This window comes from Pongo pygmaeus, chromosome 19 (assembly GCF_028885625.2).
Source record: "Pongo pygmaeus isolate AG05252 chromosome 19, NHGRI_mPonPyg2-v2.0_pri, whole genome shotgun sequence".
In the NCBI taxonomy this organism is placed as follows: domain Eukaryota; kingdom Metazoa; phylum Chordata; class Mammalia; order Primates; family Hominidae; genus Pongo; species Pongo pygmaeus.
In genome coordinates, this window is record NC_072392.2 from 77,874,851 (window position 1) to 78,120,092 (window position 245,242).

Genomic DNA, 245,242 nt, shown 5'->3' on the forward strand with positions numbered 1-245,242 from the left:
CCACAGCCTGGGGTCAAGCGGGGCGCTCCAAGCTGGGGCTGGGGCAGCCTCTCTGGGGTACGATGACCGAGGGGCGAACGCGGGCGCCGCAGCCACGCCCCTGCCCCCGGGCCCCAGACGGGCAGTCGCCAGGTCGACCCCGGGGGTACCCCGTCCCTTGCTTCCCTCCCCTACAAATCTACGAGTCCTCGGAGATGCTCAGGCAGAGGTGGCCGAGGAGAGGCCGCGGGATGAGGACGCGGAGCGCCACCGCCCCGCACCTGCCGAGGAGCCCCCGAGGTGCGGGGAGGGACCCCGGGGCGGCGCCTCTTTTGTCCTGCCGCCGCGGCGGCCCGGGCCCTGCGGGGCTGGGGGGGCCGGGGGGCGGCGGGAGAGCGGAGGGCGGGCCCTGGGCTCACGTGCTCGCCGCTCCGCTCTTAACCCGGCCCCGCCGCCCCGCCGGGATGGCCGCGGCCGGAGCGCACTGAACCCCGGCGCCGTCCCCGCCGCCCCCACAGCTCCGCGACCCCCGCCCGGCCCCGCGCCCCCCCTCCGGCTCCGCAGCCGGCGCCTCCCCACCCCCGTCCCTGCTCCCGCCCTCCCCGCGCCGCTCGCAGCCGCAGCCCCCGGACCGGGAGGAATGAGCGAGCCATGAGGCTGCTGCGGCGCTGGGCGTTCGCGGCTCTGCTGCTGCCGCTGCTCCCCCCGCCCGGTGAGTGACCCCCGCCCGGCCCCGGCGCCCCCTCCCTGCCCCCGCCCCGGGATGTGCGGCGCTTGCTGCTGCAGCCACCTTTTCCTGCAGTGCTCGGGGTGACAGCCGGTCCGGAGCGCGGGAGGGTAGGGGAGCGGGAGAGGAGGGAAGGTGCGTCCACCCACCTGTCCCCAGCTGGCCGGGCCCACCGCGTCCCTGCCCCTGCCGCCGACCGGCCAGCTCTGCAGGTCTCTGCGGGTTTGGGCGGATGGGGGGGGCAGTCGTGACGGTTGGGCGGGAGTGAAGCTCCTGGCCCCCTCCCCGCTGGCTCTTACCTCTGCAGGGCAGCCAGATCCTTCCACCCGGATCGCCCTAGGGCTCCAGGGGCCACACCACAGTGGGGGATGCGGCATGTCCACCCCATTCCCAAGTCTTCTGCCCCAGGGTGGGCAGCTGCCTGCAGCCATGGCCTTGTTTCCCCAGGTCTTGGGACCCAAGGTCCTGCTGGAGCTCTGCGATGGGGGGGCTTACCCCAGCTGGGGGGCCCAGGAGCCCCTGAGGTCACGGAACCCAGCCGTCTGGTCAGGGAGAGCTCCGGGGGAGAGGTCCGAAAGCAGCAGCTGGACACCAGGGTCCGCCAGGAGCCACCAGGGGGCCCGGTGAGTGGGGCTGGGTGGTGAGGCCAGGGGCTGAAGCAGGCCTCAGAGCCCCAAGGAGCCCACGGGGTAGCCAGGGCTGGAGCCCCCCTCAGCAGCTGCCCCGCAGGGTCCCCTTCCGTATAGTGGGCTATCAGGTGGGTGCTGGAGCCCACTGGTGGGGAGCACCAGGCCTGCCCAGCCCCAGGGCCCCCTCCCATTATTGCAGGGTCCCCTGTCCTCAGTGTTCAGGGACCCCTAATGCCTAGGTCTCAGGTCTGCTTTGGGTCAGCCTTCCAATGGCCCCCTGCTCTGCTCTGGCCAAAGCTAGTTGTTCTGTTCAAAACAGGGCTTGGATGGGGCAAGTTGGGGGCAGGGAGAGGCAGCCCAGATTCCAGTCAGGGATTAGGGCTCTCAGGTTCTCACCACAGCCACCTCAGTGGGCTTTCTTGGAACAGCTTAGTCCTTGCTTCTGCCTCAGTTTCCACACAGTGCCCAGATAGGCTTGTTGTTCTCCTTCCTGTCCTGGCTGAAGGTGGGGCCTTGGAAAATAACTCGAGGCCCCAAGCCATCTCTACCTGCCTGCCCACTGTCCCTTTCAGCTGCCAGGCCCCTCCTGCCTCCCAGAGGAAGGTTAGGCATGAAGGAGATTAATTGCAATTAATAATTAATTAATATCATGTGAATAATAATCACCCAGATGGAATATTCATTCAGCATGCCCCAGCGCTCCAAGAGCTGGAGCTGAAAGTGAGCCAGGCCAACAGGGCAGCAGAGGGCAGGTTGGCCGGCAAAGGCCTGGCACAAACAGGAGGTGTAGGGGAGAGACCCAGAGGAGGGGTACAACTGAGGCCTGGGAAGTTTTGGCAGCGGGGAGTGGTGGGAGGTAAATTGGGCTGGGCAGAGGGAGGAAGGAGGGAAACGGAGGCTAACATTACGGACATCTGTCAGACTGGCATCTGGCCCTGCCTAATGTACTTGGTTAAAAGCCCTTAAGGGAGGGGAGCAGAGGGGGATGCGGGGTGGTGCAGGGGTGGAGAATACTGATGAAATGGATGGAGCAGGAAGGGAGCATGCATAATAGATGTACCATCACTCAGGGCCGTGCAGAGGGGCAGGGGGAGGGGGCTAATGGTCCAAGGCCCGCGGGCACTGGGGGTGGGGTGGGGGGTGGAACCTGCCTTCAGCAACTGCCCAGGCTCCCTAGGAGGTATGCGGTCCCAGAGACGGGGATGGGGTGTCCTGGCTGCTGAGTCTGGCTGTCTTGCCTGGTGTCACTCCCTACTTGTGAACCGTGCACCCGGTGGTTACACTGTGGGGGAACTGATGGTCCGCCTGACTGCTGGGACTCTGGCTTATGCTTTAAGGGATGTGCAGATTGAGTCATGGGGATGTCACCGCAGGGAAAGGGAACAGAGTTGAGGAAAAGCCTGGAGTCAGGTAGGGATGAAAAGTCAGGTATTCCAACTGGACAGGTCACTCCTTCAGCCTGACCCTTTCTGAGCAGAGACAGAGGCGGCAAAGGGTAGGAGGTTCTGGGCTGTGGTGGTGTCTGCAGCTGCGTGGGAAGGTCAGGATGGGTGCAGTTGAACTGCTTGGGTTGGGGATCTCTCTGTTGTTCTGCAGGTGAGTGAGTGCATGTGAGGTGTGTATGTGATCCACCGATTCCAGATTCTTCTGAGGGGTGTCTGAGAGCCTGGGGGAGGAAATGGAGTTCCATGGATCTGCCGGGCAGTGATTATCTCCAATTTTGGGGTCTCTCTGGGACTGAGACTTCCTAGGGCCCTCATGGCAACCTCCTCAAGGGACTTGTTTGGGGACCTCTCTTATCTGTGCCTCAATTTCCCCTGAGGTACCAAAGCTGTGGACTTCTATGGGCCACTCTGCCAAGCTTTGTATGCACTCTACGTCACTTATTTCTCACAACTCTGTAAGGCTTGTAACTTTTGTGTGTGTGTGTGTGTGTGACGGAGTTTCGCTCTTGTTGCCCAGGCTGGAGTGCAATGGCGTGATCTCTGCTCACCCCAACCTCCACCTCCCGGGTTCAAGCAATTCTACTGCCTCAGCCTCCCGAGTAGCTGGGATTACAGACGTGCGCCACCATGCCTGGCTAATTTTTTGTATTTTTAGTAGAGATGGTGTTTCTCCATGTTGGTCAGGCTGGTCTCGAACTTCCTACCTCAGGTGATCTGCCCACCTCGGCCTCCCAAAGTGCTGGGATTACAAGCGTGAGCCACTGTGCCTGGCAGCTTGTAACTTTTGTCAGCCCCATTTTGCAGATGAGCAAACTGAGGCTCAGAGGGATGAAGTAAATTGCCCAAAGTCAATCAGATCTTAAGCAGTGGAGCTGGGAGTTTTCTCCACACCAGGGCACTTCCCAGTTCTGCCTCCAGGGCTCTCTGGATTTGGGTCCAGGAGGCAGTCTCCCAACTCCACCCAGAGCAAGGAGACAAAAAGACACATCCAGAATATTTTCCCCAATGGTAAGGAGATATGGCAAACCCTCAATCTCCCGCCTGGCATTTCTCCCTGGGGTTAGAGCGCTTTTGGCCTCAGAGCCACGGGGTCTGATGGTGGATCCAGTGTGGACTTGAGCCCGTGTGTGTCCTAGCCAGAAGTACCCAAGCCGGGCACTGCTTGGTTTTTGCCTTAACTTACTGCCCTGATTTGGAACTTCAAGCTTAGCTGGTGTGGAGCCGGCAGCAAGATCTCTGGTCATGTGTCGAGTCCAGGGGCACATGCTGGCTGACAGGGCCTGGGGCACTGAGCTGCTGTGGATTTGGGCAGGTCGTTTGACTTTTCTGAGCCCGTTTCCTGTTCCCTAAAATCAGGATGGTAACATATCTCAGTCCCACCTACTACCAGGAGGTGGTGATGGGAAAGAGCTTTACGTGCTGAGGATCCCTGGCTTGACAGGGGCGAGGGTGGGGGTGCGACTGGGACAGGGGAAGAGATACAGCGGCCAAGAAGGAATTAGAAGCTGGAGAAATTAGACCGGGTGCATTGGCTCACAGAGGCCAAGGTCAGGGGATTGCTTGAGACCAGGAGTTTGAGACTAGCCTGGGCAGCACAGTGAGACTCCCGTCTCTACCAAAAAAAAAAAAAAAAAATTACCCAAGCATGGTGATGCGCACCTGTAGTCCCAGCTACTTGGGAGGTTGAGGCTGCAGGATCGCTTGAGTCCAAGAGCTCAAGGCTGCAGTGAGCTATGGTTGCACCACTGCACTCCAACCTGGGCTACAGAGTGAGATCCTGTCTCACACAATACAACAACAACAACAAAAGAACAAGGTAGAGAAATTACAATTATTTACTAGGACTTTTTGGGGCAGGCACTCCTTTACGTGGAATTATTTAATCTTCATCAAAGCTCCCAGAGGTGGGGCTGTTATTCCCACCTCGCAGATGGAGAAACAGGCACAGAGAGGCAACGTAACTGCCCCAAGTGACACAGCACTTGAGCACAGAGTCAAGACTGATCCCCAAAGCAGGGCTCTCATCCAGCACGCTGCCACCTCTTGCTCAGGGCTGAAGGGAAAAGAGACACAGACGCACCCTTGCCCTCTCTCTGCCACTGCACTCAACCCCCTCACTTCTGTCCAGCCTGGAAGCAGGCTAGGCCTGAGGCCCAGAGAAGTCAGGGAGCTTCTGGGAGTACAGAAACCTGTGGTTCCAGGGGGCCTGCAGCTGAGGGGTGTGCAGGTCAGGCAAGACTACCGTGTACAGTTGGGCTGGTTGTTCACTGCACTAGGGTGACTGGGCAAGGGATAAGTGAGCTGAATGCAATCCGTGGGCTTATGGGGCCACATGCGTTCTGACTTGCAGGGGGACCCTGTTTTCTTTCTTTTTTTTTTTTTTTTAAAGACAGAGTCTCACTCTGTCACCCGGGCTGGAGTGCAGCAGCACGATCTCGGCTCACTGCAGCCTCTGCCTCCCAGGTTCAAGCAATTCTTGTGCCTCAGCCTCCCGAGTAGCTGGGATTATAGGCACGCGCCACCACTTCCAGCTAATTTTTGTATTTTTAGTAGAGACGGGGTTTCACCATACTGGCCAAACTGGTCTCGAACTCCTGATCTCAAGTGATCCACCCGCCTTGGCCTCCCAAAGTGCTGGAATTACAGGTGTGAGCCACCTTACCCGGTCTTGGGACCCCTTTTTCTGATTTGCACCAAGCTGCTGTGTGGGTTATTCCTGCTCCTGGGGAGACCCAGACTCCTTGGGAACAAGGAGAGGGCAGGACATGGGGAGGTGACTAGGGTCAGGGGTGAGGAGGTCGCAGACCTGGTACACAGAAGCTCATCTGAGCCAGCTAGGGAGGGGTGCCTCAGTCTCTGGGCTAAGCTCTTGTGAGAGCTGCCCAGGCCAGCATTTACTGGAAGCGCCACCCCAGAAGCCCTCCACGGTGGGCGTGTGCTGCAACAGTATTTGTGTTTTCTTCCTGCAGAAAGGTGGAGGGCAGTTGAGTAAGGCTCACCCCTAGCTCTTGAAGATGGGAGTCATGGACATGGTGCCACGGGGGGACCAGGGTCTGTGCCTGGGGCCCTGGTACCCCACTAGAGCCAAGGCCACGCTATAGTCTGTGCGGCCGAAGTTGCGGCTCTCTCCTGGGTTGGGGCAGATGGCTAGAAGCCAGGGCTAGGATTTTGCTGGGCCCAGCTTGTTCCCAGGGGCGAGGTGGGGGCATGAACTGAGCTCTGCCATGCTAGAGAGTTCCGCAGGCTCAGTTTTGGTGTGAGAGGCTGCACACTGTGGCTTTGAGGTGGCACAGCCTTAGTGCAGGTCCTGCTCCCCTGTTTCTGACTGTGTGACCTGAGCCAGCCACGCAGCCCCCTGAACCCCACCTTCCTCATTCATAAAATGGGGATGCTCATAGTCTCCACCTCTCAGGCTGCTGCGAGGACTCGAGATGATGAATGTCAGATGTCCAGCCCGAGATCTGGCAAAAGAGCCGATGGTCAACATCTCTGAGTGTCCGGACAGCGTGCTGGGCCCTGGTGCTGGCATGAGGGCTGGGTGCCAGAAACAGGAGCCAGGATATAGGGGTTACTTGTCAGGCTCAGGTTGGGGTCCAGGGGAGAAACCACATGAGCAGGACTCTGGCCTGTGGGCTTGGCCTTACCCAAGCAACCTCCTGGCTGCCTAGAGGAACCCAGCTGCCCAGAGTCTGTCCCCAGAGGGACTGATGACCCTGTAAGGAGGTAGCTCTGTTCTCAAAAATGTAGGTCAAATCCCATCATTGGAAATTTGTCTGGCTGTTCTCATTGTCTGGGAATCCCGCTGCCCTCTTGATAAATGGAGCACCCAACACATTGCTGGGGGTGGGTGGGGGGAGCTGGCAGGTGGGTGGGTGGGTGGGTGGGGGGTTTATCCCAGCTGGGACATACTCCCAGGTGGAGCTGCTGCCTCTCTGGCTCCTCCCCAGTCTGCAGCCACCCGGCCCACAAGGTGGTGGTGTCTCCTTGCGGGAGGGGATTCCAGAAAGATGTCCTCAGGTGAGACACCTGACAGGTAAATCACACCATCCACCCAGATCTGGAGCATAAGGCCACCATTCTGGCATGTCCCTGTCACAGTAGGTGATCCAAAGGAGTCGTTTATGCAGTTCCTCAAAGCCCTGTTCAGCTGGAACATTTACACTTCCTTCTTCTTATTATTATTATTGACCCTTATGATAACACATTTAAAAGAGCTTTTATTTAATCCTCACAGCAATCCTGGTTTTTCTTTTCTTTCTTTTTTTTTTTTTTTTGTAGGACAGTTTTTTGCTGTGTCGCCCAGGCTGGAGTGCAGTGGCACGATCTTGGCTCACTGCAACCTCCGCCTCCCGGGTTCAAGCAATTCCCCTGCCTCAGCCTCTCGAGTAACTGGGATTACAGGCACACGCCACCACACCCGGCTAATTTCTTTTTTGTTTGAGTAGAGACAGGGTTTCACCATGTTACCCAGGCTGGTCTCAAACTCCTGAGCTCAGGCAATCCGCCCACCTTGGCCTCCCAAAGTGCTAGGATTACAGGCGTAAGCCACTGCTCCTGGCCCAACAATTCTGTTTTACTGAGGGGAAAACTGAGGCCGGGGGCATGAAGCAGCTTATCTCAGGCCTTGCGATGCTTTTCCATTCAACGTGAGTGTTGAGCCCGTGGGTGGGGAAAAAAGCAGGCATGGCGCTTGCTCCAGGGAACTAAAGGTCACCCACCAGAAAAGCCAAATCAGTGATCAAAGAAGTGTATGTCTACTGTGTGCTTAAAGGCCCAGAGGTGGAGGGCACCAAAGCCCTGCATGGGTTGGCAGGTGCAGGCTGCGCAGATGAGGGTGGGGAGGAGAGGGAGGTCGGGACAGGAGTTCAAGGTCAGCGTGTGAAGGGCCGTGCCTGGAAGTGGTGGGGAGCAATGGTCTCCCTTCTTGAATTTCCTGGAGAATCCTAAGAATTTCCTGGAGCATTTGAGAATCCTAAGGCTCCCTAGTCTCCCCCTTCCTAAGACTGTGTGTCTGTAGGTCTGGGGCAGAGCCCAGGCACCTGTATTTGTGCTTCTGGGTCTTTGGCAGAATCTTTGCCTTTTTCTCTCTGCACCCCGCATCTGGTAGAGAGGACGAGGCACAGTCGCTCTGAAGCAGATGTCTAGGAGAGTGGGTGGGCCAGCCAGAGAGGAGCCTCGGGTGGAAGAGGTGGTCACCCCTGCCAGGCGGTCACAGCTGCTGTGGCAACACGAACTCCAGCCCCAGGGTAAGATCCAGCCCCACACCTCCCCAGCCACCCAGTCATGACCCTGGGCCAGTCACCTCCAGGTGTCTCCCTGAGCCTCATCCTGGCGTTTGTAAAATGAGGACCAGACAGCCTGGGCAGGTTGAGATCAAATGAGCTGGAGCATGTGAGAGCCTGGGCAGCCAGGGGAGCAAGAGATAAGTGCAGGGCACAGGGTCAGCTGAGGGCTGGCATGACCTCAAGACCAAAGGCCCCTCCCCCCAGGGATGGAGGGACAATGGGATGAGGTCAGAGGCAGGGCAGGGGCAGAAAGCAGGGCCAGGCAGGAAGCACAGTTTGGCTTTGATAGAGCATTGGCTTAGGCCAGACATGGAGGCTCAAGTCTGTAATCCCAGCACTTCGGGAGGCTGAGGCGGGAGGATGGCTTGAGCCCAGGAGTTCAAGATCAGCCTGGGCAACATAGTGAGATCCCATCTCTTAAAAAATTAATTAATTAATTTTTTAAAAAAGAACATTCGCTGGGCACGGTGGCTCACATTTGCAATCCCAGCACTTTGGGAGGCCAAGGGTGGATCACAAGGTCAGGAGTTCAAGACAAGCCTGGCCAAGATGGTGAAACCCTGTCTCTACTAAAAATACAAAAAATTAGCCGGGCGTGGTGGTGGGCACCTATAATCCCAGCTCCTCGGGAGGCTGAGGCAGAGAATTGCTTGAACTCAGGGGGCAGAGGTTGCAGTGAACTGAGATCGCACCACTGCACTACAGCCTGGGTGATAGAGCGAGACTCCATCTCAAAAAAAAAAAAAAAAAAAGAACATTGTGGCCTAAAGCTGGGTGGGCTTGGGGCGGTCTTGGGACTCTGTGCCAGCAGGAGTCCCCTCCCCACTCCCCAGGTGCCAGGGCCACAGAGATTCTGGGGACTGAGATAGGTTTGTGTGACTCGTCTCTTCCCTCAGACCAGGGACAGGGTTGTGTCCCCACATGGGGCCAGGCCAGGCAAACACGCCTTGGTATGTGGTCTCTCACTTTCTCCTACTGCCTTTGGGGGCTCTCCCAGCCCCCTCGTGGGCCACCTCCAGCCAGGCCCAGCCCCCAGCCCCAGCTGCCCCGGCACTGCCCCACGGGCTTATCTGGTCTGAGCCCTGTGTCCTGCTGGGCTCAGCTGCACCAGATGGCGAAGGGGTGAGAGCTCAGCAGGTGGCAGGAGGTGGTGGACAAGGAGGGTCCTAAGGTACCTGGCCTTGGTCCCCCATCAGCTGGGGCTTTCCCCAGAGTGGGGGCTGGCTTGGCCTCTGCAGAGAGGAAGCAGGCTCGATGGGGTGACTCGCAGACCTCCTGAGTGAGGGAGATTCTGTTGGTGCCAGGGCAGACTCTGCTGGAATCTCCAGGTCCAGGATGGTCCCACTACGTAGCCAACCTCCTGGCCTCACATCTGGGCTCATCTGACCATTTTCATTGGGAAAATCTGAGGCTCAGAGAGGTTTCTGGGTCATCCCTGGGGCTGCACAGTGAGAGAGCAGCATTGGGGCAAGGGGTCCGGCAGGCTGCTCCTCTAGGCAGCTGTGGAGGGGACTGGCATAGGGGCTTGTTGGTGGGGGGCAGATAGAACAAGCAGGAACAGTCCCAGGGGCAGGGGAAGGCCAGGATGGTTCAGGCCATGGGCCGGGAAGAGGATGTGGCGACTCCTTGTCTTTGACTTTCTATTTCGGGCTGATCAATGCTCTAGGGGCTCAGGATGGAATTGGGAGCCTTGGTCAGCCTGGAATAGGGTGAGTCGGTGTCCTTGGGGCACAGAGGTCTGCCCACCCAGGCCCTGGCTCTTGCCCCCCCACCCCACCCCCGCTATTCTCCCAGGACCTCTCGTGGACACTGGGCCCTCTTCCATTTTACTCCACCTTTGGGGTGAGACAGCCCTAGAAGCAGACTCCCTAGCTCCACCACTTTTTAGCTGTGTGACCTTGGGCAAGTTAGTCAGCCCCACTGTGCCTGTCCCCTATCTTTCAGATGGGAATGGCAGTAATCTATCCCATAGGGTTGCTGTGAAGATCAAACAGGGCAATACTCTTAGTGTTTAGACCAGGGCCCGGCACACAAGAAGTGCTTGGTAAAGATTAGCAGTGATGAGGTGGTTGAGGAGGAAGCCAACAAGGCACAGGCTATGGATTTCATGACCGCAACCTTGGGGCTTTCTTCCTTCCTGCAACCTGCCGTCCCCAGCACAAAGGCCAGGCAGCGAACAAAAGCCTCCCATTTGCAGGGCAGAGTGGGTGGCCCTCATGTTGGGGTCTGGAGTCAGTCTTCTGGAATGAACAAGGGGTGTGGAGAAGGCCCCAGCCCTGAGTCCTCTCAGCCCTTCCTGAGCCCTGGGGTTGCTGTGATCCAGGCGTCCTCAAGCGCCCAGGCCTGGGGGGCTGCCATCTTGCTTGGGCCTGGTGCGTTGCCGTGGCAACCTGGAGCCTCCAGCCCCACTGCACTCTGAAAAATTTATCAGGAAAACTTCCATGTTTAAAAATTAACCATGGGATTGAAATATTAAAGATGAGCTGCTTTGGGCGAGGCAGAGGGCAATGGATGTGGGGGTAGAGGAGCCAAGTCCTTCCTCCCAACAGGATGGCACCTGCCTGTCGCCCAGTTTCCGGGGGCCCAGCCATCCATTCCCACCCACTTGCCCCTGTCCGAGGCCTCCTATGTAGATGGAGGCTGGGGCCAGGGTAGGGGGACAGGCAGCGAGGGTCCTGCCTCCCATTTCCTGTTTGTCCCTTTCCCATGATACTCCTGGGGCCCTCCCGTTACTCTGCCTGATGGTGGGGTGCCCCTCACCGGCCAGGAGGGCATAATGAGGCAGAGGGCTGGCCGGGCTGCCCCTCTCCATCCCGGCTGCACCTGCAGCCCAGCCCCAGAGAGGATGCGCAGGTGCCCGGGCTCAGAGGGCAGAAAGGGGGCTGTGCCCAGGGCTGAGCACTCCTGCCTCTGCCCACTAGTAAAGGAGCGGGGTCGTGGAGGAAGAGGAGCTTGGGCAAAGCATCTTGCCCCCAAATCAATGGTCCCCTCAGCTGCTAGGGCTGGCCGCCCCCTCCCCAGGGCTACTGTTTGTCTCGGGGTCCCCCCGACTCCCACCTTCAGGCCTCCCTGGGTTGACTCCCCCTCTGCCCTCCCCCCAATGCCAGCCTGTCCACCTGGCCCAGGTGAGTTTCGTCATCCCAGCCTTCAACTCAAACTTCACCCTGGACCTGGAGCTGAACCAGTGAGTGTGGCCTGGAGCCCAGGAAGAAGGGCAGTGGTGGGGCGGGGGAGGCATGGCTGGGGCCTGGCTGCTGGGGGTCTGGGGGTCGGGCCCGGGCAGAGGGGACCTGGATCCTGACCTGAGGCGAGCCTCAAGCCCAACCTCACCTCGCCCGTGACCCCCTTCCTGCTGCCCCCTCTGTCTCAGCCACCTCCTCTCCTCACAATACGTGGAGCGCCACTTCAGCCAGGAGGGGACAACCCAGCACAGCACGGTGAGTGCCTCTGCAGGGGACCGGGGCCGGGGGTGGAAGGGAGGTGCTGTTTCTGTGGTTCTGTGGTCACAGGTGTAGGGACAGGTGGCTGCTGGAGATGGGATCCTGGGCCTGGCCTCTCGGCACCTTCCCTCTTTCCCCACCCGGGAGGCTTTGAGGGTGGACAGTGGGCAGCTTGAGTGCATAGGGCCCTGAGCTCCCCTCACTTGGCCCCAGAGCTCTGACTCCCAGCCAGCCCACCTGCCTTGCATGGGGCCTACAGGGACACTTGTTCCTAGCAGGCTGCCAGGAATCCCCCTCTCCAGACTCTTCTGAGAGGGGCAGCTGAGGAAAGGCCCTTCTTACTCAGTATCAAGGCCCCAAAAATCCCAGCTGCCTGGGACACCAGGGTCCCAGCCCTGAAGGCTCTAGAGCCTGAAAATGAATGAGTGTCTATAAATAGCCTGTCTCACCCCCCCACCCCCCCACCGCCTGTTCAGTAACTGGAGCACAAGTAATTCTGCAGGAGGCAGAGCTGGAGGGGGAGGGTGCCACTGGTCCCCCCAGACCCAACCCCCGAGTCTGGCCAGGAGGACACATGCTGCCCATCACTCCTCAGCCAACCACAGGCCCAGGGGCGCCCTGGGAGGCAGTGCATGAGGTTATGTGTGATGTTAGGGGCGAGTACATGATTAAATGAGGTAATATATGGTTAGTGCCAGAGCAGTGCTGGGTACATGGTAGGTGCTAAATAAAAGTTGCCTGTTATTCTCAAAGGAGTCTGATGTCTTCCCCAGCCCCAGCAAATGGCTAAGAACCCATGCTGTAGGCCAGGCTCCTATAATCCCATCACTGGGAGGCCGAGGTGGGCGGATCACCTGAGGTCAGGAGTTCGAGATCAGCCTGGCCAACATGGTGAAACACCATCTCTACTAAAAATACAAAATTAACCGGGTGTGGTGGTGCATGCCTGTAATCCCAGCTACTCGGGAGGCTGAGGCAGGAGAATTGTTTGAACCCGGGAGGCGGAGGTTGCAGTGAGCTGAGATCAAGCCATTGCTCTCCAGCCTGGGCAACAAGAGCGAAGCTCTGTCTCAAAAAATAAATAAATAAATAAATACAAAAATTAGCTGTGTGTGGTGGCACATGCCTGTAATCCCAGCTACTCAGGAGGCTGAGGCTGAGGCATGAGAATGGCTTGAACCCAGGAGGCAGAGGGTGCAGTGAGCCAAGATCACACCACTGCACTCCAGCTTGAGCGACAGCGAGACTCTGTCTCAAAAAACAAACAAACAAACAAACAAACAAAAAAAACAACCATTGCTACAGTCCAGCTTCCTCATTTTATAGATGAGGTGAAGGAGGCCCAGAGGTTCCTAACCCCAGAGGGCTAGGAACTTGCCCAGGGTGGCACAGCAAATTAGAAGCACCAACCACCTAGAAACAGGCTCCAGAGCTCCAGGCATACCCGGGAATTGTGGCCACCTGCACGCAGGGCAGCTTCAGTGGCCCCCAAAAAGGCTGGAGGCCCGTTGGCTGCCCCTGGCCTCATGCCAGCGTTATGCTCACTGTTCTGCTCCTTCAGGGGGCTGGAGACCACTGCTACTACCAGGGGAAGCTCCGGGGGAACCCGCACTCCTTCGTCGCCCTCTCTACCTGCCAGGGGCTGCGGTGAGTATGGGGAGGGGCCGGGCAGCTGGGAGAAGCCTCTGGCCCAGGCCTGGGGACGGAGGGGAACTGCGCCTCTCTCTCCACAGTGGGGTCTTCTCTGATGGGAACTTGACTTACATCGTGGAGCCCCAAGAGGTGGCTGGACCTTGGGGAGCCCCTCAGGTAAGCCCCACACAACCCCTTGCCGTCCTCTCTGGTGGCCCTGCCAAGCTTGTCCCAACAGCTGTTGCTGCCACCTCTTCCTCCTCCTCCCTCAGTAACCCCAGCCTCACTGCCCTCTTCAGTGGCCCCAGCTCTGGTTCCCTCCCTCCTGTGCCCCAGCTCCCCCTGTGCCCCAGCTCCCCCTGTGCCCCCAGCTCCAATGTCCCCTCTGTCCCGTAAGTGACCTCCCATTGGGCTCCAATGTCCTTTGCCCCTGTCTCTCAGGGTGCCCCCAGGTCTTGACCCCGGAATCTGAGCATCTGGGAGATCAGATCCGACATGGGAGCCGTGGCCAGTTCTGGGTCACCCCAGGGTGGGGTGGAGGCGAGGGCTGGATCTGGCCCCCCCAAGTGGGCCTGGAGCAGACCCAGTTGGCACCCCAAGAACTAATTTCCCCTCATTGCAGGGACCCCTTCCCCACCTCGTTTACCGGACCCCTCTCCTCCCAGATCCCCTCGGATGCAGGGAACCAGGTAAGGGAGGAAAGGGGGGGTGGGGAGGGGCCGGCTGTGCCCCCCTCACCTGCCCCTCCCCACAGGCTGCCTGTTTGCTGTGCCTGCCCAGTCGGCTCCTCCAAACCGGCCGAGGCTGAGAAGGAAAAGGCAGGTACGGGGGCCCGCACAGACCTCGGGCTGCAGAGACCTCGGGCTGCAGAGACCTCGGGCTGCAGAGAGACCTCAGGCCGTGGCCCAGAGCAGGAGGGCACCCTCGTCTATGGCTGGGGCGAAGGAGGGCTCAGATGGATGTGGCTGGGGGCCAGGGACGGTGTCTGGGAGAAGCCCCCACCCCTTCCCTAATGCTGGCATCTACAGAGGCCCCATCCTGGGCAAACCGAGGCTGCCTGCACTCATTCCAAAGCTGAGGAGGGACAGGACCCTCTGCCAGTGGGGAGCTGGCACTGTCCCTGGCTGGAGTCCAGACCCCCCCATCCCTACCGAGTCTGTTCCTGGCTTGGCCATGAGATCAGTCAGACATGGAAGGGACTGATTCCAAGTGCCCACCCACCCCCCAGGTCCGCCGGGGCCACCCTACAGTGCACAGTGAAACCAAGTATGTGGAGCTAATTGTGATCAACGACCACCAGCTGGTGAGTGCCAGGGCAGGGATGGGGGGTGACACTGGGAGGCCCCCGAGGAGCCTCGCCCTCCTCCCATTCTTGTCTCTCCCAGTTCGAGCAGATGCGACAGTCGGTGGTCCTCACCAGCAACTTTGCCAAGTCTGTGGTGAACCTGGCCGATGTGGTAAGCAGCTCTCCCTCCCTCCCTTCCCTCCTCCTCATGCCACCCACCCCACCACACACATTAGAGGGCACTGTCAGCCCCTGGCTCCCACTTCCTGGAGACAACCGACAGGCCCTCCTCCAGCCCTGGCCCCAACACCCACTCCCACCCTCCAGCCCCCTCATCTTCTCCCCAGATATACAAGGAGCAACTCAACACTCGCATCGTCCTGGTTGCCATGGAAACATGGGCAGATGGGGACAAGATCCAGGTGCAGGATGACCTCCTGGAGACCCTGGCCCGGCTCATGGTCTACCGACGGGAGGGTCTGCCTGAGCCCAGTGATGCCACCCACCTCTTCTCGTGAGTCCCCCACCCCGCACCTCCTGCCAGCCTCTGCTAGTTGCTACAGTGCTTAGAGTTACTTAATACCTGCCCTGTGCCGGGTGCTCCTCTCAGAGTCTGGGGACTGGGCTCACCTTGCACCTGCCACCTACCCCCAGCCACATGCAACAGCTGGGCATCATCCCCTGAATCTGAAGTTGATGCCCTTGTCTTAGCCCTGGTGGTCCTCTTCTGCCTCTCACTTCCCCTTAGTTCCATCTTTCCCCTTTCAAACTGTCCCAGCATCCCTTCCTCAGGGACCCAGTGCCCTGGTAGGGAAAAAAATCTAATAAAAGGGCCTTGCAACTAGAGATGATCTGCTGGGAGCCTCTCCTTTGCCTTATGGGCAAAAGAACCCAAGGAGGGGCCAGGTGCGGTGGCTCATGCCTGTAATCTCAGCACTTTGGGAGGCCAAGGCGGGTTGATCATTTCAGGTTACGAGTTTAAGACCAGCCTGGCCAACATGGTGAAACCCCATCACAAAATACAAAAATTAGCCACGTGTGGTGGCATGCACCTGTAGTCCCAGCTACTCGGGAGGCTGAGGCAGGAGAATCGTTTGAACCCAGGAGGTGGAGATTGCAGTGAGCTGAGATGGTGCCATTGTGCTCCAACCTGGACCACAAGAGTGAAACTCTGTCTCAAAAGGAAAAAGAAAAAGAAAAAGAAAAAAAAGAACCCAAGGAGGTGGGGAAGGTTCTTGCCTGGGGTCCCAAGGCTGATGTAAAGGGCCAGGCTCACCTCCCGAGGAAGGACTCTAGTGTGAGGGGCTCCCCAAGGCCCCACCACCACCCGGGGAGCCACTGGGGAGGACAGGAGGCCATCCTGACAGCGCACTCCCTTCCAGGGGCAGGACCTTCCAGAGCACCAGCAGCGGGGCAGCCTACGTGGGGGGCATCTGCTCCCTGTCCCGGGGCGGGGGTGTGAACGAGGTGAGCAGTGAGGAGACATGGCTGGGGTGGCGGCTGAGGGAAAGGGGCTTCAGGGGCACCACGTGCCTGTTGGAAGATGTAGACATCTGTGCCCCATCTTCCCCACCCCCAGTACGGCAACATGGGGGCGATGGCCGTGACCCTTGCCCAGACGCTGGGACAGAACCTGGGCATGATGTGGAACAAACACCGGAGCTCGGCAGGTATCCGCCCCCGGAGGCCCCCGTGTGGCCTACGCCCAGCAGCTCTGGAACGGGAGGGTGTCAGTGGGAGGGGTGGTCCTTGGCCTCCCTCATATCCGCCTGGCTCACCCCTCAGGGGACTGCAAGTGTCCAGACATCTGGCTGGGCTGCATCATGGAGGACACTGGGTGAGTTCTTGGGGACAAACCGGGGGAATGTCTTGGGCGAGGGGAGTCTTAGAGCGAGCATTGTTTGGCAGTCTGGACCAGGGGGCTCAAGAGGCCCAGCTCACAGAACCACTCAGGATGCCAAGAAGCCCAGTTTTCCGCAAACACTGCCCCGGGAGACCCAGATTTCCCTGCTGGGACACCAAAACCGGCCAGGCTGCAGTGCGCATCGTGGCCACTGGGCGCCGCCCAAGCCTCGCATGGAGACACCTTCCCTCCAGCGCGGCTGCGAGTCCCCAGGTTCAGCAGAGGGGACGGGAGCGACAGGGACAGGCGGGAGGATTCTGGTGCAATCCCGGGGCAGATCCTCCGCCTCCTCGCGATGGTGACCAAGTCCCCCCGTGTACCCCCTCCCCAGCCTTGAGAGGGGTGAGGGTGGGTTGGAGGGGAGCAGCCAGCAGCACCTCCCCTCGCCCTATCCAGGTTCTACCTGCCCCGCAAGTTCTCGCGCTGCAGCATCGACGAGTACAACCAGTTTCTGCAGGAGGGTGGTGGGAGCTGCCTCTTCAACAAGCCCCTCAAGGTACCAGCCCCGCGGCGGGGATCATGGGAGCGGGCCCTGGGCGGGGTCCGGGCCAGACTCCCGACGTGTCCTCCCGGTCCAGCTCCTGGACCCCCCAGAGTGCGGGAACGGCTTCGTGGAGGCAGGGGAGGAGTGCGACTGCGGCTCGGTGCAGGTGAGCGGTGGTGCGGGCGCCAGGTGGGGGAACCGGGATGCGGGGGTGGGCACGAGGGAGCGTCCGAGTGGGAGGATTAGGGCTTGCCCGCCTCCTTCCCCTTATCCCGCGTCCCTCAGGAGTGCAGCCGCGCAGGTGGCAACTGCTGCAAGAAATGCACCCTGACTCACGACGCCATGTGCAGCGACGGGCTCTGCTGTCGCCGCTGCAAGGTAAGCAGGACCGGCCGGGAGGCGGGGCCCGGACGCAGGAGGAGCGATTGGAGGCCTTCAGATAAGGGGCGGGAGCTAGGGAGGGAAGCGGAGCCTTCGGGGACGAAGGCCTCTGGGGCAGGGCTTGATGCGAAGACAGCGCCAATGGGGAGCAAGGGGCGGGGATGAAGGATGTTGAAGGCGGGGCTACGAGGAGCGGGAAGGGAAGGCTGCCCAGAATCAAGGAGGGGCGGGAACGTGGGCGAGCTTGGGGGCGGTGCTGAGTGCGTTGGGAGCGAGGTGGGGAGCGTCTAAGAGGTGGTGGGAGCAGGGAAATAAGAACGGGCCTGAAACGGGGCCCTGGGGAGCTGGAGGGCCCGGGGATGTGGGGGCCCAGGGAGCGGGGGGCCTGGGGAGGGCAGGGCCGAGGCATCCATCCTGCCTGACCCGGGAAGCGCGTCTCTTCCCTAGTACGAGCCACGGGGTGTGTCCTGCCGAGAGGCCGTGAACGAGTGCGACATCGCGGAGACCTGCACCGGGGACTCTAGCCAGGTCCGCCCGGCCCCGCCGTCCTGTGGACCCCTGGGCGAGGCAACCCCTACCCTTGTCGATTTGGTTTTCCCGGACGAGTGCTCAGCACTCCCCTCCTCTCCACAGCTGGCATCGACCCCCACTGATCAGACTCAGTTTTCTTATCTGAGAAAGCGGTTCTTCATGTTCCTGGCCTTGTTCCTTCAATCATTAAACCAGAATGTATTGTCTGGCTGGTATTCCCAGCGCCTGGCCCGGTGCCTGGTGTAGGTTAGGGATCAGAGTAGATGATAATATTAGTTAACATCTATGACAACCTAATTACATGCCGGGCATTTATCTCCCAGCCCTACGACGGAGGGAGGCTGGAGCGGCTCTGGGGCTTGCAAATCCGTGTGGTCTGGGTCCAGAACCAGACAGATCGCTTGTCCTAGGCGTGGAAGAGCCCTGTGGCATGAGCCCCCAATGGGGGGCACTTGGTACCCCAGCATTCCTCCCTGGGGCAGCCCTCAGCTCCAGTCCTGGGGCTGCTCCGCTCAACCCCACCCCTCTCTCCACAGTGCCCGCCTAACCTGCACAAGCTGGATGGTTACTACTGTGACCATGAGCAGGTATGATGGTTGCCCCCCGAGCCTGGGATTCAGGGCAGTCTCTTGTCTCCACTCTGACCACTCAGCATCTCCATCCCTTGTCTCTTAATTCTTGGACTCTCAGGGCCGCTGCTACGGAGGTCGCTGCAAAACCCGGGACCGGCAGTGCCAGGCTCTTTGGGGCCATGGTGAGTCTGGCTAGGGCTGGGAGTGGGGACTCCAGAGGACCCAGAGCTGAGAGGCTGGGGAGAGTGGGTTCCAGCTGAACAGGCCCCCAAGTGTGTAGCTCCCCAGGATCTCAGGGACCCAGGCAGAGTGTGGGAGATGCAGGCCTGAGGTCTTGGGGTGGGTCCTGGGGCACGTGGGGTCACTTGGCATCCTCTCCCCACAGCGGCTGCTGATCGCTTCTGCTACGAGAAGCTGAATGTGGAGGGGACGGAGCGTGGGAGCTGTGGGCGCAAGGGATCCGGCTGGGTTCAGTGCAGTAAGCAGTGAGTACTGAGGCTCCCAGAGGGCCTTTCAGCTCCAGGGCAGGTGTGAGACTTTTCAGAGATGGGGCAGCAGGTTCTCCCAGGAGGAGCCTGTTAGTCCCAATGGGCGGGCATGTGGCAAATCAGGTGGCAGGGTGCAGGGTGAGGGCAGATTAGAGTTCAGTAGTTGAGTCTGAGGTCAAACTTGGGCTCACTGTCTCTATGTGCCCCAACAGGGACGTGCTGTGTGGCTTCCTCCTCTGTGTCAACATCTCTGGAGCTCCTCAGCTAGGGGACCTGGTGGGAGACATCAGTAGTGTCACCTTCTACCATCAGGGCAAGGAGCTGGACTGCAGGTGCTGGCCAGGACCAAGACTAGGGAGGGGAGGTTGCAGCTGTGCTGGGGGTGAGGAGACAGGGGGCTGAGGCTGGCTGTGTCACTTCCCCAGGGGAGGCCACGTGCAGCTGGCGGACGGCTCTGACCTGAGCTACGTGGAGGATGGCACAGCCTGCGGGCCTAACATGCTGTGCCTGGACCATCGCTGCCTGCCAGCCTCTGCCTTCAACTTCAGCACCTGCCCCGGCAGTGGGGAGCGCCGGATTTGCTCCCACCACGGGGTGACTGCCTGGAGCCCGGGATGGCGGGAGAAGCTTACAAGAGGGGACAGGCCCCTGCTCACCTCTCCTGGCCCTGCCCTGCCTCTAGGTCTGCAGCAATGAAGGGAAGTGCATCTGTCAGCCAGACTGGACAGGCAAAGACTGCAGTATCCATAACCCCCTGCCGACGTCCCCACCCACGGGGGAGACGGAGAGATATAAAGGTGAGGCTGGAGCTGGCCGAGGGGGGTCTGTCTGTCCCGCTCTCTATGCCTGTCCTTGCCAACTAAGCCCTGCCATCCTCCCCAGGTCCCAGCGGCACCAACATCATCATTGGCTCCATCGCCGGGGCTGTCCTGGTTGCAGCCATCGTCCTGGGCGGCACGGGCTGGGGATTTAAGTAAGAGACACACACACCCTGTGCCCCCTGGCATCCTTGAGGGGGGATCAGAACCCCTGCTGGTGAAGCTGAGGGGCCCTCCCTGAAAACTCAACTAAACCAGAGCTCACACGTCATAGGTGCAAGTAGCCTGCAGGGCTTAACATTTAGAAACTAGGAGATTTTAGGCTGGATGAGGTGGCTCACGCCTGTAATCCCACCACTTTGGGAGGCCAAGGCAGGCGGATCACCTGAGGTCAGGAATTCGAGACCAGTCTGGCCAACATGGTGAAACCCCATCTCTATTAAAAATACAAAAATTAGCCAGCCATGGTGGTGCGCACCTGTAATCCCAGCTACTTGCGAGCCTGAGGCAGAGAATTGCTTGAACCCGGGAGGCGGAGGTTGCAGTGAGCTGAGATCGCGCCATTGCACTCCAGCCTGGGTGACAGAGCAAGACCGTGTCAAAAAAAAAAAAAAAAAAGAAAAGAAAAAGAAAAAGAAAGAGAGAAAGAAAAGAAAAGAGAAAAGAAATCAAGAGATTTTACACTAGCAATTCGGATTTCCAGCTCTGGAAACATGAAAAGGTTGAGGCCCAGCGTGCCTCTAAGCATCCTCGAATAGCCACAGAGTGGAGCTGGGCAGGGGCCGCCCAAGCCAGGCATGTGTCCTCCGGTCCCCAGTCCCCACCCAGCCTATAATGCTTTGTGCGTGTCTAAGTTTGGGGTTCTTGTGCTGGTCTAACCCCCTTAATGTGCAGAGGAGGAACCCACGGCCCAAAGTCACATGATTGAGTTAGTGGCAGAGTCAGAACTGGAACCGGGATGCATTTTTGTGGGTGCCCTGGGTAATTCTCCCTGGCCCTTACATTAGTGTCCAGACCCCGAGGACCCTGGCCCCGCTCTGGGGCAAGGGGTCGCATGGCAGCCAAAGGCCCCTCCCTGAGAGAAGCAAAAGGTCAGATGTCTCCTTTTCCTCTCCCCTTCCACCATCCTCCCCCTGCAGAAACATTCGCCGAGGAAGGTACGACCCGACCCAGCAGGGGGCAGTGTGATGCCGGCCACGTCATCCCTCCCGCTGTCCTTGTCTCCATCTCATTCGTCACCCCGCGTTCTGTTGATGGGGAGCGGGGGCTGATTCCCCCACCCCTGCTGCCAGGCTGTCCCGGCAGGGGTGGGAGAGCCTCGCTCGGGGAAGAAGGTCCCAGCTGCCCTCACCCTCGCCCGCTCAGGCCACGTCCTTCTCGACTGCCCTGCTGCGGCCAGGCCCTCCCCCGCCACCAGGTGGAACTGGAGCTGCGCCCCTGGCAGTCCCCATCCCCAGGAGGGCCCTCCCTGTGCGTCCCATCTGTTTTGTCTTCCATGTCACCACTGTCTGACCTCCCGCAGATCCCTTCCCTGGCCAGCCTGTGACTTACCGCCTGCCTCCAGGGCCCAGCACTGAGCTCCGGGGCCCTGCTGGGGGGCTCTCCCCATGGCCCCTGCTCACGTCCTCCCCTGATGCCCCCTCTCCGTTCCAGGTCCGGAGGGGCCTAAGTGCCACCCTCCTCCCTCCAAGCCTGGCACCCACCGTCTCGGCCCTGAACCACGAGGCTGCCCCCATCCAGCCACGGAGGGAGGCACCATGCAAATGTCTTCCAGGTCCAAACCCTTCAACTCCTGGCTCCACAGGGGTTTGGGTGGGGGCTGTGGCCCTGCCCTTGGCACCACCAGGGTGGACCAGGCCTGGAGGGCGCTTCCTCCACAGTTCCCCGCACACCTCCTGCGGCTCAGCCTTGCACACCCACTCCCCCGTGTGAATGTAGCTTCCACCTCATGGATTGCCACAGCTCAACTCGGGGGGGCCTGGAGGGATGCCCCCAGGCAGCCACCAGTGGACCTAGCCTGGATGGCCCCTCCTTGCAACCAGGCAGCTGAGACCAGGGTCTTACCTCTCTGGGACCTAAGGGGACGGGGCTGACATCTACATTTTTTAAAACTGAATCTTAATCGATGAATGTAAACTCGGGGGTGCTGGGGCCAGGGCAGATGTGGGGATGTTTTGACATTTACAGGAGGGCCCAGAGAAACTGAGGCGTGGCCATCCCCCAGACCCTCCCCCGGGATGACCACACCCGGAGTCCTGTCACTGAGCACAGGCAGGGGCTGGGCATCCCAGCTTGCCCTCGCTTAGCCCCGCTGAGCTTGGAGGAAGTATGAGTGCTGATTCAAACCAAAGCTGCCTGTGCCGTGCCCAAGGCCTAGGTTATGGGCACGGCAACCACATGTCCCAGATCGTCTCCAATTCTAAAATGACCGTCCTGCTGTCCCTGTCAGGACACATGGATTTTGGGGGGGGTGGTTCTAGAAAATATAGTTCCTGTAATAAAATGGCACCTTCCCCCTTTCAAGAAGGGTGATTCTGGGGCCAACTCAGGGTTTAGGTGCCCCCTGGTGTGGCCTAGATGTCCCCACCTGGGCCATCTTTCTGGGGAGGACTCTCCCAGGTAGGGAAGGCCAGAGGTGGCCCAGTGCCTGAAGGGTTAGGGTCTCTGCCTGGGATGTGCAAGAGGAAGTAAGAAAGGGAGGTCTCATGGATGATCCTAGGCTGCTAGAAGTCCTTAAGGCCCCATCAAGTCCATTCCACTCCCTACCCCCATTCCAGGGCCGAGTAGTAAGTTTACAGATGTTTCCCCCATTACGTGCCCCCACCCATCCCTGCTTCAGGGAGCCTGAGAGCCAGGCAGAGCCAGGCACAGCTCCTCAGTCTTCTCACACAGTCCTGCCAGTGGCCTTCCCTCATGAGCCTTGCTTGGGAGGGTGGAGCACTGGCTCCTTGACCCTAAAAGGTAGCTGGCAGGGGCAAGATGGGGGCCAGCTACCTAATGGATGAAAGCCACAAGTGAATACAGTTCTTGTCACCAGGGTTGCCCTGCCCTCACTCGGCAGGGAGTTCTGACACCCCAGGGCCTGTGAGCTGCCTGCTTGAGCCCCTGTTTCTGGGGCACCTTGGAGGAGACGCTGTGGAGGGCATCGCTCCCTGTTTATTCACACCACCCTCAGGGGCAAACAGGCCTGGGACCCGCTGACACCATTTTGGGTAGCTGGATGCACCCGACAGCAGTGGGGTCCGCACACTGAGCTCCAGCTGGCACTGCCCACTCAAGGGCTGAGTGGAGGGGCCCCTCCGGCCAGCTCTGCTCCACCAGCCCTGCAAGCTGATGCGGGGCGGGGGAAGGGCTGGGTGTTGCACTATTGCTGCGCTGCCTTAAGGCATCTGTCCTCTGGTGGTGCACCCGTGCACGCAGGTACAGTGCATCTGGGCACAGCTTTTGGATCCACACCTCTGCACAAGTGTGAATACCTCTGCACACATGGGCATATCTGTGTGTGCTCTTGTATATGGGGTGGGGAACATGAGGCTTCCTGTGACCAGTCCACCCTGGCTCCCAGCTGTCTGTATCCTTCTGCCCCGCCCTGGCGAGTGTCTACCCTGGCGGAACCCAGGGAGGAGTGGAGGCTGCCTCTGCCTGGGCCTCCACACAGCATCCTGTACATACGCCACCTGGGCTGGGGGTGGGGAGGCAGGGCCAGGAGCATCGATTAAAGATCACATCCTGGGGCTTCCAGGGAGCTCACACCAACCTTGCGTCTCTCTCCTGTCTGTGAATGGCCATGCTGTGACTTGTCCCCTCCCTGACGCCTCTGGCTCGGGAGGGAACATGACAACTGGGGTGCTGGAGGCGGGAAGGGAGCGCGCCCAGGACCAGCTCCATTCATGGTGAGGAAACAGGGTGGAGGCCTGGCCCTCCCGCTTCCGCTTCCTCGCTTCCTCCTGGGCTCTTCCATCAAAGACAGCTGTGCGCCTCCTCTGGCTCCAGCAAAGCAGGAGGCCAGGCGAGTAGGAAAGCATTTTCCCAAAAGTCGGGAGACCCAACTTCTCTTTTATGGCTGAAGCCAAAGAAGCCTCTCCTCACTTCCCAAAAGATTCCAGAACGCTGGACAAAACCATGAGCCTGTCTGGTCCCAGGGCACTGTGTTCCTGGGCTCTTTTCCCACCCCGTGCCCTCTGGCCGAGCCTGGGGCAGGAGGGGACTGAGCAAGGCCAGTGCTGGGAGTCCCTCCCCTGGCTGGGGCTGGGTCTGAGCCAGGAGCCTGTAATGATTATTCCTGTCTTCCCCTACAGAGTGCTTGGGCCTGGAGGTATTCACAGATTGGGGGGGCCGGGAGGAAGAACTGGGGGAGGATCCATCAGGCTCTGGAAGTCCTGCTTGTTAAGGGAAAAGATAAAAGAAGCAGTTGGGGGCAGGGAAACAAATGAAAGTCTAGAAAAAATGGAGGAAGAAATAGCAGCATCAAGCAGAGGCCCGGGAAGAACTGGCAGCTAGAAGCTTTGGGATCATAGCCCCCCATTCCTGAACAGGTAGGGTTCCCAAGGCCACCTCGGATCACGTGCGGAGAGAGTAGGACCCAGGGCCACGTTCAGCTTAGATTCCTACTCTGGCATCTGGTCGCCGCAGGACACTGGGTAACATCTAACTCCAGTCTCTCCTGCGGCAGAAGGTCAGCTTCTTCCTATTCAGAGTGCAGGGGGAAAAAGCAAGAATCATTCTCAAACCAATCAGTCATGATCTGAAGTCCAGCTGTGCCCTTGTCTTCCTTGCTCTAGGCTGAATAACACTATTTTTAACTTTCTTTTTGCTTCTGCCTCTCAACTCCTCCATGCCCATGCTTAACCCTTTCTCAGTTCCCAGTTCCCAGTCTATCCGGGTCTGAGGTGTGGTTCAGCTGACCCTCCAGATAGGGAAAGGGTGGCTTCTGGCAGATGAATGGCAGGAAGGCAGAGAGGGCACAGGTGAGGCTCAGCCATTGTGACTCTCAAAGGTCAGTGCAGGCCGAGTGTGGTGGCTCACGCCTGTAATCCCAACACTTGGGAGGCCAAGGCGGGTGGATCACTTGAAGTCAGGAGTTCGAGACCAGCCTGGCCAACATGGTGAAACCCTGTCCCTACTAAAGATACAAAAATTAGCCAGGTGTGGCGGCGCTTGCCTGTAGTCCCAACTATTTGGGAGGCTGAGACAGAGAATTGCTTGAACCCGGGAGGCGGAGGTTGCAGTGAGCTGAGGTCACACCACTGCACTCCAGCCTTGGAGACAGAGCAAGGCTCTGTCTCAAGAAAAAAAAAAAGGTCAGTGCAGAGTCACCAGACGCCTCTCAGCCTCGGACCAAATGCTGGAGCCCTAAGTGTCCGCTGCGTGGGTAGGCAAGCGGATGCCGGAGAGGCACCGAACTCTTTGCCCTTGTCTTGCCTGCCTGGGGATGCCAGCTCACCTTTTCCCAACTGGCCAGGAGGAAATAAAGCTCCACAGGTTGGAGTGGAGAATCAGATCTGGCCCAAACGGAACATCTGAAAAGACTGACTTTGGTTTCAGAACTGGTTATCGGCAGCTCTGATGGAGTGATTCCTAAACAACATTGGGGGAGCCAGGAATTTGAAATTTGCAGTGAAGGCCACCTATTGCAAGGAATTCCCAGGAACCCTTATTTTTCAAAAGTAGAAATTCCTTTGGCCAGGAGCAGTGGCTCACGCCTATAATTTTATTACTTTGGGAGGCTGAGGTGGGAGGATAACTTGAGTGAGCCCAGGAGTTCAAGACCTGCTTGAGCAATATAGTGAGACCTTGTCTCTACAAAAAACTTTTTAAAGATTAACCGGCCGGGCACAGTGGCTCACACCTGTAATTCCAATACTTTGGGAGGCCGAGGCGGGTGGGATCACGAGGTCAGGAGTTTGAGACCAGCCTGGCCAATATGGTGAAATCCAATCTCTACTAAAAATACAAAAATTAGCTGGGCGTGGTGGCGCATGCCTGTAGTCCCAGGTACTCAGGAGGCTGAGGCAGGAGAATTGCTTGAACCGGGAGGTGGAGGTTGCAGTGAGCCAAGATGGTGCCACTGCACTCCAGCCTGGGTGACAGAGCGAGACTATGTCTCAAAAAAAAAAAAAAAAAAAAAAAAATTAGCCAAGCATGGTGGTGTGGGCTGGTAGTCCCAGCTACTTGGGAGGCTAACACAGAGCAAGACTCTGTCTCAAAAAAAAAAAGAAAAGAAAAGAAAATCTTTTGATAAAAATCACCATTCCAGGTTGCCTCCGAATCATCCCCCTCACCCCTCACTTTTTTTTTTTCTTTTTTGAGTCTGTCGTCCAGTCTGGAGTGTAGTAATGCATCATAGCTCACTGCAGCATTGAGCACTGGGGCTCAAACAATCTTCCCACATCAGCCTCCTAAGTAGTTGGGATCACAGGTGCTGGCCATCATGCCTGGCTAATTTTCTTCTTCTTTTTTTTTTTCTTTTGAGACTGAGCTTGCTCTGTCACCCTAGTGGAGTGGCGCCATCTTGGCTCACTGCAACCTCCACCTCCAGGGTTCCAGGGATCCTTTCACCTCGGCCTCCCAAGTAGCTGGGATTAAAGGTGCATGCCACCACGCCCGGCTAATGCCTGGCCAATTTTTTTTTTGGGTTGGGGGGCTGGGTGCAGTGGCTCAGCCTATAATCCCAGCACTTTGGGAGGCTGAGGCAGGCGGATCATGAGGTCAGGAGTTCAAGACCAGCCTGGCCAACATGGTGAAACCCCATCTCTACTAAAAATACAAAAATTAGCTGATGTGGTAGCGGGCGCCTGTAATCTGTAATCCCAGATGTAATCCCAGGCAGGAGGATTGCTTGAACCTAGGAGGCGGAGGTTGCAGTGAGCCGAGATCGTGCCAGTGCACTCCAGCCTGGGCTACAGAGCGAGACTCCATCTCAAAAAACTAAAAAGTAAACTAAAACTAAAAGACTCCATCTCAAACTAAAAAACTAAAAATAAATAAATAAATCTAATACATCCAAAATATTCTCATACCAACATATAATCAATGTAAAATAATTATTGAGATGGTACATCCTTTTTTTTTTTTTGTACAAAGTCTTTGAAATCAGGGATGCATTGTGCCCAATTTCAAACTCAGCAGCTACATGTGGCTATTACAGATACTGTTAAGAAGCAACATTTACACCCAGGAAGCGTTGAAAGAAGGAAAGGACAGAAGAGAAAACAGACAACTACGCGTGAAAGACTTAGGTCAGGAGCAGCAGACACTGCCTCCTTAAAGGTCAGAGGGAACCTTTGTGTATAGTCCTTTCTAGAAGGCAAGAGATGGCCGGGCGCAGTGGCTCACGCCTGTAATCCCGGCACTTTGGGAGGCTGAGGTGAGTGGATCACGAGGTCAGGAGATGGAAACCAGCATGGCCAACATGGTGAAACCCCATCTCTACTAAAAATACAAAAAAATTAGCCAGGCATGGTGGTGCGTGCCTGTAATCCCAGCTACTCTGGAGGCTGAGGCAGAAGAATCGCTTGAACCCAGGAGGTGGAGGTTGCAGTGAGCTGAGATGGTGCCATTGTACTCCAGCCTGGGTGACAGAGCAAGACTCCGTCTCAAAAAAAAAAAAGAAGAAGAAGAAGAAGGCAAGAGACAAGTCAGGCTGATGTTGGCAGGATCAAGGAATTTTAACTTAATCTAGAGTGAGAGACCTAGATTTATCCTGCCCTGAAAGGGGCTCTGGCCCCCAGGAACTTGCTTTAGGCAAAAGAAGATTTCTGTCAATCTTTCCAGAAGATCAGCAGGAGAGAGGCAGCCCCAGCCCAAGGCTTCATGCTGAGGAAGATTCTTGAAGACTTTCAGCTGAGCCCAGAAACCCAGTGCCTGTGGCCTGGGCTCTTCAGGCCTTTGGTGTTGAAAGCAAAGGTGGGAAATAAACACCAGTCAGTGGTGGTAACAGCTAAGAGGCCAAAGCTGTTACAACCTGGAGACCATCCCTGGCGACAGCTCCTGAAATGTGCCCTGACAGCCCTTGCCATGCGCAGGAGTCCTTAGGAGGCCTGTTCACCACCGAGATTTCGCCGAGTCCCCATGAGGTTGATGAGGCCATGAAGCCATGCCCTCCACCTCAGTCACAGGCGGCATTCCAAGTCAGCTCTCAGGACTAAGTGCCACTTGGCTCCTCAGAATGCTGACAGTGTGGCCAGGCGCAGTGCCTCACACCTGTAATTCCAGCACTTTGGGAGGCTGAGGCAGGTGGATCACTTGGGCTCAGGAGCTAGAGAACAGCCTGGCCAACATGGTAAAACCCCGTCTCTACTAAAAATACAAAACTTAGCCGTGCATGGTGGCTGGTGCCTGTAATCCCAGCTACTCTGGAGGCTGAGACAGGGGGATTGCTTAAACCTGGGAAGGGGAGGTTGCAGTGAGCCAAGATCACGCCGCTGCACTCCAGCCTGGGTGACAGAGGGAGGCTCTGTCTCAAAAAAAAGAACACCCCAATGCAAGAGGCCCAGGGGACTTCAGAGCATGGAGAGCAGCAAGGGGTCCCCGACAGACTCCTTTGCTTTGCACAAGGCTATTCACATGGCCCATCTGACTACAGGTGGAGACCAAGCCTGGGCCACCACTGGGTGCAGGGACTAGGACAGTTATCACTTACACTGGCTCCATGAGGCCCCAGGGGCAGCCCAGCCTGAGGTCCCCACTCACTACACTCAGTCCTCCAGGCCTGGCTACCTCCTTAGGCCATGCTGGTGTTGGGCCCCGAAGGGTTAATTGCTGCTGCCCTCACCCCCACAGACCCCTCTGTTCAGCCCTGGCCCTCCGCCACCTGAACCCCTGCCTGCTTGGCAGCCTCAGGCTTCCTGACAAGTGTCTGACCGGCTGCCAATCTCCACTCTCCCCAAGAGCCGTCTGCTTCTCTCTGGCAGCCGCGGTGCCCACTTGGGTTTAAAAATAAACTCGCTATCTGCCTTTCCTCCAGCAGAATCCCAGGCACTTCTTCCATGTGGAGCTGGATCCCAGCCGCCCCCGAAAGCACCATGTCGCCGTCATCTCAGCGGCCCCTGCGAGGAACACGTTCTACGACTCCATTGTAGGGACTTTGCTGCAGAAAACTCCATTTTATTGTGGGGCACCTGTCACTTCTCCCATCTGAGGGTCATTTCTGGGTGGAGGATGTAAGTGCAGGAGTGGGGTAGAGGCGTAGGGCTGCTCTAAGGGGTATGGGGGGGTCCCAGGATGGCTCAGACAGGTGTCTCTGCAAAACCAGCATCTCCAGCCTCAGTGGGGCACTGTGTGGCCTTCACACCCACAGTGCCCGGGGTTCCCTCCCCTCTTCCTGCCATTTAATTTCTCCTCCTCTGCTCTCTTCAGAACTCACCCTGTCCCACTCCTTCTCTCCCTGATGGCCTCTCCCCTCATGCTCCTAGGAGAAAGGCCAGCTCCCCAGCTCCCAGCTTGCTTCTTCCCAGCACCTTCAGGCTCTTCCCCAAGGGCTAACCCCTCCCACTTTGCTTCGAGCCCCTGCCCCTCGTACCACTTCAGGCCATGGTTCTGCCATTTACCAATCCTCTCCCCCATGTCTCCTGCTCCTTCCCATAACCCAGGCCTTTTCATCCTTAAACACAAACCACCACCCCAACCACCCCCAGCCCCACTCCCAGCCCCAGCGCCTCCGCAGCCCCAGTGCACTGTAGCATTGCTGCCCCCACTGCCACAGTTCCCACTGCTGTCCAGTCCTTGGGGCAAACAATGGGGGCTGCCAAGTCCAAACCGGCCTCCTGCTCATGCCACCACCTGCTCCAGTCTTACAGGCTGAGCACCACAGACCCTCCTCCCAGCGTGGCTGTGGCCAGAGCTCTGGCTCACCTGCCCCTTCCCTGCTCGCCTCTCCAGCCCATTTCAGCCCATCTTCCCCGCTAGGCTCCTGCCTTGGGAATTTCTTTCTGTTCCTGTTCCTTGAAAGCTGTCACCGTTGGACCTTCCCCCGCATTTATGATTTCCTCCCATTTTATTTATTTTTATTTATTTTTTGAGATGGAGTCTCACTCTGTCACCTAGGCTGTAGTGCTTTGGCACAATCTCGTCTCACTGCAGCCTTCACCCCCGCCAGGCTCAAGTGATTCTCCTGCCTCATGTCCCCCGAGTAATTGAGACTACAGGCGTGTGCCACCACACCTGGTTAATTTTTGTATTTTTTGTAGAGAGGGGGTTTTGCCATGTTTCCCAGGCTGGTCTTGAACTCCTACATTCAAGCAATTCAGCCTCCCAAAGTGCTGGATTACAGGGGTGAACCACCACTTCTGGCCTCCAGCCCACTTTATATGACTAACTCCTACTCATCTGTTAGGTGGCAATTTATCCATCACTGCTCCAGAAAGCCAGCCTGGGTGAGATGCCTGTGCCCCGTGCTCCTGCAGCACTTTCTCATCAGCTCTCTGGGTCCAAGCATGCAGCACCCTGAGCCCTGACAGCCTGTCTATCCCCCTCAGCAGCGTCGGCCCCTTGAAGAGTGGGATGGGGTCTGCCTGTTACAGTGTCATAGTTCCAGCATGGAATCTGGTGCCTGCAACATGAGTGGTGCTTAATAAATGCTTGTGGAGTGAACTGCTCAGTGCTACACAAGACTAGAACAAATGGGCAAATGTAAAATGGGACCAGAAAATCCAGACTGGCTCACAACTGTTTTTACTTTTATTGGTTCTTTTATTTATCTATTTATTTATTTATTTTTGAGATAGGGTCTTGCTCTGTTGGCCGTGCAGTGGCTCCATCATGGCTCACTGCAGCCTCGACCTCCCAGGCTCAAGTGATCCTTCCACCTCAGCTTCCTGAGTAGCTACGACTATAAGCATGCCACCATACCCAGTTAATTTTAGTTATTTGTTTATCTATTTTATTTTATTTAAAGACGGAGTCTCTCTCTATCACCAGGCTGGAGTGCAGTGGTGCGATCTCAGCTCACTGCAACCTCCACCTCCTGGGTTCAAGCAATTCTCCTGCCTCAGCCTCCCAAGTAGCTGGGACTACAGGTGTGAGTCACCACGCCCAGCTAATTTTTGTATTTTTAGTAGAGACAGGGTTTCACCATGTTGGTCTGGATGGTCTTGAACTCCTGACTCAGGTGATCCACCCGCTTTGGCCTCCCAACGTGCTGGGATTACAGGCACAAGCCACCGCTCCTAGCCCCTATTTTATTTTATTTTGTTATTTTTTTGAGACGGAATTTCGCTCTTATTGCCTAGGCTGGAGTGCAATGGCGCAATCTTGGCTCACCACAACCTCTGACTCCCGGGTTCAAGTGATTCTCCTGCCTCAGCCTCCTGAGTAGCCAGGATTACAGGCATGCACCACAATGCCCGGCTAATTTTGTATTTTTAGTAGAGATGGGGTTTCTCCATGTTGGTCAGGCTGGTCTCGAACTCCCAACCTCAGGTGATCTGCCCACCTTGGCCTCCCAAAGTGCTGGGATTACAGGCGTGAGCCACTACGCCCATCTTATGTTATTTTATTTTATTCATTTATTTTTGAGACGGAGTCTCACTCTGTCGCCCAGGCTGGAGTGCAGGTGCGATCTTGGCTCACTGCAATATCCCCCTCCCGGATTCAAGCAATTCTCCTGCCTCGGCCTCCCGAGTAGCTGGGATTACAGGGTCTCACCACCAGGCCCAGCTAATTTTTTGTATTTTTAGTAGAGACAGGGTTTCACCATGTTGGCCAGGCTGGTCTCGAACTTCTGACCTCGTGATTCGCCTGTCTCGGCCTCCCAAAGTGCTGGGATTACAAGCGTAAGCCACTGCACAAGGCCTATTTTAATTTTTTTTGAGACAGTCTCACTCTGTCGCCCAGGCTGGAGTGCAGTGGGGCAATCTTGGCTCACTGCAACCTCCATCTCCCGGGTTTAAGCAATTCTCCTGCCTCAGCCTCTTGAGTAGCTGGGATTACAGGCGTGCGCCACCACACCCACCTAATTTTTATATTTTTAGTAGAGATGGGGTTTCTCGAACTCCCGACCTCAGGCAATCTGCCTGCCTTGGCCTCCCAAAGTGCTGGGATTACAGGCGTGAGCCACCACGCCCAGCCCCAGTTAATTTTAATTTTAATTTTTGTGGAGACAGGGTCTCAATATTTGCCCAGGCTGGTCTCGAACTCCTGGGCTTAAGCAATCCTCCCTCCTTGGCCTACCAAAATGCTGGGATTACAAGTATGAGCCACCGTGCTTGGCTGACAACTATACTGCTTAACTGTTAAACTGAAATTTCAGTTATCTTTGGGATGTGGAGGCAAGACAGTTTCATTTGAGACACACCCCATGGCACATGCACGTTGTAGAAATGTCTTTTCTGGCCGGGCGCAGTGGCTCATGCCTGTAATCCCAGTATTCTGGGAGGCTGAGACGGGTGGATCACGAGGTCAGGAGTTCGAAACCAGCCTGGCCAAGATGGTAAAACCCCGTCTCTACTAAAAATACAAAAATTAGCCAGGCGCGGTGGCATACGCTTGTAATCCCAGCTACTTGGGAGGCTGAGGCAGGAGAATTGATTGAACCCCAGAGGCTCAGGTTGCAGTGAGCTGAGATTGCACCACTATACTCTAGCCTGGGCAACAGAGCAAGACTCGTCTCAAAAAAAAAAGAAAAAGAAAACCAAGCCTAATGACCAGTGTTGTTGAAAAGAGGATGGAGCCGGGTGCGGTGGCTCACGCCTGTAATCCCAGCACTTTGGGAGGCCAAGGTGGGAAGACTGCTTGAGCACAGAGTTCGAGATGAGTATGGGTAACATGGCAAGACCTCATCTCCACATAAAATATAAAAAATTAGCTGGCTGTGGTGGTGCGCACCTGTGGTCCCAGTTACTTGGGAAGCTGAAGTGGCAGGATCACTTGAGCCCAGGAGGTTGAGCCTGCAGTGAGCTGAGGTCACACACTGCACTCCAGCCTGGGTAACAGAGCAAGACCCTGACTCAAAAAAAAAAAAAAAAAAAAAGGCCTTCATTTTAACTTGATTTGGGCTAAATCTGATAAAGTTACTTGGGCTAAATTTAATATGGCTTTCAGTTTTTCTGAAATTAAAAACCACATACCAATCCTTGTTCAGAGAATTACTATATGAGGACACTTGAAATTATTATCCGTGTTTACAGATGAGTAAGTGCATGTGTGCATTTATTTTTTATGTTTTAGACACAGGATCCCACTCTGCTGCTGAGGCTGAAGTGTGTTGGCGCGATCATAGCTCACTGCAGCCTGACCTCCTGGGCTCAAGCAGTCCTCCTGCTTCAGCCTCCCGAGTAGCTGGGATTACAGGAATGTGCCACCACGCCCGGCTAATTTTTTGTATTTTCAGTAGAGACAGGGATTTCTCCACGTTGGTCAGGCTAGTCTTGAACTCCCAACCTCAGGTGATCCACCCACCTCAGCCTCCCAAAGTGCTGGGATTACAGGCACGAGCCACTACATCCAGCCAAATTTTTTTTTTTTTTTTGAGACGGAGTCTTGCTCTGTCGCCCAGGCTGGAGTGCAGTGGTGTGATCTCGGTTCACTGCCAGCTCGCCTCCTGGGTTCACACCATTCTCCTGCCTCAGCCTCCAGAGTAGCTGGGACTACAGGTGCCCGCCACCACACCCAGCTAATTTTTTTTGTATTTTTAGTAGAGACAGGGTTTCACCATGTTAGCCAGGATGGTCTTGATCTCCTGACCTCGTGATCTGCCCACCTCAGCCCCTCGAAGTGCTGGGATTACAGGCATGAGCCACCGCGCCTGGCCAATTTTTTTTTTTGAGACAAGATCTTGCTTTATTGCCGAGACTGGAGTGCAGTGGTGCAGTCTTGGCTCACTGCAATCTCTGTTTCCCGGGTTCAAGCAATTCTGCTGTCTCAGCCTCCCGGATAGCCGGGATCACAGGTGTGTGCCACCACGCCCAGCTACTTTTTGTATTTTTAGTAGAGATGAGGTTTCGCCATGTTGGCCAGGCTGGTCTCGAATTCCTGAACTTAGGTGATCCACCCGCCTCGGCCTCCCAAAGTGCTGAGATTACAGGCATGAGCCACCATGCCCGGCCTGGTGAAGTCTTGGAGGTGAAGTCTTGCTCTGTCACTCAGGCTGGAGTGCAGTGGTGCGATCTTAGCTCACTGCAAGCTCTGCCTCCCGGGTGCACGCCATTCTCCTGCCTCAGCCTCCTAAGCAGCTGGGACTACAGGCACCCACCACCACACCAGGCTAATTTTTTTTTTTTTTGTATTTTTAGTAGAGACGGGGTCTCACCGTGTTAGCCAGGATGGTCTCGATCTCCTGACCTTGTGATCCGCCCGTCTTGGCCTCCCAAAGTGCTGGGATTACAGGTGTGAGCCACCACGCCCGGCCCAGCCCAAATTTTGTGTGTGTCTGTGTGTGTGTGTGTGTGTGTGTGTGTGTGTGTGTAAATGGGAGAATTGCTATGTTGCCCAGGCTGGTCTTGAATTCCCGGCCTTAAACTATCCTCCTGCCTTCGCCTCCCAAAATGTTAGGATTACAAGTATAAGCCGCTGTGCCTGGCCACATATATGCTTTTAAAAAGACAATGCTAATAATGCCAAATTTTTTTTTTTGAGGGATGGAGCAATTATTGATGTCTTTTGGTTTCTCTTTATTTTCTGAATTGTCTCTATTTTAAAATAAGGAACTCGTAGTATCTTCATAACCAGAAAACCATAAGTAATTAAAACTGAGAATAACCCTCCCAAAAGAAGGCAATGGTATTTACAGTAAAAAAAAAAAAAAAAAAAAAAAAAAAAGTCAGCTGGGTGCAGTGACTCACACTTGTAATCTCAACACTTTGGGATGCTGAGACAAGAGAATCACTTGAACCCAGGAATTCAAGACCAGCCTGGGCAACACAGTGAGACCCCCATATCCACAGAAAAACTTAAAAATTAGCCGGATGTAGTGGCATGTGCCTGTAGTCCTAGCTGCTTGGGAGGCTGAGGTGGGGGGATCACTTGAGCCCAGGAGATCGAGGCTGCAGTGAGCTATGCAACTGCACTTCTGCCTGAGTAACAGAGCAAGACCCTTTCTCAAAAAAAAAAAAAAAAAAAAAAAAACCTAATTGAACTCTATGCACTGTAAACAGGTATATTTATTGTCTGTAAATTATGCCCCTATAAAGTTAATGTTTAGAAGCTAAAAATGCCTTTAGATGACCTACATTCATTTCAAAATGTATATTCTGGCACCTAAGTTATAATCTTTATGGAAGTCTAATTCATGTACACTGGCAGTAGGGGTTCCTGGTCAATTCGCAAGCATTCTCTTCAAGACAAAGTAAGTTCTCTAATTTTGGGGCCACCAATTTAGGATTTGGAGGTCTGTAGCCTGCTATTATCAAAGACAACAATTGTAATTTGGCTGAATAAATGGTTTGCTAAGCAAAGAGTAGACATATGTATATGCTTGTATGTGCACAGATATTTCTGGGAAGAAATGGTAGACTGAACAGTGGTCACCCATGAGGAGTGAGAAGACTCAGGAGCATGGGGGGGACTTAATTTTCTTTTCTTTTTTTTTTTTTTTTGAGATGGAGTCTCCCTCTCTTGCCCAGGTGATCTGTCTCGTGATTTGCCTGCCTCAGCCTCCCAAAGTGCTGGGATTACAGGCGTAAGCCACCAAGCCCAGCCTTTTTTTTTTTTTTTTTTTTTAAGACAAAATGTTGCTGGGTACAGTGGCTCAAGCCTGTAATTCCAGGATTTTGGGAGGCCCAGGCAGGCGGATCAACTGTGGTCGGGAGTTCGAGACCAGCCTGACCAACATGGAGAAATCCCGTCTCTACTAAAAATACAAAATTAGCTGGGCGTGGTGGCGCGTGCCTGTAATCCCAGCTACTCAGGAAGCTGAGGTAGGAGAATTGCTTGAACCCGGGAGGCGGAGGTTGAGGTGAGCTGAGATCGAGTCATTGCACTCCAGCCTGGGCAACAAGAGTGAAACTCCGTCTCAAAAAAAAAAAAAAAAGACAGAATGTCTCACTCTGTCACTCAGGCTGGAGTGCAGTGGCATGATCTTGGCTCACTGCAACCTCCGCCTCCTGGGTTCAAGCGATTCTCCTGCCTCAGCCTCCCAAGTAGCTGGGACTACAGGCACCCGCCACCACACCCACCTAATTTTTGTAGTTTTAGTAGAGTCAGGGTTTCACCATGTTGGCCAGGCTGGTCTCAAACTCTTGATCTCAGGTGATCCGCCTGCCTTGGCCTCCCAAAGTGCTGGGATTACAGGCATGAGCCTCAAAATTCTTTTATTTGTTTGAATACATTTTTTAAAATTTTAAATTGTGGTAAAAAACACATAATACAAAACTTACCCTCTCAATGTTTAAGAGTACAGTTTAGGCCAGGCGCAGTGGCTCACGCCTGTCATCCCAGCACTTTGGGAGGCCGAGGTGGGCAGATCACCTGAGGTCAGGAGTTCAAGACCAGCCTGGTTAACATGGCAAAAACCCGTCTCTACTAAAAAATACAAAAATTAGCTGGACGTTGTGGCAGGCGCCTCTAATCCCAGCTACTCGGGAGGCTGAGGTTGCAGTGAGCCAAGATCGTGCCACTGCGATCCAGCCTGGGCAAAAGAGCGAGACTCTGTCTCAAAAAGAAAAAAAAAAAAAGAGTACAGTTCAGTGGTGTTAACTATATGCACGTCTGTGTAGCAGATCCCTAGAAGTTTTTCATCTTGCAAAACTAAAACTCTATAGCCATTGACAACTGCCTATTCCCCACTCCCTCCAGCCCCTGGCCACCACCACTCTATGTTGTTTTCATGATTTTGACTATTCTGAGTCTCATATAAGTGGAGTCACACAGTATTTGTCTTTTTGTGGCTGGGCTTAATCCACTCAGCATAATGTCTTCAACTCTCATTCATATAGCAGATGTCAGGATTTCCTTCTTTCAAAGCTGAATAACTTTCTATTGTATGGAGGGACCACATTTTCTTTTCTTTTTTGTTTGAGACGGGGTCTCAGTCTGTCGTGCAGGCTGGAGTGCAGTGGTGCCATCCTGGCTCACTCCAACCTCCGCCTCCCGGGTGGTTCAAGTGATTCTCACGCCTCAGTCTGCTGAATAGCTGGGATTACAGGCGCCCACCACCACGCCCGGCTAATTTTTGTATTTTTGGTCAAGATGGGTTTTCGCCATGTTGCCCAGGCTCGTCTCGAATTCCTGGGATGAAGTGATCCTCCCGCCTCAGGACTCCCAAAGTGCTGGGATTACAGGAGTGTGCCACCATGCCCAGCCTTTTTAAAAAATCTTTTATACTGTATATATTTTATCTTTCACTGTACCTTTTGTTTAGATATGTCTAGATATACAAATACCATTGTGTTGCCATTGTTTACAGCATTCAGTATAGACACACACTGATGGGTTTGTAGCCTAGGAGCAATAGGCTATACCACAGAGCCTACGTGTGTAGTAGACTATGCTGTATAGGTTTGTGTGAGTTCACTCTATATTTGTACAATGACAGAATCACCTGATGTTAAGTGTTACATGACTGTAACAGTTCCCACCCTATACCATGTCTCTTCTAGGCCAAAGCCCCCTCCCCAGAGTGGACCCCTAGCACTCCACAGCAGGATCACAAGCTGGTCTCTGGTCCCAGACCTTGCAGATCCTTGTCGACGCTTCCAGTCTCGATCACTTCCCGATGGTTTGAATGTGAAGTCAACAATCCACGGAACAATTTGCATTTACTGTTTCCAGGGCTTTTGCAGTTAAAAGTGTTTTCAGGTTCCCCGATCTTCCTGCAGATGTCCCTGCAGTCAGAGGCTGAGTCTGTCCCTTCTCCCAGCAGCAGCTGGGTACAGGATCTAACATCAGTCTCTGCCTGCTGGGCAGAAGCTGCAGCTGCAATGTGCTTTCAGAAAAATGGGCCAGGCCAAAGGAGCTCCCCATCGGTGCTTTTCAGTGTTCCCAGCACAAAGATAAAATTACACTTCCATAGGAGTACACAAACTAAAAATAAAATTTAAAGAAAGCGATCTAGTTCTGTATCATTTTCCCCATGGTCGGGTCCCATTCGGGTCACTGGACATGCACTGAAATCGCTTATGAACAGCTGCTTGGTTCTGCCCCGCCTGGAGTTTATGGCTGTCAGCATCCCCAGCCCTCTGTGATGGCCCCAGGAGAGCCAGGCAGACAAAGATACTTGTGGCGGTTTGGCTGAGGGCAAAGACGAAGTCGTCAGTTCTTTCCTCCAGGCACGAGCAGGGGGCTTCCTTAGGTTTTTCTTTCACAAGCCCCTATCTAGCTTAGAGTAGGCATAGCACGTCAAGGACAGGGCAAGGAAATGCTGTGCCATTTCCTTAGGATCCAGGGGGCGGGAGAAAAAGTCAATTGACAAAGAATGCTTGTCACCATGTCATGTCAGCAGCTTTTTCTGGTGCTTCCCAATCCTGAGTCACTTCCTGTTTCTAAGTTCCTCCAAGATGTCATTAACTGTAAGAAGGAGACATTTCTAAGTAATGACACCAACTCTTGCTTACATACAAGGTGAGATGGTTCTTTTCACATGGGCCTAGTCATAGTCATGATCCAGAAGTTTAAATTCATATTTTATTTATTTTGAGATGGTCTCACTCTGTTACCCAGGCTGGAGTGCAGTGGTGCAATCTCGACTCACTGCAACCTCTGCCCACCCGCCCCAGATTCAAACAATTCTCTTGCCTCAGCCTCCCGAGTAGCTGGGATTACAGGTGCCTTCCACCGCGCCCAGCTAATTTTTGTATTTTTAGTAGAGACGGGGTTTCGCCATCTTAGCCAGGCTGGTCTTGGAACTCCTGACCTCATGATCCACCCGCCTCAGCCTCCTAAAGTGCTGGGATTACGGGCGTGAGCCACCCCTCCCGGCCACTAAATCCATTATTTCATGATGAAACAGGAAAAGTTCCCTTGTCCCCTTGCAGGGTGTGCGATGGGGGAGTGGCTCACTTCTTCAGTGCCCCGCTGCTCAAACCTCAAACTTCTAGGGGAGCATACAGATGAGCAGGCTATGGGGCTCTGACCCCAAGACAGCGTCTAGGGGTGAATGTTTACAGCTGAAGCCCCAGTAGGCGTTATGTTACAGTGTGCTTTTAGTTTTGCTCTTTTAGTTTAGCTGTCTATAGGCGGCTTGTGTTAGCTCAATTAGACCTCTGCCTCATTGCAAGGACAGAGGGCTTTCTGTATCCCGAGGTTCTTGCCTTAGTGTACTGGAAGAATCGGATCGCACGTGGGTTTGGAGAATGAGTGCAAGGTTTTATTGAGTGGAAGTAGCTCTCAGCAGATGGGGGAGCCAGAAGGGAGATGGTTTTCCCCTGGAGTCCGGCCACTTGGCGGCCCGGGCTCTCCTCTGACTGCCCAGGCCAAACTCCATGTCATTCTGCTTCTGCAGGTCGGTGGCCTGCCAGCGCGCCAGTGCGTCGGTGTGTTCCTCCGGACATCCAGCCGCCTGCATCTGCCTACTAGGGTCTAGGGAATGGGGGCAAAGCATTTGGGCAGGAAATGCCAGTCCTCACCTAGGTCCGTGGGGGCGGAGCCCTAGCCAGGAACCATGCCATCCTCTATGCAGCACTTCCCTTCCTCCCTTCCATATCATTTAAAGGGACCACCTCTTCCCTTCCCAGCACTCCCATATCAATGATATTTTGAAACATGCTTAACATCTAGTCAGGGATGGCACACTCTTCCATCAACCCTGCCCCAACCTCAAAATCACTGATAGATTATTTGGCTGAACCCAGAGGAGTCCCTGGATCCTCTATGTATGTCTCCCCTCCGGGGAGCCAGCAGTCATTCTGAGCTGACTGATGAGATGAAACTCATGTACTACGCCAGGTCTAAACCTTCTTGAACAGAGGAGGTAATTCAAAACAATTCTTTCCCCTTTTATTTTGGCTACTTCAAACAATTTTTTAAAAATGAGTGATTTTCAAACTATAATGTACATAAGAATCACCAGATAATTTGGGGGTAATGCAACTATTCTGCACTTTCTGGTGTGGTTACTTAACTGTATGCATTTCTAACTATACAACAGTTTTACTCCATGTAAATTATATCTTAAAAGATTTAAAAAAATGAATCCCCCAGAGAACTTGTTAGTTCTGATTATGTAGGTCTGCAATGGATCTAAAATACACACACACACACACACATATATATATATATAGAGAGAGAGACAGACAGACAGACAGACAGGGTCTCGCTCTCGCTCTGTCATCCAGGGTGGCGCGCAGTGGCACAACCACGGCTCACTGTAGCCTCCACCTCGGCGGTCAACCGATCTTCCTGCCTCAGCCTCCCAAGGAGCTCAGACTACAGGTTGAGTACTACCATGCCTAGCTAATTTTTTGCTTATTTTTTGTAGAGACAGGGTCTCACTATGTTGCCCAGACTAGGAATCTATATATCGCTGTCTGTGTTATATATATATATATATATTTTTTTTTCTTTTAGACAGAGTCTAGCTCTGTTGCCCAGGCTGGAGTGCAGTGGCGCGATCTCGGCTCACTGCAAGCTTCGCCTCCTGGGTTCACACCATTCTCCTGCCTCAGCCTCCTGAGTAGCTGGGACTACAGGCGCCCGCCACAACGGCCGGCTAATTTTTTTGTATTTTTAGTAGAGATGGGGTTTCACCATTTTAGCCAGGATGGACTCAATCTCCTGACTTCGTGATCCGCCCGCCTTGGCCTAGGAATCTATGTTAATAGCAATACTGTTACTTCTAACAAGTAGTCCAATGGTCCAATGGTTACATTTTGAAAAAGTATTGTAATAGACAGATGCAAGGTCCACCCAGCAAAGATGCCCCTAAACCCTTGTGAGCACCGCTAACAGCTGCTTCTGGACCCTCCTCTTGCAAGAACAAAGGATACTGGATTGTACAGACCTGGATTCTGTTCCCAAATTTGCCTCTGCTTCCATATTCTTCATGCTGTTGTGTAACCTGCTTCCAATGGGAGATATCTAAAGGAAACAAACCCTAAAAGTATCATATAAGCCCTTAAAACCTTAAAAACAGTTTTCAAACTCTGTGTAGCAAAGAAAACAGATTTGATGCCACAGGTATTAGTCTCCGTTCTGATGACAAATCTGCCAAAGAATCTACTTTCAAAACTAACAGATCCAGAGTGATTTAACTGCTCCAATAGCGTTCAAATAGCTCACAAGTTCATTACCAAATATGGTTGGCTGACCAGTTTACAATCTGTGCTGCTGAGGGTGAGCTGTTCGTGACCTACCAGTCAGCTATCCCATGTCTGAGGGAACAAGAGGGCACTGCTGCTCCCTCCTCAGGAGGTGGATTAGGCTTTTCAACGACACTGCTGACTCTGCTGCCGCAAAGGGTCCCTTGCAGACGGCACTCCAGGAAAGGCCTCCAGAACCGAGGGAAGTCAAGGGTGCATTCCCAGCTTTTGAGCTTAGACCCCAGCCTCCCACACCAGGCTACCTATATTCCCCAGATTGCGACGCCACGAATATGCTGACCTATTTAGCCACAGTAGTCCCAGAAGAGCTTCAAATCAGCTATGAAAAAAGGCATCTTTTAAGCCCAAACCTTTAGTTGGAAATTTCTCTGCTCAAGTATTTCCACCAAGATCAACTTACAAGCGAAATGTATGAGGAAGAGATTTTTGTATTAGGTTTTCTGTGTATATCACTAAGCTCTTAGCTATTATTTTATATAAATACGGTAAAATCCTCAATATGACATTTCCTGGCAGCTGATTTTCAGTTGGTTTCGAATTCTGAGAAAGGAAGCACAAACGACAAATGAATCTTCAAAACTGTATTTGGAATTGACAAAATCTTCCTAGAGACAAGGCCCTAAGCACACAGAGTCCGTCTCCACCATGAAAATATTACATAAGCTGTACAGAACAAAATTAGCAATGAGTGATCTTTGGCACTAGAACAGGTGATTCCTTAGCTGTTCATGCAATATCCAAACTGCACACCACATGACATTAGATTGCTGGTTAACCGTTTAATTTTACATTTAAATTATCTTAAAAGGCTGGAAGTCCTAGCTAAGTTTTCGATATCAATATGCTACCCACGTCATAACACTTAGTGCCTGAGGTAGAGATTTCTTTAAGAGATTTTTAAAAACACAATTGAGAGTATAATACAGAAAAACATTTTAAATCTTGGAAGCACATAGCCTGGTTCAACAAGCCAATTCTGAAATGCAGAACTAGTACCTTTTGAGTCTCACTCCATCACCCAAGCTGGAGTGCAGTGGTGTAATCTCAGCTCACTGCAACCTCTGCCTCCTGGGTTCAAGAGATTCTCATCTCATGCCTCAGCCTCCCAAGTAGCTGTAAATACAGGCGCGTGCCACCATACCTAATTTTTATATTTTTAGTAGAGACAGTTTTGCCATGTTGGCCAGGCTGGTCTCAAACTCCTGACCTCATGTGATCCACCTGCCTTGGCCTCCCAAAGTGTTGGGATTACAGGCATAAGCCACCACACCCAGCCAGAACTATTACTTCTTTTATCTCTGTAGAAACTGCACTGGAGAACTTTTTCCCTCTTTTTTGGTGACAGTCTTACTCCGTCGCCCAGGCTGGAGTGTGGTGGCGCGATCTCGGCTCACAGCAACCTCTGCCTTCCAGGTTCAAGGAAATCTCATGCCTCAACATCCCGAGTAGCTGGGATTACAGGTGTGCACCACCATGCCCGGCTAATTTTTGTATTTTTAGTAGAGAGGGGGTTTTACCATGTTGGCCAGGCTTGTTTCAAACTTCTGACCTCTAGTGATCCACCCACCTCAGCCTCCCAAAGTGCTGGGATTATAGGTGTTAGTCACCACGCACAGCCGAGAACTTTCTTTTATTTGGACTCCTGATTTTAGAATACCATGGTTTCTTTTTAAAAAAAAAAAAAGTACGATTATTAATGTTGATTAATAACACAGGAACCAAACCCACTTAATACCACTATTAAAAACAGGCTGGGCACAGTGGCTTATGCCTATAATCCCAGCACCTTGGGAGGCTGTGACAGGAAGATTACTTGGGCCCAGGAGTTTGAGACCAGTCTGGGCAACATAGTGAGATCCCTGTCTCTACAAAAAATACAAAAATTAGCCAGGTGTGGTGGTAAGCACTTGCAGCCCAGCTACTTGGGAGGCTGAAGTGGGAGGATTGCTTGAGCCCAGGAGGTCCAGGCTGTAGTGAGCTGAGATTGTGCCACTGCACTCCAGCCTGGGCTCAAAACAAACCCCAAAAAACAAAACCAAACATCAATAGAACTACATAGGGACAACAGCAAATACACATCTTTAAACTCTTCATGATGTGGCCGGAATGAGTACAAGTATGCAATTCAATGATTCCAACATTTGATGGTGACTGTGAATTATTACATATTTATTACATATAGATGAGTTTAAATTTTATTTCCAAACTGCATGCAGGGACTTTATTATTACTATTATTTTTTTTTTGTTTTTGAGAGAGAGAGTTTCACTCATTGCCCAGGCTGAAGCGCAATGGCGCAATCTTGGCTCACTGCAACCTCTACCTCCTGGGGTCAAGTGATTCTCATCTCAGCCTCCTGAGTAGCTGGGATTACAGGTGCCCGCCACCACGCCCGGCTATTTTTGGTATTTTTAGTAGAGATGGGGTTTCACTATGTTGGCCAGGCTGGTCTCAAATTCCTGACCTTGTGATTCGCCCACCTTGGCCTCCCAAAGTGCTGGGATTACAGGCGTGAGCCACCATGCCTGGCCAAAACCTTTGATTTTTAAAAAGGCGTTTCTTGAAGTACCTTATTAAACATTTGATTTGAAGGAAACTGCATGTCTAACATACTTGCCTTTTACAGAAAGCTGACTAGCCAAAAATGTATCATCAACTATCGATGTTATTTTCAGAAGTGGACTGTCTCTTAAATGAGACAGAAAGCATAAAGTATGAACTTGTAGAAGCTGAACGAGTAAATCATGAGTGTAACTGATAACATGTAAGTCCATTCTTGGTATAAACTGCTAGAGAGTGTTTCAGACCATCACTGATGTCTGTGATAAAGAGCACCAAAGCATCACAGTCCAACTTTTTTTTTAAGCGCCAAGTTCAAACAAGTGACCGATAATAATGGTTGGTCCTTGAACGCCTTTTACCAGAGGCCTTTTCTAATCACTTCGTAACACTTCTGAGATGTACATGGCTCCTGAAACTTGAAAACAAAGCCACAAAATGAACATTAACATTTCTTTAGGGGAAAATGCTATCTAATTTTCCCCTCAAGTTTGAATTTGCCAAAAAAAAAAAAAAAAGCCTATTTCTTTTACAAATCTTCTGAATAACGGGTTTTAAGAAGAGCAGGCCAGGCGCGGTGGCTCACGCCTGTAATCCCAGCACTTTGGGAAGCTGAGGTGGGTGGATCACGAGGTCAGGAGTTCGAGACCAGCCTGCCAGCCTGGCCAACATGATGAAGCCCTGTCTCTATTAAAAATACAAAAAAAATTAGCCGGGTATGGTGGTGGTGCCTGTAATCCCAGCTACTTGGGAGGCTGAGGCAGGAGAATCGCTTGAACCCAGGAGGCGGAGGTTGCAGTGAGCCGAAATCATGCCACTGCACTCCAGCCTGAGCGACAAGAGCAAGACTCTGTCTTAAGAAAAAAAAGAAGAGCAAAGGACACACCACATCTGCATAAATCCAACTGTGTTAAAGAACATAATCATGTTGATTGTATCTAGCAGGTGAAGGACTAAGCACTCAACTTGTATTTGGAGGAGAAGCAAGCGTCATGATGGAGCATGTCTTATATGGCAATTCAAAACAGTATGATTCTGATGGGGTGGGAACTAAATGTTGGACAGGCTTTTTATACAAACCCCACCTGCATGTTCCAGAACAATATTCTTACAGATTCAATGCAGACCCCACCAATGGGTTAGCTAGACATCAATAGGCTCATTTTCTTTTTTTTTTGAGACAAGAGTTTCACTCTGTCTTGCAGGCTGGAGTGCAATGGTGTGATCTCAGCTCACTGCAACCTCTGCCTCCTGGGTTCAAGCAATTCTCCTGCCTCAACTTCCCAAGTAGCTGGGATTACAGGCATCCACCCAGCACGCCTGGCTAATTTTTGTATTTTTAGTAGAGACGGAGTTTCACCATGTTGACCAGTCTGGTCTTGAACTCCTGACCTCAGGTAATCCACTCGCCTGGGTGCTGGATTACCTCAGGTAATCCACCCCGCTAAAGTGCTGGGATTACAGGTTTGAGCCACCGCGCCTGGCCCATTTTCTTAATGTAAGTCCACAATATGTCATTGGGGGAAAATGACTTTGGCAAACTCATATGCTTCAAAGGCAGAAAGACATGTACTAAGAAGGCAGTTAGAGCTGGAAAATTCTTGACATAATTACAACTTTAGCAAGAGAATAAAAATAGATTTTAAAAGTGTGTGCATGTGGGGAGGTGACAGAATATCTTTATATGTACTTTAAGAAGCTGACGAGTTATCCAGACACAAAAGATAACATTCTCATCAAAACAGGCCAAGATGAAACACCAGGGGCACTCTTCATAGAAATTAAGTGGATGCTTCTGGCGCCAAATGTCTTTGCCTGGTTCTTCCTGGCATTTCTGCTTGACTCCTTCCCCCTGTATCATTCTCAAATCCCCAACCTTTCCACTGGGCAAAGCCACTCTCTTCTCCCTCAGGCTCTGAAGAGATAACACGAAATGTATGGACACTTTTTGTCCTTCAATTAAAAAACCTGCTGGAAGCTCCAGTGACGTTAAGAATTAACTGGTAGTTCTTTATCTTAGCTAGGCTTATGTATTCAAAATTTTGCCTGTTTTCTTGGAATTATATGAATTTCCTTATTAAACACTTGATTTGAAGGAAACTGTGCATGTCTATTAATTACCCATGATGTACACGTGTATTACTTTCTGAAATTTCTCCTTCAGTCTCACCTGAGTTTAATTTTTGCTTAAGATGTTTAGAGTTCCTGAGGTGCTTCTCTAGGCTAAAATTTAAAGATTTTTTTTTTAAAAAAGCAAATAAAATAAATGAATGACTAAAAGATAAGGTTAAATTTTCTAGGCTGGGCGTGGTGGCTCACGCCTATAATACTAACACTTTGAGAGGCTGAGGCGGGAGGATCACTTGAACCCAAAAGTTCGAGACCAGCCTGCGCAACATAGTGAGACCTCATCTCTACAAAAAAAATTTTTTAAAAAGAATTAGCCAAGTATGGTGGCACATGCCTGTAGTCCCAGCTAATCAGGGGGCTGAGGTGGAATGATCGCTTGAGCCTGGGAGGCAGAGGCTGCAGTGAGCTGAGATCATGCTGCTGTACTCCAGCCTGGGTGAAAGAGGGAGACCCTGTCTCAAAAAAAATTTCCTTAAGTTTCTTTTTTTGGTGGGGGTAGGAATGCAATAGAAAAATAAAGAAAAACATTGCACAAAGGGTGCAGTGTTCTACTATTCATCTAAATAATGGAGAAATGGCATTTTATAATTGAGATATAAAAAATATTCATACTTTCAGAATTTCCAAGTCAGAGGTGGCTTACAACAGCTTTCGTTAGAAAAGGGTGAGACGCCCAAATAAAATGCTCCCTGGTAGAACAAAGTCCCCTTTAAACCTTTACCAAGCTCTTTCTCAGAAGCTCACAAAACTTAAGACAATGTGAACATGATGAGAAAGCAAAGCTCTCCAACATAAGGTTGAAAATGACAATAAAAGACTGCAATAAAAGACTAGTGGGATGAACATGAATGCTTGTCAGTGACAAACACATTATGCCTACAAGGAATAAATACTGCACTTCTCTTTAGGTCTGTTTACAGACAGGACCCCATGACCTTTCAGGCATAAACCTCCACTGGCAGAAGTAAGAATTTAATCACAAAAGTTCTATGGTAAATTATAAAAAATAAGAAATTTGGATTTAGGCCTTCTGCCATTTCCAATACAAGTAGCTTTGAGTATTCTCGGGTGACAAGGGAATGTTTGCATTTCTAATGTTAACAAAGAAAATATCCACCACTGGCTTCTTAACCAGAGGGAGGGAAGCGGGCAGGTTTCTGGATAGAGGCTTAAGGCAAATCAAACAGGTTCACAACTAAGCATCCTATTAGGGATTCCAGGCATGGCTTTGCTTTCTGAGGGACAGCTCCACATCATCTCTAGCCAGGTTTTCCACATTGCTACCAAACTGGGGACACGTTTCTGTATCAGGCTTTTGAAAGAACTTTAAGTTATATACATATACCATCAAAGCATATACTGGTGATGCTTGATATTTAAAGGAATCCTACAGTGAATCATTTATTTCCTTTGAAAATAAGGTTTTCAAAAATTGGCTACAACTCTGATCGCATGAATGAGATTCAAAGATTTCTCACGTAAAAGAAAGATCTCAACCTCCTTCTACTGTGAACTTGCTTTCCAAGACTAAAAACTGGTATCTCCTCTTCAGTCTCCTTACACATCTGAAATCGTTCCTGCAATATGAGAGGCACTTTTATTAGGTGTAGCATCTATTAAAAACTCTAAAGCCAGGGTAGAATTTGCTGAACAAAGTAATAGCACTAGCCTAACAGGCATTACTTATAAGGACTTTTTCCCCTTTAATATAAAAGTATAACTACAGCAGTTCAATGTACAAATACAAAAAAGTTCTCATACTAAAAAAAAAAAAGTACCATAATACTGTACATACAAAAACTGTTCCACAAGAATGATTTAAATATGTCTGTTCTTCTCCAGATCTGGAAGACACAAATGTAAAGTTCTGCAACTGTATTATTGCTAAGAACATGTGCCCGGGAACACTGCATTTCCCTTTCTCTCCCTCAGCCCAGCCCCGCCTCCAGAGTCCCCTGAGCTTGGATCAGGAGCCAACAGCATCCCTGAAGATAACCAGAGCCAAATGTTTACTCAATGGAAGTCATTATTCAGTGAGCTGCTGCTTACCATAAACTATGAAAAGCACAGGTTTTAAGCCCGCCAGGATTAAATCCAGACGGAGGTCTTCCCATCCCCTGATTTGCTACTGGCAGTGCTTTTGTTGGACCCAGCTTTGGACCCCACTTTGGCCTTTTTCTCCCGGGGACCATGAGGGTTGTTTTGGTGACTATAGGCCTGAACTGCCAGATCCAAGCGTTCCTGAGCCATCCTGATCTCCCGCTGCAGAGCCTCCAAGTCAGCTGGGAGGTTCTCCTCATGGCTGCCATACTGCTGTTCCTGGGCTGTGTTGGCCTTGTTTTGCTTGTAGGCGATCTTAGCATTGGACAGTTCGGTGTACTGGATTTGATCTGGTTTGACAGCAATGTTATAGCCAGGGGGAGCAGATGGTGTATTCCAAGTGAAAGGATAATTATAAGCACCCGGATCCTCAAGTTCCCTCCTTTTACTGTTTAGTGAGTCTCGAATGGTCCCAAACCCTAAATGAAGCATCTCCCAAATGTTAAGCAAGAGGCAAAGGCCTGTAACACCATACATTATCAGAAGGAAGATGGTCTTTTCAGTGGGTCTAGAAATAAAGCAGTCTATCTTATGAGGACAAGGAAGTCTGCTGCACACATAAAACGGGTGGACTTGGAAGCCATATAGAAAATACTGCCCTATCAGAAAACCCACCTCAAACACGGTCCTTGCCAGCAACTGCAGCACATAGATTTTCATGAGCCCATCTTCCCGAATCCGTCGTCGGCCATCATGCTTAGGTTTGGGTTGGCTCTGCTCTTTATTTTCCTTATCACTTTCTAACTCCATCTCTGGATACATCATAGGATCCTCTTCATTGTCCTCCTCTGTTTCTTCCAGAGCCCGGTGTTGTTTCCAGCGCATTGCATAGGGCTTGCTCCGAGCTGCCTTCTTGTCTGCTTCACCGTGCTCCATTTTGGCAATCTTGTGGATAGCATAGCCCAGGTACATCACGGAAGGAGTTGCCACCAGGATGATCTGGAACACCCAGAAGCGTACATGGGAGAGGGGTGCAAAAGCATCATAACAGACATTCTCACAGCCCGGCTGTTCTGTGTTGCACACAAATTTGCTTTGCTCATCGTAATAGATGGATTCTCCTCCTACAGCTGTAAGGACGATCCGGAACACAATCAGAACAGTGAGCCAGATCTTCCCCACAAATGTGGAATGGTTGTGAATCTCCTCTAGCAGGCGAGTCAGGAAGCTCCAACTCATGGTGATTGAATTGGTATGCCCTGATAAAAGTGGAAAAATACCAAAAGAAAATCAACAAATATTAAATCTTAATTTAATTATTAATTATGATATCTCTAGGAACTACTACTTTGAATACTTGAAATCTAACCTCAAGGTTCACAGTGGAACAAATGTTAGAATAAACAGCATCTCAGTTGGGTGCGGTGGCTCACGCCTGTAATCCCAGCACTTTGGGAGGCCAAGGTGGGCAGATTACTTGAGGTCAGGAGTTAAACACCAGCCTGGTCAACATGGTGAAACTCCGTCTCTACAAAAATACAAAATTACCCGGGCACGGTGGTGTGCGCCTGTAATCCCAGCAGCTCAGGAGGCTGAGGCAGGAGAATTGCTTGAACAGAGCAAGACTCCATCTCAAAAAAAAAAAAGAATAAACAGCATCTCACTCTCTACTATCTTCAGGCAGGTCAGTTCACCTCAGTCAACACCTGTTGGCCCTACAAGGTCCTAGAAAGTATGGATTGCTTTCATGTCTCCTCTGGTTTAAAAGGTAAACTTGTAGCTACTATTTATTGAGATGTTTCTCAGACCTTGGTTCTTCTTCTTCTTCTTTTTTTTTTTTTTTGAGACAGTTTCCCTCTTTCGCCCAGGCTGCAGTGCAGTGGCATGATCTTGGCTCACTGCAACCTCCACCTCCCAGGTTCAAGTGATTCTTGTGCCTCAGCCTCCCAAGTATCTGGGATTACAGGCATGCGCCACCATTTTTGTATTTTTAGTAGAGATGAGGGTTCATCATGTTAGCCAGGCTGGTCTCGAACTCCTGACCTCAGGTGATCCGCCTGCCTTGGCCTCTCAAAGTGCTGGGATTACAGGTGTGAGCCACCATGCCTGGCCAGACCTAGGTTCTTTACACATACTATTATTTCATGAGACCTTCAGAATTTTGTGAGATAGAAATTTAAAAAACACACAGGTATACTTATTCGGTCCAATCACAGAAAAACCACCACTGAGAACATAAAGGGGACATCTCGTTTGGACTCCACTGTGAAGGGGTGATTTATCAGGAAACTTAAATTTTAGACAAGTGCTAAAAGGGTTTAAGAAGATGGTACAGCTACAAACTGCTGGCAATCATTAAGAACTAAAACAAAAGACAGAAGGGAACTAGGAAGATCTTCCCTAGCTAGGCTGCATAGCATACCAGATTTTGGTTTTACTTAGAAGCCCACAATGAATGGTCTTGCAATAAATATTATACCCCTTTACTATATAACAGAATCTACAAATTATACTTCTGTACCTTATTTATGGTAGACATTAAAAAATGATTGTAAACTAAACTGTGATGACATTAAATCCAATCAATAGCAAATCCATTTAAAACAGCATTTTAAAGGACAGTTTCTTTCTGAGATTCCCAGATCTACACCCAGGATCCAGGTAAAAACCACCTAAACGAGGTAATATATGGGAAATCCTCAATGAAGCCCCGACACAAAGTAGACTTAACTTTTAACTTGTCCTCCTCCCTCTCCCAGTTTACTTCTGCAGATTACAGATGATTTGTCAGCACCACCAAAGTTTAAATACACTTTACCTGTTGTCCAGAACTTCGGTTACCCAAAATTTTCTTAAAGAAATGATGTTTTGATTGCAATTTTTCCAGATTCCCTCTGGAAGGGAAAAAGAAAAGAGCAGGTCATAAGCTTCCTCCCACAGAAAACAATGAATCACTAAAATGCCATTTTCAGAAAGAAACAAAGTTTTCTATGTATCATAAAAATCAATGAGAATAAGATAGAAACAGGCTTGAGTTTGAATACCAGTCTTCTCCTCCCCATACAGGTGGCAGGAGAAACCATGTAACAGGTGACCCAAAGATTCTTAAGCCACCACAGTCTAAGAATATACGACAGGAAGATGAATCAGTAGTAAAAATATGAAGCAGATGAACTCTGGCACCTATAGGAAAAAGCCAAACCAGAAGAATTGCAGCAAATTGAAAGCAGGTCACTAAAGGCCTTGCAAAAACCTTCACCCCGTCTGCTCTATTCCCTGAAGCAGCCAATACACCTCTCAGGGGGATTTGAGCAGCTAACTAGGAGCAAGCTGTTTAGCTAAAACACCCAACAGCTGGCTCTCAGTCACAGGAACACCCGTCTCCATAGGAGGTGATTTACAGATACAACTGCTCACAAAAAGTCACAGAAAGAAAACACCTGCATCTGTACCGGATTAAACAGCAAAACAGAAAAGTTTCCAAGATGAATTATTGCTCATTATTAAGCTCTGGCAACTCTGCATAGCTCTGGCCAAATGTCATCCATAAGGCGCCCACATTTAGCAAATAAATTTAAAACAATTCCTGAATGTTGTGTTTATAGTAACTTAATTAAAAAGGTGTTTTGTTTTGTTGTTTAAAGATACAGGAAAAAAAAAAACTGGAACAATTTCCAAAGGAACAATGGAAAAAAAAAAAGTGCAGGCATGAAGCCACATAAAGATTTGCACATAAGCCTGGGCAATATAGTGAGACCCTATCTTTCCAAATTTTAAAAAAGTTAGCCAGGTGTGGTGGCAGTGGTGGCCACTGCAGTCCAACCTGGTAGGTAGAACAACACCCTGTCTCTTACACACACACACACACGGCCCAGCACAGTGGCTCTGGCTCATGCCTGTAATCCCAGCACTTTGGGAGGCCAACGTGAGGGGGATCACTTGAGTTCAGGAGTTTGAGACCAGCCTGGGCAACATGTGAAACTCAGTCTTCACCAAACAACAACAACAACAACAACACACTCCCCCAGAATTAGCATGGTGACGCACACCTGTGGTCCCAGCTACTTGAGAGGCTCAGGTGAAAGAATCACTTGAGCCCGGGAGGTAGAGGTTGCAGTGAGTTGTGATCATGCCACTGCACTCCAGCATGCCACTGCACTCCAGCCTAGGTGACAGCGAAACCTCAAAAAATAAAGAAGCAAAAAGATTTACATATGAAGAATCCAGGCCAAGCATGGTGGCTCATGCCTATAATCCCAGCACCTTGGGAAGCCGAGGTGGGTGGATCACCTGCAGTCGGGAGTTTGAGATCAGCCAGACCAACATGGACTGAACAACTAACTAAAAATACAAAATTAGCCAGGCGTGGTGGTGCATGCCTGTAATCCCAGCTATTTGGGAGGCTGAGGCAGGAGAATCGCTTGAACCTGGGAGGTGGAGGTTGTGGTGAGCTGAGATTGTGCCATTGCATTCCAGCCTGGGCAACAAGAGCAAAACTCCATCTCAAAACAAAACAAAACAAAAGAATCCAGCTGGGCATGGGGGCTCACACCTGTAATCTCAGCACTTTGGAAGGCTGAAGAAGGAGGATCACTTGAACTTGGGAGCTTGAGATTGCAATGAGCTATGATCATACTACCGCACTCCTGCCTGGGTGAGAGAGGGAGACTCTAATACAATAGAATTTCCAGTACAGCTCCCATTTCTAGCCCTGTTTTCCACATGAGCTCACCACCTCTTTTCTCATTGAATACACAAGTTATAAAACCTCAAAACGGCCGGGCGCAGTGGCTCACGCCTGTAATCCCAGCACTTTGGGAGGCTGAGGTGGGTGGATCACGAGGTCAGGAGATCGAGACCGTCCTGGCTAACATGGTGAAACCCCGTCTCTACTAAAAATACAAAAAAAAATTAGCCGGGCGTGGTGGCGGGCGCCTGTAGTCCCAGCTACTCCGGAGGCTGAGGCAGGAGAATGGCGTGAACCCGGGAGACGGAGCTTGCAGTGAGCCGAGATCGCGCCACTGCACTCCAGCCTGGACGACAGAGCGAGACTCCGTCTCAAAAAAAAAAAAAAAAAAAAAAAAAAACCTCAAAACAAGAAGTAAATATATAAAATCTTTAAATGGTGATGTAAGCCAGGTTTCCAACACAGAACTCCATGATTCTCATCCACAAATTCTCTGCAGGTTCAGATTTTCCCCAAAGCCTGAAATTTCTATTTGTTCCAATAAGCCAAAATTATGAAAATACAATTAGTTAGAACTCATCTGTTATATCTCCATCCACAAAGATAAACGTGTATCTTTTTTTTTTTTTTTGAGACGGAGTTTCGCTCTTGTTGCCCAGGCTGGAGTGCAATGGTGCGATCTCGGCTCACCGCAACCTCCACCTCCCAGGTTCAAGCAATTCTCCTGCCTCAGCCTCCCAAGTAGCTGGGATTACAGGTATGCACCACCATGCCAGGCTTATTTTGTATTTTTAGTAGAGACGGGGTTTCTCCATGTTGAGGCTGGTCTCGAACTCCTGACCTCAGGTGAGCCGCCCCCCTCGGCCTCCCAAAGTGCTGGGATTACAGGTGTGAGCCACAGCGCCCAGCCTTTTTTTTGTTTTTCCAGACAGAGTCTCGCTTTTTTGGCCAGGCTGGAGTGCAGTGGCACGATCTCAGCTCACTGCAAGCTCCGCCTCCCAGGTTCACACCATTCTCCTGCCTCAGCCTCCCGAGTAGCTGGGACGACAGGCGCCTGCCACCACGCTCAGCTAATTTTTTTGTATTTTTTAGTAGAGACTGGGTTTCACCATGTTAGCCAGGATGGTCTCGATCTCCTGACTTCGTGATCCATCCGCCTCAGCCTCCCAAAATCCTGGGATTACAAGTGTGAGCCACCACGCCCAGCTAATTTTTGTATTTTTAGTAGAGATGAGGTTTTCACCATGTTGGCCAGGCTGGTCTTGAACTCCTGACCTCAGGTAATCTGCCTGCCTCAGCCTCCCAAAGTGCTGGGATTACAGGCATGAGCCATCGCACCCGGCCAAATGTGTATCTTTTAAATAATTATTGTTATGAAAGAATTTCTCAACAGTTGAGCTTTTCAATAAAATTTTCTTGGTGGGAAGAACTGGTGATAAATCCTTCAGAGCTTATGTAAGTTCTAAAGCAGCCATTTTAACACATCCATTAGTAAGTATTGTGTACTGATTAAGCGGCAGACGTGGAAAATGCTGAACCCTTACAGTCTAGTTTTCCATAAACAATCTTAAGAGCCACGGAGTATGGGTACTCTATACCCACACTCTGAAGTCTTCGGAATGAGTATCGCTACGGTCTACGCTCTTGACCACAAAATGTTGGGGAGATCCACAACAGCCAGGGGTTTTCTCCACAAAACTCTCTGGGGATCTGCAGACGGACTCCCCCCCATACCCCAGGTCTTCAGCTCTGATCAGTGCATGTGTGGGGAGGAGCGGGGATCTGAATACCTGATCCTCTCTATACTGGATAGACATCAATTAATTCTTTTTTTTTTTTTTTGAGACAGGGTCTCCCTCTGTTGCCCACACTGGAGTGCAGTGGTGCAGACCTAAGTCACTGCAGCCTCGACCTCTTGTGTCAAGTGATCTTCCCACCTTAGCCCCCTGCAGTAGCTGGGACTATAGGTGAAGGAACACTACCATGCCTGGCTAATTTCTGTAGAGATGAGGTTTCGCCATATTGCCCAGGCTAGTCTCGAACACCAGAGCTCAAGTGATCTGCCCACCTCAGCCTCCCAAAGTGTTGGGATTACAGGTGTGAGCCACCACACGCAGCCAATATAATTTTTTTTTTTTTTTTTTTTTTTTTGAGATGGAGTTTAGCTCTTGTTGCCCAAGCTGGAGTGCAATGGCATGATCTCAGCTCACTGCAACCTCCACCTCCTGGGTTCAAGCGATTCTCCTGCCTCAGCCTCCCAAGTAGCTGGGATTACAGACATGTGCCACCACACCCAGCTAATTTTGTATTTTTAGTAGAGACAGGGTTTCACCATGTTGGTCAGGCTGGTCTCCAACTCCTGACCCTCAGGTGATCCACCCACCTCGGCCTCCCAAAGTGCTGGGATTACAGGCGTGAGCCATCGCACCTGGCCTTTCTTTCTTTTTTTTTTTTTTTTTTGAGACAAGGTCTCTCTTTGTTATCCAGGCTGGAGTGCAGCGGCATGATCTCGGCTCACTGTAGCCTCAACCTCCCCAGGTTCAGGTGATCCTCTCACCTCAGCCTCCCAAATACCTGAGACTACAGTTGCACGCCACCATGCCTGGCTAATTTTTGTATTTTTTGTAGAGAAGAGGTTTTGCCATGTTGCCCAGGCTGGTCCTGAACTCCTGGGCTCAAGTGATCTGCCTGCCTCAGCCTTCCAAAGTACTAGGATTACAAGCATGAGCCACTATGCCTGGCCTCTTTCTCTTAATATAATTCTGTGGAAAAAAAAATAGGCCGGGCGTGGTGGCTCACGCCTGTAATCCCAGCACTTTGGGAGGCCAAGACAAGTGGATCACCTGAGGTCGGGAGTTCGAGACCGGCCTGGCTAACATGGTGAAACCCCGTCTCTACTAAAAATACAAAATTAGCCGGGCATGGTGGCATGTGCCTGTAATCTCAGCTACTCAGGAGGCTGAGGCAGAAGAATGGCTTGAACCTGGGAGGCGGAGGTTGCAGTGAGCCGAGATTGCAGTGAGCCGAGATCGTCCCATTGCATTCCAGCCTGGGCAAGAACAAAATTCTAAAAAAACCCAAAAACAACCCAGCTGGGTGCCGTGGCTCATGCCTGTAATCCCAGCACTTTGGGAGCCCAAGGAGGATGGATCACGAGGTCAGGAGATCGAGACCATCCTGGCCAACATGGTGAAACCCGCCCCTACTAAAAACACAAAAAAATTAGCTGGGTGTGGTGGCACACGCCTGTAGTCCCAGCTACTCAGGAGGCTGAGGCAGGAGAACGGCTTGAATCGGGGAGGCAGAGGTTGCAGTGAGTCGAGATTGCGCCACTGCACTCCAGCCTGGCAACAGAGCGAGACTCTGTCTCAAAAATCAAAACAAAACAAAATAAAAAACCCATAACATTAAAACCCATTTATGCCTATTGTTCCATTATTGGAACGCTACGCATGTGGGAGTTATTTATATCCCACTGTTCAAGATCATTGCCAAGGTCTGATTTTTTCAAATTCAAAAAATTGCAATCTCAGGCATAAATGGGTTAAAACAAACAAACACACACAAAAAAACCCATAATCACAGCTACTTACAAATGTTTTGGTTTTCCTTATGTCCTTCTAGTCTTTATCTAAATGAATACTCTTTCCAAATAACACTAATTTACTAAGGGATCTAGTAGTAAAAATAAACTTTTTTTTTTTTTTAATTGAGACAGTCTCTCGCTGTCGCGCAGGCTGGAATGCAGTGGCATAATCTCGGCTCTCTACAACCTCCACCTCCCGGGTTCAAGCGATTCTCCTGCCTCAGCCTCCCGAATAGCTGGGACTACAGGCCCGTGCCACCATGCCCGGCTAATTTTTTGTATTTTTAGTAGAGACAGAGTTTCACCACGTTAACCGGGATGGTCTCCATCTCCTGACCTCATGTTCTGCCCACCTTGGCCTCCCAAAGTGCTGGGATTACAGGTGTGAGCCACCATGCCCGGCCAAACTTCTCTTATACGTGTTTACTATTTGTATCTCTTTTTGTGCAAATGTGTTTACCAACTTAACTCCAACATCTCACAAAATGGGTGACGAGCAACTAACCTTCCTTCCTTCTCCTTTCCTCCCTTTTTTTTTTTTTTTTTTTGAGACAAGTCTCTGTCACCCAGGCTGGAGCGCAGTACCGCGATCTCAGCTGACTGTAGCCTCCGTCTCCTGGGTTCAAGCAATTCTCCTGCCTTAGCCTCCCGAGTAGCTGGGACTACAGGCGCATACCACCACGTCCAGCTAATTTTTAGTAGAGATGGGGTTTCGCCCCGTTGGCCAGTCTGGTCTCGAACTCCTGACCTCAGGAGATTCACCCGCCTCGGCCTCCCAAAGTGCTGGGACTACAGGTGTGAGCCACTGCACCCAGCTGCAATTTTCTTTCTAAAAGAAAGAACCATGAACTTCCTAAAATGAATGGCAGTATCACTAATGTTTTTATCTATCGAGTCAGTAAGTTTTTCTTTGATACTCTTCCCTTTCCTCTCCTTCCAAGTTACTTTTTTTTTTTTTTTGAGACAATAGTCTCTCTCTGTCGCCCAGGCTGGAGTGTAGTACCACGATCTCAGCTGACTGCAGCCTCCATCTCCCGAGTTCAAGCAATTCTCCTGCCTTAGCCTCCTGAGTAGCTGGGACTACAGGCACACACCACCACGCCCAACTAATTTTTGTATTTTTAGGAGAGACAGCGTTTCACCATGTTGGCCAGGCTGGTCTCCAACACCTGACCTCAGGTGATCTGCTCACCTCGGCCTCCCAAAGTGCTAAGATTACAGGCGTGAGCCACCATGCCCGGCCACAAGTTACCCATTCTTACTCTCAGTGAAATGTCAAATAATTCCTGGGAGATGAGTATAGTCTGGGAAACATTTTGAAAACATTAGTCCTCATTTCTGTAATGGATCACTCATTCTCTAGGCAAGCCCCCTCCCTGGCAGCTATGTATTAACAAAGCATTAAGGATTGGCTTACAGTGTTACAGAGTACAATACTCCTCCAGAGAAATTAAGATCATTTCAAGAAGTAGAATGAGTAGAAGGCAGGTTCTGGAATTAACATTTCTAAGCAGAATATGTCACTGCCAATTGTGGTCTCACTGTGGAGAAAAGTGGGTTCTTGCCCCACTCAAGTTTCCTTTCCCCTGAACCATTATTATTATTTTTTGAGACAGTCTTGCTCTGTCTCCCAGGCTGGAGTGCAGTGGCCCGATCTCGGCTCACTACAAGCTCCGCCTCCCAGGTTCACGCCATTCTCCCGCCTCAGCCTTCCGAGAAGCTGGGACTACAGGCGCCCGCCACCACGCCCGGCTAATTTTTTGCATTTTTAGTAGAGACGGGGTTTCACCGTGTTAGCCAGGATGGTCTTGATCTCCTGACCTCGTGATCCACCCACCTCAGCCTCCCAAAGTGCTGGGATTACAGGCGTGAGCCACCACGCCCAGCCCTGAACCATTATTTTATCTATTTTTTCTTGAATGGCTTCTTAAATTTTTTTTTTAAAGAATGCTGCAATTCATGGAAGCACATAATTCAAAAGGATTCACTCGCACACAAAAAACCCTGGAGATCTGCAGAGGGGCCCCTCAGTCTTCAGAACTGATCAGTGCACATGTGAGGAAATGATCTACATAAGGGACCTGAAAAGGTGCCTAAAATTCAGGACATAGGGCCGGAGCGATGGCTCACGCCTGTAATCCTAGCACTTTGGGAAGCCAGGGCAGGTGGATCACCTAAGGTCAGGAGTTCGAGACCAGCCTGGCCAACATGGCGAAACCCCATCTCTACTAAAAATACAAAAATTAGCTGGGCGTGGTGGCATGCGCCTGTAATCCCAGCTACTTGGAGGCTGAGGCAGGAGAACCACTTGAATCCGGGGGGCGGAGGTTGCAGTGAGCCGAGAAGGTACCACTTCAACTCAAGCATGGGTGAAAGGGCAAGACTCAGTCTCAGGAAAAAAAAAAAAAAAAAAAAAAAAAAATTTCAGGACGTAAGTCTTCTCTGGCTTCTCGGTTATAGTGTAGGGGCTAAAAGTCTGAGATTCAGCTGTGAATGGCTCTCATGAATAAAAAATCATTTCTATACTCCATCTACAAATAGAAAATGACATGGAAGCACATGTCAAGTGGTGGAGATGGGTGGAGGCCAAATACCTCACTGTCTTTTGCTAATTAGTAAAGCACCAATTTTTTATTATTTTTTTGAGGCTGGGTCTCGCTGTCACCCAGGCTGGAGTGCAGTGGCATGATCTCGGCTCACTGCAACCTCCCCCTCTTGGGTTCAAGTGATTCTCCCACCTCAGCCTCCTGAGTAGCCGGGGTCCAACTGATTTATATGTACTTTTATACTTAATATCTTCATGAATATATCCTAAATGCCTTGAGTTGAGTTTATATCTATAAATTCTAGGAGGTGGTATTATTAGATCACAGGCAATGTAAATTTGCATGGTTTTTGCTTTGTACTGTCATTTGATTTTCAAAAAAGGCACTAGTAATTTACAGTGCCTGGCAATGAATGTATACTTAAAACAACTTCACCTCCACCTCTTCAGCACTGTCATTATGCTCCTTTACTAAATAGATGCAAAATGGCATTTCAAAATCATGTCAATTTTCATGTTTCTAAGACAGTAGGATACGTTCCCCCTCATATATCCAACCCCTTTGTGGGTTATTTCCATCCTTTTACCTATTTGTCTATAGAAGGTAATCTTGATATAGTATAGACATTGATTGACATTTAATATAAACATCTCAGTTTATTTTACTGACTTCCTTCAAATTTTATTATTTTTATAGAATTGTATCAATTCTTTAAAAAACTAAAAGGCTGAAAAAGTTGCCGGGCGCGGTGGCTCACGCCTGTAATCCCCGCATTTTGGGAGGCCAAGGTGGGCGGATCATGAGGTCAGGAGATCGAGACCATCCTGGCTAACAAGGTGAAACCCCATCTCTACTAAAAATACAAAAAGTTCGCCGGGCGTGGTGGCGGGTGCCTGTAATCCCAGCTACTCGGGAGGCTGAGGCAGGAGAATGGCATGAACCCGGGAGGCAGAGCTTGCAGTGAGCCGAGATCGTGCCACTGCACTCCAGCCTGGGTGACAGAGCGACACTCCATCTCAACAAAAAAAAAAAAAAAAAGAAAAAAAGAAAAAGTTGTTTTTTTCTAGAATGGCTTCTATTTTTTAAAAAGAATACTGCAATTCATGGTAGCCCATAATTCAAAAGGATTCACTCACACAAAGAAAACCCAAATACTGAAGAAAACCATGTTTGCTTATATAACATTAGACAAAAACCAAATGTGCTATTTTTAGTCTATTTTCCAAATAACTTAGACACAAATCTACCTTGTCTTACACTGGAAAACAGAATTTAAAAAAATTAGCATCAACATGGTAATAAATTATGTAATTCTCTCTCAAATTCTTATCTCAAGAGTTTTCTATAGGTTACATCCAAACAGAATCAAATTAACACTATGTTTTTCTGTAAAACATAATTCATGGTTTTTTTTTGTTTTTTGTTTTCTGAGACAGAGTGTCGCTCTGTCGCCCAGGCTGGAGTGCAAAGGCGAAGTCTCAGCTCACTGCAACCTCTGCCTCCGGGGTTCAAGCAATTTTCCTGCCTCAGTCAGCTTCCCGAGTAGCTGGGATTACAGGCACTCACCACCAGGCCTGGCTAATTTTTCTATTTTTAGTAGACATGAGGTTTCACCATGTTATCTAGGCTGGTCTCGAACTCCTGACTCAACTGATCCCTCTGCCTCGGCCTCCCAATGTGCTGGGATTACAGGCGTGAGCCACAGCACCCAGCCGAATTAATAGGATTTTTGAAGATCAAATGTAATGAACATTATTTGAATTATTTCAGCAGGTAGATTCTAATATTAAACTCATTTTAAAGATAAGGAAATCACATTTAAAACGTTACAATTTGCCGGTCAGGCGCAGTGGCTCACGTCTGTAATCCCAGCACTTTGGGAGGCCAAGGCAGGCGGATCACCTGAAGTCAGGAGTTCGAGACCAGCCTGACCAAGATGGAGAAACCTGCCTCTACTAAAAATACAAAATTAGCCAGGCATGGTGGTACATGCCTGTAATCCCAGCTACTCAGGAGGCTGAGGCAGGAGAATTGCTTGAACCCGGGAAGCGGTGGTTGCAGTGAGCCGAGATCGTGCCATTGCACTCCAGCCTGGGCAACAAGAGCAAAAGTCCGTCTCAAAAAAAAAAAAAAAAAAAAAAAAACTTTATTATTTGCCTAAAATCATCTACTTATTAAGTAGTGAAGCCAGAATTTGAAGTCAGGAAGTCTTGCACTAGAGTTTGGACTCTTTCTTGACCACTCGCTAGTAAAGAATTACATTACAGATAGAATTATGTACAGGTTCTATGTGACCCTAATCCCAGTCTTTAGGATCAGAACTGCAAAAGAAAAGCACAAGGCCAGGCACGGTGGCTCATGCCTGTAATCCCAGCACTTTGGGAGGCTGAGGCGGGCGGATCACCTGAAGTCAGGAGTTTGAGACCAGCCTGACCAAGATGGAGAAACCCTGTCTCTACTAAAAATACAAAATTAGCCAGGCGTGATGGTGCATGCCTGTAATCCTAGTTACTCAGAAGCTGAGGCAGGAGAATCGCTTGAACTCAGGAGGCGGAGGTTGCGGTGAGCTGAGATTATGCCATTGCACTCCAGCCTGGGCAACAAGAGTGAAACTCCATCTCAAAAAAAACCAAAAACCAAAAAACTTTATTATTTGCCTAAAATCATCTACTTATTAAGTAGCAAAGCCAGAATTTGAAGTCAAGAAGTCTTGCACTAGAGTTTGGGCTCTTTCTTGACCACTCGCTAGTAAAGAATTACATTACCGATGGAATTATGTACAGGTTCTATGTGACCCTAATCCCAATCTTCAGGATCAGAACTACAAAAGAAAAGCACAAGGCCGGGCGCGGTAGCTCATGCCTGTAATCCCAGCACTTTGGGAGGTCGAGGTGGGCGGATCACCTGAAATCAGGAGTTTGAGACCAGCCTGGCCACCATGGTGAAACCCCGTCTCTACTAAAAATAGAAAAATTAGCCGGGCGTGGTGGTGGGCACCTGTAATCCCAGCTACTCGGGAGGCTGAGACTGGAGAATTGCTTGAACCCAGGAGGCAGAGGTTGCAGTGAGCTGAGATTGCACCATTGCACTCCAGCCTGGGAGACAAGAGCGAAACTCTGTCTCAAAAAAAAAAAAAAAAAAAAAAGAAACGCACAAACACCAGAAAGAAAATACATTTCAGAGTTTAAGATCTTAAAATGTAAAATGGAATGAAAGTTTAAAAGTAAAATAAAACAAAACAAGCTTTCTTGGTAGCTGGGGAGGAAGGAATAAATGGTATCTTTGACAAAAATGATTTATTTAAGAAGGATAATTTATTTGGGCACTGAGAACAGGGAGACCACAAAACAACTATTAATCCAAAAAATCACTTCTACGTATACCTTTGGAAAAGTCTCTAATAGTCTCATGTTAAAAAAAAAAAAAAAAAAAAGCCAGTCATGGTGGCTCACATCTGTAATTCCAGCACTTTGGGAGGCTGAGGCGGGCGGATCACAAGGTCAGTTCAAGACCAGGCTGGCCAACATGGTGAAACCCAGTCTCCAGTAAAAATACAAAAATTAGCCAGCCCTGGGCTGCTGTAATCCCAGCTACTCAGGAGGCTGAGGCAGGAGAATTGCTTCAACCCGGAAGGCAGAGGTTGCAGTGAGCCGAGATCGTACCACTGCACTCCAGCCTGGGCAAGAGAGCAAAAAGGCAAAACACCATCTGGGGGTGTGAGGCAGGAAGAAGCTAGCTGGGCGTGGTGGCTTACTCCTGTAATACCAGCACTTTGGGAGGCTGAGAATGGGCAGAACACTTCAGCTCAGGAGTTCAAGACCAGCCTAGATAACATGGTGAGACCCCGTCTCTATTTAAAAAAAGAAAACAAAAAACAAAACCTCTCAAGTTTTTCAAATCAAGCACTTAAAAACCTCCCCATTAACTTGTGTCCTGTTAAGTTATTTTTATTATTTTACTGTGGTAGAATATACATAAAATGTACTATCTTAAGTGTACAGTTCAAGTATTAAACACATTCATTGCATTATCAACCATCACCACTACCTCCAGAATTTTTTTCATCTTGTAAAACTGAAACTCTAGACCCAGAAACAGTAACTCCCCATTTCCCCTTCTCCCAGCCCCTGGCAATCACCATTCTACTTTCTCTATGGTTTTGACTACCTAATTATCTCATATAAATGGAATTATATATTTGTCTTTTTGTGTCTGGCTTATTTCACTCAGCATAATGTGTTCAAGGTTTATCCACGTTATAGCATGTGTCAGAATTTCCTTCCTTTGGCCGGGCGCAGTGGCTCACGCTTGTAATTCCAGCACTTTGGGAGGCCAAGGCGGGCAGATCATGAGGTCAGGAGATCGAGACCATCCTGGCTAACACTGTGAAACCCCCTCTCTACTAAAAATACAAAAAATTAGCCGGGCGTGGTGGCGGGCACCTGTAATCCCAGCTACTCAGGAGGCTGAGGCAGGAGAATAGCGTGAACCCAGGAGGCGGAGCTTGCAGTGAGCCGAGATCGCACCACGCACTCCAGCCTGGGCGACAGAGCGAGACTCCGTCTCAAAAATAAATAAATAAATAAAAAGAATTCCTTCCTTTTTAAGGCTGAATAATATATTCCATAGTATGTACATACCACATTTTGTTTATCCATTCATCTGCTGACAGACACCTGGGTTGTCTACAACTTTGGCCACTGTGAATAATGCTGTCATGAACATGGGTGTACAAATCATTCAATTCTTTTTTTTTTTTTTTTGAGGCAGAATCTTGCCTCGTCACCCAGGCTGTAGTGCAGTGGCATGATCTCGGCTCAATGCAACCTCTGCCTCCCAGGTTCAAGTGATTCTCCTGCCTCAGCCTCCCAAGTAGCCAGGATTATAGGTGTGTGCCACCACACCTGGCTAATCATTCAGTTCTTTTGTTTTAATATCCAGAAGTGGAATTGCTCCATCATATGGTAATTTTTAATTGGTTGAGGAACATTATCTTGTTTTCCACAGTGGCTAATTTTTTTGCATTTTTAGTAGAAGCAGGGTTTCACCTTGTTGGCCAGGCTGGTCTCAAACTCCTGACCTCAGGTGATCCGTCTGCCTCAGCCTCCCAAAGTGCTGGGATTACAGGCGTGAGCCACGGCGCCTGGGCGAAAAGTGATTCTTAACCTTGAATTTTGTGAAACTAAGCAAGCAATGGACCAGAAGGCAAGAGATTCTAATCCCAGAATGTAATCCATGCACTTCAGGAATAAGTTCTTTCCATATCCTAATCTCTGAAATAAATGAAGAATATCAAGTTAGATGATTTCTAAAATCTCTTCCATTTAACATTTGATGAAAACTATCTCAGAGTAAAATTCACCAAACTGACAAATTATGTGGAACTCAAAAGTCTAGGGATAGGAAAAAAGTAAAGTAACAGCAGTAAAATTAAACAATATAACAAGATGTCAAAATTTTAAAAAGGCACTTCCCAAACGATCATTTCAGAAAATTTGCGGTTGGACTAAATTAAAAAATTTCAATATTGACTCACTGTAATTCCAAAGTAGGTATTAACAATCTAGGCATCCCAGCTCATGAGATGAGCAATCCACTAAGAATCGTGCTAGTGACTCATACCCCTGAATGCGACTGCTTTATGTGCAGAGACCAGGAATCAATTAAAGGGTTTACAATGAAGTGTTGTTTAACTGGAACGTTTTAAGTGAAAGTTAATTCCACATGAGTGATAATAGATGTTTAATAACTAGCTAGTGACAATTTCTAAGCAAAAGCATTACAGCAGCTAAGTAGCAAATAGTAATCTATGTGCTACAAACATGAAAACAACTTGTTTTCAAAAGAGCTCTTGGCTATGAATATTTGAAAAACCTAAAATATAACTTGTGGTGAATCAAATTATAAAACCTCATGGAGAGAGAGTAGTTTGAGATCTTGGCTGTATCAACCAATGAGGAAACAAAAGGCACCATTGTGGGTTGAAGTGCCAATTTTCGCTGGCAAAAAGCCATTCTATTTGAATGTAAGAACCTTCAGGAACCAGCTGGAGAAGTATGAGGAACCTGGGATAGGGATAATATATTCATTCACAACATATCCTAAGTGGAACTGTCTTCATGCAAAGAGGACAATATTGGAACATTTGTCTAAAACAGCCTAAGATTAGGTCAAACCAACTGTTCTGAACAATGCTCAGTCTAGAAAAACGAACACGTCTAAGACAAAAATAAATGTATGATTTTCCAATATGACTATGTTTACGATAGAAAATTTCTTTAAAAAACCCCAACCCATACTATCGGCTGGGTGTGGTGGCTCATGCCTGTAATCCCAGCACTTTGGGAGGCTGAGGCAGGTGGATAACCTGAGGTCAGGAGTTTGAGACCAGCCTGACCAACATTGGTGAAATCCTGTCTCTACTAAAAATACAAAATTAGCGGGCGTGGTGGCGCATGCCTGTAATCTCAGCTACTTGGGAGGCTGACGCAGGAGTATCACTTGAACCTGGGAGGTGGAGGTTGCAGTGAGCCAAGATCGCGCCATTGCACTCCAGCCTGGGCAACAAGAGGGAAACTCCGTCTCAAAAAACAACAACAACAACACCACCACCACCACCCATACATACCATCATACACCAATGGTGTCATCTGGTACAACTTTTCTGGAAGGCATCTTGGCAATAGTTATCAAGAACTTTAAAGTGCTTATAACCTTTGATCAATAATTCCACATTTAGTAATTTACCCTAAACAAATACAGGGCATTTATTATAAGAAACATATATAATTAGGCCAGGTGCAGTGGCTAACACCTGTAATCCTAGCACTTTGGGAGGCCGAGGCAGGTGGATCACGAGGTCAGGAGATCAAGACCATCCTGGCTAACACTGTGAAACCCCATCTCTGCTAAAAATACATAAAATTAGCCGGACGTGGTGGCGGGCGCCTGTAGTCCCAGCTACTTGGGAGGCTGAGGAAGGAGAATGGTGTGAACCCGGGAGGCAGAGCTTGCAGTGAGCTGAGATCGTGCCACTGCCCTCCAGCCTGGGTGACAGAGCGAGACTCCGTCTCAAAAAAAAAAAAAAAAGAAACATATATAATTTATGGTATAACCTCCATAATGGAATATTGTACAACCATTATGGGGGGAATAGGGAGGGAGTAACTGCTAATGGGTATCAGGTTTCTTTTTCACGGAATAAAAATATTCTAAAATATTCTAAAATTAGGGTGTGTTGGCTCACGCCAATAATCTCAGCACTTCGGGAGGCCGAGGCGGGTGGATCACCGGAGGTCAGGAGTTCGAGACCAACCTGGCCAACATGGTGAAACCCCATCTCTACTAAAAATATAAAAAATTAGCTGGGCGTGGTGGCAGGCGCCTGTAATCTCAGCTACTCGGGAGGCTGAGGCAGGAGAATCGCCTGAAACCGGGAGGCAGAGGTTGCAGTGAACCAAGATCATGCCATTGCACTCCAGCCTGGGCAACAAGAGCGAAACTCCATCTCAAAAAAAAAGAGTCCGGCCTCAGTAAATTGTGTGATAGAGCCACTTAATAAAATAGAGTACACTGAAGAAAGTCTAGGTGTGGGGCCAAGATGAAGAGCTCACTTTGGACAACGCAATTCAAATTACCTCCTCTGAGCATCTCTGTAGAGATGTTGAACAGGCAGCCAGGATAAAAAAAGAGGTCTGGCTACAGATAAAAATGTGGCAGTATTCAAAATATATACGGTAACCGAAGCCACAGAATGGATAATTTCAGGAAGGAAAATTTTGAATCCAAATAAACACCTACTCTGGATAGGCAATTAGGAATTCCAAGTCCAAGAATGACTCAAGGGGAATTCCTAAAGTAGAGTCCAGCTCTAATTTACCATGAACGTTCCCAAAAGGAATGTTACAACTCATTAGTTAAGTAATAATAAATTAAGCCAAAACTGATAAATACTACAAATATGTGAATGAAAATAATCTCTATAACTATTTGGGAGTTGAATATAGTTTAGAGATTAGAGGATAAGAATAGGGGTGTGTGAAGTTTATCCGATTTATATAGAGGAAAAACATCCAAACTTACTCTGAAACCCTATGCATTTCTTTCCTCCTTTTTTTTTTTTTTTTAAGACGGAGTCTTGCTCTGTCACCAGGCTTCAGCAGTGGTGTGATCTAGGCTCACTGCAAACTCCACCTCCCGGGTTCAAGTGATTCTCCTGTCTCAGTCTCCTGAGTAGCTGGGACTACAGGTGTGTGCCAGCAGGCCCAGCTAATCTTTGTATTTTTAGTAGAGAGGGGGTTTCACCATGTTGGCCAGGATGGTCTTGATCTCTTGACCTCATGATCCCCCCCGCCTCAGCCTCCCAAAGTGCTGAGATTACAGGCGTGAGCCACCGTACCTGGCCTCTTTCCTCCCTTTTTTCTTTTTTTAACTTCTTATTTTTGTAGAGACAGGGTCTCATCATATTGCCCACGTTGATCTTGAACTCCTGGGCTCAAGCAATCCTCCTGCCTTGACCTCCAGAAGAGCTGTGATTACTGGTGTGAGGCACCATGCCTGGCCTTTCTTTTCTTTTCTTTTCTTTTTGAGATGGAGTCTTGTTCTGTCGCCTAGCCTGGAGTGCAGTGGCACGATCTTGGCTCACTGCAACCTCTGCCTCCCAGGTTCAAGCTGCCTCAGCCTCCTAAGTAGCTGGGACTACTGGCGTGTGCCACCACACCCGGCTAATTTTTTGTATTTTTAGTAGAGACGGGGTTTCGGTGTTAGCCAGGATGGTCTCCATCTCCTGATCTCATGACCTGCCCACCTCGGCCTCCCAAAGTGATGGGATTACAAGGCGTGAGTCACTGTGCCTGGCCCTCTTTTCGAGTCTTGCTCTGTTGCCAAGCTGGAGTGCAGTGGCACAATCTCAGCTCACTGCAACCTCCGCCTCCCGGGTTCAAGCGATTCCCCTGCCTCGGCCTCCAGAGTAGTTGGGATTACAGGCGCGCACCACCATGCCTGGCTAATTTTTTGTATTTTAGTAGAGACAGGATTTCACCATGTTGGCCAGGATGGTCTCGAACTCCTGACCTTGTGATCTGCCTGCCTCGGCCTACCAAAGTGCTGGGATTACAGGTGTGAGCCACCGCACCCAGCCTCTTTTCTTTTTTCAAATAGAGACTGTCCCACTCTGTTGACCAGGGTGGAGTGCATGGTGTGATCACAACTCACTGAAGCCTTCAACTTCTGGGCTCAAAAAATCCTCCTGCCTCATCCTCCTGAGTAGCTGAAACCACAGGTGTACGCCACCACATCCAGCTAATTTTCAAATTACTTTTTGCAGAGATAGGGCCCTCACTATGTTGCCCAGGATGGTCTCAAACTCCTGGGCTCGAGGTATCCTCTAGCCTCAGCCTCCCAAAGTGCTGGGATTACATGTGTGCCACTGCACTCCAGACTGGGTGACACAGTGAGGCTCTGTCTCAAAAAAAATAAATAAATAAATAAAAATAAATAAAATAAAATCAGTCAAATTAGCCAGACGTGGCAGCATGCGCCTGTAGTCCCAATTACTTGGGAGGCTGAGGCAGGAGAATTGCTTGAACCTGGGAGGCAGAGGTTGCAGCAAGCCGAGATTGCACCACTGCAACTCCAGCCTGGATGACAGAACGAGACTCTGTCTTAAAAAAAAAAAAAAAAAAAAAATTAGTCAAGTGCAATAGTGAGAGAGGGGGAAGAAAGAGTCCAACTTTTTTTTTTTTTTCTTTTAATCAAGTGCATATATGTTTTGGGGAAGAAAAAAAAAAAAAACAAATGTTGGGAGCCAGGTGCCTTGGCCTGTAATCCCCGTATTTGAGAGGCCAAGAGGACTGCTCGAGCCCAGGAGTTCAAGACCAGCCTGGGCAACAAAACAAGACCCTGTCTCTACAAAAAAAATTTTTTTAATTAACTGGGCGTGGTGGCGGTGTGGGCCTGTGGTCCCAGCTACTAGGGATGCTGCAGTGGAAGGATCACTTGAGAGCACCACTACACTTTAGCCTGGGCTACAGAACAATACTCTGTCTCAATTACAAAAAAAAAAAAAAAAAAAAGGCTGGGCGCAGTGGCTCACGCCTATAATCCCAGCACTTTGGGAGACCGAGGCAGGTGGATCACCTGAGGTCAGGAGACCAGCCTGACCAACATGGAGAAACCCCGTCTCTACTAATACAAAATTAGCCGGGCATGGTGATGCATGCCTGTAATCCTAGCTACTTGGGAGTCTGAGGCAAGAGAATCTTGAACCCGGGGGGCAGAGGTTGCGGTGAGCCGAGATTGCGCCACTGCACTCCAGCCTGGGCAACAAGAGCAAAACTCCGTCTCAAAAAAATAAAAAGGGCCAGACACAGTGGTTCACGCCTGTAATCCCAGCACTTTGAGAGGCTGAGACGACCTGAGGTCAGGAGTTCGAGACCAGCCTAGCCAACATGGTGAAACCCTTTCTCTACTAAAAATACAAAAATTAGCTGGGCGTGGTGGTGGACGCCTATAATCCCAGCTTCTCTCGAGGCTGAGGCAAGAGAATTGCTTGAAGCTGGGAGGCGGAGGTTCCAGTGAGCCCAGATTGTGCCACTGCACTCCACCCTGGGTGAAAGAGTGAGACTCAGTCTCAAAAGAAAAAAAAAAAAAGTTGAATGACTTAATGGGCACCAGAATGCTTTTGTCCAAATTGTGCTAGTATTACAAGCAATGTAGCCTCAAAGAACAAAGCTTCAACTGAGAGCTGGAGAAGAATTCATTTACTAGAATACTTCATTTCTTTCTTTTTATTTTGAGACAGTCTCGCTCTGTCGCCCAGGCTGGAGAGCAGTGATGCGATCGCGGCTAACTGCAACCTCCACCTCCCAGGTTCAAGCCATTCTCCTGCCTCAGCCTCCCGAGTAGCTGGCATTACAGATGCCTGCCACCACGCCCAGGTAATTTTTTGTATTTTTAGTAGGGATGGGGTTTCACCATGTTGGCTAGACTGGTCTTGAACTCCTGACCTCAGGTGATCCACCTGCCTCGGCCTCCCAAAGTGCTGGGATTATAAGCATGAGCCACCACTCCTGGCCCCATTTCATTTCTTTAGAAGTAAAATGCTGGCCAGGCGCGGCGGCTCACACCTGTAATCCCAGCACTCTGGGAGGCCGAGGCAGGCAGATCACAAGGTCAGGAGATCGAGACCATCCTGGCTAACACGATGGAACATTGTCTCTACTAAAAATACAAAAAATTAGCCGGGCGTGGTGGTGGACGCCTGTAGTCCCAGCTACTCAGGAGGCTGAGGCAGGAGAATGGCATGAACCCGGGAGGTGGAGCTTGTGGTGAGCAGAGATCACGCCACTGCACTCCAGCCAGGGCAACAGAGCGAGACTCCATCTAAAAAAAAAAAAAAAAAAAAAAGAAGTAAAATGCTATCTGCAAAGAGATCATCATATCCTTGTTTTAGGAAAACTCTTTGGGCAACATATTCCACAGGTCTGAAAGATAAACCTTTACTGCCAAGGAGTGCTCTCAGCCAACTACAGTACTTGTAAAATTCAAGAATGTACAACTGTATGCCAGCCAGTACTGACTAACAGGTCATTCATTCACTCTTTAGAGTTGCAGAAAATAGCAATGCTCAAATGCCCAGCTAGTTTTTTGTATTTAAAATTTTTTTGTATTAAATCTTAAAAAATATTTTTAAAAATACATTTTACTAGGTTCTTATTTCAACACCAGCCGAACTCATCAGCTGTAGTAGTATGCTGAAATACAACTGTTGCCACTCAGCTGATATTAACAGCTCAGAACTGTTTTCTATGTCTAAATTTCAGGTTAATTATATCAGCCAAAATCTATCTTCTCATACCTATTCTCTTTTTTTTTAAATTTTTATTTTTTTATTATTATACTTCAGAAGTTTTAGGGTTCATGTGCACAATGTGCAGGTTTGTTACATATGTATACTTGTGCCATGTTGGTGTGCTGCACCCATTAACTCGTCATTTAGCATTAGGTATATCTCCTAATGCTATCCCTCCCCCCTCCCCCATCATACCTATTCTCAAAGGAATGGTCTTACAAAAATAATAATCTGCTCGAGTGCGGTGGCTCACACCTGTAATCCTAGCACTTTGGGAGGCAGAGGCAGGAGGATCACCTAAGGTCAAGAGTTGGCGACCAGCCTGACCAACATGGTGAAACCTTGTCTCTACTAAAAAATACAAAATTAGCTGGGCATGGTGGGACATTCCTGTAATCCCAGCTACTTGGGAGGCTGAGGCACGAGAATCGCTTGAACCCGGGAGGCGGAGGTTGCAGTGAGACAAGATAGCACCATTGCACTCCAGCCTGGGCAACAAGAGCTAAACTCCGTCTCAAAAAAAAAAAAAAAAAAACCTAAATTTTTATCAAATATTTTGAATAGGAGCCACATGTATTTCTACACTACAAGAACAGCATAAGTTCAGAAATAAGTAATCATACCCCCTAGTGAAACTTAACTATAGGAAGGAAGGACAGGACAGGACAGGAAAGGAGGGGAAAAAAGAAATTAGCTGGGTATTCTCAGGAGGCTGAGGCAGGAGGATGGCTTGAGCCCAGGAATTTGAGGCTGCAGTATACTATGACAGCCTGGGCAACATAGCAACGTCTTTGAAAAAAAAAAGGATGGCCGGGCACGGTGGCTCACGCCTGTAATCCCAGCACTTTGGGAGGCCAAGGCGGGCGGATCACGAGGTCAGGAGATCGAGACCATCCTGGCTAACATGGTGAAACCCCATCTCTGCTAAAAATACAAAAAAAAATTAGCTGGGCGTGGTGACGGGTGCCTGTAGTCCCAGCCACTGCACTCTAGCCTGGGCGACAGAGCAAGACTCCGTCTCAAAAAAAAAAAAAAAAGGAAAAAGAAAAAAGAACACACCTCACCAATTTTGAAATGTGAACAAACGGCAAATAAAGCAATAGTTTTTTGGAACTCATCACTTTGCATTGAATTAGGCGTGGAACAAACACTAAACATTTGTTAAGAGAACGATGCTCTGGATTTAAATTACACATCCTGTATTCTAAGATCCTCATTACTGAATTGATAGGCAAGCCTGGACCTGGGGGGAAGTGGACTAATCAGAAACAGAACCCTGCATTCCTTCCCTTTGGCTGACTTATACAAATATAAGAATAAAATTTAACTGACAAAGGATAACAGCATTTATAAGTAAGATTGTTATGTTGGAGATATGTTAAGTCCTTTGGATTAAAGGCTAAAACTCAATTTTACTTTCATGAATTGATTAGAGAGAAAATTACCAGGTCTTTTGCTCCTTTTTAAGAGAACTGTGGTGGCTACCTGGTAGAAAAAAATTCTTAAGTCACACAACCTCAAAAGTTAAAAGTGCTGGCCTTTGAAGAGGTTGTTTGAAATGCTTTGGAAAAATGCACAGCAGTTTAAGTAGTAAATAATATTAAGCCATTACAAATCAGGACAAATATTAACAGACCTTCCATATAACTTCTATGTATCTCTTCAATACGCCCTTTGCCTACAGCACTCTGGGCACAAAAATCTGGGGAAAACTAAGATCTGTTTATTGGAGCTTTTTACCTTCTACCCAGAAAAGTTAGTTCGTGTTTCTTTAATTCTGCCATTACACAGTACTTAAGACATTCAAAGCAACTGCAGTGATACAACTCTATGCTAAGTTTTTTTTTAAATCAGTAAACTTAACCCACAACTCACAATATTTTAATCAGGAGCTCTGGAAGTAAGGGTATTTTTCTGTTTTTTTCCATACCCTCTGATGTTGAAATTTTTTTGCTCTTTTACTCTGAATAATACCTAAACCCTCTCTAGGGAGAGAAATATTTTATTCCTAAATGACATTATTAACGCATTTTTCTACAGATATTAACGTACTGGAGATATGCTGTTTCCTGCTTATCAGGAAATTAAAATCCCTTTCATTTATATAGTTTGATTTTTTATAGCGCTTTCACATATATTCACTTGAACGTGTACACGACACAAACATATAACAAATTTAGACTTATCAGGCATACAAGATGACCCTCAGCCTGAACTTATTCAAACTTAACTTACTCGATTTCACATCGTCTCGATGCTAACAAAATTAAGCATGAGCATAATGAAATCGGTATCACTGCCAGTTCTCAATGAACAAAAAGAAAACCAAATTCGCCCATTTCGCAAAGGAAAAGTACTCCCAATCAGACAGTCGCAAAAAAAAGAACAAAATCTAAACCATACATTCACGGACATCTTTTCAACTCAGAGCTCCAAACGCAGCCGCCAACCACACAACTGCCCACAATCACAGCGGTAGCGCCTACTCTTAATTTTGAAGCTAGAGACTTAAGGGAAAAACACACACACACACACACACACACACACACACACACACACACACAAAACAGTTCTCTAAAGTTTGACAAAGTGGGGGAAAAGTCATTTTAAGTAAAGACAACGAGTTAATCAGGGGGCGATGAGCCCAGTCCTTCCGCCCCGCTTTCCCGCTTCCAGCCCTGGAACGAACCCTCCTCTAACCCCCGGAAGGCAGGAGTTCCAGCCGGGAGATGCGGAAAGCCTCAGACGAGCCCGCACGCCACCGGAGACGCAGGGACCGAGGTCGGGGAGACAAAGAGCAGCCCGCGAAGAGCCCGGGCGGCGACGGGCGGCCCGGCTCCGCCCTGCGCCCCTAACCGCCCGGATAGTTGTCGGCACCGCCGGGGCGCCGCCGAGTGCGCGCCGCTTCTGCCCGGGCTCCCCGACAGTCCCCTGACACCTCTGCGGCCCAGGACACCCCCGAACCGTTTCCCTCCCGATTTGGGAGCCGTGAGCCTGGGGACAAAGAGGGAGGGTGCGCCGGAGGCAGTGGCAGGACGCGGGCCGGCGACGCCCCTCCGGACTCGGCGGGAACACCTCGGCGGCGCCCCCTTCCTCCCCCCGCTCCGGCCGCGCTCCTCCCCGGACCTCCGGAGGTTCTTCTCGGCCCCTCTCCGGGCTCCCCACGAGTTCTCCCGCCTCCCCCTGGGACCCCGCCCCTGGCCCGCTTCTCCTCAGCCGGCCCTGCGGCCGCCCCTCACCCGGCGGCGGGTTCCCCCGGAGCCGCCTCCTCCGCCGGGCCTCGGCCCGTCCCGCCAGTCGCGGCCTCATGTGCCCAGCGTCGCCATCGCCTTCACCCTCGCCTCTCCTCCACCTCCTCCGCCGCTGCCACCTTCGCCTCAGTCTCCAGCCGAGGCAGAAGCCGCTGCCGCCGCCGCCGCCGCCTCCCGCTCCCGCCGCCGCGACCCGCGGGAAGGCGCCTGCGCACTGCGCGCTGCGGTGGGGGCGGGGGCGTCCCGCCGCGGCCCGGGAGCGGGGGGCGCGCGGCACGTGGAGCGCGAGTGGGAGGGGGCGCCCCAGAACGCGCGGGAAGCGACGCGAGCGCCAACTTTCCGCGGTCGAGTCCTCGCAGCGCTCTCGGATAGGCCGGGACGCGGCGAAGGCGCGGCGCGCGTGGGAGTCACCCGCGTGGAGTCTGGACCCCGGGTGGGCGCAGACTTCGCTCCGGACAGTTCATTCCTCCAAGCTGATTTTCGGGCGAGAGTCCCTTGCCAGCCGCACCTCAGTTTGAGCGGGCCGCTAACGGCGCCGTGGGTTCCCGCCTTACCTGGGTATCCTGGGTTGGTTTAGCGGGCCCAGAGTTGTCTTCTGCGCGCTCCGCCGAGGCCTTGGTCCATTGTAGCATGGGATGCTAATGTCTCCTCCTAGGTTCTGCTCTACAATTCCTCGAGAATCTGGCGGGCCCTGCGTGGATCTAGCTACCCTAGCGTCTTTGAGTTGGGGCTCTTAGCAGTGCTCTAGATACTTTTCAGGTCCTAAACTTCTCGGATTAGCAAGACCCTAATAGGCTATTTCCTCTTAACTCTTTGCATCCCAGCAGGATCCCATTCAGAGGACTTGGGAAAAATTTTCATGCATAGGAATCCCGAGTTTTAAAATGCCCAGTAGGAAACCGAAAATTCTCCAAATGCTTTAAGTAGAGTGCGACTTTGGGTAATAAAGGAAGGCTTAGTAAAGAGATGGGCGACCTCTGGAATTATCTCATCTGAGCATCAGAATGCCCATGGATAGGCTTTTATTATTTTGCCCTTTTGACCAGAGGGGAAATTAAGCGCTAACAAGTGAGGTTACTTGCTGCAAGTCAAACTCCCCCACCCAAAGCCAAGCCCTAAGGGGTAGCCCCAGACTGGAAAACTTGAAGGCTAGGCATCTAATGCACTGACCAGTTTTGTGTGGCCAGTATGTTTTCCAAAAATATGAATTAGTTACCAAAATATTAAAATCCAGATTTCTGGCCTCCCTAAAAAGTCAAAACGTGCTTACTTTGAGCTTCTCTTTTCACATGGCAGCTCCTCTTGAGTCACCTTGTCCGGGTAGGCAATGTCCCCACTCAGCTGCTTAAATCATTTCATGACCTGCTTGGCCTCGGAGCATTTAAGTACTTCTCCCTGTGATTGCTGTAGTCTGTCCCCACGCCTTATCACATTGCCTTTCTACAGATGTATTTAAAATGACAAGTGTGGGATGGGTGCGGTGGCTCACGCCTGTAATTCCAGCACTTTGGGAGGCCCAGGCAGGCGGATTGCTTGAGCCCAGGGGTTCCAGACCAGCCTGGGCAATATGCCAAAACCCCCATCTCTACAAAAAATACAAAAATTAGCCGGGTGTGGTGACGCGCACCTGTGATCCTAGCTACTCCAAGCATGAGGTGGGAGGATCGCTTGAGCCCGGGAGGTCAAGGCTGCAGTAAGCTGAGATCGCACCACTGCACTCCAGCCTGAGCGACAGAGTGAGACCCTGTCTCAAAAAAATAAGTGAAAAAAATAAAATGACCAGGGTGAAAACTCTGAAAATACCTGGAAATAATAAATAGCATGTAACTAAAATAACACAGGAAACATCATTGTACCTGTTGAATAAAATATTAAAATTCTCACAGCCTGCAACTGTAAACTAGTACAAATAACTTTTTTTTTTTTTTTTGAGGGAAAGTCTCGCTCTGTCACCAGGCTGGAGTGCAGTGGCTCCAACTAGGCTCACTGCAAGCTCCACCTCCCCGGTTCAAGCGATTCTCCTGCCTCAGCCTCCCGAGTAGCTGGGACTACAGGCGCGCGCAACCACGCCCAGCTAATTTTTGTATTTTTAGTAGAGACAGGGTTTCACCATGTTGGCCAGGATGATCTCGATCTGCTTACCTTGTGATCCACCTGCCTCGGCCTCCCAAAGTGCTGGGATTACAGGCATGAGCCACCGTGCCCGGCCTAAATCACTTTGTTGTTGTTTTTGCAACAGAGTCCCACTCTGTCGCCCAGGCTGGAGTGCAGTGGGGTGATCTCGGCTCACTGCAATGTCCGCCTCCCAGGTTCAAAAGATTCTACTACCTCAGCCTCCGGAGTAGCTGGGAATACAGGCGCCCGCCACCATGCCTGGCTAATTTTTGTATTTTTAGTAGAAACGGGGTTTCACCATGTTGGCCAGGCTGGTCTCAAATCCTGACCTCAAGTGATCTGCCCGCCTTGGCCTCCCAAAGAGCTGGAATTACAGACATGAGCAACCGCACCCAGCGGACTTTGCAAAACTGACAATATCTACCGTTGAGGCTCCCAAAATGATATCCCAGGGCGTGGTGGCTGTAGTCCCAGCTACTCAGGTAACTGCAGTGGGCTATGATTATGCCACTACACTCCAGCCTGGAAGACAGAGTGAGACCCCATCTCTTTAAAAAAGAAAGAAAACAATATCCCAAAATATGGAGCTTTGGCATGCTGAGTGCTTTGAACTAAAGGAGATTGGAAGGCCTCAGAAGCAAAGTCTCTCTCTGACCTTCTCCTGCCCTCCCGTCTCCCGCCCCTTTCTCCCCTGAAGCGAGTCATAGAAATAAAAATTACTCTTCCCCAAGGCAGGTCATAGAAACTAGAACCCCTCTCCCCCAAAGCAAGCCATAAAACCAGAAAGGTCACTCTCCCCCTTCTCTCTTCCCCCTTGAAGACCCTCATTCCAGAGGAACCAGGAAGGAATACCCTGGAGGAAGGAATGTTAACACTGGGAAGCCAAGAAGAATTTGAACCGACAAGCCTTGTTGGGTTCCCCGCTCAGTCTGTTAAATTAGATCATACCCCTTTTGTCTGATCACATTCTGCTTGTCCATTCTGCATTGAACCTAAGCATAAAAACCGACAATTGTCCTTGGGTATGGAGGGTTTGTGTGTGTGTGTGTGTGTGTGTGTGAGAGAGAGAGAGAGAGAGACAGAGTCTCTCTCCATCGCCCAGGCTGGAGTGCAGTGGCGTGATCTCAGCTCACTGCAACCTCCGCCTCCCAGGTTCAACTGATTCTCATGCCTCAGCCTCCCAAGCAGCTGGGACTACAGGCGCACACCACCACGCCCACCTAATTTTTTTTGTATTTTTAGTAGAGACTGGTTTTCACTATGTTGGTGAGGCTGGTCTTGAACTCCTGACCTCGTGATCCACCCGCCTCGGCCTTCCAAAGTGCTGGGATTACAGGTGTGAGCCACCGCACTCGGCCCTTTGAGGTTTTCATTTCCGAAGTCTTTTGTGTTACATAAAACTTTGGTTAAATAACTTGGTTATGCCCTTCTCTTGTTAATCTGGCTTTTGTTATAGGAGTGTCAGCTGTGATCCTTATGATGGATGAGGAAAGGTATCACACCTTTCCGCCACTACACTACTAAAGCTGAACCTATGAATGCCCTATGACTTTGGAATTCCATGGCAATTCCACAAAAATGTGTACAAATGTTCACCAAAATACTTGTACTAGAGTATTCATAGCAGCACCATTTATAATAAGTCAAAAAACTAGAAACTACCCAAAATGCCTGTCAACCATAGAATGGCTAGATAAATTGTGTTACGTACATTATGCTGCAATGAAAATAAACAATCTACATTTACACACAAGATGGATCTCACAAAAGTTTCCATTTACAAAAACTTCAAAAACAGACAAAACTGGCCAGATGCTGTGGCTCACGCCTGTTATCCCAGCGCTTAGGGAGGCCAAGGTGGGCGGATCACTTGAGCTCAGTAGTTCAAGACCAGCCTTGGCAACATGGCAAAACCTTACCTCTACAAAAAATACAAAAATTAGCCAGGCATGGTGGCATGTGCCTGGTGTCTCAGCTATTCCGGAGGCTGAGGTGGTGAGGTGGGAAGATCACTTGAGCTTGGGGAAGTTGAGGCTGCAGTGAGCTGTGATTGCACCACTGAACCACTGCACCACTGCACTCCAGCCTGGGTGACAGAGCAAAACCGCATTTTAAAAACAAACAAACAACAACAAAAAAAAACAAGTAAAACTAATCCATGCCATTAGAAGTAGGGACAGTTGGCCAGGCGCAGTGGCTCATGCCTGTAATCCCAGCACTCTGGGAGGCTGAGGCGAGCAGATCACCTAAGGTCAGGAGTTCGAGACCAGCCTGGCTAACATGGTGAAAACCCATTTCTACTAAATATACAAAAAATTAGATGGGTGTGGTGGCGCACACCTGTAATCCCAGCTACTCAGGAGGCTGAGGCAGGAGAATTGCTTGAACCCCGGAGGCAGAGGTTGCAGTGAGCTGAGATCGTGCCATTGTACTCTAGCTTGGGGCAACAAGAGCGAAACTCAAAAAAAAAAGAAGTAAGGCGCAGTGGCTTACGCCTGTAATCCCAGCACTAAACCCCGTCTCTACTAAAAATACAAAAATTAGCTGGGCGTGGTGGCGCATGCCTGTAATCCCAGCTACTCGGGAGGCTGAGACGAGAATTGCTTGAACCAGGGAGTCAGAGGTTGCAGTGAGTGGAGATTCTGTCACTGCACTCCAGCTTGGGTATAGAGCAAGGCTCTATCTTAAAAAAAGAAGAAGAAGTAAGGCCAGTGGGCTGGGCGCAGTGGCTCACGCCTATGATCCCAGCACTTTGGGAGGGTGAGGCAGGTGGATCACCCGAGGTCAGAAGTTTGAGACCAGCCTGGCTAACATGGTGAAACCCCATTTCTACTAAAAATACAAAAAATTAGCCGGGCGTGGTGGTGTGAGACTGTAATTCCTGCTACTTGGGAGGCTGAGTTGCAGGTTGCAGTGAGACAAGATTGCGCCACTGCACTCCAGCCTGGGGACACAGCAGGACTTGGTCTCAAAAAAAAAATTAGAAGTAAGGATAGTGGGCTAGGTGCAGTGCCTCACACCTGTAATCCCAGCATTTTGGGAGGTTGAGGCAGGTGGATCACCTGAGGTCATGAGTTCGAGACCAGCCTGACCAATATGGTGAAACTCTGTCTCTACTAAAAATACAAAAATTAGCTGGGCGTGGTGGCATGCACCTGTGAGAACTGCTTGAACCCAGGAGGCAGAGGTTGCAGTGAGCCAAGCTCCCGCCACTGCACTTCAGCCTGGGTGACAGAGCAAGACTCTGTCTCAAAAAAAAAAAAAAGAAAGAAAGAAAGAAGTAAGGAAGGATAGTGGTTACTTGGCAGGCAGGATAGTTACTGGAAAGGAGCATGAGGGGTTTTGGGGGGGGCGGGGCTGGCCCTGTTCTGTTGAAACTGCCTTTGCAAAAATCATGACAGTGAGAAAAATCTGACACAGGCTGGGGACGGTGGCTCATGCCTGTAATCCCAAGCATTTTGGGAGGCTGAGGTGGCGGATCACCTAAGGTCAGGAGTTCGAGACCAGCTTGGACAACATGGTGAACCCCCGTCTCTACTCAAAATACAAAAAAAGACCGGGTGCGGTGGCTCACACCTGTAATCCCAGCACTTTGGGAGGCTGAGGCAGGTGGATCACCTGACGTCAGGAGTTCAAGACCAACCTGGCCAACATGGTGAAACCCCATCTCTACTAAAAATACAAAAAATTAGCCAGGCGTGGTGGTGGGCGCCTGTAATCTCAGCTACTCGGGAGGCTGAGGCAGGAGAATTGCCTGAACCCAGGAGGTGGAGGTTGCAGTGAGCCAAGATTGCGCCATTGCACTGCAGCCTGGGTGACAGAGCAAGACTCTGTCTTAAATAAATAAATACATAAATTAAATAAAATAAAATACAAAAGAAGTAGCCGGCAGTGGTTGCACATGCCTGTAATCCCAGCTACTTGGCACGAGAATCACTTGAACCCAGGAGGCGGAGGTTGCAGTGAGCAAAGATCTCGCCACTGCACTCTAGCCTGGGCAACAGAGAGAGACTGTCTCAATAAACAACAACAAAAAGAAAAATCTGACACAGGAAAATTACAACAGTGAAAGAGATCTGACCTAACCGACTCCATCTTACTTTTAACCTCCAAGATGCCCTTGTTCATTCCTGGGAATAGGCTGAGTTCTCCATGGGAGGAATTGACTTTATAATTTAATTTGGAAACAAAGATGATAACAGTCCTTTCCCAAAATAAATCCCCTCTGCCTGGGGACCAGACTGCCTTTGTAAAACTAGCAAATCAGCTGTAAGATTAGAAATTAGGGGCCAGGCCAGTGGCTCACACCTGTAATCGGAGCACTTTGGGAGGCCAAGGCAGGCAGATCACCTGAGGTCAGGAGTTCAAGACCAGCCTGACCAACATGGAGAAACCCTGCCTCTACTGAAAATACAAAAAAAATTAGCTGGGCTTGGTGGTGCATGCCTATAATCCCAGCTACCCGGGAGGCTGAGGCAGGAGAATTGATTGAACCCGGGAGGCAGAGGTTGCGGTGAGCCGAGACCACACCACTGCACTCCAGCCTGGGCAACAAGAGTGAAACTCCATCTCAAAAAAAACAAAAAGATTAGAAATTAGGGCTCAGGAGTCATGCAGCCAGAGGCCATAAGATTCCTAACCTCAGCCGGGCACGGTGGCTCACGCCTGTAATCCCAGCACTTTGGGAGGCTGAGGCGGGTGGACCACGAGGTCAGGAGATCGAGACCATCCTGGCTGACAAGGTGAAACCCCGTCTCTACTAAAACTACAAAAAGTTAGCTGGGCGTGGTGGCGGGTGCCTGTGGTCCCAGCTACTCGGGAGGCTGAGGCAGGAGAATGGCGTGAACCCGGGAGGTGGAGCTTGCAGTGAGCCAAGATGGCACCACTGCACTCCAGCCTCGGTGACAGAGCGAGACTCTGTCTCAAAAAAAAAAAAAAAAAAAGATTCCTAACCTCTCCAATTGCTCCTTTGTTCCTATGGATGACATTACTATTATAAAACCCAATATTGGCCAGCATGGTGGCTCACGCCTGTAATCCCAACGCTTTGAGAGGGTAGGGTGAGTGGAGCACATGGGCCCAGGAGTTCGAGACCAGCTTGGGCAATATGGTGAAACCCTGTTTTAAAAAAAAAAAAAAAAAAAAGGAGCTGGGCATGGTGGCACACATCTGTAGTCCCAGATACTTGGGAGGCAGAGCAGGGAGGATCTCCTAAGCCCAGGGAGGCTGAGGCTGCAGTGAGCCATGATCACACCACTGTACTCCAGCCTGGGTGACAGAGTGACAGCCTGTCTCAAACAAAAAAAAATCTTGAGATTGGTATGAGATATTTTTTCAGATCCTGCATTCTGAGGCACCAGCTGGTGCCACCCAGATCAGTAAACTGGCTCAACTAGTTCTGGATGCCACCCAGGAATGGAAGACAGCTTCAACCCCCTATGATTTCATCCCCAACCCAACCATCAGCATTCCCCACTCCCTAGCCCCCTGCCCGCCAAATTATCCTTAAAAAACCCTAGTCTCTGAATTTTGGGGGAGACTGATTTGAGTAATAAACTCCAGTCTCTCGTGTAGCCACCTCTACATTCATTAAACTCTTTCTGTATTGGGAAAACCTGCTGTTTGCAGTGCATCAGCTTTTCTGAGTAGCGGGCAAGATGAACTCTTCAGGCAGTTCACTGTTCTTGAGATGGGCGCTGAATACACAGGTGTGTTCAGTTAGTACATTGACCTGCATACTTGGTTGATTTTTTTTTTTTCTTTTTCTTCTTTTTTTTTTTTTTTTTTGAGATGGAGTCTCATTCTATCACCCAGGTTGGAGTGCAATGGCGCAATCTCAGCTCACTGCAACCTCCGCCTCCCAGGTTCAAGCTATTATCCTGCCTCGGGCTCCTGAGTAGCTGGGGGCTACAGGTGCGCACCACCACACCTGACTAATTTTTGTATTTTTAGTACATGGGGTTTCGCCATGTTGGCCAGGATGGTCTCAAACTCCTGACCTCAGGTGATCCACCTGCCTCAGCGTCCCAGAGTGATGGGATTACAGGCATGAGCCACTGAGCCTGGCCTGTTTGTTTTCTTGAGACAGAGTCTCACTCTGTCACCCAGGCTGGAGTGCAGTGGCACCATCTCGGATCACTGCAACCTCCACCTCCCGGGTTCAACTGATTCTCCTGTCCTAGCCTCCTGAGTAGCTTGATTACAGGTGTGTGCCACCACACCCGGCTAATTTTTGTATTTTTAGTACATACAGGGTTTCACCATGTTGGCCAGAAGTGATATTCCCCCTGCCCCACCGCTGCCCCGCCTCCCAAAGTGCTGGGATTACATGCATGAGCCACCACGCCCGGCTGAGCTGCATACTTTTGATAGTGTGCTTTTCTATGGCACATTAAGACAAATGAAAACCTTTAGGCTGGGTGTGGTGGCTCATGACTAATCCCAGCACTTTGGGAGGCCGAGGCAGGTAGATCACAAGGTCAGGAGATTGAGACCATCCTAACACGGTGAAACCCTGTCTCTACTAAAAATACAAAAAAATTAGCGGAGCATGGTGGCGGGCGCCTGTAGTCCCAGCTACTCAGGAGGCTGAGGCAGGAGAATGGCGTGAACCCGGGAGGCGGTGCTTGCAGTGAGCCAGCCTGGGTGGCAGAGCGAGACTCCGTCTCAGAAAAAAAAAAAAAGAAAACCTTTAAGGTCAGGCACAGTGGCTCATGCCTATAATCCCAGCACTTTGGTTTGGGAGGCCAAGGCGGGTGTATCACATGAGCTCAGGAGTTCAAGACCAGCCTGGCCAACACAGCAAAACCCCGTCTACTAAAAATACAAAAAAGTTAGCCAGGCATGGTGGTGCATGCCTGTAGTTTCAGCTACTTGGGAGGCTGAGGCAGGAAAATGGCTTGAACCCAGGAGGCAGAGGTTGGTTGCAGTGAGCCGAGATCACACCACTGCACTCCAGCCTGGCAACAGAGGGAGACTCTGTCTCAAAAAAAAAACCTTTAAAATGGTATTAAAACATTTGATTATATATATATATGTGTATATATATATAACTATAAATATATAAATGTATTTTTATATATACAAATGTTCATTAGGTATTATTTTCCTATAGATTCATGAATGAATCTGGAAGGGAAAATTCCCCATCTTTTATTGTTGCCTTTTTTTTTTTTTTCTTTTTCTTTTTGTTTTCTTTGAGACAGGGTCTCACTCTGTTGCCCAGGCTGGAGTGCAGCAGCATGATCACAGCTCACCACAGCCTCAACCACCTAGGCTCAAGTGATCCTCCCACCTCAGCCTTCCAAGTAGCTGGAACTACAGGCATGCGCCACCATGCCCAGCTATTTTTTTTTATTTTTAGTAGAGACAGGGTTTCACCGTGTTAGCCAGGATGGTCTCGATCTCCTGACCTCATGATCCGCCCGCCTCGGCCTCCCAAAGTGCTGGGATTACAGGCGTGAGCCACCGCACCGGGCAATACATTTACTTTCTAATTTGTTACCTTATTACCAAGCCACCAAGCCTGCAGCTCTGTCTCTCTTCTGATAGAGCAACGTTTTTTTTTTTTTTTGAGACGGAGTTTTGCTCTTGTTGCCCAAGCTGGAGTGCAATAGCGTGATCGCGGCTCACTGCAACCTCCACCTTCTGGGTTTAAGCGATTCTCCTGCCTCAGCCTCCTGAACAGCTGGGATTACAGGCACGGGCCACCACACCCACTAATTTTGTATTTTTAGTAGAGACAGGATTTCGCCATGTTGGTCAGGCTGGTTTTGAACTCCTGACCTCAGGTGATCCACCCGCCTCAGCCTCCCAAAGTGTTGGGATTACAGGCGTGAGCCACCATGTCCGGCCACTTGTAGATACTTTAAAAAACAAGTAGGCTGGCCACAGTGGCTCACGCTTATAATCTCAGCACTTTGGGAGGCCAAAGTGGGAGGATTGCTTAAACCCAGGAGTTTGAGACCAGCCTGGGCAATGTAGTGAAACCTTGTCTCTACAAAAAATGTAAAAATGAACAGGCATGGTGGCCTGCACCTGTAGTCTCAACTACTTGGGAGGATCGCTTGAGCACAGGAAGTTGAGGCTGCACTCTAGCCTAGGCAACAGAGCAGAGCAAGGCCCTGTCTCAAAAACAAACAAACAAAAAACCCTAAAAAACCCCCAAAACCTAAAATATAACCTAAGGCTCTTGTCTTCTAGTCAAGACTTCTTTCTCTCCTCTACCACCTTGGCAGCTAGTGATTTCCTTTAATCCCATTACTGGTGGGGAAACTGAGGTCAGAATTCCAGGCTAGAGGCTCTTGGGCCCAGGCATTCGCCAGGATATGGAGCAAACCAGGGTGTCTGCTACAATGTGAGCTCCCCGAAGGCAGGGGCACTGCGTCCCAGCTCCTGGAACAGAGGCCAGCAAATTGTAGGTACTTAGGAAGGATATGCTGAGTGAATAAGTGAATGAAGGCTCACCATTCCTAGAACAAGAAAGACCACTGCTGGAGGGAAGGGGAAAAAAGCTGTAAGTTTCAAACAGGGAAATGGATCTCATTTCCAGCCTTTGGCAGAGAGTGGTAAAGCTGGGTGCTGTGAGAACCACATCACTTTTAATCCACATGGGGCTCAGGCAGGAAAGGATCAAAACCCAATTTGAGAACTTGAGAGTCGCCCTGGGGCTCTGTGGTTTGGGAACAGTAGGGTCAATCTGAAGGCTGCAATGTGTCACTATTTCCATTACACACTTTCCAGGGTCCCCACTTGGCTGGTAAACTCAGAGCAGATTCTTCTGTCTTGGAAGATGGAAAGAGGCCCAGAGAGGTAAATTTTTTTTTTTTTTTTGAGATGGAGTCTCGCTCTGTCACCCAGTCTAGAGTGCAATGGCGGATCTCGGCTCACTGCAACCTCCGCCTCCCGGGTTCAAGCGATTCTCCTGCCTCAGACTCCTGAGTAGCTGAGATTACAGGCGCACACTGCCATGCTTGGCTAATTTTTTGTATTTTTAGTAGAGACGGGGTTTCACAGTGTTCTCCAGGCTGGTCTTGAACTCCTGAGCTCAGGCAATCCACCCGCCTCAGCTTCCCAAAGTGCTAGGATAATAGGCGTGAGCCACTGAGCCCGGCCCAGAAAAAGTTTTGAGAATGCTGCTTGTTGGGAACAGGGGAGTCCTGCCTGCCCCAGACTGGCTGGTTAGTAAGAACTGTTAAAGTTATTGATTATTCTTGCCGGGCGCGGTGCCTCACGCCTGTAATCCCAGCACTCTGGGAGGCCGAGGTGGGTGGATCACGAGGTCAGGAGTTCGAGACCAGTCTGTCCAATATAGTGAAACCCCATCTCTGCTAAAAATTGAAAAGAATTAGCCGGGTGTGGTGGTATGCACCTGTAATCCCAGCTACTTGGAAGGCTGAGGCAGGAGAATCACGTGAACCCAGGAGGCGGAGGTTGCAGTGAGCTGAGATCACGCCACTGCACTCCCGCCTGGGTGACAGTGTGAGACTCTATCTCAAAAAAAAAAAAAAAAAAAAAGAGAAGTTATTGATTACTCCTGCTAATGGGAGAGAGGTATTAGTGGGAAACACCACCCTCCCTTTCCACTAATCCCAGCAGTTTCAGTTAACCTGTGGGACACATTATACTGCTTCTCCCTGCCCCTGCCCATAGGGATGTTGACTGAACCAGATTTTTTTGTTGTCAAAAAAGTTCTTTTGGCCAGGCGTGGTGGCTCATGCCTGTAATCCCAGCACTTTGGGAGGCCAAGCTGGGGGGATCACCTGCGATCAGGAGTTCAAGACCACCCTGGCCAACATGGTGACCGTCTCTACCCAAAAAGACAAAAACTAGCTGGGTAGTCCCAGCTACTCAGGAGGCTGAGGCAGGAGAATTGCTTGAAGCCGGGAGGCAGAGGTTGCAGTGAGCACCACTGCACTCCAGCCTGGGCGACAGAGTGAGACTCTGCCTCGGAAAAAAAAAAAATTAAATTAAAAAATATGTGAAGTCTTCTCAGAAAGATTAGTGGATACCAAAGGTACTTTCTGGCTTCAGGCCTGTGGCCCTTGGGGCTGTCCTTGGACAAATGCTAGGAGGTCCTTGGAACTCAATGCCTGTTTATAAAAGGGTGGGTGGTGGGGGGTGGGGGTGTTACAGACAGCCTCCACCAGGAAGCGGCCTCAGCCTAGCCATATTATCTGGAAACTTTCACTGCCTGTTCCTGTTACTCCACTCCTTACCCTTCAAGTGCCCCAGACACAACTATATCCCCTAATGTTTTCTCCCCTCTGATTCTCCCAGCCTTTCAACCCCATTTCTTCCCATTCCAACCCCAACTGGGAGCATCCTCTGTCCCTAGTCTAGTTTATTCTCCATCATGCCCTCACTTACAGCTCCCGTTAGCTCAAGGCAAAAGCTGCGTGTCCCTCCCCTCCCAGTCACTTGCTCCCTTGGGCTATAAATAGCATAGCTGTGCCTTAGATCGTGTTGAGAGCTTCAAGACTTAGTCCCCCTTCCCCCCATCCCTTCCCCTTTAACACAACAGGGAGAACAAGCCTAAAGCTTCCAGTTAGGGTGGACAAGCCCAAGAAGGAGGGGGTCCGGGGGAAGGGAATGAGAAAAGCTGTGCTGAATTCGGAACCACACAGAATATGGTAACTTTGCCATCTGTTGTCAGGGACTCTCTGCTTTTCCCCCAGCCTGCTACCAATTCCCTGCCACTTGCTCCTGGAGGAAGAGGAGCAGCAGGAGTTAGCAGAATTCTAACAATTCTCTTTTAACCCTTGCGATCATCCTATGCGCAGGTGCTACCTTGATTTTACCAACGAAGCCAAAGACTCTAAGAGATTAAATGGCATAACCCATTATTTAGAGTGGTTGGTCTGTGGGCTAACTGATCCCACGTCTGACTTTGGCCTACACTAAGTCTGTCCGCATCATTGATTTAGGCCCCTCTAAATCAGAATTTCTATTGATGTGACCTGATTTGGAAGAAAAAGAGGTCTACTAAACAAATTACTAATGTAGCAATGCATAAATGGAAAACATTAAAGACTCGGCATGTTCACAAAAATGATGCTATCATAATTTTATCTTATCTGTTTACTAAAGCAGGACTCTACAAAAATCTGTTCCTTGAAGTTTTTTTTAGTTACTGTATGTTCTCAGAAGTTTTTGAAATACAAAGCAATTTTACTTCTTCTATTTCAAGACTTCCCCTCCACTTTACATTCTCTCAAGTTAGTCCTGAGTAGTGAGTTAGAAGTCTGGTCTTTTTTCTGTCACTTACTGTTGGGCAAAACGCTTAATGGAGCCCCAGTTTTTTGCCTGTGAAGTGGGGATAATAATAGCACCTACCTCATTGCTATCGTGAGAATTAATCTACACAAAGGAGGCCGGGCATGGTGGCTCACGCCTATAATCCCAGCACTTTGGGAGGCCGAGGTGGATGGATCACTTTGAGGCCAGGAGTTTGACACCAGTCTAGCCAACAGGGTGAAACCCCATCTTTACTAAAAATACAAAAATTAGCCAGGCGTGGTGGCATGTGCCTGTAATCCCAGCTACTCAGGAAGCTGAGGCTGGAGGATCCCTTGAGCCCAGGAGTTCGAAGCTGCAGTGTACTTTGATTACAGCCTCACTCCAGCCTGGGTGACAGAGTGAGACTCTGTCTCAAAACAAAACAAAACAAAAACAAAGCAATTAGCACACTGCTTGGCCCATAGAAGGTACTCAGTAAATCATAGCAATTATTATTATTTCTCAGCTCTGGGCTGAGATGCTGTGGGAACATCACCATCATTTCAGCAGGGAGAAGCTGAACTTCACTATCCATGGTTTGGCTCCTGTTCTTCAAAGGACTTGGAGTTGATCCTGTTTCCTGCCCTGTCTTATCCAGACATTTTCATCCCCCTTTTTCTGGCCCAGACCAGTAAGGGAATATACTGTCCATCTCCTGAGAATTCAGGCCACTGCTGGAACCTGGAGAGGCAGCAAAGGAGGGTGTGTGTGAAAGGCTGGGAGGAGAGTTCCCATGGACACTGGGGACATGTGAAGGCCCTGGGGAGTTGCTGTGACCCTGGGTCTCTGCCTAGAGCAGTGAATGCTGGGGAGAGAAAAGGACATCAGCTGCCGAACAAATTTCCAGTGCTGCAAAGCCCCTTTAGGATAAACACACAGGGCTGAGTAATCTAGGGAAGGAACAAAGGCCTGGGATGCAGTGGGATCTCCCTAGCACACCCTATCTTTTACCATTTGCTTAGCACGTATTTTTTCTTCTCCTAAACAAGGGTGCCAGGATATACTAGCATTCCTAAGCTTCAGTATTCATCTGGAAAGGGCTTCTGTTTAACCAGCCCCCTGGAGGTTAGCATTGCAGTTAGGAGTGCAAACTCTGGAGCCAGCCTGACCTGGGTTCAGATGACAAAACTGCCATGTACTAGCTGTGTATCCTCAGGTAAGTCATTAAGCCTCTCTGAAGCTCCATTCCTTTGTGAACAAACTGCTACTTACCATATAGAATAGCTGAGAGTTTTGAAATATGCTGAGTACAGGGTTGGGCATGGTGGCTTATGCCTGTAATCCCAGCACTTTGGGAGGCCAAGGTGGGCGGATCACCTGAGGTCAGGAGTTGGAGACCAGCCTGGCCAACATGACGAAACCCCATCTCTACTAAAAACACAAAAATTAGCCGGGCGTGGTGGCAGGCACCTGTAATCCCAGCTACTCGGGAGGCTGAAGCAGGACAATCACTTGAACCCGGGAGGCAGAGATTGCAGTGAGCTGAGATCGTGCCATTGCACTCCAGCCTGGGCAACAAGAGTGAAACTCCGTCTCAAAAAAAAAAAGAAATATACTGAGTACAGAAGAGCCCTAATCCTGGTCACTGTCATCCCTGCAACCTGAGTGAGCATCACCCCATAGGTAGTATAAAATATAAAGAGTTCTGGAAGCTGGGCCCTGTAGCTTCCACCTGTAATCCCAGCACTTTGGGAGGCCAGTTCTGAGACCAGCCAGGGTAACATGGTGAAACTGTCTCTACCAAAAATACAAAAATGAGCCAAGTGTGGTGGTATGTGCCCGTGGTCCCAGCTATTTAGGAGGCTGAGATGGGAGGGTTGCTTGAGCCTGGGAGTTTGAGGCTGCAGTGAGCCAATATCACACAGCCTGGGTGACAGAGGAAGACCCCATCTCAAAAACAAAACAAAACAAAAAACCCCAAAAACTGGCTGGGTGTGGTGGCTCATGCTTGTAATCCCAGCACTTTGGGAGGCTGAGCCGGCTGGATCACAAGATCAGGATTTCGAGACCAGCCCGGCCAACATGGTGAAACCCCGCCTCTACTAAAAATAAGAAAATTAGCTGGGTATGGTGGCACATGCCTGTAATCCCAGCTACTCGGGAGGCTGAGGCAGGAGAATCACTTGAACCTGGGGGCGGAGGTTACAGTGAGCCGAGATCGTGCCACTGCACTCCAGCCTGGGTGACAGAGCAAGACTCCATCTCGGAAAAAAAAAAAAAAAAAAAATTCCCAAACCAAAAGACAGCCCAGAGAGTCTGTCTCTCACAACTAGGGTATTTTATTTACATCCCACATTGTTCATAAGAGCATCCGAGGGAGTGTAACTTGGGGGACCCAGGCTTTCTGCTCATCCTTGTTCCTGTATCTCCATCTCCGTTCTCCTCATCAAGCCTGTCTCTGATCCAGCCACTTAATTCCATGGGAATTAGAAGACTGAATCTAGTTAGGGGCTCCCCTCCATTTGGTCTTTCCTTACTTTCCAGTGCCTGGAGCTCTGGCTTGGGACTCAGCGGATTGGGGGTTAAGACTGATCCCCTGCCCTTTCCCCTCCCCTCTCCATCCCTGACTTCAAAGTTTTCATAAAGCCCAAGTCACTGCTTCCCTGACCCCATAGTGGCAGCTCCATCTCAGCTTTTGGTCGGTTCAAAACAGCAGACGCTGAGCCCTGGCCTGGCCGCCCGTTCTCCTCGTTCTAGCCATCTCCTAGGGTAAGCACCAGCATGCCAATGACCTGGGGGGCCACCAGTCCTTGCTCCTCCAGGAGAGGAGGGCTAACTAGGATAGAAGCTGACTCAAGGGCAGGCACAGTGGTTCATGCCTGTAATCCCAGAACTTTGGGAGGCCGAGGTGGGCAGATCGCCTGAGCCCAGGAGTTCAAAATTGGCTGGGTGACATGGCAAAACTGTCTCTACAAAAAATACAAAAATTAGCTGGGCGTGGTAGCATGCACCTGTAGTCCCAGCTACTTGAGAGGCTGAGGTGGAAGGACTGCTTGAGTCTGGAGGGTCAAGGTTCTAGTGATTGACACTGCACTCCAGCCTGAGTGACAAAGTGAGACCCTGCCTAAAAAAAATAAGAAATAAGAAAAAGAGAGTTTGCCCTGTGGTTAGGCTTAGAAGGCATCCCATTGGACAGGGCACGGTGGCTCACACCTGTAATCCCTGCACTTTGGGAGGCTGAGGTGGGCGGATCAAGAGGTCAGGAGTTCAAGACCAGCCTGGCTATCAGGGTGAGACCCCGTCTCTACTAAAAAAATACAAAAAATTAGCTGAGCACGGTGCACACCTGTAATCCCAGCTACTTGGGAGGCTGAGGCAGAATTGCTTGAACCGGGACCCAGGAGGCGGAGGTTGCAGTGAGCTGAGATGGCATCACTGCACTCCAGCCTGGGCTACACAGCGAAACTCCGTCTCAAAAAAAAAAAAAAAAAAAAAAAAAGGCATCCATTGGCAGAACCCCTGTTTCCAGCCCAGGGATGAAGGTAGCCAGTTGGTAATTGTGAAGAACCTGCCTGGAAAGAGATGGACCTGGAAAAATGGGAGCAGCTCAGGAACCAGAATGTGTTCCTTTAGTACTCATGTGCAAAATATATGCTAAATTACATGCAAATCAATGTCCAATCATTATAATCTCTGGCAATTTGGTAACTAATGCTGTGACACTATCTGGTCTAGGACGGTTCTGGCTCCCTGGGGCCAGATCCTGCTCTGTAGCTCCCACAGGAGAAACCATCACAGACCAAAGGCCAGCGGGGGCCCCAACACTCAAGGACTGTTTCTCCCACCACCATCTGTGGATTTTTCCAGCTGTTTTTCTTGGCCCAAGGATCACACCCATAGGGATGCAGATGGGGGAAGGGGAAGCTGAGAAAGCAGTAAAGACAGAATGAGCTGGGGAAGAGGCAGATGGTAGGAAATGGAGACGGAGAAATGGCACTAGTGGCCCGGCCACCTGAGATGGGATACCTGGGAGGGACATCTTTTCAAGTAGAGGCTGTGTTGGGGCATGGTGAGAGAGGGTCTTAGCAGGTAACCTTCCTTTCCTCTCCAGACTGAGGAATCAGAGTTCTGATTGTGGAGTGCCTCTCTCTAGGACGGGGCTGCAGCATAGGAGTCTCAGCTGCTTACATCCAGGTCCAGGATTATGTCTGCTAACAGACGCTGGTGGGTACCACCTGACGACGAAGACAGTGTGTCTGAGAAGCTCCTGAGGAAGACTCGGGAATCTCCGCTGGTGCCTATAGGTAAGTGAAGAAAGGAATGGGGTGCCAAGTAGGAGGCCTTCTCTGAGCAGTCATGTCTCCTGGTACCCTCCAAAGAGAATGAAGCAGAGGTCAGAAAACTCGAGTGGTCCTACTCACGGAACAGGGGAAACAACAGCAAAGGTGCCAAGGGGCAAACCCTTACAATGAAATCAGGACGTCTGGATGGGTGGAGGTGGCGGCCAACCGAGTACATGGGATATGAGGAATCTGGAGCACCAACACCAAAGTGGGAAGGGTCAGAGGAACACCTTGGGGTCCCCCAGGGCTTCCTTCCTGATGGCCCTGGTAGAGTAGGAAAACAGCTGTACCAGGAGGTGGGAGCCAGCAGTGTGGCTGGAGAAGGGCCCAGGGCGGAGCAAATTGGTGGGGAGGGGCTGTGTCCTGGTGATCAGCTATTTGTATTTGGGGGAGGGGCATCACTGGTGGTGATCAGCTATTTGTATATGGAGGAGGGGTGTCACTGGAGGGAGGCAGCCACTTTGAAAATGCCATTGAAGGGCAACAACTCTCTCTCTCCCTATATATATTTTTTGAGATGGAGTTTCACTCGCCCAGGCTGGAGTGCAATGGCACAATCTTGGCTCACCACAACCCCTGCCTCCTGGGTTCAAGTGATTCTCCTGCATCAGCCTCCTGAGTAGTTGGGATTACAGGCATGCACCACCACGCCCGGCTAATTTTGTATTTTTAGTAGAGATGGGGTTTCTCCATGTTGGTCAGGCTGGTCTCAAACTCCCAACTTCAGGTGATCCACCTGCCTCGGTCTCCCAAAAGTGCTGGGATTACAGGCATGAGCCACTGTGCCCCGGCAACAACTCAATATTCTAATGATCCCCCTAGGTCCCCCGCAATGCCCACCCCCCCCCGCCAACAGATGCTGCATAAAACCAGCTGTTTATCCAGGTGCCCAGCCTGCCTGGTAAGGTATCTCTCATCAGGGGAGTGCTGTGCATTGTGGCTGTGGCCCAGGGGCTGTGTTCTCTGCCCACAGGCTTAGGAGGCTGCTTGGTGGTAGCAGCATACAGGATTTACCGGCTGAGGTCTCGTGGTTCCACCAAGATGTCCATACACCTGATTCACACCCGAGTGGCAGCACAGGCCTGTGCAGTGGGTGCAATCATGCTAGGTGAGTAGCTTTGTGGGGTCGCAGGAGAATGAGGGCTAAACCGATTTTGCAGAGTTTGTAGGTCTTTAAGTCCCAACAATTAAAAGGACTGTGCTTGGCTGGGCGCGGTGGTTCATGCCTGTAATCTCAACATTTTGGGAGGCTGAGGCGGGCAGATCATGAGGTCTGGAGAAAGAGACCATCCTGGCCAACATGGTGAAACCCCGTATCTACTAAAAATACAAAAATTAGCTGGGCATGGTGGCAGGTGCCTACAGTCCCAGCTACTCTGGAGGCTGCGGCAGGAGAATTGCTTGAACCTGGGAGGCAGAGGCTGCAGTGGGCTGAGATCCGCCACTGCACTCCAGCCCAGGTGACAGAGTGAGACTCCGTCTCAAAAAAAAAAAAAAGACTGTGACTTTAAGCTCCTGTTCTGGGCTCCACATCACATGCTTGGTGAAGCCCCTATACTGAGCCATCTTCCCTGTTTAGGCTCCTGCCCCAGGCCTGTGGGGACAATGTCTCATGACAGTTTGCCCTAGGGGTGAGAAAAATCATGCAACAGAAGATATGTTGAATTTCTCTTCCTCTTGAGATTAAAAAGCAGACAGCCACTTGCTAACTGTGTGACAGTGGACAAATCTTTCTCACTGAGCCTCAGTTTCCTGATGTGTAACATGACAATAACCACCCCTGGCTTGCCTGCCTTGCAGGCTGCTGTGAGGTTTCTCAGATACACAATACATGTGAAAGTGTTTTGTGAACTGTCAGATAGGTGGTTTCCCCAGGTTGTGTGGTCAGATGCTTGAAGCAGCTGTTGGGACCTGGGGCAGAAAGATAAGTAGGAAGCTGGACTCTCAAGGGAACAGCCGGAGGTGAACCCCTGGCATGCCTGAGAGAGCCAAAGGATGGGTGAAGGGTTTGATGCCAAGGGGCATTATTTCTTTTCTCTCACACAGGTGCTGTGTACACAATGTACAGCGATTATGTCAAGAGGATGGCACAGGATGCTGGAGAGAAGTAGGACTCCTATAGGAGCCGGGGCTGTCCAACTCCCCTAAATCAATCCCTGGTATATTTCTAATAAAGCAGTTTTGAGGAAAATCAACAGACTCTTTTTCACTGGGGGAGAACAGAGTAAGGGACTGGTGGTAGCTGGGGAGAGGACTTGGAGTAAATGGCTGGCAATCAAAGTGCTCTGGCCCCCTACTCCAGGGCAAGGGAGATTCTTCGGGGAGGCAGCAGTTTCCTGAAGAGGTGGTGGGGTAGACCTCTGATCCCAGGAACCCAACAGCTCCCAAGCCATCTTAGGTCCCACCCAGAAGCAGCATGGAGTGGGAGCAAGGGGGCAATCATGGGGCCTTGGCGCTCATGGGAACACTGAATTAAAAGGCAGGCGGCTTCCCTGGGGACCCAGGCAGGAAGGAGGCTGCAGCTGGAAGCAGAGGCAGTGAAGCCTCTTGGGAGATGACATATATTCAGAATGTAAGCACCAGACGGGGCAGGGGAGACGAGGATGAAAGGAGCAGAGCAAGACAGAGGTCAGAATGTTCTGTTCACTTGCAAACCATGGCTAAGGTCAAACTTGTAGAAAATAAAATTCCATGTAAATCCCAAAGATAGGGCCCCTTGGGGTTTCATCCCCTTCTCTTTCTGTGAGCCCAAGCTCCTCTCTTCTCCTTGGGAATGGAGCCCGGCAGAGGCCACAGAAGGAAGTAGGAGGCCAAATGCTCCTCTCTCACTGGGGCTCTGGGTTGGAGGTTGGTGAGTTGTTCAAGACGGCAACAGCAGCTTCCAGACACCCTCTGACAACACGAAGGCCACGTCATACGAGGTCTCAGCTTCAAGTACAGGAGTTGCAGCCCACTGTAGGGAGCAGGAGCTCCCAGGAGTCCATGCACTCACATGGGGTAATTGAGCACAACATCCTGTTTGGCAAGTTCCAGCAACATAGGATCATCGAAGAATTTGCTGATGCTCACATCTTCACTGAGGCCCTGCAGGGAATGGGGCAAATACAAGAAAGCCCGAGGTGGTTGCAGACTGAGCAAGGAGACTATCCAAGACCTGTGCTCAGTGGGGAGGCTAGTGGTGGCTGGAATGTAGGTGGTGGTGTTTCAGGAGCCCTGCCTTTAGGGTACTATCACATGGGAGGATAAGGCTCTCCTTTCCCAACGAGACTGGGGCCCAGGTTTGGTTGCCTAAGGAGTATACAGATCATATCTCTACATTGGAAAAGTGTCCCTTAGGAAAAGGGGCCAAAAGAAAGAGAGAGATCCTGCTTCTGAGAGTCCTGGGGCGTTGAGGGATGGCAACAGGCCCAAGGGAGACATACCTTCCTACGACGGGTTTTGATCATGAATTCCCGGGCCAGGTGAGGAGCTGGCTGTGGCTCCAAGGGGCGGATGACAATGCTCTTGTCCAGAGGATCACCAGGCACAATCTAAAAGGCAAAGGAATTTCAGATGGCCCAGGCAGAATTCTCAGAAGATTCAGGCCCAGAAGCAGGACTCTTCTTATTTATTTTATTCTTAAATTTATTACTTATTATTATTTTTTTGAGATGGAGTTTCAGTCTTGTCTCCCAGGCTGGAGTACAATGGCATGATCTCGGCTCAACGCAACCTCTGCCTCCCGGGTTCAAGTGATTCTCCTGCCTCAGCCTCCCAAGTAGCTGGGATTACAGGCATGCACCACCATGCCTAGCTAATTTTGTATTTTTAGTACAGATGGGGTTTCTGCGTGTTGGTCAAGCTGGTCTCGAACTCCTGACCTCAGGTGACCTGCCTGCCTCAGCCTCCCAAAGTGCTGGGATTACAGGTGTGAACCACCATAGCCGGCCCTATTATTTCTATTTTTTTTTTTTTTAAACTGAGAGACACAGATTCAAGTTGCCCTGAATATATGCTCCCCAGAGGAGGACTCTTCTCCAGGATGCTGTATACCTCACTTAGGGCTTGGAGAGGGATCAGGACAGAAGGGGATGAGGCTTGCAGAGGTGGGAAGCCAAGTCCACCAGCCTGCATTGCTTTCTCACCTGCCAGTGGTGGAAGACAGACAGAGAAAAGGCTTGTCCCTGGGTGTGAGTCCGGAGATCAGTCTCAAAGCCAAAAGAGTCGATGGCTGGGATAAAAGCTTTGATGGTGTACAGAGGGGAGCCTGGGATGGGTGCATCCTGAGTCACGTGCCCCCTGAGACAGAAAAACAAAGGCTGAGCCTCTAGTCGCACATAGGCCAAAAGCCAAGAAGCAATCCAGCATTTGCTGTCCCCAAATGCATTCCAGCCCAGAGTTACCATCAAAGAAAGAGTAACCAAGAATGTTCTACAAAAAGCAGAAAAGGCTCAGGGCTCTCAGTATAATTCCCTGTGGAAGTCAAAGTGGCAGCAACCTCTGGGCAGAGGACAGGAGTGGGATGGTGAAGGGACAAAGGCCCAAAGACATTCCCATCACTGACTTGCCTCAGCACCGCCTCCAACAGCTCTGTGAGGAGAGGATCCCAAAAGAACTGTCAATTTTTTTTTTTGGAGATGGAGCCTAGCTCTGTTGCCCAGGCTGGAGTGCAGTGGCGCCATCTCAGCTCACTGCAAGCTCCGCCTCCCGGGTTCACACCATTCTCCTGACTCAGCCTCCCAAGTAGCTGGGACTATAGGCACCCGCCACCACGCCCAGCTAATTTTTTGTATTTTTATTAGAGACGGGGTTTCACTGTGTTAGCCAGGATGGAGAAATGTCAAATTTTAATATGCAGAAAAGCTGGGGCTTGCCTCCCTCCGTTCCTACTTCTTTCTGGAAAATCAGCTCACGGAGTTTCCAGAGTGAGGAGGGTAGAGGAGGCCAACCTCTCCTCCCTGCAGGAGCCGAGGTGACTCTTGTTATGCTCTTGCTCTCAGCACTCTCCCTAATATGCCTGGGGCTGCTCACCTGCGCCTGGCCAGGACGGTATAAACTGCAGAGACGCAATCTGCAGGGGCCTGGACCTCTACAAAGTAGTAAGGCTCCATCAGACGAGGAGTAGCCTGCAGCAGAGCAAGAAGAAAGGCCCCTCAGCTTGGGGAAGGCTGGGGGTCTATATAGTCCCACTTGCTCCTTCACTTAGTCCCCTGTCCAGTGAAGCAGATGGTCCCCTACCGCCCCATTCTCTTACCATGAGGAAGGCAGAGTAAACGACTCTCCTGGCTGTGGGGATGATCTGGCCCCCGCCCCGGTGCAGGGGCTCCTGGGCAACCACTGCATCCAGGATCTTAAACTTGACATTCCGAATCACTGTAAAGGAGGTGGAGGGAGTGACTGGGGAGAGGTTCTGGGCCTGTCATGGGGCCACGGCGGAGTAGCAGTCTCCTGCAACACTGCAGCTATCTTGCAGTCATGAAAGACATGGTACAGAAATCACATGGGAGGTGGGCGTTCTAACTGAATAAGCAAGGCCCATAGCAGAGGTCAGAAGTTAAGCACATGTTCTTAGTGTTTGCTTCAGGCCATGCTCAGACTTAGAGCTTTCCTAGAAGTTTATTTCCTTCTTCTGCACATATTTACATTTTTGTGGATGTAGAATTCCAGAATTGTACATTTGGTCCATGAAGCCCAATCAGGGTCTATAAACCACTCCAATCTCATCATCCTCTTGATATCTCTTCTCAAATACGTCCAATGCCAAACCCTTCTCAGAAATGAGGAGCAAATGACAGTTTAGAAATGACTTAAATTTCCAGGCTACACCACCAGGATAAGGAAGGAAAATGGAAGAAGCTGGCCCAGGACTTGGGATGGTCCTGTGTACCCCAAGCTGCTTCTCCTGCTGAGTCCTAAAGATGGTGAGCCCATCCCACTCATATGCCTGGCTGCAAGGACCCTCGAGGACTGGGGTGGGAGAGTGCTGGTGGACTTACATTCATCACAGAGGGGGCCCTCCCTGGTTCCCCACTGGAAACCTTGAACGATGCTGTCCTTCACTGAACCAAGAAGAGCCTTGTCCACCTACAGAGAAACATGAGGCCTCCTTAGCAGTTGCCCTGGCAACAGCTGAAGCGTTTAGAGGGAGAAGACAGATGTGCCTGTAAGGAGATACTGTCCTTCACCAGAGGACACAGGATACTTTTGGGAAAAGAACACTTTGTAGTTTCTTCCACTCCAGAGGTAAGAGACCGCCACCCAGTTCCCATCAGTTCTGCTGTACCTCGGAGGGCAGAGTATCATCCACCAGAATGTTGGGGCCGGTCGCATCAGGGCCAAAAGCCCAGATGGAACGGGCAGCCAGCAGATCCCAATCGTACTTGGTCTGGAAGAACTCTCCCAGCTTCTTCCTGGGGAAAGGAGGAGACAATGGAGCTGTCAGCCAGCTCTGTGATTGCTGGTCCTAGAGCCACAGACCCTCCCTTCCTGGAAGACAGTCACTTCATCCTACCCACTGTGCCCAGAACAAGAGCAAAGGCAAAGACATAAATGCTTCCCAGAAAGATGTGTGCTCGTAGAGACCCGGCAGTTAAACTGTGGCATCCCTGCCTCCTTTCAACCCTGGCGTCAGAGCCCTGTTCTCACCTGTTCCACGTAATCTGGACCACTTCATTCTCTATGTCCTCTGCCAGGCCCTTCTCAAGAGGCTCAGCAATCATGGTGATCTTGTTCCTGGTCAGAATGGAAATGGGTGGTAAGGATGGCTAACAGAACAGCAGAAGAGGCATTCCTAAGAAAAGGGTAACAAGATGGACAGCTGAGGAAGTGACATCAGTGAAAGCCACAGGGGCCAAGCGTGGTGGTTCAGACCTGTAATGCCAGCACTTTGAGAGGCCAAGGCAGGAGGATCACTTAAACCCAGGAATTTGAGGCTGCAGTGAGCTATGGCTCACACCACTGCACTCCAATCTGGGGGATACAGCAACATACTGCCTCTTAAAAACAAACAGCTGGGCGTGGTGGCTCACCCCTGTAATCTCGGCATTTTGGGAGGCCGAGGTGGGCGGATCACGAGGTCAGAAGATCGAGCCTATCCTGGCCAACATGGTGAAACCCTGTCTCTACTAAAATACAAAAAATTAGCCGGGCATGGTGGCGTGTGCTGGCGCATGCCTGTAATCACAACTACTCAGGTTGAGGCAGGGGAATCACTTGAACCTGGAAGGCGGAGGTTGCACTGAGCCGAGATTGTGCCACTGCACTCCAGCCTGGCAACCGTGCAAGACTCTGTCTCAAAAACAAAACAGAACAAAAAAAAAAACCCAGACAAACAAACAAACAGAGCCTGGGCAACAAAGCAAGAGACCCCATCTCTATAAAAAATTAGCCAGCCAGGCGCAATGGCTCACACCTGTAATCCCAACACTTTAGGAGGCTGAGGCAGGCAGATCATGAGATCAGGAGTTCGAGACCAGCCTGGCCAACACAGTGAAACCCCATCTCTACTAAAAATACAAAAATTAGCTGGGTGTGGTGGCACTCACTCCCTGTAGTCCTAGCTACTCGGGACGCTGAGGCAGGGGAATTGATTGGACCCGGGAGGCAGAGGTTCCAGTGAGCCAAGATCGAGCCACTGCACTCCAGCCTGGGCTACAGAGTGAGACTCTGTCTCAAAAGAAAAAGAAAAAAAAAAAAAAAACCAGGTGTGGTTAGCACACCTGTAGTCCCAGCTACTTGGGAGGCTAACTAAAGTAGGAGGATCGCTTGAGTTCGGGAGGTTGAGGCTGCAGTGACCCATGGTGGCACCACTGTACTCCAGCCTGGGTGACGAAGTGAGACCCTGTCTTGAGGGAAAAAAAAAAAAAAAAAAAAGCCACAGTGTCGGGGCAAGGTAGAGCAAAAAGGGCAAAGGGCTCATCTTTCTTCCATTTCAATCTACTGGTCTTTATAAAAGTAAGGTTTAAGCTGGGCGTGGTGGCTCATGCCTGTAATCCTAGCACTTTGGGAGGCCGAGGTGGGTGGACTGCCTAAGGTCAGGGGTTCGAAACCAGCCTGGGCAACATGGCAAAACCCCATCTCTACTAAAAATACAAAAAATTAGCCCGGTGTGGTGGTGCGTGCCTGTAATCCCTGCTACTGGGGAAGCTGAGGCACAAGAATTGCTTCAACCTGGGAGGCAGGGGCTACAGTGAGGCGAGATCGTGCCACATACTCCAGCCTGGGCGACAGAGCGAGACTGTCTTAAGCTGGGCATGGTGGCTCACATCTGTAATCCCAACACTTTGGGAGGCCAAGGTGGGAGGAACACTTGAGCCCAAGAGTCCAAGACCAGTCTGGACAACAAAAAATAAAAAAATTAACAGATGGCCTGGTGTGTGCCCATAGTCCTAGCTGCTTGGGAGGATTGCTTAAGCCCAGCCAGTTGAGGCTACACTCCAGCCTGTGTCAAAAAAAACAAAAAAACAAAAAGTGAGTAAGGTTTGGAGTAAACTTTTAAGATAGTCATTTTATAGAGACAAAGTGGCAGTTATGCAACTCCTCTTGGGAATACCCAAGGCGAATAATCCCATGTCATTGTGTTCAAAGGCAGAAGGGCTGAGAGGGCTGGAGTGAAACTCAAGTATTGTAAGCACCCCCCATTCCGAGCTGTAGAGGTCTCTATGTGCATAGTGCTCGAGGTAGGGGTGGAGGTGGAAGATAAAGGAGAGAGAGTGTCCAGGAGGCTGCAGTCCTGGGGACACTGTGCTCCAAGCTTACTTCTTATTAGGCGTTTCAGCAAAGCACTTGAGGGAGGATGTTTCCACCACCGTCTCACAAAACGTGACAACTGGGTCAGCTACCTGGGAAACAGAAAATAAATTACTGAAGTGAGGTCTACTTTTGTTGGAAGGACAACCATTTACCTAAGGAATTCAGAAGCTCCCTTGACACTACCTCTGTGAAAACCCCAACTGCCTTAATCAGCACAAGTGACAAGTACAACAGCAGGTTAAAAGAGCGTTCAAACCATCACCAAAAAGCCCGAGAAAACTTACTATAGTAAAGAAATTAGATTCCTGAGCCAAGAGTAAATGGGGTATCAAACTAGGGCCTTAATTCTAGTCTTCAAAGGTAGCTCTCAGCATCCGTTCGGCCGTCCACCGCCATTCACTGAACAACCCCCATGGGTCTGACAGAGCTGGTGCTAGAGACCCACTGGCGTGCACCCGTGCCATTCTCAACCCACAGCATCTGAGTGAAGCTCTGCCCTGAAGCCCCAACATGGTCTGCTGCCCAGGAAACCTAGTGTTTTCTATGACACCAATCCTTCCTCCTTCCTAGATACATCAGTAAGAGGAGTCTAAGAGGGGTACTGAGGGTCTCCACAGGGTCTTGGAGAAAATACGTCTCAACTAGCACAAGGAGGCCAAGAACACATGGTTTGAGGGGCTACATCAAGGCTTGACGAAGAATCTGGGAGAGACAGTCCCCACTCTCTCCTTGAAACCACCCACTCTGAGACCTAATCACCACCCATGGGTTAATTGTTTAATTGTGCAATTATTTCCCTAACAAAGGACCAAGAATAACTTTGGCTTGGGAGCCTTTATTTTCTTTCTCCCTTTTTTTTTTTTTTTGAGACAGAGTCTCGCCCTATCATCCAGGCTGGAGTGCAATGGTGCGATCTTGGCTCACTGCAACCTCTGCTACCCGGTTTCAAACAATTATCCCGTCTCAGCCTCCTGAGTAGCTGGGATTACAGGTGCCTGCCACCATGTCTGGCTAATTTTTATATTTTTAGTAGAGACAGAGTTTCACCATGTTGGTCAGGCTGGTCTTGAACTCCTGACCTCAAGCAATCCGACTGCCTTGGCCTTTCAAAGTGTTGGGGTTACAGGCGTGAGCCACCATGCTCGGCCTGTTTTATTATTTTTCAATGCATTTATTTTTTGAGACAGGGTCTTGCTCTGTCACCCATGCTAGAGTGCGGTGGCATGATCATAGGTCACACTGCAGCCTCGAACTGCTGGGCTCAAGCAATCCTCCTGCTTCAGCCTCCGGAGTAGCTGGGACTAGAGGTGCAAGCCACCACATCTGACTAATTTTTATTTTTTAGTTTTTTGAGACAGGGTATGACTCCATCTCAAAAAGGAGAGCAATGGCACAATCATTGCTCTTTGCAGCCATGACCTCCTAGGATCAGGTTGGAGAGCAATGGCACAATCACAGTTCATTGCAGCCTTGACCTTCTAGGCTCAGGTGATCCTCCCACCTAAGCCCCCCAGTAGCTGGACTACAGGTACAAGCCACTGCACTGGGTCAGTATGTAGAGACGAGGTTTCACTATGTTGCCCAGATTGGTCTCAAACTGGGCTCAAGCAATCCTCTCACCTCAGTCTCCCAAAGTGCTGCGATTACAGGCATGGACCACCATGCCCGGCCTGGCTAATTTTTTTATTTTATTTTTTGTAGAGACAGTGTCTCACTTTGTTGCTCAGGTTGGTCTTGAATTCCTGGCTACAAGCAATCCTCCCACCTCGGCCTCCCAAAATGCTGGGAGTGAGCCACCAAGCACGGCTGAGCCTTGATTTTAAATGTATGACACAGCAGAAGGGGGCAAACCAGTTCTCAAAAACCTTCCCATATAAGGAGCAACAGATCACGGTTTTCACAAACACATGTACTCCTCTTCCCTTGGAGCTTCCCAGGAATTCAAGGATTTAGTCACTTGTGAAACTCTGGACCATGAACCCAGCTCCCGGCCAGATACTGCTCTACCTTGATGTCTATCTCTGAGTACATCTTCCGCAAATCATGCATCACACAGTCCAGGTAGAGCTCCCCGGTGCCCAGGATCACATGCTCGCCAGACTCCTCCACCTGAAACACAACAGGCAGTCACAGCCTGGATTCTCTTATGCCAGCAAAAGCACATACAAACAAAATCAAGGCCAGAGCAGACAAGAAGGTGCCTATCAGAAACAGCTACTACTTAGCATCTGTTCCAGCCTCTTCAAGAAGGTTCAGTGAGGAGCATCTGCCTATGAGCAGGTCCTCAAGACACCAGGACCACTCAGCATGGTGCTACTAGGTGTGAAGTCAATGATTTAATTCCCATCTTAATGATTTAGGTCAAACTCTACCCTATATCCATGGACATAAGCTAGCCCTTTAGCCCTCCTGGCCTGCTACCTGGAAAGGTACACTGGCAGGCTCGTAGTGTACAAGGATCAGAGTAACAACTCACTTTTCCTTCTCTTCTCGAGAAAATCAATTCAAAGTATACTCATTAAGAAATGTATTTTTTCTACATAAAGACATCTGGGGAACACACACACACACACACACACACACACACACCCTTGTCCTGTACCCCCCACCACTGCCCCCTCCTACACAGGTCTTGTTTTAACACACACACACACACACACACAACCTTGTCCTGTACCCCCCACCACTGCCCCCTCCTGCACAGGTCGTTTTAACACACACACACACACACACACAGGTCTTGTTTATACACACACACACACGTCTTGTTTACACACACACACACACCTTGTTTATACACACACACACACGTCTTGTTTACACACACACACACACACACACACACGTCTTGTCCTGCCTTCACATGACAGCCATAGGCTGGGCTTGCTCCTGACACAGGTTCCTGGAAGCAGCAGATCACGAACACCTGACGGATGTGAGGCGGTGTGCAGCTCTGCCCATTCAGCTGGGGATAGTGGGGTTTGGCGGCTGCTGCAGGCCATGGGCATACCTTGGTGGTGAGGGATGGATAGCTCTTGTTGACCTTACGCAGGCCATCAAGCATCTTGGGCAGCTCTGAGGGGTTGACTGGCTCCACAGCAATCTTGATAACAGATGTGGTATTGAACTTCAAGGGCCGGAAAATCTGAGCCTGAGATCCAAAGCACAAAGGATTGAGGGCAACTGGCATGAGCAGGCACAGAAAGTGCAGAGGTATGAGAAGAGAAGAGGACTTGCTTAGGATCAGACTATGTATTCCCCAACCAGGAGCCTGGTGCTGAGTGGGGGTAACCTGAAGGGCCATTTCTTCCCAGGTATTCTGGCAGAACAAAGAGAGGAGGAAAAGAATAAAAGGCACCCGTCCTAATTCCTCGCATCTCAACTGAGTACAGGGAGAATCCAGCAGGGTCATATCTAGAAGGCTAAGCCTGAAACCAGGACATGGCAATGACTCTGGATTAGTCCCCTGTTTGTGCTCACGTGTGTCCCTGGGACCATCTAGCTTAAGCCAACCCAGTTGGTCTCTTCAGAAACTCTACCTCCTCATTGCCTCGGGGTTCGGTTATGGTTGCTGTCTTCACAATTGGTTGATCAACACCTTCAATCAGAACCCAGTTGCCAGCAGGAACACGGTTCACCTCGATGTGGTACCTGAAGCAATGTCCAATAAGCAGCAGTGAAACTTAGGCAGAGCATTCATTCCCTAATTTTTTTTTCTTTTTTTTGGAGACAGGATCTCACTTTGTTACCAGGCTGGAGTGCAGTGGCACAATCTTGGCTCACTGCAGCCTCGAACTTCCAAGGTTCCAGTGATCCTTCTGCATCAGCCCCCCAAGTAGCTGGGACTACAGGCATGCACTACCATGCCCAACTAATTTTTGTATTTTTTGTAGAGACGGGGTTTTTTCATGTTGTCTAGGCTAGTCTTGAACTCCTGAGCTCAAGTGATCCTCCTCCCTCAGCCTCCAAAGTGCTAGGATTACAGGTGTGAGCCACCACATCTGGCCTACTCCACAAAAATTTACTGAGTACTTGCTGCATGCCAAGAGCAGGGTTGAGCAAAACAGATACATTCTAGCAGGGGAGAGATACAGTAAAGAATCATTATCCACACATGTATGTGGTTACAAACTGATGGGCATCATGAAAGAAAAGTACAAGGTATTTCTGTGAGGACATAACAGGAAAATCTTATTCCAATTGCAGGCTCATTGTAAAAAGCTGCTCAAGGTGTCGACTGTAAGGGGCTAGCAAAAGCATCAAAGAAGGCCGGGCATGGCGGCTCACACCTATAATCCCAGTGCTTTGGGAGGCTGAGGTGGGTGGCTGGATCACCTGAGGTCAGGAGTTTGAGACCAGCCTGGCCAACATGGTGAAACCTATCTCTATTAAAAATACAAAAAATTAGCCGGACGTGGTGGTGCACGCCTATAACCCTGGCTACTTGGGAGGCTGAGGCAGGAGAATTGCTTGAACCCGGGAGGCAGAGGTTGCAGTAAGCCATGATCATGCCATTGCACTCCAGCCTGGGGTGACAGAAAGATAGAAAAAAAAAAAAAAAAGGCTGGGAGCGGTGGCTCACGCCTGTAATCCCAGCACTTTGGGAGGCCAAGGTGGGTGGATCACGAGGTCAGGAGATTGAGACCATCCTGGCTAATACGGTGAAACCCGTCTCTACTAAAAATACAAAAAAATTAGCTGGGCATGGTGGTGGGTGCCTGTAGTCCCAGCTACTTGGGAAGCTGAGGCAGCAGAATGGCGTGAACCCAGCAGGTGGAGCTTGCAGTAAGCCGAGATCACAGGCACTGCACTCCAGGTTGGGAGACAGAGAGTGAGACTCCATCACAAAAAAAAAAAAGCATCACAGAAAACTTCCACTTTCCCAGCTCTTCAATATTCCGCCTTTCGGCATTTAGGGTGGATTTGACAAAAGGGGCCACCATTGAGGCAGAGTAGCCACCTTAGGGAACACAAATGCCTTGGTTTAACTTGTCAACTGGGAAACCAAACTCATAAACTGACAAGTAGTCCAGAGGCCCAAGCTAAGTTTGACTCTGCAGATTGGGATGCTACAAGGGATCCAATGAAGCCTTCTCTCTTGGTCAAAGAGTAGACAGTGGAGTTGGGGAACAATTTCTTTTGGGAAGAAACACAAAGATTATGACTTAAGGAACACAGGAGAGGAAAATGAAAAGAGGATTAAGATGAGTAACAATGGAAATCCTCCTACAAAAGTTAATACAAGCTTCATGTCTTCAAAAGGGCTTTAAGATGGCGTGTGGTGGCTTGCACCTGTAATCCAACACTTCAGAGGCTGAGGTGGGAGGATCACTTGAGCCCAGGAGTTGGAGACCAGCCTGGGCAATATAGTGAGACATTGTCTCTACAAAAAACTTAAAAATTAGCCAGACATAGTGGTGTGTGCTTATAGTTCCAGCTATTCGGGAGGCTGAGGTGGAAGGACTGCTTGAGCTCAGGAGGTGGGGGTTGCAGTGAGCTGAGACTGTGCCACTGCACCCTGGCCTAGGAGATAGAGTGAGACCCTGTCTCAAAACAAACAAACAAACAAATAGGGCTAAAAAAAAAAAAGTTCACACGAGCCACCCAAAGTGCAAAGGCAAAGCTTCTGGCACTATTCCAACAGTAGCTGCCTTTGGCCCCAACAAACCTGGGATAGGAAGAACTAGAAGTCAATAGCCCTGCGGAGGGAGAGCCACTTTATCCCCTCTTGCACAGAGCCTTGCAACTACTTCCAAGGAGGATCACTCCTTCTAGCTCCTTGGGGGCAGCCCCTGGATAGACATCAAGGCATATCCCTGGGGCTCTGGTTGGCAGTACCTGGCCACAGAGATCCAAAGGCGGCCCACGGTGCATATCTGGGAGTCTTCCTCATCCTCCAGGGTGTAGTTCTCCCCCAGTACCTTCACAGGCTGCCCAGCATGAATGGTGCCACTCAGCACCCGGCCAAAGGCGTGAAACTGGACTCCATCATCTGTGCTGTACATCTTAGTAGTGTGGCACATCAGGGGGCCCTGGAAGAGGGGACAGGGTGCAGCTTCAACCACATCTACACTCCGGGGAAGTACTACTCCCCGCCATCTTCCTTGACAGCAAGGACATGAGCTCTATGAGGAGCTAGAGAAAGATGAGGCAGTCTCATCTCCAAACTATGTTCTACCCCATCCCTCTAAGGAGGATGAATAGGAGACATGGCAGAGCAAAAATATTCTCTTTTTTTTTTTTAGGAGGATAAGGGCATTGAGGAAGAGACACAAATTTAAGATGGCAGACCAGCACTATTGGCAAGATTACTTACTGTCCCAAATTTCCTCTTAAGATGTAACTCAATTCTCAACTGGCTGTGTATTTATGATAAGAAACTAGACGGCCTAAGAAATGGCTGGGAAAGATGTTTTTAAAAGCCAGGACTGACAAGATTAGCTACCATTTGTTGAATCTTTAGTATCTGCCAGGCAACATGCTGAACACAACCGTAACACTTCCTTAATCTTATTTAAATCTCATAACAACCGCTGACATTTTATTATGCTCGTGTTATAGAACAAGGCCTTGAGGCTCAGGAAATGTGAGTAATGTTCCCAAGGTCATAGCATTAGCGGTGGCAACATCAGGCTTTGCATTCAGGCCTGACTGTGCTCATGGGGATGGGGAGGCAAGGGTGGGAAAGTGGGCATTACTCCTGTGACCAGAAATCAGTATCCCCACACAGGAAGGGGGAAAAAAACCCAGAGAACTGGGGAGCCACGTGCCCTTACATCAGGGTCACAGTCACTCATAGCCTCGCCGAGGTCGGAGTCCACACCGCCAGTGTAGGTGTGCTCAATCTTGGGCTTGGCGCCCACCTTTGGAGAAGGGATATGCTGCACACACATGTCCACAAAGCCTGTGGATGGAGAAGAGAAAGCCATTACTACATGCCTTCCCAGGGAGCACGAGCAGGAGTTACTGAACCATTCACAATGGTCAGAAAGCTCAAAGTGTGGGGACTGATTGTTAGCTCTAAAAGCTCTGGCACTATAGATAGTGATAGCCTGCTTCCTGCGAATGTGCTGCTAAAAGATTTGGAGTCACCCTGATGCCAGAAAAGAGCAAGAAGCAGGTATCAGTGGTACATGGTTCCTTGGAACTTAGCTGACAAAAAGTTTAAAGTACATCGATCTATGAACTTTTATTGGCTATACGCATTTACATGGAACGAAATAAGCACCCCATCTAACATCTACTTAAAACAATTCCCGACCTGACTCCCACTGAGAAACACTGCATGCATCTCTATTCAATAAGTTACCCCGTTTTCCGAACACATTAATAAACCACACAAGAGGGAACCCCCATGAGCACACTGGGATAGGCCTGTCTGCCTTCAATGGTATCTAGTGTGTCAGACTGATGGGCAGACCAAAATAAGCTATTAAAACTATGCACCTTGGGGGCCCAGACACCTAATTCCCACCGGACTTAGAATCAGAGACTGCTGAGAAGACCCTCAGCCATCACCCTTTCCACTTCCCTGATTTTACAGATAACAAATCAGAGTCATGAAGAATTAGGTGGCTGGCCCAGGGTCATCTCATGGAATGGCCAAGGCAGGATCGAGACAGACTCAGGTGGTTTTTTCAACCAGTCCAGTGTCTTTCTGCTGTATCACGTGCCTTCTGTGTAACTAACCAAGTGTCCCAAGTCCTAGCCTAGCGCTTTTTGCACTATTGCACACCACCCAAGCATCCACCTTCCCGGCTGCCCCCTGGAAAATATACCAGAACCACAGAGCCTGCCTCCCCATCTCATTTACTTGAACACTCCTCCTGGCAGGAAAATGTAATTCCTTTTGGTTCCCAAGATAGAATGTGTGCCATCATCCACTAAGGAAAGTAGCTAGGAAAAACACCAGTGTTCTGCATCTCAATCTGTGGTTTGTTGAAAAGATCCTCAGATTTCTGACCTCCATCACTGGGTGAGAAAAAATTGCTGTGATACCTGTGGCAGGGCACGAGGATGACAGAGTTAAGGGGCCACGAGCACGTTATTACCTGTGAACTCGCCAAAGAACTTTTTGCAGACCAGCCTGAGCAAGGGGCGGATGTTCAGCTTCAGCTCTTCCTTCGTCAGGTGGATGCCAAGCTCGTCTAGGGTCCGTGGGAGGCTGGTGTCCACGTCACCTACAACCTGTGAGGGTGTAAGACACCATGTCAGCTGTAGTGAGAGCCTGAGCATGGTGCTAGAGGGAGACAAGGGAAGTCCAAAGAAACATCTGAAGAACTCCTTCCCAAGGCTCTCTTCTGTGGAGACAAAACTCTTGGCAAGGACAAAAGTTTGGTTTCAGCGGCATCTCTGCTACCTACTCTTCAAACCACAGGCAAAGCCAACTTGGTTACATCCCCATCCCAGCCAATAAACCAAGCACTCAGATTGATTACTCCCAGTGCTGCCCCCTGGTGTCTGAAAAGCAGCATCTCATCCCGCTCAGAAACTCCCTCACCTATTAAATAAAGTCTATTTACAGACTTCTCAGATTTAGAGGATCATTGTGCACTGGAAGGAACCAAAAAAGGTCACCTCACTGTGGATCCTGTCAGGGCAGGGCCAAGCTAAATCACCCTCAGCAGACTCAAGGTCTCTACTGAGGCAGGCTCTATAAATTTTTTTTTATTAATCCATTCCAGTCTGACATAAGATACTAAGTATTTTTCAGCACTAATAAATTTTAATTGCTATTTTATCTTGTTGCTAGGTTTTGCTGTTTTGTCCACTGGAATGGCCACACACATTTTGTGTATGTGTGTGTCCACTGTGCTTATTAAATACCTGCATATTTTATTACTGTCTTGGGAGAAAGGTCTGTATGAAAATTCCTACAATTTTTACCCTTTTAGTCCTATCTTTTAGGGAGTACAAATTCATATAAATGTCACATTATATTCCTTTTTTTAGAGACAGGGTCTCGCTCTGTCACCCAGCCTGGAGTGCAGTGGTGTGATCATGGCTCACTGCAACCTCCACCTCCTGGACTCAAGTGATCCTCCTGCTTCAGTCCCCCAAGTAGTTGGGACCACAGGCACATACCACTACAACAGCTAATTCTATTTTATGCGGAGATATAGGGTTTCGCCATGTTGTCCAAGCTGGTCTTGAACTCCTGATCTCAAGCGATCTGCCCACTGGGACCTCCCAAAGTGCTGGAATTACAGGCGTGAGCCACCACATCTGGCCATGTCATATTCTTTGCTTCTCAGCATTCCACATGCTTAATTAAATCCTTACCATTTCCTGACAAATGACTTCAATCTGACAAGCATCACATATTGTGCAAACAGTTAAGAAAGCGAAGTCCATATGAACATGCTTTGTTTTGTTTTTTTCTGAGACAGGGTCTCACTCCATCACTCAGGCTGGAATGCAGTGGTGTGATCATGGATCACTGCAGCTTTGACCACCAGGGTTCATGCAATCCTCTGGCCTCAGCCTCCTGAGTAGCTGGGACCACAAGTGCACACCACCACTCCCAGTTGATTTTTTAAATTTTTTTTTATTTTTTTTGAGACGGAGTCTTGCTCTGTCACCCAGGCCAGAGTGCAGTGGCACAATCTCAGCTCACTGCAGCCTCCGCCTCAAGAGTAGCTGGGATTACAGGCATGAGCCACCACGCCTGGCTAATTTTTGTATTTTTAGTAGAAATGGGGTCTTACCATGTTGCCCAGGCTGGTCTTGAACTCCTGGACTCAAGTGATCCTCCCGCCTTGGCCTCCCAAAGCATCTGGATTACAGGCCTGAGCCACTGTGCCTGGCTCAGACATACTTTTAGTGGTTGCAAAGCAGTTCATTTTATGGGATGTATCATCACTCATTTAATCAGATTAATGAGCACAACTGACAAACATTTAACTTATTTCCAGTTTTTTCCCTTTTCCTGCTGTTACAAACAATGCTATAAGCTGAGGTGGTGGCCTCCTGCCTGTAATCCCAGCACTTTGGGAGGCCAAGGCAGGAGGATCACTTGAGGTTACAAGTTTGAGACCAGCTTGGGGATAATGGCAAGACCCCGTCTCTACAAAAAATTTTTAAAAAGTTAGCCAGGCATGGTAGCTTGCACCTGCAGTCCCAGCTTCTCAGGAGGCTGAGGTGGGAGGATTGCTCGAACCTAGGAGTTTGAAGCTGCAGTGAGCTATGATCGTGCTATTGCACTCCCACCTGGGCAACAGAGTGGGACCTTATCTCTAAAAAACAAAAACAACCAAAAATGCTATAATAAACACTTTGACTTATATGAATAACCAGGAGGACTTTCACAATTATATCTGTAAGTTAAATTTCCATAACTGAAATGATTAGTTCTAAGTGTCACATTCTTCTCAACAGTCAAGATCTGTTCATAAACCTGCTCTAGGAAAAGTCTTTTCTTTCATACCTTTTCCCTTTCCTTTGATTTTTTTTTTTTTTTTTTTGGGTGACAGAGTCTCACTCTGTCGCCCAGGCTGGAGCGCAGTGGCGTGATCTCGACTCACTGCAACCTCTGCCTCCCGAGTTCAAGCAATTCTCTTGCCTCAGCCTCCCGAGTAGCTGGGACTACAGGCGCCCGCCACCATGCCCAGCTAATTTTTTGTATTTTGGTGGAAACGGGGTTTCATCGTGTTGCCCAGGCTGGTCTCAAGCTCCTGAGCTCAGGCAATCTGCCCACCTCGGCCTTCCAAAGTGCTAGGATTACAGGCATGAGCCACCGTGCCCGGGCCCCTTTCCTTTGATTTTAATAACACTTAGAGTAGTGTAGTGTTCTGGATCCAGAAGATTACTTCTGGAACAATTAGTGACCAACAACCACCCTTATACTTAACATAAAACTGAGCAGGTTTAGGGACAGAGGGAAGTGTGGGTTCACCAGCTCTTCCACACTGTGCTTATAAGAGCAGATCTGCCCAGTGTGACCTGACACACTCACCTGGGCGAGGATCTTATAAAGGGGCTCCAAGATAAACTCCACGAAACTTCTCTGGGAGCTGCTAGTTGGGGCCTTTTTGGTGAACTTTCGTCTAAAAGGAAAAATAAGTTCTGAGTGACCCAGGGGAAAAGGCACTATCACTGATCCCAAGAGGCATTGTCTAAGTGCTGAATCTGAACAACAGCCCAGGGGAGGAATGTGTGTGTGACTGTAAAGTTTCCAGAGACAGATTCCTGGAAGGATACATGGTTATGACCCTCCTGGATGACTGAGCTGGGCTGTAAAGACTTCAGGAGAAACAGCTTCTCGCCAGATCAGAGCTTAGGAAGCCAACCCATTTAGGGGAGGAAAGACAGTAGTTTACATTAAAAAAAAAAAAGTAGGTATTTAATCTTTGAACTCAGAGAATTTCACTGTCTGTTCTCACTTACTGGGTAAATGATTACCCCTCTGGAAAGTCACGTCCCATACTCTACTTACGTCTTAGGGTTGAAGTAGATGTCACCCCAGAGTCTTTTAGCAAATTCTTGGTAATTAATGTCACCTATGGGAGAAGCCACACAATTATAATCTACCTAGCAAAGTGTTGTTCAAAATTCTGTTTCAGGTGCCACAGGTGGTTCATAGCTGAGAACTTCTAGCACTTTCCTTTCCAGGGTTCAGGCATTTCCTTCTAACCAGAGAGGAAAACGAGAACACTGAGGCACAAGGAAGGACAAGACTGGTCCAAAGTTGACAAGGCTGTGCTGTAGCCAAAATGAGAACCCAAGCCTCTCCATCTCCACCAAGCACTAGGATTGAACTATGGACAAGAGCATGGGTTACATGTTTTCCTTTGATGGAACAGGGTCACCTACTGTGTGGCATCCTCTATCTGCATCTAAACCCTGTCCCTTCTGGAAGGGGAATTTAATGGTTCTTTCACCCTTTCCTGATGTAGACAAGCTCGACTCTGCTGCCAGTGTGGGCCACCTTCCAACTGCAGTGTCACCATAAGGTTCTGGCTAGCCCTAGGCCTCAGGTAAGCAATTACTCAGCCCTCTCGAGAGAAAACACCAAAGCCAACCTTTGGCTCATCTTTCACCAATTAATATTTTTAGTTTGACTATAACTGCTAATCCTGGTCAGACTGTACCAAACAACTATGGCTTTTAAAAGTCAAGACATTGGGTGACATTCAATTAGATAACTGATATCACCAACTACCTCCTGGATATTTCTACCCAGATGTCAGACTGTCCCCTCTCACCCTGTATGGGATAAAGGGAATGCACTGGCTTTTTCCGAAAGTCACATTCCCCTTCAGACTTCTCTGTCTCCATCAGTATGGTTACCACCAAAATTTCATCTAAACTCAAAATCTTTTACTTCCCTACTCTGTTAATTACGAAATTCTCCCCTTCTTTCCCACATTGTTAGTTACTGAAACTTTCCTTCCTCTGAACCACTGAATGTTTATGTCCTCTGTTAACGTACTTACCATGCAGTATAATCACTGAACTTTTTTTCTTTGAGATGGGGTCTTGCTTTGTCATCCACACTGGAGTGCAGTGGCATAACCTTGGCTCCCTGCAGCCTCGACCTCCCTGGCTCATGCAATCCCCCCACCTCTGCCTCCCGAGTAGCTGGGACTACAGGTGTGCGCCATCACAGCAAGCTAATTTTCAAAATTTTTTGTAGAGATGAGGTCTTACCATGTTGCCTAGGCTGGTTTTGAACTCCTGGCCTCAAGTGATCCTCTACTTTGGCCTCCCAAAGTGCTGGGATTACAGGCATGAGCCACTGGACCTAGCCTGAACTTGAACTCTTCTCCTTGGTTAAACATTCTATTGTTACCTGAACAGGCCATGACTACCACCACCTGCCTCTGTGCCTCTTTCGCCAGCCCTGCAAGTCTGGAATTCTTGGCTTTCTACTCTCTATTTGCCCAAGCCCCATCTCCTTCCCTCAGCTTTACCTGACTCCAAGCCATTGAGGCTGACTCCTACCCCACCCCTAAATTCTCTCAGCTGTATCTGCCTACTGCAGATACTTGGCACTCAACTCACACTATCACCTCACATTGCCATTCATCATTCCGTGGGATTCTGTCCGTCCACTGGATGAAGTTTCTAGAAGTCCGAAGTTGTTCATGATGCCTTATTGTATTATATTCCTAGCAAGAGCACATGGTATCAGTTTTGGTGGTAAGGTGTAAATGCATTCTAGTTCCAACTCTATTAATAAGTTCTGTGACCATGGGCATAGTTTTCCCCCAAGTAAAATGAAGAGGAAGGACTCAATGATCTCTTTAATATTCCCTTCAGTGCTGACTTCCCAGAAGTCTACACATGGCTTTCCATGATAATGCTGCTGCAGCGCAGCCCATAGCTAGCTCTGGCATAAACTAACAGTGGGTTCAAAGGATGAGCGACAATCTTGATTGCCCGAGGCTGAGGATCATTTTCAATCAAAATTGGAATCATCTCTGCATTATAATTATGAAAGGGTTTTGGATTTTGCTTCACATGCTCATACAATGGACATTTAGAAACACATAAACTTCTAATGGAACCCTGTTCAGTTTAATTTCATTTATTGTTCAGCTACCCATTTTTAAAAAAGAGCCATCTGGAAATAACTGATATATACATCTAATAACAAGAAAATGGTCAATGGCCCAATGCTGTGTGAAAAACACAGATTACATATGTAAACAGTTGACCCTTGAATAACATGGTTTGAATGTCTCGGGTCCAATTATACATGGATTTTTCTCCCGCCTCTGCCACCTGAGACACCAAGACCAATGCCTCCTCTTCCTTAGCCTGCTCAATGTGAAGATGATGAAGATGAAGACCTTTACGATGATCCACTTCCACTTAATGAACAGTAAATGTGTTTTTTCTCATGATTTTCTTTGTAACATCTTCTTTTCTCCAGCCTACTTTATTATGACAATATAGTATATAGGCAGGGCACGGTGGCTCATGCCTGTAATCCCAGCACTTTGGGAGGCCGAGGAGGGCGGATCACGAGGTCAGGAGTTCGAGACCAGCCTGACCAACATGGTGAAACCCCTAGTAGAGAAAACTCTACTAAAAATACAAAAATTAGCTGGGCATTGTGGCATTCACCTGTAATCCCAGCTACTCAGGAGGCTGAGGCAGGAGAATCACTTGAACCCGGGAGGCGGAGGTTGCAGTGAGCCGAGATTGCACCACTGCACTCCAGCCTAGGCAACAGAGTGAGACTCTGTCTCAAAAAAAAAAAAAAAGAACTAAATTTTTCTTTTCTTGTTTTTTGAGACAGGGTCTTGCTCTGTTGCCCGGGCTGGAGTGCAATGTTGCAATCATGGCTCACTGTAGCCTCAACCTCCTGGGCTCAAGCAATCCTCCCGAGTTGGGACTACAGGCCAGTGCCACCATGCCCAACTAATTTTTTGTATTTTTTTGTAGAGATGGGGTTTTGCCATGTTGCCCAGGCTGGTCTCAAACTACTGGGCTCAAGTGATCCGCCTGCCTCAGCTTCCCAAAGTCCTGGAATTACAGGCGTGAGCCACTGCAACTGGTCAAAAAAGACTGAACTTTAATCCCCCTTTTTTTTTTTCACAAGAGCAAAGGGCTCCATGCTAAGAGTGTGGCAGGACAACTGACTGGCAAGAATAGAAACGCTGATGCTCCACCGCCTACTGGTCATGAGACATCTCACGGAGCCTGTCTGCTCGACTCTAAAAACGGGGTAACAGTGACTTCCCTCTAAGGAATTGTAACATTGAACACAGAAAAGACTCTCAGTGCACGATTCCTATTGGAATCTCAGGTAACTGGGGAAGTGCAAAGATGAAGAGCCAGGGAGTCTCTCACAGTGGGAATCTGGTCTCAAGGATCTGGTGTTGAGGCTCCAGAAACCCATGATATGATGTGGCTGGGCATGTTAGCAGAGGCCTGTAGATGCTGGCTGCAAGGTCACCATGAGTTCTCAATTAGACCCATGAAATTGATGTCTGCCTCCATACGGTTGGCTAGAAGCACTAACAGTGAGGGAGATGCCACCTGTGAGAAGTTCTGAAACTGCCTGTGGGCATGGATGATTCCTGTTTTACAAAACCTGTCTCACTCTTGGAGAGACTTTTATTCCTAAAATGACCTCCTTCTTCTCCCATGTCCTCCTATTCACTTTCATTTTTCTATTATTTAGAAACCACTTAGCCTGAAGAAAGGGTCTCAAGGCCAGAAAGACCCCCAAATGTGATAATAACAGGTGATAAAATGTTCCCCCAGCAGGGTGCTCTGATACGAAGCCAATTTCTGAGCCACTCAGCAGGAAAGGCACACAGGACTCAGGGGAAGCTGGTGAGACAGACTGCCAGCCAGCGCTTACCAAAGGTGTCGGCGTAGATCTTGGCAAAGGAGCCCAGCGTGAAGCAGATGCTGTACTGGGAGCTGGAGAAGCAGACGTTACCCAGGAGTGGGGAAAGGATCAGGTTCTCATCAGTGGAATACATGCTGAAACAGAGACAGTGGTGAGCACAGTGCCAGGCTGCAGCAGCCCGGACGCACTGCCAAGGGTATGGGCAGGAATTCGGTATCACAGCCCTCGGAAGGGACTTGTGCAAGACACTCAGTTTTGCCAACAGCCTGGTCCAAGAAAGTGACATGATGGAGCTGTTCCCTAATTCCCAATAACAAGTTGATTTCCCAGAGCTGGGAACATTCTGCACAATCTTGGAAAAGTTAACTGCACCAGACAGACAAGGAGAAACCTAGAGGACAGAGACAAAAACCTTAGAACACAGGAAATGAATCTAATGTGATAACACGGAAATACAGAAATACATTTGAGTAAAAACCTCAATTTCACAAATACAAGCAGACATAAACATCATTTAAAAAAGAGAAAAGAAAGGAAATGAAGAAAAGCAACTCTGCTCTTTACCCTCACTGCCATACTCTTTATTCTTTTGTGTTTGGCTTTTACAGTGTTAAAACTTTCAATCTTAAAAGCCATGCAGAAACCACAAGCATCTCAGTTCACTAACATTTATAAGAAAACCAGTTGTACAAGGGGATCAAATCCACAACCCTAGCCTTACTGGCACATTATCTTATGGAATTTCCCAATATAGAAATAAAGGTATGGCTTACAAAGGACAGCCCTCTACCCCATTGCACTCTACCCCCAAGTTATGCTCCCTAGAGGCAACTGCTTTCAATACTTTTAAAGCTGCTTTTAGAGTATTTACCTTCAGGTTTCTAAGTAATATGTTTATGTTGCTTTTTCTTGCTTAGAGGTTCTTTTGTTTTTGAGACAGGGTCTTGCCTTGTTGCCCAGGCTGGAGCACAGTGGTACAATCACCTTTCACTGTAGCCTTGATCTCTCAAGCTCACGCAATCCTCCCTCCTCAGCATCCCAAGTAGCTGGGACTGCAGGCATGAACCACCAAGCCTGGCTAATTTTTGTAGAGATGAGATACAAAAGCCATGTTGCCCAGGCTTGAACCTTGAACTCCTGGGCTCAAGCAATCTCCTGCTTGGCCTCCCAAAGTGCTGGGATTCTAGGTATAAGCCACTGTGCCTGGCCTCTTGTTTAGAGGTTTGAAACATGACCTCTTGTCTTCCTATTTTAGTAAATCAGGTTAAGTTCAGCCCTATCCCACCTCCTACTGTTTTTTGTTTTGCTTTTTTTTTGTTTTTTGTTTTTTGTTTTTTTTTAAGATGGAGTCTTGCTCTGTCGCCCAGGCTGGAGTGCAGTGGTGCAATCTCGGCTCACTGCAAGCTCAGTCTCCCGGGTTCACGCCATTCTCCTGCCTCAGCCTCCTCAGTAGCTGGGATTACAGCCGCCTGCCACCATGCCTGGCTAATTTTTTTTGTATTTTTTAGTAGAGATGGGGTTTCACCGTGTTAGCCAGGATGGTCTCGATCTCCTGACCTCGTGATCCGCCCGCCTCGGCCTCCCAAAGTGCTGAGATTACAGGCATGAGCCACTGCGCCCGGCTTTTTTTTTTTTTTTTTTTTTGAGACAGGATCTCACTCTGTCACCTACATTGGAGTACAACAGCACAATCACAGCTCACTATAACCCTGAACTCCTTGGCTCAAGTGATCCTCTTGCCTCTGCCTCCCGAGTAGCTAGGACTACAAACACATGCCACCACGCCAAGCTAATTTTAAAATTATTTTTTGTAGACACAGAGTCTAACTATGTTGCCCAGGCTGGCCTTGAACTCCTAGCCTCAAGGGATCCTCCCGCCTTGACCTTTCAAAGTGCTGGGATTACAGGCATGAGCTATCACACTTGGCCTTTTTATTAAAATATATTTGTCATTTCATCCTTTGGACTCATGATGTCACACTGGACTCTAGTCTTTCTCAGTCCTTGCAGAGATGGGGTGAAGATATTCCTTTTGAAAAGTAGTGCTACACACTGGGAAGGCTCCTGAAGGTAACCGTCTCTAGCCACACAGGTTCCATCCCCAATTCTCAAACGGAGAGGCATTCTTTCAGTTGGAGAGGCATTCTTTCAGTAGGATGGCCTCCTCACAGGCCCATTTGAGGGGCTGCAGGAAGTCATCTAGCACATCTTTCAGCCTGTAGTAAGACTGTCTTTAAGATATATTTAACCTCTGTTTCAAAGGCCCTTTGAGATTATATTCTAAGGTATCATAACCATCACTCACATGTATTAATGCAAGCCCTAAATCCATCTTGTTGAGAAGCAAGTATATCCATAGAAACACAGCAAACAGTTCTTAATTTATTTAGACTGTGTTAATTATAAAATAGCAGCTAACATTATTCAGCACATCAGCTGCTACATTGCAAGCACTGTGCTGTGTTCCGTCAAATATCTATTTAATTTCTTATAACATCCCTTGTAAGTTATTATGTTAACTTATACTATAAATGCCTAATAATATTTGCCATTATTGCTATTAGGCAAATATTATTCCTTTTTTACCGAAGCAGAAACTGAACTTAAGTAATTTGCCCAACTTTATTTTACATGGTTGGTATGTGGTGAAGATGAGGCTGATCCTAGAGCCCAGGCTGGGTGCAGTGGCTCAAATCTGTAATGCTAGCACTTTGGAAGGCCAAGGTGGAAGAACTGCTTGAGGCCAGTTTAAGACCAGCCTGGGCAACATAACGAGACTCCATCTCTACAAAAAATAAATAAATAAAAATAAAAATAAAAATAAATTGGCCGGGGGTGGTGGTGGTTTACGCCTGTAATCCCAGCACTTTGGGAGGCCAAGGTGGGTGGATCACGAGGTCAGAAGATCGAGACCATCCTGCCTAACAATGAAGCCCTGTCTCTACTAAAAATACAAAAAATTAGCCGGGCATGGTGGCGGATGCCTGTAGTCCCAGCTACTTGGGAGGCTGAGGCAGCAGGATGGCATGAACCCAGGAGGCGGAGCTTGCAGTGAGCCGAGATTGTGCCACTGCACTCCAGCCTGGGCGACAGACCAAGACTCCGTCTCAAAAATAAATAAATAAATTAATAAAAAAAAAAATAGCCAGGTATGGTGGCACATGCCTGTGGTCCCAGCTATCAGGAGACTGAGGTGGGAGGATTGCTTGAGCCCAGAAGTTCGAGGCTGCAGTGAGCTGTGATTGTGACACTGCACTCTAGCTTGGGTAACAGAGATCCTATCTCTAAAAAGAGAAGAAATTAAATACAGCTCAAGTATTGATCATAATAGTGAACTGCAGATGTGTTAAGCATCACAAGTGGTTAAGGCACAGAGGTAATAGTATGGAGTCAACCCCTGCAGAGTCCCAGGATGTGCCTCTAGTTTTGCCCAACAAACTCATCAACACATGCTAAGAAATAAATCAGAATTGTTCCCAGAGGTATTCAGGGTTAAAACCCAGAGTCTCCGAGGACAGGAAATCCACTCCCAGGGGTTTTCTACCTTATTAATCCATTGACCTCATCCACAATGTGGCGCAGCTTGTAATACGCATCAGTTGGAGGCAGCTTCAGCTCCAGGATCAGCCGGTCAATCTTGTTGATGCACACAGTGACCGCCAGCCTCTCCTGCACCGCATGCTTGATCAGCCGCTCTGTGTTCAGCATCACCTGAGAAACACAAGGCTTAGAAGGTGGTAAGAAGAACAAGGATGGCAGAAAGTTCAAAGCAGAACCAAAGAAGGCACTATTTCAAACCACCATGAAGCCTGGGGAGAAAAAAAGACCTGGGGAAATATTACTGGGTGGAAGCAGGGAGCATCCTGCCTGAAGATAGACACAGGAACTTTAAGAGGGCACCTTGCAGGATTGAGAAACGAATAAACCCACGAACAATGATGTTGGGTGCCAGGTTTCTCAGTGCTAGAGAAGGAACTAAGAAGGCTGGGAAGAGCCGGTGGTGCTGAAATGGAATTGGGGGTAATTAGGATTAATGCATGATTTTTAATATATGTGTGTAAAAATAGTTATAGATATGTATGAGTATATATAACCTAGCTGTGCTCAGTGAAAGGGCCTAGAAGCAATGTATATTTTTTTGAGAGACGGGGTCTCGCTCTGTTGCAATAGTGATGAGCACATCCAAACCTTTGTTTCTAAATACTAGTCCCCACTGGCCAGGCACGGTGGCTCATGCCTGTAATCCCAGCACTTTGGGAGGCCAAGGTGGGTGGATCACGAGGTCAGGAGATCGAGACCATTCTGGCTAACACGGTGAAACCCCGTCTCGACTAAAATACAAAAAAATTAGCCGGGAGTGGTGGCGGGCGCCTGTAGTCCCGGCTACTTGGGAGGCTGAGGCAGGAGAACGGCGTGAACCTGGGAGGCGGAGCTTGCAGTGAGCCAAGATCACGCCACTGCACTCCAGCCTGGGCAACAGAGTGAGACTCCGTCACCAAAAAAAAAAAAAAAGAAAAAAGAAAAAAATACTAGTCCCCACTATAAGCCAGAGCTGCTAGGCTAGGTGCAGTCACTCACACCTGTAATCCCAGCATTTTGGGAGGCCAAGGCAGGAGGACTGCTTGAAGCCAGAAGTTCAAGACCATCCCGGGCAACAGAGCGAGACCCCGTCTCTCAAAAAAAAATATTTAAAAATAAGCTGGGGATGGTGGCACATACTTGTAGTCCCAGCTATTTGGGAGGCTGAAGTGGGAGAATCACTTGAGCCCAGGAGCTCGAGCCTGCTATGAGGTATAATTGTACCATTGCACTCCAGCCTGGGCCAGAGAGCAAGATGCCATCTCTTTGAAGGAAAAAAAAAAAGCCAGAGCTCCCTGAAGAAATGGCTGAGTCCAGGACTGGGACAAGGAAAGATAAGTCTAGAACATCTTTTTGTGCTTGAAAGTAAGGAAGTGCTCAAAAAACGATGAGACGTGAAAAAGATGATGGAATCAGCCTGAAGGAGCTCTCAGTAGCCAAATCTGGGATGAGAGCACTAGAGCACCGGAATGCATAAGGACAGTAACAGATTATAACTCACTGAATAAAATGCAAACCCAAACATCCATAGTGATAACAAGCAAATGGGGGAGAAACAAAAGCACTTCTTTACAACATAATTCCAACCAATAGGCCAGGCGTGGTCGCTCATGCCTGTAATCCCAGCACTTTGGGAGGCCGAGGCAGGGGGACTGCTTGAGGTCAGGAGTTCAAGACCAGCCTGACCGACATGCTAAAACCCCATTTCTACAAAAAATACAAAAATTAGCCAGGTGTGGTGGCGGGCGCCTGTAGTCCCAGCTGCCTGGGAGGCTGAGACAGGAGAATCACTTGAACCTGGGAGGCAGAGGTTGCAGTGAGCCAAGCTTGTGCCACTGCACTCCAGCCTGGGCGAAAGAGCAAGATTCCATCTCAAAAAACAAAACAACAACAACAACAAAAAACAACAATGGCCGGAAGTGGTGGCTCACGCCTGTAATCTCCACACTTTGGGAGGCCTAGGTGGGCGGATCACCTGAGGTCAGGAGCTCGAGACCAGCCTGGCCGACATGGCGAAACCCTGTCTCTACTAAAAATACAAAAATTAGCCAGGTGTGGTGGCGTGCACCTGTAATCTCAGCTACTTGGGAGGCTGAGATAGGAGAACTGCTTGAACCCAAAAGGCAGAGGTTGCAGTAAACCGAGATCGCACCACTTCACTCCAGCCTGGGCAACAGAGCAAGACGCCACCTCAAAACCAAAACAAAACAGAAGGAATAAGAAGAGTTAGAAGACTCACTATTTGCAACTATTGTAGGAATAAGCCAAGAATCATCAATGGATGACAAAACTAGTAGATAAAGTTTGATAAGGAGAAGAATAACCAGATTCTAATAACCAGAGCCTAATCACAAGGAAGTATTAGACAAACCCAAATTGAAAGACATTCTACAAAATAAGTGCCCTCTACTTTTCAAAAGTGTCAATGTCATAAAAGACCAAGAGAGGCTAAAGAACAGCTTCAATTCAGAGACTTGAACATCATGAAAATTAAATGCTATGCATCACTCTGGATTAGGGGAAAGAATTCTATAACGGAAATTGTTGGTATGATTAGCAAAACTGAATAAGGTCTGTAGAAAAAGATCTGTACAACAGGACTGTATCAATGTTAAATTTTCTGATTTTGGCAACTGTACTGTGGTTATGTAGGTGAATGTCCTTATTCTTAGAAAATACATTCTGAAATATTTTACTTTCAAACGGTTCAAGGGGAAAACATACACACTGTCTCTCTGTGTGTGTCTGAATGCGTACAAAGAGAGAATTATGAAGTAAATGAGGGTGGGTTCTTTGAACAATTCTTGCAACTTTTCAGTTTGCTGTTATTCCAAAATGAAAAGTCAGTTTAAAAAAAGACAATTCTGGCTCCCTCTGCTGGCTGTCTCACCAATGATAACACGAATAAGGTTAGCCAAAGTGTTCCATCTCTCAATTGAGGAACACAGAAGACACCCTGGTCTTTTAACTCCAATCTCTTGGAAAAACGCAACTAATGTTAAAAATCCACTTACAAGAACATACACTCCTCCCTTCCTTTTATTTACATTTGTCATTTTATCTTTGTGTTTTCTGAATAGCAATGAGTCTTATCATTTTGAGCTTCACTGAGCAGGAAGCAAGGGCACCCACACTGATCATTTTTTTTTCTTCTTTTTTTGAGAGAATGTCTCACTCTAGTACCCAGGCTGGAGTGAAGTGGCGCAATCTCGGCTCACTGCAACCTCCAACTCCCAGGCTCAAGTGATTCTCCTGCTTCAGCCTAATGAGTAGCTGGGACTACAGGCATGGGTCACCACACCTGGCTAATTTTTGTATTTTTAGTAGAGACGGGGTTTCGCCATGCTGGCCAGGCTGGTCTCGAACTCCTGACCTCAGGTGATCCACCCACCTCAGCCTCCCAAAGTCTTGGGATTACAGGTGCGAGCCACCACACCCGGTGAGAATTAATTTTGAACTTCATTTGCTGCTTTAATTTTAGAGCAAATTTGAGCCTTAATCCCAGAGAGTTTCAAGTTCTCTGGCTTCCGGCTCACTCAGTGCTCTGGGTATTGTTGGGGGGTGGGGGCAAACATAACAGGTAGATGAGATTCTGGGAGCTGAGTCTGACTCACCCCCTCAGCAGCATCAATGAAAAGGACCACTCCATCTGAGATGCGCAAGCCAGCTGTGACCTCATCAGAGAAATTCACATGTCCTGAAAAGCAAATACTAAGTAAGTCATCATTTGGTGCAGGATAAAGCACAATTAACTGGTAGGGTGAACTGAGGGGGCACTTCAAAGCCTGTGAACCTCCGAATATCCCCTTTCCCTCCTCGCCATAACCCCCTGCAGGGTAAAAATATCCCCCATTAGAGTCATATTCTTGCATTAAACTTTTCTACGGGAGGCTCCCTACATAAAAAGAGGGAAGTGCCTAGGAGAGCATGAGTCCACACACACAGACCAGCTTAGCCTAATCAGCAGTAAGCAGAGTTCTGTGGGACTCAAGACAATCTGGAGGCAGGAGAAAGGCCAAAGGAGGGCCTGGAGCACAGTGTGCTGTTCGAGGAAGGCAGTTCCTGGCGAGGTGCTATGGGGGCAGGAGCTGAGAGGTATCAGGACACTGGGCATCAGATGGTGCCAAGAAGGCAAATCAGCCAAAATCTAAAACCTTCCAGTTTTTAAAAACTCTGCCCCAGTTGGTCCTTTCCACAGGAGGAAGAGTCAGCCAAGGTGCGCTGCTCCCAAGGTCATCAGGATGTTCGCCAGTCTCCTTCAAAAGACTGAGAGTACTCAAGGCCAGGGACTGGCTCTGACTCACCTTTAGCGCCCCAGCAGATAGCATGGGGCCTGACAGGCTGAAATGAATAAACGAATACAATTCCCTAACATTTTTAAATATTCGAAAGAGTAAAGACATGAATAGGAGGCCTGGAGTATGATGCTTGCTAAATTAACAAGTCAGAAACAAAGCAGAGAGTCAAAATGGAAAATGGTTTCAATGAAGGTGAGGGAATGTAAAAACAAAGATGCACTGATGCACTGCTCTGTTCTGCTCTGGAAAGTGAGAGGACACACGCAAAACCAAGACAAGGTTCTAATAATCAAAAGCCAAAGGATGTCCTACCTGGAGTGTCCATGATATTGAAGAGATAAGATTTTCCTTTGGTGTCTGGCAAGACCACTGTCACAGGAGTGCTTTTGATGCCTACACCTCTCTGAAAGGAACAAAGAGTGGTCAAGACCTCTTCCTATGCAAGAGGGGTTCATTTTGTTTTTGGGGCTCCCCAGTTGCTAGTAAATTACACTGATGCCTCTCCTTATAGTGGGTGATTTTTATCTAGGCCTCTAGCCAGCATGACCTTGAAGATAAAATATCTTGGTGTTAGACAGCATTTTTGGGGGGCTTGTTTCAAATGTGAAAAGATGAAAATGAACTACTGCAAACAAAACAGTATTAAGCCGTATCAGAGAATCCAGAGTCCTAGAATCTCATCCTCTTTATACGTTAGAAACAAAAACAATAGCTGAGCACCCTGAAAGTAAAAAGAAACAATCTGGGGTATTTTAGTTTTTAAAAAAAAAAGAAATATAAAAGCTATGACAGGAATAAACATTTTTTTTTTAAAACTCCAGTCAAACAAATATATAAATACATTATAAAATAATAACAGCTAACATTGATTGCCTATCTATCTTTACTAACTCCAAGTGCCTTTAGTTAACCATACTTAATTATACTTAAAACTTCCATTAGGAAAAAGGGACAGAAATAAGGGGGGAAAGAGAAGGGGTCAGAGAGTAGAGAGAAAGATCCGGATGGAAAGACAAAAAGAGAAACACAAAGATATAGGAACCCATTTTCAAAGAGAAGCTACTCCTAGAAAGAGGTCATCATATGGATGGAGTCACCCTGCGGATTTTTAAAGGATGATGTCATTTTAAAAAAATCACGTTGAGCTTCTGCATAACTTATAGCACAAATGCAGACATCGCCTCTTAGTATTTCCCCTATATTAGGCCAAATTTAATCTAGTCAAGAACAGGAGGGTTCCCCTCCTAACCTACAGCTTGCCTACCCAGTTCTTTTTCAAGTTATAACCCTGGAGTAACTGGGGGAAGGAGATGGGACGTGAGAAGTGGAGAGAGAGGAGTAGAGTATGAACTAAAATGCTATCATAAAGGCTCCTCTACATTCCCTACAAAACTATTACTGGTGGGTCTGGTGTAGGTGACAATCAGATTCCCCAAGGCATGCTTACCTCTTGCTCTGTGAAGAGGATGTCAGTATAGCACAGCTGAAAAAAATTAACTGTTGTTACCACCTGAGTTCAGACTGCTCTCCCACAAACGAACCATCAATCACTTTCCCTCACCACCTCCCAGCTCAAGGGTTTCTTTGAGATTAAAGAGAGAGAGAGAGCAGGGTGTCCCCACAGCAATTCCAGACAATGAGACCAGTGCCCTCCCAGCTAGAAATGCTCCTGGGTGTGTGGAGGGATTTTTTTATTTTTACTTTTCTGGAGGCAGAGTTTCGCTCTTGTTGCCCATGCTGGAGTGTAATGGTGCGATCTCGGCCCACTGCAACTTCCTTTGACTCCAGGGTTCAAGAGATTCTCCTGCCTCAGCCTCCCAAGTAGCAGGGATTACAGATGTGCGCCACCATGCTCAGCTGATTTTGTATTTTCAGTAGACACAGGGTTTCACCATGTTGGTCAGGCTGGTCTCGAACTCCTAACCTCATGTGATCCCCCCGGCTCGGCCTCCCAAAGTGCTGGGATTACAGGCGTGAGCCACCACACCTGGCTGGGTTTTTCTTTTTGGTTGTGATTTTGTCTTTTTTTGAGACGGAGTCTCACTCGGTCACCCAGGCTAGAGTGTGGTGGCGTAATCTTGGCTCACTGCAACCTCTGCCTCCCAGGTTCAAGCGATTCTCCTGCCTAAACCCCTCGAGTAGCTGGGACTACAGGTGCGCACCACCGTGCCCACCCAGCTACATTTTGCATTTTAGTAGAGATAGAGTTTCGCCATGTTGGCCAGGCTGGTCTCAAACTCCTGACCTCAAGTGATCTTCCTGTCCTGGCCTCCCAAAGTACTGGGATTATAGGCATGAGCCACTGCTCTTTTTGAGTTGGGGGAGGTCACTAAAGACTAGGTATAGGTGAGAGATAATTTATATCAAATGCACAGAATTCTTAGTGTGGTAAAGGGAGACATGTGTCAGCCTTAATGCTAGAGTGTTAAAACAATCAATCTGGCAGGGTTTGAACATTTATTGCACTGAGACTTGCAGACACAGTTGGCCTCATTCACAGGCATTTGAATTTACCATGAAAACCAGGTACAATTGTACCACATTTATAGAGCAGGCTATTAATACTATGACAGGAAAGAATAGACAATAAAAGTCAGGATATATCACAACAGAGGAGGGATCCCAAGTGCAAAATGGATCATCCCAAAATACCGCAGCTCAATATTCTCTATGCTCCTGAGAAAGTTGAAATTATTTTCTTACAGTCTATTAATAGAGATCACAATTATAAAGCTGCACTTTGGAGGCATCATTATTTATAGAGAACAGGAAGGGTGAAGGAAGGAGGAGAGAGACATCTCTATCTGTTCTGAATGGTTCATCCTAAGCCCTCAACAGAAGTTCTACTTACATCTTGGTCATAGCGCTTTCTGATTTCCGGGTGAGTCTGCTCAATTAAACAATCTACAAAACATGTCTAAAAGGGAAGAAACAGTTAACATCTGCCAACCACAGAGGAAAATTTACTGTGCCCTTCCCCCAGCTCCCAATACACCACATAATTTAGGGATAAGGAGAGAAAAAGAAGAGCAAGGAGGGTTATGGGACAGCAAAGAATTAACACTGAAGCCACAGGATTATTTTCAAATAAAAGATGAAATCTTTCTTAGACAGGCATCCCTCAGGAAATGAATACTTATAAAAATCAGAGTAAGGCTCAATTTCCCATCTTCTGTCCAGATGTAGACACAAGGCTCAGGCATGCAAGTGGCTTAGGAACAGGCTCCACCTGCTGCTTGGGAAAAGCCAGAATTTCACAGTATGACTTCATAACAGGCATGCAGTACCCCCAGTCAGGAGGTTGAGCCTTGTGACCTCAAACTCAACGGCTGTGACTCTAACACATGAGCAGGCACAAAAGAGAAATCCTGTTCCAAGTAGCTGAAAGTTCTGTCTTACCTTGCCATGGTGGAGATGTCCACAAAGGGTCACATTTCTGATGAGCTCTGAGTTATCCATCAGATCCGCCAAGAAACTGGAAGGACAAAGGAAAAGAGAAAAGAGACACTGGCAAACGTTTCCAAATGAGGAGTGGTGTAAAGGTGTTTCAGGTATTTTTGGCCAGGAACAACTTTCAGACCAACTGGAGTGTGCTCAGGCAGATGTGAATGTCTATACTTACATAGCTCTGGCTTTGGGAACGCAAGAAACTTATCCAAGAGGTAACACAATCTGTGAATGGACTATCACAGGGATTTCAATAGTAAAACAGCAAGACTAAAAAAGGAAGAAGAGGCTGGGCATGGTGGCTCAGGCCTGTGATCCCAGCACTTTGGGAGGCCGAGGTGGGTGGACTACCTGAGGTCAGGAGTTCAAGACCAGCCTGGCCAACATGGTAAAACCCTGTCTCTACTAAAAACACAAAAATTAGGCCAGGAGCAGTGGCTCATGCCTATAATCCCAACACTTTGGGAGGCTGAGGCCACCATGACCAGCTAATTTTTGCATTTTCAGCAGAGACGGGGTTTCACCATGTTGGTCAGGCGGGTCTTGAACTCCTGACCTGAGGTGATCCACCTGCCCTGGCCTCCCGAAGTGCTGGCATTACAAGCGTGAGCCACCACACCCAGCCAGGACTTCCAACATGGCGAAACCCCATCTCTACTAACAATATAAAAATTAGCTGAACGTGGTGGCATGCGCCTGTAATCCCAGCTACTCGGGAGGCTAAGGCAGGAGAATCACTTGAACCTGGAAGGTGGAGGTTGTAGAGAGCTGAGATCATGCCACTGCACTCCAGCCTGGGCAACAGAGTGAGACTCCGCATCAAAAAAAAAAAAAAAGAGAGAGACAGAGAGCACCTAAATGATCCTACACATATATCTACCCGCTTTTGCTCTCCTTTTCAAAATAAAGAGTTGAGGGCTGGGCATGGTAGCTCACGCCTGTAATCTCAGCACTTTGGGAAACTAAGGCAGGAGAATCATTTGAGCCCAGGAGTTTGAGACCAGCTTGGGCAACATAGTGAAACCGTACAAAAAACACAAAAATTAGCCAGGCATGGTGGTGTGTTCCTGTAGTTCCAGCTGCTCAGGAGGCTGAGGCAGACACATCTATTGAGCCTGGGAGGTCAAGGCTGCAATGAGCCATGATTGTGCCATTGCACTCCAGCCTGAGCAACAAAACAAGACCTTGTCTCAAAATAACAACAAAAAACAAAATAAAGAGCTAATATATTCCTAAAATACTCAGCAGTCTTACTGAGTCCAAACAGGCTCTGGTGGACCCAACAGTGATAACTGTGATACCCAGATCTCCCTTAAAGGCTGGCCTTCAACATCAAACTAAAGATCTAGAAGAGGAAACAGCTAACATTTAGGTGAACACCAAGAGAAAATTTAAGATTGACCCCAAATATCCCAGCAGCCACATAAGCTGAAGGAGAATTTGAGAGCTATGTACGGCCACAATTTACTAGCTATTTCAGCCAAAAGCCACCTCTTATCTCTACAAAAACATGAACCCACAGCATTCCTGCAGAGAAGCTGAGAAACCTTGTAACTTACTCCATCTCATACACCGTAACAGGTAATGTCTGCTCCATCAGAGTGAATTTCTTGGTTTTCACTGGCTTAATAATGGGTTCTAGAAGAAAAAAAAAAGGTAGTGATGTGTAGGTGGGCATAAAACATAAAAATTTGGAGCACTATTCCATTAGACTGACCTTTCAGAATGTATGATGTATGACATCAATTTATTTTACTCTCAAGGATCACTCATATGTTGAGAAAGTTTTGGAAATGCTGTTTGGCATGAGACAGTGAAGGACCTTGAATTGTGGAAAGAGGAGTCTGGGCTTCATTTTGAGGGACAGTGGGAGGGAGGGAGGGGGAATGGATGTAGGTTGAGGTCAATGTCAGCTCAAGATCTTTCCTTGCATTTATAAGATGCAATTATTTTCCAAAAGATCAATGAAAACTTTTTTTTTGGGGAGACAGGGTTTCACCGTTACCCAGGCGGAAGCGTACAAATGGCGTGATCAAGTGATCGTCCTGCCTCAGTCTCCCGAGTTGCTGGGAGGCATCCACCACCATGCCCAGCTAATTTCTGTACTTTTTTGTAGAGATGGAGTTTCACCATGTTGCCCAGGTTGGTCTCGAACTGCTGGTTCAAGCGATCCTCCTGCTCTGGCCTCCCAAAGTACTGGGATTACAGGCATGAGCCACCACTTCCAGCCTATGAAAACTATTAAATGGACAATAAGGCTGGGTGCAGTGGCTCACGCCTGTAATCCCAGCTCTTTGGGAGGACAGGGCAGGCAGATCACTTGAGGTCAGGGGTTCAAGACCAGCCTGGCCAACATGGTGAAACCCCATTTCTACTAAAAATACAAAAATTAGCCAGGCATGGTGGCAGACACCTATAATCCCAGCTACTAGGGAGGCTGAAGCAGGAGAATTGCTTGAACCAGGGAGGCGGAGGTTGCAGTGAGCCAAGATTGTGCCACCGCAATCCAGCATGGGCGACAGAGCAAGACTTCGTCTCAAAAAAAGAAAAAGAAATGGACAATACATATTATGAGAACTGGTTAAAAGGGTTGGAGTTATTTGGATGGAAAAACATATCAGGCCACAGGGTAAATAAACTTAACAACAGTCTTCATGCACCTAAACTGATAGCAGATAAATAAGAAATAACTCTTATTTGCTTAGAAACTAGTTAAGAGCTTTACTGAATATTAAAAGAGGATTAACTAAACCTTAAACCAGAAACAGTACCTGAAGGTAGTAAAGAAAAACTGATCAATTCATTCACTGAACTTTTAAGGTTTGCTGAGAGCTATGAAATGAAGTTTCCAGGTTTCAATTTCACTCCGCACAGCCCAGCTCCTCCTGATGTACCTGTGAGAGGCTGAGTGTCTTCTTCTTGAACTATGGTCTCCACCTCAGGACCATACACCTCCTCGGCTGTTGGGTAGTACTTCTTGTCCTCATGCAGCACCACCTCCATCCCGGGGTGGTCATCGTCATGATCTCCTATGTCATCGTCGTCGTCATCATCATCCATCTGAAAGCAAGAGGGAGAAGGAGAATCGAAGAGGCACACGCTTTTCCTGTTTGATGTCTGACTACCTCCATGAGTGAGAGCACTGACTGTACATGCTGGCCAGCTTCTCATTCTGAGTTCTATGCCAGTGGGGCAGGTTCCACTCCTTTGAGACCCTTCACAAAGAGAAGACTCTAAGCCGAGGCCATAGACAGTGCTCGTGGTTCAAACTTGCCCCTTTCTGAATGTGGGCCACTGGTCACATGTGGGTTGAGACTGGAGAAAACAAATCACAGCACACCCCTTTACGGGGAAAAAAGCAACTTTCTCCAAAGGCAGAAACCAAAAGCCAGAGGTGAAAACTGGAGATAAGCCCATACCTTTAAAATTTTCACTTATATCCACAGAATTGTTTTTGGAAAATAACTTTGTGATAGATAATAACAGGTGCTGGCAAGGATGTGGAGAAACTGAAACCTCACACACTGCTGATGGGAAAAAGGTGCAGCTGCTTTGGAAAATAGTTTGGTAGTTTCTCAAAATGTTCAACACAGAGTTACATATGACCCAGCAAAGTCCACTTCTAAGTATATACTCAAGACAAATGAAAACTTATGGCCACACAAAAACTTAGAAATCAATGTTCATAGTGGCATTATTTATAATAGCCAAAAAGTGGGAACAACCAAATGTCGATCAACTGATGACTGGATAAATGAAATGTGGTACATCCATACAAAAGATTATTTGGCAACAAAAACAAACAAAATACCTATACTTGCTATAGGTATATACATGCTACAACGTAGATGAGCCTTGAAAACATGATGCTGAGTAAAGAGGCCAGACTGAAAAAGCTGCATATTATATGATTCCATTTATATGAAAATATTCAGAATAGGCGAATCTATATAGACAGAAAGCAGATTGCCCAGGGCTGGCAGGGTAGGTGTGGGTGGGAGGGCAATGGTTAAGGGGTGTGGAGTTTTTTTCTGAGATAATAAAAATGTTCTAAAATTGATTGTGATGACAGTTGCATGACTCTGTGAATACCCTAAAAGCCATTAAATGGTACGCTTTACAATTAAATAACTTCAAATCTACCTCCTTACAAATTAACCCATAGTCATATGCAACATTAACGAAGCCATTCTCACTCCTGCTAAAAAGTCTTCCAAATAATCTAAGGTGGCCACCAGATCACCCTTTAACGTCCTAAAACACTTACTGAGCACTTAATATGTGCTAAGCACCGTTCCAGGTGTTAGTAATAAAGCAATCAAGGAAAAAGAGGCGCTACTGAAGCAAAAAATCTGCAGAGAGAGAATAAGCTCTACAGGTACCTGGGGAAGAGCATTCTAGTCGGCTGGTGAAATAGCGAATGCAGAGGCCCAGAGCCAAGAGCATGTGGCAACTTTGAGGTTTAGCAAGGAAGCCAATACGGTGAGAATGGAGCAAAGGATGGGGGAACAGGAAGCTGCGATCACATGGTAGGCAAACAGACAGGATCTTCTGGACCGCTCTAAGAATTTGGACTTTACTTTTACTCTAGAGAAAAGTAGGGGGCGAGGTGCCATTAGTATCCAGTGGGTAGAGGCCATGGCTGCTGCTAAACATCCTACAACACACAGAGTCCTCACAGAAAGAATTATCTGGCCCCAATGTCAACAGTGCTGAGATGAAGAAACTCTGCACCAGGGGTTTGGAGCAGAGAAGTGATATGATCAGACTTCTGTTTTAAAAGAACCACTCCAGCCCCTATGCTGAGAATACACTAGAAGCAAGAAGATTAGTTAGGGGGCTACTGCAGTAATTCAGGAAAGGAATAACAGTGGTGGTGGCTTGGAGTAGACAGAGTAGGAACTGGGAAGGTGGTGAGGAGAGGCTGAATTCTGGATACATTACAAAGGTAGAGTCAAAACTGTTTTCTAATGAATTGAAAGGAGGTGTGAGAAAAAAAGAGAAGCAGCAAGGCTTTTGATCCGAGCACTGGAAAACAGCCTTGCCTTTATTGAGATGAGGAAGAAAGACTGTAAGAGCAGGTTGGGGGAGCAGGGAGGGGAAAGCTCAGTACTTACGTGTGAGATAACGCCAGGCTTGAGATTCCCTGTTAGACATTAAGTAGAGATGCCATGTAGGAAGGTGGACATACAAACGTGACATTCAAGGGGAAAGTCCAGATTGGAGATACCAATCTGAACCGTCATGAATAAAGTTATTTGACAGACCGGATGAGATCCCCAGAGGAGTGAGTATAGACAGAGAAGAGGTCTGAGGAATGACGCCCCGGGCCTGCTGACACTTTGAAGTCAGGGAGATAATGAGGAAGCAGCAGCAAAGGCTGAGAAGGGATGGTCAGTGAGGAGGAAAACCAGGGGTTCTCTGAAAGCCGAAGGAAGAGAGTATTTTAAAGAGGAGGGAATGATCGGCTGGGACAGACAGATGCAGGCAGGTCATGTGGGCTGAGGGCTGGGAACTGACCTTGGGATTTAGCAAGGCAGAGGTCAGTGGTGACCTTGACAAGAGCTGTGGAATGCGAGAGACAAAAGGCTGGAAGTGGGTTTGAAGGAAAATGGGAGGAGAGGATCTGGAGACAGCAACCATGACCAACTAATTCGGGATGTGCTGCACTGGAAAGCAGGGAAAATCTGGAGATAAATGAAGGGGGATATGGGGTCAAGAGAGAGTATTAGGATGAAATGACATTTTATCTGTGTATGCTAATGGGGATGATCCGGTAGACAGGGAAAACTGATGGCACAGGAGACAGACAGCAGAATTGCCAAAGGTCTTGAGTGGTGAGAAGGGATGGGATTAGTTTCTAATAGGCAGAAACATGACCAAATCATTCGTAAGAACGGAAGGGAAGGCATCATATATGAGTACAGATGTAGGCAGGTGGGTAGAGGGACTGCTGAGTGCTTGTTTTCCTTCACACAAATTCCAGCATGCCAACCTCTTCCTTAAGAACACAAAACCCTCCAGTGGTGAGACCGGCTACCTCCTACCATCTTACACTCTACTTCTACTAAAGTGGCCTAAGATTACATTAGCTCTTTTGGCAGCCACATATATCCTACTGGTGGTGGCTCCAAACAGCTATCAAGCCAGTTTTCTCCTGCCCCATACTGCTGAATATATTATGAATCTAACTGCAGGATTTTATATAATAATTTCTGACTGCCTGTAATGATCTCTACCCAAGTCTACAGTAGCTCAACAAGTCTAAAATAAAACTAAACAAATATTCTTTTATCATTGCTTTTTTTAATTTTTAATTTTTTAATTTTTTTGAGATGGAGTTTCACTCTTGTCTGCCCGGGCTGGAGAGCAGTGGTGTGATCTCAGCTCACTGCAACCTCCGCCTCCTGGGTTCAAGAGAGTCTCCTGCCTTAGCCTCTGGAGTAGCTGGGACTACAGGCGCATGCCACCATGCCCAGCTAATTTTTGTATTTTTAATAGAGACAGGGTTTCATCATGTTGGCCAGACTGGTCTCGAACTCTTGACCTCAGGTCATCTGCCCACCTCAGCCTCCCAAAGCGCTGGGATTACAGCCATGAGCCAACGCACCCAGCCTTAGAATGGACATCTTTCTTTCCTGTCTCCATTACCAAAATCTATGCATCTCTACTGTTATATACCTCAATATAATTAAAAAAAAAATCTGTCCAGGTGCGGTGGCTCACACCTGTAATCCCAGCACTTTGAGAGGCTGAGGCGGGCAGATCACCTAAGGTTGGGAGTTCGAGACCAGTCTGACCAACACGGAGAAACCCCATCTCTACTAAAAATACAAAACTAGCCGGGCGTGGTGGCACATGCCTGTAATCCCAGCTACTCGGGGGGCTGATGCAGGAGAATCGCTTGAACCCGGGAGGTGGAGGTTACAGTGAGCCGAGATTGCGCCATTGCACTCCAGGCTGGGCAACAAGAGCGAAACTCTGTCTCAAAAAATAACAATAATAATAAATCTATGCATCTTGTGGACTAGGAGGCTATAACCCTCATTCTGCTGGAAAGAAGGTAGACCAGTACAGCCATTTTAAAGGGCAATCCGACAGTACTTAGTATAAACATATCAACTAAGTATAAATACAATAAGCATATATAGATAGAGATATATATAATATCCTACAACCAGCAACTCTGCTCTTGGGAATATAACCCAAAGAAATTTTTCCACATTGCATAAAGGGACACATATGAGAATGTACACTGGATTATTAATTATGGTGAGGGAGAGCTGGTGACAGGTAACCTGGGTGTCTATCACTAAGAGAGGGATGTCACCAGGGCAAACCGAGTAGCAGTCAGTTCCCACAGACTAGATGTACACACAGCAACAGGGAGAAACCCTAAAATGCACCACTCATCATGATGCTGAGTGGGAAAAGAAACAGAACAATGCAGACAATGATACCATTTACTTAACATACACACACACTATGCAACTCATAGAAAAAGAAACATACATAAATTACAAAGAACTGTGGTGGCAGGTATGGGAATGAGATAAATGGGAATTAACAAATTAATTAAATAACAGCAGAGCTCTGCACAGCAATGACACTGAGGAGTAAGAACTAAAAAGTATGAGTGACTCAACTGTCTGTACTGAAGTAAAAACCTTCATAGGGTCTCACTCTGTTGCCCACGCTGGAGTGCAGTGGCATGACCATAGCTCACCACTACCTCAAATTCCTGGGCTCAAGCCATCCTCCCGCCTCAGTCTCCTGAGTAGCTGTGACTATTGGCATGTACCACCATGCTTGGCTAATTTTTAAATTTTTTGTAGAAATGGGGTCTCACTACATTGCCCAGGCTGGTCTCAAACTCCTCGGTTCAAGTGATCCTCCTGCCTTGACCTTCCAAAGTGCTGGGATTATAGGTGTGAGCTACTAAGTGTTTAGCCCATTATTCTTTATTTTTAAAATTTTTTTGTTAATAGCTTTATAGAGATATAATTCATATTCCATACAATCTATCCATTTTAAGTGCATAATTCAATAGTTTTTAGTATATTCACAGAATTGTGCAACCATCACCACGATCAATTTTAGATCATTTTCATCACCCTAAAAAGAAACTCTGTTACTTACCAATTCCACCCGCCTTCACTCCCAACAAAAAAATCCTGCCTCAGCCTCCCGAGAAGCTGGGATTACAGGCACGCACCAGCACACCCAACTAATTTTTTGTATTTTTAGTAGAGATGGTTTCACACCACGTTGGCCAGGCTGGTCTCGAACTCCTGACCTCAAGTGATCTGCCCGCTTCAGCCTCCCAAAGTGCTGGGATTACATGTGTGAGCCACCGCGCCTGGCCTATTACTGGGTTTTTAGTCCCAAATTCAGGTATGTTGGGATCACTTTGAATTTAGATTCTGTTACCCAATATGTTAGTTTTACGTCATGTGCAAATTAGACAAACCTCTGTTCTCTGTCTTTACCCAAGTCACTGATAAATAGGCTGAATGACGGGGCACAATGGTTCACCTATGTAATCTCAGCATTTTGGGAGGCCAAGGCGGGCAGATTGCTTGAACCCAGGAGTTCGAGACCAGCCTGAGCAACGTAGTGAAACCTTGTCTCTATTTAAATATATATTTTTTAAGTTGAAAAGGACAAGACCAAACATAGATGCCTAGGGCATGTCACAAGAGCTCTGCTGATGACCCATTAATCAAAAATCTTTGTGTCCCACTGTTCAACCAGCTGTGACCTCCTCTAATTGTATTATGATGCAGCCCATGTTCTTTTCACTAGGACATCATGAGTTACAGAGGTTAACTGGGGAAGAAGAGTGAATGGAACGAGAACAAAGGAAACCTTTCTATCAACATGGTTTGAATGAGAATGTATTCATGAATTACCTATATAATTAAAGAAAAACACACCGTAAAACCTTTTTTTTTTTTGAGATGGAGTCTCGCTGTGTCACCCAGGCTGGAGAGCAGTGGCTCGATCTCAGCTCACTGCAACCTCCACCTCCCGGGTTCAAGCAATTCTCCTGCCTCAGCCTCCTGAGTAGCTGGGATTACAGGCATGTACCACCACACCCAGCTAATTTTTGTATTTTAGTAGAGACGGGGTTTCACCATGTTGGCCAGGCTGGTCTCAAACTCCTGGGCTCAAGCGCCTCAGCCTCCCAAAATGCTGGAATTACAAGCGTAAGCCACCACACCTGACTGTAAACCTTATTTTCAAAAAGAAAAAAAAAAGCTGGTTTATAAGACATCAATAAAAAACTTCAAATGTCTTGCCCAAATCAAGATACATCATGTCCACAGCATGCCCCTGACCTGTGTCTCAACCTAGTAATCTATCACGAGAAAATGATTTTTATAAAACTTATGCTAGCTTCCTAAGTACTCAACAGTCATTTTTTTTTTTTTTTTTTTGAGACCGAGTTTCACTCTTGTTGCCCAGGCTGGAGTACAGTGGCACGATCTTGGCTCACTGCAACCTCCGCCTCCCGTGTTCAAGTGATTTTCCTGCCTCAGCCTCCCAAGTAGCTGGGACTACAGGCACGCACCAACAAGCCCGGCTAATTTTTATATTTTTAGTAGAGACGGGGTTTCACCGTATTGGTCAGGTTAGTCTTGAACTCCTGACCTCGTGATCTGCCCACCTTGGCCTCCCAAGGTGCTGGGATTACAGGCGTGAGCCACCATGCCCGGGCCCTTTCTATTGCTTTTATGCATTTCTGAAAATCTGAGCTTGTGAGGGAGCTCCCAGTACAGCTGCAGCTGGAAGAGTTGAGTATCTTTTCCAAGTGGGAATTATTCATGACTGTTAAAAGACACTTCAGGGAAATGGAAGAACTACTGATCAACTAGAGCTCAGATTACAAAACCATCTCATCAATGAAACTACATATTCCCTTTTGGAACCTTAGTAGCTAAGCTTTGCTGGAGCAGTATGAGATCCCACTAAGTCATGTTATAAAAAGGACAATCTCAAGAGACATACCCAGGGTATCACTGGAACACAGAGGATTCAAAATTTCATTATTTTTTAAAAAAAGGTAGGGGGGTGAGGGGGCAGGCATGGTGGCTCATGCCTATAATCCCAGCTCTTTGGGAGGCCGAGGCAAGTGGATTGCTTGAAGTCAGGACTTCAAGACCAGCCTGGACAACATAGTGAAACCCTGTCTCTACTAAAAATACAAAAAACATTAGCCGGGCATGGTGGCACACACCTGTAATCCCAGCTACTCAGGAGGCTGAGGCATTGAGAATCGCTTGGATCTGGGAGGCAGAGACTGCAGTGAGCCAAGATGGTGCCACTGCGCTCCTGCCTGGGCAACAGGGTGAGACTGTCTCAGAAAAAAAAAAAGAGGGGGCTGGGCATGGTGGCTCATGCCTGTAATCCTAGCAGTTTGGGAGGCCAAGGCAGGTGGACTGCTCGAGCTCAGGAGTTCAAGACCAGCCTGGGCAACATTTCGTCTCTACGAAAAATAAAAAAAAAATTAGCTGGGCATGGTGGTGCATGCCTGTAGTCCCAGCTACTTGGGAGGCCAAGGTGGGAGGACCACTTAGGCCCAGGAAGTGGAGGTTGCAGTGAGCTGAGATTGCGCCACTGCACTCCAACCTGGCAACAGAGATCTTGTCTTAAATAAAGTGAATAAGAGCGAGATGAAAAGAGCAATATATTTGTTTTACCTCATCAAGATCTTTGGTCTCTCTACCCAATTCATCATCATCTTCATCAGAATCAAGCTCTGGTCCAATATAATTCCCAAACTCATCATATAAGTCGGTATCCATGATGCTAAAATTCAAGGAGAGAAGAGTTAGATTCTGGCAAGGTAATCAAGGCCTACATGTGGTGGCTCCACCTGTGTAGTCTTAGTCTTGTGGCTGGCCATACCCCGTTCACATGCCTCCTCTCCAGTGACATCAACCTACTGAATGCTCCTCCCAAAGCCCAGTACTTTCCTCAAGTCTCTGCCTTACTTGTCTCTATTTATGTAGTCTTCCCTCCACTTTTCTTTTTTTGGGTTTTAAGGAGCAGAGTTGAATAGGCAAGAAGGAAGAAGGAAGACAGAAGGAAGAAGCTCCGCCGTACAGAGATGGGGTGTGGGGGGGCGCTCCAAAGCCGAAAGAGGAGGTCCCCCTCCCTCCACTTTTTTAATACTAAATTTAATTTTAAAATAACTCAGTATCAAAAAACGGCAAGAACAGTACAAATAACTTACTTTTTCCTAAATTATTTGAAAGTGAGCTGTTGACACAATGGCTCATCACCTCCCAATACTTTAGTGTAAGGGTGGGCAAACTCTGGCCTGTGGCCACATCTGGCCCCTCCAGCTGTTTTTACATGGCCCTCAAGCTAAGAATGCTTTTTCACATTTTTAAATTGTCAGGGAAAAAGTCAACAGAAAAATATTTCATGATACATGAAAATTAATTATAAGGAATTCAAATGTCAGTGTCTATTAAAAAAGTTTCATTGGGAGGCCGGGTGCGGTGGCGCATGCCTGTAATACCAGCACTTTGGGAGGCCGAGGCAGGCAGATCACCTGAGGTCAGGAGTTTGAGACCAGCCTGGCCAACATGGCAAAACCCCGTCTCTACTAAAAATACAAAAATTAGCTGGGTATGGTGGCTCACACCTGTAATCCCAGCTACTCAGGAGGCTGATGTAGGAGAATCCCTTGAACCCAGGGGGTGGAGGATGCAGTAAGGCGAGATGGCATCACTGCACTCCAGCCTGGAAGACAGAACAAGACTCCATCTCAAAAAAAAAAAAAAGTTCCACTGGAAAACAGCCATGTATATTCATTTACATCATTTACAGTTGCCTTTACACTGTAATAGCAGAGTTGAGTAGTTGAGACTGAAACCATATGGCTCACAAAGCCTAAAATATTATCCAGTCCTTAATAGAAAAAGTTTGCCAACCTCTCCCTCACCATGTGTGATTCCTACAAACAAGAACATTCTCCTACATAACCACAATACAACCATCAAAATCCGAAAATTAATATTCACACATTACTACCACCTACTTTACAGATCCCATTCAAGTTTCACAGATTGTTCCAGTAATACCTTACACACCCAAGGATCCAATCCAGGATCATGTTTGCATTTGGTTGTCAAGTTTCTAGTCTCTTTGGATCTACAATCTTCAGTCTTTGGATCTACAATCTTCAGTCTTTCCTTCCAAGGACTGTCATGACATCCTTAAGCATGTCCCTTGATTTGAGGTTGTCTGATATTACCTTGTGATAATATTCAGGTTATGCATTTTGGGCAGGAATATCATAGAAGTGATGCTGTGTTCTTCTCAATGCATTTCCTATCAGGTGATACATGATTTCGATTTGCCCCATTAGTGGTAACGTTAACTTTGATCACTTCATTAAGATGATGTCTGCCAGGCCTCTCCATTGTAAAGTTACTCATTTTCCCTTTGTAATTAAGTAGTGTTTTGTGGGTTTTCTCCACTTCAATTACTGAAATTCTATTCAAAGAAACAGTTCAAATGCCACCACCTCCTTCAAGCTTTCCTAGCTCCTCAATTTCTCATCCCTCTATCCTACTAGAGCTTTTTGCACCTTTATCAGTATTTAATTTTGTCTTAAATAGTAGGTAACTGGCTGGGCGCAGTGGCTCACGCCTTTAATCCCAGCACTTTGGGAGGCCAAGATGGGCGGATCATGAGGTCAGGAGACAGAGACCATCCTGGCTAACACAGTGAAACCCCGTCTCTACAAAAAATACAAAAAATTAGCCAGGTGTGGTGGCACACATCTGTAGTCCCAGCTACTCAGGAGGCTGAGGCAGAAGATTCACTTGAATCCAGGAGGCAGAGGTTGCAGTGAGCTGAGATCGCACCACTGCACTTCAGCCTGGCTGACAGAGCTAGACTCCGTCTCAAAAAAAAAAAATAAATAAATAAATAAACAAATAGTAGTTACTAATTACCATCACCAACTATAGTTTATAAGCAATAAATAACAGACTAGAGCATCAGGGCTCTGGAGTTGGAAGACTTAGATTCAAATCCTAACTTTAGTCACCAACAACTATGTAACTTCAGTTAAGTTACTTCATCTCTTCGAACCTGATTCCTATTCTTCAACTGGAAAATGGAATGAATAATCCTCACTGAATAAATGCTTATGAGGACTAAATAAAATACCCCATGTAAAGAATTTACCAGAGTCCAGCCGGGTGCGGTGGCTCACGCCTGTAATCCCAGCTCTTTGGGAGACTGAGGTGGGTGGATCACGAGGTCAGGAGATTGAGACCATCCTGGCTAACACGATGAAACCCTGTCTCTACTAAAAATACAAAAAATTAGCCGAGCGTGGTGGTGGGTGCCTGTAGTCCCAGCTTCTCGGGAGGCTGAGGCAGGAGAATGGCGTGAACCTGGGAGGCGGAGCCTGCAGTGAGCCGAGATAGCATCACTGCACTCCAGCCTGGGTGACAGAGTAAGACTCCGTCTCCAAAAAAAAAAAAAAAAAAAAATTTTACCAGAGTCCTAGGCTCAATAAACGTTAGCTAGCATTATTTTTTGCCATCCTTGATCATGAGAACCCTGTGTTCCATGCACCCGCTTCTTCCCTTCACTCCTTTTATGATACTAAATTTAATTTTAAAGTAACACCAAAAAGTGGCAAGAACAGTACAAATAACTTTCTTTTTCCCAAATATTTGACAGTATGCTGCTGACACAATGCCTCTTCACCTCCTAATACTTTAGAGCAAGAGTTGACAAACTCTGACCTGTGGCCAAATCTGGCCCCTCCACCTGTTTTTGCATGGTCCTCCAGCTAAGAATGCATTTTACATTTTTATTTTTTTATTTTTTTGAGACGGAGTCCCGCTCTGTTGCCCAGGCTGGAGTGCAGCGGCATGATCCCGACTCACTGCAACCTCCGCCTCACAGGTTCAAGCGATTCTCCTGCCTCAACCTCCCAAGTAGCTGGGATTACAGGCACCCGCCATTACACTTGGCTAATTTTTGTATTTTTAGTAGAGACGGGATTTCACCATGTTGGCCAGGCAGTCTCCAACTCTTGACCTCAGGTGATTAGCCCGCCTTGGCCTCCCAAAGTGCTGAGATTACAGGTGTGAGCCACTGCACCCGGCCACATTTTACACTTTTAAATAGTTGAGAAAAAAGTACCAATGCTAACACAGCCAATAGCCAAGACAGCACCTTGCATAAGTAGGAACTGGATAAATGTTAACTGAATGGGATGTTTAATTTTAAGATGCTGATATTTCTTGGATTAGACTGATACCTCCAACTCCCTCAATGCCACCTGCTGGGTGCTGAATGTAGAGAGAGAATTGGAGCTCCAAGGACCAACAATTAAATGTAAATTATTATGGAAACTTTCACATGCATATTCTTCTTACTTCTAAAAAGCTATTATCGCATTTATGCTTATCTCATTCTCCCAAGACCCCAGTCAAGGGATTGAAGAAATTATTTATTTATTTTATATATTTTTTTGAGACAGAGTTTTGCTCTTGTTGCCCAGGCTGGAGTACAACGGCACGATCTCGGTTCACTGCAACCTCCGCCTCCTGGTTTCAAGCGATTCTCCTGCCTCAGCCTCCCGAGTAGCTGGGACTACAGGCGTGCACCACTACGCCCGGCTAATTTTTTCGTATTTTTAGTAGAGATGGGTTTTCACCATGTTGGCCAGGCTGGTCTCGAACTCCTGACCTCAGGTGATCCGCCCGCGTCTACCTCCCAAAGTGCTGGGATTACAGGCGTGAGCCACCGCACCCGGCCGATTGAAGAAATTTTTATAGAAAGCTGTTCATGGAACAAGCCAAGCTAATTTCTGCCTCAGGGCCATTGCACTTGCCATTCTTTGTCCAAAACGCTCTCCCCTTTGATATTTTTCACCTTGTTCCTTTATTTCAATCAAGTCTCCACTAAAATGTCATCTTCTCTGTCACTCTAAAAAGTCCCCCATACATACTCTCCAACTTCCCACTTTCACTGTTTTATTGTTATTCACAAATGTTATACATTTATCACTAGCTGACTTGTATCTAGTTGTTTACTGTTCATTTCCCCAACTACAATTTAAGCAAAGACTTTGTTCACTTAGTACTGTGCCTAGCATAGACTAAGCCTTCAATAAGTATTTACTGAACTAATGAATGACTCTAACAAGGTACAGAGAATATAGCTGATTTGCCCACAGTTACACAAAACTAGCGACTCATGGTAACAAACCTCACTGCCGCTTCCCGCTACAACGCAGGCGCTCAAAGAGAACTTCGGAGGGAACTTGGCAGAGAACGGCTGAAAGTGGCACGGATAGAAGAGGGAGTGAGCGAGGGGACTGGACAGTTACAGCACCACTCCTACCTAGCGATACGATTTTACGGACTGAGGCTATAAAGGCAGCCCCGAAATCGAGGTGTGTGCGTGTGTGCGCGCTTCGGAAGCCTTGGGGAGGCACGCGGACGACAGGGTCTTCCATTCTTTTTCCCGCTCCAGGCCTCAATTTACCCATCCGTAAAGCGAAAGGGGCCGATAGCATATAAGGCCCCTTCCAGATCTGACGCTCTTTAATTTCCTATCCCACCTGGAGCAACCCTTCCGTGCCACTCACCCGCTTCAACTTACCTCTCGCCTGCTCAGCTAAGAGTTCCCAGGCCGCCGCCGGAGACCGCGCTTCCGCCCCACGCCAAGGAAACGCCTGCGCCCGCCGCCAGGAAGGACCCCGCAGACGCCGCTGTCGCCTTTCTGCCCGGGAGGACAACCCTCTGCCTGAGGACCAGTTCCGAGGTATGCCCGCCGCGGACCGGCAAGGCAGAGTAGCGGGTCCCCAGGACGAGTAGCCCAAGACGTGGGCTGCTCCAAAGAGGGCGAGAGCTGAGGATGAACGAATCTGATCAGGCGCCTCGGGACCACCCTGAAAATGGGGGAGGGGGGCCTTCGGGCAGATCACGTGGTCAGGCTGTTAGCGCAGTTGCTGGGCAACCACAGCTGCGGGCGTGGTCTGCGCGGGGCTGCCCTGCCCTTCTGGCTTATCTGGGGATCCCCAAAGAAAGCAAGGGGACCAAGGCCGGGGCTGCTGGGGTGAAGGTCCCGGAGGCTGAGTAAGGGGACGGAAGGGCTAGTTCTATGTATTAAATGCCTGGGGAGGGCTGAGAACTGGACACCTGAGTTCGGTTACTGGCCAGCCCAGCCCCTTCCTGGCGTTCAGATTCCCCACGTTGGGGTAGGGTGGCTATGGGATTGGTTGGGGACTTCCTGCTTCCTTGCGCTAGGGCTGTTGGTGATGACCCCGCCACAAAATCTAGCTCAACTCACTAGGAGTTTGCAGTTCAGAGAGGTCCCACAAGTAAATGCCAGAGCCACGAGTAGAACCCACGTAAAGAATCTGTCTGCAGTGGCTCACACCTGTAATCCCAGCACTTTGGGAAGCCGAGGCGCGCGGATTACTTGAGGTCAGGATCGAAAATTGCTTGAACCCCGGAGGCAGAGGTTGCAATAAGCCAAGATCGCGCCACTGCACTCCAGCCTGGGCAACAGAGCCAGACCCTGTCTAAAAAAAAAGAAAAGAATATCTCCGTAGAAATGATCAGTCAGCCTCAGATATGCAGAAGCTACAGAAGTACAGTGATAGAACTAAAGGCATTGCCCAGGTACCTAGGGACCTCTGTTCCAGCCCTGGGCAGAGGAATTTGGGGATGGGGTCATTGAGCTCCTTCCTTTGCCCCTTCTACTTGATTTCCTGCTCAGTCATTGCATCTGGTTTGGGTGAAAGTCTCCTTCCTCATTAAAGACATTCAATGAAGAATGAAACTTTATTCCTGAGCTCAAGGGTAACTAACAAGAGTTCTGCCTTTGTGTGAGGTCCCCTGTCGAAACGACTTGGTGTAGAACAGTCCTATGGGGGAAGAGTGAAGAAACTGAATTCTGAGATCCAAATGCCTCCTCGACTGAAGCACCAAAATTAAAAATATTTTTAGAGGCAGAGAGCAAAATTAAGACAGAACTCCAAATTGAAAGTCAGGACTCTCTATTCTATTTTCGGGGACAAGTCTTGTGTAAGTCCTCACTGTGAAATTCAACTTGTCTTTGTAAAATAGAAAACCAGATTCTTGTAACACCTCCTAATGTGAGTGACATGATGTCCAGAGTGCTTTGGGGTCATTTTGTGTTCTGGCGAATAATTCAGAGGTACCCTCTTTCCCCTGATATTGACCGTCCACTGACGTATATTCCCTTTGCCTTCCCAGGCACAGGCCATGGAAAGGAATGACATCGTCAACTTCAAGGCTTTGGAGAAAGAGCTGCAGGCTGCACTCACTGCTGATGAGAAGTACAAACGGGAGAATGCTGCCAAGTTACGGGCAGTGGAACAGAGGGTGGCTTCCTATGAGGAGTTCAGGTTGGCTCACTGCCATTTTTCTCAGGCCCTCCTGTTATGGTGGACTATAGTAGTTAACTCTGAAATAAAACCATTCTGGGCTTCAGTCCTGGCCCCACCCTCTACTGTTTGATCTTATGCAATTTCTTTAACTTCTCTGAGTCTCAATTATTATTTATCTGTAAAACAGTAACTGTTATAATTAAATGAGTTCTTGCACGTAAGACTGAGCAAGTGTCTGACACATGTGAAGTGCTTGAAAGCAGTCAGCTATCGCTGTTGTTATTATTATGGTCATATTGTTCTGTAACAGGTTTATCCTATACCATGCAAAGTCTAGCTGCCTCACACCCACAGACACAGCATTAAGTCCATTGCCTAATTTCTGTCCTTTGCCTACAGGGGTATTGTCCTTGCATCACATCTGAAGCCACTGGAGCGGAAGGATAAGATGGGAGGAAAGAGAACTGTGCCCTGGAACTGTCACACTATTCAGGGAAGGACCTTCCAGGATGTGGCCACTGAAATCTCCCCGGTAGGTGAGGCCCTGCCCCTTTAGTCCACCAGGATTCTCTGCCCTAAAGCTTTAATCCAGTTTTTTCATTTTGTTTTGTTTTGTTTTGTTTTTTTAACCACACATACCTCTTCTTTATTTGTCATGTTAAACCAACAGAGATAGGTTTCTGCCTCCAATCCCAGAAAGAAAAACAAACAGCAGATGGCGAAGCTGAGTTGAAGTGGGCAGAATGAGTCAGAAAGTTGGGCTAGGAAGGTCCGCTTCCCTTAGTCCTTTGACTTTCATTCTCAGATCAGATTTGGGTTGCTCTGCCTCTGGGTTGTATGGTGTCTAGTGTAATGATCCTGTGGCAGTGTTGAGAGAGAGACCCCGACATTCAGATCCTTGAGTTCCTTTCTCTCTTCCTGAGATTTCCAATCAACCCATCCACCCGACTTACAGTAAACCCTGACTTACTCTTGAAGAGCAGAGCTATGTCTCCATTCATGAGTAGGAAAATTCCAGTGTAAATGAGAATCTTAAATCATGGTGTGGATTCCTTGGGGCCTTCCCTGTTTCATCCCCAGTTTCCTCATCTGAAAATGAGGCCCCCAAGGACCACAGCTTTCCCAGTGCTCAGAGAGAAGTAAGGTGAAGACAGTGAGATAAAGAGCTACAGGCTCCCCTCACTGTCACTGTCGCAGAGCAGCTAGAAGAGCTCCTGACTCCCTTTCCTTCCTTTGTGATCCAGGAGAAAACCCCCCTCCAGCCCGAGACGTCTGCTGACTTCTATCGTGATTGGCGACGACACTTGCCAAGTGGGCCAGAGCGCTACCAGGCTCTACTGCAGCTTGGGGGTCCAAGGCTGGGCCGCCTCTTCCAGACAGATGTGGGGTTTGGACTTCTTGGGGAGCTGCTGGTGGCACTGGCTGATCACGTGGGGCCGGCTGACCGGGCAGCGGTGCTGGGGATCCTACGCAGCCTGGCGAGCACTGGGCGCTTCACCCTGAACCTGAGCCTGCTGAGCCAGGCAGAGAGAGAGAGCTGCAAGGGCTTGTTTCAGAAGCTGCAAGCCATGGGCAACCCCAGATCCGTGAAGGAGGGGCTCAGCTGGGAGGAGCAGGGTCTGGAGGAGCAGTCTGGTGGGCTCCAGGAGGAGGAGAGGCTCCTGCAGGAGCTGCTGGAGCTGTACCAGGTTGACTGATGCGACAAGCTACCCTCAGAGATCCCAGTGATCACTGGAGGCAGTTTTTTGGTTGTTGTCTTGGGGGTTCTGCAGGACCATAATAAGAAACCCACACTTGGTTCCCTTCTCAACTTGGAATTTTCAGAGCAAAAACAGGAATCAAGTCTTCCCCACTTCTCCAGTCCTTCAGTGTCTCGCTATTTTGAACTGTGTGTATGTATCCACGGGACAGTCAAGACCTCAGGAAGTTGAAAGCGGTTTTGTTTCCCACCCTTAGAGTCTGCCAAGCCTCTAGCCCACTGGCCTTGAGAGCTGAGTGTGTGCCCAACCAAATGCTGGCTATACCAGTTACAGCCTCCACTCAGAAAAAGAAAAAAGCAAAATCTTTATGGTAAACAAACACTGATCTCCACAGCTCTTAACAAGAATGTTTATAGCCCCAAACCAATGAATGGACGTGTAATCAACAAATGATCAAATACTACCTCATTTGAGGTGTTGAATTTTCCCCTGGAGACTCAGTTCTTGTGCAGGTTGGGCCTGGGAAAGCCCCAAGCCATCAGCTCAGGTCCAGCCAGCCTCCCAAATGGCCAGATATACAGGAGGGTAGGTTTCCTTCATCCCCCAGGTTGATGAAAGACTTTTCCACCAGGCCGGCAGGACAGGGCCTGGAGCACTGAGGCAGAGATCTCCCTGCCCGAGCACCTCGGCCCGCCCTTCTCATTCCGGTTTCCTTTGACCCATTCTTGGGTGAGTGCCAGTGTTCTAGAAAGGGGAGTGAAGGCCAGGTTCTAGAATGGCTTTCCCCTCGAGATCAGGTCTGGAATGTTAGAAGGGCATCCACCGGGAATACATTGCCTTGCACTTGGCGGCTTCCTCTGCAGATTGTTGCTGCTTTTCCTAGCTGCATAATCCTTTCCTCATCCAGAGGCCTCCGCTCAGCCGTGCTTTCTAGGAGCCCCATGAGCCTTTAATGCCTTGGTTTTGCCCTGCTCCTCTGACCCCTGCCTCCTTCAGGCATGCACCTGGCCCCCACCACTGTGCTCCTGTGGGCATGGGGGAGTCTCCAGGCCTTCGAAATTGTGGAGAAAGAAAACATTTTTCAGAAGACCCCCTGCCCTGCTTTCCTGATGTTTGAAAATGCGGCCTACCTGGCCGACATGAGCTTTGAGCTTCCCTGTCACTGCAAACCCGAAAAGATGACAGCTGTAGTCTGGTTCTACCAAAAGCACCTAGGTAGCAGCCACACCAAAGTGCTGACGGACTTTGATGGGCGGGTGCTGACAGAGGCAGCCCAGGTACGTGTGGGCAGCGACATGCTGACCCGCTTCAGCATCCGCATGTTCAGCCTGTTGGTTTTCAGGGCTCAGCCTGAGGACTCAGGCCTGTACTTCTGCGGCACCCGCAAGGGGGACTACTTTTACGCCTACGATGTGGACATCCAGAACAGTGAGGGAATGGTGGCCACTTTCCAGGACGAGGGCCAGGAGCCCTTCGCAGATGAATACTATGGGCACCTCCATGTCTTCACCACCTTCTGGGAATGGACCCCCTGTGACCGCTGCGGGGTACGTGGGGAGCAGTGGCGCATTGGCCTCTGCTACCTGCAGAGCCCAGACCTCTCCCCACGCTACCTCAAGGCGGTGCCCGATGTGGTGTCTTGTGGCTCAAGGGCTGTGCCAAGGAAGCTGTGGACCAAGGCCAGGGACCACACGCCTGAGGTGCTGGTTCGGAGCTGCTTAGTACCCTGTGAGAAGACGAAGACCATCCGGGAGGGCGTGCTGGCCATCGTTAACTATGTGTCCAAAGTGGGCAGCCGGCCCTGGGTGCCCCAGGTGCCCATTCAGTTCCACCAGCAGAGACTGGGCCATGGCCTCATCATCTCCTGTCCTGGGGCCCGGCCAGAGCATGCAGTGGCCTGGGACAAAGACCGCCAGCACCTCTACCGCACACAGTACCTGAAGGGTGTCAACAGGTCCATGAGGGTGTTCATTGACCACGGCAACCAGCTCCACATCCGCTTCACCCAGCTGGATGACCGGGGCATCTACTATTGCTGGAGGCAGGGTGTGCGAGTTGCTGGTTTCCGGCTGGGTGTGACATCTCGTGGGCGCTACCCAGCCTCGTTCTCGGATCCTGAGACTCGCTCTGCTGTGGAGCTCACCCTGATAGGCTACCTGCTCATCACGGCAGTCTTTGTCACCATTCACCTCTGTCGTTGCTGCTGCTACTTATTTCACTGTTGTCCTAACTTCTCCCCCTAGGATCTCTCTTCAGCTCTGAAGACCAGTTGTCCTTCAATGTGTTTGTTAAATGATACCAGATGTCTCTGGGTGGGTACCCTGGGTTGGGACGTGTGATAGGAACATGTGGACAAATCTGTTAGTTACAGCTTGTTCCCCATTTTCATGGGCAGGTCTGGGACCTGATTTGAGAAGTGGAGGGGCCTGAGGCTGGTGGGAGATTGGGGACTGAGGTCAGGAGTAGGGCACACATGTTTCCTGACTTCACACTTAGGTCAGAGAAGGAAGGCGTGAACTCAGATTTAGCCAATGGTAAACACTGATCAGTGATGAATCGTGTTTGAGCTGCTTTACTTTCTTGCCTATGAGGATTATGCTGGTTGAGTTGCAGGTAGCAGGGAGAGGAAGGAAGAAAAGAGTGGAGGGAGCTGGTGTATGTCCTCTTTGGCTGCAGGTAGAATTTGATGAGGGCATGGGCCCCAGAGATGATCACTAATAAGAAATGAGTTGGTCTTGTCAAAGGCTACATCTTGGCCCTAGTCCTGCCCTCTCATGAACAGATCAGAGTCCACTCTGGGGAAGGGCGCAGCATTTGTCTTTATTTTTCGTCAACGACTAAAGGCAGCAGCAGTGCCCTGAAGATTAGCAGCAGCAGCAGCAGGTGGCAGGAAGGAGTGGAGGGAAAGGACACCAAGTCTTGGGGAGAGGGAAGGACCCTTCTTCAGCCTTAGAGGGGAGAGGAGAACCCTAAAGTGGGCCCTCCCAGTCCCGTTTCTGGGCACAGATCCCACCAGTCTGCTCACCAGTCTGCTCAGTCAAAGCAGAGTGGGTGCACTGGGGTGGACATGTCAGCCCTGAGCACCCGGGCTCCAGGCTGCAGGAATATGAGCCAGTGTCTTCACTTTGTTTGTGCCTCAGTTTTACAAATTGTAAAATAGGGCACTACCTAAAATACTGGGTACATTTTGTGTGTGAGTAAGAAGGGACCGCAAGAGGCCCTTGGCTTAGGCAAAAGCAGCCGGTCACTATGGGGTGGAGAGGGTCAGACGTGTGGCAGTGGCTTACTGGGGTAAAGAAGCGGCAGTCCCAGGGGCTCAGAGGCTGGAGCAGCCTGGTATGACACAGCAAGGAAGAGACCTTTAGAACTGGGACAAAGTAATGCCCTGCCCGCATGGATACATCCCCTTTCTCTCCTGTTTCAGCATCTTCAAGAGGATGAGTCACTTCCTTAATTCCCACAACCCAGAGGCCAAGTGCAACTGGTCACCCACAACCCCCACTTGGATGCCTAGCACCGTCCCAATTGCCTCCTCCACCATCTCTACCAGCGTCCCCTCCAATCTGCACGGGGCAGTCCTCCTGGGCTTGACCTCTCTGTACCCACAGCTGGGGGGCCAGGCAGCCCCCCTCTATCCCTCCCAGCACCCCATCCCTCTCCACGTACACGACAGATCCCCCAAGTGCTGAGAATCAAGCTTCCACCTGCCCACAGCGTGCCCACAGATGGCGTCCCTGGATGGCAGCTCAGGTGAACTGAGACACTTGAGTCATCGCTCAGGAGGTCCTTCTGGGATCTGGGCAGGTGACTGCCCCAGGTGGCAGGACGTCCCCACCCATCTTAGACTGATCAGGGTCAGTCTAGGAGAACAACCCTCTGAGCTGGGCATGGTGGCTCGAACCTATAATCCCAGCTACACAGGAGGCTGAGGTGGGTAGACTGCTTGAGCCCAGGAGTTCAAGGTCAGCCTGGGCAGCATAGGGACACCCCGCCTCATAAAAAAAAAAAAAAAAAAAAAAAAAAAAAAGTCTCTGGCCAGGGCTACCTTGTCTGTGGGGCCTTCCCTTTCCTGTCTGAGTCTCAGTTTTCCTCCAGCAGCCTGAGGAAACTCAAAGGCACAGTTCCCAGATACTCCGAGAGAACCTCCATATCTGGCAACAGTTTCCATAACAACAGGAATCAGGGATGTGGAGGGCGATGTAGTAGATACCCCCCGCCCTCCTCCCCTTCTCTCCTTCCTCCTCATACTAACCCAAGCTGCTGGCCGTGCCCCTCCCGACTGCCCCTTGGGGGTGAGTTTCTTGTTAGTTGGAGTTGCTGGGTGCTGGGTGGGTGCCGTCTGGCAGGCCTGATACTGACAGAGCCTAGGGCAGCAAGCTGACCTAGGGACAGAGGAGGGAGGGGAGCAGCTGGGGTGGTGGGGAGCTCAGGTCTGGGGAAATGCGCCAGCAGGGGCGGAGCAACTATCCTGCTTCTGCTCGGGCCCCTCATGAGACGGGGCAGAGGCCACCAGGTGGGTCCTGCCTCACATCACATCCTTGTGCTCCTGCTTGGACTCCTTAATGACCTGCAGGGGACAGGGAACGTGCACAGTGCAACAATTAGGAGTTCACATAGACCCCAGGTCCACCACGACGAGGCTGTGTAACCTTGGGAAGTCCCCCACTTCCCAGGTCTTTCTTTTCTTGATAGTAACCACAGCTGCCTTGCATGGTGGTCAGAGGGGGTGGTGAGATAACACTGGGAAAGCATTTAGTGTCGTGCCTGGTGCATGGTAAGCTGCTGGAGTAAGATGAGCTCCCACTGTGGTTGGAGTGGCGTGGGGGATACGCCAAATCCCCTCTTCCCATTCCCCCGGTAGTTTCCTTTTACCAAGCTGGAAATGGAAAGCCCTCCCCATCCCCAACTGTGTCTGCTAGAGTTGGAAGTGAAAGCTACTAACTTTAATTCTCTTTCTCTCCCTGGCAAGCAAGGCCCCCGAGTTTGAGGGTGAGAAAGAGAGAGTGTGTATTAGGATCCCATCTAGTGGCATTGGTACCAAGGCTCCCCTTAGAACAGTCTATGGAGGGACTGGGGAAATGGAATTACATTCAGGTTCCTTGCTCTCCTCCAGAATTCCCTGGGGAGCTCCTGGGAGTTACTGGGGACCTTCTATGTGCCAGCCCCAGGCTTTCCTCCATGGCCTGGCCTTGAGAATCCCTGGGGCCAGCCAGAACCTGACTGGGCCCAAATCCCTCCTTACCTCTCCATCCCGCATCTCCACTGTCTTCACCACGATGTTCCTCTTGAGGTGGCCTTCTGACACAGACTTGGTGTCCAGGCTGGTTTCTGCAGATGTGGGGAGAGGAGGCCTCTCATGGACTTTCAGGGCATGAGTCATCCTCTCCCATGCCCAGCTTCCCCATTGCACCCCCCAATCATGAGTACGAGAACCTATGCAACCGGGCAGAGAGAGCCTAGGCTCTTCCAAACGGGCTGGAGAGTCCTCAAATCCCAATAGTGCTGCTGCCCAGGTCCTGGCTGCTCTGTTCAGTGAGAGTCCTGGCTGCTCTGTCTTCTGGACTGGCTTCATTTCAGCCCCTCTGCAAGCCCTGGCCTGGCACTTGGCTTTCTGAAAACCCAGCACGGCATTGAGGAAGGACATGCAGGCTTTGAAATCAGAAGACCAGGCGGGGCGTGGTGGCTCACGCCTATAATGCCATCATTTTGGGAGGCTGAGGTGGGTGGATCACCTGAGGCAGGAGTTCGAGACCAGCCTGGCCAACATGGTGAAACCTCTACTAAAAATACAAAAAATAGGCCAGGCATGGTGGCTCACACCTGTAATCCCAGCACTTTGGGAGGCTGAGGCAGATGGATTGCCTCAGGTCAGGAGTTCAAGACCAACCTGACCAATATGGTGAAAACCTGTCTCTACTAAAAATACAAAAATTAGCTGGGCATGGTGACGGGTGCCTGTTGTCCCACCTATTCAGGAGGCTGAGACAGGGGAATCACTTGAACCTGGGAGGCAGAGGTTGCAGTAAGCTGAGTTCGCGCCACTGCACTCCAGCCTGAGCAACAGAGTAAAAAAAAAAAAAAAAAGAAAGAAAAAAGAAAGAAAAATTAGCCAGGTGTGGTGGCTCGCACCTGTAATCCCCGCTACTCGGGAGTCTGAGGAACGAGAATTGCTTGAACCTGGGAGGTGGAGGTTGCAGTGAGCCGAGATTGCACCACTGCATTCCAGCCTGAGTGACAGAGGGACGCTCTGCCAAAGGAAGGAAGGAAGGATGGATGGATCAGGGGACCAGAGCTCAAGAAGTCCCAACTTAGCCACCAACCAGCCACACGACTCTGGGCAAGTTAATTGACCTCTCCCAGTCTCAGTTGCCTCATCTGTAAAATAAGGATGATGGGGCCTACTTCTCCAGGTGGGAGAGAGGAGTTATTTATTAACTCAAATAAAGGCTGCTAAACATGTGGCACATATTAGTGCTCAATACACATAGGTCCCTTTCCTGTCCCCTTTCCTCTTTCCTACTTCTCTCTGCCATTTATCTGTGCTTTAGTGACCTGTGACTATCTAGGATTTGGCAGTATTACCTCTACTAGTCAGCCTGGTTAGCCTTTCTGATGCTGAATTAAGTCCTGAGACATGCATATCTAGTGGTCCTAAATATTCTAGCCCAGAAGAAGAGGAATTTTGTTCCTTAGCTAAGAATCATTAGAGGGCCAATGCAAGTAAAAAGTAATTTAGCTCTTCCTCCCCAGAGAGAAAAATATAACACGTCACATTCACTAATATTTAATATTAAGAGCAGGGAACATAAAACTTTATTCACTGCAAGAGCGGCAGTCCTGAGGGAAGAATCCTCTGGACTGAGTCAGCACTGAGCTGAGCGATGGAGCCTCAGGGATGAAAGAATAAAGCAGAGAGCCTGGCCCCCAGGCACAGCGAGACCCAAGGGGCCCTCCCAGTGACGGGAAGAGGTGAGACAGAGGCTGCTGCTTGCTCAGAGGCCCCAGAGCAGCTCTGCTGCGCACCCAAGGACTCACCACCTTTACCACTAACGAGCTCTGCCAGTTTAATGTACAGTTACTCTGTACCACGTCCTGGGCTGGGCACTGCAGTTCCTGGGAAAATGACGCAGTCCAGGCCCTTTAGGGGAAGCCTGGGAGGAGGGAGCTCAGGAGGATTGGGAGGATGGGGTGGGTGAGGCTCACTCCCTGTCAAGCTGGGCAAAGCGCCGTGTCTGAGAGGCAGGCAGCTAACCGCAAGCCGGCGGCGCTCCATTTACAATCTGGTGAGCCTGTATTGGTATAACTCGTATTGTGAGGCTTTTGAGATGTCTTGTGACCTTGTGATTTTCCCCGTCTTTGGTGCTTTTGCCCCCTGTAGTGACAAGCAGTTAAAAAAACAAAAACAGAAAACACTCAGAAGGGCAGTGCTTGCTCAGGGATCTGCAGACAGGGCAGATGTCAAGATCTCACTCAGTTCTGCTGTGGAATGGGGTGCAGGGAGGGGAAGAGGGACCCAGGGCCTAGCAGGACAGGAGCAGCTGCAAGCCCCGCCTAGAAGTACCCTGGTATGATAGGCTCTGGCTAGGAGCGCTGCGGTGTCACGAAGGCCCCCAGGGAGAGGGAGAGCTGGATCCCTTTGCCCTGATCCTCAGTCCCAGTCCGGAGCAACCTACAGGCCCTGGAGGAGGGGGCAGGACTCCAGTGCCCTTCCCACGAGGCCCTGCTATACTGACCTCGAATCTGCAGGTTGGAGAAGGTCTGCACGGGAATGGTGATCCTGAAAGAAAGTAGAGGGAAAGGGCTACCCAGGCTGCCTGGGACACCCCTAGGCTGGGTCTTGGTCCAGGGCCATCATGATAACTTGAACGCCCTTTTCCTTGCCAGGAAAGTCTAACTCCATCTCCTAGCTTTTTCCCCAGCAGCCAACGTGCTATCTGGAGTTCCAAACTTCTGCAAGGGGCTTGAGTGTTATCTGGGAGGGGCGCATATCTATCTGAAGGAAGATGGAAAAGGGAGGGGAAAGTGGTGAAGAAAGTTCCAAGGAGGCAGAAGAGATGGGTGAGGTGAGGAGTCCAATCTTGGCTGGGAGGGTGGGGAGTAAGCCTCTTAGTTTGGAGGGTGACCCAAGTCCTTGGCCTTGAGGCCTAATCAATATTGGTTGTAGCCATCCATCCATTCATTCATCAAACATCTAGTGACTGCCTGCTATGTGTGAGGCAGGCACTATGCTGGGCATTGAGGTAGGAAGGGATCTGGACACAAGGCTGAAAAAGACTCAGTCCCTGAAGGGAGCAAGGTGAGCTCTACCGCGAGGCAGCAAGGAGACTTCCCCGGGGGCTATGATGAGGGCTCACCGGTTCTCCTCGCCCTCCAGCAGCTTCCTGTAGGTGGCGATCTCGATGTCCAGGGCCAGCTTGACGTTGAGCAGGTCCTGGTACTCCTGTAAGTGGCGGGCCATCTCGTCCTTGAGGCTCTGACCCTCTTCCTCCAGCCGCGCCAGCGCCTCCTGATAACTGGCCGCCTCCCGCGCGTGGCGCTCCTCCTGCTCGCGCATCTGCCTCTCCAGGGACTCGTTCTGTGGGATGGAGCCGGCCGGTCCCGCGGAGCCCCTACCCGACTTGGGGAGGCTTCGAGGCCCGGCCCCCGGCCCCAGGCCCCGCCTCTAGCCCGGAGGTAACGTTCGGGCCCCGCCCTCGACCCAGGTCCTCGCCCCTGGCCCTTCTCCCCTGGCATCTCCTGGGGTGGCCGTCCCCGCTCCGCCCGCCCCCGTCCTGTCCTGGCCGCGCTCACCGTGCCGCGCAGAGACTCCAGGTCGCAGGTCAAGGACTGCAACTGGCGCCGGTAGTCGTTGGCCTCGTGCTTGGCCTGGCGGAGCAGCTCCGCGTTGCGGGCAGCAGCGTCTGTCAGGTCTGCAAACTAGATGGGGAGAGGGGCCATAGGCTGAGGGCGGCCTGAGGCCGCGGGGCTGCGGGTCGGGGACACATATAGGGAAGCTGTGTGGGCCCATGGGCAGGCACGGGCTCTGGGAAATCAGGGAGGTGACCAGCACCCCAGTCAACCCCAGGACGTTGGCCCTGGCTGAGACTTTTCCCAACAACTGTGACCCATGGATGCGGGCAGCATAGCGGCTGCCAGACCTCAGCACCTAGCACAACACCTGGTCAGCAAGCGAATGAATGAACAGTGCCACAGAATCCAGAACCTTCCACACTGACAGCTGCAACTGCGGGACTGAACGCTGTCGTCTGCCACAGTGGACAGTGGGTTTAGGCGAGCGGAGCCTTGGGTGTTTTGTGTGTTTTTGTTTTTTTGGGTTTTTTTTGAGACAGAGTCTCGCTCTTGTCGCCCAGGTTGGAGGGCAGTGGCACAATCCCGGGTCACTGCAACCTGTGCCTCCCAGGTTCAAGCAATTCTCCTGCCCCAGCCTCCTGAGTAGCTGGGATTACAGGCGTGCGCCACCACGCCTGGCTAATTTTGTATTTTTAGTAGAGACGGGGTTTCGCCATGTTGGCTAGGCTAGTCTTGAACTAGCCTGCCTCGGCCTCCCAAAGTGCTGGGATTACAGGTGTGAGCCACCGCGCCCTGCCTCACCCTGGGTTCTAATAGCCCTTTCTCCCCCACCTGCAAGGAGGTCCTCCCAGCCCCATCCAGCCCTCACCCTGCTCATACGCCAGTGGCTTCTGCCACTCACACTCCTCAGCTAGGTGCCCTGGCTAGGCCAGCATCTTGGGGCCCTGCCTCTCTGTGCTTATCTGCCTCCAGGCTTTGTCCTCCACCAGGAATGGTCCTCCCTTCTTCTCTTCCTGTCCACAGCCTGCCTGTCCTGCCTAGCCCAAATGCCCCTCTACAGCGTCTTTCCTGGCTCCCACACTACATATAATCTCTGAGCTGTGGTGTTCTCTATGGGCACTATGTTTGGGTGCACGTCAATATCACACCTTCCAGGTCAGACACCTCTCTGTGTCCTGGGGGGTGCCTGGCATACGGTAGAGGCTCAGTAACCCAAAACAGACTGGCAGAGGCATGGAATGCAGGCTCCCAAGTGAGACGGGCTAGAGTTGGAAATCCAACTCTACCACTTAGGAGCTGTGTGACTTTGAGCAAATTAGTTAATCTCTCTGGACTTCAGCTCTCTCATCTGTCAAAGAACAGCACCTACTTCATAGTAAGGTGATCCATGAAAATCACAGGGCTTAGAACAGAACAGTATCTGCTACTACTAATAATAGCAATAGTAGCAGTAATAATAATGGGTACTTTTGAAAGCAGTAGTGCCTGTGTGACCCTGGGCAAGCCATCTCACTTCTCTGGTGAAAGTCAGTCACCTGGAGAGGATATTCTCCCAGCTTCCTCCACCCTCCTTCCCCCATTCTCTTGTACAGAGCAAGAAGGGCTGCCTGGAGGAGGCAGGCTGGCCCACAGGCAGGGCTACCTTGGAGCGGTACCACTCCTCGGCCTCATGCATGTTGCTGGACGCCATTGCCTCATACTGCGTGCGGATCTCTTTCAGGGCTGCGGTGAGGTCTGGCTTGGCCATGTCAAGCTCCACATGGACCTGCTGTCGGGCCAGCTGCTCCTGGAGTTCCCGAACCTCCTGACCAGGGTGAGAGAAGCGGTACCAAGGCTCACGGTACAGGCCACAGCTGGGGTTCCCCACAGCATCGTGTCCCCTTCTGCCTGCCCCTTGGCCAGGGGTTCGAATGCTCTCTTGTCTCTTTCTGTCTCCCTTAGTGCCTTTCTGTTTGTCTTTCGTTTCCTGTCGCTACCTGCCAATCTCTGTTTCTCTCCTCTCTCTGAGTGTCTGTGTCAGTCTCAGCCTCTCTGTCTCTGTCTCTCCCTCTTTCAGTTGCAATCTCTGTGTTGAGCTTTCCTCCCTCTGCCCTGGCCTCACCTCCTCGTGAATCTTCCTCAAGAACCGGATCTCCTCTTCCAGCGACTCAGTCTTCCTCTCCAGATCCAGGCGGGCCAGGGTGGCTTCATCTGCTTCCTGGAGTGGCAGGAGGGTTGAGGAGTAGAGGGCCACTGGGGCCCCAGGCTCCTTCTCCCCATTCCTCAGCCTTGCCTTACCCCTCCTTCTGGGGCAGTGGGGAGCAGCACATTGCTCTGGAGGGCTGAGCTTGGGGGCTGTGTTTGGGTGGGTGGCCGTCAACCCTTTCCTCCCTCCCCTGCCACTCCCTTCCAGCTCCCTGACCTGTCTGTAGGCAGCCAGGTTGTTCTCGGCCTCCAGCCTCAGGTTGGTTTCATCCTGGAGCCTGGAGTGGGGGGACACATTCCTGGGTCCAGGCTCTTCTGAGGACACTTGGATACCTGCCTCAATCTCCCTGGAGGCAGCTGTCACAGAGACCAACCCCACCCAGGACCAGTAGAGCAGCAGGAGGAGTAAGGGCTGGGGGGCCTTAGACAGAGGACTTGTCTGGAGGATGAGCAGATGTGGGCTTTTGCCTTAACTCGTTACTAAGGTGCCTTATCAGGGTTGGTGCACCTGCTTCTGCTCACACAGGCGCATCCACCAGCGTACACTCACTGCTGCACACACACACACACACGTCCTCCTGCACTTGAAGGCACACATGCATGTCCTGTCAGCTCAGCGAAGCGCCATGCCCCTGGGGATTCCTCTGATCCCAGGTAACCACCTTTTGAAATGAATTTTATTATGAGCACCGCTTCACAGCTGTGCAAGTCAAAGTGACTTGACAGGGGTCACAAGCTGGTGGCAGGCAGTCACCTGTGCTTTGCGCCCAGGCTTGCCTACTCTTTCCCTCGCTTCCTTCACCCCAGAATCCAATCTCCCTCATGGACACCAACCTTCTCCGCTTCCAACTCCTCCTTTATATGGACACAGGCTCAGAATAGGTGAGCTCGCTGCCCACAGTCACAAAGCCCAGCCACGAATGAAACGCAGGGGCCCAGCTGCTCCTGCACTGCTTTCCCCAGTAGGGAGGTGCTGAGGGGACCCTGGACTCCTGGCAGAAGGCATGTGGGCATCAGATCCCCGGGGCCCTGGACCTGTTTCTGGTCCCTCCCATCATGTTGGGGGGCAAGGATAGTGCCCCATCGAGAGGTAGGGAGACCCAGGGAGCAGGGAGCCTCGGCCCCTGCCTGAGACTTCTCGGGCACTCCCTCTTGGGGATTCAGCCCCTTCTGCTCACAAGGCCCCCCTTCCCCATCCCCTCCTCACTTCTGCCTCACGGTGCCCAGGTCCTGTGCCAGATTGTCCCTCTCGACCTCCAGCCGGGCGCTGTTGGCGGTGAGTTGATCGAGCCGCAGCCGCAGCTCTCGCAGCTCAGCCTGGTAGACGTCAGCCAGCTTGGTGGGCTCCTTGGCCCGCAGCTGGTTCAGCTCAGCAGCCAGCGCCTTGTTTTGCTGTTCCAGGAAGCGAACCTTCTCGATGTAGCTGGCAAAGCGGTCATTGAGCTCCATCATCTCTGCCCGCTCACTGGCCCGGGTCTCCTTGAAGCCAGCATTGAGTGCCCCGGCCAGGGAGAAGTCCACCCGGGTCGGGAGTGGAGGGGGCATTCGAGCCAGGGAGAGGCGGGTGCCAGGACCCAGACGGCGGCCAGGAGCCAGGCCCCCCACCATCATCTCCCCCGAGGAGATGTAGGAACGGCGAGCAGTGGAGGTGATGCGTCTCCTCTCCATCCTGCCCTGGCTCTGCTTGCTCCTGGGATGCGAGGGCTTTATGAAGGAGTGGGCTGGACTGGCGATGCCCGGGTGCCCCTGGCAACGCCCCCTGGCATAGCCTGAGGGGGGAGGGGTTGGGCCGCAGCCCAGCTATGGGGAGAGCTCCCCTCACCCCATCGAGGTCACTGTGCCCAGAGGCAGAGCTTCCTGGGCATGCCAACTCCTGCATGAGGCAGGTGGTGCCTGGAGCCAAACCATGGGTCTGGGGCCCTGACCACTGAAGCAAGAGGACCCTCTCTCTAGGAAGGTGGGTCAAGAAAGGGTTGGTTGGACCACGATGAATACTTACAATTATTATACATCAATTAAAAAGGAAGGAAAGGGCTGGATGGGGTGGCTTATGCTTGTAATCCCAGCACTTTGGGAGGTTGAGGCTGGAGGATTGCTTGAGCCCAGTAGGTTGAGGCTGCAGTGAGTTGTGTTTGCACCACTCCAGCCTGGGCAACAGAGAGAGACCCTGTCTCAAAAAAAAAAAAAAAAAAAAAAGGAAGGAAGGGCTGTACCAGATGACCTCTGACCTGCTTTCCAACTTTTTGATTTCATAACCCAGGCCTTATCTCACTCAGCTGTAAGTGCCTGCAAGGTGCTGGGAATCTGGCGAAGAATGAACCTGTTCTGTACCCTCAAGGGGCGCCTATATGATCATTTCTTACTAGGCCCCATTCCCAGCAGACTCCTGGAGTCCTTCCCTCAAACACAGATGTCCCACATTCCTGCTCTCTGCCCATTCATTCCCTGGAGTTCTGGAGCTGGGGGCTGGCATTGGACACCAGCCCTTTGTCTAAGGGTCAGTCATGGCCTCTATGTGGCAGTGGAGGTCCTGATAGGGCAAGAGGGAACCGGCACTCTCTTGCCCTATCAGGACTTTAGCCCCTGGATCTGTCCCTCCAGGTCACCCCTTCCTTGTGTGGCCTCCCTGTGCCTCTCTCCCAGAGACCGGGCCTTGACAGCTCCACAAAGCAGTTACGCATGAGCTGGCTGTGCTGGCTCGTCTTTATTCCTGCAGCGCCCCGTTTCCCTGGCCACCCCTCCGTCTCCCACTGGAGATTTATTTCCTCGAGTTCCCACACATTAGCCTGGGGAGATGGGAAGGACCTCTGGGGATGGATGGGTTTGGAAACGCAGGAGCCATTGGGCCCAGCTGGGAGCCTGAGACCTGGGCCCTGTTGTCCCTGGAGACTTCAGGTCCATCTACGCCCTCCACTCTGGTCCCACAGGGTCAGAACCCTGCCCAGTCCCGTCACCCATTTGTGTCCTTGGACTTCTGGGAAGCAGACAGCCCTCCTCTCCCCGCCGCCACCCACTGTCCATGCCTGGGCGTCCCCTGATCCCTTTTCCCGGGCACTTGCTGAATAGAGCCTTGTTCTCCACCGCCGGTGGCGCCACACAGCAAGGGCAGCCCCTAGGGGGCTGTGCTGCTTTTATCCCAAGATGCCAGGCTGTCAGGCTGGGGTGCAATGCAAGCCCCCTGCTCAATGGGCTTCTCGGAAGGCATTTGAGGGGGGCTGGGGTGCGGCGGGAAGCAGGCAGTGTGCCCACCCCTGACCATTGTGTCTGTGCCAAGGTGAGTCATTCACTGGGCATGAAGAGGAGGCCCTGGGGGGCGGCCAGCCCAACGCTGCCAGGTCTGCTTGTAGACAAGGCCTGGCTGTCCGCCTCCTCCCCAGCTCACAGAGCCAGCTCAGGCCCCCGAGCCTCTGTCAGAGCAACGTCCCCTACTTCACACCAGGATATGTTCTTTTATTATTATTATTTTTTTGTCTTTTGAGACAGGGTCTCACTGTTGCCCAGGCTGGAGTGCAGTGGCGCAACCACAACTCACTGCAGCCTCAACCTCCCAGCCTTAAGTGATCCTCTCACCTCAGCCTCCTGAATAGCTGGGACTACAGGCGTGCGTCACCACACCTGGCTGATTTCTTAACTTTTTTTTGGAGAGATAGGGTCTTGCCATCTTGCCCAGGCTGGTCTAGAACTTCTGGGCTCAAGCGATCCTTCCGCATCAGCCTCCCAAAGTGCTGGGATTACAGTTGTGCGCCGCTGTGCCCAGCCCAGGGTATGCTCTGCATACGGGCATGAGATGGACAGACTGCCTGCTGAGGTCTCCCTCTGTGAGTCCCAGCACAGAGAGGGAAGTGAGAGCTCCTTAGGCTCTAGTCACATCTAACCTGGGCCTGAGCAGTGACACAAGGAGGGGAATCTTGAAGACGGGGCGAGCGCCCAGTGACCTTTGATCCTGCTATGAACTGGGGACCTGGGGAAGGACAGGAGGCTTTAAAGGAAGAACAAGCCTGGGCATAGTGGCTCATGCCTGTAATCCGAGTACTTTGGGAGGCTGAGGTGGGCGGATCGCTTGAGTCCAGGAGTTCGAGACCAGCCTGGGCAATGTGGTGAAACTTTGTCTGTACAAAAAATACAAAAAAATTAGCCAGGTATGGTGGTGCACTACTGTGGTCCCAGCTATTCGGGAGGCTGAGGTGGGAGGATCACCTGAGCCCAGGAGGTGGAGACTGCAGTGAGCCAATGTCGCATCACTGTGCCCCAGCCTGGGTGACAGAGACTCTGTCTCAATAAATAAAAAAATAAAATAAAATAAACAAAATAGAAAAGGAAGACTGGGGATGAGCTCTTGTCTGAACTCTCATCTCTGTGGCTAGGAGTGGCCCACCTTTCCAGGCTACCCAGCAAGTCACAGCATGTAGCCTTCCCTTTTGGTTCAAGGGAAGTCTAGTTAAAATGAGGGCAAAGCTGTCCTGGAGAGAAAAGATATGACGAACAGGAGGTGCCTGTCATTGAAGCTCAGTGAACTGTCCCTGTATATGTGAGACACAAGCTTGCTTCAGCATCAGCAGTTGGAGCCCCCCAGCCTTTGCTATCAGCCCTCTCCGTGGGCCCTTGTCACAGGCCCAGGTGCATCCTCCACCACCTCTCAACCCTCAGACCTTTCCTCATACTCAACCCTTAACTATCTTGTTTTTGTTTTTTGAGACAGGGTCTTGCTCTGTTGCCCAGGCTAGAGTGCAGTGGTGCTATCACAGCTCACTACAGCCTCAACCTCCCTGGCTCAAGCGATCCACCCACCTCAGCCTCCCTAGTAGCTGGGACCACAGGCGTAGACCACCATGCCCAGCTCATTTTTGTATTTTAGTAGAGACAAGGTTTCGCCATGTTGCCCAGGCTGGTCTCGAACTGTTGGGTTCAAGTGACCCTCTACCTCTTCCTCCCAAAGTGCTGGGATTACAGGCATGACCTATACAACGGGTACATATAGATCATGCCTGGCCAACCCTTAACTATCTAAAGGTGTCTGCACAGAGAACCAAAGATACAGACAGATTTGGTCATGGTTGTGTTCCAAACTTTCATTATCTTTTTAATTAAATATTCATTGTAGAAAGGTCAGAAACTATAGATAAGCAATACAAAAAAATGTAATTAGCCATCATTTTGCCACCTGGAGGTAAACACTATCAGATTTTTTCCACACATATATAATCATTTTTTTCAAAATGGGCTCATGCTGTATAAATTATTTTGTAATTTGCTTTTCTCACTCAACAATATGTTGTGAACATCTTTCCATATCAATAAATATTTGTCTGCATCATCATTTAACAGCTGCATGATTTTCCACTATATGCATTCATGTACCAAGCCCTAGTGGTGGACAGTATGACAGTATGTTCTCTCGCTCTCTTTTTTTTTTTTAGAGACAGGGTCTCACTCTGCCACCCAGGGCCAGAGTGAAGTGGCACCATCATAGCCCACTGCAGCCTCAGACTTCTGAGCTCAAGCAATCCTCCTGCCGCAGCCTGCCAAGTAGCTGGGACTACAGGCACATGACACTGCGCCCAAATAATTTTTTTTTTGAGACCAAGTCTTGTTATGTTGCCCAGGCTGGTCTCGAACTCCTGGCCTCAAGTGATCCTCTGGCCTCAACCTCCCAAAGTGCTAGGATTACAGATGTGAGCCGCTGTGACTGTCTTCTCTCTGTTCTAAACCACTCTCTGATTTGCATCTGCTGCAGGCAGACACAGCAAACAGAGAAGGGTAGGCCCTCAGCCCTTCCAGCCTCCACCCAAACCCCCCCATCTTCCTAACCTGGCTCAGGCCCCATTCTCTGGGGTGCCTCCTCTCTCCTGCTTCCCCAAATGGAAGGGCCCAACTTCTAAAGCCTCAGGCCAAACCCTAGACTGGCTTCTAGACTACACAGCAGGATAATACCAGCCATGGAGAGAGATGCCTGGATGCCTTTTCAAGGAGCCTACAGCCAAGCTGTGCCTGCTTCAGGCCGAGGTGGAGACAAGATGACCTCCCTGAGCCCCTCCCTCACATCAGAATCTGCTAGATGACCTTCTGCTTACAGGATAAAGCCCAGATGCCTCCTGGGACAGACCAGCCCCACATGTGGCATCAACCCACACACAGGGTGCCTGGTGTTTGCCAAATAGGCCAGCCTCTAATTCAAATGGCAGTTTTGCCACATGACTGCTGCCCGCTGGTTCTGCTTGGGCCCTTGTCCCTGGCCCAGTGCCTGGCACAGCGTGGTGGTAAGCAAGCTGGGTGAAGAGAACATAGTCTCTCTGGCTGAGCCTTGGTGACCAGCAAGTCTGTTCATCCACGGCCCTTCCCGAGGAAGGGAACTGAGCCTGGTGGCCACTAGATGGCGGTGCTCAGCTGGTCAGGTGTGAGCGGCCACAGCCACCACAGTTTAGAGGCAGGGAGAAAGCTGTAGGCGGAGTTTTCTAAAACCCAAATTTGTTTCATCCAGAGGCATCACCCCCTTTGTTCTCTAGACTTGACTCTGACTGCTATAGCACCGTCCTCAAGGAGAGGGAGCAAAGCCTTGGCCACTCCGTAGCTGTGCAGTCTTTGATGACTTTAGGAACCTTGCCCGCATCTTCATTTTCACGTCTGTAAAATGGGGATTCAACCATGCCTGCTCCCCAGGTAGTTGTAATAATAAAATCAGTGAAAGCTGGACACAGCGGGTGCTTGACAAATTAGAGCTTCCATTTCATAACACCTACCAGGAGCTTTACCTATCGACATGTTAGCAGATCTGCGATGGGGTTGGCGGAGGGGCGGGAGCGGGGGCCTCTGAAGGGGCTTCTGTGGCCTGTTAACTCCTTTGGGAGTATGTAGACATCCCTCCCCCAAGGGCAGTTACTTGGCAGTGTGGACGGGACAGAGGGCAGCAGCTAGTGAAGCATGGGGGAGAGCCAGCACTGTCTACCCTCAGACCACGAGTTGTTGGTGGCTTCATCTCCCAGGGGACACAGGCAAGTTATCTCCGCCAGCCCTGGAGACTCAGAGTAGAGACTGCTTTCCCACCTGCTTTCTTGGCTCTCTGACTCCCCCAGTGGGTGCTGTTTTCTCCATCCTCACCCCTCCCCATCCCTAGACTTGAGCCCCACAACTCTATCCAGTTTGAAAAGCTCTGTGTGTCACCCCCTCTCGGGTGTGGGTCTCATTTGCATCTCAGCCTGAAGCTTTACAAGGAGAAGGGCCATGCCTTTGCCCCAACAGATGGGGACTTCCTGATGCTAGGACCTATGTCTTCTCAGCAAACTGGGGTCTCTCTAAGGACAGTGTTTCCCCCAACCCCAGGCTAAAGCACCCACAGGACAGGAGTCATCCTCTTCCCTTGGATAGGGGCTACCCAATGCTAGAACCCATGGCTCATTGTCAGATGGGAGCTCCTTGAGGGCAGGAACTGTCTCCCATTCCATTGGAGAGGGGGTTGCCTCAGAGTAGGGCCCATCCCTTACCTCCATCCCCAGCCTGTGTCCAGCCAGGCTCTGCTGTCTAGAACTGACTCCGGTGGCTGCAGAAAGGTTCCTGGCTGAACGCCGAGTCCCTTCCCCTTGCTCTTTCCTGGCCTTCTCAGCATCGGTTCACTCACCTTCACAGACCCCAGGCTGCTGCACCAGGGTTAATAAGCTCAGGCCCGTTCTTCATTCTTCTCCCCACCCCAGCCAGGGCCCACTCTAGCCTGCCCTCCACCTCCCAGCCTGTAACCCCGAGAGCAGCTTTTTAATTGCTTTCCCTGATCTGCTCTGTTCCCCACTCCCCTCTGCCTCCCTGATTGTCTCCCTCTGGAGGGTGAAAGGGTAGGACCAGATGTGGCCCTGGTGGGAGGAGCGGACCGGCGGGTGGCCTGTTATTTCCAACCCAGCAGTCCTCCAAATGGACAGGATGAGCCAGAGAACGGAGGCAGGAGGGCTGCATGCGAGCTGGGGGAAGCCCTCAGGGTGAGCTCGAAAACACAGCCACCATCTCTGGGCCCCTGGGGTGATTCCCCTGACCCACATTCTTTTTTTTTTTTTTTTTGAGACAGAGTCTCACTCTGTCGCCCAGGCTGGAGTGCAGTGGCACGATCTCAGCTCACTGCAGCTTCCACCTCCCTGGTTCAAGCGATTCTCCTGCCTCAGCCTCCCTAGTAGCTGGGATTACACCATGCCCAGCTAAATTTTTGTATTTTTAGTAGAGATGGGGTTTTACCATGTTGGCCAGGCTGGTCTTGAGCTCCTGACCTCAGGTGATCTGCCCGCCTCAGCCTCCCAAAGTGCTGGGATTACAGGTGTGAGCCAGCACGCTGGCCCCCCCATTCTTTATCTCAAGCCCTCCTGGATCCTTCTTCACAAAGAATCATGGAAGAAGGGAAGATGACCATGAACCAAATTCTTGCTGGGAGCCAGGATCCCCCAGACATGACCAAGAGCCAAGGGGACATTCTTGGGGGAATCTGGGGATCTGGGAGGCAGGACTCCTGAGTTAGTAGCCACCACGGAGGCTCCCCAGGTGGTGACGAAGTCCCCTTTGTGGGCCAAGCTGATGACCATGTGTGAGGGGTACCCAGAGAGAAAACCCAACCCCTTCTCCTTGGCAGATACCAACACTGATGGAGATTTTGGCTTACACTCAGGTGATAGGAACAGGTGCCATCCTGATTCCGTGCATGGAGGGACCATGTCTTGTTCTGTTTTCAGCCCCTGGCACTGAGCCTGGTTCTCTGAACTGGGCAGGATTTGTACCCCAGGGTGGCGGCCCAGGCGTGAGCCATGGGGACTGAGTCAAGCAAGGAGGTGGGCATAAAAGGCCTGGGGCACGAGGATTTCTAAACTCATAGAGGTGGAGTGAGAGGCTCTGCCAGGCCTTTGAGGTGGAAGAGGCAGGATGAGGCGGGGAGAGAGGGGTGTTAGACCAGGCTGGGCCCTCAGCGGATGGGGAGCCATCGATCACCGTGTTTCGAGGATGACTCTCTTTATGTAAGAACAATCCAATCTGAGTCTCATTGCCGCCCACGGAGGTCAGCTGGGAGCTGGCTGTTAGCTTGCTGCCCCCTGGAGCCCCTGCCAGCTCCCTATGAAGCTCAAAGCTCAGACCAGCCAAGCTGCCTCCTGGCGTGGGGACGCCACACCGCGAGCGAGCACTCTCAGCCCGACCTCCTGTGATTGAGGGCAGGAGCCCCAAGTGTTTGACTCCATCGGCACAGAGTCGTTGTGAATTTAATGGGTCACCTGGGAGCACATTTTGCACCATGGAGCCACAAATATTGGCCGAGTGAATGACCGGCTGTAGAACATTCTTGTCAAGAGTGACCTCTTCCACTTGAGCTGCCCCAGGCCCAGGCAAAATTCTGCCTCGTGCAACAGACCCTATTGGGTGAAGTTTGCCCTCCTGGCCCTCATTACTAGCTGCCTTGCCCTGTGCCTGCTGCCTCTGCACTTGCAGGGGTGATGGTGATGATCAAAAAGATAATATATGTGAAGGGGCCAGGAAATGGGGGATGTTATTCAATTTGAATCCAACCAACACTCAGCGAGGCCTCCTGAGGTCAAGGCACCATGCCAGGGCGCTGGGGGCTACGATGATGTGAATCTGTGACTGCCTCTCTGGAAATCATGGTACACAGTGGGGGAAAACCTCATTAAGACTAATTGGAAAGGAGGGAACCCCAAGCACATGAAATGTCTGTCCTTTTCACTTCCCTCTGGAAGTGAACAGACATTGTTCACTTCCGGAGGAAAGCAGCTTGGTGTGATGCAGAGAAGCAGACCTCAGATCCAGAATGCTTGAGTCTAACTCTGGGCAAGTTTTGTGACTCTTTCGGAGCCTATCATTATCTCCCTTATGAGGTGGTGCAGCTCAGTGAAGGGCCTGGCAGCCAGTGGGTGCTCGATGCTCCTGCCTGTTCTTTCCTCTACTCCAAAAAGGGCTCAGAGGCTGGGCATGGTGGCTCACGCCTGTAGTCCTCGCACTTTGGGCGGCGAAGGTGGGTGGATCACTTTAGGTCAGGAGTTCGAGACCAGCCTGGCCAACATGGTGAAACCCTGTCTCTACTAAAAATACAAAAATTAGCCAGGTGTGGTGGCCTACATCTGTAGTCCCAGCACTTTGGGAGGCTGAGGCAGGAGAATCGCTTGAACCCAGGAAGCAGAGCTTACAGTGTGCCAAGATCGCACCATTGCACTACAGCCTGGGAGTTGCAGTGAGACTGTCTCAAAACAAAACAAAACAAAAACAAAAAGGGCTCAGAACTGAGGGGCTGACCCGGTAGAGGCTTCTCCCCGAGAACAGCAAGGACTCACTTGAAATTAGCAGCATTTATTTACATGCTACTCACAATGCTCTAAATACCTTTAACATGTTTGTTTTCAGAAGCAGGTTAAACACAGACTCCTGTACTTTTGTTTACACTATTAATTCATTCAGCCAACCATGTCTTCATGGGGAGAACGGAGGGAAACTTATGTGGCACTGTCGCCCAATCCAAGGAAGTGGAGATGGAAGTCACGAGCCAGGTGGACGGGTGTCGGCAGAGCAGACTGCACTGGACTTAGGCCTGCGGGGCTTAGCTTGGAGCCTCACCTAAGACCTCGGGGCCACTAAGAAGGCAGAACTCCTAGCAACCCACCCCCAGGGCTGTAGAAGGGTGGAACAGACCTCCAGGTGCAATTACTCCCAAGCCCACAGAGAAGAGGAGGCCCTTTAGGGCGTATTGGGCTGTGGAGTGAAGAGCCAGACTCAGACCTCAGGCTCTAGGAGGAGGCAGAGTGAGAACTGTTTTCTGTATACACTCAGAAGTTTCCTGAGGTCTTAAGAGTAGGAAGGTGAGAAAGGGAAGGTGTTGCCATCCTATCTAGGTGTACAGAGAGACACACACACCAAGGATGGAGATGGTTTATTGTTATACCAAAAATATATGTATATATCTATATACATATGCAGAAATAAAGGATCAGAAGGCTATAAACCCAAGTATCATTAGCATTTATATCCAGGTGCAGCATTAAGGCTGAATTCCCCTTTTTTTACACTTTATTTTACACTGAACGTGTATCCTATGTACAATAGAGTGAAGCAATAAAGCTGTCTTCATTTGGAAATCAAGGCACCATTATCATCCACATCTTCACCAGGACTGTGGTTGGGGACTGAGGGGAGTAGGGATGAAGATGTCCCTCTCAGAAACCAGGAAGAGCCAAGCTGCGACTCCCTGCTCCCCAACCCATCCTCATTCCTCCTCCACTGCCTGTGGCCATCACCGTGGGGCCTGTGCTAGAGACAGGTGGGGAAAAGAGCCCAAGAGCCATCTGCCTGCATAGAGGGCATCATAAATGAGAGGGGAGGCCGGGCGCGGTGGCTCACGCCTGTAATCCCAGCACTTCGGGAGGCCGAGGCGGGTGGATCACGAGGTCAGGAGATCGAGACCAGCCTGGCTAACACAGTGAAACCCCGTCTCTACTAAAAATACAAAAAAATTAGCCAGGCGTGGTGGTGGGCGCCTGTAGTCCCAGCTACTCGGGAGGCTGAGGCAGAAGAATGGCGTGAACCCAGGAGGCGGAGCTTGCAGTGAGCCGAGATCGCGCCACTGCACTCCAGCCTGGGCGACAGAGCGAGACTCCATCTCAAAAAAAAAAAAAGAAGGGGGAACATGGCAGCACCTTTAAAACAACAACACGGGCCAGGTGCGGTGGCTCACGCCTGTAATCTCAGCACTTTGGGAAGCTGAGGCAGGCGGATCATCTGAGGCCAGGAGTTCAAGACCAGCCTGGCCAACATGGAAAAACCCCCTCTCTATTAAAAAGATGAAAATTAGGTGGGTGTGGTGGTGGACGCCTGTAATCCCAGCTACTTGGAAAGCTGAGGCAGGAGAATTACTTGAACCCAGGAGGCGGAGGTTGCAGTGAGCCAAGATCGTACCACTGCACTCCAGCCTGGGTGACAGAGTAAGACTCCATCTCAACAACAACAACAACAACAAACAAACAAACAAAAAAACAAACCACGAAAAACAAAAAACAGCAGTACATTAACACTCACAAATGAATATGTACATGCCAAGAAGCTGAGTGTAACAGGAGATTAACAGAGGGTGAGTAGCAGGATGGATGTCTGGGGAGGGATATTAATACAGCAAAGGTGTGTTGGCACTAATTGCTCCCAGGTAAGGAAGGCAGGTCCAGCTCCTGGTGCAGGTGGCTACAGGTCCAAGAGGGGTATCCAGCATAGAGGGGCTGATAGGTTAGGACACCTTGGTGGTCAGGACATTCTGGTGGTCAGGACACCTTGGTGACACCGTTCCCCACTGAGAGCGCTCTCCCCACCCTGATGTCCTTTCCAGTCCTCCAGTTGCTAGGGCACAGGGGACTCAAGGGCAGCTCTGCAGGCCAGTTGGTTGGGTGGCGGGGAGTGCAGCAAGGAAGGAGAGTGAGGCTCTGTCCCCGTCCTCCAGCCCACCTCCCACCTGTCTCATCAGCAGTGTCCCTGAGATGCTTGGCAATACCCTAGGCCCTCCTTTCTTCTGGGTCTCAGCTCCCCCTGTCCCCGCCTGCTGCTTGTCTTCATCAGCCTCCATGGCCCAGGCTATCCCTTTCCCTAGTGCCAGTCACCTGGGAGTACAAGGGGCCCAGCTGGCCTCTTCAAAGTGCTGCTGGGGAGGCGGGCAATGCGGCTGCGGCCACGGGAGACTGAGGAACTGAGGGAAGAAAGGAAGGAAGGTGGAAGGTTACGGCCCTGTCTCTGGACTATGGGTGTGCACTGAGTGGGGCATGTAAGTACTTGACACTAAGCCTTGAGAGCAAAGGATGCTGGGCACCAGCAGGAGCTTCCAGAGCTGGATCTAAGGGCGGGAGAGGCAGTGTGTAGGGTTGGGGACACGAGAGGAAAGTAGCAGTGAGGATGGAGAGTCCCTTTGCTGGATTAACGGTGTGCAACATCTCCTTCATAGATAAATGGATGCTGAGAGCCTTCCTCATGGATCAGCTCTGGGGTGATCCTGGGATAGCAAGGGCCAAGGAAACCTCAATTGGAGAACTAGATGCGGGCCCTGCTCACAGGACCTCAGCTGCTTGCTCCGGGGGTGCAGAGACAGAGACACTGGGGGCCCAGAGCCGGCCCAGGTGTCTACTGCCCTAGTGAGAGCGAGCTCCTTCTCCCAGACAGCTGACACCTCCCAAACCTCACCTCACAACGCGCTTCTTGCAGGCAGAGGTCCCAGGGAGAGAAGATGTTGGCTTGGGGCCCTTCATGGTGAACAGGGGCATGGGTGCCCTGGGGAGGGAGGAAGGGGAAGGAGGCTGATCAGCAGGGAACCAGAAGCAGGGCCAGCCACTTCCTCCCTCCAGCCCCCAGCTCGGGCATGGGGGAGGGTGGTTGGACAAGATGACCTCTGAGGTTTCTTCTACAAAGAGGTGGATTCCTCTTCCTGCCTTACTCTTCCTGGCTGACAGCTGAGTGACAGGCCTGCTCTGGGAGGACATCCAGATGTCAGTTTCTGGTGCACCCGGGGAACTGGAGTTCAAACAATTTCACCCTTCCACCTGCCCGGCTCTGCACTTGTTACCGAGAGCTGCTTCTCGGGCTGTGGAAGGGGCAGGGGCGTGGGTAGGCAGAGCCTGCCAGCCTCTGCCCGACAGGTGCAGGTCGTCTGCCACTGGTTCTTGGCCTTGGACTGTCCTGAGCAGGCTGCTGTTCCCCTCCCCTGCCATGTGTGTGGAAATGGGGAGTGACAGCTTCATCTTCTCACTGGAAAATACTGAACTGAGTTTTCTAAGGACCCCCTTTCCTGTTCCAGATGCTGGGCCGGCGGCCAAAATCTGGAGTAGAAGTGGCAGAAAGAGGTATTTCCCAGTGGAACATAGAATGCAACCCAGGCCAAAGAGCCCGAGTAAAGAGAGGAACAGTAGTGTTGGGCTCCCCTACTACATTCTTGTTCCCTGCTGACTCTTTCCAAGTTGGGGTCCCATTAGCTACTCATGAGCATGCTACAAACCAGCAGAGTGGGTGGCTTTGCAGCATGGACAGACCAGGCAGGGGCCCCAGGAGAAGTGATGCCTCCCTGGCAAATGTATATCCTGCTCTCTTGGGCCTGGGGAGCAAAGCGGATCACAACCAAAGGGGAACAGATAGGAACCGTCCCAGCTCTAAGAGTCAGGCTGTCCTCCATACTTCTCAGCAGCACCAAGAAGTCCCTTGCTGACCACTGACTTCCAGACAGGAGGGGTGGAGCGAGACTGGGAGACCTACCTGGGGATGAAGGGCTGGTCTAGCCTGCTCAGCTCCTGGGGGATTTTGTCCCAGCCAATGCATTCATGGAAACTGGGCTTTGAGGGAGGCTCCTCGGAGAGATCAAAGGTGGCATTGAGGTCTCCAGTGGGCAGGGCCAGCGGGGTGGAGCAGTTCTGCATGGCAGAAGGGCCCAGGGGCACCCGGCTTTTGATGACTGTGGCTGGGCAAAAGCGAGGGGAATGGCAGGGGGAGGAGGCCCTTTCTCCTTTGGGGGTGCTGGGCCCCTGTGAAGGTTGGGTGTCAGGCAGAGACCCTCTCCTCAGGCAGGGCAGGAAGGACTGGCGCTGGCGCTTGGTGCCCTGCTTTGGGGCCACGGGACTGTCTGGCTCCAAGGCCCTTGGTCTTCTCCTCTTCTTCTCCATGGGCCATCGGGACCCCTGGGCTGGGGTGCAGTTAGGTCCAGGCGGGATTCCCAGTGTGTGCAGGGGGCCACTCAGTCGCCTTGCCATGGTCCGGGTCACAGGGCCAGTGTATCCTGGAGGCTCTGGGCGGAGAGGAGACTGCACGGGGACTGCACAGAAGGAAGGAGAATTTGTAGAACTTGGGGAGCCAGACACTGGAGACATGAAGGAGCCCATAACCCCTCAGGTCTCCTGGGGCCTCTCTGTGTGCAGAAGTCTGAGATCCCAGGGGCCCAGCCTCCTACAGCAGCAAAACCCAGCAACTGAGGCCCCTGGACACCCTTTGGCCCCAGTGGGGCCTTGAAGACAGCACCTTGAAGACAGGCAGGGGAGAGCAGGATGAGACTCACTTGACTCTGAACACAGCTCCTGAGCCAGAGGTGCCCCCCTGGCCAGGCCAGAAGTCCTCGAGGCCTCTGCCCCAGGCTCAATTTTTTCCTCTTGCACCAGCTGCTGTAGGGTCTCAAACTCTGTAATCATGTCGGGCGTCAGAAGGTTGGCTGCTTGGAGCAGGGAGTACTGCCGCTGGGCCAGGCACAGCACCTTTAGGGCCAACCTGGAACAGAAGAAAGGGGATTCCCAGCCCTGCTCAGACTCAGCCTGACCAGGAGCCTCTATGCCATGCACCTGTCCTCATCACTCCAGCTGTGGTTGAGGAGCCTGAACTGGTCCCCTGGCTCCCTCCTGCCTCGCCCCAGACAGGCTAGCCAGACTCACCACCCTCTCAGCCACGGCTCCTGCTCTGCTATTGCTGAAGGCCAAGGCCGGCCAGGATGGCCACAAGTAATGGTGGGAGGTGTCACCCACTAAACACGCCCCATGACAAAGACAGTGATCTGAGAAGTAGGGAAAGGGCACTAGGTGGCCCTGGACTCAGAAGGTCTGAGTCTTCTCTTGGCTCTGCCACTTACTAGCGCTGCAATCATGAGTTCATCTACCCTAAGGGCAGTGCAAGGGGGCAGTTAAGAGCCCAGCTCAGGTCAGACTGCCAGTTTCCCGCTCACATCCTGGCTCCAATACCTCCCAGCTGTGTGATCGTGGATGCACTGGTTAACCTCAGTCTCCACAACCTTAGAATGGGGATAACAAAGGCACCCACCTCATAGGGTTATTGGAAAGGCTGAATGAGTTACTTTACAGACGAAATGTTTAAGGAATACCTGACATATAATAAGCACTGTAGGTCCAGCTAACTATTGTTTCCTGTAAAATGGAAATAATATCATCTTGCTGGTTAGGATAAGAGGAGATTATGTAAGATAGGGTATGTTCATCATGGTTCTAAGAAGGCCCTCAAAAACGCATTCCGTCTATGCTTTCTATTTAATGATTGGGATCCTGAAAAAGTATGTGTGAATCAAGGCATATTTCACAGGCACTGGGGGGCTATTTAAAGGAAATTATGAGGGTAATGAGATTATTGATGTTGTAAATTTAGATTCTAATAAAGCATATTTTTTTCTGTAAGGCACACCTATGATAAAAGAATAAACACAATTATCTCAGTGGGAATTATCCATGGAAAATGATTTATCCTCAGGTAGTTCTACCGGCCTGGACATCTCTGAAGCCCCCTCCACTGCCCTCAGTCAGGGTGTGCTCAGGGAACACAAACTCATTTTATAAAGCAGCCTCAAGGCCTTTTTGAAAAAAGGCAGGATATAAATTAAAATGGACACAGAGGAAACTCATTCTATATCTGCACGAGCCACACATTACAAGGAAGATTAGACAATTGTGAAGCGTGTGCGTTTGGGGGAAATATCCAGGCTCTGGCCCCATCCCTCTTGCTATGTGAGCCTGGACAAAGGCTTCAGTGCCCCATCTGACAAATGGGGAGCTGGTCTAAATCAGGAGTTTTCAAATTAGGTTTCAAAAACCCATCAGACAGAGTAACTCTGTTTTGACTGTTCTATGCATTAGACTTCAGCTAAGATTTCATTTGAAGAAAAGTATTTTGTAGCTAAAAACAATAAAAAAAAAATCTGAAAAACCACTGAACTGGAAAATCTAAGATCTACTCAGTGCCCTAGTGGTCCAAGATTCTAAATTCTAAAATCAAAGGGAAATTACTTTCAACGATCTGGCTGTTAGGACATTTCCAAACATGGAGATTTGTCACATTTTATTAGTACTTCATCCCCAAGAAGTAGGGAGACTGGGGGCTATGATCCCCACTCAAGGCCAAGGTTGAAGCAATTTGTTGGAGACCACAAAGCCAGGGCAGAAATAAGGACCCTGGTGTCCTCTCTCCTCATAACAGGGGACGACCCCTAGCAGAGGGGCCCTGGGTCATCGGTAGGAGCTCATGGTTGTTCCCTGGGAGATCAGGGGGACGTCCCACCAGCGCATCCTTGCCTCTCCAGGGCCCCGGGCAGGACCTGATAGCAGGAGACAGATAATGAGCTGCCGATTATTCAGACTGCAGCATTTTTGCTGAGTCGGGAACAGACACTCCCTAACAAGAAATAAAATTAAACAGGCCCTTCTGTCCAGAAGCTTTAAATACACTGCCTAGCATGAAGCGTGCTGGAGAGGGAAGAGCGGAATGGCAGTAACAGAGCTAAGTGGCAGGGGATTTAGGAACTAGGGGCCAAGGAGAAAAATATTAGCAGCATCTTTCTATGAAGCATAGAAAGAATGGTCCAAAATCCATTTTTCTTTGGCTTTGATTAGTGGTTTGTATTTACTTCTGAGAAAAAATAGCCGCAATCAATCTGTTGATGAAGATACACGAAAAACACTGGCTCAGGAAGGCTGTCCCTTCCCCAGCCTGACATTCAGCTTCCCTTGGCTGTCCCCTCCTTGCTGTGGAAGGGCAGCCTGGCCTCAGACTGGAAAGCAAAGCCCAAGCCCCAGCCGCCGTGCCCTGACTCAGGGCCTGCTGGCTGCCTGGATGGACTCTGGCATTTTGCTTCCCTCTCCTGCTGGGCAGCCAGCTATGTAGAGGAATACGTAGAGGTGATAAGTTAATCGAGTAGGTGATGACAATAACAAGGAGGTGAAACCAGGTAAAGGACAGTGCTGATGAAGAGACAGAGCTTTTGTGATGTGCTTAACACCAATTCCCACCCCTAGGGAGGCTGAGCCCGTTGCTTCCCACCTTGATTCCAGAATACAGCAAGAAGATACCTACTGCTTCGAATGGTCCCCATCCAGTTCCCGTGCTGAGAGGTGGCCCATGACTGGCTTGGACTGCAGGGTCAGGCCAGGGGACTCTGGCAGTGCATGTGTGGGGTTCTGCTCTGGCATCTGGGTTGGAACCTAAAGAGGAAGAAGGCACAGGTAGAGGGGCCAGGATGGCCTCCCCATCTTTATAAACAGCTTCTAAAATCCTTCCCTCCTACAAGAGTGGAAATGAGAGCTCCTAGAATGACCAGGTGCTGGTCACTTCCAAACACACAAGGATCTGATAGACTATTTCTTCTTCCTGCACAGAATCTGAAATCCTCCTAATGACTAAGGTGCAAGACATCCACGTAGAGACGGGACTGAAGGGACTCTGAGTCACGGAGAGGCATTTTTTCCAATATTCCACCAGCTCCAAGCCCTCCTGATACCCAGGCCTCACACCCCCAAGTCCTACCTCCTCAGCTGGGCCTTCATCCTGGTCCTCTGGGGACTGCTCCTGGTCTGAAGAGTTCCCTTCCATGGCCCTCTCCACCTGGGCCTCCGTCCCCAGACTCTCCTCTTGAAGGGCTCTAGGCCCTGCAGGGAGCTCTGGGGTGCAGGGCTGGCTGGGAGGGTGGGGTGGCAAGGGGGAGCTGGGAAGGCTAAGCGGGAAAGGAGAGTTTGAGAGGCAGGATGTGAGCCAGGTAGGAGAGCAGGGAGCGGGTGGGATCTCTGTGGCACCCAGGTCGTATAGAGTCCATAAGGGACAGACGCTTAGGTGACAAATGGGCAGTAGCTGAGGGTAGGAGGAGTCAGGGATTTTCTGGTTTGAGAGACAATGACACACACCCCTAAGTTCACCTTCTCTCGAATAGTAGGCACTGCTCTTACGGGCTGGGGTGCTATTTACTCATTGGACACAGCACTCTAGGTGACAATCAGTTGCTGGGCGGGCACTGGGTGCAAACCCTTAACCCTAGGGATTGGAGCAGAAGCAAGGAGTCCTAGTCCTCCAGAAACTGGAGAAGAGGGCCTGGCTCCCCATCCCGGCTGAGTTGCAGGGCAGTGGAACTCACTGTTGTGGTGGTGGTCCCGACTTGGGAGATCCTGGGAGGTCTTGTGGTGGGGGCTGGCCTCCCCCCTCATATATTTGGAGCTTCTTCCTCAGAGCGGCTACCTGGAACAGAAGCAGCCCAGCCCCTGAGAGCCCCAGCTAAGCACAGAAGGGGAGGGGCAGACAGAGCCCCCGCCACACCCTCAAGCTCCTGCCTCTGGCTGTCGGCCCTCCAGCCTGCCCCCAAGGCGGGCTCCTCACCTCAGCCTGGAGCTGTTGGCAGATGGTAGCATACTGGCTGATGTGACAGTCCAGGCTGGTCACATTGCTCTTCAACTGAGATGGGGAACAGGAGAGAGATTTATTTGTTCATTCGCGATGGCCAGGCACTGCACTAGGTCTCACCCATGTCCCCATAACCCACCCTTGCAAGTGGGGAGACACAGCAGAGAAGGTCAGTATCATGCCTGAGACCACAGCGAGGGGCAGAAGATCCCTGACTCCATGATTAAGACCTTCTTGCCAGGGTTAGGGTGTTCTTGCAGTGGTCCCAGGAGAGCCAGGGCTCCCTGGGGGGAGGGAGGAAGACTCCCTGGGGGTCAAGCAGATGTGGCAGAAAGCATAGATTGGTGTTTATGTTTTGCAGAAAATATGCTCCTGCTGCTAAAAACAAGTCTGAACTAGATCACTGGCCAATGACAGGCCACCCTCCTGCCATCTCCCTTGGTTTTGGAGACCATCTTGCCCCTCTCAGCTGGTGGCTTCCCACCCAGGGATGGGGACTATGTGGCTTCTATCACAAAGACTCTCTGAAGACAGAGGAACTTCTTTTTTTTTTTTTTTGAGACAGAGTCTAGCTCTGTCGCCCAGGCGGGAGCGCAGTGGCATTATCTCAGCTCACTGCAACCTTCACCTCCTGGGTTCAAGCGATTCTTCTGCCTCAGCCTCCGGAGTAGCTGGGATTACAGGCGCCCACCACCATGCCCAGCAAATATTTGTATTTTTAGTAGAGATGGGGTTTCAGCTGGTCTCGAACTCCTGACCTCTGGTGATCTGCCTACCTTGGTCTCCCAAAGTGCTGGGATTACAGGCATGAGCCACCATGCCCAGGCCAGAGGAACTTCTTTCCTCTGCCTTGGGGATGCTTGGTCCAGGGATCTGTGGGAGCTGCCTGGGTGCCGCCCCTTCCTTCTCCCCGGCTGGAGCTGCCCCACACCCAAGCCGGCCCTGGCTGGCACGCACCGAGAGCCTGATCTCCTTGGCCCGGTCGGCATATTTGAGGGTGTTGTACGTGTCCTCGTAGGTCAGGCTGGAGGGGCTGATGGCAGCGATCATCACTGTGCGGCAGTTGCCCCCGAGGGAGTCTTTGAGCAGGCGGGTCAGTTTGCTGTCCCGGTAGGGCACATGGGTCTTGCGGCCCTGGGGGGCAGTGAGCAGGTGTGGGGTGAGGCGACTGATGGCACTGACCCAGGATGGGGCCCTGTGGCCTTTGGCCCTGGGTTCAGGTGCTCAGTTGAGCACCTGGGGAGAATGCTGGCCTGTGCTGCTTTACCTTTGCATCGGCCAAGGCATTGAGGACGTTGATGAGCGCCAGCAGAGAGCGGTTGATGTTGGCCCCCTCCCGCAGCCGCTCCCCCTTCGCATGGGTGCTGGATGCCCGCTCTGAGCCAGCCAGGTCAATCAGGCTCATCTTGGCCACCTGGACAGCCTGGGTCAGTCCTGGAACCCGGTCCTGCTGCTTCACGAAGATCTGAAGGCAGATGGCAGGCGTGAGGGGGAGATGGGCATCGTGAGCCCTGGTTTCAGGCTCTGACCCATGACCTCACCTGGAAGATGGCATGGGAGCGGGAGGAAGTCGCGTTGGCATCAGTGGGGTGCTGCGTGCGGTTACGATTCCCCCTGGTCAGCATCTCCAGCAGCTGCTCGGCTGAGGCTGGCTACAGAGGAGAGGCCCAGGAACGGGGCTGTGGGTTCCCCGATCAGGACTTTTCCGCTAACAGGAAGGGCTGCTCTTCTGAACCTACATCACCCCCTTGCTACCACCACCACTGCTACCACCATCACAGGACCCAGGGCATCCCCAAACGGTTTTGTGAGGGAACCCCGAAGACCCATGGGGCCGACCATCCTACCCGAGCCCAATCCCACACCTGGTGGAAAGAAAGTCCTTGCACCACCACCCCCTTGTCGGGGTCCTCGCGGATGGCAAGGGGCCCCTTGGGCTCCAGGAGGTCATGGATCTGCTCATTATACACCTGAGAAAGGAAGAAAGGAAGAGGCCTGAGGGAGAGCGGCCCATCAGGAAACCTCTCCCTAGCGGCTGGACAGGGGAGCTGAGGCCGGGATATATCTGAGACACCCACAGAAGTGGCGCTTTCCAGGACTGTGTTACATGACCACAGCAGGGTGAATGGGCAGGTGTCTCTAGTGCAGCATCTCACTGAGCAGTATCTATCTCCTTGAGGGGCGCCAGCTCTCCATTTCCTGCCACCCTGTCCCACACCAGCTCACTCCACTCCATGGGCTCACTTCCTCCCAGGTGGTTGTGAGAACGAGGCCCAGGGCAGGGGCAGCCGACCTCCTGGTAGCTGATGAGCACCTCGAAGCACTTCTCCTGCTGGCGGGCCTCCAGGCGCCTGTACAGTTCCACGGTGGTTAGGTACATGATGCCGGGGTCCCCCTCCCTTCCCAGCATGGTGTGTGTCTTCCCAGCTCCGGTGGCCCCGTAGGCAAACACTGCAGAGGACAGAGTAAGGAGGAGGACCCCAGTGCCTTGCCACCCAGCTTGGCCCTTCCCTCCTCCCTCAAGCCCCTTTCCTTTGCCTCCCGTGTTCCCTGGTCCACTGCTCCCACTAATCGCACCCTCCATGTTCCCGCTGCAGGGCTGGAGTTCTCTGTGTGTTTGTTCTGCTCCCCAATAGGCCAGTGGATTTGGGATGACTGGATCTCCACTATGGGTGCGGGCTATGCCTTCCTTTTGTAGGCGAGGCAGCTTTTGGTGTTGAAGGCCCACAGTTATCTCCCTCTTACCACTTACCCTGGTTTATCCCCACACACTGTGGGTGTGATCTGTGAGTGGTGTCTTCTCCCCTCTAGACTGTGAGCACCAAGTGGCCAGGAACTGTCCTGTCTGATGTGCTGTTGCAGCCCTGGGCCCAGTAGAGTGCCTCCCCCATAGACTGAATGAATGAATGAGGGTCCCACAGAGCATGATGGGACATTGTACAAAACTCCTTAGTAAATCGTGCCCTGCTTGGGGGAGGCGGGCACATGCCAGAAGACACATGAAACCCTTCCCTTAGGAGGAGGCAGGGAGGTCAGGCCACTGCCAGGCAGGGCTGAGGTTCTCACCTGAGCAGTTGTAGCCCTGGAGGAAGCTGTCTAGGACACTGTGCGTGGTGTGCTGGAACACGTCCTGTTGTGTGGACGCCTCACCAAAGACCCGGTCAAAGACAAACGTCAGGTCTTTGCCCTTCTTCTTGGGGCCATCATGGGTGCCACCCCATTTCAGGCCAGGGAACCCTCCATCGGGCTCCTCAGGGTTAAACACCAGCACCCGCTCGTCCACCACCTGAACCACTGGCCGCCGCTGACTGTCCAGCTCCCGAGGGGTGGGGGGCCGCACCCGTACCACCACTTGCAGCGTGCTGTCCTCCACTGCCATCACTGTGGTGACACCTGGGCGAGACATGGTGGAGCTGAGGACCAATCCCACCCCAGGCCTGACCAGGTGCCCCCTCAGCACTCCAAGGTCCCCTCCACCCACTCCCAATGACTGGTCTCTGTTTTATGCCTCAAGAGAGTAAAAATATTTGTGCCGAAACCAATTATATCTCTTTCTCACTTGAAATACCATCATTGTCATACTCAAATGACTATATATATATATACGTATATATATATACACATATATATACACATATATATACATATATATACACATATATACATATATACACATATATATACATATATATACACATATATATATACACATATATATATACACACATATATATATATATATATATTTTTTTTTTTTTTTTGAGACGGAGTCTTGCTCTGTTGCCCAGGCTAGAGTGCAATGGCATGATCTCGGCTCATTGCAACCTCCCCCTCCCAGGTTCAAGCGATTCCCCTGCCTCAGCCTCCTGAGTAGCTGGGATTACAGGCGCGTGCCACCATGCCCGGCTAATTTTTTTTGTATTTTTAGTAGTGATGGGGTTTCACCATGTTGGTCAGGCTGGTCTCAAACTCCTGACCTCATGATTCGCCCGCCTCGGCCTCCCAAAGTGTTGGGATTACAGGCATGAGCCACCGCGCCAGGCCTCAAATGACTATATTGTTGGAGGCCTCTTACTGGGCTTTCTAGTATGTTCCACGCATCCATTTGTCTATTCTTTTTTTTTTTTCTTACCTTTCATAACCCTCATGTATCTCTGTCTATTCTTGGGCCAGTGCCACACTGTTTCCACGATATTACTTTACAGTATGCTTTCCAGCTAGTAAGGCAAGAACCTCTTCATTACTCTTTCTTTTCTATAGCTTTCTTGGCTATTTTCAGGCATTTATTATGCTACTTGATTTTAAGAAAATTTTATCAATTCTACCTCCAACCTGGAGCCCTCTCCTCCCTCAAAAACCCTATTGGGGCTACAGTTTGAATTGTATTACATTTACATATTTATTATACTGAGCCTTTTATTTTATTTTTTTACTTTACATAAGCCTTTAGCAGCCAAGTGTATTAAACTCTTTCAGGCAAGATGGTGGCTACTGCCTTTCTTTTTGTTCAGATATTTTTTATGTCCTTCAATAAGATTTTATAGTTTTCTATCTCTTCAGTTAGTTCTGTAATTGTCCTTTTAATATATTTCTCAGGTATTTTATGTACTTAATTGCTCCTGTGGCCAGAACACTTTTCCCCATTTACATTTCCAGCTGATAATTACTAGTATGGAGGAACACAACTAATTTTATATATTCACACGATATCTACCACCCCCAAACTCTCTTATTAATTTCATTTATTTTTATTAGAACTTATTGGGTTTTCTAAGTATACAATTATGTATCAGAAGAGGAAAAAATTTTTACCTTTTCTTCTCCATATTCATGCCCAATATTTCATTTCTTGTCTACTACAGTCTCTAGAATTTCTAAAACAATGTTGAATAATAATGATGATAATGTGCATTCTTGTTTTGTTTCTGATTCTAAAGGAAATGGCTTTAGTGCTTCCCTATTTAGACACTAGTTTCATACAAGTAGTCTTTATCACATTAGCAATTTCTTCTATTCTTGTTTTACTTGGGGTTATTATTAGGAAAGTCTAGACTTTTATCAATGCTCTTTCAGCATCTCCATACACACACACACCCACACCCACACACACACACACACATATATATATTTTTTTTTGAGATGGAGTTTCACTCTTGTTGCCCAGGCTGGAGTGCAATGGTGCGATCTCAGCTCACTGCAACCTCTGCCTCCCAGGTTCAAGCAATTCTCCTGCCTCAGCCTCCCCAGTAGCTGGGATTACAGGCGCAAACCACCATGCCCAGCTAATTTTTGTAGTTTTAGTAGAGACAGGGTTTCGCCATGTTGGCCAGGCTGGTCTTGAACTCCTGACCTCAGGTGATCTGCCCACCTTGGCCTCCCAAAGTGCTAGGATTACAGGTGTGAGCCGCCGCACCCGGCCCTCCCAATATATTTATGTGCTTTTTTCTCCCTTATTTTGTTGCTATGGTAATTTATTAGATATTATTCCTGGTATCAAACCAACCATGCATTCCTGGAAAAAATCCTACCCTGGCCATAGTGAACGGTCAGACATGTCAATCTTTTCTTTTATAGCTTTTATGTCATACTTAAGAAGACATTTCTTCTCCAAGGTGATAAACCCTCTTCTTATATTTCTGTCTAATACTTTTTCTTTCTTACATTTAGGTTGTCATGGAGATGGAATTTTTTGTGTATGTGAACTGTGTAAGGAGGTTTCTAAATATCTTTTCTTTCTAATTGGTAAGCAATTATCCTCAAGGTCATTTATTTAATAGTACATTCTTCCTCCACCAATTTGAAATGCCAAATTTAACATAACTAAAGTCTCACAGAAACATGAATTTGTGGCTGGGTGTGGTGGCTCACACCTGTAATCCCAGCACTTTGGGAGACCAAGGTGGGCGGATCACCTGAGGTTGGCAGTTCGAGACCAGCTTGACCAACATGAAGAAACCCCATCTCTACTGAAAATACAAAATTAGCCGAGTGTGGTGGCACATGCCTGTAGTCCCAGCTACTTGGGAGGCTGAGGCAGGAGAATTGCTTGAACCTGGGAGATAGAGGTTGCGGTGAGCTGAGATTGTACCACTGCACTCCAGCCTGGGCAACAAGAGTGGAACTCCATCTCAAAAAAAAAAAAAAAAAAAAAAGGAACATGAATTTGTGCCAGGTGTGGTGGCTCGTGCCTGTAATCCTAGCACTTTGGGAGGCCGAGGTGGGCAGATCACCTGAGGTCAGGAGTTTGAGACCAGCCTGGCCAACGTGGTGAAACCCCGTCTGTACTAAAAATACAAAAATTAGTCGGGCACCGTGGCAGGCGCCTGTAATCCCAGCTACTCGGGAGGCTGAGGTAGGAGAACCGCTTGAACTTGGGAGGTGGAGGTTGCAGTGAGCTGAGATCACACCATTGTACTCCAGCCTGGGTGACAGAGACTCCATCTCAAAAAAAAAAAAAGAAACATGAATTTGTTTCTGGACTTTCTCTTCTGTTTCGTTATGTCCATTCGTTTTCCATTACTTCACTGTTGTAATTACTGTGGTTTTTATCATGTATCACCTCATTGCTCTTTTTCTTGGCTATTTTTAGGCATCTTGTCTTACATATGATTTTAGAATCAGCTTATGAACTTCTATGAAAAATCCTGCTAAGATTTTAATTTGGATTATTTTGAATTTATAGATTAATATGAGGAAAATTGGCATCTTTACAATATCAAGTGTTCCCGCCTAGGAACTGATATCTTTCCATTTATTCACACCTTTACCGTCTTTAATAAAATTTTATAATTTTCCTCACATGGGTATTATATATTTCTTGATAGGTTTATTACTAGTTATTACATAATATTTGCTATATTATGAATAGGCTCCTTATTCTATTTTTATTTTTTTTTTTGAGACTGAGTCTCGCTATCGCCCAGGCTGGAGTGCAGTGGCACGATCTCGGCTCACTGCAACCTCCGCCTCCCAGGTTGTCTTGTCTCAGCCTCCTAAGCAGCTGGGATTACAGGTGCACGTCACCACGCCCAGCTAATTTTTGTATTTTTAGTGGAGGTGGGGTCTCCAATTCCTGACCTCAAGCGATCCACCCACCTTGGCCTCCCAAAGTGCTGGGATTACAAGCGTGAGCTCTGCGCCCACCCACTCCTTTTAAAATTACATTTTCAAACTCCTTTTTTCCAGAAGATAGGAACGCTACTGATTTCTGAATGCAGATCTTGTATCTGGCCACATTGCTGAACTCCCTTATTGGTTCTAGTAGATTGTCATTGATTATCTTAAGTCTTTCAATTAAATGATGATATCGTTTGCAAATAATGACAGTTACTTTCTATTTTTAGCTCTTCTATGTTTAGTTCCCCACCTCCACTGCCCATTAGGAAGGTAGGAATGGGTGTTGAATTTTATCAAATGCTTTTTGGCACTTGCTGAAGTGATCACACATATTTCTCCTTTAATCTATTAATGTAGAGGGTGACTCAACAGATTTCCTAATGTTGACCTGGTAATAATTCCAAACATATATTTACTCATTCACTCATATCTTCTCCAGACCTCTCTCCCTGGTTTTTCATTTCTCTTTCGAAACACCATACCAAGGGTAGGGATGGAATTCTTGGAATGCATCGTACGTACCAAGGGTAGGGATGGAATTTTGGAATGCAGCCTGGAAAAGTTCAGCCCAACTCTAGGGATATATTTACACGGGTGAGGAACAGGGGCTGTTCCTGGGTGTTATGAATAGATGGATGCCTTCCAGGTAAAGACTAGCTTCCACTGGTGGGTCACAAATACCAAGGTCATTCAGCAAAGAAAAGTGACACTCTAGCAAACAGCTAAGGTTTTCCTTGGGGAATGAGACAGAACTGAGCTGATTTGAAACTCTTGTCCCCTCATCCCTAAACTTCTTAACTTCATCCCCATATAAAACAAGAAAAAGATATCAACCAACCATAATCCTTTTACATGTATGTAATACTATTCCTGTCCCAGCAATCAGATTGCCATAGTAAACATATTAGCTAAGTGCTCACTGTGTCAGGAACTGTTCAAAGTGCCTTACGCATATCATCTCCTTTTATTCGCATTGCGATCTCACAAGATGGATACTATTATTATACTCATTTTTCAATGAAGACATTGAGACAGAGAGGTTTAAGCAATTTGCCCAAGGTCTCAATGCTAGTGAGTGATGGAGCCCCATTCCAATCCAGGCAGTCTGACTACACATCGGGCTATACTGCCTTACAGTGACATTATATATTATGCTACAATGATCACATCATTGTAATAGTCCCTTATGTTTGTATAATAATTATAATTCCTTTTATGGAATTAGCATTCTGTATTCTACACTTTCAAATATATGGACTGTACCTAATTTTCTTTTTCTTTTTTTTTTTTTGAGACAGAGTCTCGCTCCGTCACCCAGACTGGAGTGCAGTGGCACGATCTTGGCTCACTGCAACCTCTGCCTCCCGGGTTCAAGCAATTCTTCTGCCTCAGCCACTCCAGTAGCTGGGATTACAGGCACCCACCATTATGGCCAGGTAATTTTTGTATTTTTAGTAGAGATGAGGTCTCACCATGTTGGCCAGGCTGGTCTCGAACTCCTGACCTCAGGTGATCTGCCTGCCTTGGCCTCCCAAAGTGCTGGGATTACAGGCGTGAGCCACTGTACCCGGCTGTACCTAATTTTCAACAGAGAGGGTTCCCGTCTCCTACTCTTGCAGACCTACCCCCAGGAAACTCCACTTTGACACCTGGGGAAGGGAAGGCAGAGGGTGCCTGGGTCCACATTTCCCGGCAGTCCCTGCTCCCCATGGGGAGGGCTTTAGCTGAGGAGGAGCCACAGAGCAGCCTAACATTCTAAGCAGGAAATTAAAAAGGGCACTGGCAAAGGAGTGCTCATAACCTTTACAGTTCTCTCCTCCCACCTCCTGAGGGCCAGTGTGGCTGAGTCTGTTTGCCTAATGAGATGTTTTCCTTCTTGCTGAGATGGTGCTGGGGGCATGGGGCACAAAGTGTGGATGACACTTGGCATAGCCGCCGCTAGGATGCCTGGGTCCTGGTCCCTGTTCAGCATCTGACCAAGGGGGATGTCTTTCCACAAGCCACACCAGGTCAATGTCGCATCAGCTTCCCTCTTTGAGAACCAGAGAAAACAGCTACGGATCTGCTCCCACCCCAGGGGATGGGGAGATTAATGAGAGAACGTGTGTCAAGTTTGCTTTGATCCTTGGTTGGAAAGAGCATTTCAGCCCAAAGTACAAGGGAGATGATTCTTTAATAAGATCTTCAGGATTCTCAGCCAGCCACAGTCACGTCCTGTTTCTAACCCAGGGCAGCTCATTAAAACCCAGAGGCTACTGCTCTGCCAGGCTGGGGCTGGGAAGGCAAGATTCTGTTATTTTGGGGATGGCCTGCTCTGCCCACCCTAGTAGAGACAGGCCCAGTGAGCCCAAGCTCCTCAGAAGTCCCTGGAGAAGAATTTCAGAGGACTTGAGGGAATCTCCCTGCAGACACTGGAAGCTGAAGAAGGTAGTAGGGGTGAGGGGGTAGGGGAAGAAGCCCAGCCCCTGGATGTCCTATTTTTACAGGTGATGCCGTAGCCCCCTTCATCTTTCCTTCACAACCCTAATACACTTGTTTTTTTGTCCTTAAACTCCAAGAGCAGGACCTTCTTCTGACATAGTCTGTGTACCCCAGGTGCCTGGGCACCCGGCCCAGCATGCAGCAGATGCTGAATTTGTCCTATGAATAAATAAAGGCCAGAGAAGAGCAGAGTCTGAATCCAAAAATCTAAAAATAATTATTATTACAGCTAACATTTACTCAGTGCTTACTATGAATTAGACACTATGCTAAGTGCTTTACAAATAGTGTTTAACTTTCACAACAATTGTTATATCCCTACCGTACAAAAGGAACATGAGGCACAGGAACTTGTCTCCCAAATGTGAAGTAGCAAGGCTAGAACGTGACCTTCTTCTGTCACCAGGGGCACTACCCCATCCTTAGGCTGTTCTGCCCTGCAACTGGGCTTGGGTAGCTCCCATCTCCCCCTCACCTTGGTACCCACAAAAGAACAGCACCCCCGGTCCACTGGTTCTTCCTACATGTGGTCATGCAGAGGAAGAAATTGTGTTCTTTTGTTTTTTTTTTTGAAGGCGGAGTCTTGCTCTGTCGACCAGGATGGAGTGCAGTGGCGCAAGCTTGGCTCACTGCAAGCTCCGCCTCCCGGGTTCACGCCATTCTCCTGCCTCAGCCTCCCGAGCAGCTGGGACTACAGGCGCCCGCCACCACACCCGGCTAATTTTTTGTATTTTTTAGTAGAGGCGGGGTTTCGCCGTGTTAGCCAGGATGGTCTCGATCTCCTGACCTTGTGATCCGCCCGCCTCGGCCTCCCAAAGTGCTGGGATTACAGGCGTGAGCCACCGCGCCTGGCCTTTTGTTTTTTTAAATAGACAATCATAAGGCTGTAATTGATGATAGTGTTGTTAGTTTCTTCCTAATCTTCTTTTATTTTTATTTATTTTTCTTATCTTACATTTCTGGTTAGGACCTCCAGCACAATACTGAATAAAAGCAGTAATAGTGAGTATCCTCGTCCCTTTCCTGATTTTATAAAGAATGCTTCTACTATTTCACACTTTGTTGGTTTAAGGAAATTTGTCTCCATTTCTAGTTTACCTATATATATTTAAAAGCTATGAATGGATATTGAACTTTATTGAATTCTATTTTCTTTTTCTTTTCCTTTTTTATTTTTTTAGACCAGGTCTCATGTTGTTGCCCAGGCTGGAATGCAGTGGTGGGATCACTGCTCACAGCAGCCTTGAACTCCTGGGCTCAAGCCATCTTCCCACTTCATCACATCACCTACCTCCCCAGTAGCTGGGACCACAGGTGTGCCACCATCCCTGGCTAATTTTTAAATTTTTTGTAGAAATGGTGTCTCACTATGCTGCCCAGGCAGATCTCCAACTCCTAGCCTCAAGCAATCCTCCCACCTCAGCCTCCCAAAGTGCTGGGATTATAGGAGTGAGCCACCACACCTGCTCCTATTGAATTGTATTTCTGTGCCTAATGAGATATGTTTGCTCTTTAAATCTCTAAATGTGTAAATTGTATTAATAGATTTTCCAATGTTAAACCATTCTTGCATTCTTGGGATAAATTCAACTTGGTCATAATCTAGTTTTTAAATACATAACTGGTTTCTGATTGCTAATATTTTATTAAGATTTTTGCAACTACATTAACGAAACAGATTGACTTGTACTTTTTTTTTTCTTTTTTGAGATGGAGTTTTGCTCTTGCTGCCCAGCAGCCTGGAGTGCAATGGCACGGTCTCAGCTCACTGCAACCTCCGCCTCCCTGGTCCAAGCGATTCTCCTGCCTCAGTCTCCCAAGTAGCTGGGATTACAGGTGCCTGCCACCTCGCCTGGCTATTTTTTGTATTTTTAGTAGAGATGGGGTTTCACCATGTCGGTCAGGCTGGTCTCACACTGCTGACCTCAGGTCATCTACCTGCCTTGGCCTCCCAAAGTGCTGGTGCTGGGATTACAAGCGTCAGCCACCACGCCTGGCCTGACTTGTAATTTTCGTTGTGTCATTTTTGATATCATAAAATAGACTCAACATATTTTCTCTTTTTTATAGGGAGAGTTTGTATAAAGTAGAATCATCTTTTTCAATTGCCTGTAAGTTTCTGGTGGAATTTGGTATAGGTTTTTCATGCCTGTGAAGATACATTTTAAACTAACTCAATTTCCTCTGTGGAAAATTGAATTCCTCAATGGAATAGTGCTAGATCTAGTCAAAATTTCCATAACTTCTTTAGTCAGTTTTGGCAAGTTGTTTTTTCCCAGAAAATTTTCCAAAGGCAAGGCCGGGCGTGGTGGCTCATGCCTGTAATCCCAGGACTTTGGGAGGCCGAGGCGGGTGGATCACGAGGTCAGGAGATCGAGACCATCCTGGCTAACAAGGTGAAGCCCTGTCTCTACTAAAAATACAAAAATTAGCCGGGCATGATGGCGGGCGCCTGTAGTCCCAGCTACTTGGGAGGCTGAGGCAGGAGAATGGCGTGAACCCAGGAAGGAGGTGGAGCTTGCAGTGAGCCGAGACTGTGCCACTGCACTCCAGCCTGGGCAACAGAGCGAGACTCTGTCTCAAAAAAAAAAAGAAAATTTTTCAAAGCCATTGTCAAAAAGAACGTTCCATTGCCATTTCTCTTTCTTTTAATCTCTGTAACTGAAGTATGTCCCTATTTTTGCTCCTAAGATCTTTTTTGTGTGTTTTATTTATTTCTCCATCAGTATTGCCAGAGGTTTTTTTAATTATTATTCTTTTCTAAGATACAGCATTTGACTAAAATAATCCTCTCTATTATATGATAAAACTCTATTTCATTGATTCTGCTTTTAGCTTATTTATTTATTTATTTATTGAGACAGTGTCACTCTGATGTCTAGGGTGGAGTGCAGTGGTGCAATCACGGGTCACTGCAGCCTTGACCTCCTAAGGCTCAAAAGATCCTCCCACCTCAGCCTCCTGAGTAGCTGGGATCACAGGCACACGCCACCACATCCCCCTAATTTTAAATTTTTTTATAGAGATGGGGTTTCACCATATTGCCCAGGCTGGTCTTGAACTCCTGGGCTCAAGCTGTCCACCCGCCTTGGTTTCCCAAAATGCTGGGATTACAGGTGTGAGCCACCATGCCCAGTCTTATCTTCTTTTCTATTCTACATATGTTCTCTGCTGTTCTGTCTTATTTAAGTTTGATATTTGCCTCATTAACTTTCAGCTTCTTAAACAAAATGTTCTAATATAAGCATTTAAGACTATAAATTGCCCTCTAAGTATCACTTTAACTGCATCCCACAAGTTTTATAAGTAGTATTTTTATAATTGCTCCATGTTAATTATCTTTTAATTACAATTATGAGTTCCTATTTGACTGACTTAAGTGTATTTTTAAAAAATTTCAGGCCGGGCATGGTAGCTCATGCCTGTAATCTCAGCACTTTGGGAGACCGAGGCGGGTGGATCACCTGACGTCAGGAGTTTAAGATCAGCCTGGCCAACATGGTGAAACCCCATCTCTACTAAAAATACAAAAAATTAGCCGGGCGTGGTGGCGGGTGCCTGTAATGCCAGCTACTCCAGAGGCTGAGGCAGGAGAATCACTTGAATCCGGGAGACGGAGGTTGCAGTGAGCTGAGGTGGTACCATTGCACTCTAGCCTGGGCAACAAGAGTGAAATTCTGTCTCAGAAAAAAAACAAAAAACAAAAAACAAAATCCAAACATGGGCTGGGCACAGTGTCTCATGCCTGTAATCCCAGGACTTTGGGAAGCTGAGGTAGGAGAATAGCTTGAGGTCAGGAGTTCAAGACCAGCCTGGGCAACATAGGGAGAATTTGTCTCTACTTCCAAAAAAAAAAAAAAATTGTAAACGTGGTATTTATAACTTAATTGCTTATGTAAAGAGATTATGTTTTATACAATACTCTGATAATTGTTTTTTTTGTTTTTTTTTTTTTTGAGACGGAGTCTTGTTCTGTCGCCCAGGCTGGACTGCAAGCTCCGCCTCCCGGGTTCACGCCATTCTCCTGCCTCAGCCTCCCGAGTAGCTGGGACAACAGGTGCCCGCCACTACGCCAGGCTAATTTTTTGTATCTTTAGTAGAGATGGGGTTTCACCGTGTTAGCCAGGAGGATGGTCTTGATCTCCTGACCTCGTGACCCGCCCGCCTCGGCCTCCCAAAGTGCTGGGATTACAGGCGTGAGCCACCACGCCGGCTGATAATTGTTTAGATTTGTTTTGTCGCCAGGTAGAAAAACAATTTATAAATTTATAAAATATGCTACATGTATACTTTTTTAACTTCTATTTTATTTTTTTGCAACAGTATACATGTATACTTTTTAAAAAAGGTATAAATGGAATTTGGTTAGATAATATAAAGACCAACATCTTAAAATAACTCTCTAGGGGTAGGGAAATTCAACAATAAAATAGGCAGAGAATGACTGGATACCTTTGTACTTGTTGAAGCATGGGATGCAGTGACTGGGGAAGAAATAGAATAGGGAGAAGATTGGAGAAAGCAATATAACAGTGAGATGTTCTCCTTTAAACTAGGCTTAACTTCTCTGAGCCTCAGTTTTCCAACCTGTAAATTGTAAATAATATTAGTATCTACCCCATATATTTGTGAAGATTAAATGAGTTCATTCAAACCTGGTAAGTGCTCAATAGATATTAGTATTACTGTTAGAATTATATGACATACGGCATTTTCCCATGACGATGGAGGAACCAGTGTCTTCAGTAAAATTCCTTAAGTTCTGTGGCACAGACCAGGCTTAATCCTTTCCATGTCACTTCAGTTCCCTAAAAGGTCAAAGCTATGGGGAGATGCATCCTAGGAGCAGTAACAAAGGCCTGGTCTTCTGTCATATAAATGTTCTTTCACTTGTTCCTTCATTCAATCAAACATTTGGTCAGGCGCGGTGGTTCACATCTGTAATCCCAGCACTTTGGGAGGCCGAGGCGGCGGATCGCCTGAGGTCAGAAGTTCGAGACCAGCCCGGCCAACCCTGTCTCTACTAAAAATACAAAAATTAGCTGAGTGTGGTGGTGGGCGCCTTTAATCCCAGCTACTCGGAAGGCTGAGGTAGGAGAATCGCTTGAACCCGGGAGGCTGAGGTTGCAGTGAGCCAAGATCGCGCCATTGCACACCAGCCTGGAAGACAGAGAGAGAGAATCCATCTCCAAAAAAAAAAAAAAAAAAAAAAAAAAATTTACTGCGTGCTACAGCCACCGGCACGTGCAGCTCTGCAATCGGTTCAGTAGGTGGGTGGAGAGGGGCTTACCTACTCCACACTGACATGCAGGGAGTCCCAGGCCTTTAGTTCTAGTGTGCAGAAGAGCCCAATTCTTCCTCACTCGCGAGCAGGAGGACCTTTCACGGGGCCGACGTACAGAGGGCCAGGCCCCGGTGGCAGATGTGCAGGCCCAGTCTAGGTCCAGCATAGATGAGCGGAGGGGTCCTGACCACCCGTACGAGTGTGTAAGGAAGCGCTCCGCTTCCCTCCCAGTTTAAAGGGGTCCATGCAGAGCCTGCCGGGGCGGCAGCAAAGCTCGTTCTCCGCGCCGCACCTTGACGTGCAGCACAAAAGAGGCCTGGCACAGGCCCCAGCCCGGAGCAGCTGGGTCTGCGCGTCCGAGACCTGAGAGCAGGCGTTCGCGCGGTCGGCTCCGCCGTGGGCCAGGGCTTACCTTTCGTCGGTTCTCCGCCGCTGGCGTCGCTGCTTGCTTGCGGGTCCCACAGCCACACCACAGACAGGAGTACCCACCCCAGGAGAGCGCGCCCCACACCCTCCCCTACCCGCGCCAACCTCCAGCCTGCGCCTCGCGTTCAAATTAGCCGGGCGGGCCGGACCGTGCTTCCTATTGGTCAGCGTCCGGATCGCTGATTGGCTGCTTCCTAAGTAACAAAGTGTTGCGCGAGCCGTTCACGGTGCGCTTGCGCACTTCCTCTTCCTGTCGGCTGAAGGTTCCCAGCGGTGTCTCCGGGGTTGGACTCACGAGAGTAGCGGGCAGAAGCCACCGCAGGGTTGGGATACGTGGGGTCACAGCCAGTCTCTGTGGTCCCCGGGGCTAGGCTTAGCACCATTTACAGCAACCAGACATCCAACAGGTGTTGAAACCTGTTTTTTCTGTAGGCTAAATTCACATCCGTTTGTCAAGAGGGGATTGTCAACCGCTGTCCAGCGTCTCTTTCCGCTGCGGGCCCATCCCAAGATGAACTTAAAGGACAGCCTTGATGTGGCAAAGCCGGCGGACGCCAAGAATGGCAATTCCATCCGCTTGGCTTTGACAGTGTCAGAAGCATGATGCCTGATGATTGCGTATGAGGGTCGGCCCCTTACGGCAGCGGTGGGGTGCACTGCCTCCGTAGTACACCGCTGCCCGATGCTTGGATTCTGGTGGGCCCACCTCATGCTGATCTCCAACACCGGAGGTTGTGGGAGTTGAAGAGTTTCCAGTTGTGGCTCAGTTACTAACTAGTGCTGAGACTGCGAGGCACTTCAGCTCTCTGAGTGTCAGTTTCCTCATCTATAAAATGGGGCCGATATCCTGCCCTTCTTACTCACCTAGGACAGCGTAGGTATGAAAGCCTTCCAACGTCCCCAGCATATGTAAGGGATAACTTTTATACATTCGATTAGAACCAAATAGGTGAAGGCTGCAAAGAGCCAGGTGCTCATTACTTTCAGTAAATCTTCAGTGCATCTGTTCCCACACTGGGACTATGAGCAGGTTTGGGGTATGTAAGATAAGGGGGAGGCAAAACTCCCTTATCAGACTTGCCATCAGGATAAGGGTTACTATTTAATACCTAATTGACTTGGCCCAAACTCATTCACCTCCCTGGACCCCAACTGACCCCTATACAATAGAATAGCATTGCTGGTTTGGTGGGGTTAAAACCAGAAAATTATGTGGAGGTGCTGGTCATTGTAAAACTACAAGAAATTTGGAGTACTCTTGCCATCTCCACTAGCCATGATAAATAAAAACAAAAAATAAAGGATGGCGTACAGCATAAGGGTCTCTTCCTCTCTTACTGGGATGTGTATTTTAACAGAGGTTTTGGCTTCCCAGGAGCCATCAGGGGAGCCTCTTGTGTCCTATAAGCCAGGTCTTGCCCTGGTCCTCTTCTGGTTCACACAATTAACTGGAGGTTAGGTGAGCCAGGACAAGGCAAGGGGCAGAGTCCGGCCCTGCTGCAGGCAGGGGACAGGGGACACTTACTTGCTGGATAATCTTGGGTAAGTCACCAAGTCTCTCGGAGCCTCAGTTTTTGGAGTTATAAAACAGGGAACAAAAGAATTCTTAGCTTGTTACAAAGATTAGAAAAAAATGTAGGTAAAGCACCTTGCTGACATTCAATAAAATGGTAATGGGTGTTCTCATATTCGTTTATTCAACAACTACTTGCTAATATGAGACAGGTGGGCTCAGAGAATAGGCTGCTCAGTAATCAACACCCTCCTCCTATCCTCGTGGAGCTTGCAGCCTATGGGAGAAATTAGACAATTAAGTAGGAACAATGATGTGAGACACAGACTATAATGAGAACATGCAGGGGGAATCGGGGCTGGGTAGTGGCATGCTAGCTGAGGGCTGAAGGGAGATTGGGAGCTTGCCTGGCAGGGGAGGCTGTTCCTTGGATCTCAGAAGACAAGGGAAGACAGTCTCACAGGTGAGAGGGTCAACCTTGCCGAATAGTGCTGAGAGGTCTTGGTAGGGCCTGGCCAGGCCCACCTTAGTGAACACAAATAGAAATTTTCTGGGGTCTACACCACAGATGCTGATAAGGGGAGATTGGTTTGGAATTGGCCCAACAGGAATTTCAAGGCCTAGAACCCTAACTTGAGGACTGGGTGCAAAATTTTTTTTCTTGTGTGGAGGCAGAAGGTGATTCTAGGCTGATGTAATTGGGGTGTGAAAGGCAGCAGGCTCTGTCTTCTTAGGAAGTGTGTGGACATCTCACTACCTGTGACTTCTGAGACCACCGACCCCAGGTGCTCAAAGGAAGCAGAGGGAAGGCACATCCTGCCATCCTCCCACCTGTACCCTTATCATTGCAGAGGCTTTGCTGTACCCTTATCATTGCAAAGCCTTTGCACCACAGTGTGGCATTAGCTGCTTTGTGTGTTTTTTTTTTAATTAATTAATTTTTTTTTTTTTTGAGACAGAGTCTCGCTCTGTCGCCCAGGCTGGAGTGCAGTGGCATGATCTCAACTCACTGCAAACTCCACCTCCCAGGTTCAAGCGATTCTCCTGTTCTCCTGCCTCAGCCTCCCGAGTAGCTGGGACTACAGGTGTGTGCCACCAAGCCTGGCTAATTTTTTGTATTTTTAGTAGAGACGGGGATTCACCGTGTTAGCCAAGATGGTCTCAATCTCCTGACCTCATGATCTACCCGCTTCGGCCTCCCAAAGTGCTGGGATTACAGGCGTGAGCCACCGCGCCTGGCCCGTTTTGTTTTGTTTTGTTTTGAAATGGAGTCTCGCCCTTTCATCCAGGCTGGAGTGCAGTGGCGCGATTTCAGCTCACTGCAACCTCCGCCTCCTGGGTTCAAGCGATTCTCCTGCCTCAGCCTCCCAAATAGCTGAGACTACAGGCGCAAACCACCATGCCCGGCTAATTTTTGTAGTTTTAGTAGAGACGGGGTTTCGCCATATTGGCCAGGTTGGTCTTGAACTCCTGACCTCGTGATCTGCCCGCCTCAGCCTCCCAAAGTGCTGGGATTACAGACATGAGTCACTGCGCCTGGCCTACTTTGGATATAGGCCAATTTTAAAAGGTCCTTGAATCAAGTATCCACTTGGTTTAACAAGAGGTCATGGGTGGCCTTTTTTTTTTTGAGACAGGGTCTTGCTGTGTCACCCAGGCTGGAGTGCAGTGGTATGATCTCAGCTCACTGCAGTCTCCACCTCCTGGACTCAAGTGATTCTCCCACTCGAGCCTCCCAAGTAGCTGGGACCATAGGTGCACACCACCATTCCTGGCTAATTTTTTTTTTTTTTAAGAGATGAGGGTTTCACCATGTTGCCCAGGCTGGTCTTGAACTCCTGAGTGCAAGCCATACCCCCACCTCTGGGTGGCCTCCCAGACTGCTGGGATTACAGACATGAGCCACTGTGCCTGGCCTAGGGTGCCCTTGACAGGAGCAGCTTCAGAGGAGTGACAACAGCCAGATGACAGTGGGATATGAGGACGTTGTAACAACTTTTAAGGTAGTTTGGCTGTCAAGGGGAGCAGAGAAATGAAGTAGTAGCTGTAAGAGGGGTGTAGGGTCAAGGGAGGATTTTTTTTTTTTTTTTTTTGAGACGGAGTTTCGCTCTTGTTGCCCAGGCTGGAGTGCAATGGCATGATCTCGGCTCACTGCAACCTCTGCCTCCCGGGTTCAAGTGATTCTCCTGCCTCAGCCTCCTGAGTAGCTGGGATTACAGGCATGTGCCACCATGCCTGGCTAATTTTGTATTTTTAGTAGAGATGGGGTTTCTCCCTGTTGGTCAGGCTGGTCTTGAACTTCTGACCTCAGGTGATCCACCCACCTTGGCCTCCCAGAGTGCTGGGATTACAGGTGTAAGCCCCTGTGCCCAGCCTCAAGTGAGAATTTTTAAGGATAGTAGAGTTTTAAATGATGATGGGAAGGAGCCAATATACAATGAGCAGCTGGGCTGAGTGTGGTGGTTCATGGCTATAATTCCAGCACTTTGGGAGGCCAAGGCAGGAGGCTTGCTTGAGGCCAGGAGACAGAGACCAGCCTAGGCAATATAGTGAGACCCTCATCTCTAAAAAAAAAATTAAAAAAAAAAAAGAAAAATTAGCCTGGTGTGGTGACACATGCCCTGCAGTCCCAGCTACTTGGGAGGCTGAGGCAGGAGGATCATCTGAGCCCAGGAATTGGAGTCTTCAGTAAGCTATAATCATGCCACTGCACTCCAGCCTGGTCAACAGAGCAATACCATGTCTCAAAAAATATATACATACATATATATATATATATATATATATATATGAATCAAGAAGTGTGGTTATCAATTAAGTGAAGTCCCCAGAAAGGCTGGAGACTTTTGCCAATCTTTTTCAACCATCCCAATTTGTCTGGCTGGGACTGAGGGGTTTCATAGGACTTTCAGTTTTAAACTGGGACAGTCCTGGACAAACAAGGACAAGCTGGTCACCCTGGCGGGAAGGCATAGGATGCAGACAGAGCATCTTCCATGAAAGCAAGAAAGGTGAAGAGGAGGGTCACAGGTGCAGGGAAGTTTGTAATTTTATGGTGGAAAGTTGATGGAGTGAGGCTGTCTCTTGTGACTTCTGGCTTCTCTGTGGGGTAGGACATGTGATCACCCATTGGATAGGCACCTTACACTCTATCTCCTACCCTTGCTGCTGGGCCTGCAGATCTATCTATCTGCAGGTACTCAATAGATATTGGCTGAAAGACTCAGTGAATGAATGAGACTAGGGTAGGTCTCACAGGTTGAGTTCTCTGTAGAGAGACCCTGGGACAGAGATGAGGGTGCAGGAAGTTTATTGGAGCGTGCTCTTGGAATTAACACCTGTGTTTTGTTTTGTGCCAGGGTCTCGCTCTGTCGCCTAGACTGGAGTGCAGTGGCGATTGCTCACTGTAGCCTTGAACTCCCAGGCCCAGGTGATCCTCCCACCTCAGCCTCCCGAATAGCTGGGACCACAGGCATACATCATCATGCCTGGCTAGTTTTTTTTTTTTTTTTTTTTTTTGAGACAGGGGTCTCACTATGTCGCAGAGGCTGGTCTCAAACTCCTGGGCTCAAGCAATCCTCCCACCTTGGCCTCCCAAAGTTGAGATTACAGGCATGAGCCACTGCACCTGGCCAGATTAATACCTGTGGAAGAGAAAGAAACAGGATTGGGCAGAGGAAGAAGTTGAACTGGGAACTCTGAAGCGGGGAAGACACTTCAGAACTGCCCTGAGTAGCGGGTGGAGGGCCAGGCAGATAAAACCCATGCTGATCAGTTATGGGAAGCAGGCTGCTCTGAGAAAGGGGCAGAACATTGAGGAAGGCAGCTCACATCAGCAGGGGAAATCCTGAAAGGGGGCTGGTAGCTGAGAGCCATCTTCTGGCAGCAGTCTCTGGAGTTCGGGGACAAGATCCTTCAGTTCTGAAGGAGACCTGGGCAGTGCACCGCAGCATCCATCACAGTAGAGAAAGGTGAAAGTTTAAGGAGAGTGAGAGATGGTGAAACAACTGCTCTTACGGTAGAATGGCCGTTATGTGGCCGGCACACTGTTACAGTACTGAGTGAGACAGCCCTACTTGGAAGATGCTCAGTCCAGCCTTGGAGGCTTTGGAGCCTTGGAGAGAGACCTGCTGCGGGAGTGCAGAAAGGCTTCATGAAAGAGCAGGCAATCTGCCTGGGCTTTAAAGAATGAGCAGGCATGGCCGGGCGTGGTGGCGCACTTTGGGAGGCCGAGGCGGGTGGATTACCTGAGGTCAGGAGTTCGCAACGAGCCTGGCTAACACAGTGAAACCCCGTCTCTACTAAAAATACAAAAAATTAGCTGGGCCTGATGGCGGGCACCTGTAATCCCAGCCACTTGTGAGGCTGAGGCAGGAGAATCACTTGAACCCGGGAGGTGGAGGTTGCAGTGAGCTGAGATTGTGCCATCGCACTCCAGCCTGGGTGACAGAGTGAGACTCCATCTCAACAACAACAACAACAACAACAACAACAAAAAGAATGAGCAGGCATTCTGCAGGCAACAGAGTAGGCAAGGGCCTAGCAGACACATATCTGGCTCCGGTGAGGCAGGGAGAGGTCTGTAACTATCCTAGCCCAGGCAGTTTTCCTAGTCCAGGCCAGTGCTTACCACTCAAGGAGCAAAGGCCTGTGCCTTGAGGGCCTGGGAAGGAGCCCTCAAATTTTACTTTCATCATCTGGGAAGAGGCAGGAGCCCCATCCCCTGAAGAAGCTGCTCTCTGGGTAGTTTCTTTCTTTCTTTTTTATTTTTATTTTAAACAAAGTCTAGCTGTCATCCAGGTTGGGGTGCAGTGGCACTGTCATAGCTCACTGCAGCCTCGAACTCCTGGACTCTAGTGATCCTCTCACCTCAGACTCCTGAGGAGCTGAGAATACAGGCTTGCGCCACCATGCCTGGCTAATTTAAATAACTTTTTTGTAGAGACGAGGTCTTGCTTTGCCACCCAGGCTGGTTTCAAATTCCTGGCTTTAAGTGATCCTCCTGCCTGAGTCTCATGAAGTGCTGGGATTACAGGCGTGAGCCACCACACTTAGCTTTCTTTCTTTCTAAAATCCCACATATAATCATTCCCAATCTGGGTTATTTCTTTTTTCATTTCTTTTTCTTTCTTTCTTTCTTTCTTTTTTTTTTTGAGACAGAGTTTTACTCTTGTTGCCCAGGCTGGAGTACAATGGCACGATCTCGGCTCACTGCAACCTCTGTCTCCCAGGTTCAAGCAATTCCCCTGCCTCAGCCTCCCAAGTAGCTGGGATTACAGGCAACCATCACCATGCCCAGCTAATTTTTTGTATTTTTAGTAGAGACGGGGTTTCACCATGTTGGCCAGGCTGATATCGAACTCCTGACCTCAGGTGATCCACCCTTCTCGGCCTCCCAAAGTGCTGGGATTATAGGCGCAAGCCCCTGTGCCCTGCCTTTCTTTTTTTTGCTCTGTTGCCCAGGCTGGAGTACAGTGGCATGAACTTGGCTCACTGAAACCACCACCCCACTCCGGGTTCAAGCAATTCTTCTGCCTCAGCCTCCGGAGTAGCTGGAATTACAGGTGTGCACCACCATGCCCAGCTAATTTATGTATTTTTAGTAGAGACAGGGTTTCACCCTGTTGGCCAGGCTGGTCTCGAAATCCTGACCTCAGGTGATCCACCCTTCTTGGCCTCCCAAAGTGCTGGGATTACAGGCGTGAGCCACTGCACCTGGCCGAACCCGGTTCTTCTGTCTTCATTTCCTGCGTGTCCACTGGGTCCTGCTGTCTCCTTTTCTAGCTCTGCCCTGAACCAACCCAGTCAACTTTGGCTTCCTCTCTGGGTCTTAGTGTTTCTGAGCTGCATAATAGGAGTGGCCATTCTGTGGCATTGATTCTTAATTTTGGCAGATGGCGCAAATGAACGGAGAGCATGTTGTAGGTAGCCCTCTGGCCCCTTTCTCCAGCCCCCAGCTGCCCCTTCTCAGTATCCCTTCCAATCCCTTCCAGTTCCAAACGTGTAGACTTTTCACTTCCACTTTATTATCACCTCATTAGTAGGATTTTAAAGTTTATTACCTAGAAGGGAGTGAGGAACTCACACCTTCCGTTCCACTTTTCAAATATACTGTCATCATGTGTGAAAATAACCTTATTAACAGCATCTAACCTGCTACAGTTTTGTCTGGGGGGCATCCACATAAATAAATGCAGAAGGAAACAGGGCATGGGCAACAACACAGCTAGCTGGGGTAGTGTGGCCTCTGGACCCCTGGAACTTTATTCTAGCCCTTGGGGGTCCTGGAACTGTTGTCAGGGTCAGCAGAACTCAGATAAGTCCCAGAGCAGCTTTGAGCAATTGGCCGCCTTCTCTGGGTCTCCGCCTCCTGCCTCCTCCTCTGATGCTCAGAGCTCCTCTAGGAAACAGCTCCTGGGTCTCCCCAGTTCCCCTGTCTCCTGGATGCTTGTCCAGGATTGATTCTCTGGGCAGCTCCCCTCCAAGCAGTAAATGAAATATTGGTTGCCAGGAGTGAGGCAGGAGGCAATTAACCCTTAGACCTCACCATGGCAGATGTGTCTGTAGCAAGCTGAAGTGGAGAGCCGGGCTCACCTGCCTGGCCTTCCTGCAAAGTCATCCAATTAGGGCAGCCCCCAGCAGTGGGCCCACTGCCCTCTGGTCCCCATAACCTTAGAAACCAGGGCAGCACTAGCTCCTAGGGCTGGTGGCTGCCTCCACACAGGATGGCCTGCCATTTCTCGTGTGGGAGAGCTCCAGGGGCACCTCCATCCTCACAACCCTCCTGGCAGGGACATTATTCATTAATTAATCACACATCTTCCTAAAGGGGAGGCAGCCTGGGGAGATTTGTTGCTTCTCCTCCAGAGTGGACATGCCGTTCTGTCTGTCCAGCTCCTTCCCACCACCCACACAGCCCTGCCTGCTGGAATGTTCCTGTGCCAGAAAAGAACCCTGACTGAGGAAGGGGGAGACAAATGCCCTGCTTTCAGGGAGCCCCAATAGAAAAAACAGACACAGCCTCTGCTCTCAGAGAGCTCACAGTTAGGTAAGAAGACAGTCTCTCCTTCAGGCAGCCCCCAGTCCGGGGGTGGAGACTGTCCCTTTCTCAGAAAGTCCTAGTTTAATAGAAGAAGCATAGTATCGGCCAGGCGCAGTGGCTCATGCCTGTAATCCCAGCACTTTGGGAGGCCGAGATGGGCAGCTCACTTGAGGCCAAGAGTTTGAGAACAGCCTGGCCAACATGATGAAATCTTGTCTCTACTAAAAATACACAAATTAGCCAGGCATAGTGGTGCGCGCATGTAGTCCCAGCTACTTGGGAGGCTGAGGCAGGAGAATCGCTTGAACCCAGGAGGTGGAGGTTGCAGTGGGCCGAGATCATGCCACTGCACTCCAGCCTGGGTGACAGAGCAAGACTCCATCAAAAAAAAAAAAAAAAAAAAAGGAAAGAAAAAAGAAAGAAAGAAAAGGAAAAGCACAGTATCTACCCGTCAGAATCACTCATGGAAGCCAGTCTTTGCATCTAGGAATCCCCAGATCCCTGGTCTGGGTGGAGATATACACCCCACCCTCAAGGAGCTGACGATTTGAAGAGAAAACACAATCTTTGAGGCCCCCTAGTCTGTGGAGAAGATATGCCTCTTACCTTTAGGAAGCTTCCCAACCTGATGATGGAGACACAGTCTTTGCCCTCAGGTGTCCCAAGTCTGAGGAAAAAAATAGATTTGCCCTTGAGGAGCCCCTGTTTGATGGGGAGCATTTCCCTAGAAGGTTCCCCTGCAAATGGGATGTGGCTTGAGTGACAAGCAGTAGGCAAGTTGGCACTGCAGGACATTCCTGGTGCCCTTCAAAGGTCAAAAAAGTCCTTGGCTTCAGTCCAGCCCCAGCTGTGCCACAGCATTACTGCATGACTGTGGGCAAGTCACAAATCTTCTTCAGACTATGATTTCTTCACCTACAAAATGGAGATGTTAGCCCCATCTCTCAGAATGACATGAGGATTGTCAAGTTACCAGAAGGAAAAGAAACCAGGCCAGCCAGCCGGCCAGCCTGCACGCACTACAGAAAAGATTAACATGGCTTTTCTTGTAACAGAAGTCATGGATCAGTCCCAGTGGCCTCTGGGAAAGGTGGGGAGGCCCTCAGGTGTGGTGGCTGGGTAATTCCAGGCCCAAATGGCCATTAGAGAACCCGGGGCTGTGGGCAGCACTGGGGGGCCAGAGGAGTGCCTTCTAATCTAATCACTCTTCCCACCGAGACTCTCATTCTAGCCAGAACTGCCAGGGGTTTTATTGGGTTTGTGGGGACCCGCAGATTTCAATCTCCAGACCCCACAGGGAAGGAACAAGCATTAAGCTAATTTTATTAAACAGCCACAGCTGGCAGTGGGGGAAGTAGGGAAGAGAAGGGAGGATAAAGAAAGTCATTCAAGTCTGCCAGCCATGACAAGGGTCTATACATGAGGCCTGGCCAGGAGGGAGGCCACCCCTCCTTCCTGTCTCTCCAGCTGAGCTAGACTGGGGAGGGGAGGCCAGATGGGACCTTTCCTCAATGTAGAGCCTTGGGATTCTCCAAGAGGCTCACTCCATGGCTGCCGCCCAGGGCAGATGCTTGTAAATACATCAGGCCTCTGCAGGGTTGGGGTGGGAGTGGAAGGGCTGGGCTCAGGCTGCCCCGGTGCCATCCACAGATCTGCTTTGGAGATCCCAACTCTATGAAATATGGTGTACCAGGTAAGAGCATTATCTTTGGTGCAAATACTGGCATTTGCCTGTTTTTAGCTCTGTGATCTTGGCAAGTTGCTTAACCTCTGTGAGCCTCAGTTTCCTCACCTAAAATGGATAAAATAACAGCATAATTTTAAAGGGCATGAGATAACTTCCTGTAGATCTACTGCCCACCCCCGCACACATATCCATGAGATACTATTTATAAAGTTCTTACATAGTACCTGACATATAGTGGGTGCTCTCTCAATATTAGCTGTTGTTATCTAGAAATGCCCTGTGTGACATGGCCCCCAGTTATAGGAAGTGAGGATGGCAGTGGTGGAGTAAGGGGACTTGGTATGTCTTGGATTTTCTTTCTTTCCTTTTTTCTTTTTTTGAGATGGAGTCTTGCTCTGTTGCCTAGGCTGGAGTGCAATGGTGTGATCTCAGCTCACTGCAGCCTCCGCCTCCAGGATTCCAGTGATTCTCCTGCCTCAGCCTCCCAAATAGCTGGGATTACAGGTGCCTGCCACCACGCCTAGCTAATTTTTGTATTTTTAGTAGAGACAGGGTTTCACCATGTTGGCCAGGCTGGTCTCAAACTCCTGACCTTGGGTGATCCTCCCACCTCGGCCTCCCAAAGTGCTGGGATTACAAGTGTGAGCCACTGCGCATGGCCATGTCTTGGATTTTTAAGTGCAATCACAGAACTTAGAAACTATGTAAGCAAGATATTTAACCTCCCTGCCTCAGCCTCCCGAGTAGCTGGGAATACAGGCGCACACCACCATGCCCAGCTCATTTTTGTATTTTTAGTAGAGATGGGGTTTCACCATGTTGGCCAGGCTGGTCTTGATCTCCTGACCTCGTGATACGCCTGCCTCAGCCTCCCAAAGTGCTGGGATTACAGGCGTGAGCCTCGCTGAAATTGGCACCTGAAAGTTGCCACTTGGAGCAACTTGGAGTTGGCACCTGGAGGTCCAACCTTCCAGGGCTGTTTGGAAAACTTGAGATGACATACTTGAAAGCATTTTGCAACAGTTATAGATAAATAATAAAAGCTATGTTTATTGAGCACATAACAATATACCTCACTAATCCTCAATCAAGTGAGGTAGGTCTCCTACGTTTATTGATGAGGAAACCAAGGCACAGAGGTCAAGTGCGTAGACCTAGGTCAACCAGCCTTCAGTCCAAAGGATATTCCTTTTTATGGCTGTCACTAATCCTAAATTGAGCTGAAAGAAGTGACTTGCCCAGGATTATACACGGTGGCCCGGGGCCGGACCTAGGTCTCCCAGTTTAAAGATCACCTGTGCTTGTGGAGTGCTGATGCCACTTTCAGCGAGGCTCACGCCTGTAATCCCAGCACTTTGGGAGGCTGAGGCAGGCGTATCACGAGGTCGGGAGATCGAGACCAGCCTGGCCAACATGGTGAAACCCCATCTCTACTAAAAATACAAAAATGAGCTGGGCGTGGTGGTGCGCGCCTGTATTCCCAGCTACTCAGGAGGCTGAGGCAGGAGAATGGCGTGAACCCGGGAGGTGGAGGTTGCAGTGAGCCGAGATCTTGCCATTGCACTCCAGCCTGGCGACAGAGCAAGACTCCGTCCAAAAAAAAAAAAGGAATGTGTCCACCATCGAAGATGATGAAGTAACTGGGCTGCTTCCCATCCCAGCTGCCCAGGACCACTTGGGTTGTGGTCGGCTTTAGGCCCTTTGGCAACTTCTTCCTGGAGCAGCTCTGGCTCTGGCACCTGGTTTCCCCTAGAAACTTCCACCAGACCTCTTCCTAATCTGGAGGAGGGCACGGTCCGCCGTCCCCTCCCGCAGCCCTCCCCAGGGCACAGACTGAAATCCCCGCGGGGTGAAAATGTTTTTATTATAGCTTTGGTCAGACAGGGCACAGCCGGGCGGGGGCTCTGAGGGTGCTGGGAAGCTATCCAGCCCCCAACTCCCCCCTCCCCCCGGCGCGCCACCCCGGAGGGAGCCGAGCGCAGCTCATCTCAGAGCGCAGGAAGCAACCCCGCTGCCGCGACCTCTCCCCAGGCTGGGGTGGGCTGGCAGGCGGAGGTGGGCAGTAAACAGTCCTATTGTACAAATATATAGCGCGGGCCGGGCGGGGGCGGTCAACCCCGGCTCCCGGGCACGGGGACAGGGCGCGCTGGGCCCGGCTCTGCAGCGAGCCGGCGGGAGGGCCTAGCTGTGGCCCAGGCGGTGTTGAGCGCGGGCCGGGGGCGTCATAGCCGGGGAGGGCCGGGCAGCGAGCGGGTGGGCGAGGGGCGAGTCATCGCCTGCCCCGCCCGGAGGGGACCCCGGGGGGTGAGGGACGTGGGTGGAGGGAGACGTGGGGAGCTCAGTCGGAGTAGATGATGAAGCCAGAGAACGTGCTGTATTTGTTGCTGTTGCCGCCGTGCGCTTTGCCTCCATCCAGCTTGATGAAGACCTCGTCGCCGGCGTCCAGGTGCAGGATCACGCTGTTGCTGGCGTAGTCGTAGTTCTGGTCCGCGTCCTGGGCAATAGCACTGGCCCGCACCTGCGGGTGGGGGACACAGGAGGGAGGGCGAGAGGGGAGGGAGGATGAGAAGGGAGGGAGGTGAGGCAGTCCCGTGAGGAGGATCAGCAGACCCTGAAACCTGGCATCCAGCCTCGTCTTATCCCCGCCACGCCCCCGCCCCCCCCCCCCCCGCCCCCTTCCAATCATACAGAACTTGTTTCAGGAAAGGGGCAGAGAGGAGCCCTGGATTTCTAGGGCAGGTCTGATCTGGGCCTGAATTGGGAGTCAAGGCAGAGTCTTCCTCCTTAACTCTTATAGCGCTTTCCATCCAGCTGGCTGAGAACCTCAATACCTCCAGGAAGCCTGGAAGCCTGTCCTTGCAAACAGGAATTCTCTGGACCTCCAGGGAATGGAGGGCCTTCCCTACTCTCATCATTCCTTCCTCTCTGCTTTCATAACGATGCCATCGTTTCAGCCACACCCGCTGGATCTTATGTCAGTGGATGGACACAAGGGCACACCTTGGCCCCACAGGTCAGGCAGCTGGACCAATGCCAGGCTGCCAGTCAGCAACCACCCTGGAACCAGGGCCAGGTCTTTGGTCTGAAGTGCATTCCAGAGTCTCTCCCGCTGCAGCAGTGAGACGGAAGGCCTGGTAATGCTTTCCCCTCCCAGAGCTTAGAAGGGGCCTGGGTGCCAGCCTCCACGGAGCTGCAGCTATGTACCTGTCGCTACCCACCCAAAGAGGATTGTAGCTCCTCCTGTCTCACCTCAGGGTGGTAGAAAGGAACTGGGTGGGAAGAAGGGAATCCAGGCCTTACTTCCCTCTGGGATTCTCAGTCTGATGTGACGTCCTTGCTGGTCCGTGCCTTGATGGGGGATGGGGAGGGACAGGCAGGATAATGGGTCAAGGGAGCACCAGCATTTGGGCTTTGAGCCTGCTGTCACTTTTGGGGGCTCTGACTATAATCATAAGAGATTGTGTGGTGGCTGGGTACGGTGGCTCATGCCTGTAATTCCAGCACTTTGGGAGGCCCAGGCAGGTGGATCATTTGAGGTCAGGAGTTCGAGACCAGCCTGGCCAACATGGTGAGACCCCCATCTCTACTAAAAATACAAAAATTAGCTAGGCATAGTGGCACATGCCTGTAATCCCAGCTCCTGGGGAGGCTGAGGCAGGAGAATCACTTGAACCCAGGAAATGGAGGCTGCAGTGAGCTGAGATCATGCCACTGCACTCCAGCCTGGGCGACATAGTGAGACTCAGGCTCAAAAAAAAAAAGAGAGAGAGAGAGATTGTGTGGTAGTGAACAAATGATCTACAGACATTCCTCTAACAGGTATGGAAACATAAGGCCTGAGTTTGAGGATCGGGGCCTCTCCAGGGTATCCTGGGTAGAGACATGGAAGAGAAGCGCCCTCTCCAGGACGGTGGCTTGTGGTGTGGGGAGGCTGCACTGAGTGGAGTTCTCTCAGCCAGGTTTCTCCACAGCCCCTCTCTATCCTGTCCCTTCACTGAAGGCAGCTCACCATCCCACCCACCAGGGCTGAAGTCTGGGTAGAACCAAGCCAAATTAGGGGAGGGACCCATCCTCTCTCCTGGGCTGGAGGCAGCACTGCAGGTCAGCTGTGCCAGAGCTGCAGACTCAGCCGCGATGCTGCAATGAAGAGGACCCGACATATTTGCATGAGGGCCTCCCTTTAAAGCCCATCTCCAGCCCCTTCTTTTCCCTCAACCTCTTCTTCCCAACCTGAGAAGAAACTCTTTGTGTGCTTAGCTGGGAAAACTGGTCTAGTTAAAGGTGGGAGGGAATAAATGAAGGGGGAGATGCTGTCTGCCAAGGAGCTCAGTTTCTCTGTCTAGAAAATGGATGAGAAGACTTTGCCTTACCACTGCCACCTCTGTAAAAACCTTTTGATGATGAAGGAAAAAAAAACCATTTAGATCTTGATGGGGCTTTGAGTTATTAGGGAAGAGCTGAAAGCAAACGCCAACTTCTGTATTGTTCCCTGAGACCTAATCCTGGTAGTATTTATTATTACACATGCATTTCATTATCTTTGCTAATAAATTACTACTAATAACAATTATTTTTATTGCCCAGATTAATTTAGCCTTAACTCATTAAAACAGTGTGCTTCTTAATAGCCAAATCCATTGGAACAGAGTCATCTGTCATCAGGAATCTCCTGGTGATGTGACTGCATCAGAACTGTTATGCTTATGTTTATTATTTATTCACCATGATTGTTGCCGTAATTATCCTAATTATCCATGGAGGCAGAGAGAATTTATGCCCTTCCATCCTTAGATGGTGGGAGATCCAAGAATGGAACCCAGGGGTCCCAATTCTCTGCCTGACTGGAGACAGTTGAGGCCTGCAGCTCCTCCTGGGGTCCAAGGGGAAGTGTGGGGAAACGAGGTTGCCAAGGAAGCAGGAAAGCAGGTTTGGGCCTTGTTATGAGGGAGCGCTGTAGAATCAGCTCCTCAAGGGCTGCCAGGAGGGGAAACTGAGGCAATGGTCTGACCAAGGGAACTGGGTGAGAGGGCATCCAGGAAACATGTTCCTGCCCTCAGATCAATGCTGGGGTCTTGGGTGTACAGATGTGGCTCCCACAGGGGAGCCAGCCTGGCCCATGGGGGACACTTGCATTTTCACACATTTACTGCATTCCCACTGTGCCAGGCACTGTGCTCTGTGTTGTGAAAGGGATTAGAGGCCAGAGAGGATAGCCAGGGGGCCATCTGCCACCACCAGGGAAGAGGCTGATCTCCTTAGGTCTTTTTCTTTTTTGAGACAGAGTCTCGCTCTGTCACCCAGGATGGAGTGCAGCGGTGCGATCTCGGCTCACTGCAACTTCCGCTTCCCAGGTTCAAGTGATTCTCCTACCTCAGCCTCCCAAGTAGCTGGAATTACAGCACCCACCACCACACACGGCTCTATTTTTTTGTATATTTAGTAGAGACAGGGTTTCACCATGTTGGACAGGCTGGTCTCGAACTCCTGACCTCTGGTGATCCGCCCGCCTCAGCCTCCCAAAATGCTGGGATTACAGGCGTGAGCCACTGTGCCCAGCCTTCTTAGGTCTTTATACTGCCACCTTCAATTGATATATGTCAGCACCTCTCGTCACACTCAGACTCTGTTGTCAAACCCCTGGCCCATTGGTGATACTCACCTCCCCACAGCCTCCTACCCTGGATAAGCAGCACCCTGACAACAGGCCCTGGCACATCCTCACAAAGCCCCTTGCCCGATTTATTAATTTTGTATCCTCTCCAACCCACCTGAACTGTGGATCTTGGAGGCAGCTGCAGGCAACTCACCACACCCTGGGCCCCACTGCCAACCCAGAGTCCTTTCCCCACCTCCTCGCGTCCTAATGGCCAGGGCTTGGTGCCATCAGGGGTGTTGATGCAAGGCTACCCCTAAGGACTGGGGCCAGTGGGCCTCAGATAAGGACAGAGGGAGCCTCAGTGCCAGGCATGAAAGTGGCGCTCCCCATCCCGAACTTGCCCGGAGAAGAGGCACAGCCCAGATTCAGCTCTGCCTCCCTAAAGAAATTCTGGAAGCCTCTCGACAGGCAGGAAGCCAGGAAGGAAAAGCGCAGTGCTCAGGGTGGCCCCTTGTTCTGAAGTCACAGGAGATACAAGCTTCTCTCTTTTTTCCCATCCATTGTCTGGTCCTGCCATTTTTTTCTCTGCTTATTTAAATGTCCTTGTCCACCTCTGAGCTGGCTTTCCCCTACACTTGACCTTTTATATTCTCCCTTGCGGTATCTCCTCACCTTGGGGACCAAGGTTCACCATCTTCTCCCCCTGCATCAGGTTGGTCTGCACCAGGGTAGGCCCTACTGAAGCACTCCCTCCCAGCCAACACATTTGGGGACCAAAGTCATCAATTGGGCTCCCAGCCCACCTTCAACACAGTGCTCATTGGGGTGTGTGATTGTATGTTATGAATGTTCCCCCTGCATAGGCCATGAGGTCTTGGAGGGCAAGTGGACTGAACTACAAAGCCTCAAATCTGGCTCCTAGTAGGGGCTCAGAACTAACAAGTGGGATGGCTAGTGAGATCAAATGAGTCTCTTGGGCAATTTGGAAGAAGTCATAAAGGACATGGGAGAGGGGGGCTACAGGCCCCACTATTTCTCCTGGTTTTCTTTTCTTTTCGTTTTTATCTTTTCTTTTCTTTTCTTTTCTTTTTTTTGAGACAGAGTCTCACTCTGTTGCCCAGGCTAGAGTACAGTGGCGAGATCTCACCTCATTGCAACCTCTGCCTCCTGGGTTCAAGTTATTCTCTTGTCTCAGCCTCCCAACTAACTGGGATTACAGGCATGCACCATCACGCATGCTAATGTTGGTTTTGTTTTGTTTTGTTTTTTTTTTTTTGAGATGGAGTCTCGCTCTGTCACCCAGGCTGTAGTGCAGTGGCGCGATCTCGGCTCACTGCAAGCTCCGTCTCCCGGGTTCAACCCATTCTCCCGCCTTAGCCTCCCAAGTAGCTGGAACTACAGGCGTCCGCCACCACGCCCGGCTAATTTTTTTGTATTTTTAGTTGAGACGGGGTTTCACCGTGTTAGCCAGGATGGTCTCGATCTCCTGACCTCGTGATCCGCTCGCCTCGGCCTCCCAAAGTGCTGGGATTATAGGTGTGAGCCACCGCGCCTGGCTTAATGTTTGTATTTTTAATAGAGACGGTGTTTCGCCGTGTCAGCCAGGGTGGTCTCAAACCCCTGACCTCAGTTGATCCACCTGCCTCGGCCTCCCAAAGTGCTGGGATTACAGACGTGAGCCACCAGGCCCAGCCTCTCCTGGTTTTCTTTTGAGGGGGCTGGTCTGAGTAACTATTAAAGTGCTGGGCCTTTGAAACCCCTAGTTAAAGCCACCTCCTTTTTTCCTACTAGCCTGTGGTCCCATCTCCAATGAGCACCCCTTCATCAGACTCTGTCAACACCCTGCCCCTGCTGGAGGGAAAAGGAGCTTTTGAGATGGTTTTACCTCCCAGTGACTGAAGCAAGTTCCCCATTCTAAACACACAGCATCTCTGGGGCCTCTTCTTGCCTCATCTCTGGGGGCCTGCTGGGACTTCCTGAGGTGGTGCAGGGTCTAGGGCCAACCTGTGACCCAATGACTGCCTCCCTATCCAGGCAAGCTGCCAATCCCCTGAAACCTCAGCTCTGTGTCAGCCCAAACTTCTTTGGGAAAGGAAGACATTCCATTGATGAAGGTGACATTGCTGCATCCCTTATTGGTGATTAATAGGGGGAATCATGGGGCTGTCTGCAGAATGAGCTTTGCTGGATACTGGGGCCTCCCATTTGGTCAGGAACCAAGGACAAAGAGGAGAGACACGGGGATGTCTGATAGACACACGTGGGAAAGAGAGACATACAAGGAATAGAGAAGAGTGGGGTTAGACCCGGGGAGGAGAGGCCAGAAACCCAGGGAGAGATGGAAAAGGCAGACACAGGAGAGAGATGGACAAGAAACAGCAAAATAGAAGAAAGAGGCAGGGGAGAGGCAGAAACCAGAGAAAAGGTGTTGGCAGGGCAGCAGCCAGGCAGAGGAAAGAGAAGAGGGGCTGACTTATGAGCACCTGGCAGGCTATATGCTCACTTTCCCTGCCTGCCCCTGTCTCTGCCCCCAAGACTTGCAGACCCACAGGCTGGCAGAGTCTCAGGGCAGTGCTGCTGTGGGAAGGGTTCCAACAAGGTCTTGTATCTTAATCGTGAGAGATTCCTTCTCAACTTCCACTAGCTCAGCTTTAGTTCTGACCAGTGGTCCCCTTCTTCCAAGAGAATGCTCAGCCTGACCACACCCCCAGGCCACAGGCCACCACGAGTGAGAGCACTGGGAAGGGAGGTGGTATCAAGAGAGCTGGCTAAAATTGTCTCCCCAGGGCGGGGCTGGGTGGAGGTTGGTCCCGGGTCGGCCATTCCAAGGAGAGCTACACGCACATGCGAGTCCCAGTACCAGAGTCCCCGACACACTCAGCGCTTTCCCGCTGCAGCGTCTGAGTCCCCAACACACTCAGCGCTTTCCAGCTGCAGCGTCTGAGATGGGGATGGAGAATGGAGAGGACCCCACACACTCCAGTGTTAGGAGGGGCTGGAGCTGGGAGACCAAGAGGAGGGGGAGTTTCCATCTCTTGCCCCCCGCCTCAGGAGGAAAAAGTCCCCCATCCCCCCAGGCTGCCTTCTTGTTGGGGAAGCTCTGCTACAGTGGGAAAGAGCTCTCCAACTCCCGGGTTTGGCAAAGGGTGTCAGATCCGCCCAATGGTCCCTTCTCGAGGGCAGGGAACGCACTGCAGCCAGGGCTCTAAGCACCGGGCTCCCTTTGCCTTTGTGCCCCAAACATTTCCCGCAGCCGGCCTTCTCCGCTCGCGCCCATGGCCACGCGCCTAGGCGCCCGCAGGTGCGGATGCTGCTTCTCCCTATTCCACGCGCCAGAGCCCATCCTTGCCCTCCCCTTGTAGCCCGCTGGTGTCGGCCCGAATCCACTTCCCAAGGAGCAAGCACCCAAGGGCAAGTCCGTGCACCTGGGAGCCCTGCGCTCTGACTAGTTGGGTTCATTTCCCTCATTTCCAGCAGCGTTCCAGACGGTGCCCAGCAGCGTCTGTCTTGGAGCGGGAACCCAGGAACTGAGGATCGGAGATGTCCGCTGGCTCCGACCATCCCCACACGTGATGCCCAAGCGGGGCCGCTGTGGGGTGGCATCTCCACCTGCGTCCGCCTGGCGCCCCAGCCAACTCCTATCAGGTACTCATTTGCCCCGGGCTCCCTGGGTGCCCCGGCCCCAGCCCATCCCCATGCCCCCGCCTGGCCCACCTGGCCATTCTTGCAGAGGTCTGCCCACATACTGGTGCCGTCGCCGCCGCGCATGAGGACATGGTAGGTGAAAAAGTAGGTGCCAGGAATGTTGCACGTAAACTTCCCGCTGGCCGCGTCGTAGTTGTTGCCTAGGTTGGTGACCACGTCGTCAAACTTGAGTACCTCGTAACCCTCGTGGGGGTTCTTGAGGCCGGCGTAGAAGGCCACTCGCGGCACCGTGGTGTAGGTGGCAGTGCTGATGGCGCCGCTGCCCCCCGCGCCCGGCAGCCCCGGAGGGCCCGGCTTGCCTGGCTCACCCTTCTCCCCCGGCGGCCCCACAGGGCCGGGAGGACCTGGGTCCCCGGGAGGCCCCGGAGGGCCGGGCTTGCCGGTGCGGCCCGGCTTCCCCTGGGGGCCCTGCACCAGCGTGGAAGGCGGGGGCGCGCCGCTCTGCTCGCTCAGGGCGTCGCCACCGTCGGTCCGCGCGCCGGCGCCGGGGCCCCGCGCGGGGTAGGGGTCGCACACCATGCGGCAGGTGCCCAGCATCTCATAGTGGCCGTCCGGGCCACCCGAGCTCACCAGCACGGGGATGAGCACCACCAGCACCAGCAGCATCACCACGCCCGCGGCGGCAGCTAGCAGCGTCTTTCGGCCCGCGCGGAGCCTGGGGAGCGCCGGGCCGCCCGGCCGCGCCGTCGGGGCAATGGTGCCGGCGGGCAGGGGGCGCGGGCTAGGCGCCCGCGCTCAAGGGCGGTCCGGCGGGGCTGCGGGCATGGGGCCGGGCCCCGGGCGCCGCGCTGCGCTGGCTGCTCTGCGGAGCCCAGCTGCCGGCTCCTGCCTCGCGCCTCCCTCCTGCTGCGCTGCCGGACTGAGCGCCGCGGCCGCCGCCTCCCGCCTCCCGCCTGCAGCCTCCCGCCTCCCGCCTGCAGCCTCCCGCCTGGCTCCTCCCGCCTCCTCGCGCCCGGGCCACCGCCCCCTCGGCAGGGCCCCGCCCCGCCCGCTCCGCGCGGCTCTGGGCTCACGAGGGGTGGGGCTGCGGGCGGGGCCGGGGCCTAATTGGGCCGCGGGCGCCTCGAGGTGGGCGGGGCAGAAGGGGGCGGGGCCGCGGAGACCTCGGGCGGCAGCCTGGAGAGTAAAGGAGAGACTGAGTACGCGGAGACCGACACTCGGAAATGGGGTGGGGGCCGGGGTCCGAGAGACCCGAGAGGCGCTCCAAGGGAAGGGGAGAGTAGGGACCAAAGAGCGAACGGGAGAGAGGGCCACAGGGAGAGCTAGAGAGCGCCGAGGGGATCGGGAGAGGAGAGGCTTCGAGGGTCGGTCACCAGCAAAACAGAGGGACTGGGGTCGCGACGGGCCAAGACCCGCAGGGGGCGGAAGCGAGGGGATAGCGCCCAGGTCTGCAGGGGACAAAGAGCGATTGAGGGGAGGACGGAGCGGGGAGCTGGAAGGTAGGATGAGAAAGGGGGTTATGACGCGAAGAAGAGGATACAGAGGGGACCATTTGGCACTCAGGCCTCGCAGACCACCCGTCTGGGAGATCCAGAGATCGGATGAATGCCTGTCCGGGGGCCCAGCGGAGCCAGAGGGCAGCCGCCTCCTCCTTTCTGGCTCTGACTGTTCCAGGACCCGCCTCCCCCGAGGGGGGGCAGGAGCTTCAACCCCCTCCTCGTCTCTGCCCCTTCCTCACCGAACTGTGGCCAGGCCGCTTTTTCCTGGGCCCTTTTCTTCCATCTGCCTCTGCTCAATCCCTTTATCTCTGCCTCTAGACCAGGGAGAAAAGGGGATCCTAAAAAGGCGGGCACCCCCACGTTATTTCTCCATGCTGACAGATGCAAATACGTCCCTGAGGGGTGACCCCCTTTTCCAGCCTCCAAGAGGAGGGGTGGATCTCATCCAGCCCCTCAGCTCCTCCTCCCTCACGCCCCAGCCTCCTCCGCCGCCCCCTAACTCTTCTCCCCATCAGGCTGTGGGAGGCTCTCCTCTTCCTCAAGTGCAGCAAAGTGTTTAGGTTGCATAAACCGAAACGTGTCTGCTTCCATCAAAATATTTGTCACGTTATCTGAGGCCCAGGTCGGGCTGCTCCACCGCTCCTCCTTCGCCCTCCTTTATCCGGCCCACCGGGGAGGATTCTGCCATTTGGAGGCGACTGGCCGGCCTCCCGAGAGGCCCCCCGACACCCGGCTCGCAATCTCCCTGTTGACCCTTCGCCATGGGCAAAATGATTCCCTGGCCTTCCCTACCCAAGGTTGAGGTCGCTCACCTCATCCAGGGCTGGGAGTAGAAGGACACAGGGACATCCAACGAGGGGGCTGTGAGAGAGGACCCTCCAAGCACTGATGGCTGAGGCCAGGTTGGAGTGACCCCACCACCACCAAGGAGGGAGCTAAAAAAATCCAATAAGTAGCATTTATTCAGGGTTTACTCTGTGCTAGGCCCTGTGTTGAATGTTTTACATACATGATCACCCTTGATCTTCACATCAATCCAAAGAAGTAAAGTCCAACATTATTTTAATTTTACAGATGGAGAACTGAGGCTCTGGGAAGTTAAGAGATTTTCTTAAAGTCACACAACTAATAAGTGGGAGAGCCGGGACTCAAACTCGTAGCTTGGCTCCAGGCTCTTCCAACCTCAGCGCGATGGAGTCTGTAGGTACCGTTTATTGCCCAAAGCCCAGGGGTAGGGGGCTCAGGGCAGCCAGACCTCCCTAGGCTCGGGAAGAGTAGTCTTCAGCGCTCGGCTGTCAGGCAATCCGGCCCCCCGGTTCCCCACGGCCGTCTCCTCGGTATGCCCCACCAAGAGCGACAGGGCCGGTGACCCGAGGGGCGCGTGCGCGGTCGTCAGCCTGGGATTTGCACGGACCCCCTTCTCCCTAGTACGCTCGCACGCGGGCCCCTCCTCTGCTACGCCGCTGGGGCTCGCCCGCCACTCACAGCCCTCGCAGAGCCCTCCGGGCACACCGCGGCTGGCCGCCCGGGGCCAGGGATGGGGCGGGAGCGCCCACCCACCGACCCCCGCGCCGGCCGGGGCATCCAAGAGGCGCGCTCGCAGCCACACGGCGCCCCGCCTCCCGCTCCGAAAAAGCGCCTGCTCCCCTGGCGCGGTGTGGCGTCTCCGTCAGCCCAGCCGGATTCTCCCCGCTTCGCTGGAGTGGAAAATAACGGCTTCAAACTTTGCAGAGAGGAGCTGGTGCCAGCACTTTAATTAACAGCCATCTTGGCCTGTGAGCCGGGGCCACCAGCTCGGCTCCTCCCCTGGGCTCGCCAAGCCCCGCCCTGGCTCCGCCCAGGCCCCCAAAGAAGCACCCCTTAACCACCTACCCGACCCTCCACCCCCATCCCCTGCTCTCAGCGCCCCTCTTTCCGGGAGATGAGGGCTTGGCTGATTGGGGAGCGGGTGCTGCCTTGAGGGGCATCTCACAGCTTAACACCTGAAGACAGTCACAACCCCCCAATCCGCCATACTGCCCCCCAACATTGTTTAAAGCTGGACTGTCGAAGACTCTGAAATTAAAGACCTGAGTGCCGGTCGGGCGCGGTGGCTCACGTCTGTAATCCCAGCACTTTGGGAGGTTGAGGCCCGAGGATCGCTTGAGCTCAGGAGTTCCGAACAAGCCTGGGCAGCATAGGGAGATCCTGGCGTGGTGGCTTTTACCTGTAGTCCCAGCTACTCAGGAGGCTGAGGCGGGAGGATCGCTTGAGCCTGGGAGATCGAGGCTGCAATGAGCTGAGATCGCGCCACTGCACTCCAGCCTGGGTGACAGAGCAAGACCCTGTCTCATTAAGAACAAAAACTAAAAAGACTTGCGTGCCAATCCTACCCGGTGATTTCCTAAAAATAGCCTACCCGGCAGCCCCTGGCATCCTTTGGAAAAAGGGTTGTTGTGAGGATTAAATGATGTATTATGTATGTAAAGTCCTGGGCTCAGTATCTGACCCTTATTATGCACCTGGTAAATGGTAGCTAATATAAGTATTTCACCTCAAGGCCAAGAAAGGCCTCTCAGGAGACCCCCGGGCCTTGGGTCTACTTGGTCCTGCCAGCTTCCTACCAATTGCTGTCCTTGACACTAGGAGAGGGGAACAATGGACCTAGGCTCCCAGGTTCAGAGATGGAACTGGGTGAGTGAGGGAAGAACCCTGAAGTTCCGGCTTCCAGGCCTCTTCTTCAACCACCTGCTAAGAACAGGGACTCAGGTTTTCTTTTTTTCTTTCTTTCTTTTTCTTTTTTTTTTTTTTTGAGACTGAGTTTCGCCCTTGTTGCCCAGGCTGGAGTGCAATGGCGTGATCTCGGCTCACTGCAACTCCGCCTCCCAGGTTCCAGCGATTTTTCTGCCTCAGCCTCCCGAAGAGCTGGGATTACAGGCACGTGCCACCAAGCCCGGCTAATTTTTGTATTTTTAGTACAGACATGGTTTTACCATGTTGGCCAGGCTGGTCTCAAACTCCTGAACTCAGGTGATCTGCCTGCCTGGGCCTCCTTCTGGGGTTACAGGCTTGAGCCAGCTTGCCCAGCCTGGGCCAGGACTCAGGTTTTCAGAAGCGAAAAGCGAGGGAGGATTTCAAGGTAAGGAGGGAGGCTGCACTCTCTGTAGCTGGGATGCTGTCAGTGGGGGGCTGAAGGTCCAACTTTGCTTCCCGAACTTCTGTGAGCGTGAGGGGTCACTCCCACAGCCCCCATCTGGAATGACCCTACCATAGGAACTCCTACAGTGAGGGGGTGGTGCCGACAGCCCCCGTCATTCCAGGCATTGAGGTAGATTGTGGAGGGTACAGGGAAGAGCGTAGGTAAGGCTTTTTACCCAGGCATGACTGGCGCTGACTTTAGGAACTGGGTGACTGTTCTGTGGTATTTTGGGGTTCTTTGAATGAATGTGAGTGGGTGTGAATGTGTAAGAGGCTGTTGATGTTGCTGTGTCTGGGTTTGGGAGTGAGGAAGGGGGGTGCTGTGCCCTGACTCATCAGCTGCTGGATCTGCATTGAGTTGTTTTTACATTTACTGAAAACAGCTAGCTAGGCCCTGCCTGGGTGAAAACACCTAGCTAGGCGGTGATGGTGTGTCCCAAGATGAGTAGGACCGGAAGGCTGAGCGGTGTCCCTGAGGAGTTCACTGTTTGGTGGGGAACACATGCAGAAAGATAGGATACATTGCCACAATAATTACTGTAGCTAACAGTTTTTGAGCACTTAGAAAGTGCAAGATCCTATTCTTTTTTTTTTTTTTTTTTTTTTTTTTTTGAGATGGAGTCTCTCTCTGTCGCCCAGGCTGGGGTGCGGTGGCGCGATCTCGGCTCACTGCAAGCTCTGCCTCCTGGGTTCATGCCTTTCTCCTGCCTCAGCCTCTGGAGTAGCTGGGACTACAGGTGCCTGCCACTATGCCTGGCTAAGTTTTTTGTATTTTTAGTGGAGACGGGGTTTCACCACGTTAGCCAGGATGTTCTCGATCTCCTGATCTTGTGATCCACCCCGCCTTGGCCTCCCAAAGTGCTAGGATTACAGGCGTGAGCCACTACGCCTGGCCAAGATCCTGTTCTTAAGCACTTTTGTGGATTATCTCATTTACACTTAACCTATTATCATGGATTTAAAACTATTACATGGCTTATGTCATGTACTAGTATTAACCTCATGAGGTAGGTACTTATCATTTTCCCCATTTTATGGCTGAGGAATCTAAGGCTTGGGTAGAAATTTGTAGGAGGTGTTACGAAGTCCAAATGACGCATAGATGAAGAATGTCCTGCCCAGGCTGGACACAGTGGATCACTCCTACAATCCTAGCACTTTGGGAGGCCAAAAGGCAGGAGGATGGCTTGAGTCCAGGAGTTTCAGACCAGCCTGGGCAACATAGCGAGACCCCCATTTCTACAAAAAGTAAAAAAATTAGTTGGGCCTGTTGTCCCTGCGACTTGGGAGGCTGAGGTGGGAGGATTGCTTGAGCTCAGGAGATCGAGACTGCAGTGAGCCATGTTTGTGCCACTGTACTTCAGCCTGGGCAACAGAGCGAGACCCTGTCTCAAAAATAAAAAATTAAAAATAATCCCCTGCTGGGTGCAGTGGCTCACGCCTATAGTCCCAGCACTTTGGGAGGGCGAGGAGGGTGGATCACTTGAGGCCAGGAGTTCGAGACCAGCCTGGCCAACATGATGAAACCGCATCTCTGCTAAAAATACAAAAATTAGCCGGGTGTGGTGGCATGCACCTGTAGTCCCAGCTACTTGGGAGCCTGAGGCAGAAGAATCACTTGAACCTAGGAGGCGGAGGTTGCAGTGAGCTGAGATCGTGCCACTGCACTTCAGCCTGGGTGATAGAGCGAGACTCCATTTCAATAATAATAATAATAATAATAATAATAATAATAATAATAATAATAATAATAATAATGCCCTGCCCAGAGGAGTCCAAGAAGACTTTACAGAGGAGGTGTTATTTTTTTCCATTTATCCATCCATTCATTCATCCATCCTCCATCCATTCTATAAACCATATTAGCTGACTGCCCACCACATCTTTTGTTATCACGGGACACAAAGATGAGCAAAAAAGACTTCTGTTTGGCTGGTAAGGTTGGGGAAAAAAAGAGAAAAGGCTCCCGACCTCCTGTAGTTTACCATGTATTGCTGAAACCTGGACAATTAAACAAGCAATTGCTATCTAGCCTGACAAAGTCACTTAGAATATGTGGAGTACTTTGGGAACACTCGGCAGTGTCAGTTAAATTCATCTGGGGGCAGGGAATAATGGGAAACTTTCTGGAGGAGATGATATTTAAGGTAAGCCCTGAAAGGAGTCATCAAGGTGAAGAATATGGCCACTGTAGGTGGAGGAGGGAGAGAAAGAAAAGGATTATGGGTAGAGAGAATAGCATGTGCTAAGGACCATGCTTGCAGAGCCTCGTGGGCTGTGACAAGGAGTTTATAATTTGTCCTAAGGGTAATTAGAGACTACTGGAGGGGCTGGGCATGGTGGTTCACGCCTGTAATCACCAGTGCTTTGGGAGGCCGTGATGGGTGGATCACCTGAGGTCAGGAGTTCGAGACTAGCCTGGCCAACATGGTGAAACCCCGTCTCTACTAAAAATAAAAAAAAATTAGCCGGGTGTGGTGGTGGGCGCCTATAATCCCAGCTACTTGGGAGGCTGAGGCAGGAGAATCGCTTGAACCCAGGAGGCGGAGGTTGGATCGAGCCAAGATGGCACCACTGCACTCCAGCCTGGACAAGAGTGAGACTGTCTCCACAAAAAAAAAAAAAAAAAAAAATTACTGGAGGGTGTTAAGTGAATGAGTAATGTAATCAGATTTTTCAGATTAGAATGAGCACTCTGGCTACTGTGAGGACAGAGGATTAAAATAGAGTAAGAGTGCTGGTAGGGAGACTTAGCACCAGGCAGTTGCAGTGGTTCAGGTGAGAGCTGATGATGGCCTGACTTGGGAAGGTAGGAGGTGGAATTGGCTGACTTATTGACAGATTGGTTGGGGATGGGGATGGGGTAGGGGGCAGGAGACTTCCAGGCTTCTGGAAGGATCTTGAGATGTTTATTGAATGAAGGATGGATGGATGCTATTGCTGTTGCCTGGGTACTGATATGTGCCAGGTGCTTCACATACTCTATTTCATTTACCCCTCACCAAAAGTCTAAGGAATATGCATGATCTCCACATTGGAGATAAGGATGCTGAGACTTAGAGAGGTTCAGTGACTGGCCCAGGATCATACAGCTGGTAAAAGGGAGAGCAGGATTGGAACTCAGGCCTGCTTGACCCCCAGGTGGGGGCTCTTTACACTCCCACTCTACCTAGCCCAGCCGGCACACACCTGGTGGGGAAGACAAGGAAAGGTACTTTAGGGTCAAGGCCCAGGAGTATAAAAGGCATATTTTTGTTTTCTGGTTAAAGCCACTAGTCTACAGCCCTGGCTTGGGCAGGATGAGGAACCGGGCACCAGGAGGCAGAGACCATCTCTCAAGGCCCAGTGAGGATACCAGTTTGTCATGTGTGTTTGGGGATGTCTCATCACGCCCATCCATTTCTTCCTCTGGGCTGGGTAATTTTCTGGCTCTGAGAGGCTGTATTTCTTACATTAAAGACAGCTCAACACTGGCATCCATTTATATATATATTTTAGATGGAGTCTTGCTCTGTTGCCAGGCTGAGCACAGTGGCACGATCTTGGCTCACTGCAACCTCTGCCTCCTGGGTTCAAGTGATTCCCCTGCCTCAGTCTCCCAAGTAGCTGGGACTACAGGCACGGGCCACCATGCCTGGCTAATTTTTTGTATTTTAGTAAAGATGGGGTTTCACCATGTTGGCCAGGATGGTCTCGGTCTCCTGACCTTGTGATCCACCTGCCTTTGCCTCCCAAAGTGCTGGTATTACAGGCATGAGCCACCATACCCAGCCCATTTTAAACCCCAAGACGACTTTTGAATTCAGCCATTTCCAGATTCTTCTTGTGAAAACCCTCCATAATTTCAGCATCCTTTTGGAGAGGGGGACTTTGGTCAGAAAGTATGGGAGAATGGAAGTTGAGTTGCGATTTGGGGTGGGGGTTAGGGTATGCCTCAGTGGGCTGAACTAGGCTGGGTCTCAGAACTCCTGAGTCCGGACCAGGCCTCAGAGGTTGATGAGGGGAGTTTGTTCAGGGGCCTCTATTCCCAGCTCCATCTCCTGAGGAGGAGAGAGTGGGATTCAGCTGGCAGAGCCCAAGTACCCAGATCACAGGCAGATTTTCTTATGCCTCTCTCACCAGAGAATGCTGAGCCTTGTGTCTGGGGGTTCCAGGGACCTGTCTGGTCCTGGGGGTCCTCCCTACCCATTCTGATTGGCAGCTGCCTGCTGCCCATTCCAAATTCAGTTCCAGGGACACAGCTCTGAAAAGGCCCCACGGGAGGGAGGGAGAGACCTAAGGGGAGGGGCCATCTCCCCTCAGCCCAGCCTGCGGCTCCCAGCTGCATGTATAAGTGATGAGGCTCTGCAGCCCCAACAGGAACCAATATAATGGCGGGTGCGCCGGGTCAGCTGGAGAGACAGATAGCAGGACGCAGGAGTGACAGGCGGTGCAATTATGCTGAGCCTCCTGCAAAGGCGGCAGAGAAGGCCCCGCCTGGCCAGCATGGCCCGCAGCCTCCCCACACTCTCCCACAGGCCTTCCAGCCCCACCAGCCCCTAGCCCCACTCCAAGGTGAGGTGCGGGGAGGCAGAGGATCCAGGGCTAGTCGGGAGTATCTGGTCTTCCTGATTTCTGGGTCTGAGGAGGGGGGCATCAGGGAGAAAGCCTCCTACTCCACAGAAAGCTTCCTCTTTGGAAGCCCTGTCCCTTCTAGGAAAAATGTCCCTTCTTCCCACCTCAGGAGATCATAGGACTTAAGGTCTGGAGAGGTCTTAGAGACCCCACCTTTGACAGACAGGGAAACGGAGGCCCTGAGAGGGAAATAGCTTGCCTAAGGTCACGGAGCCAATCTGAGGCAGAGCCAAATGGAAATCCCAAGGGTTCTTTCCAGGATGGATGAGAGATCCCAGGGTGAGGGGAGGAGGGCCAATTGCTGGCCTCTGTGCTTCGGGGAGCAGGGGGCTTCCTCACGGAGCCTCTGAGGGTGGGCATGGAGGGTGAGGCTCAGGGAGGTCTAACAGCTGGGTGTGTGGTTGGAACTATGGCTGCACCAGTATCCTTGCAGGGCCCCAGTCAGTCAGGGTTGGGGGTGGCCCAGCGCCCTTCCATGTTCAGAGAGGGGTCTTTGAGTACCTCATCTCCATACATTTGAGGACAGTGACAGAGAGGGGGTCTCTGGTGTGGCAGAGCCAGAAGAGCTGAGCAGTGGGTGCTTAGTAAATGTTCATTAAACTGAACTCCTACACAGGGCTGGCTTCATAGATGTGCCACCTCTTGGTGGCAAGGGTCCTGCACACAAAAGGGACCTGAACTCGGTTTAATGCTCTGCTATCACCACCTTGAGATTCTTAACGATTTTTGAACAACAGACTCACATTTTGAGTTCCCACCGGGTCCCACAAGTTATGTAGCTGGTCCTGCCCCTGAAACAGAGATGTGGTTTGTTCTTTGGAAGGGCTCACCTGCCTCATCCCTGCCCCAACCTCATCCCAAGATGCCCAAGCAGAGGGGGACACAGAGCTAGGAAAAGCTGATGTTTGCTGAGCTTCTTGGCGGTCTCCCCGAGTCAGGGCTGACCAAGCATGTATCGGGGCAGGAGAACTTGGCTGCTCTGTCCTGGCAGCCTTGCTCCCATGCACAGGCCTGCACCTTGCCTGTCTGTCCATCTGTGTACCCCTATCCCTGACCCTGGCCAGGGGCGGTGATGGAGGGCTGCTGGGCCACAGGGCTCCTGGTCCCAGGGGGAATTCCCTGTCATTTGGGGAGACTTGGCCCCTCTGCTCACTCCTACCCCTGCCCCCACTAGGACGGGAGGGGTTGGTGGAGGGGGTGGGAGGCTTAATTAGCAGCCGGAGCCAGGCAGCAGGCAGGGGAGGAGGGGGCGCAGATCGGGCTGACTTTTCCCGCTATAGATCTGCTCTCCGGGAGAGGCACTAGCTGGCTGGCTTAGGCTCTGGCTTGGCTATTTTAGGAATATTCTTAACCCTTCCCATGCCACTGCCATCATCAGACTTCTCTTCCAGAGCACAGAACATCAGGCTGTCCTCTCTCCCCGTTCCCTCCTCCCCAGTCCCTGCTGTTCCTCCCTGGCAGCTGAGAAGGTCAGAGTTTTCTCAGTGGTGGGGCCAGTTGACTTTTGCCAAGGAAAACTCCCAGCCCCTGAGCCCCCTTCTTTGTTCCACCCTGCGCCTTCTCCCTCTCCACCTCATCACAGCTCTGGACTCAGAAAAGTGGCAGACTGAGCATGGCCTCAGCTCTTCTTCTCATTTTATAAAATTGGGAGGGTTAGACTCCCCCACCCAGGGGAAAACAGCTGACCTGGATCCCAAGAGTAAGATAGGAAGCGCAGTCCTGGCTTCCAGCCTCTGGCAGAGCAGCAGCCCCTGCCTGCCTGACTTTGATGCCCATTAGGGGTGAGTTTCCAGGGGCTGTCCCACACAGCAGCCAGAGCCCCTCAGTGTCATGGGATTCCCTTTGTCTGATTTCTCTCCCACTCTAGGTCCTTCCCAGGGTCTCACTTCTTGGGAAAACCTAGGCCAGGATATAGGCACCGCCTGGGCAAGGCAAATGGGAGTCCCATTGGGGACCAGGAGGGCTCAACATTAATAAATCTGAAATTCCAGCCAAGACAGGGAAAGAGATCTCGGCTCTCACTGTCAGGAGTTCCTGCATCCGAGATGGGCTTGACTGAGCTGGGAGGCCTAGGACATCTGGGTGCTGTGGTGCCATCCCTCGGGCACATGCCTTCTGGGACTAGAAGTTGGAGTTTGCCACCAAGTGCTATTGGGAAAGCTTGCTTTGGAAATCGAGGCATATGGCTGATGACGCCACATAAATGCCCAAGGGCCTGGGGTGTGCCTGGCACTGTGCTGGGCACTGGGGATAGAGGATCGATAATCAAGAATCATTCTCTGCCTGAGAAAGGAAGCTCTCAGGGGCTGGTTCTCCAGGTGTCTGACCATCAGCCTGGGCCAAGTATTGACGGGCTGGGGGGAGTGAGTCCTCCCCACAGGTGCCATGTAACTCTCCCTCCTCCAGATTGTCACAACCAGCCCAGCTCCAGAAGTGACAGGGCTGGCTGGGGGTAGGGGTGAGGCCAGAAAAAAATGCTTTAGTTTCTATCGGGGGCTACAGAGGGGGCTCTTGTGATGGGGGTCACTGAGCTGCAGGTCTTCCAGCTTCCAATCTAGAAAGAGCCTGATGGATATATCACGGGTCCAGGGAAAGATTTTGAGTTCAAAGAGGTAATACCCTCCAGGGACTCCAGGAGAATTTTCTGTGTCATGGAAAAAGTAAGAAGAGGTTGAGTGTGGTGGCTCAGCCCTGTAATCCCAGTCCTTTGGGAGGCAGAGGCAGGAGGATTGCTTGAAGCCAGGAGTTGAGATCCCAGCCTGGGCAACATGGCAAGACCTTGTCTCTACAGAAAAAAAAAAAAAAAAGACAAGAAGATCCCTCTCTTTGCCCCTAATTGAGAGACATGACTAGAAGGTAGGAGGTTGGCTGTCAAGTGGGGAGTGCTTATCAGTTAGGGGTGGGGCAGGTTTCCCACGTTATCTTGGAAGGTATTTCTGGCTCTACAGTTCCTGACGAAGACATACTTGAGCACTTTAGGCCAACCATTGGCAAAGCTAGAAGCAGAACTCAGGAGTCCTGGATGCCTGCCTCTCCAGTCTCCAGTGCAGTCCCACCTCTTCTCCCCGCTGCTCCTCGATTGCTAGCTCCCTCCCTGCCAGTTTCCAGGCTGGGAGCCCCAGCTGGCAGAGGATGTCTTGCTCCTCAGCAGCTGGGATTTGTAAATATTTATAGGAACATGGAACAGATCAGTGGCTGACAGGCCCAGGGAGCGGGCAGGGCCCTGCCCGGAGCTCAGCAGCTTCACTCCCCCTTCCCACACCCTGGCCTGATTTGAGGGAGCCCAGGATGACAAAGAGGGGGTGATCAAGCAGGGTACGGGGCCGGCAGCCTCTACATCCAGGAACACCAGCTTGAAGGATGCCTTTGTCCATCTGCCCTGGCCTCCGCTTCCACACCCAGTCACTCACATCCTTCCACCCTCACCACAGCTCACCTGCATGCTCATGTGGCCAAGGCCACACTGACCCCCACCCTCACTCTTTCAACACTTCACTGTCATGCTCACACACGTACACACACGCTGTCCAACTCCCACGTCCACGTTGATACTCACTCTCATAGGCTCACACTTTTGCACACTCACCAGCTCATGCTCACAGACCCACTGGGGGCCCAGATCCCAGCCACTCCCCATAGGTCTTAACACAGGTCCTGGGAGGGCAAGTCCTGTTTCCTATCTGAGGTGGGGTATGAGTGTGTGTGTGTGTGTGTGTGCATGCTTGTAGGGAGCAGGAGGGAACAGGTCCTGAAGTCAGGAAGTGAGGAAGAGGGAGGAGAGAGGGAGAGAGGCGTGGACCAAGGGCCATTCAGAGCTGATAGAAGCCTGGTGTGGAAGCAAGGCAGAGACAAGGGCAAGGCGAAGAAATAGAGACTGACAAGGGTTGAGCCAGAGGGGGAAGGGGGTGGGGACCGAGGCCCCCGCACCCAGATGAGAAGCTGTCACATTGCTGCTCCGGTGGCCATGAGACCAGCACCACCCCCAGCTGGAACCTTTCCCCTCTGGATCTTGTCACTGTGGCTTTGCTGCTTGGGCAGCCAGGAGTGGTGACAAGCAGGGAAGACAGTCCCCAGGGCACTGGCCGTGCCACTCCAGCCTGGCTGCCAGCTCACCCATCACTGCCCATCTCATCACCCACAGGGGCCCAGATGAAACCTGGGATCGGCCTGGCTGCCCTTCCTTGCCTCCCAGTGTCACAATAGAGAGCAGGGGAGCCACTGGCCCCCTCCCCAAAAGGGGGGCAGTGTTAACCACACCTTGCCCAGGTGTCTGGACCTTGAAGCTGGATTTGGGGAGAATGGGCCAACTCTCTGCTCCCAGGCACCCAGGACCTGCTAGACAGGGAAGGAACTGGTGAATGAGACAGGGGGCTTGAGGAGGGGGTTGGAGAATGAAGCCACTATGAGGAACCCAGTGTGTTTTGGGCATAAACTTTTTATTTCATCTGCTTTACCATGCACAAGAATGATGACCCCACATCCCATGCCCCTGGGTGCTGTGTTAAATAATCGTCCTTCTCGCCTCGGGTCTGTCTCAGGGTGTTAGTTCTGGGGCATCAATCAGCCAGTTTGTGCTCTGCAATCTGAAAACAACCATTTCTATAAAATCAGTAAGGCAAAAAAAGAATCATAATACAAAGCAGGGAAAGTTGCACTGACTGCTGTTTTCCTGTTTTTTTTTTAATCAGCAGTGAAGCTTTCCGTCCAGGTTTTGACGTCCTGATTGATTCATGCTTTCACGGGTTCATTCATGTATTTACTCAACAACCATTGCTCATCCGAGTGCCAGGTCCTGAGCTGTGTCCTGGGAGCCAGTGAGAAAGCCAGACAAGGTTCTTGCTTACATAGTGTTTAGAGTTGATCAAAACCAAACAAATGCACAACAAAATGTGATTCCCCCAAGGGGCCAGAGAGCAGTGTCAGAGTGCCCAGCGTGGGGACCCAGACATTGGGCTCTTCCAGTGGAACACTTGGAAATCACCCGGAATTCTTCTCTCGTTCCAGGATCAACATCTTCCCGTCCCTCTCCTGCCTTGGCAGTTTCGCTTTTCCTAACAATCAGGCCATCTGGTAATGGGGAGATGTATGAATGTGAAACTGAATCTCAGCTTGGACACTCACTGGCCAGGTGACCTTAGGCAAATTGCTTCATCTCTGAGTCACAGTTTACTTTTCTGTGAAATGCAGTAAGTAATACCCATCACCAGGGTACCATTGACTTTTTAAGTATATACATCACCAAAGAAGGTGCCTGGTACACAGTAGGGCCTCGACCAGTGCTAGTACCTTTCCCTGCCCCTTTGCCAGTGATACATGCTGCATCTCACCTCACAGGCAAGGAAAGGAAGCTTAGGGGGTATGGGGAGTGCAGGAGGACCCAGCATTCCATGTACCATTAATCTATGTTTTATGCTGTCTTCCCAGGCATCTGATTCTGTTCTGCTCTATGGGAAGCCTCTTATTTAAGGGGAAGAGGGTGAAGAGGCCAGGCTTTGCCACCTGAACCACCTGAACACTCCAGAGAAACAGCCCCTTTCTTCACTGTTTCTTCTTTCTCTGGCTTTCAAGTTTATAAAAGCATATTATGGGTCTGGTGGTTATGGAATGATGGTGGTAACAGTGGTGTGATGGAAGTGGTGGCGGTGGTAATGATATTGGTGGTGGTGATGGAGGAGGTGGTGGTGGTAATGATGGTATTGGTTGTGTTGATGGTGGTGTTGGAGGTGGTGGTGGTGGTGGTGATGGAGGAGGTGGTGATGGAGGTGGTGGTGATGGAGGAGGTGGTGGTGGTGGTGGTGGTGATGGAGGTGGTGGTGGTGATGATGGTGGTGATGGAGGTGGTGGTAGTAATAATGGTATTGGTGGTAGTGATGGAGGAGGTGGTGGTGGTGGTGGTGATGGAGGTGGTGGTGGTGATGATGGTGGTGATGGAGGTGGTGGTAGTAATAATGGTATTGGTGGTAGTGATGGAGGAGGTGGTGGTGGTGGTGGTGATGGAGGTGGTGGTGGTGATGATGGTGGTGATGGAGGTGGTGGTAGTAATAATGGTATTGGTGGTAGTGATGGAGGAGGTGGTGGTGGTGGTGGTGGTGGAGGTGGTGGTGGTGATGATGGTGGTGATGGAGGTAGTGGTAGTAATAATGGTATTGGTGGTAGTGATGGAGGAGGTGATGGAGGTGGTGGTGGTGATGGAGGTGGTGGTAGTAATAATGGTATTGGTGGTAGTGACGGAGGTGGTGGTGGTGATGATGGTGGTGATGGAGGTGGTGGTAGTAATAATGGTATTGGTGGTGGTGATGGAGGAGGTGGTGGTGATGATGGTGGTGATGGAGGTGGTGGTAGTAATAATGGTATTGGTGGTAGTGATGGAGGAGGTGGTGGTGGTGGTGGTGGAGGTGGTGGTGGTGATGATGGTGGTGATGGAGATGGTGGTAGTAATAATGGTATTGGTGGTAGTGATGGAGGAGGTGGTGGTGGTGGTGGTGGAGGTGGTGGTGGTGATGATGGTGGTGATGGAGCTGGTGGTAGTAATAATGGTATTGGTGGTAGTGATGGAGGAGGTGGTGGTGGTGGTGGTGGTGATGATGGTGGTGATGGAGCTGGTAGTAGTAATAATGATATTGGTGGTAGTGATGGAGGAGGTGGTGGTGGTGGTGGTAGTGGAGGTGGTGGTGGTGATGATGGTGGTGATGGAGCTGGTAGTAGTAATAATGGTATTGGTGGTAGTGATGGAGGAGGTGGTGGTGGTGGTGATGATGGTGGTGATGGAGCTGGTAGTAGTAATAATGGTATTGGTGGTAGTGATGGAGGAGGTGGTGGTGGTGGTGGTGGTGGTGATGGAGGTGGTAGTGATGGTGGTGGTGATGGAGGTGGTGGTGGTGGTGATGGAGGTGGTGGTGGTGGTAGTGATGGAGGTGCTGTTGGTAGTGATGGTATTGGTGGTGATGATGGAGGTGACGGTGGAGGTAGATAATTGAGGTGGTAATCGTGGTGGTGGTGGTAGAGATGGTGGTAGTGATGGAGGTGATGGAGGTAGTAGAGCTGGTGGTAGTGACGGAGGTGATGGAGGTGGTGGTGATGGTGGTAGTGATGGTGGTGGTGATGGAGGTGGTGGTGATGATAGTGACGGAGGTGATGTTGGTAATGATGGTATTGGTGGTGATGATGGAGGTGATGGTGGAGGTAGATAATGGACGTGGTAATTGTGATGGTGGTGGCGACGGAGGTGGTGGTGGTGGTGATAATGATGGTAGCCATGGAGGTGATGGTGGTGGTAGAGATGGTGGAGGTGGTGGTGGTGCTGGGAGTTCATTTCAAAATCCCATGCTCAGGTTTTAAGAGCTAGAAGAGGGCTCCATTTCAGTGCATCTCTGAGGGCCAGCTATGTGCCAGGCCCATGGTGCTCACCTCCTTTTCACAGCAATGCCCTGAGTTTACTGTCTCCTTTTGCAGATAAGGACACTGAGACCAAATATCAAATGACCTGGTCAGAGGCATGGAGAGGTTTTTTTCTGTTTTTTGTTTTGTTTTGTTTTTGTTTTTTTTTGAGAGAGAGGGTCTTACTCTGTCACCCAGGCTGGAATGCAGTGGAACGATCTTAGCTCAGCTCACTGCAACCTCCGCCTTCTGGGTTCAAGTGATTCTCCTGCCTCAGCCTCCAGAGTAGCTTGGATTATAGGTGCCTGCCACCATGCCTGGCTAATTTTTGTATTTTTAGTAGAGACGAGATTTCACCATGTTGGCCAGGATGGTCTCGAACTCCTGACCTCAAGTGATCCACCCGCCTCGGCCTCCCAAAGTGCTGGGATTACAGACGTGAGCCACCTCGCCTGGCCTATGGAGATGTATTTAAAACCTGGGTCATTTAACTTCTAGTCCACCTTTCTTCTCTATGCCATCATGATGCCACCCACATTTCACGGTAGGGGAAATGGAGATCCAGAGAGGTCAGGTAATTTACCTAAGGTCATGCAGCAGTTAGAAGCAGAGCCTGGCCATTTCATCTGCACTCCTAGGTCTCAGCAGCCTTCTCATCACCAAGGGCTGGGGGGTCTCACTGAGAAGGCTAGAAGGACCACCAGCGCATTGCAGAGGCTCACAGCCATGACAGAGGCCCAGAGCCAGGCCTCCTCAGGTCCCTGGGGCAGGCTCTGGATCTGCTGTCCTTCTGCCCCTGCACACTGTCAACTCCAATCTCCCCTCCAGCCTCAGAGTGAGAGTGACAGAGAGGCCAGCCCTGGCCAGCCCATTAAACCTGACACCTCCTCTCCCAGATTTGCCATGCCCCATCCTCTGTCTATAAAATGCCCGAAATTCTAGCAGGCACACACACAGGTGGCTGGACATCAAGGGGAGCATGTCAGAGGAGGAGCACACGGGCGGCTGGATGTCGAGAGGAATGTACCGATAGTCCCTGGCATGATGGCAGGCCATCGATCATCGACCAGCTGAACTAGGTAGAGTTTGGCTGAGGCAGAGTTTGGCTGGGAAGTCAGAGGGAAGTGGCCCAACTGCAGGGGAATACCATCCCCCTTCTGGCTCCCCCATCTGCTGAGGGCTGCTTCCACTCAATAAAACCTTTCACTCATTCTCCAAACCCATGCATGATCTGATTCTTCTGGTACACCAAAGCAAGAACCCCAGGATACAGAAAGCCCTCTGTCCTTGTGACAAGGTAGAGGGTCTAATTGAGCTGGTTAACACAAGTCGTCTATAGATGGCAAAACTAAAAGAGCACATGGTAACACATGCCCACTGGGGCTTGAGGAACTGTAGGCATTCACCCCTAGACACTGCCATGGGGTCGAAGCCCATCTGTATGTTCCCCTAGAGGTTTGAGTAGCGGGGCGGGGCAATCCCCCTGTCGCTCCCTGAGGGAGACAAGGGAACTTTTCTCGTTTCAGTACTCTGGGATGGTCAGTGTTGGATAGGAACTCCTGGATGGAGGGGAGTTGACTGGTTACTACCTTCCTCTATGTCTCCCCACCAACTCCTTTTTTTTTTTTTTTTTTTTTTAAAGACAGGGTCTCGCTCTGTCACCCAGGCTGGAGTGCAGTGGCATGATGATAGCTCACTGTAGCCTTGAACTCTTGGGCTCAGGTGATCAATCCACCTCAATATCCCAAGTAGCTAGGACCGTAGGCACACACCACCATGCCTAGCTAATGTTTTAAGTTTTTGTAGAGATGGGGTCTTGCTGGTTACTCAGGCTGGTATCAAACTCCTGGGCTCAAGCGATCTTCCCACCTCAGCCTCCCAAATTGCTGGGATTACAGGTGTGAGTCACCATGCCTGTCTCCTGCCCCCAACTCTTTAATAAAAGATATTTATTGAGCATCACCCATAAAATAGGTACATGCTAAGCACCTTCCATGTAATAAATCATTTAATCCTTCCAACAATCATGAGGTAGGTACTAATATTTTAGAGATGAGATAGCAGAGTCACAGAGAGGTTGAATAATGTGCCCAAGGTCATACAGCTCACAAAATAGCAGAGCCTTGGCCAGGCACTGTGGCTCACACCTGTAATCCCAGCACTTTGGGAGGCTGAGGTGGGAAGATTGCTTGAGCCCAGGAGTTTGAGATGAGCCTGGGCAACATAGCAAGAACACATCTCTATTTTAAAAAATTAAAAATTGGCCAGGCACGGTGGCTCAGCCTGTAATCCCAGCACTTTGGGAGGCTGAGATGGGTGGATCACGAGGTCAGGAGATCAAGACTGTCCTGGCCAACATGGTGAAACCCCGTGTCTACTAAAAATACAAAAATTAACTAGGTGTGGTGGCACGTGCCTATAATCCCAGCTACTTGGGAGGCTAAGGCAGGAGAATCGCTTGAATCTGGGAGGCAGAGATTGTAGTGAGCCAAGATCGCGCCACTGCACTCCAGCCTGGTGACAGAGCAAGACTCCATCTCAAAAAAAAAAAAAAAAAAAATTAGGAGAGCCTAGACTCAGCCACAGGCCCACATCAGAGTCTCAGCTCCACCCCTGCTCTCTCTTCCTGTCTCCTGAGCAGAGCTCTCTCCATGGGGCAGAGCTGGTGGGTAAGTTGAGCTGGAGACTTCTAGGGGCTCCACTGTCTTGGGGTTTCCAGGGCTTGGCAGAGCCGTTCTATCTTCCTGCCTCCACACAGGCCTCCATCCCTTAGGAGCTCTGACAGGGGAGGTGGGATGGTGGATTGAGGGGGATGTTAGGCTCCTAGTGGCGCTGGTAGCAGTGGGGCGTGGCTCTGTCTGGCCCGGTGGGCAGCTCACTCCAGCTCCTGGCTGGGGCTCCCGCCCTTGGGAGCTCCATCCTGCCGGCCTCTCTCCCTCCCAGGATCTCATTATATCCCTAAGAGAAACTGACAGCCTCAATATCTTACTTTGCAAATATAGTTTATTCCTTCAATAAAGCCGCCTGCGCAGGGGAATGTTTAAGACTCGCTCTCCCCCGAGAGCCTCATTTGAATTTCTAAAGTCTTCAGTCGGCTTCTCCAATGGGGCATCTGGGTGAGGAGAACGCAGCAGCCGCTTAGAGGGGATTCATTTCCTGTCTGGGTCTCCGCCGCCGCCGCCGCCGCAGATAGGGGAGCTGAACTGACGGAAAGGACTGCTGGCTGCCTAGATGCTGGGGGGCAGAGGACAGGGAGGCCTTGGCCTGGGTCTGTCGTCTGGTTGGGGCGGGAGGGGGTGCATGCCTGGCTCATGCTCACGAGGGTGAATCTGTGCATTCACTCGGGGGCCTCCAGCCTCCATCCTTGTAGCTCAGGTTCTTCCTCTAGGGCTCAGCCCAGGGGCCCCTCCACCGGACCTCTCAGCCCGGGAGCTACTCTATGGGGAACCCCTGCCTAGGGACCCCTCCGCTGGGTCTCTATGCCCAGGGGCTCCCAAACAGTATCTCTCAGAGGCCCAGGCCACCGATCCCTGGGGATGGGGCCTCCTCCCTGGCTGGACCCGCTCACTCCAGGGCAGCCCCCATCCCAGGCCCCCGTGGGAGTCTCTAATTAAAGGGCCGGCACGCCCCTTGGGGACTCATTAGGCCCGCTGTGCAGAGAACATTTAATCATTGCTCAGAGCATCGATTGGAAAATCAATTTCTTTGTCTCTCCGCACGCGGCGCTGGAGAAGTGGGGGGAGCGCTGACCTCCTTCTGCTGCCATGTAAAGTGCTGCACATTTAATCAGAGAACAGAAATCAATTAGCCACTTACGAGGCTGGCTTTAGTTACCGAGTCGTCAGGGCCTGCGCTGCAGTTTGACGCTGACAGAAGCGAATCTCAACGCGCTGGGCTGGTCAGCGCCGGCCCGTCCCCACAGCTGTCCAGGGCCCTCGGCTTCTCTTTGCCATGCACCAGCACCTGCCATCTAGACAGGCCCCCTAGACCCGCCCCACAGAACCCCTGGGAAGGCTCCCAACCCCCTAGCCTCCCTAACTAACCTCCTTTCCTGTGCTCAGTTCTGCCAACCCTGAGAAGCCACCTGGAGACTCAGATGCAATCTCAGCTGTGCTGCAGAACCCGGAGATGGGTGCCTGTAATCCCAGCACTTTAGGAGGCCAAGCCTGGCGGATGGCTTGAGGTTAGGAGTTCGAGACCAGCCTTGCCAACATGGTGAAACCCCGTCTCTACAAAAAATAAATACAAAAATTAGCCGAGTGTGGTGATGCACACCTGTAATCTCAGCGACTCGGGAAGCTGAGGCACGAGAATCGCTTGAACACAGGAAGTGAGGTTGCAGTGAGCGGGATCGCGCCATTGCATTCCAGCCTGGGCAACAGAGTGAGACTCTGTCTCAAAAAAAAAAAAAAAAAAAAAATTATATGGACATGGTGTTGCACACCTGTAGTCCCAGATACTGGGGGAGGAGGGATTGCTGAGCCCAGGAGGTCCAGACTGCAGTGGGCCATCACTGAGCCACTGCACTCCAGTCTAGGCAGCAAAGCAAAACCCTGTCTCAAAAATTAATTAAATTACACAAAATAAACACAAACCTCAGCTTTGCTTCCTACTGGCTTCCATGATATCAGTAAAGTTTTGAACTGGACTCTCAAGCACACTTTGCTCATCAAATGGGAATAGTAATAGTTACCTACCTTACCAGCGTGTTCTGGAAATTCAATGTGATCATCTTTATGAAGCTCCTACCAAATCGAGCTCAATTGAAGAGAACTTTGAACTCACATCAGTGGGACCGTGCCCTTGCCACCCCACAGTCAGCCAGGGCAGATGAGGGGACAGTGTGTGTGGGAGTGGGAAGGGGGACCTCTGGCCACTGCTCTCCTTCAGGACAAGGACAGGGGGGCCCAGTGTCCCCCTTTGCCCACTCTCGTTTCCCCACTGCCTCCTGGGGGTTGGGCTGGAAGCCCCTTTGCACCTACTCTCCACCTCCTATTTGTGCACCCTCTATAGCCACGCATGCTGGCTGCTCCCTCACCTGTGACTGTGCACCACCCTCCCGCCTTTCCAGTGATGTCTCACGCACCCAGAGTTACATACACCCAATTACACAGAGTTGGACGCGGTCTGCACGGCCCATTGCACAGTTTCGCAGTTTCTCCCACAGTCACAGTCCCAGCTTCCTGGTGCTCACACACAGCTTCGCACACAAGCACCCTCACCCAGTGCCACCCGTATGGGCTCACCTGTGGGCCCCCACCCCACAGAGTTGCACACTGGTGGCACACACGCACGCACACACACACGCACTCACACTGGTTCCGTAATAATATTAGACATGCCATTTCTTTTGCATGACAGTTCCAGTGGAGATGCTCAGAGCTGTCACTTGGATGAAAAATAATGCATAATCCTCATCTTCCTTCCTTCCCTTCCTTTTCTTTCTTCCCTGTTTAATGAGCTCCTAAAAATATTCCTTGCCGTCTCGCCGAGGCTCTGGGCTAAGTATGAGTCGGGCCTCCCCCCACAACTGTCACCATCCTCGTTGCCTCCCTCAGCCCCCTGAGTGGGATGGGGGATGAAACGGTACAGTGAGTCCTGGTGGTTGGCCCAGTGGAGGTCAGGCCAAAGGGCTCTCACTCAGGCCTCCCAAAGATCTCAGAGTCCCACTTGTCCACTCTCCTGGCTAGCCCACTTGAGTGGGGGATGAGAGAAACAGAGAGACATGGGGGAAGAAAGATAGGCAGGAACCTCCTTTCGGTACCTGACCACTCTCGGCCACCTCCTCTGCAGCGCCTGACCAACTGCACAAGACCAAACTTACCTATTACCCCTTCTACCCCAAGAGGAAAAGGTCCCTCTCCACCCCCTTGCACACCTGGGTCATCCTCCCTCCCAGAACTCAAAGTGAAGGGGAATGGGAGAGACAGTCAGAGCCCCCTCTGAACCCCCAGCTTCTCCCAGCACCTTATCTTGGCTCTGTTGGGAAAACTGCAGTGCTCAGTTTCCTCCAGTTCATCCTTTAAGCCCCAGATCAAAGTCAACTCCTCCCTGAAGCCTTCCTGATTCACACAGAGGGAGATATTTGTTCACTGCAGGTATCAACACACTTTAATAATAATAAATTTACCAGCCAGGCACGGTGGCTTATGCCTGTAATCCCAGCACTTTAGGAGGCCAAGGAGGGCGGATCACCTGAGGTCAGGAGTTCAAGACCAGCCTGGCCAACATAGTGAAACCCCGTCTCTATGAAAAATACAAAAGTAGCCAGGAGTGGTGGTGCACCCCTATAGTCCCAGCTACTTGGGAGGGGGAGGTGGAGGTGGAGGCAGGAGAGTTGCTTGAACCCGGGAGGCAGAGGTTGCGGTGAGCCAAGATAGTGCCACTGCACTCCAGCCTGGGCGACAGAGCAAGACTCCATCTCAAAATAAATAAATAAATAAATAAATTTAGCGAGGAAAGCTATTGTGTGTGGTACCCGGTGGGAACTCCTGTGTGTCATTTCCTTATTTACGTGGGTCACTCTCACCAGATCTGAGTCCCTCCCAGCTGAGGACCTCACTAGCCCACCCACCTCTGGCTGAGTGAGAGCTCATATTCCCCAAGCGGTTGGAGGGACAGATGGATGGATTCATGGATAGATAGACAGGAGATGGTGTAGGGGGAGGAGTTCAGGGTCCCGAGTCAGGGGCCTGAATGTTCACCTAGTTCCCGCCAACATTCACTGAGACTTAGGAAAGGCAAAGCTCTCTCTAGGCCTTGGTTTCTCCATCTGTGAAATGAGAGAGCTGGGTCAGGTGGTGTCTGAGAGCTTGGAGGTCTCTTGCAGCTCAGGTAATCTTCATTCTGTGATTCTCTACAGTGTCAAGCAGAGTAAGCCTTTCTAATGCTTTTCACATACCACCTTACTGGGTGCAAGGGGCTGGGTGGTATGACGAACAGGACAAGGAGCTCTCTGCACAGCTATCTGGAGCTGTGTTTTCCCAGCCTTTCCTCTGTCTCCCACTTCTTCCATTTTTTTGTTCTAGTCTCCTTAATTCCACTTTTATGATTTCCTTTCATTCTGTTCCTTTTCTTGCTTTTTCTGGGCCTGCATCCTACCCATTAGTAGCTCATAGTGAGCAGCCCCCTCCACTTCCTTTCCTCTGCCTCCCTCCCCCAGCTCCAGCTGCTTCAGAAGCCCCCTTCCCGTGGCCTCCCCATCTCATCCCAGCAGCTCCAGTCCCGAAAGGTTAAGCTAATAGCAACTCCTTCCCCATCAGCTGCTCTTGTTTGCTCTACATAATTGCAGGAGAGGGGGGCTGAGATGGGAGGGCCCTCTCAGTGGTTGCGAGGTATAGGGACCGGGCTGTGCAGCCTTGTCCCTGGGAAGCGGGGCTAGGGGAAGGTGGTACTTACAGAAATGCAGTGGTAGGCTGTGTGGGAGCTGATCCAATGGAACAAGAATTGGGCAGAAGGCCAGCTGCAGCATAGATGCCTAGAGAAGGGGGAGTGGAGTCCAGAGAGGGGCTACAAAGGAGGAAAATAATCACAACAGTGGCCATAAGTGGCATTTGTCAAGCACATACTATTTGCCAGGCACTGTATCAAGCACTTTACTGGCATTGTCTCACTGAATCTTCCCAACAGTCCCAGGAGGCAGGTTCAGCTCTTGTGAACATCATTTTTTTTTTCTTGTGCCCATTTTACAGGAAACTGAAGCTCCAGGAGGCTAAATCGTTCTCTGAAGTCACGTGTTGCTAAATGGCAGAGCCTCAAGCAGAGGCTGCTGTCAATCACTCCTGCTCAGAGACGGTCAATACTTGCAGGGACCTGGGAGGCCATTGGGCCCAACCCATTCATTGCCCAGAGGGACAGAGGGAAATAGACTTGTCTACATTCACACAGCAAGTTGTTGACACAACTACGCAGAGAATCCAGGCCTGATACAGAAGGAGTTGTTCATCTTCTGAGACTAAGTCCCCCTGGAGGCTTCCTGTGGATGGGTGCTTGGGTGAAGGGTGGTGAGGTAGACAAAGCCAGCCCCAGCTGGAGGAGGCCATGGTGTGCGTGGTGTGTGCAGAGTAGAGGGGAGGCCCACCTGGAGAGCTCCACCTGTCTGCTAGGGAGCAGCAGGCCTGGCCTTTTGCTGGGTTGAGTATCTCCAGTAATTCAACAGGAGCCTCGTGGAGCCCAGAGCAGCACACATGGAAGGTGGGGCAGGCTGTGTCACAGCCAGTGGGAGTGAATTTAGGTCAGCCCTGGGAAGTTGGATCAGGAAGTCAGCATGCCTGGGTCTCAGTCCACCACAGCTGCAGACTTGGGGCTGTGCTGGCCTCCACATTCCTGCCTCCCATCTCAGGTCCCGTCTCACTGGCACATCTGCTCCAATCAGGACAGCTTACCTCTTGTTTTCCTCCAAGCAATGGACACTCTCAAGGCAGGTACTGCCTCCCACTTTAGATTTGAGGGCTTCCCAAAGCAAGGACTCTTATCACACTGGAACTTCAAAGACAGGGATTGAGTCTCCTCCATCAGAGTGGACATTCACCTAAGGCTGAGATTGTGTCTCCCCCATCAGAGGCCCCCTCCAGCCTCTACCCCTGTGATCTGATGGTCACAGCAGCTCCAGCATTGGCTCCATCCTGAAACATCCACCCCACTCCCACCCCATCCCCATCTCACAGCAATGAGCTAGCCTGTCCCTTCCCGGCTCCTGCCTGGGGACCCATGAGACTCTTCCCTTGCAGTGATGTGCTATCAGATGGGTTCAGCTCTGCTTAAGTGACCCCCTTCCCTCTGCCTGGACCCTTAGCAATGGTCGTCAGAGCAGCTACCCTCTGTCACTTCGTGGTGAGCATCCATAAGTCCCTGGCAGGGTATGACCCTTTCCCACCACTCACACCACCAACGGGACCCTCATGACAATATACTGGCAGGGCTGGCGGAGACGGGTGCCTCAAAGGCCATCTTTCTTGAGGGGGGGTCTTCTAGGCTCTGCTGGGACACACTGCCTCTTGAAGTAGGGAAGCTCTGTCTTATGGAGAACGACCTGCTTTTGGAGAAACTGTCCTCAGAGGAAGCCAAAATCCATCTCCCTGTGACTGTCCCATGGAAACCCAATGCTCCCGCTCATCTGCCTGCAACTCTGCTGCTTGCCCAGTGCTGGGGTACTCCCATATCTGCAGCTCACCGCATGCCCGGGTGCAGGCCCCCAGCTCCCACCAGCACTGCAGGGGGCAGCTGTGAAGGGCCTGGCAGACGAGCAGGCAATCTCATTTGTATTCTGAGTGGCCAGGCTGTGCCATGGCTTTCTCCAAGAGAACCCTATCCTCTCCCTCAGCTCCGTCTTTCAAAACTTCTCCAAGCAGCATCAATAATGGGAATCGATTCATCAATGAACATCCTGGCCTCACAGGCCCCATCCCCACTGCGGAGCTTTGCTGCATCCCTAAGTACTTCAGCTTCTTGCCCACTCCATCCCCCATGTCCCATGCAGCACTTCTAGGGACCTGGCCTGCCTTCCAGCCTGCCAGGATCCCAGGAGACCAAGCCTCCACCTCTGCCTCCGGACAGCTTTACTTTGGCTGAGCAAGGAGCATAGCCTGGGCCTAGAGGAAGACATGAGGTCAGGGAACCTGGGGCTGAGCTCAGAGCTGCTTGAGCCCTTCAGGCCCCATTCAGAGTGGGAGAGGGAGTGTCATGCCTTAGAGATGTGGGGACTGACCCCCTTATCCCAGCCTCCAAACACTGACGACCCAACATCAACCTCTTAACACTGCCTAGCCAAGACTGATCATCCACCAAAGTACTGACCACCCACTGACCCAACCCAACCTCTTAACACTGATGGCCCAGGCCCAGCCAACTGTCTAATGTCTCCCCAACCATCCACTGATCAGCTTGATAGCCCAATAGTACTATGGAAGCACAACCAGAACCAACTGCCTGTCATGACCACCCATCACCGAGATCGCTACAATCAACATCCAATAATGACCTTCACTACAGACCTACCCTAATGGACCACCCCAAATTATCTGTCCCTAACCACTGTCCACTGCCCATCTATCCAACAAGGATCCCCCAATCACTGATCATCATGTCACTTCCTGCTGGACCCTTGTGTCTCACCAGCAACTCTTCAGATGGCTGCTGGCTGCAGCTAGATTTCCCTGGCACTGGCTGGAACTAATCTGAACCTCCTCCAGCTCCTAGGACTTGTCCAGTTGGCCAGTGGTGAAGCTGCTGGGTGTCTAGACCTGTCCCTCTCCTTCTCAACAGGCCCTATCCACTCCTACCAGCCAGTACTGCCCAGCTGCACTAGAGTTGGGATGGGAAGAATTTTCTTCACTGCAGAGGAAGGAGGAGAGAGGGGAGGCAGAGGAGGCCCGGAAGGGTAGAGGCTGGGAGCAAGGGGAGGAGGGAACAAAGAGTTAAGAAATGGCCAGGGCAGGTCAGGCACGGTGGCTCATGCCTGTAATCCCAGCACTTTGGGAGGCCGAAGTGGGAGTATCACTTGAGGTCAGGAGTTCGAGACCAGCCTGGCCAACATGGTAAAACCCTGTCTCTACTAAAAACACAAAAATTAGATGGGTGTGGTGGCAGATGCCTGTAATCTCAGCTACTCAGGAGGCTGAGGCTGGAGAATTGCTTGAACCTGGGAGGTGGAGGTTGCAGTGATCTGAGATCGTGCCATTGCACTCCAGCCTGAGCGACAAGAGCAAAACTCCATCTCAAAAAGAAAGAAAGAAAGGAAGGAAGGAAGGAAGGAAGGAAGGAAGGAGGGAGGGAGGGAGGGAAAGAAGGAGGGAGGGAGGGAGGGAAGGAAGGAGGGAGGGAAGGAAGGAGGGAGGGAGGGAGGGAAGGAAGGAGGGAGGTAAGGAAGGAAGGAGGGAGGGAAGGAAGGAAGGAGGGAGGGAAGGAAGGAAGGAAGGAAGGAGGGAGGGAGGGAGGGAAGGAAGGAAAGAAGGAAGGAAGGAAGGAAGGAAAGAAGGAAGGAAGGAAGGAAGGAAGGGCGGGCCAGGGCAGAAAGGAGGCTGAGAGGTGGGAAGGGGGTGCAGTTCTCAGCATGTGGGCCCTGCGTGCTGCCTCAGCCCCTCCTGACCCTTCCTGGCTGCCCTGCTTGATGGAAAGTTCCACAGAGACTCGGAGACTCAAGCAGAGCAACAGCTCCTGATCCCCCTTCATCAGGGACCGAGGACCAGGGCCATTCATTAGACGAAGGAGCAGCTGCTCTGGGCCCAGGGACCGAGTGGCAGGAAATCACTCTGTCTCTGGAAGCTGTGGCCTGGCCCCGGCCTCTCGGGTTGGGAGGCTGTCTGTCCACCCTTGTGCTCTGTGGGGCCCACTTGGGGATCTGCATGTGCTAACTGTAATCCCTGCCTGCTGCCAACCTTGGAGCCAGGCCCAGGAGATTCCATATGCCCAAGGAGAAACCAGCTCCTGGACTGACTCTGACTTGCCATGGTCGAGTCATGTCCCTTCCCCAGGCCTCAGTTTCCCCATCATTCAATGAGGAGACTCAGTTCTTTCTCTGAGGAAGGATGCTGTCTCTGGCTGCCCTGAGGGGTGATCTTTGGGCTCTCTTCGTCCTCTCGTGGGCACCACCATAGGCCCCCTGGACTTATCTGGAGCTGAAACAAGACTGAGCCCAGTAGCAATGACTTCTGGATTCTGGGTCTTTTATCTGCTCTCTAGCCCTGCTTTAGGAACCCAGGGAGAGTCACCGTCTGCTCGGGTGCTGGACTCACATCACCGGCTGAAGCCGGTGGGGCTCAGGAGCTGGAAGGCTGCTCAGGGCTGCTGGCTCAAGACAGAGGGTGAATGTGGGAAGCACAAAGGGCTTGGGGAGCTGAGTAAATTGGAGATGGGGGAGATGGAAGGCAGGCCAGATGTCAAGACACCCACCCCGCTTCCACTGGCCACCTCCAGACGATACGGCAGAAACTCGTAGAGTGATGCAAGGACTGTCCTCTATCATGAGAACGTTCTGAGTTGGTGGGAAGCAGACGAGATGTCCCAGTGGTTCCTCCCGGCTGCCGGAGTCTCTGAGGCTCGGAGTCTAATGCTGACCAGGCAGCAGCTGCCTGCTCTGCTGTTTCCTGCAGGGGTGGGGACAAGGGAGATGGATAAGATGTGCCTCCTGATGGATGGGTCCTTTCTACCCAGTGGAGGAGATGGGACTGTTGTCCAAGAAATCACAGGAGTGCAGCATTCATTGAGCCTCTACGTGTAGATAAACACACACACACACACACACACACACACACACTCAAAGATGGCAGGAGTGAGGTTGTTTGGTATAAACCACAGGGGTTTAAGGAAGGAAGAATTCAGGAGGCTTCAGACAGCTTGGAAGGCTGCAACAGGAGGCAAGAGTTAGTCTAGGTCTTCAGGACTCCTGGGACACGGTTTCATGGAGAAGAGGGAAGTCATTCCAGGCAGAGGCAACAGCCCATGCAAAGGCACAGAGAGGGGATGGTGGGAACATGGGCAACAGAACCAACTCCCAGGAGCCAAGGATGCAGGCAGGATATGGAAGAAGCTGAGGAGGAGTGCTGGTTAGGGGACCTCTTAAATGCCCTTTCATTTTATTTTTATGTTTTATTGTTTTGAGATGGAGTCTCCCTTTGTCGCCCAGGCTAGAGTGCAGTGGTGCAATCTTGGCTCACTGCAGGCTCCGCCTCCTGAGTTCAGGCGATTCTCCTGCCTCAGCCTCCCGAGTAGCTGGGACTAACAGCGCGCACCACCATGCCTGGTTAATTTTTATATTTCTAGTAGAGACGGGGTTTCACCATGTTAGTCAGGCTGGTCTCGAACTCCTGACCTCAAATGATCCACCTGCCTCAGCCTCCCAAAGTGCCGGGATTACAGGCGTGAGTCACCGCGCCTGGCCTCAAATGCTCTTTTAAGGCATGAAGATTCTTTTCTGATCCCCACATATGAGCATATGGTATGATTGGTTGTGTGTGCTTAAGGGAGAGATGGGGCAAGATGTTTGAAATATGGTCCATTTTAGAAAAGCAGGCAATGTTGGCAGTGGAACCTTTTACTTTTGCATTTTCCCAGCCCTTCCTAACTTTCAGGTCATCCCAGGTGGAGCTGGGTGCCATCTTCCAGGAACCTACATCCCCAGAGGTGGATAGAGGAGGGGTACCATTTCCACAGGACACAGCCAAAGACCTCATACCTACGTGAGGCGCAGGGCCCTGGGTATCCTGCTTACTGACTTTGCCTGCCTGCCCTAAACTAAGCTGCCCTCCCACTTTAGTTCAAAACCAATCCTGTTCTTGCTGGTCCCAGGCCTCCTCTGAACAGGATGGAAATCAATGAACAATTTGCTGCTATTTGTAGATCTCATTTCCCTGCTGGTCCCCCAACCCTGGATGATCCTGACCAAGTTCAGCCCTGCCCACGCTACTCAGTCAGATGCACTGGCACTGTGCCCATCCACTCAGAGCCCAGTGCTCCGTACTGGGGCTGGCCCAGGGGAGCCGCAGCCCAGAGGACCCTGCAGGAGGCAGGGCTTATCCTTTAGCTGGGACTAGAGGGTATGGATCCCTGAGAGCCTAGAGGAGATAAGGGCAAAGCACAGACTCAGGAATCTGAATTGCTAAAAAAAACTCTCCAAGGGATTCAAGGGAAGCTGGTGCAAGAATTGATGGGAAATTAACAGCACTGGCTACTGTCAGCTTCCCTTCCACCTGCCAGCTGTGTGACTTTACTTACTTTCTCTGTGCCTCAGCATCCTCACTTGTGAAATGATGGCACAAGAGCTCTGGCCTCGTTGAGCCTCTGCCTGGAGGGTTAACAGAGGAAACGTAGTCATAGGGCTTAACTCAAAGCCGAGCACTTAACAGGCATTCGTCAATGATTGATAGCAGCAAGTGAGACCAAGGGCCAGGAGCACCAGCACACTGGCCTTCTGCCTGGCCAGCCAGCCCCTCCTGGACACCCTTGGGGTCCCTGGGTGGGTAAGCTTGGTAACCTGTCCTAGAGCAGTGTGCCCATGCTGCACTCAAGGCCCATATTAGTCCCCTGGGTGATGAGTGGGAGAGGCTCCCAGGAGGATGAGCAGGGGTAGGTTTGGCCTGGTGGAGGGAAACAAAACTTTGACTCCCTAGGAGTTCCTGATCTGCCAGTCAGGATGATGCTGTTTGAGGAAGCTGTAAGGTGTCGCCTTTAGGAGGGGTCAGGGAGGGGTCCCAGCAGGAGGCTAGACACTTCCAGGGGTGGTCAGTCCCTCAGGTTAGAGGGAAAGCCATAGAGCACCTGGGGCGGTGGGGGCCAGTAAGGCAGAGGGTTGCTGGATGCTTCCTTCCCACTGGGGGCGGGTAGTTAATTCCAAATAACCACAACCCTTTCTCTTCTTTGATATCTCTCTCTGTTGCCTTGCCTGTATGTATGGTAAAGCTTTCTCTTCTTCAAATGGGCCCCAGGTGCCCAAGACTCCCTTCCCACTACCTTGAGACACACAGGGTGTAACAGTTACAGATGTGGAGTTCAGCTCAGCTTGCTTGGTTTCTTTTTTCAACTTTATTGAAGTATAATTTACATACAATAAAATGTACACATTTTAAGTGTTCAGTTTGATGAGTTTTGACAAATTTATAGACACATATAACTATCACTACAATGAAGATATAGGGCATTTGCATCATCCCAAAAAGCTCCCCTGTGCCTCTTCCCAGTAGTTCCCCACCCTTCCCCCAGCCCCCGGCAACCACTGATCTGCTTTCTGTCACTATAGATTAGATTTGTCTTTTCTGGATTTTCATATAAATGGAATTATGTAATATGTACTCTTGGTTTCTGGCTGCTTTAACTGAGCAGAATGTTGATGAGATTCATCCTTGTTTTTATGGCGGTAATTTATTCTTTTTGTTGCTCAGAAGTATCCTATTGTTTGCACATACAACAATCTGGCCACTTGCTGACGGACATTTGTCTTGTTTCCAGGGTTTCAGTTGCTGTGAATAAAGCTACCATGAGCATATGTGTACATACAAGTCTTTGAGTAAGCATATATTTTCATTTTTCTTGGTTAAACACCTGAGAGTGGGATAACCAAATCTTGTAGTTATTGTATGCTTAACTTTTCAAGAAACTGACAAACTGTTTTCTGAAGTAGTTGCACCATTGTACATTTCCATTATCAGCGTGTGAGAGTTCCAGTTGCTCCACAAGCTCATCAACACTTACCATGGTCAGTCTTCCAATGGCTGTGCAGTGTATCTAATTGTGGTTTTAATTTGCTTTTCCCTGATAACGAATAATATTGAATATTTTTTCATGCACATATTGGCCATTCTATCTCTTCTTTCAACTCTTTTACAGTGGGATTGTTTGTCTTCTTCCTATTGAATTGTAAGAGTTTGCTGGATACAAGTCCTTTGTCAGATATATGTATTGCAAATATTTTCTCCCAGGATATGGCTTGCCTTATTTTCTTAGTTGTTTAAATCTTGATTCTAGGCCAGGCACGGTGGCTCATGTCTGTAATCCCAGCACTTTAGGAGGCCAAGGTGGGTGGATCACCTGAGGTCAGGAGTTCCAGACCAGCCTGGCCAACATGGTGAAACCCCGTCTCTACTAAACATACAAAAATTAGCCGGGCATGGTGGTACACGCCTGTAATCCCAGCTACTCAGGAGGCTGAGGAGTAGAATCACTTGAGCCTGGGAGGCAGAGTTAGCAGTGAGCCAAGATTGCATCACTGCACTCTAGCCTGGGCAACAAGAGTGAGACTGTATCTCAAAAAAAAAAAAAAGAAAAAAAATCTTGATTCTATTAGTTCCATGTTGTGCACTTTTGAACAAGTTACTTAGTCTTTCTGACCCTTCGTTTCCTTATCAATAAAATGGGGCTAAAAGTACCTAGCATATAGAAGTGTTGTGACATTTAACTCAATTAATATATGTAAAATACCTAAACCCAGAGGAGGTCCTCAACTCGTAGTGGTCATTACTGCTATTATTAGGCTGGTGCAAAAGTAATTTGCTATTAGTTTCAATGACAAAAACTGCAATAACTTTTGCACCAATCTAATATTTTCAGGCAGTTAATGGCTTCTCTTTCCCCTCTCCTGGATCTGGCCCTGATGGGTTGATATTTCTTTTCTGTCCATCTAGCTCCTGAGGATCCCATGGGCAGGCAAGGCAGGGACAGGATGGAAATAGGATGATGACCTAAGTCATCCTGTGCCCATCCTGCCCAGACACACAAATTTGGGAACCACAGGGTACTGAGCCCGGGGGCCCACCATCCTGGAACCTCAGAGAGAAGGAAAAAGTCTCTGGGACCCCATAGCTCCTACTTGTGGACCCATGCACATTCACAATTCCTTAGTCACAAATTCTACACAAACATATGTATGCCATCCCATCACACTCTGCCTGGCACCTGCACAAACTCAGACACTTACATGGGAAGAGAAATGCAGCTATCACTCTACTCCCCAACCCCCACTGCCACTGGTCAGGAAGAGCTGGCTTACTGGCCAGACCATGCATAATTCAGAGGTTTGGCCCAAAATAGTTCTATTCAGGCCCAGCTTCTCCAGTGGGGGTTAAGGGAGGAGCAGGAGCAGCAAAGGGAGTGGGGAGAGACATCACAACTTAGAGAAGACCCTAGAGTCTGCCTCCCACCCTAGGTGCCTGGGCAGAGCCTGGGGACCAGGGGAACTTCAGAGCAGCCTGAAGCACTCACTTCCCAAATTCCCTCTCCCCTACACACATCCCCAAATCCTCCCACCCTGGGGAGTCAGGGTCACCTGCAGGCAGCTGGGAGTGCCAACACCTGGCCATTCACACCTGCTGGGGCCTGGAGTCCCCACCTGTGTGTGTCAGGCTCCCCAACACCTCCCCAGGGCCCAGGCTGAGAGGGACGCTGCTGAGTTCTCAGGCATCTTTGTCCCAGGTCTCCTGTCTTCACTTCACCAATCAATCAGTTGATAAGTCCACAAATATTTACTGAGCACACGCCCGGGCAAAGCTGGGTCCTAGGACATCAGAGGGCACCTGGCTGTGCATGGAGAGGCTCAGAACTTGCTGAGGAGGCAGGAAATCCACAGAAAGGACAAGACTGGGTCAGAGAGGGACAGGCCATGGAGCTAGGGATGTGGGCAGGGAAAGGCTTCCAGCTGAAAGCCTGACTTGAGCTGGGCCTGCCCAGGTGAAGGCCTGGATTCAGAGAGATGGAAAGGCAGGTGGGAGGGACAGGGTCGGCTGGATGGGGGCGGAGGGTCCGAGGCTATCTGGATGTTAGTAAGAAGATTGGCTGATGGAACTGGAGTCATGTGAGGAAGTCATGGGTCAGGCCCGGCATGGCCTTCAACCTTTGGTAGTTCAATGAGCATGGGGACTGCACCATATACAACTCCCGGGGGTTTCCAAAGATTCTTCAACGTGGTGTTAAGTGCTTTGCTTTGGAGTCAGCCTACTGGGATTCAAATCCCAAAATCACTATGTCATTGCCCCATGACTTTGGGCAAGTGACTTAAGATGTGTTTCCTCATGTGTTAAATTGGGGTAATAACAGTCTGTACCAGCCAGGTGCAGTGGCTCACACCTGTAATCCCAGTACTTTGGGAGGCTGAGGTGGGTGGATCACTTGAGGTCAGAAGTTCAAGACCAGCCTGGCCAACTTGGTGAAACCCTGTCTCACCAAAAATCAGCTGGGTGTGGTGGCACACGCCTGTAATCCCAGCTACTCGGGAGGCTGAGAGGCTGAGGCAAGAGAATCACTTGAACTGGGGAGGTGGAGGTTGCAGTGAGTTGAGATCGGGCCACTGCACGCCAGCCTGGGTGACAAAGCTAGACTCCGTCTCAAAAAAAAAAAAAAAAAAAAAAAAGTCTGTACATTTTGGCTCTTGTTGAAGAGATTAAGAAAGAAGTGAACATATATTGGGAGGCTGAGGTGTGCAGATCACCTGAGATTAAGGGTTCGAGCCAACATGGAGAAACCCTATCTCTACTAAAAATACAAAAAATTAGCCGGGCCTGGTGGCAGATGCCTGTAATCCCAGCTACTCAGGAGGCTGAGGCAGGAGAATTGCTTGAACCTGGGAGGTGGAGGTTGCGGTGAGTTGAGATCGTGCCACTGCACTCTGGCCTGGGCG

General features: G+C 50.4%; 9 protein-coding genes across 25 annotated transcripts; 4 read left to right on the forward strand and 5 right to left on the reverse strand.

Annotated features, from left to right (window-relative positions):
• The first annotated feature begins 435 nt into the window (after window positions 1-435).
• On the forward strand, window positions 436-23,355 carry ADAM11 (ADAM metallopeptidase domain 11). Of its 4 annotated transcripts, XM_054457432.2 has the most exons (27): window positions 436-691; window positions 1,154-1,329; window positions 11,173-11,249; window positions 11,436-11,502; window positions 13,067-13,152; window positions 13,239-13,314; window positions 13,760-13,826; window positions 13,892-13,959; window positions 14,366-14,440; window positions 14,523-14,594; window positions 14,770-14,936; window positions 15,805-15,889; window positions 16,002-16,092; window positions 16,208-16,259; window positions 16,722-16,821; window positions 16,904-16,975; window positions 17,095-17,187; window positions 17,638-17,718; window positions 18,258-18,308; window positions 18,412-18,475; window positions 18,679-18,778; window positions 18,994-19,113; window positions 19,207-19,375; window positions 19,464-19,578; window positions 19,664-19,754; window positions 20,739-20,756; window positions 21,253-23,355. In XM_054457432.2, exons 1-27 carry the CDS (start codon window positions 631-633, stop codon window positions 21,266-21,268), a joined length of 2,310 nt encoding a protein of 769 aa, XP_054313407.1. In that variant the 5' UTR covers window positions 436-630; the 3' UTR covers window positions 21,269-23,355. The 4 variants fall into 4 exon arrangements, with proteins under 4 accessions (XP_054313407.1, XP_054313406.1, XP_054313408.1 ...); XM_054457431.2 differs by having other exon boundaries at window positions 20,739-23,355; XM_054457433.2 differs by lacking the exon at window positions 20,739-20,756.
• Window positions 23,356-41,353: 17,998 nt separating this feature from the next.
• On the reverse strand, window positions 41,354-74,247 carry GJC1 (gap junction protein gamma 1). 6 transcript variants are annotated; one of them, XR_010124729.1, is made up of 4 exons: window positions 73,426-73,652; window positions 50,335-50,410; window positions 44,665-48,775; window positions 41,354-44,092 (listed from the first exon to the last, which is right to left on the reverse strand). XR_010124729.1 is itself a non-coding variant. In XM_054457437.2 (3 exons), the coding sequence occupies exon 3, from the start codon at window positions 48,753-48,755 to the stop codon at window positions 47,565-47,567; it is 1,191 nt and encodes a 396-aa protein (XP_054313412.1). In that variant the 5' UTR covers window positions 48,756-48,775; window positions 50,335-50,410; window positions 73,992-74,247; the 3' UTR covers window positions 41,354-47,564. The 6 variants fall into 6 exon arrangements, 5 of the variants coding, with proteins under 5 accessions (XP_054313412.1, XP_054313411.1, XP_063512894.1 ...); XM_054457437.2 differs by lacking the exon at window positions 73,426-73,652 and adding an exon at window positions 73,992-74,247 and having other exon boundaries at window positions 41,354-48,775; XM_054457436.2 differs by having other exon boundaries at window positions 41,354-48,775.
• Window positions 74,248-90,672: 16,425 nt separating this feature from the next.
• HIGD1B (HIG1 hypoxia inducible domain family member 1B) lies at window positions 90,673-93,292 on the forward strand. 4 transcript variants are annotated; one of them, XM_054456528.1, is made up of 4 exons: window positions 90,673-90,738; window positions 90,923-91,073; window positions 92,086-92,220; window positions 93,159-93,292. In XM_054456528.1, the coding sequence occupies exons 2-4, from the start codon at window positions 90,974-90,976 to the stop codon at window positions 93,221-93,223; spliced, it is 300 nt and encodes a 99-aa protein (XP_054312503.1). In that variant the 5' UTR covers window positions 90,673-90,738; window positions 90,923-90,973; the 3' UTR covers window positions 93,224-93,292. The 4 variants fall into 4 exon arrangements, 3 of the variants coding, with proteins under 3 accessions (XP_054312503.1, XP_054312501.1, XP_054312502.1); XM_054456526.1 differs by having other exon boundaries at window positions 90,680-90,738; window positions 90,881-91,073; XM_054456527.2 differs by lacking the exon at window positions 90,673-90,738 and adding an exon at window positions 90,765-90,838.
• Window positions 93,293-93,737: 445 nt separating this feature from the next.
• EFTUD2 (elongation factor Tu GTP binding domain containing 2) lies at window positions 93,738-142,418 on the reverse strand. The gene is made up of 28 exons (XM_054456524.2): window positions 142,122-142,418; window positions 137,177-137,285; window positions 129,368-129,533; window positions 128,033-128,111; window positions 126,426-126,501; window positions 125,878-125,943; window positions 124,474-124,509; window positions 123,339-123,429; window positions 122,343-122,425; window positions 118,694-118,860; window positions 115,159-115,283; window positions 111,277-111,340; window positions 110,797-110,887; window positions 107,894-108,029; window positions 106,619-106,746; window positions 105,681-105,874; window positions 103,382-103,493; window positions 102,853-102,993; window positions 101,850-101,951; window positions 99,849-99,931; window positions 97,737-97,823; window positions 97,375-97,501; window positions 97,088-97,175; window positions 96,346-96,464; window positions 96,123-96,217; window positions 95,237-95,390; window positions 94,535-94,642; window positions 93,738-94,196 (listed from the first exon to the last, which is right to left on the reverse strand). The coding sequence occupies exons 2-28, from the start codon at window positions 137,279-137,281 to the stop codon at window positions 94,101-94,103; spliced, it is 2,919 nt and encodes a 972-aa protein (XP_054312499.1). The 5' UTR covers window positions 137,282-137,285; window positions 142,122-142,418; the 3' UTR covers window positions 93,738-94,100.
• A 63-nt stretch (window positions 142,419-142,481) lies between these two features.
• On the forward strand, window positions 142,482-148,130 carry CCDC103 (coiled-coil domain containing 103). 5 transcript variants are annotated; one of them, XM_054456533.2, is made up of 4 exons: window positions 142,482-142,597; window positions 143,744-143,895; window positions 144,277-144,409; window positions 145,122-148,130. In XM_054456533.2, the coding sequence occupies exons 2-4, from the start codon at window positions 143,753-143,755 to the stop codon at window positions 145,572-145,574; spliced, it is 729 nt and encodes a 242-aa protein (XP_054312508.1). In that variant the 5' UTR covers window positions 142,482-142,597; window positions 143,744-143,752; the 3' UTR covers window positions 145,575-148,130. The 5 variants fall into 5 exon arrangements, with proteins under 5 accessions (XP_054312508.1, XP_054312507.1, XP_063512835.1 ...); XM_054456532.2 differs by having other exon boundaries at window positions 142,483-143,146; XM_063656765.1 differs by having other exon boundaries at window positions 142,486-142,577.
• FAM187A (family with sequence similarity 187 member A) lies at window positions 146,576-148,130 on the forward strand. The gene has a single exon (XM_054456531.2). The coding sequence runs from the start codon at window positions 146,576-146,578 to the stop codon at window positions 147,818-147,820; it is 1,245 nt and encodes a 414-aa protein (XP_054312506.1). The 3' UTR covers window positions 147,821-148,130.
• A 243-nt stretch (window positions 148,131-148,373) lies between these two features.
• Window positions 148,374-158,234, reverse strand: GFAP (glial fibrillary acidic protein). Of its 2 annotated transcripts, XM_054456530.2 has the most exons (10): window positions 157,759-158,234; window positions 156,769-156,829; window positions 156,469-156,564; window positions 156,010-156,171; window positions 154,368-154,493; window positions 153,932-154,152; window positions 153,311-153,354; window positions 152,830-152,949; window positions 150,820-150,905; window positions 149,583-150,144 (listed from the first exon to the last, which is right to left on the reverse strand). In XM_054456530.2, the coding sequence occupies exons 1-10, from the start codon at window positions 158,217-158,219 to the stop codon at window positions 150,103-150,105; spliced, it is 1,419 nt and encodes a 472-aa protein (XP_054312505.1). In that variant the 5' UTR covers window positions 158,220-158,234; the 3' UTR covers window positions 149,583-150,102. The 2 variants fall into 2 exon arrangements, with proteins under 2 accessions (XP_054312504.1, XP_054312505.1); XM_054456529.2 differs by lacking the exon at window positions 152,830-152,949 and having other exon boundaries at window positions 148,374-150,144.
• Window positions 158,235-167,430: 9,196 nt separating this feature from the next.
• On the reverse strand, window positions 167,431-190,444 carry KIF18B (kinesin family member 18B). Its single transcript, XM_063657176.1, is given in 16 exon segments — window positions 167,431-169,174; window positions 169,176-169,242; window positions 169,731-169,817; window positions 170,793-171,345; window positions 171,586-171,791; window positions 174,372-174,499; window positions 174,822-175,008; window positions 175,423-175,523; window positions 175,662-175,736; window positions 176,643-176,819; window positions 176,953-177,150; window positions 177,227-177,337; window positions 177,551-177,655; window positions 177,979-178,136; window positions 178,752-179,078; window positions 189,990-190,444. Coding segments are annotated over 16 exon segments (2,556 nt in total). The 5' UTR covers window positions 190,003-190,444; the 3' UTR covers window positions 167,431-169,111.
• A 12,634-nt stretch (window positions 190,445-203,078) lies between these two features.
• C1QL1 (complement C1q like 1) lies at window positions 203,079-211,408 on the reverse strand. The gene is made up of 2 exons (XM_054457493.2): window positions 210,545-211,408; window positions 203,079-203,752 (listed from the first exon to the last, which is right to left on the reverse strand). Exons 1-2 carry the CDS (start codon window positions 211,139-211,141, stop codon window positions 203,573-203,575), a joined length of 777 nt encoding a protein of 258 aa, XP_054313468.1. The 5' UTR covers window positions 211,142-211,408; the 3' UTR covers window positions 203,079-203,572.
• Window positions 211,409-245,242: the final 33,834 nt, after the last annotated feature.

Coding starts and splice junctions, on each gene's coding strand:
- GFAP (XM_054456530.2), bottom strand. CDS start 158,219: ATGGAGAGGAGACGCATCACCTCCACTGCTCGCCGTTCCTACATCTCC. Junction 154,153..154,367: donor TGGAGTCTCTGCGCGGCACG/GTGAGCGCGGCC, acceptor TCCATCCCACAG/AACGAGTCCCTGGAGAGGCA. Junction 153,355..153,931: donor CTGGAGGGCGAGGAGAACCG/GTGAGCCCTCAT, acceptor ACTTTCTTTCAG/GATCACCATTCCCGTGCAGA.
- EFTUD2 (XM_054456524.2), bottom strand. CDS start 137,281: ATGGATACCGACTTATATGATGAGTTTGGGAATTATATTGGACCAGAG. Junction 124,510..125,877: donor GAAAGCGCTATGACCAAGAT/GTAAGTAGAACT, acceptor AATTTTTTTCAG/CTGTGCTATACTGACATCCT. Junction 106,747..107,893: donor GTTCTTTGGCGAGTTCACAG/GTAATAACGTGC, acceptor CTCCATCCACAG/GCTTTGTGGACATGTGTGTG.
- ADAM11 (XM_054457431.2), top strand. CDS start 631: ATGAGGCTGCTGCGGCGCTGGGCGTTCGCGGCTCTGCTGCTGCCGCTG. Junction 16,093..16,207: donor CAAACACCGGAGCTCGGCAG/GTATCCGCCCCC, acceptor CTCACCCCTCAG/GGGACTGCAAGTGTCCAGAC. Junction 18,476..18,678: donor CCAGGCTCTTTGGGGCCATG/GTGAGTCTGGCT, acceptor CTCTCCCCACAG/CGGCTGCTGATCGCTTCTGC.
- C1QL1 (XM_054457493.2), bottom strand. CDS start 211,141: ATGCTGCTGGTGCTGGTGGTGCTCATCCCCGTGCTGGTGAGCTCGGGT. Junction 203,753..210,544: donor ACCTCTGCAAGAATGGCCAG/GTGGGCCAGGCG, acceptor CCCCACCCGCAG/GTGCGGGCCAGTGCTATTGC.
- FAM187A (XM_054456531.2), top strand. CDS start 146,576: ATGCACCTGGCCCCCACCACTGTGCTCCTGTGGGCATGGGGGAGTCTC.
- HIGD1B (XM_054456528.1), top strand. CDS start 90,974: ATGTCTGCTAACAGACGCTGGTGGGTACCACCTGACGACGAAGACAGT. Junction 91,074..92,085: donor ATCTCCGCTGGTGCCTATAG/GTAAGTGAAGAA, acceptor CTCTGCCCACAG/GCTTAGGAGGCTGCTTGGTG. Junction 92,221..93,158: donor AGTGGGTGCAATCATGCTAG/GTGAGTAGCTTT, acceptor TCTCTCACACAG/GTGCTGTGTACACAATGTAC.
- CCDC103 (XM_054456532.2), top strand. CDS start 143,099: ATGCAGAAGCTACAGAAGTACAGTGATAGAACTAAAGGCATTGCCCAG. Junction 143,147..143,743: donor GAACTAAAGGCATTGCCCAG/GTACCTAGGGAC, acceptor TTGCCTTCCCAG/GCACAGGCCATGGAAAGGAA. Junction 143,896..144,276: donor GCTTCCTATGAGGAGTTCAG/GTTGGCTCACTG, acceptor CTTTGCCTACAG/GGGTATTGTCCTTGCATCAC.
- GJC1 (XM_054457437.2), bottom strand. CDS start 48,755: ATGAGTTGGAGCTTCCTGACTCGCCTGCTAGAGGAGATTCACAACCAT.